Source organism: Penicillium daleae, assembly GCF_028827525.1.
Source record: "Penicillium daleae strain IBT 16125 chromosome Unknown utg000005l_segment0_segment0, whole genome shotgun sequence".
NCBI lineage: Eukaryota > Fungi > Ascomycota > Eurotiomycetes > Eurotiales > Aspergillaceae > Penicillium > Penicillium daleae.
The window spans coordinates 1,394,993-1,632,422 of record NW_026623153.1 but is presented as its reverse complement, the minus strand read 5'-3'; the positions used below and the strand labels follow the sequence as shown (position 1 = coordinate 1,632,422).

At 49.3% G+C, this 237,430-nt stretch overlaps 86 protein-coding genes across 86 annotated transcripts; 37 read left to right on the top strand and 49 right to left on the bottom strand.

Moving 5' to 3' along the window:
- Window positions 1-2,127: 2,127 nt before the first annotated feature.
- On the bottom strand, window positions 2,128-2,774 carry N7458_004855 (uncharacterized protein; the record flags this gene model as incomplete). The annotated part of the gene is made up of 2 exons (XM_056908237.1): window positions 2,128-2,532; window positions 2,748-2,774. 2 exons carry the CDS (start codon window positions 2,772-2,774, stop codon window positions 2,128-2,130), a joined length of 432 nt encoding a protein of 143 aa, XP_056766855.1.
- Window positions 2,775-4,156: 1,382 nt separating this feature from the next.
- N7458_004854 (uncharacterized protein) lies at window positions 4,157-4,956 on the top strand (the record flags this gene model as incomplete). Its single annotated transcript, XM_056908236.1, has 2 exons — window positions 4,157-4,413; window positions 4,617-4,956. The coding sequence occupies 2 exons, from the start codon at window positions 4,157-4,159 to the stop codon at window positions 4,954-4,956; spliced, it is 597 nt and encodes a 198-aa protein (XP_056766854.1).
- A 7,293-nt stretch (window positions 4,957-12,249) lies between these two features.
- Window positions 12,250-13,311, bottom strand: N7458_004853 (ankyrin repeat domain-containing protein; the record flags this gene model as incomplete). The annotated part of the gene is made up of 1 exon (XM_056908235.1): window positions 12,250-13,311. One exon carries the CDS (start codon window positions 13,309-13,311, stop codon window positions 12,250-12,252), a length of 1,062 nt encoding a protein of 353 aa, XP_056766853.1.
- A 4,066-nt stretch (window positions 13,312-17,377) lies between these two features.
- Window positions 17,378-17,731, bottom strand: N7458_004852 (ankyrin repeat domain-containing protein; the record flags this gene model as incomplete). Its single annotated transcript, XM_056908234.1, has 1 exon — window positions 17,378-17,731. One exon carries the CDS (start codon window positions 17,729-17,731, stop codon window positions 17,378-17,380), a length of 354 nt encoding a protein of 117 aa, XP_056766852.1.
- A 3,674-nt stretch (window positions 17,732-21,405) lies between these two features.
- On the top strand, window positions 21,406-23,607 carry N7458_004851 (Zn(II)2Cys6 transcription factor; the record flags this gene model as incomplete). The annotated part of the gene is made up of 4 exons (XM_056908233.1): window positions 21,406-22,214; window positions 22,284-22,314; window positions 22,382-22,953; window positions 23,022-23,607. The coding sequence occupies 4 exons, from the start codon at window positions 21,406-21,408 to the stop codon at window positions 23,605-23,607; spliced, it is 1,998 nt and encodes a 665-aa protein (XP_056766851.1).
- A 424-nt stretch (window positions 23,608-24,031) lies between these two features.
- On the bottom strand, window positions 24,032-25,608 carry N7458_004850 (hydantoinase/dihydropyrimidinase family protein; the record flags this gene model as incomplete). Its single annotated transcript, XM_056908232.1, has 2 exons — window positions 24,032-25,336; window positions 25,429-25,608. The coding sequence occupies 2 exons, from the start codon at window positions 25,606-25,608 to the stop codon at window positions 24,032-24,034; spliced, it is 1,485 nt and encodes a 494-aa protein (XP_056766850.1).
- A 1,222-nt stretch (window positions 25,609-26,830) lies between these two features.
- On the bottom strand, window positions 26,831-27,568 carry N7458_004849 (maleate cis-trans isomerase family protein; the record flags this gene model as incomplete). Its single annotated transcript, XM_056908231.1, has 1 exon — window positions 26,831-27,568. The coding sequence occupies one exon, from the start codon at window positions 27,566-27,568 to the stop codon at window positions 26,831-26,833; it is 738 nt and encodes a 245-aa protein (XP_056766849.1).
- A 704-nt stretch (window positions 27,569-28,272) lies between these two features.
- On the top strand, window positions 28,273-29,877 carry N7458_004848 (choline transporter Hnm1; the record flags this gene model as incomplete). Its single annotated transcript, XM_056908230.1, has 1 exon — window positions 28,273-29,877. The coding sequence occupies one exon, from the start codon at window positions 28,273-28,275 to the stop codon at window positions 29,875-29,877; it is 1,605 nt and encodes a 534-aa protein (XP_056766848.1).
- Window positions 29,878-30,905: 1,028 nt separating this feature from the next.
- N7458_004847 (guanine deaminase) lies at window positions 30,906-32,261 on the top strand (the record flags this gene model as incomplete). Its single annotated transcript, XM_056908229.1, has 1 exon — window positions 30,906-32,261. One exon carries the CDS (start codon window positions 30,906-30,908, stop codon window positions 32,259-32,261), a length of 1,356 nt encoding a protein of 451 aa, XP_056766847.1.
- An 851-nt stretch (window positions 32,262-33,112) lies between these two features.
- On the top strand, window positions 33,113-35,425 carry N7458_004846 (nucleobase cation symporter-1 family protein; the record flags this gene model as incomplete). Its single annotated transcript, XM_056908228.1, has 8 exons — window positions 33,113-33,404; window positions 33,465-33,522; window positions 33,586-33,664; window positions 33,721-34,374; window positions 34,443-34,538; window positions 34,596-34,728; window positions 34,787-34,877; window positions 34,966-35,425. 8 exons carry the CDS (start codon window positions 33,113-33,115, stop codon window positions 35,423-35,425), a joined length of 1,863 nt encoding a protein of 620 aa, XP_056766846.1.
- Window positions 35,426-37,969: 2,544 nt separating this feature from the next.
- Window positions 37,970-39,310, bottom strand: N7458_004845 (ankyrin repeat domain-containing protein; the record flags this gene model as incomplete). The annotated part of the gene is made up of 1 exon (XM_056908227.1): window positions 37,970-39,310. One exon carries the CDS (start codon window positions 39,308-39,310, stop codon window positions 37,970-37,972), a length of 1,341 nt encoding a protein of 446 aa, XP_056766845.1.
- A 1,520-nt stretch (window positions 39,311-40,830) lies between these two features.
- On the top strand, window positions 40,831-41,760 carry N7458_004844 (uncharacterized protein; the record flags this gene model as incomplete). Its single annotated transcript, XM_056908226.1, has 3 exons — window positions 40,831-41,428; window positions 41,517-41,668; window positions 41,734-41,760. The coding sequence occupies 3 exons, from the start codon at window positions 40,831-40,833 to the stop codon at window positions 41,758-41,760; spliced, it is 777 nt and encodes a 258-aa protein (XP_056766844.1).
- Window positions 41,761-42,611: 851 nt separating this feature from the next.
- On the top strand, window positions 42,612-43,398 carry N7458_004843 (sulfotransferase family protein; the record flags this gene model as incomplete). The annotated part of the gene is made up of 2 exons (XM_056908225.1): window positions 42,612-43,019; window positions 43,096-43,398. 2 exons carry the CDS (start codon window positions 42,612-42,614, stop codon window positions 43,396-43,398), a joined length of 711 nt encoding a protein of 236 aa, XP_056766843.1.
- A 344-nt stretch (window positions 43,399-43,742) lies between these two features.
- med6 (mediator complex subunit MED6) lies at window positions 43,743-44,916 on the top strand (the record flags this gene model as incomplete). Its single annotated transcript, XM_056908224.1, has 3 exons — window positions 43,743-43,833; window positions 43,907-44,271; window positions 44,350-44,916. The coding sequence occupies 3 exons, from the start codon at window positions 43,743-43,745 to the stop codon at window positions 44,914-44,916; spliced, it is 1,023 nt and encodes a 340-aa protein (XP_056766842.1).
- Window positions 44,917-45,491: 575 nt separating this feature from the next.
- N7458_004841 (LOG family protein) lies at window positions 45,492-46,332 on the top strand (the record flags this gene model as incomplete). The annotated part of the gene is made up of 2 exons (XM_056908223.1): window positions 45,492-45,526; window positions 45,654-46,332. The coding sequence occupies 2 exons, from the start codon at window positions 45,492-45,494 to the stop codon at window positions 46,330-46,332; spliced, it is 714 nt and encodes a 237-aa protein (XP_056766841.1).
- Window positions 46,333-46,535: 203 nt separating this feature from the next.
- On the bottom strand, window positions 46,536-47,475 carry pre5 (proteasome core particle subunit alpha 6; the record flags this gene model as incomplete). Its single annotated transcript, XM_056908222.1, has 3 exons — window positions 46,536-47,174; window positions 47,263-47,374; window positions 47,438-47,475. 3 exons carry the CDS (start codon window positions 47,473-47,475, stop codon window positions 46,536-46,538), a joined length of 789 nt encoding a protein of 262 aa, XP_056766840.1.
- A 383-nt stretch (window positions 47,476-47,858) lies between these two features.
- N7458_004839 (Vps55 family protein) lies at window positions 47,859-48,489 on the top strand (the record flags this gene model as incomplete). The annotated part of the gene is made up of 3 exons (XM_056908221.1): window positions 47,859-47,897; window positions 47,962-48,175; window positions 48,356-48,489. 3 exons carry the CDS (start codon window positions 47,859-47,861, stop codon window positions 48,487-48,489), a joined length of 387 nt encoding a protein of 128 aa, XP_056766839.1.
- A 674-nt stretch (window positions 48,490-49,163) lies between these two features.
- N7458_004838 (uncharacterized protein) lies at window positions 49,164-50,698 on the top strand (the record flags this gene model as incomplete). The annotated part of the gene is made up of 2 exons (XM_056908220.1): window positions 49,164-49,215; window positions 49,272-50,698. 2 exons carry the CDS (start codon window positions 49,164-49,166, stop codon window positions 50,696-50,698), a joined length of 1,479 nt encoding a protein of 492 aa, XP_056766838.1.
- Window positions 50,699-51,235: 537 nt separating this feature from the next.
- On the bottom strand, window positions 51,236-52,030 carry N7458_004837 (UPF0220 family protein; the record flags this gene model as incomplete). Its single annotated transcript, XM_056908219.1, has 4 exons — window positions 51,236-51,299; window positions 51,385-51,482; window positions 51,583-51,843; window positions 51,932-52,030. 4 exons carry the CDS (start codon window positions 52,028-52,030, stop codon window positions 51,236-51,238), a joined length of 522 nt encoding a protein of 173 aa, XP_056766837.1.
- An 808-nt stretch (window positions 52,031-52,838) lies between these two features.
- Window positions 52,839-53,581, bottom strand: fes1 (Hsp70 nucleotide exchange factor FES1; the record flags this gene model as incomplete). Its single annotated transcript, XM_056908218.1, has 2 exons — window positions 52,839-53,081; window positions 53,180-53,581. 2 exons carry the CDS (start codon window positions 53,579-53,581, stop codon window positions 52,839-52,841), a joined length of 645 nt encoding a protein of 214 aa, XP_056766836.1.
- A 1,431-nt stretch (window positions 53,582-55,012) lies between these two features.
- Window positions 55,013-57,153, top strand: act1 (actin ACT1; the record flags this gene model as incomplete). Its single annotated transcript, XM_056908217.1, has 6 exons — window positions 55,013-55,019; window positions 55,225-55,255; window positions 55,491-55,546; window positions 55,758-55,788; window positions 55,951-56,722; window positions 56,794-57,153. 6 exons carry the CDS (start codon window positions 55,013-55,015, stop codon window positions 57,151-57,153), a joined length of 1,257 nt encoding a protein of 418 aa, XP_056766835.1.
- A 1,154-nt stretch (window positions 57,154-58,307) lies between these two features.
- Window positions 58,308-60,842, bottom strand: ade1 (bifunctional aminoimidazole ribotide synthase/glycinamide ribotide synthase; the record flags this gene model as incomplete). The annotated part of the gene is made up of 3 exons (XM_056908216.1): window positions 58,308-59,911; window positions 59,968-60,495; window positions 60,563-60,842. The coding sequence occupies 3 exons, from the start codon at window positions 60,840-60,842 to the stop codon at window positions 58,308-58,310; spliced, it is 2,412 nt and encodes an 803-aa protein (XP_056766834.1).
- Window positions 60,843-61,664: 822 nt separating this feature from the next.
- N7458_004833 (Pet127 family protein) lies at window positions 61,665-64,050 on the top strand (the record flags this gene model as incomplete). The annotated part of the gene is made up of 4 exons (XM_056908215.1): window positions 61,665-61,883; window positions 61,954-62,323; window positions 62,376-62,439; window positions 62,496-64,050. The coding sequence occupies 4 exons, from the start codon at window positions 61,665-61,667 to the stop codon at window positions 64,048-64,050; spliced, it is 2,208 nt and encodes a 735-aa protein (XP_056766833.1).
- Window positions 64,051-66,908: 2,858 nt separating this feature from the next.
- Window positions 66,909-67,739, top strand: N7458_004832 (A4/G1 family peptidase; the record flags this gene model as incomplete). The annotated part of the gene is made up of 1 exon (XM_056908214.1): window positions 66,909-67,739. One exon carries the CDS (start codon window positions 66,909-66,911, stop codon window positions 67,737-67,739), a length of 831 nt encoding a protein of 276 aa, XP_056766832.1.
- A 670-nt stretch (window positions 67,740-68,409) lies between these two features.
- On the bottom strand, window positions 68,410-69,961 carry N7458_004831 (uncharacterized protein; the record flags this gene model as incomplete). Its single annotated transcript, XM_056908213.1, has 3 exons — window positions 68,410-68,895; window positions 68,950-69,144; window positions 69,209-69,961. The coding sequence occupies 3 exons, from the start codon at window positions 69,959-69,961 to the stop codon at window positions 68,410-68,412; spliced, it is 1,434 nt and encodes a 477-aa protein (XP_056766831.1).
- A 450-nt stretch (window positions 69,962-70,411) lies between these two features.
- Window positions 70,412-70,936, top strand: N7458_004830 (2,4'-dihydroxyacetophenone dioxygenase family protein; the record flags this gene model as incomplete). Its single annotated transcript, XM_056908212.1, has 1 exon — window positions 70,412-70,936. The coding sequence occupies one exon, from the start codon at window positions 70,412-70,414 to the stop codon at window positions 70,934-70,936; it is 525 nt and encodes a 174-aa protein (XP_056766830.1).
- A 64-nt stretch (window positions 70,937-71,000) lies between these two features.
- N7458_004829 (uncharacterized protein) lies at window positions 71,001-72,107 on the bottom strand (the record flags this gene model as incomplete). The annotated part of the gene is made up of 1 exon (XM_056908211.1): window positions 71,001-72,107. The coding sequence occupies one exon, from the start codon at window positions 72,105-72,107 to the stop codon at window positions 71,001-71,003; it is 1,107 nt and encodes a 368-aa protein (XP_056766829.1).
- A 1,018-nt stretch (window positions 72,108-73,125) lies between these two features.
- N7458_004828 (uncharacterized protein) lies at window positions 73,126-74,919 on the top strand (the record flags this gene model as incomplete). Its single annotated transcript, XM_056908210.1, is given in 4 exon segments — window positions 73,126-73,454; window positions 73,505-73,758; window positions 73,777-74,414; window positions 74,467-74,919. 4 exon segments carry the CDS (start codon window positions 73,126-73,128, stop codon window positions 74,917-74,919), a joined length of 1,674 nt encoding a protein of 557 aa, XP_056766828.1.
- A 1,663-nt stretch (window positions 74,920-76,582) lies between these two features.
- Window positions 76,583-80,312, bottom strand: N7458_004827 (cation-transporting P-type ATPase PCA1; the record flags this gene model as incomplete). The annotated part of the gene is made up of 2 exons (XM_056908209.1): window positions 76,583-79,905; window positions 79,958-80,312. 2 exons carry the CDS (start codon window positions 80,310-80,312, stop codon window positions 76,583-76,585), a joined length of 3,678 nt encoding a protein of 1,225 aa, XP_056766827.1.
- Window positions 80,313-81,475: 1,163 nt separating this feature from the next.
- On the bottom strand, window positions 81,476-85,144 carry N7458_004826 (heavy metal translocating P-type ATPase; the record flags this gene model as incomplete). The annotated part of the gene is made up of 2 exons (XM_056908208.1): window positions 81,476-84,594; window positions 84,658-85,144. 2 exons carry the CDS (start codon window positions 85,142-85,144, stop codon window positions 81,476-81,478), a joined length of 3,606 nt encoding a protein of 1,201 aa, XP_056766826.1.
- A 6,416-nt stretch (window positions 85,145-91,560) lies between these two features.
- On the bottom strand, window positions 91,561-91,848 carry N7458_004825 (uncharacterized protein; the record flags this gene model as incomplete). The annotated part of the gene is made up of 1 exon (XM_056908207.1): window positions 91,561-91,848. The coding sequence occupies one exon, from the start codon at window positions 91,846-91,848 to the stop codon at window positions 91,561-91,563; it is 288 nt and encodes a 95-aa protein (XP_056766825.1).
- Window positions 91,849-92,480: 632 nt separating this feature from the next.
- On the bottom strand, window positions 92,481-94,166 carry N7458_004824 (MDR family MFS transporter; the record flags this gene model as incomplete). Its single annotated transcript, XM_056908206.1, has 2 exons — window positions 92,481-93,929; window positions 93,996-94,166. The coding sequence occupies 2 exons, from the start codon at window positions 94,164-94,166 to the stop codon at window positions 92,481-92,483; spliced, it is 1,620 nt and encodes a 539-aa protein (XP_056766824.1).
- A 913-nt stretch (window positions 94,167-95,079) lies between these two features.
- Window positions 95,080-96,354, top strand: N7458_004823 (fungal specific transcription factor domain-containing protein; the record flags this gene model as incomplete). The annotated part of the gene is made up of 3 exons (XM_056908205.1): window positions 95,080-95,153; window positions 95,230-95,704; window positions 95,773-96,354. The coding sequence occupies 3 exons, from the start codon at window positions 95,080-95,082 to the stop codon at window positions 96,352-96,354; spliced, it is 1,131 nt and encodes a 376-aa protein (XP_056766823.1).
- A 2,419-nt stretch (window positions 96,355-98,773) lies between these two features.
- On the top strand, window positions 98,774-99,116 carry N7458_004822 (uncharacterized protein; the record flags this gene model as incomplete). Its single annotated transcript, XM_056908204.1, has 2 exons — window positions 98,774-99,001; window positions 99,060-99,116. The coding sequence occupies 2 exons, from the start codon at window positions 98,774-98,776 to the stop codon at window positions 99,114-99,116; spliced, it is 285 nt and encodes a 94-aa protein (XP_056766822.1).
- Window positions 99,117-101,213: 2,097 nt separating this feature from the next.
- Window positions 101,214-103,003, bottom strand: N7458_004821 (fungal specific transcription factor domain-containing protein; the record flags this gene model as incomplete). Its single annotated transcript, XM_056908203.1, has 2 exons — window positions 101,214-102,288; window positions 102,369-103,003. The coding sequence occupies 2 exons, from the start codon at window positions 103,001-103,003 to the stop codon at window positions 101,214-101,216; spliced, it is 1,710 nt and encodes a 569-aa protein (XP_056766821.1).
- A 32-nt stretch (window positions 103,004-103,035) lies between these two features.
- N7458_004820 (Zn(II)2Cys6 transcription factor domain-containing protein) lies at window positions 103,036-103,738 on the bottom strand (the record flags this gene model as incomplete). The annotated part of the gene is made up of 2 exons (XM_056908202.1): window positions 103,036-103,252; window positions 103,305-103,738. The coding sequence occupies 2 exons, from the start codon at window positions 103,736-103,738 to the stop codon at window positions 103,036-103,038; spliced, it is 651 nt and encodes a 216-aa protein (XP_056766820.1).
- Window positions 103,739-105,236: 1,498 nt separating this feature from the next.
- Window positions 105,237-105,651, bottom strand: N7458_004819 (uncharacterized protein; the record flags this gene model as incomplete). The annotated part of the gene is made up of 2 exons (XM_056908201.1): window positions 105,237-105,516; window positions 105,563-105,651. The coding sequence occupies 2 exons, from the start codon at window positions 105,649-105,651 to the stop codon at window positions 105,237-105,239; spliced, it is 369 nt and encodes a 122-aa protein (XP_056766819.1).
- A 2,800-nt stretch (window positions 105,652-108,451) lies between these two features.
- N7458_004818 (alpha/beta fold hydrolase) lies at window positions 108,452-109,437 on the top strand (the record flags this gene model as incomplete). Its single annotated transcript, XM_056908200.1, has 2 exons — window positions 108,452-108,642; window positions 108,906-109,437. 2 exons carry the CDS (start codon window positions 108,452-108,454, stop codon window positions 109,435-109,437), a joined length of 723 nt encoding a protein of 240 aa, XP_056766818.1.
- Window positions 109,438-110,790: 1,353 nt separating this feature from the next.
- On the top strand, window positions 110,791-111,620 carry N7458_004817 (uncharacterized protein; the record flags this gene model as incomplete). The annotated part of the gene is made up of 2 exons (XM_056908199.1): window positions 110,791-110,851; window positions 110,899-111,620. 2 exons carry the CDS (start codon window positions 110,791-110,793, stop codon window positions 111,618-111,620), a joined length of 783 nt encoding a protein of 260 aa, XP_056766817.1.
- Window positions 111,621-113,686: 2,066 nt separating this feature from the next.
- On the top strand, window positions 113,687-120,414 carry N7458_004816 (type I polyketide synthase; the record flags this gene model as incomplete). Its single annotated transcript, XM_056908198.1, has 6 exons — window positions 113,687-113,973; window positions 114,038-114,320; window positions 114,378-117,767; window positions 117,819-118,025; window positions 118,078-118,632; window positions 118,696-120,414. The coding sequence occupies 6 exons, from the start codon at window positions 113,687-113,689 to the stop codon at window positions 120,412-120,414; spliced, it is 6,441 nt and encodes a 2,146-aa protein (XP_056766816.1).
- Window positions 120,415-121,631: 1,217 nt separating this feature from the next.
- On the bottom strand, window positions 121,632-125,577 carry N7458_004815 (uncharacterized protein; the record flags this gene model as incomplete). The annotated part of the gene is made up of 2 exons (XM_056908197.1): window positions 121,632-124,311; window positions 124,364-125,577. The coding sequence occupies 2 exons, from the start codon at window positions 125,575-125,577 to the stop codon at window positions 121,632-121,634; spliced, it is 3,894 nt and encodes a 1,297-aa protein (XP_056766815.1).
- A 2,605-nt stretch (window positions 125,578-128,182) lies between these two features.
- On the bottom strand, window positions 128,183-128,726 carry N7458_004814 (uncharacterized protein; the record flags this gene model as incomplete). The annotated part of the gene is made up of 2 exons (XM_056908196.1): window positions 128,183-128,557; window positions 128,634-128,726. The coding sequence occupies 2 exons, from the start codon at window positions 128,724-128,726 to the stop codon at window positions 128,183-128,185; spliced, it is 468 nt and encodes a 155-aa protein (XP_056766814.1).
- Window positions 128,727-129,164: 438 nt separating this feature from the next.
- Window positions 129,165-129,966, top strand: his3 (imidazoleglycerol-phosphate dehydratase HIS3; the record flags this gene model as incomplete). Its single annotated transcript, XM_056908195.1, has 2 exons — window positions 129,165-129,478; window positions 129,552-129,966. 2 exons carry the CDS (start codon window positions 129,165-129,167, stop codon window positions 129,964-129,966), a joined length of 729 nt encoding a protein of 242 aa, XP_056766813.1.
- A 1,297-nt stretch (window positions 129,967-131,263) lies between these two features.
- Window positions 131,264-132,038, bottom strand: N7458_004812 (uncharacterized protein; the record flags this gene model as incomplete). The annotated part of the gene is made up of 2 exons (XM_056908194.1): window positions 131,264-131,571; window positions 131,699-132,038. The coding sequence occupies 2 exons, from the start codon at window positions 132,036-132,038 to the stop codon at window positions 131,264-131,266; spliced, it is 648 nt and encodes a 215-aa protein (XP_056766812.1).
- A 2,019-nt stretch (window positions 132,039-134,057) lies between these two features.
- N7458_004811 (glycosyltransferase family 32 protein) lies at window positions 134,058-135,333 on the bottom strand (the record flags this gene model as incomplete). Its single annotated transcript, XM_056908193.1, has 4 exons — window positions 134,058-134,342; window positions 134,400-134,759; window positions 134,820-134,975; window positions 135,055-135,333. 4 exons carry the CDS (start codon window positions 135,331-135,333, stop codon window positions 134,058-134,060), a joined length of 1,080 nt encoding a protein of 359 aa, XP_056766811.1.
- Window positions 135,334-140,063: 4,730 nt separating this feature from the next.
- On the bottom strand, window positions 140,064-140,804 carry derA (putative ER-associated proteolytic system protein Der1; the record flags this gene model as incomplete). The annotated part of the gene is made up of 1 exon (XM_056908192.1): window positions 140,064-140,804. One exon carries the CDS (start codon window positions 140,802-140,804, stop codon window positions 140,064-140,066), a length of 741 nt encoding a protein of 246 aa, XP_056766810.1.
- A 552-nt stretch (window positions 140,805-141,356) lies between these two features.
- N7458_004809 (histone H3 family protein) lies at window positions 141,357-141,923 on the top strand (the record flags this gene model as incomplete). The annotated part of the gene is made up of 2 exons (XM_056908191.1): window positions 141,357-141,501; window positions 141,577-141,923. The coding sequence occupies 2 exons, from the start codon at window positions 141,357-141,359 to the stop codon at window positions 141,921-141,923; spliced, it is 492 nt and encodes a 163-aa protein (XP_056766809.1).
- Window positions 141,924-142,678: 755 nt separating this feature from the next.
- Window positions 142,679-146,549, bottom strand: N7458_004808 (uncharacterized protein; the record flags this gene model as incomplete). Its single annotated transcript, XM_056908190.1, has 6 exons — window positions 142,679-143,520; window positions 143,575-144,227; window positions 144,280-144,395; window positions 144,450-144,467; window positions 144,529-144,639; window positions 144,696-146,549. The coding sequence occupies 6 exons, from the start codon at window positions 146,547-146,549 to the stop codon at window positions 142,679-142,681; spliced, it is 3,594 nt and encodes a 1,197-aa protein (XP_056766808.1).
- Window positions 146,550-147,774: 1,225 nt separating this feature from the next.
- N7458_004807 (uncharacterized protein) lies at window positions 147,775-148,995 on the bottom strand (the record flags this gene model as incomplete). The annotated part of the gene is made up of 1 exon (XM_056908189.1): window positions 147,775-148,995. The coding sequence occupies one exon, from the start codon at window positions 148,993-148,995 to the stop codon at window positions 147,775-147,777; it is 1,221 nt and encodes a 406-aa protein (XP_056766807.1).
- Window positions 148,996-150,066: 1,071 nt separating this feature from the next.
- Window positions 150,067-151,818, top strand: N7458_004806 (putative hydrolase, alpha/beta fold family; the record flags this gene model as incomplete). The annotated part of the gene is made up of 6 exons (XM_056908188.1): window positions 150,067-150,840; window positions 150,902-151,062; window positions 151,121-151,201; window positions 151,265-151,388; window positions 151,438-151,566; window positions 151,633-151,818. 6 exons carry the CDS (start codon window positions 150,067-150,069, stop codon window positions 151,816-151,818), a joined length of 1,455 nt encoding a protein of 484 aa, XP_056766806.1.
- Window positions 151,819-152,495: 677 nt separating this feature from the next.
- Window positions 152,496-153,701, bottom strand: N7458_004805 (HNH endonuclease signature motif containing protein; the record flags this gene model as incomplete). Its single annotated transcript, XM_056908187.1, has 2 exons — window positions 152,496-153,629; window positions 153,681-153,701. The coding sequence occupies 2 exons, from the start codon at window positions 153,699-153,701 to the stop codon at window positions 152,496-152,498; spliced, it is 1,155 nt and encodes a 384-aa protein (XP_056766805.1).
- Window positions 153,702-154,730: 1,029 nt separating this feature from the next.
- N7458_004804 (uncharacterized protein) lies at window positions 154,731-155,193 on the top strand (the record flags this gene model as incomplete). Its single annotated transcript, XM_056908186.1, has 2 exons — window positions 154,731-154,892; window positions 155,038-155,193. 2 exons carry the CDS (start codon window positions 154,731-154,733, stop codon window positions 155,191-155,193), a joined length of 318 nt encoding a protein of 105 aa, XP_056766804.1.
- A 469-nt stretch (window positions 155,194-155,662) lies between these two features.
- N7458_004803 (uncharacterized protein) lies at window positions 155,663-156,544 on the bottom strand (the record flags this gene model as incomplete). The annotated part of the gene is made up of 1 exon (XM_056908185.1): window positions 155,663-156,544. The coding sequence occupies one exon, from the start codon at window positions 156,542-156,544 to the stop codon at window positions 155,663-155,665; it is 882 nt and encodes a 293-aa protein (XP_056766803.1).
- A 3,012-nt stretch (window positions 156,545-159,556) lies between these two features.
- Window positions 159,557-160,250, bottom strand: loc1 (the record flags this gene model as incomplete). The annotated part of the gene is made up of 2 exons (XM_056908184.1): window positions 159,557-159,850; window positions 159,930-160,250. The coding sequence occupies 2 exons, from the start codon at window positions 160,248-160,250 to the stop codon at window positions 159,557-159,559; spliced, it is 615 nt and encodes a 204-aa protein (XP_056766802.1).
- A 372-nt stretch (window positions 160,251-160,622) lies between these two features.
- N7458_004801 (NADH dehydrogenase [ubiquinone] 1 alpha subcomplex subunit 6) lies at window positions 160,623-161,294 on the top strand (the record flags this gene model as incomplete). Its single annotated transcript, XM_056908183.1, has 3 exons — window positions 160,623-160,665; window positions 160,790-160,851; window positions 161,028-161,294. 3 exons carry the CDS (start codon window positions 160,623-160,625, stop codon window positions 161,292-161,294), a joined length of 372 nt encoding a protein of 123 aa, XP_056766801.1.
- Window positions 161,295-161,729: 435 nt separating this feature from the next.
- N7458_004800 (uncharacterized protein) lies at window positions 161,730-162,941 on the bottom strand (the record flags this gene model as incomplete). Its single annotated transcript, XM_056908182.1, has 4 exons — window positions 161,730-162,020; window positions 162,080-162,274; window positions 162,327-162,789; window positions 162,859-162,941. The coding sequence occupies 4 exons, from the start codon at window positions 162,939-162,941 to the stop codon at window positions 161,730-161,732; spliced, it is 1,032 nt and encodes a 343-aa protein (XP_056766800.1).
- A 470-nt stretch (window positions 162,942-163,411) lies between these two features.
- On the bottom strand, window positions 163,412-165,018 carry N7458_004799 (succinate--CoA ligase subunit beta; the record flags this gene model as incomplete). Its single annotated transcript, XM_056908181.1, has 7 exons — window positions 163,412-163,504; window positions 163,555-163,676; window positions 163,727-164,481; window positions 164,539-164,635; window positions 164,716-164,788; window positions 164,842-164,916; window positions 164,980-165,018. The coding sequence occupies 7 exons, from the start codon at window positions 165,016-165,018 to the stop codon at window positions 163,412-163,414; spliced, it is 1,254 nt and encodes a 417-aa protein (XP_056766799.1).
- Window positions 165,019-166,511: 1,493 nt separating this feature from the next.
- Window positions 166,512-166,880, bottom strand: N7458_004798 (uncharacterized protein; the record flags this gene model as incomplete). The annotated part of the gene is made up of 2 exons (XM_056908180.1): window positions 166,512-166,568; window positions 166,635-166,880. 2 exons carry the CDS (start codon window positions 166,878-166,880, stop codon window positions 166,512-166,514), a joined length of 303 nt encoding a protein of 100 aa, XP_056766798.1.
- A 1,168-nt stretch (window positions 166,881-168,048) lies between these two features.
- Window positions 168,049-168,399, bottom strand: N7458_004797 (uncharacterized protein; the record flags this gene model as incomplete). The annotated part of the gene is made up of 2 exons (XM_056908179.1): window positions 168,049-168,105; window positions 168,190-168,399. 2 exons carry the CDS (start codon window positions 168,397-168,399, stop codon window positions 168,049-168,051), a joined length of 267 nt encoding a protein of 88 aa, XP_056766797.1.
- A 2,015-nt stretch (window positions 168,400-170,414) lies between these two features.
- Window positions 170,415-171,076, bottom strand: N7458_004796 (DNA-directed RNA polymerase core subunit RPC19; the record flags this gene model as incomplete). The annotated part of the gene is made up of 4 exons (XM_056908178.1): window positions 170,415-170,548; window positions 170,621-170,697; window positions 170,790-170,881; window positions 170,963-171,076. The coding sequence occupies 4 exons, from the start codon at window positions 171,074-171,076 to the stop codon at window positions 170,415-170,417; spliced, it is 417 nt and encodes a 138-aa protein (XP_056766796.1).
- A 3,849-nt stretch (window positions 171,077-174,925) lies between these two features.
- N7458_004795 (uncharacterized protein) lies at window positions 174,926-176,410 on the top strand (the record flags this gene model as incomplete). The annotated part of the gene is made up of 2 exons (XM_056908177.1): window positions 174,926-175,119; window positions 175,213-176,410. The coding sequence occupies 2 exons, from the start codon at window positions 174,926-174,928 to the stop codon at window positions 176,408-176,410; spliced, it is 1,392 nt and encodes a 463-aa protein (XP_056766795.1).
- An 875-nt stretch (window positions 176,411-177,285) lies between these two features.
- On the bottom strand, window positions 177,286-178,458 carry rrp36 (putative pre-rRNA processing protein; the record flags this gene model as incomplete). The annotated part of the gene is made up of 3 exons (XM_056908176.1): window positions 177,286-177,882; window positions 177,939-178,250; window positions 178,306-178,458. 3 exons carry the CDS (start codon window positions 178,456-178,458, stop codon window positions 177,286-177,288), a joined length of 1,062 nt encoding a protein of 353 aa, XP_056766794.1.
- Window positions 178,459-178,966: 508 nt separating this feature from the next.
- Window positions 178,967-181,132, top strand: N7458_004793 (NIF domain protein; the record flags this gene model as incomplete). Its single annotated transcript, XM_056908175.1, has 1 exon — window positions 178,967-181,132. The coding sequence occupies one exon, from the start codon at window positions 178,967-178,969 to the stop codon at window positions 181,130-181,132; it is 2,166 nt and encodes a 721-aa protein (XP_056766793.1).
- A 503-nt stretch (window positions 181,133-181,635) lies between these two features.
- Window positions 181,636-183,514, bottom strand: N7458_004792 (MDR family MFS transporter; the record flags this gene model as incomplete). The annotated part of the gene is made up of 5 exons (XM_056908174.1): window positions 181,636-182,330; window positions 182,383-182,401; window positions 182,457-182,873; window positions 182,932-183,235; window positions 183,294-183,514. The coding sequence occupies 5 exons, from the start codon at window positions 183,512-183,514 to the stop codon at window positions 181,636-181,638; spliced, it is 1,656 nt and encodes a 551-aa protein (XP_056766792.1).
- Window positions 183,515-184,009: 495 nt separating this feature from the next.
- N7458_004791 (uncharacterized protein) lies at window positions 184,010-184,636 on the bottom strand (the record flags this gene model as incomplete). Its single annotated transcript, XM_056908173.1, has 1 exon — window positions 184,010-184,636. The coding sequence occupies one exon, from the start codon at window positions 184,634-184,636 to the stop codon at window positions 184,010-184,012; it is 627 nt and encodes a 208-aa protein (XP_056766791.1).
- Window positions 184,637-185,087: 451 nt separating this feature from the next.
- N7458_004790 (uncharacterized protein) lies at window positions 185,088-186,599 on the bottom strand (the record flags this gene model as incomplete). The annotated part of the gene is made up of 3 exons (XM_056908172.1): window positions 185,088-186,237; window positions 186,292-186,442; window positions 186,506-186,599. The coding sequence occupies 3 exons, from the start codon at window positions 186,597-186,599 to the stop codon at window positions 185,088-185,090; spliced, it is 1,395 nt and encodes a 464-aa protein (XP_056766790.1).
- Window positions 186,600-187,361: 762 nt separating this feature from the next.
- On the bottom strand, window positions 187,362-189,041 carry N7458_004789 (putative translation elongation factor eEF-1 subunit gamma; the record flags this gene model as incomplete). The annotated part of the gene is made up of 3 exons (XM_056908171.1): window positions 187,362-188,356; window positions 188,753-188,948; window positions 189,012-189,041. The coding sequence occupies 3 exons, from the start codon at window positions 189,039-189,041 to the stop codon at window positions 187,362-187,364; spliced, it is 1,221 nt and encodes a 406-aa protein (XP_056766789.1).
- A 223-nt stretch (window positions 189,042-189,264) lies between these two features.
- On the top strand, window positions 189,265-190,280 carry N7458_004788 (mitochondrial 37S ribosomal protein uS9m; the record flags this gene model as incomplete). The annotated part of the gene is made up of 2 exons (XM_056908170.1): window positions 189,265-190,111; window positions 190,189-190,280. 2 exons carry the CDS (start codon window positions 189,265-189,267, stop codon window positions 190,278-190,280), a joined length of 939 nt encoding a protein of 312 aa, XP_056766788.1.
- Window positions 190,281-192,268: 1,988 nt separating this feature from the next.
- On the bottom strand, window positions 192,269-194,045 carry N7458_004787 (uncharacterized protein; the record flags this gene model as incomplete). The annotated part of the gene is made up of 3 exons (XM_056908169.1): window positions 192,269-192,363; window positions 192,491-192,757; window positions 193,127-194,045. 3 exons carry the CDS (start codon window positions 194,043-194,045, stop codon window positions 192,269-192,271), a joined length of 1,281 nt encoding a protein of 426 aa, XP_056766787.1.
- Window positions 194,046-199,048: 5,003 nt separating this feature from the next.
- On the bottom strand, window positions 199,049-199,896 carry cnaB (calcineurin regulatory subunit B; the record flags this gene model as incomplete). The annotated part of the gene is made up of 4 exons (XM_056908168.1): window positions 199,049-199,424; window positions 199,516-199,589; window positions 199,661-199,713; window positions 199,788-199,896. The coding sequence occupies 4 exons, from the start codon at window positions 199,894-199,896 to the stop codon at window positions 199,049-199,051; spliced, it is 612 nt and encodes a 203-aa protein (XP_056766786.1).
- Window positions 199,897-200,511: 615 nt separating this feature from the next.
- Window positions 200,512-202,453, top strand: N7458_004785 (uncharacterized protein; the record flags this gene model as incomplete). The annotated part of the gene is made up of 4 exons (XM_056908167.1): window positions 200,512-200,670; window positions 200,789-201,271; window positions 201,334-201,630; window positions 201,689-202,453. 4 exons carry the CDS (start codon window positions 200,512-200,514, stop codon window positions 202,451-202,453), a joined length of 1,704 nt encoding a protein of 567 aa, XP_056766785.1.
- Window positions 202,454-203,142: 689 nt separating this feature from the next.
- Window positions 203,143-204,867, bottom strand: N7458_004784 (ribosomal lysine N-methyltransferase; the record flags this gene model as incomplete). Its single annotated transcript, XM_056908166.1, has 4 exons — window positions 203,143-203,634; window positions 203,697-203,924; window positions 203,984-204,585; window positions 204,717-204,867. The coding sequence occupies 4 exons, from the start codon at window positions 204,865-204,867 to the stop codon at window positions 203,143-203,145; spliced, it is 1,473 nt and encodes a 490-aa protein (XP_056766784.1).
- Window positions 204,868-205,236: 369 nt separating this feature from the next.
- Window positions 205,237-206,423, top strand: kae1 (O-sialoglycoprotein endopeptidase; the record flags this gene model as incomplete). Its single annotated transcript, XM_056908165.1, has 2 exons — window positions 205,237-205,588; window positions 205,672-206,423. 2 exons carry the CDS (start codon window positions 205,237-205,239, stop codon window positions 206,421-206,423), a joined length of 1,104 nt encoding a protein of 367 aa, XP_056766783.1.
- Window positions 206,424-206,998: 575 nt separating this feature from the next.
- On the bottom strand, window positions 206,999-208,475 carry N7458_004782 (putative Snf1 kinase complex beta-subunit Gal83; the record flags this gene model as incomplete). Its single annotated transcript, XM_056908164.1, has 3 exons — window positions 206,999-207,046; window positions 207,107-207,671; window positions 207,736-208,475. 3 exons carry the CDS (start codon window positions 208,473-208,475, stop codon window positions 206,999-207,001), a joined length of 1,353 nt encoding a protein of 450 aa, XP_056766782.1.
- Window positions 208,476-208,804: 329 nt separating this feature from the next.
- N7458_004781 (uncharacterized protein) lies at window positions 208,805-209,319 on the top strand (the record flags this gene model as incomplete). Its single annotated transcript, XM_056908163.1, has 2 exons — window positions 208,805-208,999; window positions 209,080-209,319. 2 exons carry the CDS (start codon window positions 208,805-208,807, stop codon window positions 209,317-209,319), a joined length of 435 nt encoding a protein of 144 aa, XP_056766781.1.
- A 235-nt stretch (window positions 209,320-209,554) lies between these two features.
- N7458_004780 (flavin-containing monooxygenase) lies at window positions 209,555-211,012 on the bottom strand (the record flags this gene model as incomplete). The annotated part of the gene is made up of 1 exon (XM_056908162.1): window positions 209,555-211,012. The coding sequence occupies one exon, from the start codon at window positions 211,010-211,012 to the stop codon at window positions 209,555-209,557; it is 1,458 nt and encodes a 485-aa protein (XP_056766780.1).
- A 745-nt stretch (window positions 211,013-211,757) lies between these two features.
- N7458_004779 (short-chain dehydrogenases/reductase) lies at window positions 211,758-212,885 on the top strand (the record flags this gene model as incomplete). Its single annotated transcript, XM_056908161.1, has 3 exons — window positions 211,758-212,082; window positions 212,137-212,530; window positions 212,591-212,885. 3 exons carry the CDS (start codon window positions 211,758-211,760, stop codon window positions 212,883-212,885), a joined length of 1,014 nt encoding a protein of 337 aa, XP_056766779.1.
- Window positions 212,886-213,655: 770 nt separating this feature from the next.
- On the top strand, window positions 213,656-215,140 carry N7458_004778 (Zn(II)2Cys6 transcription factor; the record flags this gene model as incomplete). Its single annotated transcript, XM_056908160.1, has 1 exon — window positions 213,656-215,140. The coding sequence occupies one exon, from the start codon at window positions 213,656-213,658 to the stop codon at window positions 215,138-215,140; it is 1,485 nt and encodes a 494-aa protein (XP_056766778.1).
- A 2,235-nt stretch (window positions 215,141-217,375) lies between these two features.
- On the top strand, window positions 217,376-218,368 carry N7458_004777 (glycoside hydrolase family 18 protein; the record flags this gene model as incomplete). Its single annotated transcript, XM_056908159.1, has 1 exon — window positions 217,376-218,368. The coding sequence occupies one exon, from the start codon at window positions 217,376-217,378 to the stop codon at window positions 218,366-218,368; it is 993 nt and encodes a 330-aa protein (XP_056766777.1).
- A 1,298-nt stretch (window positions 218,369-219,666) lies between these two features.
- On the top strand, window positions 219,667-221,648 carry N7458_004776 (uncharacterized protein; the record flags this gene model as incomplete). The annotated part of the gene is made up of 7 exons (XM_056908158.1): window positions 219,667-219,891; window positions 219,967-220,051; window positions 220,113-220,427; window positions 220,483-220,598; window positions 220,667-220,964; window positions 221,026-221,244; window positions 221,317-221,648. The coding sequence occupies 7 exons, from the start codon at window positions 219,667-219,669 to the stop codon at window positions 221,646-221,648; spliced, it is 1,590 nt and encodes a 529-aa protein (XP_056766776.1).
- Window positions 221,649-222,079: 431 nt separating this feature from the next.
- Window positions 222,080-223,306, bottom strand: N7458_004775 (mRNA guanylyltransferase; the record flags this gene model as incomplete). Its single annotated transcript, XM_056908157.1, has 1 exon — window positions 222,080-223,306. One exon carries the CDS (start codon window positions 223,304-223,306, stop codon window positions 222,080-222,082), a length of 1,227 nt encoding a protein of 408 aa, XP_056766775.1.
- A 71-nt stretch (window positions 223,307-223,377) lies between these two features.
- N7458_004774 (uncharacterized protein) lies at window positions 223,378-223,593 on the bottom strand (the record flags this gene model as incomplete). Its single annotated transcript, XM_056908156.1, has 1 exon — window positions 223,378-223,593. One exon carries the CDS (start codon window positions 223,591-223,593, stop codon window positions 223,378-223,380), a length of 216 nt encoding a protein of 71 aa, XP_056766774.1.
- A 1,783-nt stretch (window positions 223,594-225,376) lies between these two features.
- Window positions 225,377-226,833, bottom strand: N7458_004773 (deubiquitination module subunit SGF73; the record flags this gene model as incomplete). The annotated part of the gene is made up of 4 exons (XM_056908155.1): window positions 225,377-225,783; window positions 225,855-226,499; window positions 226,568-226,681; window positions 226,806-226,833. 4 exons carry the CDS (start codon window positions 226,831-226,833, stop codon window positions 225,377-225,379), a joined length of 1,194 nt encoding a protein of 397 aa, XP_056766773.1.
- A 412-nt stretch (window positions 226,834-227,245) lies between these two features.
- N7458_004772 (putative beta-ketoacyl synthase (Cem1)) lies at window positions 227,246-229,435 on the bottom strand (the record flags this gene model as incomplete). The annotated part of the gene is made up of 8 exons (XM_056908154.1): window positions 227,246-227,410; window positions 227,468-227,836; window positions 227,912-228,178; window positions 228,246-228,332; window positions 228,387-228,458; window positions 228,537-228,644; window positions 228,746-228,912; window positions 229,384-229,435. 8 exons carry the CDS (start codon window positions 229,433-229,435, stop codon window positions 227,246-227,248), a joined length of 1,287 nt encoding a protein of 428 aa, XP_056766772.1.
- Window positions 229,436-230,079: 644 nt separating this feature from the next.
- On the top strand, window positions 230,080-231,425 carry N7458_004771 (agmatinase; the record flags this gene model as incomplete). Its single annotated transcript, XM_056908153.1, has 2 exons — window positions 230,080-230,211; window positions 230,289-231,425. The coding sequence occupies 2 exons, from the start codon at window positions 230,080-230,082 to the stop codon at window positions 231,423-231,425; spliced, it is 1,269 nt and encodes a 422-aa protein (XP_056766771.1).
- A 1,506-nt stretch (window positions 231,426-232,931) lies between these two features.
- Window positions 232,932-233,777, bottom strand: cdc42 (Rho family GTPase CDC42; the record flags this gene model as incomplete). The annotated part of the gene is made up of 3 exons (XM_056908152.1): window positions 232,932-232,994; window positions 233,152-233,530; window positions 233,659-233,777. Coding segments are annotated over 3 exons (561 nt in total), but the record flags the coding sequence as incomplete, so codon positions are not given.
- Between the last annotated feature and the right edge of the window lie 3,653 nt (window positions 233,778-237,430).

The following is a 237,430-nucleotide window of genomic DNA, read 5'->3' as shown; positions in this document are numbered from 1 at the left end:
CTTGATTCCTCATTCATAATCTCACTATCTTATTCATCATAGCCATCGATTCACAGATTTCAGATCACTTCTATAAGCGTTTACACTATCTTTATTGACCACGATAACTCTATTGTGCTCTCCATTCTTACCAGCTTTCTCAAACGCAATGTTCAGGCTTCTGGTTCTTATCTTCCTTCCGCTAGGTCAGTTGTCTCAAGTGAATTTATTATATATAGGACTTCTAACATCTCTGTCCTCTATAGCTGTCTTTGCGTCACCCCAGACTGGCGGCGCTGGGGGTAACAGTGTTTGTGCACAGTGGTGTGCAGCAAACTTCCCAGGTAGCCCTGGTAGTCAATGCACCTCACTAGCTACAAAACAGCGAGGACCTTGCTATCAGTGCGGACCCCTGAAGACTACTGCGAGTGAGGAGCTATGCAGCGGAGCGTGCACTGACACATCAAATGACTCCAAAAATTGTGGGGCCTGTGGCAATATCGTATGTGTCAAGATATCTATTTCATTCCGTGACTTTTACTATAATCGAGCTAATGCTGTTCTAAGTGCCCACCAGATACGGCTTGCAAGGCTGGCGTGTGTCAATGTAACACACCCTCTACATGTAGCGTGGGTAATTTTAATTTATGTCCCGACGTCAATCCAGGCAGCTGCTACTGCGTCACCACACCGGAAGGAACAAATGTATGCGCAGAAGCGGATATATCCTGCAACTCTCCGTGCTCCAAATCCTCCGACTGCCAGCCAGGTTATGTGTGTGATATCAACGACTGCTGCCGAGGTGTTTGCGTTCAAGCCAATACCTGTTCTGATCCAACCGCTGCAGCAGCACTTTTCAAGGAGGCTCCCGCTCCGCAGGGACAAGATACGAACCGGAACATCCTGCATTGAGTCTTGAGCTCCTGCCTCTGCTGTATCAGCTGTGCAGTTTGGGAGGCAGATATGAGTAAAAAGTGATTTTCATATTATTTCCTGTAGGGCAATCAATTTAGGCACATGCCCAATTTAATTTTATGTTGGTAGCGCTACTGTGATACTTCGTTATGAGGCTATTCACAAATTGGTGCCTCAGGCTAGGGGTCCTAGGACCCGCCGAGGCGGAGGGCGTTCGGCGGTGAGTCGGTACCCCTTTGGCGGCGCAGCTAAGCGAGAAACCCGCTGCCCGCATACAGGCTATGCTAACTGCTTACACAACCTTTCAGCTTAGGCGCCCTATCCTCTTGTTAATCTCTATTATATTCCTGTCTTGTGTGAAGAGACTGTATATAAATTGGTGCTATGACCTAGGAGTGAGTTCCGAACTCCTCAAGAGACAGTCTTGTTGCGAATTTGACTTGGTGCTTTTCCTCCTTACCTGTGAAGAGCTAGAATTTCATGATGACTAGTATGCATCTTAGCGAATAGGAGTAATGGAATCAATAGTGGAAAATGAATGTATGATTGATTGAAGAAAAGAAGTAACTACCTCTTTAAGGTGGCCTTACTAGTGGAATCGGGACTTCGGGTTAAGAATTGCCGAGTCCTGCGGATTTGTAGGAACACATACAGAATGCGTACGAAAGGTGAAGTAGGTGGATCGGAAGGATTCTTAGTGGTAAGTAACCACTCCGTTTTCCTTGACATTACCTAATCAACCGGCCTTCTACCCTGCAAAGTAGATCTTTACAAGCGCTTAGTTATGGCTCATATATTTAGTGGAAAATGTGCTTCTCTAACATATAGGAGTATTGATGGCGCATCTAGCGCCACTATGCAGAGGAAGCAACAAGGAGCAGGAATAGGCTGTGGCACCATCCGCGAAAATCCAAACCGCTCCGCATCCGCTCCGCAGATTGCGGATATGGATACGATTGTGATATCCAACTATCCGCGCGGATTGGATGCGGATTTAAACTTCAAAAAGTTGGTTATCCGCGGATATCCAGCGGATTCAAAAACGGTACAAACATGCCAAGTCTCGTGACCTGATTTGGCATGCACATCTTATGCGGATTTGAAGGTAATATTCGGTACTACCAGTGTTTACTATTGTCTAATTAATTACATGTTCGTATAGAAACTATTTCTAATAACATATCGAACCAGTTCACTGTTCAACTGCTTCATTCAGCGCATTATATAGTTATACTATAGCCTGCCAATCTCGAATCCATCTGGTAGCCGTGGCTTCCGAATCCTTCCTGTCCGGGTCTGTGTACCATCGAATGATCTTTCCTCTAGCGGTGCACTATTACCGAGATCTAAACTATCCACAGGCCGCTTCAAGGAGCGAGAGATCGCCAGTTCATCTACATCATTATCGGAATCCTCCCCTTGTAACTGCTCTTGGCATCCTTCCTCTTCATTGTCACTAATCGGCTCCATGAACTCAAGTGATGGTGGAGATAGACGGCTCTGATCAAGCATAGCAGCTTCGCCAGATGAGAGATACTCCTTGATCATCTCGATCTCCGCTTGTTTCAGCTCAAATGTAGATGAAAAGTGATAGAGGATCTGATAGAGCATCAGACCCTTGATTGTGTCTGGCTTCAGCTACCCACAGCGATAACGACAGATATCGCGAGCACAATTGAACAAACGCTCTACCCCTGCTCCACTGGCCGGAATCGAGAGAATATCCCGTGCTATTCTAGCAAGCACTGGGAATTCCTGCTCATGTTCTTTCTAGTAAACACGTGGATTTCCTTTACTGAGCCCTACTCTTTTTATTAGATACAGTAGATAGATGAATTGAATAAGAGACTCACCTTTTGATAGATATCACGTACCTTCATCTTGCTGGCTATCAAATTCAATAGTAGGGAGTGTGGTTTATTGCTAGTCACAAAGCATTGCAAGTCTTTCATCCTCTATATCATCAATTTTCTCTGAGGTATCTGGTTGGTGAGCTTCCCTCTGAGCTTAGTGCTGATAAGATATAAACTTATTTCGAAATCCGTCTTGATACTGCTTCATAATATCAACATCACCACCTCTCCAATCCTTATTATCAAAGTATCCGTAGTGTAGAATACTTTATAGGGAGCCGGGGACGCTAACTATCTACTATCCTAACCACGAATTCTATATTTAAAAGAATCATTTTAGTTAAAAACCTCCTATACAGGCTCGTCGTACGATAAGCTATAGATCGTAAAAAAAAAATCACTGTGTAGTAGTCCGTGAGAGTCTTCCTTTAAGCTAACTCTATAGTGTCGGCTACTTCTTTTATAGCGAACCGGGGACTCCAGATACTTTTGCTCGTATAATAAAGTAGAGAAAAGGATATAATCTCTACTGAAGTGCCTTTAATATCAAAATAAGTCAGCAAACTAGTAGATATAAAGTTCCTATATAGAGGATCTAAGCCGTATAATAGTAGTAGGGAAGTTCTGTTATAATATAGTGAGTATACTTGCTACTATAGATCTAGTGTCAGACTCCGGTGTATCCTAAGATGGAGAGGATAGCGAGGGGAGTCCGCTGAGTAGCTAGGACCACGTGATAGAGAGAGAGACACGTGTAGGCAGTCAGCATAAGATAGATCTAGAAGGGATGAAGATTCCACCGCAGACAGAGTCACAGAGAGGGGTGTAGCACTAGGATAGCTAGTGGCTACGAGAAAGGTCTAAGATGAGGGGTCGTCTCAAATGAGGTGAGATTCAAAGAGATTGATTCAACTGCCTACACGTGTTACATAGAACATGAAGGGTAATAAATAGTCAGGATGGAAGGGCTGGTTAGGCAGCCCTTAGGCATAAATGAGTGGCATGATTCGGACCAGAAGGGTCCGGAATAAGCAAAGAGAAAGGAAGGACGGATGTTGTATCCGATGCTATCTAGGCCTAGAGAGGCCTAGCTGGATCTGTTGAAGATATGCTGAGATACGGGCTATACGAGCCGCATTTCTTCTGCAGAAGAGAGTTGGTGGCCTGACGGCTCAGGCTACCAACTAGGGTCATGTGACCCACAACCTTATAGGCTGACATCTAGCCCTGAGTAGTCTTCGTACGAAGGGCAGGATAGACAAAAATAATCTACTCTGTGTATTAATATAGTATATAAAGAGGAAGTATATAGACTAGTGCGTAGGAAGTTCCGTTATAGAGGATCTAAGCCGTATACCGGAGGTAGTGAAGTTCCTTCTATATTATAGTACGCTCAGAAACAGGTTGAAATGTTCCGAGACATGCTAGACTCGCTTGCCTCAAACGACAAATTTGAAATACATGACTTGGATACAATCATGATGGATGCGATCAGGAACAATGATACGCAATTCACCCTGGAGCTTCTTTCTCAGGGACTATCCCTGCTCCCAGATTACGCCTTGGAAGCAACGAAGTGGAAGGCGAAGAATGTTCTTGAATTGTTTTTCGAGAAAGGCTGGGATATCAACAAAGCAATAAGTGAAGCTCAACCCCCCTTACTCAGGTGAGTCCAACATCTCGTCTCCTATAAGGTATGATCCATAATTGCTAAACCTTTCCTAGTTTCGTTACCCAAGATCAGGACATGATGATCTAGCTACTGAATCGGGGGGCCGATCCGAATCAGAGATGTGGGATCGATTTGACTCTAATTTCGTACGCTGTCAAGGATGCCCCTATCTCAAATATTAAGCTCTTACTGGGCAGTGGAAGCGACACACAACAAGGCCAGCTTCTATTCCACGCGCTCGAACGAAAATCGGAAATCATTGAAGTTTTGCAGCTCCTTCTCAAAGAAGGTGCTTCGCTCAATGCTACAATGTATCAGAATCATTATCCCTCTTGGGCGCTTTACTTCTTCATGGGACTTGGTATTGTCTTACACAAGGCGGCGGAGCTTGGAAACGTTCAAGTTGTCAGCTTTTTGGTTAGTGAAGGAATAGGTCTAAGCATAAAAGACGCGAATGGCCTCACTGCGCTGGATTGTGCCCGGAATCTCGACAAAGTCGAAGTTGTGAAAATTCTCGAGGACTCGCTTAGTCATTGAAACATGGAAGGAGAGTTTTGGGAGACAGGAATACAGATGTTTAAACCTTGTGTTCTCGGTAACTGCGTAAGAATTAACGACCATATATTCTTACTTTAGCAAATCAGCCACGACTCCTCCCCACTTCTGTTATAGTCTCCCTCAAAAGTAAGGCAGCATGTTTAAACCCTAGTGACAGATCCTCCCCGTCACACGTCCAAATGTCGGATTTTTGGCAAACGGAGAGTACGAGCGAAGCGATAGTCTGTTCCAAGGTTAGAAAACACTGTCGAACACAAACTTTACGTGACTGACCCGTCCATATTTCGACTTCATTCATGGCTTGAGCATAAGACCCATAAACAGTCGCCTTTCTTTGATTGATCACGTCGGGCGTTAATTCGCCCCTTTTCACTTGTCGACGGAAGGCCTTAACTGCAATTACCGCCTCACAGAAGATGTACTTGCGGTATTGCAGATCTTGGGGTGATGTGAGCCAGTGACGTGACTTCATGAAGGCTTTATCCCTACGAAATGCTTCTCGGAGTTTCCGGAAAAATGACCAAGTCTCTCTCGTCTCCCAGAAGCTTTCAGCCACTATCCAATCTTTCAATCATTAGCTCCGTATATAAAATCATGGGTTTACTAATTGACGTACCATACTTTTCATAGCTTGGAGGCTCGCCGATGCACCCGTGATCATCCATGGCCATCACTGCTACTTCGGATGCAGGCTGTCAACCTTGTGTAAAGCACTGTAAGAACGGGAGTTTGTGGATTACGTATAGAGTTTCTCGAAATCGCGTTGACCAGAACACTCTTGGACTCTCTTTTTTGGTCCCACCACAAATATCTTAGCGTAGATGATCCACTGAGCAGGCCACACTAAGAACTGAGGGCCGCCATGAATTGCGACTTGTATGGTACAGTAGCCATCAATGTTTAAACCCTAGGAATCAAAACGCAGGCTGCAATCTTACGGCGGGAATATAATACGTTACAAAGATATACTTTTTCATTATCCTTAACTGTGTTGATATGTGCAGGGGCTGTCTGGTCTTTGGTCTTATTTCGATAGTCTGTCTCTAGAACACGATCTGTACCTAGTGTATCAATTTTGGTCCCAATTGTGGTGATTTTAGTTTGATATATCCAAATCGGCAATTTTGATGAATTCGGAGAGCCAATTTAGGTCAACTCAAGGGGCCAACTCGAGGGTTAAATAGATATTTCCAGTCTTTCATGTTTGGCTGATCTATGCCAGCGACCGTTTCTAATGGGCATTTCAACTTCCCCAAAGATCCCGTAATTTTCTCAGTAGAGAGTCCATTATTTTGGCTTGAGTGGCTAGCCCAAGTGTTCTTTTCCATACTCGGATCACATTGACCTGCCCGAACACCTTTTTGGATTGTGGTAGCCCAAATTTTTGACAAAATTGGTGGACTCTTCCTCATTTAGGCCCAAGAATTACTCAATGGCTATTTCATCACAATCGAAAGGCTCTGCCTGTGCCGAGATAGTTTTCGCGATTTGTATTGTAATATCAAGTAGATCTTTTCCAGGGGAAATGCTGGCTTGACGTCGACCGTTTAGTAGGGTGGACAAAAACCGTCATCCACCCAAGAAAGTGGTCATGCAGGCCATTAAGCCCCGACTGACGGAACAGCGAAAGTCCACGCCATAGCTATGATCATCCTGGGAGCAGGAGATAGTGTCATATTTTATATATGGTTTCTCTTGTGCAGTATGGATGGATGGATGGATGGGATGGTTCCATTTACACTGACCCCTCCCTAAAGACGCCTGAGCCTTTCGATTCTTGAGAACGTCTTAGCTGCAGCTGAAAATTGGATTATTCCTCCCGCAATTGTCAGTGGAAATTCATCCCTGACGCCAGTTCTGGAAATCATTATTCCTGATTCTCTACAGTACTACAGATACTCAAATTTGTTCTGGCAGTCTACGGAGAACAAGCTCCTAGGAGATATCCTTTGTTGATCTATTAACCCTGTAACATGCAAGGTCCTCGCCTGATTGGAATGTTATGCAGAACAACCTGGGCCTCCTTTGCCAATCTGATTGTCATATAGATTTGTACGTACATTGTATTTTTCCGGTACTTCGGTGAGGTTTGTGCTAGACTAGCTTATGCAGCTCGCATCACTTCATATCTCACCACACTTCATATATGATTATGGGTCATGATTACCCGACCTTCAGATTGGCTACATTGTCTCCATGTCGTCGGGTCTTGCGTGGTTTGTCTTCGGGCCCGTGCAACGGAGTTGCTGGCTCACAAAGCTCAATGGACCAGATGATGACAGCCGGACGTAGGCGATTAGGCGATACGCAGATATGCGGTTCCCCAAAGATACCAACAACGCTGTTCAATGTGGCTTTTGGATCAGTTGGAGGAGCTGGCGAGTCATTCGTGCGGTGGTACCCTGCACGCTACATTAGTCGCAGAATCGATTGGCGCACACAGGCCTTGTCTGAATGCCATCCTGCCTGAGTATTATGCCGTCTAAGCTTGAAACTTGCCTTAGCACGCCTAGCTTGCAGTTAGCAGAATATGGAATCCAACAGCCGCCCCTGGTATTGACCTCAGTCACGAAGTGCTTCAAGCGCTGTCTGGAGACGCCTGTCACGCTGGCCACGTAGAGATTTCCTGGGAGGTTTTTGATGAGCAAGTCTATGAGTTTGATGCTGGTACGTCAAACAATGTTGAGATTGCCACCGCTCAGCTTTCGCCTTCGTCCGGGACTCCGACATGGATGGCGGCAGGCTCATCCGCTAGCTATACTCCTGGCCCATGCATAACCTGTGTGGAAAACGAATGGAAATGCGGTGGTAATGTGCTTGAGCAGTGCATCGGCAGTACCTGGACCCCGCGTGTTACTTGTGCGGTGAGTACCAGCTGCCAGGGCGGTTCTAACCCTTATTGCGCTTAAGCCTATAAATGCTGGACAAACGCGGATTCTGTTGAGGATAAGCCTGAGACGATCCACGGCACCTGCATGAAGGCTTTTTGCCGTAGGGGGAATCTTCAACAGATTCATACTTGGAATTTTTTTACTTGTATCAGGCAAAATGTGAATGCAAAAAGCGGACGGGAATGCCAGAAAACGAAATATAAATGGAAATCATCCGTCTAGACGGCGGGTTCTTCGCGTAGCCAGCACGGTACAAGGCTCCCTCACGCAAAGCTTGAAATGATTGAAGACATGATATGATATGACAGCAAGCTGATACGATATGGCATTGTATGCAAGGATGGGGCTAATCTACCAAGGGGAACCAATCCAAAAAGATGAGTTGAATTAAGTTGAAGAAAAGAAGAAAAGAGCGGATGCTGCGAGGACATGTTAGGGTGTCCTTGCTTACATGAGTAGGGTAAAGGGGGGTGAAAGTCCCGATTCTCGGAGTGTCGAGGATCCCCTAGTACAAACATAGAAATCACGACGCAAATGAAACTAAACTATTTTGTGTGTATTTTAATACTCCACATTCCTCGACATATGATATTGAGCAAATCACCAACCACCTCGCAAATGGACAAAGCTGCTGAATGTGTTAAATTTAGCTCTCAGCTAGACCAAGTCCGATTGGTCTATGTCAGGAAAATGGTGATCGGCATCGGATTGGCTTAAACGGTACATCTTGAGGTTTCCGAAGATATGGTATTCGGTATTGGGATTAGCGTACTTTTGGCCACCTTTCGCAAACTCGGATATGTATTATCAGGTGTCGGAGCAAGTCAAAGCAGTATGCGGCAGAGCGAATGGGAGCAAAGAGATGTGTATTCTCGGTGGTTGTCCAACATCCGAAAAGGGGGGCACATGATCTAACTAAATGTGGCTAGCAGCTAGCTGGACGATACTAGTGGACCATTTGTTCTGACATCAGGGATGCCCCGTATAGCTATGGAAATACAGTGGATTTACTAGGTGTTGGTATCACCAGCTAGGTACTGTGTATCCGTCCGTGCCTTTCTGCCCACCCAAACCGCTCCCCGCTTTGGGTGCGCCACCCATTCTTCGTAGTCACTGGTTCTTCGTATATTTTGATGCCAAATCGTAGATTTCATCAACAAACTAGCTAATTATCAATAAAAAATAGCTCTCCTGCCTCTCTACCCTCCCTCTCGGCCTGAATTGCCCGTTGAATACTCTCCTCCGATCTCTGTGTGGGCGCGTAGCCATAAAGCTTCTTGAACTGCTTAGCTAGCTTCCGCTCCTCCTTCGCTTTTTCTTCTTCCTTCCTGGTTACAATTGACCGATTCGCATCGCGTGTGCGCAATCTACCAGTCTGGCTAAGCGGTTTAACCTGCCGCTTAGTGTATGTGCGACGTACTGGCGTTTGTGCGGCTCTAATTCGCCGAATTGTATCGCGCGTCATCTCAAGCTCCTCGGTTATCTCCCGCTGGTGCGCCATTATCTTCGTGAGATTTCGCTGCATCTTCTCCGAGAGATCATCAAGATATTTGGTAATCTTCGCATGGTTCTTTTCTAGTGCTTCAATAGATTTTGGAGGGCTATTTTCAATACTAGAAGATGCGAGATTTGGTGGTGGTGATAGTGATGGTGTATGCGATCCCCATGAGCGAAGCTCCGGGGCGTAGAGATCAGGAATTACTAGCTGATTAGCAAGATTTTCAACAATCTTACTACCATCAACCGGCCAAATACCACGATCTTTGAAGGAATAATTCGCTGGGTTAAGGCTTTCTTGCGAGTTGGCCCGATAATCGCGAGGAAATCCGATTTCCCATACGGTTGGCCGCCCCAGAACGATAGATCGTTATTCATTAACCGAAATTGCTGTTTATAATTCAGAAAGGGCTTTCCGTCAAGTGGCTGGCAAAGATGCGTTGAATGCGGTAGAAATGCGAATGGGATAATATGATTCTCCTCGCATTTACTAAGAAATTCGAGGGTAAGGTGCGCACCATGACCATCGAATATAAGATAGCGCTTTTCGCCACGCTTTAGACGGTCGGGAGTAGCTGTAGATTTAATAAAATAGCTTAGCCAGGCTAGAGCTAATTCATCAGGAATCCAGCCGTTCGGAGACATTGCAGTAATCGTATCTATCGGTAGGTTTTCGCTACCGTAGAACCAGGCCTCCATGAAATTTTGACCAGAGCTTTTGAATATAAAGAGCGGATCCATAAGCCACCCATCCGCAGCAATACACTCAACCGCGGTGATAGTTTCACCCCTCTCTGCTTCAGCTAGGTCAGGGCAAGATGATTTAGCCCCAATAACGTTTCGGGCGCGCCCTTGACCAGGTTGAAAGCCACATTCATCGAAGTTGTATACTAGCCGGGCGGGGACGTTATGGAGGAGCCTTTCAAGTAGGTCGTACCAGTGCTGAAGAAGGCCTGAATCCTCGGCTTGGATTCGCTTCAGTTCCTTGGTCTTTTACTTCACTGGGGCTAGATTTAGGTGCTTAGGTAGACGTGCTTCAAAGCGATACGCCCACATCTTGCTAACCTGTCTATCCTGGCCCGCCCGCTCTAGTGCACGATTCGCCCACGCTTGTATAAGCCCTGCAGTAGGTGGTAGATTCTACGCATACATTTGGACTATCCAATTAGTCAAGGCCTTCTCCTGGTATGGCTGTAGAGCATGCTTCTGCGATTTGGTAGAAGTAATTGGCAACTTAGCCTTTTTGACGCGACTAAAGAGTGTAGTGTATGACACGTTGAATTCACGCGCAATCTTCGCGATATTCGTCTTCTTTTTAGCCATGGCGGCTGCGAAGGCTTCGGCCATGCGAGATTCGTCAAAATCAGAAGATTTAGGCATGTTGGGTGGTTGAGATAGCCGATTGTAGAGGAGATTTAGAAATCTACGAAGAACCAGTGACTACGAAGAATGGGTGGCGCACCCAAAGCGGGTAGCGGTTTGGGTGGGCAGAAAGGCACGGATACACAGTTAAGTGGACAGCATGTATGCTCCAAAAGCAGAAAGTAAATTGATTGATGTAGATAGATGTGTCTTCCAAGTCAGGTTGGAAGATACCCCTGAATCCCATACGGCGGGATTCGCAGCTTAGCGCAAGGTTACGTACACCAAGCACAGACATGTTGTCTTTGCTTCTGACGGGAGGATATGTCCCGACACTAGGCGATTAACGCAACGGAATCAAAAAGGGGAAATACTAAATGACGAGGTGAAAAGAGTGTTTATTCTTGTTCTCTAGAACTGCTGGGGGTCGAGGGGGTTAAAATACCCTCGAGAATACCTGTGACTTGGAGAATACATATCCGAGTTTGCGAAAGGTGGCCAAAAGTACGCGTAATCCCAATACCGAATACCATATCTTCGGAAACCTCATGATGTACCGTTTAAGTCTTAACCCCTTCGACCCCCAGCAGTTCTAGAGAACAGAATCAACCCTCTTTTCATCTCATCATTTGGTATTTCCCTTTATTGATTCCGTTGCCCCAATGGCCTAGTAAATCCATTGTATTTCTATACAGGGCGTTCCTGATAAAAAGTCTCCCACCATTGAATGTTCTTACTGTACCCGGTAACAATTTAGCGAATCTTCAACATGCCTTAATATGAGTCAATATAAAGGCAAAGCGGGCATTGCCAGGGTGTTTTCTTTTGGGCACAGAGCTTAACGGAGCCTCCATCAGTCCGAGCTTAGATGATACGGCGAAGCCATAGTTGATATGTATACAGATGACTGTACTGTTTTCAAGCCACGATCTGCAGCTAACCTGAATATTCACTACCGCGTCTTTGGATAGGGTTGGAGAATTATTTTCTGAGTGGACGAAGGGGAATCTGATATCGAATACGGCAGTACGGATTGATTCAAATTATCCTGGGAGTTACCGTATCCAAAACCCGATGGCTAAGACTTACCAGAATCGTTCAAAACGACTAACTCGAGACAGGGGACAAAAGTTGTCAAAGCGGAGAAATCTAGTATGAGATTGTACGCCTAGTGGGGAGGAAAACAGCCAACGGAATCAGATGAATTAGATCGATTGATTAGACCAAAAGGAAAACAAGCAAAAGAGGAAAAATAGGGGCAGGTTGAGCTATCCCCAGGCGGTGTAGCCGAGTACTCTGGTGACTTGACCAGTGTCTGCGAAATACCCGCAAATACTAGCAAAGTACATACAAAAAGGCGGTAGGGATTCGACCAATCCCGAGTCACTGTAATAAAAGAGAGTCCACATTCTTGACAAAAGTATTATCTGTTTTATGTTGCTATATAGTCATTCCCAAATTTCCGAGGCCAGTTGATATTATCGAATTTCGCCGACCTCATCCTCGTCATCAACGCTTCAGATTACCCATTTTCGTTTTGGCAACAGAAGTCTTCAATCCAGTCTCTCCAAGCAGCCCGGTTCCTTTTTGGAACGGCACACAAAAACTTACTTTTCAGGATGAAGCTTTCGCAGTCTGCCATTATAGAACAATGCTGCAGATGCTCGGGAAGGATATCTTTCCACTTAACCAGAACATAGGTCGGCCGCGTAAGAGGCCCCCTACATTGAGATCCGTGACTCGACGATTTAGAATATGGTGCGACCACAGCAACGACTTTCTCGATGTTATTGAAGTTGTATTGGTATTGAGCCACGCTGCTCTTCAATGGTATGTCTAGTATTGTTTCCTTGCTGCCCGAGACTTCAGGAAGATTCTCAAGCTCGGAAAGACCCCATTCTTTTGCCTTGCCAATCTCGTAATGACCCGATTGGCCAATTTGGTAGATCCTTCGCTGGTGATTCTTCATTGGGTTGCTGTTGTACCATGCAACTGGAACACCAACAGGCTCTTTTTCGTCCTGTGATCTCACTCGCCTTTCAATCACATCCGTGGGTTTCTTTGATTCCTTATTCAACAGACCAACGTGTTCGGGATCCGCACCACACTGCACAAGGATGAGGCAGAACTCCTTTGAGCTATTGAAAGCATAGGAAAGTGATTTGTTAAGCTGTGGTCTGTTTGCAAAACTGGCCAGACGCCTTAATATTTCAACTTTTCTTTCACTCTCTCCCATCATGATGCACTCTAGTGCAGAGACGTCGCAGTTATTACGCATCGCAACATCAGCGCCGTAGTCAATCAAGCAGGAAATAACTCTTTCATCTCCTCGATAGCATGCATCCATGAGAGGCGTAAACCCAAGGCGGTCCCTCCGGTTGACTTCGGCTCTAGCACGGACGAGCGTATGGACAATGGACGTGGAAGCTGTTGATATTGCATATGACAGTGCTGTATTACCAAGCTCATCAAGCTGATCTATGTAGATCATTTTCTGCGACTTTTCCTTGTCCTGAAGGACAATATCGATTGTTTCGACAATTTCCATATCCTGCCTCAGTACAGCTACGTGTAGCGTAGTCATTGCCATGTTGTTTGTGTCAAAGATTGCACATGGACTGTGTCTGAGGTATTGATTTGCTGCTTCGTAACTGCGGCAATTAAGCAAACTATGAAATATTGGCCAGTTGTACTCTGCACATCCGCGAACAATCTCTCGAAAGACATCATCCGACAGCTTTGTCCTTGAATTGACTGCTATAAGCGAGTCGATATCTCGAAGTATCGACGGCTCAGAACGGATTGCATGCTGTACGATGCATTGCAACCAGCTCTTGGGCCAAGAATGCCGCGCGAATAGTGTTATGAGACCATCAAGGTTTCTGAGTGTTGGTCCGACTGTACGTTTGAGAAACTCCAAAGAAGACAGGAAAAACTCCCATCGACAAAATACGAAGGAGCCCACGTCTTCCACAGGAAGATAGTCCAGGATATCGTACAACAATTCGATAGGAAGTGAAAAGATATATGTCTTTGAGATCTCCTCATAATCCATAGTAGGTCTTTTTGCTACTATTGAATCAAGTCCAAACGATATCTCCAACTAGTCGCAATCGGTCCGTGTCTGGCACTTCCTATTATCACTTTCGTTTCGGTAAAGCGCAAACCACGCTCACCGTCTTTGCCAATGACAGTAAAGATTGGTCATTACATCTATTAGAAAATGTATGTTCGCAATACGTATACCCGAAGAATTGGATCAGAATTAATATAATGGGTTTCTCTGGGCCAGGACGGAAAGGTAAACTCGAAATCTACGCATCATGTGTTGCGGAAGAAACCAAGTACCGTATACTCAATCATGGTTTCCCATTCTAGAGCCCTTGCAATTATGCATTACTTTTCGACCACAAGCTGCGGTGGAGGAAACATGTCCGGCGGGTTGTCAAGCGAACCACCAAGGTCAATATTGTAACGGGCTTGTCCCAGAATTCTCCAGCAAAGGGTCATACAATGATGCACTTATACTCATCACCGTTTCCGTGATTTATGGGATCGCTGTTGTTCAATTTGTGTGCACATGATAAGCGCCGCTCATTTCGGGATTAATCTCTCTACAGGGATATCACACGGACAATTTTCATCGCTATAATCGCATACCATGCACGAAAAGACGAATATGAAGAGTTTAAATATTTTCTAGTTCCTAATATCGGGCTCATCCCACTAAAAACGACCAAGTCTGTTCAGCAATCATCGAATTCTGCTGAGTTAAACGTAAGTTGAAACACGCCACATATTTTTGAAAGCTGTTAGGCATACTTCAACAGATAAATTTTTTCCTAGGAGCTTGATTGGGTCTCGTTACTGACAGAATGCTTCGGTGCTTGCGTCGCTGAAAAACAGTTGCTAATATGAGCAGTTAGAGTCATATGATTGGCGGCCTTGGATGACCACCAGATGTGTGTATTTATAATCTGCGTGCAAGATACTAGCGGAAACATTTTGCTGTGCTGGTTAGTGATTACCTTATTTAACAATTAAATCCTTCCGGCAAAACATTTGAACCGTGTCAATGGAGGAAAGCATATTAAAAATGGCAGAATGACCAGAAGAGTGACTGGATGATAGACAAAGAATATTTCTTCGCAGTAACAGGTATACTGTTCTATTTAGTAGCATCATGCCACAACTTCGAATATTGAACAGCGCGTATAGTGAAGTTTGCCTGGGTTATTGGTAGGTGGGGCGTAGGCGACGCTCGTTTTGCGTTTCCTTTGTTTATTATGCTTGCGTGGCCGGGTCTGTCTTGCTCCAATATATGCTGCTAAGCGGGTGTGCTGTCGGGCCTGCCCTGCCGACAGCTTCAAGGCCGTTACCAGCCTACTGAACAACTGTTTCATAGGGCTAACTAGGCGAGATTCCTGAGTGGTTGTTTGACAATATTACAGGTGCAAGTGAGCTACATCGTGCAAATGAATTCATCATCATCATCGTCATCGTCGTCACCATTGCAAGAAAGTTGTCTTGAACAAGGAATATCTAAGGAAATATTACCCCATACAAATCATTATGAAAGTATAGTGACTACTTTAATAGTAATATAACTAGCAGAATTTGCCATTACAAGTTAGTGGACTGTTTAATCAGTCAAAAGGATTCCGCAGTGGAGGAATAGGGTATACTGTCAAGAGTTCATTTGCTCTGTCTAAGAAGAAGGGTTATACCTGCTAACGAACCAGTTTAATTTGGTCAATGGGTTGTGAGTGCAAATGACAAGGTTACTGTAAACAGAAGACACAGATTTGAATTATGTAAAATGGAATGGACGGTCTTGAACAGGGTTGAGCAAGTTGAATCTGAAGCTACCTATTGAATATCTCGACTACATGAAACGCGGTGTTTTATTTGGCCCATCAGTTTTTAAACTGACTATCCAGTTATTCCACGACCACTACTAGCTTCTTGCACATGTTTTATGTTATTGACGAGATAGCGTGTGAATTAAACGCAATGATGAATTACACAGGTACATTTCGAACATTGTTGATGATTTTGGATTATTAACAGTTGTTGCCAGATTCCACAAGGGAGGGGCAAAATGTCGTGTAAAACTTGGACGGATCTTGGCTTCCTCAGCCTGAACTGAGTAATAGTCTCCAGCACCACGAAGAGGCGTCTGTCAATAGCTGGAGGGCGGGTGTGGAACCTGTCATCACAAGCCTGACCTGGTGTTTGAACTAGGATTTGCACAAGACAGCAGTCCGAGTGTGGAACTCAACGCGACCTGTGCATTGAACATGATTTTTCACCTAATACATGATCCAGAATTTGAGAGGGTTATTCTTGAGGGATTGAGCAGTCATTGGTCTCGCTGCTCTATTTTCGCATCTTCCGCAGGAACAGTCAGGGGCGTGGAACGGTCACCAGGTTTTGGTGAAATTTTCGGACTCGGACACCATTTGACGCATGAAAGATTGAGCTGAGTCCGGCTTTGGAATTATTTTTGTCTATATGCCCGGACTGATCTAGTTAGCACGCCAGCTATTGCAGTTGACCAGCATTTCACATTTTCTGCCAGTTGATCACCTTCTCTCAATTCACCAGTTTCAATTCAATACTCTTCGATGAACTGCAATAACACGTTTTCGGGTATCTGTCGGATTGGGTTCTTCTAACTCATCAAAGTAGTGGACATACGAAATCGTTATAGTTATTTGCTCCTTGGAGTATTTTCACTGGCTCGGCCTCCCTCTGGGTTTAAACGAATACAAATTTATCTTCACAAATAAAAAGGCTTTCGTCCCTTTCGGTCGCTACACTGTGCCTCTACCCCAGCAGTAACTTTGAGCTGGCGGATACTTACAGTACCAATGGTTCATGACTGAAATATACTTGTTTCTAACTAACCGTCATTATGTAAAATACCCCGAATCTGTGGCTTTGCCGTGAGGCGCTGTGGCTGTGCGGTAAAGCTTAATTGTCTTACATACGTTACCATACGCGAACCGTGTAACTCCTCGACACATCTAGTACTATGAATGCGGTAAATTGCAAAACACATATCGATAACCAGTTCTAGTTCTCACTTGACATTTTGTATACGCATCTATGAGGATGTATGACTCCGACATGGAAGGCTGTACCGTAATAGTGTCCACCGTACCGTAACTATTTTCGAATTCTTCCGTTCTCAAATGAGCCACCATTATCTCCCGAGGCTTTAGTTACCTAAAATGAAGACGACCCTGCCAAGATATTTCCACCAGCTAGGATTTCATTTTTTTACTAAACATAAATCTGATACGGTCTTTAAATACCCCCACGTACTCTGAAACGACCCCACGCTGTTACTGCTGATCCTGTCATTAAGAACCGTTTGGGCTCGATTTTCCGTGAATATTTGCGTTGAAGTCGGCTCTACCGGCCTTTAAATTTATGACTGGCAATATCATGCACCATGAGACGAGCAACTTGATTACGGATGTGTTTGAAGCCTTCATCATGGCCTTGGCGTTAGGGTTTGAGATAGTTTCTCTGTTGAAAACATGGAAGCCAATTTTGAATTCGTGTGTATGCCTCAAATATAACTAACTTGACGTAAGTATTAGTAAAATACAATGTCAGCTTGCTCCATGCCATCTAGAGACTTAGATACGCGGACGAACGTGTCGGAGCAAGCGAGAATAAGTCAAAACCCAAACCCATGCCCGTTTCATTCCCTTCATCGTATCTTCTTTGGCCCCACTCTTTTTAAGGTAAGCTTCCGTAGCCGCAAAGGTATTGCTTTTAGGGTTGCCGGCATGTATCAGCCATGTCAATGGTGTGCTGCCCTCATAATCCATTGCATTGACATTTGCTCCTCGTTCCAGCAGAATCTTCACAACGTCCAATGAACCGTATTCAGCAGCATATGAGAGGGGTGTTCGCCCGTACATATCACGAGATTCAATGTCTGGCGCACTTTGTAGGAGATAATAAAAGAGGTTGGTGCAGTCCCCCATGGCAGCGTAATGAAGGAGAGATCTCTTGAAATAATCTCGTCGATTGGAGGCTTTTTGCGACCGAAGTGACGAATATGACTTTTCGACAAACACAACCAGATCTCTATTGAGAGATATTTCCCTGATTCTTTTCAGGCGGTCGAATTCTCGGTCTATATCTGCACTGCCAGGTGTGTTTCTCATGGTCGCTACAGCTAGTAGGGCTTGAGAGAATCGAATGCAAGAGGATATAGTTCAGTATAAAGAAAATTGTTCAAAGAGTGAACTTTGTCAACGAGGAATAAAACTCCAGAGAACTTCAAAAGCTACGGCTTGCTCGATTATTGAGTGACTAGATGACTATAGCGTAGAGGAAAATTCTAGGGGTTGGAGGTTTTATAGATATCCACGATTGTAGCAAAAGATGAAGAACGTGGTTATCTATTTTAGTTGAAGCCTGTTCAAAAATATGTTTTTCATTTTGCTCCCATTCTTTGGGCTTGACCTTTGGCTCCTGGGAGGTGAGTGTGACGAAGGTGACGATTGGGATAGAGGAGATTGCCATGGAATTCTCCAAGACGGAAGTTATCACGATTGCTGGAGGGGGTTTAAAAAGGAGCCTACATGATAGATAGATGTCTTCTTCTTTCTCTTCCCTCTCTAGTCTTGATACCTTCGTTGAATACTACTATGTGGATTTGACATCTTTATGCTTGAGTGTAACAGTGAGAAGCTCTAATTCGTCTGCAAAAACAAAATATTGAATACAGTAACGAGGGGGTCAAATCTGCACTTATTTGTTAGTACTGGTTATTTCCTGATCTTCACGTTATAGTTGTCATAGATTTACACCATATGAAAATCAAGATGAAGGGTGGGTAATTTGATTCTCAGGGATAATCTTTGGCATTATTCCAGTCCAAAACATGAAGTACAGCCTTTCCGGTGGCTCAAGAAATTGGCCATATGTCATTAAGGGTGTAAGCTGTTCAAAACTGTACAGTAAAGTGCTTGAGCATACTGGTAACAGGCGAACGTGGGAAGACTCACGCAATGGCTATACTGTACTACCTTGCTAGACCTCGGCCTCAAACCTAGCAAGTTACTTCAGCTTATCATTTCAACTCTTCGTCTTTATTACTGTACAGTATGTGTGGTGAAATGAGAAACATAACAAAGGCATTTAAGCCACCGTGCCAGATATCACTCCATCGTAGCTATGATGAAATTTGAAACGGGTCACAAAGTTGATAAATTCCAGGGCATCTGCCTCAGCCTGTTTTAAACCGGAGAACAGTGCCCTGGCTCCTCCTTTGCTGTCCCATAGCCGCAGGATACTAGCACCGTCTAGGTGATGAAAAGTTAGATCCCAAAAGAATTTTTGTAATGACCACTCCCAAGATCCTTAATCTCTCCAGCAAGAATATTGAGGCAGTACAAGAGGAGAGAACAAGATATGTGATTGTACAAGCCGCGCAGACGAATCGACCTTCGAAAATCGTCGAAAGGCTGATGAGTCGGTTGAGAGCTTTGAGGATCCTCGAATTCGAAATGCGAATTCACAGAATTCCATCGAAGATTGTCATCGTACCAGCGAATTTGTTCGCTCATGTTTCGAGATTCGTGTCCCGAATCTGGCTCGGAAATGGTTATCTTTGATAAACTCCACTTTTGTTTGGTGTGTTCCTGGAGGGAACACGCCGCCTTCCGCTCAGCGAGAGTTAGGCGATTATTGATCTCATAATGCTTCAAAACCATCCAGTCAATACGCGGACATGAGTTCTCGAAAGCTTCCCAAGTGGTAAAACCTCTAACCATTCTATTGAAGTATTGCTCTTGGTGCAATCATTCGAGACGCTGGAACCTTTCGTAAGACAGGGGTAGATATTCCGTAAAATTTGAATCATCACCACAAGATTGATGACCTTTCTTTGATCCTGTAAAATCTGCTACTTTAGTTTGATTACTATTGAAACACACCAGTCAGCAGAGTTGACGTACTTGGTTCAATGCTATTTATCTCGATTTCTCCCCTTTCCGGCTGAAGGCAGGCCGTTGCTGGGTCTTGAACAAAGCTGGTACAGGCGAAGTGCTGGCAACTCGGGTAATTCGAAGATGTTGAAACAGGAGTAGATTCCGTGAGTATCAGGTCCTTCGGTATAATTTGGAGATTCTCCGCATTTACTCTCCCCGGAATTCAGAGGAACTCATCCGAATGTTTTCTCCATTCGGACTTCGTTTATCCGATATACCAGGATCGTTAAGTTCATTATAGCAGATAACTGATTCAAGGTTTAATGAACCTGATGGCTCGCGATCAGCCATAACAGCGAGTTCTTGAGTTTCGCAGATCTACTAGTCGTTTAGCGTTGTCAATACCAAGTAATGCAGAGATGAAAGTAGATGAAGGATGCCTGTTGATTGAATCAATTTTGAAGAGGATGATGAAAATGGACCTGAATATCACAAGGCAGAATATTTTATATCTTGAATAAATCCCCTCGTCCTAGAATTTAGCTTACTGATAACCATGGCAATGAGGGAATTCACGCTCCCAGGACACTCTGAGCAATTTGAATAACCTTGACTTCCTGGGATCTGTAACGGAATGTGCAGGTACCTGGTGGGCGTTTCATCACACTGGGCATTTCATGTCAACGGGATAGGGGTTACTCTCAGTAGGTTTAACGCCTCCTACCTCTGGCACGTCATCAGGAGTACTAGCTACGCTTTGAGTTCCTGGGAATCTAAATGATTAATGATTCTGAGGGAATTTGTGAAGACAGCTTATAGGCGTGACAAAATGGTATGGAGCTTGATGTGCTCCCAGGACTACCCAGTGCGTTCGTCGGCTGGAGTAGGGTAATCGATTATCCAGTGGGTTCCCAGGAGCGATCTCTTCGGGGGGGAGGGGGTTCTCGGCCAAAGGTAGATGGCGGTGGATTCACGTAATTGCTCAAAGATTAGCACTTCCTCCATGCCTATCCAGGAGACCGTGTAACCAGTAGGCAAAGATTCCCAGGAGCATACAGATTTATTGATTGACTGATTGGGTAATTAACGACTAAGCTCCATCGAGGCGCAATGGATACCAGTAAATGAAACGCCAGTTTATTGATGCCCATGGTTTTTCGCGTGGGGGCAATCTAGGTACAAGGGTTCCTTTGGATGGGGCTAGCATGTTGCGTTTTATTGGAGTGCCTTACTCAGGCTATGCTCAGTGAGCAAATCAGAGCGCTCGGTGAGAGGGTCAGACTTGATCAGTGAGCAGATCAGTGAGCTTACATCATGCTCACTGACCAGATCAGCGCTGCTCACTGAGCTTACATAATGCTCACTGATCGGATCAGAGCGCTCAGAGGCGTGCTCAGTTCTACTCAGGGAGCAAAAGCGGCGAGGGGCTGAGCACCAACCTGGAAGGGGAAAGCCAAGACGTGGCATAGGAAATCCGGTACGTAGGCGGTGTTCACTTTTTGCGGTGCCACTGTATGGACGGGGCGCTTGACACGCTAGTCCTGAATTAGAATAGTGGGAAAATCACCATGTCTCCGCAGTTGTCCAGTTTGCTTCAACAAGAAGTTCCAATTCTTGTTACACAACGCCTTGGACCCCAGAAAATGAATCGCGCCTTAATACTGTATACGTGTCCGATATACAGAGGCAACTAAATCGATCTTCTTGTTCATGATAACCCGATGGATGCGCTCACTCCAGCGGGGCGTCCATATCGATCGAAAATAAAACGGCCGTGCGATCGGTGTCGTACCAGGAAGACGGCGTGCATCCTTCCAGAGAGCGGGCCTTGCAAGACTTGCTACCGGGCCGGAAACCCGTGCACGTTTGAACTGCATGCGACTGCTCGACACCGGCGTCCTGGCACACGGTACCAAGCTCGTCGAACTCCCGACAGCTGCAGAATGGAGGAGGTTCCAATGCGGGATCAAGCTCCCAACAATAGTGGCCATTCACACTCTGCGCCACCTAATCAAGCAGCTGATCGCTCTCATTCAGTGCCTGATAGATGGAGAACGGAGTTCGAGAATGATCAACCGGGGCCTCATGCTGGCAGTGCAGAATATCAGAGGTCAGACGTGGATGTCAGTATGCCTCCCTTAGGATTACAATCCCACCTGGGGTTGTCGCAGCAACTTCGGTTTGTTGGCAATAACAATGGAGTACCGACTGTTCAACGTATCCGGTCACTGGATCAGATAGATGGGTCAACCGCTCAGCTGTTTGGTATGTCCTCCGAGTCAGACCCATGGCTGCTCAGGCATTGCCGATATGATGAGTATGGCATGCGAAGTCTACATCGAACTCACGTCCGGCATGTGGGCGGAGTGCCGGTTGAAGGCCTGGTACCTGTTCATTTCTTGGTGATGGAAGATGATATTCTGGCATCCGCAAAAGAAGCTACTCGGTTCAGACCCGGAGGACCTGACATGGCAAGGAACGAATTGGATGCAATGGTAGCGCCTGAACATGGGAGGCGATTAGTTTCCTTGTGAGTTATGCCAAATGACCTTCTCCCTATGAATGGGACGACTATTTTAACTGAGTTGAACATGTCTAGATTCCTCACATTTGTCTTCCCAACCATGCCGGTAATCTCCCGATCCCAACTTGGGATATCGTCGTCGGGATCGGATTCTTGTTTAAGCCATATTGCAGTCCACTTACTCGCGGCCATTTACGCATCGGCATTTCCTTTCGCCGTTCACGACCCCAATTTATGCGTTTTTGCAGCATATGAGGAGCATCTTTGTGCGCGTTTGTGGCGCATGGTCTACGAACTTATCGCCGAAGAAATACACACCCCCAAATTATCCGTTCTGCAGGCCTCGTTACTCTATCTCCAACAAATGCCGAGCGGGAGCCAACGTTCTGTCTCTGATAGTCCGTTCATTTGGTCATTCCTGGGCTCCATCGTCGCGCAGGCGGCCTCCCCTAGGTCTACATCTCGAGCCGCGTCCATGGGGCATTCCTGCGTGGGAGAAAAGGCTTCGCAGGAGATTATGGTGGGCTGTGTATCTGGAGGATAAATGGCGAAGCCTGCTGATGGGTCGACCTCCATTTATTCACCACGAGGACTTTGACGTGTTCGAGCTTGACGGTAATGACTTTGTGGTGGATGGAAATCCAGCGGGATATTTTAATACACTCAGGGACTACCACTGCGAACCGATCTTTATTCATGCGACGAAATTAGCCCGCGTGGTGGAGAAGATGCATCGGACGTTCTAGTTAGGCTTCCTTGATCCCCTGTCTACCCTCCTGCTTCTCGCACCCAATTCTGATCTTCAGTCGATAGCACCCTCAAGGCTTGTCAAAGACTCTCCGGTGATTTCCGTGCCTCCATCGACGCAGCACGGCCCATCCGCACCCAACTGCAGAACTGGTACTCCTCGCTCCCGGACAGTCTACACCTCAACTCCAGGCTGGACAACTCCAGGCTGGACACCAACGCCCACACGAACTACGGTCGAGTAGAAGGCACCGCAGGTCTTCACTTTTCGTACTTGGTCCTTGAGATGTTCCTGTACCGCGCCATCCTGCGTTCTCTTGCCAGCTCACCCCAGCCGCCGCCAATCTCGGAAGACCAAGATCCCGCGCAAGATCCTCGCCAGGATCCTCCCCAGGATCCTCCACCGATACGCTCCCCATGGTTTCTGGAAAACCTGACTTTCGACGGGCATGGATTCGACCAGCTCCCGGCCTCAAATTTCTTAGAGCTTGGGGAGGCTGCCGAGGCCACGGTGAATGCCGCGGAAAAGTGCGCTGCCATTATCGTCAATTTTGTTGGGACTTTGCTTCCTCGGGATTTCGGATCGTTTTGGCATCCTTGTAATAACGTTTCTCCTCTTACCCTCACTCCAACATCTTTCAAAGTTACCTGAACGAGGGTGAGAAAGCTAACTAACGTAACCTGGCAGGGACCCGAATTTGCTTCGCTGCGGTTTCGAATTTTGTCACCCTGCTTCTTGTTCAATCGCCCACTACCCAACACGCGTTGAGATCGAAGTATCTGCTCGATATCTGGTCCCGTACGCTTCGGAGCCAACATCGAATTCATGAAGGATTGATGAATCTGGGTCTAGTCCGGGTTAATATGTTGCAGATGGGTGGACTAGAGAAAAACTTCATTCTGCTGCCGCATGTGACGGACGTTTTAAGGGGGGATCAGGTAGAGGCGGAGCTGTCGATATAATGGACATGATGATTGTATCACATTTCGATTCAAAGGGGAAAACCATCCATGTTCGATATCATACAATAATCACCGGGGCTGGGGATGGACCGCTCCAACACCAGACTAACTATTCAAAAGTCCTCCACATTCCATGCTGGGAGCTCGGCACTTGCCCAAACACTACGCTCTCTCTTGATAAATTGGCCATAGCCGGGTTTGCCCACGATGCCCCCATTATCTCGATCCCACACCACTTCCCCACGAATCAGTGTGTACCGTGGCCATTGAGAGACCATTCTGCCCTCGAACGGGGTATAATCGACATTATGATGTAGCAGGTCATTGGTGATGCTGAAGGGCTGCATGGAATCTGGATACCAAATGACCAGATCGGCATCGGACACGCCCGGAATCAACGCGCCCTTCTTCGGATAAAGGCCATACAACTTGGCCGGGTTGGCACTCGTCACCTCGACGAACTTTTGCACAGGCAATCTCTTCTCGCTCATGACCAAGGGTAATCGTGTTTCCACCCCAGGACACCCGTTCGGAATGTACTTGAATCGTCCGACGGGCGCATCCTCTGTGATCGCACCTTTCTTCCCAATCTCGCTATCATCATAGAAGAAAGGACAATGATCGGACGACAGGATCGTAAATGTTCCGTTCTGAAGTCCCTTCCAGATCTGCTCGTGGTCCTGCTTTCCTTCGCGAGGAGGCGGTGAACACACGCACTTGGCGCCCTCGAAACCGGGCTTATCCAGATCATCTCGAGTCAGAAAGAGATACTGCGGACACGTCTCCGCATAGACGGGGATGCCCCTCGTTTGCGCATTTCGAATCAACTCCGCCGCTGACGGAGATGAAACGTGCACAATCAAGATTGGAGTGTTGATTAGTTGTCCCAGTGCGATCGCGCGGTTCGTCGCCTCGGTCTCTACAAGCTGCGGCCGCGAAGTCGCATGATACTTTGGAGCAAGCAGATTCTGCTCTTCGAGCTTCGCAGTCATCCAGGCCAGTACATCTCCGTTTTCGGCGTGGATCATGGTCGTGATCCCCGTCTGGCGGGCGCGGAGAAGGACATCGAGGATTTGGTTATCCCGGAGCTGTAGGGCTTCGTAAGTCATGTAGATTTTCACCGATGAGATGCCGCGATCTCGGAGGAGAGTAAACTCGTCGAGGGCGACTGGCGAGGGGTTTGAGATGAGCAAATGGAAGGAATAGTCGCAGTAAGTGCTGTTGAGCGCTTTAAGAGAAGTTTCTTCCAACGCGGGGAGCAGAGACTCGTCCCTCTTATCCTGAGGCGCGAACGCGATGATGGTCGTCGTGCCGCCGCCGATGGCGGACCGGCTACCGGTCGTGAAGTCGTCCGCGGTGCGTCCCTTGCCAAAGAGCTGGGGTTCTGCCAGGTGGACGTGGGCGTCGATACCCCCGGGCTGGAAAACGGTCAGTTTTCTGGATGGGAACCAAACGGGAGTTGCGGCATGGAAGAGGGAATCGACACAGCCTCCTCCTGCTCATCGCTTACCATTACATATGCACCTTCTGCGTCGATGACGCGCTTGGCCGCATTATGGTCTAAGATACCCGTAGGGGCGAGCAGCGCGACTTTCCCATCCTTGATGGCAATGTCATAGCAAGCTGTATCCGAAGCTGTCACGACAGTGCCGTTGACAATCAGACAATCATAGGCGGAGAGTAACTGCATGGTTTCGAGTGCAGGGATATATCCAATCCACGATGATCTCGCCTATCAATAGATCGAGAGGACAAGAGAGAATCAGAGAATGCGGCCTGTGCGACTCGACACTGAGTGCCTGGCACGTGGACTCTAGATCCACAACATAAAGGAGAGAAGCGGATAGATTGCTAAAGTAAATGGCGAACCAAGAAAAAGGTCAACACAGTCGCTTGACTAACTCCTCGGCGGAGATGCAAATTATTTGGCCGGTGCGGCCATCTTAGAAGATAAGCAACAGCCACTGTATTGAAGCCGATAAGCCCCCCTCCCCACTTCACCGGGCGATCGGCCAACTTTTATCGCTTTGTATCACCACATCTTATTCCTGTATGGTGGTCGGTGGGTTTCGGAACGGGGCATCCAGTCCAGGGGGTCACCCCAAGTTTCGGAGGCACCACAAATTGGCGCCATTTTTGTGGTACCACTGGCCACCAATCATAGCTTCGGTCATCAAATTATTGGCGTGAAAACTGTTTTTCTCCAACTTACACCTCATTCGGGGCTTAACTTATAGCGTGCTACTCTATTAAGAAGCTTGTTATAGACTGCATTTACGTAAAAGAATATAATTAACTCGAACTGGATACAACTGACAAAGATTAGGATAGCACTTTCATGCGATAAAATCGTATATTTGGCAAGTATAAAAATCATCCGACTAATAGCATAAACATTGTTACACTCAGGCACGAAGACACTGGATCAACATGGTAGCATTTTACGAAGGAATCAACTCTGAGGAGAGGAGAAGAAGAAGAAGAAGAAGAAGAAGAAGGAGAAGGAGAAGAAGAAAACTACAGTGGTGTGAGCTGAGCCTTTTGTGGTAACCAGCCTCAGGCGCCATCCTGGCAAACTTCCCAAAACAGAACTGTCCGAAGCATCCAACAAACAATCCGATCGGCCAGTTCTTTCTTCGTACTCTGAGAGGTTCGTCACAAACATTGAATAATTTGAATAATCCATGCATCAATCTGTGGTAGCGCTGGACTCCATCCCGGTTCGGACGTATGCATGGATTGTACTGCGAGAGAGAGATACGGCATGTGTCCAGCACTATGAATTCTAAGCAACGAATCTAACTATAGTCAAGTGACCGGGGCGTTAAGAAATTGGAATCCTAATCAATTCGCTCACGTCAGGTACAGAGAGCCAGAGATGAGTATGATTCTACTAACGATGCACCTCATACTCATGCCTTCAGTACATTCAGCTGGAACAAACGGCCCCATCCCTCCACACAAGACGGGTCCACCTGGCATTGTAACAACATATCCCAGATGACTGTCGCCACGGTATCCAACACGATCACCCCGTGCTTGCGCTCCCAGTAATCCACTCTCTGCGCCGCCCGAAGGTTTGTACAGAAAGTCGAAATAGCCTGGACTTCCTTCCCCGCCACATCCGCCACCATCTCATCGAGGGTCGGCTCATCAACTTCTGCGAACGAGGAATTTTTCGATAGTCCGAGATGCCGTTCCTTGCCGCAATCCACACCGATCGTTGCATAGGTTTTCACAATCGCAGCCTGGACGTTGTCCAGGTATGGGGTCACTAGGCCTAGCTCCGTCACCGAAAGAGCCTTAACGGCTCTATTCAAGGCTAATACAGAGGTAGCAGTGGGGATCCCTGTTGCGGCAGTAATAGCTGCGCAAAGCTCCTCATCGGCTTGGAAACCGAGCCAGCCTGAGGAGGTGCCACTCCAACCGATAATGTCGACATTGGCGTCGGCTAGCAGTCGAGCAGCTTCGACGATCTTTTCTGTCTGGAATTGGGCCAGGGCATCCTCCTCTAGACTGATTTTGAGGACCGTGAAGCGAGAGAAATGGACGGACACATTAGGGAGCTTAGAGACGATTGCTTGGGATAACGGTTCGAGACTAGTGTTGGAGGAAGGTGTCAGGATACCGAGACGGATTCGCTTAGCCATTGTGACCGCGGAGGAGTAGGATGTAGCAAGTAAATCTGAATGCGGTGGGTGTAGATGTTGGTTGACCCTGATGAGAGATGAGAATGTGTGAATAATTTGCTCATGAAGTTCAACTCGGATTGAAAATGACGGGAGAACATTTTATTACCAAAGTGTCTGTGACCCCATGTAGTCAAACTCCACCAAACCCCGGAGTGGATCCATCAATCCCCCGAACTCGGCCGGATTGAGGCTCGATTCTTATCGCCCGATCAACCAGTCCCCCGACGGATGGGCGATAGGCCGTTACAATCAAAAAACAGAGATAAAAATGGATACGGCAACTATCCGAGCGTCAGCTTGCAAAATTGCACACAGGTAGTGCTTACTGCCTGCTTACTGCCTGTTCTGATCACTTTATGGTCGGATAGTGGTCGTGTCCGCCGACCATGATCCCGTCCGCGAGGGTGATGGGTGATAGCAGCGTCAGCCAAAGTTTCAATTATAGTTTCAATGATTACAGAGAGGCCAACTACAGACTCGTCAGCTCCAGATATCACTTGATAAGTTGATCCACGGAACCAGCGTACGGCCTGTGAGATAGCCACATGCCAGATATCGCTCTTTATAATATATGACGCTGGAACGCCAACCAAAGCTGAACCTGCCTGATCCCCGTCGCCCTCGTTCATTATCTATATTATTATCATCATCATCATCACACCATGGATGAACTCAGTCCCGAGCCGAACAATCCTCACGTTATTGCATCAAAGATCGACAACGACAATGATGCCATCGCACTCGCCAATATCACCGGCTATAAGCAGGAGATGGTGAGACGATGGAGTCTGCAGAAGGTCATCGGAATGGGCCTCGGATTGTCCTCCACCTGGGCATTCGCGGGAGCTGGTCTCACCCTCGTGATAGCTGAAGGTGGACCAGCCGCGGCCTTGTATGGATTCCTCTTCGTGTCATTCTTTACCTTTTGCGTGGCGGCCTCGCTTGCTGAGCTGAGTTCGGCCTATCCCACCACGGGAGGACCTTTTTACTGGGTGGCTCAGGTTGCCTCTCCTAAATATGCGCGTTTCCTGTCCTTGTTGACCGGCGTCGCCAACTGCATGTCCTGGATCTGTGCCTGTGGCAGCGTCGCTAGCACGAATGCGCAGCAGATCTTCGGCTTTGTGGTCATCGCCCATCCGAGCGTGACCATTGAACGCTGGATGCTCTACATCTTATATCTCTTCTTCATGCTGGCGGGCATGTTCTTCACCATGTTTGCGTACCCGCTTGTGCCCATCGTGAACAAGTGGCTAATCTACTGGAGCCAGGTGGCCATGGTGATCAGCATTATCATCATGCTGGCCAGCTCCAAAGGCCATTATGCCTCCAGCCAGTTTGTCTGGGCTGAATACATCAACCAGACTGGATGGAACAATGTGCTCTGCTTCCTGACCGGGTTGATCAATGCCGGTTTCCAATACGGTCATTTAGACGTGTGCGTTCACCTTGCTGAGGAGGCCAGCCGGCCAGAGAAGAACATCCCTATCGCCATCGCCGCCCAGATGGCCGTCTCGTTTCCGCAGGGATTCTTTTTCCAGGTCATCATGTTTTACTGCATCAAGGATCTCAACCGCATCATGTCCGCGACTATTCCTAACGCCGAACTCTTCTTGCAGGCGGCCGGTTCTCAGGCAGGTGCCATCGTCATCCAACTCATGGTTGTCAGCATTCTCGTCTGTGTGAACTTGGAGGTGCAGACAACAGCATCGCGTATGGTCTGGTCCTTCGCTCGCGACCGAGCCTTCCCATTCTCCGACTGGCTGTCCGTCATTCACCCAAAGCTAATGGTCCCCGTCAACGCACAACTCGTCGTCAACTGCATCGTCTTTCTCCTTGGGTTCCTCTATCTATTTGCTGGTCAGGCCTATAGCGCCCTGGTCGGATCGTCCTTCATCTTGGCATACATCGCCTACTTTATCCCCATCGCATCCGTGGTCGCTAGCGGTCGCAAATTCAAGCCTGGTCCCTTTTATATGCAGAAATGGGGTTTGATTGTCAACATTCTCTCCCTGCTTTGGCTATTGGTCGGCATCGTGTTCTGGCAATTCCCATTCTTCCTCCCTGTCGTCGGCCATATGGCATCCAATATGAACTGGACCGTCGTGGTTGTCGGAGGTATTTTACTCCTGGCAACTATCTGGTATTTTGCCGCTGGGTCTAAACAATACAAAGTCCCCTTGGCATCTGACCACAACAACGCTGTTGTTCTTGAAGCACAGCAGTCAGCAGAACAAAGTGATGAATCTGTCTCTGGACCTAAGGCCTGATAATTTTAAGACTATGGAAGATAATTTTCTGTGAATTGAAGAGGTTCCAGGATTCATTATAGAGATGGACGTTCTGATATTCATTTGTGATTCTGTTCTTGGACAGTGGGATACAACGCACTGGGGCATAACGGACAACTTTGAGAGAAATATCCAAGAATTCTTTGTATCAGCAAATGACATATCTCTGACCCAAATGTCGCATGTAGTACTACGTATGAGAAGCATACAGTGGTGTTTCATAAGTCTTCGATCACATAACTAGTTAACTAACTAGTGTAGTGCGGGATCTGGCGACATTATGTAGTTTAGTCGTTCCTGTTTTGCGGTCTGTTTGTCTGGTTTGTTTTGGGGGGTTTTCTGTGAAATCGTATGCTTTAGAGTGAAGAAGGGAAGAAATATACAACACACAACAGGGGTGAAGTGGTATTGGATGCCTTCTGAAGGAAGCTTTTCTTCTCGGTTTTCGAATTTACTGAGCCCTTAGTTTGATGCGGCCCGCTCAATAAATGATCTGCGCTAAGGTCTTGGCGGTGGGGCCAAGAAAGAGTTTCTCAGTGTGTATTGGTCAAGGCGATTTCGAGAACGACTATACGGAGTACAGACAGGGCGCTTCACAAGTTAGTTAGCAAACAAGCTGATCCACTCCGTAAATCGAAATACATCGGTTTATAAACCTTCGGAGGTTGTACGGAGTACATTTCACTTACAAAATTATAACTTTTAATAGCAGAGTTATTTTGTCACCTGGTAAACGTTATTATTATTCCAAGATTTCGCCGATAGATAAGAAGGGAGATAGGCCTTTTTTTCGGCCGATAAAATGGGTCCACCCGCGTGCGTACGTTGGTTGCGCTAATATCACTCGATCATTCATATTCCCGAAAAGCTTCGGCCCGTGATAATTTGGTTACGATTTGACCAACACTCAACACCGAGCTGTATATTTAGGAGAGTGTGTATTTCCGTGTTTCGATAGTTCAACGATCCTCAATATTGAAACCCCTCCCCTAACAACACCAAAAAACATGACTGGCAAGATCATTTTCTATGGGAGAATTGTCCACAGCAAGTCTCTCAAATGTCTCCAGATCTATACCAAAGCAGCACTAGGGGTCAACGACGACGGTAAAATCAACTTCCTCGACGAAGATGTTACATCGGGCGAGGAGGCTGCGCAGAAATATGCCGGGTTTAGAGATGCGAAAATCATGACGCTCAAGCCACTACAATTTCTGTTCCCGGGTTTTATCGACACACACATGCATGCACCTCAATGGCCCAACTTCGGAATCGGGATGGAAGGTGATAATTTGTATTGGCGAGAAAACTTTACCGATCCGCTCGAGGTTACCTTTAAAGACACAGAGAAGGCGCGGAGGGTGTACAGTCAGGTGGTCCAGAAGGAGCTGGAAAACGGATCGACAACAGTGGCTTATAACACGACAATCCATTATGAGGCAACAACGATCCTGGCAGACATGTGTCTCCAATACGGACAGCGCGCCATCATTGGCAAAATCTGCATGCTGGTCAATGCTACCCACGGTAATTGGGAGGCCTCGGTTGAGCAATCTATTGAGGACGAGAGGAAGACAATTGCCTACATTGAAAAAGTTGATCCCGACGCCCGCCTCGTCTCTCCCTGCGTGGAACCTAGAGGCGGATCGTTTGTGCCCGGTGCCCTGATGAAAGGGCTCGGCGAGTTATGCTGTCGCAAGGATGGGCGGCTATACCACGTCCAAACCCACATGGCCGAGACCACGCAGGATGTTGCTCGCATGAGGAAGCTACACCCGGAGTTTCAAGAGTACTCGGATATGTACCATCACTACGGCCTGCTGCATCAGAAAACAATTCTTGCACACTGTGTCCACCTCTCCGATCACGACATCAGCATGATTGCTCAGAATAATGCTGGCGTGTCCCATAACCCAAATTCCAACACATGCTTGACGGCGGGAGAATGTAGGGTGAGACAACTGCTGAATGCCGGGGTGAAAGTCGGTCTGGGGACCGACTGCTCGGCCGGATATTCTCCATCTATTCTGAATGCGATGCGCGAAGCTAGCAATGTATCCAGACATCTTGTCATCCGCACCGGCGACCCTTCGTGGCGTCTCTCGATCGAGGAAATCATTTTCCTGGGCACTCTTGGTGGCGCACAGGTTTGTGGCATGGAGGACAAGATTGGTAACTTCGAGCCAGGCAAGTGTTTTGATGCCTTGCTAATCGACGTTGGCTTGAACGATAATATTAATTCCGATGGCTGGGAGCATGATGATCTGGCGTTGGTGAAGAAATGGGTGTTCCTGGGCGATGATCGCTCGATTCGGCTGGTGTGGGTGAGTGGCCAGCTGGTTGCTGGGAAAGATAGAAGTTGAAAAAGGTCGCACTTACGATCAACAACCATGAGAAATAAAACAACTATGAACCGTGAAGCGGCCCTGTTTCTGTAATGCTCGGTTACAGTCGATATTCCTACTTGGGCTGGAAGGGTTGAAAGGCACTGGTCTTAAAGATGTACATATAAGGGTTTGCATCCAAGCGCCTCAATAAAATAGTGAAAATAGAGAAATAGCCTGGATTTGATATATAATAATTTTTTGTTCTCTTAGGAGTCATTAACCCATATAAAACATAAGCAGCTCAGTGGAGGAACAAGTCAACAAAGCGGTTGACTAACTTCGGCGGAGATAACTACTTACGAAGCTTAGGAATTACTGATTTCACTGAACAGATTTCCCATATTATTCTTGCAGATCGTGCCGTTGGACGAACCTGAAGTTGCTTACTATTCCAATAGTCACTGGATTGAAACTAACAATACCCACTCGCCCGTTTTGTAGAGGGGCTACCGGTCATCGGCCAAGTCTTATCACGATGTGGGGTCAGAGTACAGCAACGAGTGGTCAAAACCTTCAGATCGGCCAAATCCGCCAAGTCGTTCTTATCGCCCGCCTTGAACTCTGATAAGTCAGATAAGTTAGCAATTCTTTTATGACTGGTGCCAGGGAGATTAATATCTACCCTGGAGTAAAGGAGGTCTGTTACTTGATATTCTCTGGACAGGACGTTGGTTGGTTTGGATATTGAAGTCTACATACGATCAGGCAGTTCGATTCTTGTTGTGGAACTCGGAACGCCGAGTAGGTGGAGTGAAGCTAGCCACCTCTTTTCAACGTCCTTATACTGGACTCCACACCGAGGAAAGTGTACCACGGAATCAGTCGAGATGATGGCCCTACGACAGCGCGCGAGCCGTGTAGGAAGGCTCTTTTCCACTCCTCGAGCGTTTGTGGAAGCGATCCGGATCGATCAAGACAATGAGAATGACGCGAACGCTGGATTGTTCGGAAGCTGGTCAAACAAGGACTTGGACCCATCTCCCCCGTCGCAGCGAGTCTGGACTTGGTGGTCATTTTTCGTGTTCCAATTCAGCATTGCGTTCTCGCCGACAACATACAATGTTGGGGCAAGTCTTTTTGCTATTGGCTTGAGCTGGTGGACTATTCTTATTTCGTCCAGTAGGTCGAGCTTCACTCTCCCGTGGAGACTTTTGATCCAGGAGACTAATCATGAGCCAGTCATCGTCTCGTTCATGATCGCAGCACTGCTCTGGTTGAATTCTAGAGGAGCTTCCCGGTATGTCACTACTGTATATCTCATCAAGAGCCTAATGCCTGTCCTGACTAACTGTCCTCGCAGGTACCATGTGGGGTTTCCAACTTTTGTTCGCGTTTCATCTGGCATTTATGGCTCCCTCATCTTCGTTTTCTTCCGAGGAGTATGTTACCGCATGCCTCACCAAATCCTGGGATATATTTGACCAATTGTCTTCAGGCAGTCGCCATCGTCTATATGAGCATACAGACGCTGTACGCCAGCTACTTTGTGAACGTGATGCTGCGCTGCGCTTTTGGCAACAAGTGGACCGATCTTCCCAACCGTACGCGAGCTATCCAAGTTAGCCCAGTTCTGCTACAGAAAGCTAATCTTCCAGTTTCAGATCTTCCGCCGGACGCGGGTGTTACCTCTGCCCAATTGGCATCTTTCGTTATCATCTGGCTTCTTCAGTTCCCATTTGCTTTCGTGCACCCGACTAGGATGACGATAGTCTTCACAATCAAGTCCGTTCTTGCACCGATCGGCATGTTTGCGACTATGATTTGGGCCTTGGTGAGATATCAATTCGGCCCCCGCGAATTTCTACCCGCTGCTGACGGTTATGTACAGGTCAGTAGTCATGGCGCTAATTTCCACGGACTCGGTAACGCAAATGCCTCCGGTGCTGCTCTGGGGTGGTCATTCATTATATCCATCAACACGATCGTCTCAAATGTGATTCCTCCGTTGGTCAATATCCCGGATCTGGCAAGATACACAAAGCGTCCTAGAGACACCTTGCCTCTGGCCGTTGGGATTGTTGTGAGTAAACCGGTTGTTGTGTTCCTTGGCATGATCATTACAGCTGCTGGCTATAAGCAGTTTGGGAAGGTACGTTGCTCTTCTCGAGGTTGCTTGCTCTTAAGGATAATCTGATAGTTAATGACTACCATGAGTAGACATATTGGAACATGTGGGACTTCTATTCCAGTGTCCTGGATAACTACTGGGGTCCAGGGACCAGAACGGTAGTGTTTTTGGCTGCAGGCATTCAGGTACACTACATCCATTTATTCGCGAAGATTATCTTTCAGCTCACTTTAATCCAATAGGCATTTGCGACATTCGTCACCAATCTCACCAGTAATTCTATTCCTGTCGGATGCGATCTGGCCGGCTTATTCCCGCGCTACTTTACGATTGTTCGTGGCCAGATAGCCTGCTTCCTGCTCGCCTGGGCATGTGGTAAGCGCTTGTCCATCTCACAACCCTGAATTTCGCGCAGGCTAATTAATCGCCTTAGTCCCATGGAAACTGACTTATTCTGCTTCGTCGTTCCTTACGTTCCTCGGGTCCTATCTGTGCTTTGTCTGCCCAATCGTATCCGTCATGATGTAGGTTTCTCCTATATGTCTTCCCAGCAATTTGCAAGCCTTTCCTTCCCTTACGTCCAACGTACTGACCACCAATGACCTTTGTTAGTGTCGACTACTGGATCTCTCGCCGTGGCAACATCCACGTCCCTTCCCTCTATAACCCACAACCCGGCTCTCCGTATTTCTATACCCACGGTTTCAACCCACGCGCATTTGTAGCCTGGGCTGCGGGCGTAGCGCTAGTCATTCCCGGGGTCTCGGGCGCTCTCAAGCCTGGATCTATCGGAATTGCGGCTGTGCATATCTACGACATGGGATTCTTACTCTCTACGATTTTCTCGGCGCTGGTGTACTATGTATGCTGCAAGATTTGGCCAGTGCAGGTATATCCTCAGGAAGTTGGGCCGCAGGACGACAGTTGGGAGGCAATGAAGTATACAGAGGGCTTCTTTCCGCAAGATGAGGTCGTGCCGGAGTATCTGCGAGAGACACTGGTTGAGGGGCAGATTGTGAAGTCTGGGAAAGAACCGTCTGAATCAGGAGAGCTTTACCTAGAGAAGCAATGATGGAATAGTGACTAAGGCTTTGTTTTATTTCATGATGGATGGAATATTCCGAGGATTGCAGACAAGTTGGATGTTAACGTGATTCACGGCGACACCGGTCACACGGTCAACCAGGCCACCCCACCCATATCAAATTTTTCAAATAGAGATATCCTAACCAAAACCCATGAATTAATCTAATTCTAGCGATTTTGCATACGTTGATCTTGTGGCCAATCTCTCCGCAGCCACTACATCTTGGCGGAGCCCTTTTTGCTGGCTGATCTGGTTGATTAGCCAAATCGGCCTGCACATGCGATATTAGCCCACCATCTCCAACTTGTGAAGGGCTGAAGTAAGACCAGATTCAATCTAACTAGGCCACAAACTGTGTACAAAAAGCTTAAAGAAGAGAAGCTCTTCGTGCGTGTTCCTCATGTCAACATGCCAAGGTCTCGTGGCACACGTGGCCAATATCGGGCACTGGCCCGTGACAATACCTCGGTTCTAGATTGAACCTCGTAAGGGGTATTACAACGTGGTTATCGGTCTCGATTTGCTGGCGAATCACGTCTGAAACATGACTGTATTGTTCTTCGAAAGCGTCTAGGGCGGTACAGTTCTAGACCGAGTCTAATCCTTGTCATGTCTGCTCTGCGTATCCTGTCCATTTCACTAGGGCTTCGTCGCGATAACCTCGTCCAATCTTCCTACCGTCAGACAACTAGGATTCGTTCAACCTAGTATTCCTCTTCCCCGTCGATTAGTAGAGGCGGCGGCTGCGTATCGTCCACGACCTGAGACGGAAACGGGTCCGTAGCGGCCAGACGGACTAGTTCGGTATGGAAGACTGGGTGTAACCTGGTAGGTACGTCAAGTCGGACAGTATATGGTGACGGAACGTCTACTACTCGACACCCAGAATGTAGCCAGTCTGACTTCTTTGACGGCCGCTGAGTGCGTACGTTCTGGCCTCTGGCGGGGGAGAGTTCGGAAAAGGGTTGTAATATGTTGATAGCAGAGATGCTAGGATCAGCGGCCGAGAAACGCTGCCGCTTACGCAACGACTCCAATAACAATTTTCTGTTTTTATATAGTGACTTCCTCCCTTGGCATCAATGGTAAGGTCAGCTGGATGATTATCAATAGACCTAACGCTCACGAGAAACGTATGCACGAGAATCCACAGATAACCCTCCGAGTCTGTGGAATCTTTGAGAGATTTGGTGCCCAGTCTGTTCCATAATAAAAGTGTATGCGTTACTTTCGATGTAGGACCAAGCACTTCCGTTTCAGGTCACTTGTGCAGGCTGCATGAATTGTGTCGAAATATGGAATGTGTGGATAGAGTGCGCCAACCAAAGGAATCGCAGTAGGCCTGAATTTTTATTATCCCCATCTGACAATTTGCAACTAGTTATGGGGTGGACCAATAGTCAGGAAACTTCACAATTTAGTATTTTAGTAGAGGAACTGGTGACAGATTATAGTGGAAGGCTGTCTTGTGGGGCATGCTGCTTGCATGCAGCACTGGGCATGACTGTGGCTACATTCGTTCCGTATCTAACATGGTACACACACGCTCTCTCTGTCTCACACGCACACAACTTTTTGCCAATTTATCCGTTGGATCTAGATATAGTCCTGTGTTTTATAATTGACCAAAATAAGAAACACACATGCGAGTAATAAAAGGTTCCACTCCACATCAAGAGTTGTATTCAATGCGCTATTCGGTGTAAAAAGCCTTCTCCTGTAGGGTCGTTTAGGGCAGCATACGCTAGGGGTATAAGCACTCTCGGAGTTCCAAAGATCTTATCTAATCTTATGAAAGCACTGGGATATCATTAGGCGAGAAGATTCTTCGCTTCTTGCACTTGTTGTATGTCTCCTGAAGGAATTGGACATGGATTCCAAAAGCCGAATATATCATCGGCAGTCAGATAAATATTGTTGTGGCGATGCCATGTGGTCGTGCGTTGAGGCGACGGTCTGGCGGAGAAAGTCAGTTCTGTAAGGTTTCAAGCCATGCTCCTATCCCACCTCCAAGCAGTCTCCGGTGCCGTGCGATTGAGCCATTTTTCCGGATGAACTCAGCAGCGTAATGTCATTCTTGTAGGTTTCTTTAGGAACGGGATTGCCTCGGATCAATTCTGTCGAATCTCGATACACTTCCTCGATTCTGCGGCGTAGGACATCGAACTTTATTTATCCAAGCATTTCAATTTCGAAGGCTTCACGACCTATTGTATCACACGAGAGGAAAAAAGCAGATTCGTAGGGTCAATGCAGGGCCGTCAGGAATCCCAGTAGGTCATTCTACAGCATGCTACCACGGATCAGGATGCTTCAAAGGCCAATTGCCGATCAACGATTATTACTTCATGAGACTAACTAAGAGCTAAATCACAATTTAATAGATCAATTCAGAGCTAGAATCATCATTTTCTGTCTTTATCCACGGTTCCCAGCAATTGCAACCCATGAGAAGTATGCAAACATCTCTCACCATGGCCAACACATTCCAAACACAAGTCGAAGTTACCGTCATTGCAAACTCCGCAATTAATAATATGAGTCGTAGTGAGGAATAAAAACATTACATCGATCACTTAACCAATATTTATTTCCATGTATGTCAATTCTGGGGAGCGCTTGAACTTTCGCCACATCTACAGTGACATTTGAAAGGCTGAGAAGACTCTCCAAGATAAACTCCATAGTTTTATGACCTGGCCAAGTTGTTCTTTGGCTCAAGTCACGAGCAATACGCAAGGGTGTCCTACCACAGCTCGATGCGAAGTCTGCTGCTGATGTCCCAAGACGAACAAGATTTTGCACAATATCTTTGTATCCGTAAAGGGTGGCAAAGAAAAGAGGTGTGCGGCCGAGTCGATCAGGTGTATCGATATAGGCCTTATAATCCACTTTTATCTTGTTGGAAGGCGTCTCCTCGTATAAACCTGATGTACACGAGGAGGAACCTTTACTTAGCATAGATAGAACGGTGTGAATGTGGCCATGTCGAGTGGCTAGAGCGAGAGGTGTATAGCCATCGTTATCAGTTGTAGTCGGGTCCGCTCCATTGGCCAGCAAAGGTTTAGTTATATTCGAGAATCCGAGCATTGCCGCAATCGATAACGGTGTTCGCCCATCCTCATTTTTGACCTCAGTTTGAACCCCTCTTTGCAAAAGTAGCTCTACCACCTTTTCATTTGAAGGCTGTACGGAGGATGCCCAGAATAACGCTGTGCATCCACTGAGGTCCGGGATGTCAGGAATAGCCCCTTCTTGCAGTAGAAACGTAACAACACTCTCACTCCGAGCAAGTGCGGCCCAGTGAAGAGCATTCTTGCCTTCAACGGTTATCGCGTCGACATTAGCACCGACCGCCAGAAGTTGTTTAGTTATTTCAACATTGCTCGAACGTGCGGCACGCGCTAATGCGGTATTCAGTATCTGACTTCCCGTGTCATCGAGTATATTGCTCTTCTCTAGAAGAATCTTCACAAGTTCTTGGTCTCCATTTGCAGCTGCCGAAGCGAGGTGATTCACTCCTCCGTGTTCCAGCTGGTTATCCATCGTAGCGCCATTATCGAGTAAGAGAGTAAGAACACTTGTATGTCCACGGTAGAGCGCGCACGACAAAGGGGTAATATTCCTTTTATCCTTGCAGTTGACATCTGCGCCGGCATTAATGAGAATGCGAGCAGAACCTAGATAGCCATACATCGCTGCATGGTGCAACGGTGTATGACCGCAGGCATCTCTGTGATTTGGGTCGAATCCGTATTCCAGAACCACACGTATCAGGTCTTCTCGTCCAAATCTGGCCGCTGCATCTAGGGGCGACCCTTCCTTCCAGTCACCCGTAGGGTCAAGTCCAGCATCCAGATATTTCTGCATAGTCTAATAGAAATCTTTCTGAAAAGGCTAGGTCGTGCATTCTTAGTAAAAACACGATCAAAATGTCCCCTAACAACCATATGTCTGAATAGGCGATGGTTGAGGTTGTCGTAGCAGTAATGGCATGTTCGTGCAAAAGCACTCATGTCCCTTGCTCCGTCTAGGGACTCCCATATCTTCAAGAGCAGCTCGTGAGGTAAATCGAGGAGCAACATATTTCGTGTGGCCAAGCGCTATGGGACAAATAGAAGTATGTAAAGTGAAAAATACATTTCATCGTGCGGGGACAAGAAGGCGGACGCTTTGCTGTTGGTCTCCTAATTCGCCATGTGCCATTGGCTGTTAATTGTGGCCCCCCGATTGTAGTGTGGAGACATTTCCCGCATTCCCATCGAGTCATGAGGCTGTGTGAACGAGGCTATCAAAGTTAGTATAACTGTCAGCCATTCGAACACACTGTCTGGCATTGCTAGATCACCAGTTAGCAAGATGGAATTGATGGACGAAGGAATGACGTTTCCTGCAGTTTGGTTCGTTGAATTTAGGGTAAAGCCACTTCAAAACAAATTTCCGCTCTCGGGCCGGTTGTGAATGCACCGACACAAGAAGAGATCATCTTGTGCCTGGGGTATGTAGTAGTTAGTTGACGGGGCTAAATTTGCCCAGATTAGCTATGGGATATGTCGGTCGATCAGCTATGGCTTGGACAACACCTCCACGCTGCCAACCAAGTCTGCGGTGAATAGCAAACTATTAACATCAAGGATCACATTCCGTCGCTTCTCCGTGTACAACCTAGTCGAATCGAGTAGAGTATCCCCTAGTTTTCCTTAGATCTAACTCGTGCGGGTGTACACCCCAGAACCCTCTGAGTCCATATAAACTGAAAAGAGCCAAAGGTTGGCAGATAAGCCTCCGCCGGATCGCTGGAAAACAAGCTGATACTCAAGTTGCTCACCATATCTAGTCAATGACTCAGGTGCCGACAAATTCCACGTCGGATTGCTAGGCAGTCTTCCATCAATGAGAAACAATACTTGGGGACAAAATTCAAGCTTTCTCTGTTTTATTCAAGAGAGCCGATTATATTGCACCTAAATTTAGGGGAAGATTTTATTTTCATTGTTGAATGGGTGACCATACCCATGGGCATCAAGTCATGTTTCGATCATCCGAGTCCACAATTATATTATCCTTAATGTTGGATGAAGTCCTTGGCTTACAATTTTTATTTTTGGAAAGAGCTTTGCTTTATCTCTTGATTAGAATTAGCGCAAGCCGTTCTTTTTTTATTCCGCAGGCGAGCATACTGTTGTCAGCAAAGCCTAACCTCGAACCGTGCGAAATGATAAATGTACTAAAGTTCATGTCTAACAAAGCCCTTTGACCACAAATTTTGTCGAGTCCATTTGACTCGTACAAGAAACAAGCCGATGTAACGAAGATTTTCATATCAAGTGTTATAAACCATCCTGATGATATTTTGAAGTTCATGCATCAAGTTTTTCGCTAATTCCAAAATGACAGCACTCCCAGGCAATCTTCTTCCCTACGGTACACATCAAAGCCGCGGGCAGCGTTTCCAGGATTGGATTGAAAACCCAGCAGCTGCGGACTGTATTGTTAACCCATGCGCTCTAACATTCGATGCACTTTCGGCCTGGGGTAACGTATGGGAGGATCTCGAATATCCTGATTCCGATTCTGACAACGAAGACGAACATGAAGAAGTTGCCGACGCTGTGGCCGAGTTCGGGTTTGACGACAATGTAGCTATGCAGATCGTCACTCGTGAAGAACCAGCAATTTCAGCTGGATCAAAGGAGGTTTGGAATGACTGGCGGTCAGTCATTTCAAAGAGCTGCATTTTTATCATGGGAATGTTCAGAATTACGGGCCCCCACGTTTCAGAAATCGCCCATGTTCTATACACGAGGAAATACCCCATCAACACTCTGAAGTATATCATGGCGATCGACATTGGAAACAAAGACACGCGCGACTTGGTCCAAACCCAGATCTTCTCGGCAGGAAATGGACTCGACTGGAAGACATCCGGAAATCAAACCTTTGCGTTTGGCACTGCAGAATACGAAGCCATCCATCCTCGGAACAAGGGTGGGCTCAGTCGCGTCATATTTCATTCTTGGTGCTTTCCCACGAGGAACGCACCGATTTTCCCAAATCAAGGTCTATGCCTCGGTAGATTTCTTTCACTTGCGATTCGACATTGAGAAAATCCCGAAGAAGCGTCGCAGAGCTGCAATCGATGATGGTGAAGGGGATGAACGGCCGCGGAAACGACGTCGGGGCCCCGATAAGGATTACGACGGTCCTGCAAAACGTACCAGACGAGCTGTACGTATGAGGGGATCCGGGTTAAAAGGTAGAATAGGTTGAGCAATGACGTTGCCCTCCAGCAGGTTGAGATCAAAGAGCTATGGTCGTGACGAGCAGGGCTCGTGAGCTCCTCGGTGGCCTCGCTTGTTTTTTTTCACGTGTTTTATGTTTTCCTTTCTTTCATTTTACTTTGATCTACTTATGTATTTTGATTTCCTTTTAAATACTCAATATGATTTCTTTCTTTGGATTTGGTCACAAGACAGCCATCTTTTATTAAAATGACAACGTAACGTGAAAGAATAACACTGTAAATGCTAGGACAAGTAGGGACAAGTACGTCAATCAGTTCCTTCATCGGAGGATATGTTCATAGATAGATTCGCAGATAGATCTCTAGAAACTTGCACGGAGTACTATAGCTCGTCCTGATCAAGGAGCGGGCTAGTGGGGACAGGGCGTTCTATGGTCCCGCGCCGTTTTGAGGAGATGGAACACGGGAAGATTCGATGACAGATAATTTCATGCTTCAGAAAGAGGGTTTTCGATTGGAATATTTTCTTTGGGGTTTTTAAAACAAGGACTATGCTGAGAAAAAAAAGGGAGTTCGAGGATAGGCATGGAAAGAGGTCAGGAAAAGCATATATTCAGCCATTCCTAATGCAAGCTAAGTGTAGAATGGATAGGGATGGAGCCATTTGATAGATATTCTGCCCTTCAAAAAGCCACATGTAGTTTCCTGAGGTATCAACGCGTAACAATTAACGCAGCTGAAGTCTTCTCCCTGCAGCCTCGTCTTACGAAGCCATTCGGGTAGCTCAAACAGGGCAGATGCAGCGACAGCAATCGTTGGGGCCAAAATGCATGTTCCTCATTAAAGCGCGGCCTGCCCTGAATTGTCAACGGCTATCAGAGACTCAGCCAATTCTCATTATTTTGAGAGTCCGTCTTCTACAACATTATGGGCCAAAAGGTGTCCGTTCCCAAGGCTGGCGCTGAAATTCAAGTCATTGGCGCTGGTCTCCCGCGAACCGGGACCGCGTCATTCAGCGCAGCTCTTGAAATACTTCTAGACGGACCTACATACCACGGCGGCACCCAAATCTCACGAGGCGCACCTATCAAAGTCAAATCATGGATCAAAGCTTTACAGTACTGGGTCAAAGGAGACGCATCCAGTCGCATCGAGATGCAGAAAATCGTGCGGCAGCGTTTAGACGGCTACACAGCTGTCACCGATGCACCATGCTCAGAATTTGTCCCTGAGCTTCTTGAGATCTATCCCGATGCAAAGATCATTTGCACGACGCGCGATCCAATTGCCTGGGAGAATAGCATGGTTCAGATGCAAAAGCATAGCAATGGCCTGGTTCCTCCGTGCTGTCCTGCTTCCACTACCCGCCATGAGGCATTTTGTGGGTTATGCCGATCTTCTTGTTATACAGTGGAAGCGGCTGTATGGCGTTGAGGCTGGAAGTCATGGTCGCGATACGTATGCCAGGCACATTGCTTGGTTGAAGGAAACTGTGCCTGAGGATCGTCTGGTCTTTTTTGATGTGAAGGATGGATGGGAGCCTTTGTGTAAGGCACTAGGGAAGAAAGTCCCAGAGGGTATTCCATTCCCTCGTATCAATGGCTCGGAAGAAATCAATCGCACTGCTCAATATCATATTCAACAGGGTTTGATGCGATGCGGAACGATCCTGGCTGCTGTCTCTCTTGCTGTTGGGGTTTACATGACCATCTAGTTTAGGATACATGTTTGCTTAATATCATTCCAAGGCTTCCAATTGTGGGAATTTGCAGCTCGATAATCGAGAGAGTGCCTCCACCGTAGTTGTGACTCTGTGACAAAATTAGAATATTAATTGGGACTGAGCAGAGCATTCAGACGTAGATGTTGTTGCTGAACGGAGACCAGCCTCCTCACGTCAAGGTGCAAACAAGCTAAACATGCATAAGCTCCGCTCGCCGAACCACCCTTGAGACTCTTACTCTCAACGCCTTCCACTACTCATTTCAAGGGATTGATGCCCAAGCTCAAATAGCTTAACACCAAGGGGATCGATCTTTCACTCGCGCTCGCGCCATCATGGCGAGCCAGGCGGCCCCAATGGAGGAGATTATCTGGAGATCCCCCCAGCACGTGCAGATGATGGGGGGTTACCTGCACTCCAACAACAGTACGTTCGCGACATCTGTCACTACATCTGAGTTCTCGCTAGCTCTCGGACCACTATTGACTCTACTGGACAGTCCTCTTTTACTTTGCCGAGTCCACATTCTTCGATCCTCAGTCCAATAATGGTATCCTCGCGACGCAAGCAACATACAACGAGTCCCTCCGGCACGTCGTTGAAACACGCGCGACATTCGAGAGCAAATTGAAGCAGATGCAAGGCCTGGAGTTCATCGTCTCATTCGACCCTCTCGAGGCCGCCGCACAGTCGAACCCGAATCGCTTTGACTTTGAGCCAAATAATATCTGGGTCATTCGCAAGCAGGATCGACGCAAGCGGAGTGGAATGGAGGATGAGGTGACGGTGATTGCGACTTATTTCGTGGTCGGCGATACTATTTACATGGCACCGTCTGTCGCCAGTGTGGTCGGAAACCGAATTGTAAGCTCTATCTTTTGCGGTCTGGGGTTGGTCTTGCGCGACACCCGGACACTATGCTAATACGCATTTCGATTCTAGTTGACCGCCGTCACCTCTCTTTCGCGACTCTCGAAAGCAGCCTCGGCCCTGCCTACATTCACCCCAGCCACAGGCCACACATATCTACCACCCGCAGCCCGCACCACGGAACCCGGTCAGCAGGCATCTCAGCAGAGCAAGGAGAACACTCCGATGCCTGATGCGACTCAGTCTTCTGCCGCCGAATCGCAATCAACAGGCAAGGCTAGTCTCGGTGTCTCGACGACAAGCACCAGCTACCAAGACACGCGAAGCTTGGCCGAGGCGTTCCACCTTTTCACCCAATACGGCGATGAATTCATGGACGAGCATCCGTTAACCGGAGAGCCTGGCTCGTTTATTCTCTCGCGGGTCGGCGAGGGCGATCGCGCAGCTGGCGCCGCAGCGAAGACCGCAGCCAATCGGACTCTGGGTACGGGAATGAACACGCCATCCGGTGTACGAGGGCGATCAACAACCCCACAAGTTCGAATCGACACACCTGGAAAGGCCTCGGAGAAGAGTAGCTCCCCGCCTAGCTCGGGCGAGAATAAAGGGAAAAAGAGGAAGAACCGCGTTGCGAGCTGATTTGCATACTTGATGATACCCGTGCTGTGTCGAGAGGGAGCACAGCATACTCTTATACATTGGCGTCTGGGTGGTTTGGATTAATAGAATTACGAAGTTCAAGACACTACTTGTCCTCTGCAGCTATTGACCTGTTCTGAACTATGTTATTGTTGGTATATCAACCGCGGCGCAATAGATATCCTTCGATCTGGGTCGGATATATTGTAGATCAAGAAACGAGCCGAACCCCTGCTGGCTAACTACCAAAAACGGTGGCAACAGCTGAAGAGACGAAGTACTGTAAGCGAATGACTCACAACCCCTTAAACCAGCAAATAACTAGTTAACTAAAGAAAGCCCCTAGCAGTGTCAGGTAACCAACCACGGCCTCTCGCTTGCCTCCGTGGTCCGTCACTGCGTTTATCTTATCGCTGTGGGGCTGCTGTCCCAAGATTGTCCTCCGCGGCCTCCATCATCTTTTTCTTGCCACATAATAACCATTACCACGCCTCTTCTTCTCTTTGGAAGAAGCACAGCACTCTGTATACATACTTACAGCTTCATTACTACCTTGTTCCCGAATACCATCCACCATGGCAGAGAACAAGCCCGCGGTCGTCTGTGTCTTGTGAGTCATACTTCCCCCACCCGCCTCATTCTTTGTTGGCCGAGTTGTATACTCCCCCCAAGCAGCCTTGAGTCCAAACAATGAACAACCCAGGCTAACTAATCCCTCTTCCCTGGGGGTAATACAGCTGCGGCTCAACAGCAGGCAAAGACCCCATCCACCTCGAAGCAGCCCGAGCCCTAGCCTACCAGTTCCACAAGCACAATGTCCAACTCGTCTACGGCGGCGGCACCACAGGCCTAATGGGCGAGATCGCCAAGACCCTCGTCTCCCTCTCCGGCCCCAAGTCAGTCCACGGCGTGATCCCCCGCGCCCTGGTCAAAGTATCAGGCAAGGGCCTCGAGAGCGGCACGTCCACCCCGGAAGCAAAAGGCGGCAAGGCCGCGGAACGAGTACTCCCCCAGGCCGAGGAGGGCGAAGAAATCCCCCAGTCGGAATACGGCATTACGACGATCGTGCACGATATGCACACCCGTAAGCGGTTGATGGCTACGATGGTGTTGGAGGGTGGACCGGGTTCGGGCTTTGTTTCGTTGGCGGGTGGGTTTGGTACGATTGAGGAGGTTATGGAGATGACGACGTGGAATCAGTTGGGGATTCATCGGGTTGGGGTGGTGTTGTTGAATATTAATGGGTATTGGGATGGGTTGCTTGCTTGGGTGCGGAATGCTGTTGAGCAGGGCTTTATTACTGGGGAGAATGGGTCGATTTTGGCCGAGGCGCATACTGTTGAGGAGGTTGTGCCGAAGTTGTTGGAGTATCAGTGCAGTTGTGACCGGATGCAGTTGAACTGGGGCCAGGAGTGATCGCTTGCATTGGTTGCTGATGTTTCTGCGGGTATTGGTTTAGAGATATCCAGATAAACCGCTAGATTATAGAATCCCTCGACTTGAACAGCGGAGCTAAGGGAAGACCGATTCGGTACGGTCAGAACAAGAGTAAATGAGGGGGAAAGCACGGCATAAGCAAGGATTTCATGTCTATGCGGAATCATTAAAAACCAGAGAAATTATGAATCAACCTCCATGGACTCGCCCTCCACAGTACCAGATGCTTCAGACCGCTCCAGAGCCTCCAGAAGAGGCACAGTCTCCTGACCCTCGTACAACTTGAAGCTCTCAATACGGCCCTTGGATCCCTCAGGAGCCAGCCCAACCACACCAACAGAAGTATTATCCACCGTAAGCTCCTTATCCTGCGAAAGTGTCTCCTTCAAAGCCCGCAGACCATGGTTGATCAGCTGGTCACGACTGCAGTCCGCAAACTTATCAAGGTTGCGCTCAAGGTATGTGCGCGCCATCTGAGAGCGAGCCCCAATAGCACAAGCCACCATCTCGTGGATCAGACCCGAGGGCTGGAACTCGAACAAGTGCGGGCCGGCCTCGTCGACGCCGGCAACGAGCAGGCCCACGCCGTAGGGCCGCTTGCCGTAGTGCTGGGTGTTGGTTTGCGCGCGGTCGCCGATCTGCGTGACGATGCGCTCCAGTGGGATTGGGCGGCCGTAGGTCATCTTGGAACCGAGGGATTGCTGCTTCATGAAGTTGGAAAGGACACGGGCGTCTGAGGCCAGGCCGGCAATGGCAATGGCCATGTGCGAGTCGATCTCGATGATCTTCTTCTGATAGGAGGAGAGTTCTTCGGCATTACGCTGTTATTCAGGGTTTGATTAGCTTTGGCTTCTTGGTCTGGGATATGGCGTGCCCTGATGGCGTTGAATGTGCGGGTGTAGGGCGAACCTTGAGTCCGACCAGGACAGCATGTGTCTTGTTCACCAATCCCACAACCACAGATCCTTGCTTCACAGCCTCCTGTGCGTATTCGACCTGAAATATCCGACCTTGCGGAGAGCTGTGACAGGTCTCGAGTTAGTATGTTGCTGGTTTCTCGCGGACCGGCCGGGGTAGGTCTTACAAGGTGACAGCATCGTTGTCGTAGTTGTTTCTGAACATGGCGGCGGGAAGGGATAAAGAACAAGGAGAGTAAAGGGGAGGATAAGAGCCCTTTCAATTCAGCAGAAAAATAGAAAGGAGAGCAATAGAATGCGCGGATGGAGCTTGGGGCTGAGATGGGGACGCTGTAGCCAGGCAGGTAAGGTGACGCGGTGTGAAGCATGAGCTCTTGCTGCCTGAGGCAACAACACCCAGTGACCTTCAGGCCCCAACGTCACTCATTCCTCGTCCATCTCCGAAGCTCACTCCTCCCCTCAATCCCTGCCAATGGGGCTGTCATTCCCGAACTACCTCTGAGTCTATCATCTGAACAGCGCGCTATTATATCCTAACCAAACCTCTCCTATCTCGTCAACCCGGGCAGCTTCGGCGACTCCGTAATCATGGCGGCTGGACTCAAGACCATCATCGCACTCTCATTTGTACGCAACTCCATGCCTGCCAGCTTGTTCTACTTGGCTGACACGATTTACTGACTTGAAATAGGTGCTCGCGATTGGTTTCCTCCTCGTTATTCTCTCCTCCGCCCTTTGGCACAAGTACTGGCCCCTGTTGGTGGTTGCCATTTATATCGTTGCGCCTCTCCCCAATTGGATCTGTGGACGATGTGCGAACCCAGATGATTTTATGGACAGCTCCAGCAATTCAGCCATGGATTTCGGACGGTTCATGACTGGGTTCCTGGTTCTTACTGGTATCGGTGAGTTGTGCAGCTTATTACCGCCATGTCTAGGAGACAACGTACCACGGACGGTCATTCCTGGGCGTCTTTGCTATTCTACAAAGTCCTGCTCCAAGTCTTCAAGAATCCCTACTCTTTCAACTATGCGGTGGCTAGCTATTCTCTGATCTGATCTGCTGACACCCCACTTTCTCTTAGCCCTCCCCGCAGTTCTGGCACACAGCGGAGCGATCGAGCTTCCGGCTATGATCATGTCCATCCTTGGCGGTCTGTTGATTTACGGCACTATCATCAGTTTCTCGATGTTTTTCCAGGAGCAGGAAGAGTTCTGAATGGCGATGACTGGTTGGGGTGCCGGTTGTTCCTGAATTCTCGTGTTAGGCCGTAGGGGTTCAACGAAGATCCAACTTGCCTCCGTGATGACTTTTTCTTTGCGCGATTTGTTTTATTTGAAACGTATCTACGGTATTCCCGGAGCGGGGGAATGGTTTTCTAGCATCGATTGCCGCTTATTGGCTTAGCATGCCTTTGGCTATGTTACTCTGGGTGTATTCTAACGCAGTGTGTATATAGAGACTTCTCGATGGATTCTTCTGTCTCCCCCGTAGAATTAGCGTGTACAGGTAGAACTTGCTTGTGCTAAACGTTGTAGAAACCCAAGAATCCGAATCTAGTGGTGTAGTGGTCCAGCCATTTGTGTTGTGGCTTCATTTCCTTGGACGGCGGTTTCTCCATGATCGTTGCATACAGTGGTTATCATCTCTTCATTTCATATCTCTTACATACTGAGAATATTATTCCAAGCTTGTATCGTCTCAACCTTATGAACATACCAGTGGTCCATCACATCGGCTTTTAATCTATAGTTTCACGTGACGTCGCGCGTCATAGCGCGTCCCGCCAACAAGCAATTGTCGATGATCAGACGCAACTAATCGACCGCTCTCACGATCAACTGCACCCAAAGTCTGCCATGGGGGAGCAGTTTGATTGATAGGACTTGAAAATGAACATCTGGTCGGGGCCCATTAGCTTGGACCCAGACCGCCAGCTAGAAGGTAAAGCCCTCGACGCGCCTCGTGCCAGTCATGCCCATGGCTAACCTTGATACTAGGGATCCGCTTAGTTGACCCGACCTCCCACTGGCAATGCGACATATCTAAAACTGCCAAACTCGGTCTCCGCAGCTTTGTCAACCCAGCATTGATCCCGCTTCACGCGCGAGCAGGTCCTAACCTCGAAGTACACACTCTGAACGCGGGGACGTCACGATATCTCCAGGGCAAGTTGGCGGGAGCCGTATGGTTAAATCAAGATGAACTGGACCTCCACCAGTCTGTACAATGCCCCGTCGGCCTGCTGGTCAGTGTTGACGGCACTCCAGCGAGGAATACCAGCGTGGTCACGTCGGACCTCTTGATCTACGGCGTGTTGTCGACAGCGACATCCTGTGCACGTCCGCCGACCCCGCCGCACTCGTCACCCTCTGATATACCCGGACAGCCCAATTCTTTGCCGGGCAAACCGTATCAGCTCAGAATATATGCTGCACCACTATCCACGTCCTTGATCACCCAGGCTCAAGCCTTCCCGTCTCCTCCACCAAGCTCAGATGAAGAACGCGCCTCTACTCAGGCTGAATTCCTCCCAGATATCAGCTCGCCCAGTCCAAAGCGCAAACGAGTCGCCACTCTCTTTGAGGTGGCAGCACAACACCACCGTCGCGTCCGACAGCGCGGTGGCGAGGCAGTCTCCCAATTGATGGCCCCATCGCGGCCACCTTCCTCATCCCAGAATCTCCAGACTCTCCGAGTAAAACGCGAGCCCGAAGATGACCAACCGAGTCTACCAACACTCGACCGGCTGGTCGCACACAGGGCACGCTCCGTATCAATCGGAGCTGGCCTACATAGACCAGTGAGCAGACTCGGCGCACGCGGAACAGGAACCCCAGTTCCAGTTCCAGTTCCAGGTGCAACTCCAAACGCAGACCCTCAAAAACGCACTACAACACCAAACCCTTTCCTCGACCCGCCATCCCGCCGCGCATCACACACTCAACCTCCATCCCTCCTCTCAACCTCAACCTCAGAAAACAACCTCGCAACACCCAATTCCCCACCCAAAACTGCAGACGCCATCATCGCCGAAAACAAGAACCTCATCACCCGTACAATCCTCACTTGCATGCGACTATATGGCTTTCACCGCTCCAATCCACGCTCCTCCTCCTCTTCCTTCTCCAGCAGGCTAAACCCGACTGGCCCGGGATCTGCCGCGGAGACAGAAATAGATCCTCGAGGCGCAATCCCAGCACTGGAGACTCTTCGCGCGGAGACACCCGCCCCTGGAGCCGCCGCGGATGATGACGAGTTTAAAGCTATGTATCACGCGACGTATAAGGCGTCTGCCTTTGCGCTGCGCAAGTATCTGAAAGATAGTAGTGCAGGTGGAAACGGAGCTACGCCTGTTTTACTGGAGAAGGGGAAGGCTATGACGTGTATTGATGAGTTGTTGAAGCTGTTTTGCGAGGATCATTGATTTAGATTTGGATCTCTGGGGGTATACCATGTTATGAGAATATGAATTTGCATTTGGGTTCGTGGTGTTTGTGATGTTTCGTGGACTGGATTGATGGGATATGAGGATACTTTTGATATCCAAGTCCTGGGATTTACAGATGATTTGGTTTACTTGTTAGGCGTTGGGTGTTTATACCCCGTTAAAATGTCATTATCATATCGTCATGCCTTCTACATTGTTCGACTTACACGTATCCATAAGATCATCTACCGTGGTCTCCAGTAGAGTACATCTACAAATCCCTACACAACTACACTCACTACTCCCCCAGAGTCAAGGTATTCATATGAATAAAAGCCCATTCCATTCACGCTAATCCCCAGCCCTCGGCCAGGATGCGAATGCTGAACACCCAATCCCAAATCATCATATCTGCGCATAAAATACATAAGCGACATCGGGGTGCAAAATAGGTATATCGAGTCCAGTCAATTCAAGTCAAGTCAAGTAAGGTCCGTGGGGACTGTTCAGATCCAATCCGTCAAAGCGAATACTTCACAGCGCCAGGTTATAGGTGTAATCATCCTCGATATTCTGGGAGACCCAAAGGACGACAGAGCTGTAGCACACATTAGCCAAGGGTATCCCGGACAAGTAAAGTAATCTTCCAAGTCTGGAGATCAGCGTCTGGAGTTAAAACAAACCTCAGCATAACCAGCCCATTAGCCACCACGTTCGCGATACCAAAGTAAAGCGTCTGAAGCGGATAATCTTTAACAAGGTACTTGAGCACCATAACCGTCTGCAAGCACACATTAGCAACCCCAATATTCCCACATCTACCTCCCTGAAACTCGACTGGATAAACGTCAATGTCAATGTTGACGATGAACGGTACGTACCACACTCCCCGCCAAACCCCCCGCCAAAAGCGCAAACCCCAAAAACAGCACAAACCGCGCCTTCCACGCCACCCCGCCCCCGCTGTAACTAAAGCTATCGGCCTGCAGCCTGGACTTCTCAATCGAGTTGATGACCAGCATGCCCAGCGCGGAGCAGATGGCGGGGATCCAGTCGACGAATTTGATGTGCACGTCTGAGCCGTTGCGGGCGCTGCGCGAGAAGGATGCTACGTCGACGAGGAAGAAGAAACCTGCTGCGAACTGGGGAGGAGAGAAAAGAAAATAGCGGTGTTAGTGGGTGCGGGTTTGGACTTGGGGAGATGGTTGGTATGTTGGGTGCGGTACGTACCAGCGCGCCGGAGGTGTAGACGCCTGCGTTGCGGACGGCGGCGTTGTTCAGCCATTCGGGCTTGGTGAACCGGAAGAGCCGGTTGCTGGAGACGTCCATGGTGGGTGGTTTGTTTGTGTATTTGATGGGGTGAGCTGGGGACCTGGGGTGTGTGGTGAGCTTCGGAGGCCGATGACGATGGCGCGCTGGGTGCGGATAAATGTCGGGCCGGGTGGTAGTAAGCTTGAGGATGTCAAGCGAGGCACTTGGATTACAGGTTCGAATGAGTTGGGTATGGATTTGTGAGGTGGGGACTTGGTTTGTTAGCTAAACTATTCTAAAACTACCTACATGGATATTTAGTGGATGGGGAGTGAGGTCGAATTTACTGTCGTCTTAGGCAGTTGTTGAGATGGTCGCAGGCAGCAAAGTATATATTGGATGTGCGCCAAGCTTTGGCTTGATATCTACGAGTGCGTTGCGCGTACCGCAAATTAGGTAACTACATTTCTTAACAATGAATTTTATTCGAACCATTGAATTTATGCAATGTCTTGAATTGAAATCGTCACGTATGGGACTTGTAGTCCCGGGTATATACATCAGATCAAATCACTTCTCTGCTGAGGCGGAGGGTGCTTCAAGGTATCACAACCCTGGGCTATGTGGGATGGGCACCATCCATGTGATTGACGGTGTCATTCTAAACATGAATGACTTGTGGAGGTGGTTGGTTGAGGCCAAGCCTAGCCATCGCGAGCCGGTCTCGCTCTCCGGAAATGTATTGCAGGAGTAGGTGTGCAACATGCTGGAGCCTCGATGGATGGCACATGGTCTAGGCTTGGTGTTCATTATTCCATCGTGAAGATCACGCATCCCTCTCCTATGAGGCGCACTGAGAGAACATCGGATTCCCAACAAGCAACTCTCACGCCGAGTCGACGGGGTGGGCACGGAGCTTCTCCATGATAGCGTCGATGACCTCCATATCACCGGCATCAGTCTTATCAGTCGCATAGCCCTCGGGAAGAACCTTGACAAGCTCATTCATAGCAGGCTGGTAATTGCGCACCGCCGACGAAAGCGCATAAATGGATTTCTTGCGGGCAGCGGGGTTGGGATCGGCGGTGGCCATGGAGACCAGGACAGGAATACCATTCAAAACCACGAGCTGCACATCAACCCAAACCAAAGTATTAGCATCTTTTCCCCAAGTTCTCGAGCATCTGTATCGTGACGTTGTAGGAAATATCACGAGTTCACACATACCTTATCCTGCGCCTTCTCATTATTCTGCACCGCCGTACCGATACACCACGCCGCCATACGACGCATATCCGCCTCCTCGTGCTTGAGCAATTGCACCAGCGGCGTCCACAAACCCAGCGGCTCGAGGTTATTCGCATTATCGATGCCCTCGATCAATTGTTCGAAGTTGTCAAAGGCGATCATCTTGTTCTCCAGGTCAGTGTCGTCCGAGTGTAGGACTTCCATGGCGGCCTTCATGAGGTCTGCGTCGGAGGGACCACCCATCAATGCATTGATCATGTCTGGGGTGAGGGTGCGCGAGGCTTCGTCGGCGCTGGGAGGGGCTGTGACGGTGCCGTCTTCGTTTTTTTGTTGCGAGTTTGCGACGCTCCATTTGAGGAGCTTGTTCATTGTGGGATCCATTGTGGTGGTGTGTGGAGGGGAGGGTGTTTCGGGTAGAGAGGACTTGTGGGTTGATTCTCTTTTTTGGAGGAGAGGTTGTGCAGAATCGAGAGAATTTCGAGAATCTAGCAATCCTGGTAATATGAAGCTCGATGCGAACTGCTTATCTAATCTGACGTCGAATCTGGATGATTCGTGCGGCGCCCAGCAGATTCGATCATGTGACTGGACGATCTTCCATTAGGTCATGTGATGACAGCACGTGACTTGCCACTCACCGTCTCGCACTGCCACGGGGAAATGGCGGTAACCCACTGGAACCACGAACCATGTTTCTTGGACGGCGCTTGCGTAAGGCTCGATGACCGTGGGACAGTGACACTGACAGTAATACTGTACCTGTCTTATCTGTTCATCACTAGGTCATGGGCTAGGACATCAATGGCATAGTTGGAAACAGCCGGACGCCTCGTATCTTCGTAAAGTTTACTTGTGGTATGCTATACGACAAAATGTATGTGGGTATGATGCCCATAATAATGACGGGACCAAGTCCAGTACGGAGGTGGTACCGGTCATGTACCATTGGGCGGTCGGGGCAGTGCTTTCTATACTTAGAAGTGACCTTGTCCAGCCAAACAGTCCATGAAAAAACGGAGTGTACTGTAAACCACACTAACTCCCGCCTCCGTCCTGGCTGGCCCTGTCCACCCCGCCACAGGAAAGACTCCATGAATGTCGGAGCCTGGTCTGGGTTTTCGAGAGTGTCAGCTCTATACAATTGGGCTACGAAGTGTGTAATTACAGAGTATACGGAGTCGAGGAGGGCAACAAATGGTCCCTCGATATGACTATGACCATTGTGGTGAATGTTACGAGGCAGATATTCATGTGAATGTCCATGTACAGTATGTCATTGCTCATGAATCATGAAGAAGGGTCTGGAGGCTCTCCAGCTTGTCTCTTGACGAGGTATACGCAATGTCGGTCCGGGTGGGATGGTAGGCAGATCCATAACAAGAGTCGGAGTCCCAGGGAATGATGGTGTCTGCCTTGGGGAATTGATGGCAGGGCAATTGCATAAATAGGGTAGAGCGTCGAATAATCGGACTCGCAACAAGAGCAGAGTGATAAGCGTTGGAGCAGGCTAATCGAGCAGAGAAGCGTCCAGTCCATCCTCCTGTTCGTGCTGTTCGTACTGGCAGTCCTCTCGCGAGTGGCCCAACCAGCAACAAACCAGCCAAACCCAACTTGGCCCCGCTCCACTTCTTTCCCTTTCCACTCTGTTTCCCTCTTTCCCCCTCCCCCCCCCCCCCCCTACCACCAACTCAACTCGACTCTACACCTCTTAACGCACCTCCCGCTTTATACCCTTCTTACCTCCCCCTCCTCCCTCCCTCTCATTTCCCTTCTCCGTATCCCCCATCTTAATCTACATCCATCTCAGTCACAATGGAAGGTATGCACTGCTCTTCCCTGTCCCTCCCTCTCTCTCCCCCTCTCTGTTGTTTTTGATCCCGTTGTGGCCACCTCAGCGCCTTGGCTGCCCCCCCTCCCCAAAGCTGTCTGGGGAGCGACCAGCGCTGAGGGAAGCTGACGGGTTGACTGTGGAACCCATCCTCGAAATCGAGATTTTATATGCTAATTCATCGATTCATCTACAGAGGAAGTCGCTGCTCTCGTCATTGACAATGGGTACGTGATGAAAATGGGAGAAATGGCCCTGTGAGAGCTGGTCTGGCGGTGTTTGGGTGCCTCGTCAACCGCCCGGTCGCGGTCCCGATTCCATCATCCTCCCACCCCCCCCTAATCCACCGCCACGGCACATGGGAATCTCAATCGCTGTCCAGACCACTTCCAGGATCTAGCTCGAGCCTATTTCTCCCCTATTCTGCGATGGAAGAATCTCTTACTGATGTGTTGTTTGTAGCTCGGGTATGTGCAAGGCCGGTTTCGCCGGTGACGATGCCCCTCGAGCTGTCTTCCGTAAGTCCCCAACCAAAACTCCCCCTCCCCACACAAAGTTTCCATTACAATGGCAACCCTCCCCCTCCTCCTGGCAAGCCATCCCACCAACCCTTGCGTCGGCTCGTCGGCCCAGCTGGGGTTGGTCGGAAAATTTGCTGCCTTTGGACTTGGACCGGGCACATTAACACCTCCCCACAACAAAAAATCAAATACTGACCAAGATGAATAGCCTCCATTGTCGGTCGTCCCCGTCACCATGGGTAAATATCTCCTCCTCCCCCTTCCCTTTATCCCACTCTTTCCCTGGTCTGGAAAGGCCTCTATTTGCGTTTTGCGCTGGTCGCAAGCACTGCGAATCTCCTCTCCACCACCAATGTAATCAATGCAAAGCTCGACATCCCCGACTAACACACTCTTTCCAGTATCATGATTGGTATGGGTCAGAAGGACTCCTACGTCGGTGATGAGGCACAGTCCAAGCGTGGTATCCTTACCCTCCGCTACCCCATTGAGCACGGTGTTGTCACCAACTGGGACGACATGGAGAAGATTTGGCACCACACTTTCTACAACGAGCTCCGTGTGGCCCCCGAGGAGCACCCCATCCTCCTGACTGAGGCTCCCATCAACCCCAAGTCCAACCGTGAGAAGATGACCCAGATTGTCTTCGAGACCTTCAACGCCCCCGCCTTCTACGTCTCCATCCAGGCCGTCCTGTCCCTGTACGCCTCCGGTCGTACCACTGGTATCGTCCTCGACTCCGGTGATGGTGTTACCCACGTTGTCCCCATCTACGAGGGTTTCTCCCTGCCCCACGCCATCTCCCGTATCGACATGGCTGGTCGTGACTTGACCGACTACCTCATGAAGATCCTGGCTGAGCGCGGCTACACCTTCTCCACCACTGCCGAGCGTGAAATCGTCCGTGACATCAAGGAGAAGCTCTGCTACGTCGCTCTCGACTTTGAGCAGGAGATCCAGACCGCTTCTCAGAGCTCCAGCCTCGAGAAGTCCTATGAGCTGCCTGACGGTCAGGTCATCACCATTGGCAACGAGCGCTTCCGTGCTCCCGAGGCTCTGTTCCAGCCCAACGTTCTGGGTCTCGAGTCTGGCGGTATCCACGTTACCACCTTCAACTCCATCATGAAGTGTGATGTTGATGTCCGTAAGGATCTGTACGGCAACATTGTCATGGTATGTCATTTTTCCCCCCCCCCAGAATTTATGTTTTGACTCGACGACTGACTTTGCTTTCCTTTCTCCAGTCTGGTGGTACCACCATGTACCCCGGTATCTCCGACCGTATGCAGAAGGAGATCACTGCTCTTGCTCCTTCTTCCATGAAGGTCAAGATCATTGCTCCCCCGAGCGCAAGTACTCCGTCTGGATCGGTGGTTCCATTCTCGCCTCCCTGTCCACCTTCCAGCAGATGTGGATCTCCAAGCAGGAGTACGACGAGAGTGGTCCCTCCATCGTTCACCGCAAGTGCTTCTAAGCTTCTACTTTTCTTTGTTCGAAGCTTTGATCGTCGTCGCTCGTACTTTCCTGGTGTATCAAAAGGCAGGATGGAGGCACTGGTGGATCGCAAGCGTTGTTGGACTCGCATTATCAAGCGGATAGCCTGAAAATGGAAATTCTTCGATTTTAGTGGAATAGAGTCGGTCCTTTTTTTGAATAATTTTTTTCAGGTCTTTTCAACCTTTTGAGATTTCCTTCTGCTTTTTGCGTCTTGTTGACATGCTTCCCTGCTTCTGTTGTTGTCGTACCCCCGTTCCCGTTCCTCTAGGTCCTTTTCCACCCGTTTAGGTATCTATCCATCCTTTCCTACTCTTAGCTTCTAGCTCTAGTCTGCCGTGCAAAGTCTAAGTCGAGTATCTAAAATCTTCTCTATCCTTGTTCCTTTTTCCTAGCCTAGACTCGATTGCTGTGTTATCCTATACTAGCATTGCGGATTTGTGGAGGTTGTGTAGATGTAGTCTTTAGGTTGTAACCCCGGGAGGGTTGGCTTGGATTGGATTGAGCATGGGGGAGGGGAGGGGAGGATAGAGCTGCAGGGGATGTCTGGAACTGGTGCGCATGTTCGACTTCGGTACCTACCTGTGTGGCGATGCCGCTGGGTACCTAGGTGGGCAGGCAGGTAGGTAGGTATATATCTATCCTATTTACGTGACGGGGGGCTTGTTGGATTGGATGGTTGATATGGGATGGGTGCTTTGGATGAGTAGGTTCCTTAGCTTGGTATAGGACAATGTGAGTATAAGGAGAAGAAAGGAAGAGAGACGAGGTGCGATATGGAATATACGGAATTGATACCTATCCTATTCCTGGCGGGTGTCTAATATAGACGTCTATTGAGGTCGAGATACCTAATTTTCTGTGATAGACATGGACACCCACGAGTGCACTGATAGGTAGGAGTGCTTGCTTGGACCTGAGTCTTAGACAAAGAGGAATTTAGAAAGGGGGGACGAGCCAGTGAATATCTAGTAAAACTTTCAATTCTTGACTTGACAGTATAGAAGTATATGTATCGTTTCATTCCATAATACAGGAACATTTCAGCATCATCGATATCATTCCCATTCCCACTCCAATTCAAGGGACCTGCTAGGTAAAGCGAACAGCCCTACTGTAATTTTGTATTTACCAAACCGACCAACAAAGACGTAACAAGAGAAAAAAACATGCCATAACGAATCAACGACTGACCATCGCAGAATTTTTGGAATGTGGAACCCGAGGAAAGGAGAAGTCATTCGTCTTTCCAGGAGAGGAGAGATTATACGCTCCACGACTCCAGGCCGCTGAGCACGCAGCCCTCCTCACCCTCTGCACGGGCACGCAGCTCACCAATACGGTAGACAGTCTCACCAGCAGCCTCGAAGCTCTGGCGAACGGCTGCCTCGGCGGTGGGCTCCACGGCAATGACCATGCCAACGCCGCAGTTGAATGCGCGGGCCATCTCCGCCGGGGAGACGTTACCGGCACGCTGCAGCCACTGGAAGACGGAAGGCTGGGCCCAAGAGCTGACGTCGACGGCGGCGGTGAGAGTTGCGGGGAGCATGCGGGGGATGTTCTCGGTGAGACCGCCACCAGTGATGTGGGCTAGACCCTTGATGGCAGAGGAGTGGGCATTCAGCGCGGCTAGGATGGGCTTGACGTAGATGCGGGTAGGGGTGAGCAGGGCGCGGCCCACGGAGAGCTGCTCGGTCTGACCAGGCATGGTGAAGGGGGCTGGGTCGGCAAAGTCCAGGCCGGCACGCTCGACGATCTTGCGCACCAGCGAGTACCCGTTTGAATGTGGGCCGGACGAGCCAAGGGCCAGGAGCACGTCGCCGGAGCGCATGGCATCGGTGTGAGGCAGGATCTGGCGGGCGTGGGGACCGCTGGTGTTGATGGCACCTACAGCTGCACCGACGGCGTCGTAGGTCTCGTCCACGAATAGACCGGGCATCTCGGCGGTCTCACCACCGATCAGGGCACAGCCGGCTTGCACGCAGCCGTCGGCAACACCGGTGACGAATGCCGTCGCGGTGGGGACGTCCAAGTGGCCGCAGGAGTAGCAGTCCAGGAAGAAGAGGGGCTCGGCACCCTGGACGACGAGGTCGTTGACGTTCATAGCGACCAGATCGATACCGACGGTGTCGTGGATGCCGACAGTGTGGGCAATCTTGAGCTTGGTGCCGACGCCATCAATGGCACCGATCAGCGTCGGGGAGTCAGCGTGGTACTCTGGGTTGGCGGCGGCCAGAGAGAAGAGACCGCCGAAGCCGCCGATGACGGCGTCAGTACCGGGCCGCTTGGTGCGGCCGACGGAGGCCTTGATGCGGTTGACCAGCTCGTTGCCAGCGTCGATAGACACACCAGCGGCGGCGTAGGTCAGCGAGGTATCGGCCGTCTGGCGGAACGCGCGGTGTGCGATGTCCTTGCGGAAGAACATGTCCTCGAAGTGAACAGTGGCAATGCCCTCGTAACTCTTGGAAACAGCCTCCTCGAGGGTTGCAGCAGTGGCAGTAGCCGCGATCACACGGCCACCAGCAGTCTGCAGCTCATTGCCGGCCAGCGTAGTACCGGCATGGAAGATCAAGGAGCCGGCAGGAGTGGGATCCAAAGTAATCGGCTTGCCCTTGGCGTAGGATCCGGGGTAACCGCCAGCGACAGCGACGACCGTGGTGGAGTACTTGGGCTCAACCTTGATCGAGACACCGTCCAGGTAGTGCTCGGTACAGGCGACCATGATCTGGGCCAGATCGGTGTCTTCGCTGAGGAGAGGCAGAAGGGTCTGAGTCTCGGGGTCACCACCGCGGACATTGTATTCAAGGACCTTTGGGCCGGTCTTGGTCATCATGAGACCGGTGAAGAGAATACCGACGAATGGGAAGCCTATATTGGATTAGAAACCATGCGCTAAGCTTCCAATTGAAGAGCGAGTTACGTACCGTCCCTCCGCATGCCGTCAATGGAAGGCTGAATGATAGTGCGATCGATCTCGTCGCACACCTCCTTGGGCGCAATGCGTGTAGGGGCGTAACAACCCATGCCGCCAGTGTTGGGGCCCTTGTCACCATCGAAGATGCGCTTGTGGTCCTGCGCGGGGGGCAGGGAGTAGATAGTATAGCCGTCGCTAAAGGTGAGAATACTCAGTTCGTCACCCTCCAGGTACTCCTCAATGACGACCTCGTCACCAGCGTTGCCGAACTGGTGATCGACCATCATCTCCTTGAGGGCCTTGTGCGCCTCCTCCTTGGTCGTAGGAATAACAACACCCTTGCCAGCGGCCAGACCAGAGGCCTTAATCACAACGTTGTGGGAGACAGAGTCGAGGTAGCGGGAGGCGGACTCGTAGTCGGAGAAGTTGCCAAAGGCAGCAGTGGGGATGTTGTGGCGCTGCATGAAGTCCTTGGAGAAGGTCTTGGAGCCCTCCATGCGGGCGGCAGCCTTGGAAGGACCAAAGCATTGGATACCGACTATGCAGAGTGGGAAAATGCCTCAGCAATCAATGATACATGGACAGTTGAAACTTCTTCGACTTACCGGCCTGGAAGTATCCGTGGATACCATCGACGAGGGGCGCCTCAGGACCGGGCACAACAAGGTTCACACCGTTCTTCTGTGCGAATGCGACGAGACCGGGGTAATCATCACCCTTGACATTGGCGTTGGTGATCTTGGTGGAAGCACCCATACCAGTACCGCCATTTCCGGGAGCGACATAGACGATGTCGACGAGGGGCGACTGGCTCAGCCTCCAAGCATAAGCATGCTCACGGCCACCATTGCCGACAACGAGGACGCGCAATTGTTCTTGAGCCATTGTATAAGCAGTGTCTCGAGCGACTGTGATAAAGTTAGCGACTGTGGGAGCCCACCGCGGGGTATATGCCCCTCCTCTAGTGATTCCGGTGGGGAGGTTCTGAATTGACAGGACCAAAGCAGGATAGGAGAGGCAATTGAGAATTTGGAGGGTTTGAATATACTCACCTCGCCGAGAGAGACCTGAGAAACAACTGCGGGAGAAGTGGATGGAGATCGTAAGGTTCTCGCCGTGCTGGATAACTTTTTTTCTGCCGGCGGCGGTGTTTCTCCGGAGTCGGACCCGTTGGGTATGACTCTTCTTGTATACGAAATAGTTAACTAATGGAGACCCATCTGACTGGAAATGCTCAAATACCTCTTGGATTGGAAAAATCCCTCATCATACAGTATATGTTACCTGGGTTTTTGTGAGTTCTACTGCATTAGCTTCGTCTGTAAAGCGCACAAGGTACTCTGTACTTAGACTCTTCATCCAGGAGTTCCTATATAATAGTATTTCTCTTTCTGTCCGACTATGAGTGTTTTGAGATTTAGGCTTCTTCAATCTTGTACGAGATAAAGTTTTGATAGGACTAGTATTTCAACCAAACTCTCTTCTTTTGATTATCTCGATCTTATGGTTGAGTTTGCAGTCAAAGTATACTTTTCAAGATTTGGTGCCTAAGGTGGCAACAACAAAAAGCGGCGTCGCGCGGCAGAAAAAAACAGCTGCACGGCGCGCAATCCATCGATACTGACTGTTGTCCAAGTCCCGTCGTGTGTCGCATCTCCGGGCATTGCTCATTTTTCTTCCCCTATTTCTTTCAAGCCCGTGGTCCGTATGTTTCGGGCCTCACTCCGGTCTGTATCAGACCCCCTCCGCGACCATGTCTGCTTTTCCTGCTTAGCGCGCCGATTCGCCGCGCCGACGAATCTGCGCCGATTTCACCGCGTACCTGCGCTCCGAGCCCAGTTTAGCAGTGAGAATGGAGGAAGTAGTGCAACCGACACGTCGGCTGTGCCGTCAATGGCCCACTGGGAGCAAGATTCGTCCAGCAAGGTATGCTATTTCCGATCACGCGGCTCGTGCATTATCTGGTAACGAGCGAAATTGACAAACTTGGATTTAGAAGACCCCGGAGCAAGTCGAGCAAGCAAATCACGAATTTGGCGATGAACTTCTACCCGATACTTTGCCATCAGATGCCGCGCAGCCTCAACACCAACAGGCTGAGGCGAGGCGAGCGAGGCGTACATTAAGACAACGCGAGAAAAGGCGATCAAAGGAAAATGAAAAACCGGATGAAGGAGAGACCAAAGGCGGAGGAGAACCCACGAGTAAACGCAAGGCCGCGATTCAAAAAGTGAATCAAATCCTCGATGAGAAGACCTCGCCAAAGAAGGGACCGCGTGGACCAAAGGGTAAACTCTCCCACGTCGCAAACTTCATCAATGAGAAGCACACGGGAGTGGTTGACTCTGAGAGCGATAAACTCAAAGGTATGCTATTTTCTCAGCAATGGAGATTGGAGCTTTGTCTGACAACTTCAAGCTTTGGATATCCCCATGGCCCCTGTGCCTGGTTTGTCATTTGGCCTGGATCGGGTCTTGTTCAAGTAAGTTATTCATATAACCCAATTCTAACCCCACTAGTCTAATGATGAGCTTCCAGTCCTGGTGTATACCAACTAAGAGACCCTCGATCGCGTGTCTACAATTTCGATCCTTACCTGGGCCAAATTATGCCTGTCACGGAATTCGACTTCAACGCGTTAAAGGAATACATCACTTCATCGAAAGATGATACGCTCCGCAGTCACGCTATCAAACAAAAGAAGAAGTACAGCGGATCATCTTCGAGCATGACGTCCGTTCTGTCCCAATTCCATTACCTTCTTTCAAGTTGGCGGGGTATCGACACCCGCACATTGTCCCAGGGCTTCCCAGACAAGCTTCGGTCCTTCACCCGACTCCTTCGATCGCCAGCTGCCATGTTCTTGCACTACCAAGACGGAGTCTACGCTATTGATGCGGACAAGGAATTCGATTCAGCCAACATTCTTATGAACCTGGGAAAGTCAATGGAGAAGCTCCTTACCATGCCCAAGGAGGACTTTGAGCGCTACAGACGGTCAAGCGAGAACAAGATCTCGCCCGAAGAAGAGCAAGCCATTCCAGAATCCTACCATTACTCCACTTATGGAGATTTCATCATGCGATCTCAATTGGATGCTTATGATCCTCGTCTGCCTGGAACCGGCATGTTTGACCTGAAGACTCGCGCTGTTGTTTCAATCCGCATGGATGCCAAGAACTTCGAGCACGGCCTTGGATACGAGATCAAGACCCGTTTCGGCGATTTTGAGTCCTACGAACGCGAGTTCTACGACATGATCCGCGCGGCTTTCCTCAAGTATTCTCTTCAGGTCCGCATTGGCCGCATGGACGGGATCTTCGTTGCGTTCCACAATGTTGAGCGCATCTTTGGATTCCAGTATGTCAGTCTGCCTGAGATGGATCAGACGCTGCACGGAACATCAAACACTGCGCTGGGTGACAAGGAATTTGAGCTCAGCCTGGGGCTGTGGAATCAAATTTTGGACAAAGCAACGGAGAAGTACCCCGAACGGTCGCTGCGGTTCCACTTTGAGACCCGTGATGCCGTGACCCCATTCATGTACATCTTTGTCGAGCCCGTCACGAAGGAGGAAATCCACGCCATTCAAAACTCCAAGAAAGCCGAGATCGACGCCTACCAGCAGCGCCTCCTGAATCTCAAGCCAAGCGAAGATGACAGCGATCTCGATGCCCCTCAAGTCGAAGTGACAACAGAGCCATCTGATGCTGAGGCCGAGGAAGAGGACTCTGCAGCAAAGGGCGAACTTCTTGCTATGGCGTTGACAATCCGGAACAAGGTCAATGGCGAGTATGTCGACCGACCTACAGAAGGATTCAATACCGACGACAAGTGGGAGGTTGAGTACGAACTGAGCGAGTTGTCGCCTGCACAGGGCCATGTTCTCTACAAGATGTGCAAAACTCGTCGGATGAGGGGTCTTGAGGGCCGAGGTGAGGACGAACTCGAGGTTGCGAGCAACGTCTATATCCGCCGCCTGCGACAAATCAGCAAAGCGGGGCGCACGCACCGAGAGCGTGAGAATCAGCTCGATAAGGAGCTTGGCATTGTTGTCTTGGAAGACGGTGTCAAGAATAGTGGTGCGGAGTGATGCGTCTTTCGTGCTTGAGTAGCACCTTGTTTTTTCAAGATGTCTTTCGAGATGAGTTCGTCTCTGCTTCGAACCTTGGACAATTTTTACTGTATATTACTAGATGTGATTCCCCGTTCTGTATTTTGGTTGTGGAACCTCGTTACCTTTGCACTGGATGGCGAAGGACGGCTATCCGACAATACATACAAGGCGTGCTTTGGCGTTTGAATGAAAATCTTCATTTCCAATCTAGTGTATTCTGCGTCTGTGTACAGAAGTGGCAAGAAAAGCATATCCCCGCCTCGTTGGATTGCACTAAATCAGCTCGCTTACCGAGCTGGCTTCGTTGCAAGGTGCCTACACGTGCCTTCCCTACTGGAGTAATCCTCGAGACCGCTCGTGCGTAGAGCGAACTGATAAATCAGGAATGAAACAACGTCAAAGCAACATACAATGAGCGGATCTTTAGCCCGTTTGTGGAGAGATTGACAAGATCAGGTCAGTATCTTGGCGGGTACGTCAAGGTTGCTAAATACAACCAAGATATTTGCGATTTACTCGCTTTTCATAAGAGGATCATATCTTCATATCTTTCTTAATGTCTTTCTGAACAGCTTTCGTGCCGCCTCAAGAGCAATTCTACTATGGGTTGTAGGTTCAATTACAGTAGTTACCAAACAACCTTATATGCTATTGATAGTCTTTCTTTGGAAGGCTTCAACTATTATACCACTTTGACATCATAACCGTACGAGTTCCAGTAATCCATATTTGATTTGAAGACTTTTTCTTGTGTCGATCATTGTATCAGAGCTAGACTGCCCTCTTCTGGCAACACTATCTGGCACCGTCGCCGTAACTACGCTTCTCGGCCATTTCCAGGCAATCGTGGCGCAGGTCAACACCCAGCTTACTGCTTTCACACAGACCACCACTCAGCCTAATGCGTCCACCCCGGAAATTGAATGAACGGCATGAACTTGCCCATTGCCTTTTCTCAATGACTTGCCATTGGACTGATTTCTCTGGCCCTGTATTCGCCACTTGTACTTTGCATGACTGAATATGAAGTTTGTCACGCCGTTTGATAATAATGCCTATCTTATTAGTGTACGTGCCTTGCGCGAGGCGTAACACATTTCGCGACACGATTGCTTATTGTGACACAATACCCCTCTTGACAGGGCTGGAAATCTGGGCTCGTGACAACTCCGGAATAATAAGATAGTATATTTTTCATCATTTGGCCTCTTCGATCTGCAGCAATTGGTGGAATTATAGTTTATTCTTCCTCGCTGAAGTCCCTCTCGCAAGACCCCGATGACTGATTGCGTGAGATCCGGGTATGAACTACAAAGACAGTTAGTGCCCCCGGGGCAAGCCGAATAGTTGTCTTCACTCCTGGCTTGGCGCCAATGGCTACAGTAGTAAGCTTTGCCAAAGCTGCCCCGTCTTGGCGCGTGCTTCTAATTATTTTCATTGAGTGGGAGCCCGTCTTTGGGTTAGTTTCGATTCGAAAACTCGGAATTCGAGGGCAACTACGTTTCCAAAGCCAATTTGACGCATTTTTCTTGCTTCTTCACATTGACTTACTGTTCAGTCCCGCCATCGACAATGTGTCTTTTTGTCTTGTTGTGCGTGCTGTATTTCGACCTGATTTGACCCCGCTCGGCACATTTGCACGTCAAAAGCTTGGTTCATCCTGCAATCTGTAGCTTATGATCACCTTTTTAGCCTGTGCGCCACAGTAACATCGCATAAACATTGTTTTTCGACAATCGCTTCCAGTTACTGTCGTAAACAGCCGACTGCTGCCCCATCCGTGCTAGCTCATTTCCAGATAACCATCTTGAGTATGCATATCGCCATTCGGAGCGCTCCCGGCGTCCTAAAACTGGGTTTCCTCTATGACTCGCGTGCGGAGAAGTCGGAGATCCGGATGGCGTCTTTCTGCAGGGCTATTCGATCTCTGCTCACATTGGACAATGCAGCTATATGGCGCTGGTGGCGGATGCAGGGCCAAGTCAACGAATACGAGGGATCGATATCCGCCCTGTCGTCGTGAGTATACCCTTCGACTAACGCAATGACTTGCTTACTCGGAACTTTCTGTGAGATGAGATAGCAAGACAAAGACTTCTCCCAAAAGGTGTGAGATACCGATGGGACCATGAGTACCTGGGAAGCTGGCCATAGCCTTACCCCTCTCCAGGAATCCTACTCGCCATGCCTGTAGACTGAGGTAGCCAGAATAATGTTGCCTGACTTCATGATTTATTTCTCGACAATGTTCTTCAAATATACAAGCACCGTTTCTATAGGTAATCTTCCTTAATGTCGATGCTTATTTTGCACAATGGAGTTCCCGCCGAAAGGGTCTCGGCTCATTTCAGGCTCTTTCAAGACAACCTCAGTCTAACCACTGTTGGAATTTGATGGATGAGGCATGATAGCGCTGCGATCTTGGCATGCCCACTACCCGTTAGTTGAACCAGGGTGCCCTTCGAATAGAATCTGCAGAAATTGCACTAGTGCATTGCGCGATCTAGACTGATGACTTTCCATTTCGGTCTCCGACGGTGTCACGAATTCGCCATTCTAGCGTGCTTCGTCTTCTATCATGAACGCCGCCTGGATCTCTTACGCGATATTGATGTTGCATCGACACTCGTTCGCAAGAATCCGAGCGATTGATGAATCAACCTTGCTTGAGTCTTCAAGGTCATATATGTCCCAACCAAAGGACCTAGGAGCGGGTATATAAGGTGTTCTGTATTTCCTTGCGATGGAATTTACTTCGGTATCCAGAAATCCATCTTCCCTCCCTGCAATCTTCCTCGAAGACTTTGTCTTAAGAATCATATCCTGTCTTCATCATGAAGTTCTGTGCTGCAATTCTTAGCAGCACGCTTCTCGCGACTGCTGCTTTTGCTGCGCCCTTGACTGCTAAACGTCAAGCCCGCTATGAAGCTCGCCGTTTGGCTCGCGCCGAAGCGGGTGTGACAGAGCGCCATAGCAATCCTCCGTTCAAACCTGAGAGTCACGAGGTTCTTAACCTCAACGAGACCGCCCACGAGGAGTACAGTTCCAACTGGGCTGGCGCCGTTCTCATAGGCTCCGGCTATTCTGCGGTTACCGGTCAATTCACGGTCCCAACTCCCAAGGTCCCTAGCGGCAGTAGCAGCAGCGGAACATACTCTGCTTCTGCCTGGGTTGGTATCGACGGTGACACCTGGGGAAACGCAATCCTCCAGACCGGCGTTGACTTTACAATCACGAATGGCAAGGTCAGCTACGATGCCTGGTACGAGTGGTACCCTGACTACGCCTACGACTTTACTAGTATCCCCATCTCCGCTGGGGATGTCATCAAAGTCACCGTGACTGCTGCTTCCAAGTCCTCCGGTACTGCGGTTATCGAGAATGTTACCACTGGCAAGACTGTTTCTCACACATTCTCCTCTGGTAGCACCCAAGGCAGCCTAGGCGAGGTTAATGCTGAGTGGATCGTTGAGGACTTCGAGTCTGGTGGTTCTCTTGTGGAATTCGCCAACTTTGGGACTGTCACTTTTACTGGGGCTCAGGCGACTGACAATGGTTCGAAGGTCGGGCCTTCTGGTGCCACTCTCATTGACATTCAGCAGAACGGCAAGGTTCTTACTTCCAGCTCTGTCACCTCCAACAGTGTCAAGGTCAGCTACGTCTAAGATTTGGCTGGCATCATGCAAACATCACTTTCCCAGGAAATGAGGATACAGAGAACGGTATATGGAGGAATACGAAAGGAGTAGCGAGGAAATGCAGTCTTCATATATTGGCGGATTGATCCAACAATTACGTGTCAACAATTATGTGTCCAGCAGCCCTAAGCTTTTTGATCCATATTGTCATCTAACAATTTACGCGATAATGAACTGCCATCTATTTGAAGTACTTTCATGAGATTCAAAGTCTTGATTGAAAACTTGACCCATGGATAGTCGTCTATTAAAGACATCTGATAAACTCTTCTGGTGATAGAATAGTGCGGTTCCACAAGTTTGATGCCCCTCAGAAAGTTCCAAAATAATATCACTAAACATATTTGAAAGATAAACTGAGAGACGTTGCCCGATCTATCCAAAAAAACGTTGCAAAAGTCATTCCAGAAGATGTTTTCCAAAAGAGAACATTGAAGCCTATTTGTTTGAACCGTTCCTTCGGTCTCTAGATTCATATCTAAAGAATACGCCCGAGGAAGTGATTGGGACTGTGGTAATTGGGACCAAAGATGAATAAGTATTTGACTCTCATTTTCTTGAGAGCATAATATTGCATTTAATTTTTTGAAGAATGAATTGTTCTACGTGTATCTCATTTATTTTCTTTTGCTCCTCCTCACGACACATAAACAACTCCAATCTCAGCACTGGTCTTGCCGTTAGAGAGTTCGATAAGTCTTTCATCATAAGTGAATGGCTGGCTCGTCTTCAATATGGCAGCTTTGAGGAGTGAGATGATGTCCTGAAGTTCGGCATCCGTCGTGATGTAGGGCGGGCAGACCAAGACGTGATCAACCTGGTATTCACCAGTATGGCCTAGATTTCCCAGAAGATTCAACCCCAAACTAAGAGCGTTCTTCACAACCTTGCCACAAAAATTGTATTCGGGCGAGAATGCTGTTTTAGACTTTGTGTCAAGTACAAACTCGATAGCCCAGAACAGACTACGTCCACGAATATCTCCGACGAGTGGACGAGGGCCGATCTCCTTGTAGAGAAGTGACTCGAGCTTTTGGCCCATCTGTGAAACTCTCTCAATCAGATTATCGCGTTTAATGATCTTCTGTGAAGCAAGGGCGGCAGCACACGCAAGTGGATGTGCCTATAATAACAGATTTAGTCCTTGCCATCAACTCTGGATGCGTCGGTAACGAACCTGGAATGTGTGACCGTGTGCGAGACCACCAGAGCCCACAGACAACGCGTCAAATATCTTCTGGTGGAGCAAAACACCAGATAATGGGACGAAGCCTGCGCCGAGGGCCTTGCCAATTGTCTGAATATCGGGGCCTCGTATACCCTCTTGCTCCCAAGCATGCATAGTGCCTGTCTTGCCCATACCGCAGATAATCTACAAAAATAATCAGTCACAACTTTTCTCCGCACATAAATAGAATCATCCACTTTCTTCATACCTCATCGAGAATAAGTAAAATGTCATATTTGTCACAGATATCACGAATAGCTTTGAAGTAGCCAGGCACGGCAGGCAGGCAGCCCAGAGTGGTGCCACTGACGGTCTCCGCAATAAAGCCCGCAACACGATCGGGGCCAACGCGTAGGACCTCATTCTCGAATTGGAGAGACAGACGTTGAACGAACTTTTCGTCCGACTCATCCTCCTGTTTCATGCGGTAGGCGTAGCAAGGATCCACAAAGGACACATTCGATGACAAAAAGTCCTGATAGAGTTCTCTACGCGACGCATGACCCGAGACACATAGTGCGCCGATAGTATTGCCATGATAGCTCTGCTTCCGAGAGATAAAGTGTGTGCGTTGAGGTTGGCCACGCTCGTGCCAATACTGCACAGCCAGCTTCAGGGCCGCGTCGGTCGCCTCGCTACCCGAGTTGACAAAAATGGCCTTAGATAAGCCGCCGGGTTTATCAGCGAGAAGCATATTGGCAAGCTCCTCGGTGGCAGTGTTGGTGTAAGGAGAGCCAGAGTAGACATAAGCGATGTCATTCTTGAGGTGACTTGCAATGGCGTCGAAGATCTCAGGCTGCGAGTGGCCGAGACAGGACACCGAGGGGCCACAGCAGGCATCGATCACTTTCTTGCCGTTCTCTAGGATGAGGCTGATACCGTCGCCACCAACTATTTTGGACGGTCGCTCAGAGAAAGTCCGATGCAGGATGTGGGAACGGTCGACGAACTCGTCGGTCATTTTGGAAACACCGAGTGCTAAGTAATAAATAAAAAGATAAGAGGTAAATCAGAATGACCCGCGCAATACCAAGACATCTTATACGATTTCTAGGGCAGCTGTCGACCACGAAAGCCGACGCCAGAGAATGCCGCCGTTGACGCCAGCGGTCGAGCACTCAAAGCCAAGGCCCTCAAGTGTGGGAAGGTTCCACATAAACAAGTTGGAGAAAGGAAAAAGCTAATGTGCTGTTGTGGAGACCGTCAAGTCTCCAAATCGATCGGTTTCGCCGCCCTTGACGCCGGGAGATTGGTAACTGTCTAAACTTTGCATATAAAGCTCGAGTGAGTCTGAGATAGTTCGAATAACTACATCTCTACAGTATCCCACATTGTGAATAAACCATTCATACAAGGCAAGGACTCCGCTGGAAATAAGTTCACACACAACACTAACTATTCAATAGTTACGATGGAGAAGGGCGATCTCTCTACTGCACCCTATCGGGGTCCTAAGCTACCAAATGTCCCCGAAAACCTGGTGGTTACCGATGTTCTCAACTTGGAATGCGACGAACGTCTATGGGTGCCTCAGGCTAACGACGTGTGGTTCCGCCCTCTATGCTTCAATGTGTCGCATGGCTATTTCGTGAATATCTTGCGCGTTAGAAAAAGTGGCATTTTATCGCGCCACCGACACACAGGACCTGTTCATGCCACAGTGCTACGGGGCCGATGGCACTACCTTGAGCACCCTTGGTGGGCTGAGGAGGGCGGATACGCCTTCGAGCCTCCCGGTGACATTCACACCTTGGAGGTTCCCGAAGGAATTCAGGAGATGGTCACATTGTTCCATGTGACCGGCGCATACATCTATGTTGACGTGGACGGCAAAGCATTGGGAATTGAGGATGTTTTCAGCAAGCTGGAGGCAGCTAGGAAGCACTATGAGGAGGTTGGCCTGGGTGCGGGCTTTGCAGACCAGTTCGTGCGGTAGATATCGTATCCTTAGATTCACAGCTGATATACACTTCAAAAATACAAGAAAGCTCTCGTGAATCTCACGACAAAGAAAGATCAATTCCATCCTGCCGTACAATATCAAGCCAGTCAATTCGCGTAGATGTCTCTGCTGGTTGCCTTACGATTTTCAGTCGCCAGAGCTTTTCCAACACAGACAGCGCTACTTCCACATTGCGAAACCCCCGAGACTTAATCATGTCAAGCATTCGGTTTCGAATAGAATTGATATGGGATTCTTGGGTGGCTTTCCCTCCTGCTAAAAACAGCGGGAAGAGCAGTGTGCACTCCGGCAGACAGCGCATTGGCATTTGTTCAACACTGCTCACAATTACTTCAACTTGATCAGTAATTTTCGCTAAGAGTTCGGCTTGTCGATCTCGACACGCCCGGCGCATAGCACGATACAAATGAATCAAAGCTGAGCTGCGATAGGATTCAGCCAATAGCCGTAATGACATATCTGAAGACGAAGGACATGTCCAGCCGATAAGGCGAGACTCAAGTGAGGCAAGATTGGTCGTCAGCTCGGATATTTGAGTAGATCGCTGGATATCATTGAATTCACTCAGTCCAGATTCACTTTCTGTTGTCGATGTAGAGAGCAAAGTTTGTATCTTCTCCTGGAGGGTACTGGTGAGAGACAGAATCTCCAAAATTTCGGACGCAAGACCAAAGTGGGAATCAGGAAGCCGGGGCTCGTCTAGTCGCAGAAAGTAATAGGAGTTGAGCAAGGGCGCTCGATCTCGAGCTACGGACATCACAATATCGCGATATGCAAAGTTGCGGAGCAACCAGCGGCCCGTATACGCATCATCGAACTGCAGCAGCACACGCTGCGAACAATGTTCTGAGTCTTCCAATGATTCCAAAGTATTGAATTTAGAGGCGATGATCCTAGCGGCGCCCTCGAGATGGAGATACCAAGCGTGGCCATTATCAGCCATTATGCTCTCCAATGAGCACAAGACCAATGACATGGCAAGCGTGATCTCCGTATTGGTCGGCTCGCAATCAAGAGCATTTCGGAGGTCCCGGAGGGCGGTGCAACGGTTCCGTATAGCAACTTGTTGGAATGAGGGGTCACGTAATGACAAATGGGAAGAGGACCAAGCAATCAGCGAGGTCAAGAGGGACGGGCTATGCATAGCCAGTGGGAGGAATACTGTCAAGAGATTGTCAGCGGCAATTAGTAACATATGGAGTAATTTCCCATGACAGACCTGATAAGAAACAATTATTTTCCATGTTACTCTAAGAATCATAGCAAACGTCTGAGTGTAATAGCGGAGAAAATGGCGGCGACTAGACGGGCTGGCACCATCAGAATGGTCATCGACCCAAAATAGCATTGGATCAGGGTTTCGTAGGAGCCGAAAAGAGACAATCTCTGTCTGAGCGACTGGTTGTAGCGATTCAGATGTATTGTTGTCGCCGACCGTTCTAAGGTCTTCCCACCGACAATTGTAGTTCAATCGTACACACCCTTTGCATACGGGCTGGCCGAGATCACATCTCTTCTTTCTGAAAGGAATGAGTATCTATGTAGCATTCAGAGCGAAGAGCCTGTATAATGCTCGCCCACTCACCTTTGCCGGCAGGTCAGGCATCCCGTGCGCTCTCGAGTAGTCCCTCGTCTTTTCACGATCCGAGGGACGATTCGCCCGGATGCGGGGACAATAGCGAGCTCTGTCGGGGGCATAGTGGTTGGAAACAAGGCATATGTGTAAAACAAGCTGCACCGGGGTGTAGTAATTCAAATAATGTGGGCGATAACGGCGCAGAATTGCTGATACGGGGGAAGTTGCTCAATGGATAGGAAATGTTTCTGCGTCAGACGTGCGGGGGAAGGCGACATGTGGAGAAAACCATTGACTTTTAGACACGATACAGACCAATCACAAAGCAAGCGGTAACGGCGTAAAAGCACTGGCCAATCGCTGACACAGGATTATCACCCGATAGGAATAAACTATCCGTGCGCGGAGATAGAGTTCTAATGGTCAACCCTAGATTTCAGCAAAGTAGTTTGTAGAGATAGCGGTCGCTGGAAAAAACCTCAATTGGTTTTATATTGCACGAGAAATGGGGTTTATAACCCTCGAATCGCCCTGTTCTACTCAGCCATCAAACATCAGGTCTTGAATAGAATATATACCACCAACCATGAAGTCACTTGAACTCCAGGATGACTTGGATCTTGAAGCCCGTGGATATCGCCGTCAAATGCCCCGGCAGTTCTCGACCTTCAGTCTTGTTGCCCTCTCTTTCAGTCTAACTTGCACCTGGTCCGGGACCGGCTCATCAATTGGTATCTCTCTACAGGAGGCCTCGGCGGCCGGCACCATATGGTCACTTCCAGTGGCGGCTCTGATGACTGCAATCCTGTCCGCTGGAGTTGCCGAATTAGCATCCGCCTATCCTGTCGCTGGAGCCCAGTACTACTGGGCATTCTGCCTTGCATCCAAAGAATGGCGAGCGTTTGCTTCTTACATGTTTGTGCTCAGAACGCTTATGGTGTAGTCGATGCTCACTCATTATACAGGAACGGCTGGCTCAGTATTTTAGGATGGTGGCTAGCCAGTGGTGCAGCCTGCAACTTCATTGCATCTTTAATGTTATCGATCGTGGTGCTATGGTACCCGAACTATGAGATCCAGAACTGGCAACAATGGCTTGTCTACATTGGAGTGGTGTGGCTCGCAGTTGCGTTCAATACATGGGGATCCCAGCTGCTTCCTCTATACAATCGCTTCAACTGTGAGCAGTACACGTCGTACTCCCTGGAAAATTATAAGTGTTAATATGTTTTGATAGTCCTTGTCTCATGCATTACTCTCACCACAACAACGATCACAGTATTCGTCTGCAGTCGAAACAACCACGCCCCTCCCGAGTGGACATTCGGTGATGCGACAAATGGGACAGGCTGGCAAAGCGAGGGGCTCGCCTTTCTGCTGGCGATCTGTAATGCCGTTTACGCGTTTCTCGGGACAGACTGCGGGGCGCACATCTGCGAAGAGATTCATGATCCAACCCGGAACACACCTAAGGTCATCTTGTACCCAATCCTCATAGGCCTATTAACCGCGTTTCCTTTTGCTGCCGCTTGTATGAACGCCATCACCGATATAGATGCAGTGCTTAACTCGCCCACTGGTGTACCTCTGATTCAGATTTACTATCAAAGCACCGGTTCTAAAGCAGCTTCTTCCATTCTATTGGCTCTATTCGCATTTTGCTTCTTCGGGTGCACTGTCGGGAATGGCAAGTTCATAGCCTCCACGGATGATTCTGGGTCACTAATTTCTTGTTTTTCAGGTACCACATGCTCGAGAACGATTTGGGCTGTTTCACGCGACGACATGCTGCCATTCAGTAGGGTATGGGCAGTTGTCAATACTCTTTTTAAGATCCCACTCAACGCACTTTGTCTAACTCGCACAGTTGTCTCGGTAAGTCTGTGCCATTTCATGAGACTGGGATATTCCTGACCCGTACTACAAGCTATATGGCCTTATCTTCCTTGGCTCATCAACCGCCTTCTCTGCAATGGTCGGCGCTGCCATTATCTTTCTTCAAACCTCCTGTGCTCTACCACAGGCCATTCTTCTGTGGCGTGGGCGACACATTTTACCTGAAAGACCCTTCTCGCTCGGCCGATTCGGCTTTGCTATCAACCTTATTTCGGTGCTATGGGTACTTCTCCTTGACACTCTCTGTTTCTTCCCGATTGAGATGCCAGTGACAAAAGAGAACATGAATTATGTCTCTGTTGTGTCTATTGGCCTCACAATCTCCGTGCTTGCATTGTATTTGTTCTCGAAAAAGGGCAAGTATCTCGGGCCGCGTTTGCCGAATGAAGATCCGGGCCAGCGAGAATGTCAGATCAATGAGGGACAGGAACTTGAGAATGATGCAGATGCAGACTCTAGATGGGACATGCCAAAGAAAGAATAAATGTAGCCTGCAATGGTGTCTTGGGATTAATAACGCTGTTGTAAGTGGCTTGCACCTATATCAATGGTTCCTTATATTCCTCTCCAAGCTTCACCCAAAGGATTACGAGAACCAAGTCTAGGTTCCATCTAGTAACGCACATTTTTCAGCGGAAGCTGTAAACCTAATTAGAATAGGTAGTCGTAGGTCCTTAATTCATAGCATAAAAGGTAAAGCTCGGCCATTCGCTGCGCATGAATTCGAGGTTCTGTACAAAAACAATATAATAATTTCTTCTTCTAGAACTATTGGTGAACAATTTCTCCGCTTTTAGGCTTTTATTTTCCTAAAGGAAGCATTACGAGTATAGAAAGATAAGTAGTTTATAGAAAAGTAGAATAGTAGATACAAACCTTAATAAGTTAATAGTGCTATACACCACTACTTTAATATAAATAGCTTTACTATACTATAGTCTATAACTAGCTTAATAAAGGATACAGAAAGAATGTACTAGATATAACTTATTATATAATAAAGTAAAATTTACTCAATTTAATCGTTAAAAAAATATAAGAGATACTAGAAGAGATACTAAAGATTTCCTCCGCAGACTCGCCCTTATTTAACAAGAGTTTGGCGGTGAGGGTGACCAAACATTCAAATTAGTCCACCCTGGTACGGAGGTTGTTAGGGTTCACGAGTGCAATAACCCAAATTCCAATATGATTGGCCAATAAGTCTACTGCCTCCCTTTCCGCCTGTATTTTAGATCTTATTCGCTCTGCCCTAATTAGGTTAGCCAGGACGGCGTAGAACAGGCCTACCAAGTTCCAGGTCGAAATAACGTGATCCACGGGCGTGTGAAATACCCCAAAGCTTCAAACTAAATTTGATAAATAACAACTTCATATCTCAAAAAAAATACAGTGCCTTATCGCGTTCCACGTTGGAGACATATAAGAGGCTCTTTCGAACCCTAATCACATGACTAGATATTCCCGTTCTGGTGACCCCCATAATTGCAGGTCTGTTTCGGGGCCGAATGATATGGAAAACACCACGTAAAATTCCTCGTGAGCCGTGCTCATATGTACTGCTACTTCTCAAAAAACCCCACTCCCATGATCTACGTCCAGACTAAAGCGTCTCAACTCAAACGCCATAAAATACACTGGCCCTTCATAACATAGCTTAAAATTCAAATTTTGGCAACCTTCAGTCATCGTCATTATCATGCGCATACACTGTGCCGTAAGAAGAGATTAATCACATCCAAAGTGGCCGCAGTAACAACAGCGTCGTGAGTGTTCTGGCAAGATTCCAAAATAGTTATACCTCTCTCTCCAACGGTGAGAATGAAGCTAAGATGATCTGCGAACCCATTTACGTGGTCCCTCTGCGACAGATTCCACAAAAAAGCCATAATGTTAACGACTACCCCCCATCGAATAGGACCTGTAGAGAAGGGAACGGATTGAGTTGAGGCTTCCTTGGAGTCTTCTCTGACATGAAGCAGATTATCGATAACGACAGAAATTGCAGCATTCCGCGATTGCGATTCAGAACCGAGTATGACAGGAGCAGTCGCATTCCGTCTTCAAAACGACGATTCCAGTCAGAAATCAAAGACACTTTGTGGAACTTCGGTTGTTGTGACTCGTGCAATTATGGTGCTCTGTGCCTAGATCGTCGACCAGCGCAGAAGCAGCGCAGAAGCTATAACTGGCAACACACTCACCAACTCTCCCAGCCCCGCAAACTCTGGAGGAATTCTCGCATTGACAAAAGCACCCGCAGCGAGAAGGACTGCAAAGGTGTTGTACACGAAGCTCCATATAAAGTTGAACTTGATGCGATTGACAGATTTCCGACTGGCATCCATCATGGTGAGGATACCAGCTAAACAAGGCCGCATAAGAACCACATCCGCGGCGGATTGTGCGACATCCGTGCCTTCGTTCATGTGGACGCCGATCGTAGCCTGTGCGAGAGCAACGGCATCGTTCGTGCCGTCACCGCAGAAAATAACAACCGGTTTCTTACGATCTACGCCGGTAGCGAGAAGCGTCTGGATATAGTCCTTCTTGTCGGCGGGCGAGCTTCGAGAACGCACCTTGCCGCCAGGAATGCTAAGCTTGGACGCTAAAGACTGAACAGCTCCGTCATCGTCGCCAGAAACAACATGGACCGAGACACCACGCTTCTGCAAGGCCTCGATCGTCCCTCTAGCGTCAGGTCGAAGCTCATCTTCAAGACCATAGACCGCCTGTAACGTATTGTCGATAGTAAAGCAGAAGACAGTGTACCCTTGCGCAAGCATTGGTTGAACAAGTTCATTTTCCGATAAATTCAGCCAGCGAGAATTGCCTGCTCGAAGTTTCCGGCCACCGAAGGTGGTTTCAACACCTTTGCCAGTAAGGGTCTTAGGCTCAGGAACAGTCGAAGCCATAATTCCAGCATCCTTGAGGTGAGCAGCCACAGAAATCGAGACTGGATGTCGACTGTTTTCGATGAGGCCGAGAAGAAGCGGGAGCTGGTCCACATTGTCGCAGTCCTTCGTAACCACAGAAAGCTTTCCCCGAGTCAAGGTCCCAGTCTTATCAAATACGACGTGAGAGGTCCTATGAGCTACTTCAATAGCACCTGCTGACTTGAAGATGATACCTCGTTCCGCCGCGACTCCGCTAGAAATCACAATGACCATAGGAACAGCCAGTCCAATAGCGCAGGGGCAAGAGACGATGAGGACAGTAATAGCGTAGGTGATAGCCTGAATTGTAGCTTCGGATCCATCATATCCACGAATAGTCATTCCCACTGCAACCCAGATGACGAACGTGATGATTGTCAATGCCAGCACAACCGGGACGAAGTAGGATGCTACCCGGTCTGCGAGATCCTGCAGCTTGGGTTTCGACAGTTTGGCCTCATCGACCATCGCAGCAATGGCATTGATAGTGTTATCGCTAGGCAAACGGTTCAGTCGAACAGTCATAACTCCAGGTCCATTAATAGACCCAGCGATCACCACAGACTTGGGATATTTCTCCACCGGTCTAGATTCACCAGTGAGCATAGACTCGTCAACCTCAGACGACCCATTGATAACGGTGCCGTCAGTCGGGATTTTGGTGTCAGGGAGAACTTTGAAGGTGTCGCCATATTGAAGGAGTCGTGCGTCAATCTCACGTTCCGTTCCGCTATTTTGGTCGACAAGTATAGCTGTCGATGACTGAAGTGACCGGATAGAAATAGACTCAACAGCTCTCTGACGAGCGAGAGCGGCAACCCATCGACCAACCATGATCAAGGTGACTAAGAGAGTACTCGTTTCAAAAAATTGACCAGTCGAAAGGGGCCGCCCCGCAATAAGGTACCCAAAGGAGGCCACCGAGAAGATATAGGCAGCACTGGTGCTCAAGACAATCAAGAGGTCCATCTCGATAACCCTCGAGAAAATGAGGGCCTTCAGGGCCTTAGGATAGAAAGGTCCTGCTATAGCAACTTGAACAATCGTGGCCAAGGTGAGTGAAGCCGAGGAATATGCCACTTCCCTCTCAGGAAGCGAAGCCCATGCCATGACCAGGACCGGAATCGTGAGGATAGCGGAGAGAAGCGCCATGTATCCGCCATGACGAACGTGCTTGCTGCCAGCCTCAAGCGAAGGGTCACCGCGTAGAGGAGCAAGTTCAGTTGGCGGACCCCAAACCTTCTCAGTAAGGTCTCGAGCTCCCACAATCTTCGGATCAAACGCAACTCGCACAGTCTGCTTATCCACAGGTGCCATGTCAAGAACTCCGTCTGGCCATGTCTGACTAATGAATTTCGAGGACTCGTCAGGGACGATAAGATCTAGGCTAGATCCCTGGTTCTGGACTCTTTCGCACTTAAATTCAGTGGTTCGCTCTAGATGTTTCATGACTTCCTCCACTGAGCCAAGGTGTAGATCAATGTTGAACTCGGCTCGTGAGAGAACCAGACTGGTTTTCAGGTCTTTGACGGCAGGGAGAGTAACGAGGGTTCGGTTGAGCTTTGTCTCGCAACCAGTACAAGTCATGCCAGAAATGGTGAGAATAACATGTTCCTTGCCGGTACCTTGATTCTCTACGTCGGTGATGGGCTGAATTGAGGCTTTCTCAATATCTAAACCAGGCTCGGACATGGCAGAGGAGCAGCAAACATCGGTGCAAGCGCCCTGAGGGCTGGCCGGCCGCTGTTCTGTACAGCGAGAACCCGTGCAACTAGTCATTAAGGTCTTCACGATATCGTGCTTTGGTGGCTTGCAGCAGGAGCTAGAGGGGGCGGCATTGGGAAGCTCTTTAGTGATCATGTTCTTAGCTGTTCCACAAGAAGACCCTGCACACCCACTAGTTGGTGTTTCAACAACGGGTTTGACCTTCGAACTGCACGGATCCGCATAAATGCTCTTAGTGTCATTGTCTTTGACACGCTGATCTCTGGGACAACAAGATCCCGGGCAACCGACCTTGGGAGGGGATTCTTCGAAACGGGGAGTCTCCGAGCAGCAAGAACCAAGGCGTCCAGTTCGAGCAGCAGGCTGCTTTGGGGGCTTTTCAAGGGAATAGCAAGACTTGGCGCAGTTGTCCTTGACTAATGGAGCCGTGGCGGGCGTGTCCTCAGAGCAGCAAGGCTTCGAGCAAAATGAGGCACAGCAGGACTTCGCGGACGCCTTCTTGACAGACCTGGTGCTTTCACGAGAACCCCTTCGCAAGCGAATACGGTTTTGCGCGGCCTGGCCCTTGATGACGAAGCCGTTGCTGGAGCAGGAATCCAGTGAAGTGCGAAGGGAGCGAGCAGATGACTTCCTAGAGCACTGCTTCCCGTCTAGTGACTGTCGCTCGCGAATTTCACAGCAGGTTTCCTGGCCAAGAGCGATAAGAGCGCGGCAGATACATCCCAGGGCTTGTAGAGTAGCGCCGTAGCGGTCGAGGGCAGAGAGACGATGCTGGCTGCATGCCTTGCGGTCGGTAGCTCCGTCGCAAGCTAAAAGGAGTTAGAAATCTCTAAAAGCCGTTCTCAACATGCAGATACTCACTGTTTGCCTTACTGTTTAGGCCGGGGGCAGTCGTAGCACTCATCTCGCATTCCCGCATTGCCAAGCGGTCAAGGCAAGACGTGTCGCAGCATGGGCTGAATTTGCCACGGCAGCAGTCAGGCGCGTCGGTATGATTCTCAGTTTTGCTGTCCGCACATTTGCCAGGAGAGCAGTAATCATCCGTTTTCTCCGGGGTGAGCTCTTTCTGACCCGAAGCCGTGGTGTCGAGAGGCTCAGAGTCGTCGATATCACAGCAAGAATCCTGGCAACTGCTAGTCTTCTCACTTGGAGGCGCGAGTCGCGTAACATCAGGCTCAGGGGCTAGAGCCGATGGGCCGTAATAGTCGCATCCCATTGTTGAAGTGAGCCTTTGCTTTCAGGCCAATTTGTGTGGATTTGATGGGTTGTTGAAGTTGAGTTTTTGAAAATCATGTCAGCCTGTTTGTTTCCCATAGTGACGGAACAACAAGGAGCCCGTATGACTAAGAATGTAGCCCATGGAGCATTTTTAGTCTAGCGGTATTATGCCCTATATTTGTGCGACAGTTATGAGCCCGACTGTCGTTTCGCGCTATGCTTGCAGAGGAGGTCACAGGTTCGAACCCAGCCACAGTCCGGGTATGAAAGAGAACTAAGAAACGTTGCGATGAATCCGTGATGAATGAGAACCGTACACGATTGATCTTATTGAATCCACCCTTGAAGGCGGGAAAGAGTGACCCAACAGAAGCCGCAAAAATAGGAGTTTCCAGGATCCACCTCATATACACAGCACCCGACCACATATATTCGCTGAACCCTGAGGGGGTGTGACGGAACAACAAGGAGCCCGTATGACTAAGAATGTAGCCCATGGAGCATTTTTAGTCTAGCGGTATTATGCCCTATATTTGTGCGACACATAGTGACACGCCAGCACGTGATGGTGCGACTGCCTCTGGCCAATCACATTTCCAACGGCTATCTAGTATTAGAGCCTCAATCCCCCAACTGTTTGTCTCTGGGTCAGGAGCCTAATCGGGCCACCTGTAAACCTTTCATGCGCATTGACAAATGGAGTTTTTGGGACGCTACTAGAAATCCCATCGATAGTGATGCTGGCGTGCGCTCATGTTTTTGCTTATGCTCCTATGTCCACTGCTCAGATTACCTCCCCTACGTACAGACACCTTAAACCCGCAATAATAAGCATTTTGAAAGTATTTTGAATAGGGCAATCAACAAGCTTATAGGTGCGGAGAATCTTACCCTTGTAAATAATGGCTAAATCGCTATAGTCCGAATTAAGATGCAAGCTATACTATAGTAGGGATTTAGCTCTATTTATAGTAATATCGAGATAGATGAACTAGCTACTTCTTATCTCGGAATAAGCCCGAGGATAGTCTCTTAGTCCTGTGGTCTATGCTTCCGGTAGCCATTGCAGGGGGCTGGAGGAATGTCTTTCCTAATGTAAGTGGAAGATTGATGAAAGCTTGAAGCGTTTAAAGAGATTTCAATTGCAGCTCTCTAATCGTATTAGCGATCTTCTGACCGCCTAAATCCAATCCCTGGTACACTGCTCCTCAGAAGTAGACTGCTGCAGACAACGCTCACGCTGCTTAATGCCATGGCTAAACTAGCCCAGACTGGGTCGAGTCTGATATGACCTCCACTGGCTTTCACCGGATATAAAACTCCAGCAGCCACAGGTAAGGCAATGAGATTATAAACCAACGCCCATGCGAAGTTGAACTTGATCCTCTTAAAGACAATGCGACTGAGATCAATCAGTGTCAGCAATGAATCTAGCCGAGACGAGACAAGAATGAAATCAGCGGAGGAGATGGCAATATCGGAACCAGAACCAATCGCAACCCCTACATCTGCCATTGTTAAGGCTGGTGAGTCATTTATCCCATCACCTACCATGGCGATCGTCGCCCTTCGGTCTGTGTGTTCAAGTACCCTTCCAAAAGTGTTCCGAGAGCTGACTTTCTTCAACGTCCTTTGGAGGTACTGAATTTTCTCGGCTTTCTGCCCGGGAAGCACACTCGCAATTATGTTTTCCTCGGGGATCCCAACCATTGTACCAACGGCAGTTGCGGTTGTCAGGTTATCTCCGGATATCATCCAGACGTCTATTCCTCTCCTTTTCAGAGCCTTGATAGTAGGAAATGCATCTTGGCGGAGTGGATCAGAAACTGCAAGGGTCATCACCAAGTCCAACGACGTAGAGACCGTAAGTGGTAGCCCAGTTTCATCACCTGGGGCAACTTTCATGGCAACCAACGAGATCGATTTCCCTTGACCTTTCCAGGTGTCAAGTCTTTCGGCAGTGGCATTTGGGATGTAGACATTATAATCAGCCATGAGAGCCTCATTTCCGATAATAATCATCACAGTCTGCTCCGTAGTTGAGAATGTGCCTTTCATACCCTTGCCGGCGATCTCATCCATGTTTCCCACTTGGAGTGATGTTGTTTCATTTGACTCGCAAAACGAGACAACAGCCTTCGCGATTGGATGGCTGCTGTTCTCCTCAAGACTTTTGATCATGGTTCGAACCAAACGTTCGTCAGCACCAGGCATGACCTCATGGTCTGTGATCACGGGCTCACCACCCTGTGTCAAGGTACCAGTTTTGTCGAAGACGACGCAATCCAGTCCACTGGCTTCCTGAAATGCTTCTCCTCCGCCTTTGACAAGGATCCCGTGTTGAGCGGCCAAGCCACCACCAACAAAGAGGGCAGTAGGAGCGGCGAGAGCGATGCCGCAAGGGCAGGCTATAACGAAGACAGCGATAGCAAATTGCAAGGACCAAAGTGGCCATCCTCCGCGGTTGATATCCAGGTAATCACGTGGTAGTGCGCCAGAAAGGCCAAGACCCAGCCACACGATCCATGTAGAGAGAGCGATGAGCGTGACGAATGGCACAAAATAGCTAGTCAGAAGGTCCGCAATACGTTCAACTGGAGCGCGTCGAGTTTGGCCTTCCCTAACCACATCCACAATTTGATCCAGCATGGACGCCCCAGAAATACCGCTGGCCCGGATAGTAATAGGACCACCATTGTTTATGGTCCCCGAAAAGACCTCGTCACCAACCGACTTCTTCACTGGTCTCGATTCGCCCGTAAGACTGGATTCATCGAAACATGCCTCGCCCTCGATAACCTGTCCGTCGCAAGGGGGAGAGCCGCCATGCGGAACTCTGACGACGTCACCAATTTCCAGAAGGTCTGCGTTGATTTGATTCGTTCGCTGTCCGGAGCCTTCCTCAACAAGTGACGCCTCTGTTGGTCGAAGCTTTGTTAACATCGTCACCGCGTCTCCTGTCTTTGCTCTGCTGTACGCTTCGATGAGCTTCCCAATGAGGAGGAACATAGTTAGAAAGACGACCGAGTCAAAATAGCTTGTGTGGTTGGATTCTGTGGCCAAAACTGACGAATGCGTAGCTGTAATGGCTAATTCCGAGACCGATGAGAAGAACGCAATAGAGGTTCCCAAGGACATAAGCATATTCATGCTTCCGAAACGGTAGAATCTTTTCAATATAGGCGTCGTGCTCCCAGGCTTCCATAGCGCGAATATCTCCTTCAATGCACGACGATGGAAGATGTCAGCAGCAAAGAAGTACACAGGACAAGCCATAAGAAAGGAAGCCCAATCTCCACGCCGAACTTCACCAGACCACATCGGCCGCATGAAAAATTGCCGAAGACGATTCTCCGACGGTAGAAGGCTCATAAAAACTATCGTAATTAGAAAGGTTGGAACAGCGACAGCGATAGACAGAGCGGTCCGAAGTAGAAGACGTTGTTGTTCGCGAGCATTGATCTTTTGCGAACGCTCCTCCAACGTTGGAGGGTGATAAATGGAGGCCTTCAAATTAGGGTCCGCGATTGAGATTGAAGCCAGTATGTGCCGAATAGTGAAAATAGGGGCGTTTGGCGTGTATCTGACCTTTAAGATTGGATCGGTCACACTCAGCATTTTATCAAGGACTACTTCCCCAGCGCACTGGTTTAGATACCCAATGATTCGAGGAGGGCAGTGATCACAGTACATTCCGCTGACGTTGATTGAGATCTCTCTCTGCTGATTCCGATACAGCGTGCTGTCCAGTTCGTTCACGTCATTCAGAACAGCCTCGTAACCAATATCCTCGATAATACCTGCAATCTCAGGCAGGTGATCTTTGCCTTCGAATATGACCGTGGCGCTGTTTGAGAGGAGATTTATGTCAACCTTTTTAATCCAGCCGAAGTTCTTGAGTGCCCCATTAATAGCACCAATGCAGCTACTGCAGGTCATCCCACCCACAGAATATGACGCTCGCAGAGTGGCAGTTTGAGGCTTGCGGTCGGTATCCTGTGGAGTATGATGTTCATAAATTTGTTCCACTGTCGCCTCATATCCCACGTCTTCTATGCTCTGAAGGATATCCCTCACATGGCTTTTGTCCAGAATCGTAACCACAGCACTATTTGTAAGAAGAGTAACGTTCACGGACCGTACCCATGACTGCGTTTCGAGTGCCTCGGAGATCTTGCCGACGCAGGTGCCACAAGTCATTCCAATAATAGATATTGTCACTGTCACAACCTTCGGAGAATCTGCGGAATCGACAACAACAAAAAGTTCGTTCATTGCACCTATGCATTTTAGTTTCTATCGCAGTCTGTCACCACGATTGTATTTTATTGCAGAACTCTTACCTTGCCCTAAGGTTGAAGCAGGGAGCATGAATTCATCCGATTTCGCCCCTTTCTCTGCGCGACAGATATCGCATCGTTCAATGTGTCTGGCTAGTCTTTTCTTTTCGGACTTCTTGGCCGACTTGTAGCGCCTTGACCATATCTCAACGGCCCGATCGATCCATCCGTCTTGCCCTGCCAAAGCGCTGTCGTTGGGGGTGCCATCATCGGTATTAAATCCATTCTCCGCGTCTCTGACCACATTGTAGATCTCAAACCCAACATCACTAAGCGCTCGTGATAGAGTTGACTCGGGTAGAGATGGATGGTGGCGAACCGTGACCGTCTGAGAGACAATAGACGGATCCACCGAACTAGGCCTTGGGACAAGCCGGAAAAGAGCCTCTTCAATATTCGACACGCATGAGGCACAATGAATGTTTGACAACAGGAACGTTGTCGTACGATCCTGGGAATTGGCACCTGGCGCAGGTGCAGACCCAACCATACTGGGACCGGGACCACCAGTCTTTGATGGAACGACTTGTAAGGGTAATAGCCCTTCGCCAAATTTGCAGGGTGAACAAAGAAGTGAGTAAATTTCTGCTCTTCAGTTGTTTTCAGTTTGAAGAAGCATGGCGCTTTCGACTTTCATGGATGGGACGGGGTCTTGCCAGCCCGGCGCACGGTCCCAGTTAGATCTGTCCCGTGCTATGCATACAGCCAATCGCATGCGATTGAGGAGAAGCTTTTTTCATTCATACTGTAGCTTTCGCTGCGAGTGAGAGCCAATCAAAATCGGTCCTGTGGTCCTGCATCCGTGAGCAGATTTGAGTCACTTTTTAGCTAACCTTCTTGCCGTGTCATAGGGTACCCACTATCGTGGAGAAGTGGAGAGGTCTATTACAGTGACATGGGATTGGTCCATAACCAACCCATTTTTCCTCTGTGTTTGTATGTAAATGCGGGTAACACCTCGACATCGGTATTGTCACTTGAATACTCGGTTACACCGCATGGGACAGCTCAACCTGCCCCTGTTCCTATTCGTTTGTTTTGGTTCTTTCTTTCAATCAATCTTTCATCTGATGATTCTGGTAGTTCTCATTCGTCCCTACGCATACTAGTCTATACCGATTCAGCTCGCTTTGACAGGATCACATTGTCATAACTCCAAATTCTACCTGGGGAGATACGTTCCGAGACCGACGGATGCAAATCTACATCATACCTGATAATTTTTATGGCTTCCAGTTTCCAAAAGCCATATTAAGTCGTGAGTGTAAAACAAGACCTTCTAATAGAATGTCCGAAAAAGGTGAAGTTTGAGGCCAAAGGCAGCTTGAAAACCTTGAAACGCATCATCTTCTGAAACTTGCGTTTTCTAATCCCGAGCTCGCATCCTTAAATGACTTTCTCCAAGGCGAAAAAGTGATTTGTGGACACAAGTCAGCCTTTCAGAGGAAGGATCACTCCCAGGGATGCTTTCTGATCTTGAAGTGATAGTGGTACTCTCGCAATGATGCGCGAGTGGCATTGCCCAAAATTCCGAGAGATGAAATTCCGTGGGATCTTGGTAGAAAAAAATTGGGAAGTTGAGTCGCGATATATTTTGTCGCCTTTGGCCGTGTCTGTGCTTTTCTCTACTGTGGCCCTGTGTTTAACGAAATACCAATATCAATTCCTTCAAGTTAGAGAGCAGTTTGAGAACAACGCTCATCAAAGTTGAAGCCCTTCCTGTTTTCATGATCTCATACTGCTCGGCACATGCCAGTCGTAGCGTCTTATAGACACGCGTATACGACTCTGTGGTCGCCCGAGAGATATTCCATTTCGACCCAGTCCTCACGACCGGTCACGTAATCATAACCCTCGCATGTATCGACATATTCGTCAGTAGTAAGGATTTTTGTGTTGGAAAACTCATAATTTCGTATCTCTATTTTAAGGTCAGGCTTGTCCATTAAATGGATGATTCGCTCAGGGACCCTTACCAGGTTCAAGTAACATTAGGCGACGTACTCGAAGAAGACGATATACCGAAGCAAATTTGATTTCAGAAAGCTTTCCAACAAGTCAAGGGAATTCAATGCTGATTTTGCGAGATAGGGAGGGTAAGCAGACGTCCCTCATTCTCCTACTAGAGTGGGAAAGCTATTTAACACCCCGATTATCAGACCACTTCACGATGCCGAAGAGGATCTCGGTAGGAAGCAATTCCATATTATTCAAGCAATCAATTTAGGTATTAGGATATTTCTAGAGGGTCCGGAGGTAATGCTTAGAGGTACAAATCAGGCAGGCCCTATGGCTTTTCTATAGGTGAGGCTCTCTACATTAGGTCGATGATTGGCTAGCATAGCGTAAACACGGATGAGAGGCTAAAATAAGTAGGCTGTTCTAAAGACCGTTGATTTTGCTGTAGAGACAGAGAAACAGATTTTGACGCATTGCTGCCTAACCTTGCCTGCTATTAGTTCAATATATGTAGTGGAACACGAATGATATACAGGAGGCAATCCAATTATAAGAAGACTTTATAGAAGTGCGTAGGAAAAGCATACAAGCACAGAATAGCGAAGAAAGGAAAGAGCCAGTGAGCAAAGTCGAAACCGTTAGCACTAGGCCTAAGATTGTAAAGTTGCAGAACAGCAATCAGAAGAGGATGTGGACAAAAGAAGCGGCCAATAAGATGAAGATTGTAGATAGGACCAGCGAATGATAAGGCAACATTTGGCTAACAGTAACATTATACAGTGGCGCCGCAAAAGTCTGTGACCCCCCTTTACCTGACCGCTCTTTTCTGCTAGAGACTCTGTCGCACAAAAACATTCAAAAATAATATTCAATAGCTAAAATGAAGGACTAGATACCGACAAAGCTCTTGTGCGAGGTTTAGGATAGTTGATGATCAAGATATCAAACCCAATGCGATACAAAACTATGCGGTTGGGTAGGCTCTTATAGGAAGGCGGTACTGCTGGCGGTCAGCAGGGGGTCACAGACTTTTGTGGCGCCACTGTAGATAAAAGTTTTTGATAGCAGGGGTATTCCCTACCCACGAAGGTAAGCCCTTCCTCTCACTTCGTTCGTTTCAGGGCATGGTATTCGGGTTAGACTCGGAGTATGGTGTAACACACCACAACTGGACAATGCAGGCTCTCAGGAGTGTTCAATCATTCTCATCTTTAATCAATCAATCTGTTGGACATCTGCAGTACTACCCAGTACATCATTTCCTCATCCTGATGCTTAAGCCTAATTTAATTGGGCACAATTGACGTTACTTCGTATTACGCTAGGTCTAATAAGGCTAGACTTGTACCTGCGTAACTATTCTCCGGGAATTCTGCCCGACAAAAGCCACATTTGTCATTCTTGCACTCGTGATCCCTATTAACCTCCGTAGCTCACAATCTGCTTTGCAGAACAACTTCCTCAGTGTTGTATAGTAAATCTGGTTAATGAACATAATTATCGGCGACGGATTACATCCTTTATATACCTAAGCTGCAGGTAATAATGAGCAGCAGATCCAAAGATGTCTAATCTAGAAAGCGGGGCATGGTATAGCCCCGGTTCTTGGCAACAGTAGGACTTGGAATACGGTTTTAGGATGTCCTAGTGCTTGCTATATTAGGTGTGCTAAGTTTTTTTTAATCAGGTGGAGAAGTATTTTAAGGTATGAACATATACATATATATAGCTGTATCACTTGATTAGAGTGTATGTCCGGTAAATCAAGTAAGTAATTATTTAATCTCCTTAGTTAAACGATGCTATTTCTTTCTCTAAGAAATACTATACTTGTTAACATATCTACTTGCAGGGTAGAAAGCCTGTTGGTTAGGGTAAGGAAGAAGTCACTAACGCAGGTGGTTCCAAAACTGGATCTTGCGAGAGCTTCCTGGGTCCTAGCTAATGAATCTTCTTATCGACAGGAGAGGAATATGAGGGAGCTAAACCTTCAGCTGCAGGGAAACCATGTGGTGCAACGCTGCCGCTTCTCTAGCGACATGCAGGCGTTTAGGTGCCGCCTGCTAGGTCACGTCATGACTCACACGGACGCAGCATTGTTGAAATTATTGGGAAACAACGTACGAAGGAACGGATCATCGATCTCAAACTGAAGGACGCTCGAGACATCAAGGACAGTATCCAAGCTATCTCCTCTTCTGAAAATAAGATTAAAGCAGAGCTGTGAAAGATAGAAGAGGACTGGAGCTAAATGATGCTACTATGGGAAATGGGAAGAACATTGGAGGAGAGGAGAACGAAGAGAGAACACGCGGATATTCAGCAGATAATTGAATAGTAGCCAACCCAGTAAAGGGTTCGCCGTTTGGCGCGGCGCAGCGGCAGATCGTCAACCTTCAGAATACAGTTTGGCAGTACCCAGGCAGCGGGAGGCCGGAAAAGGTCGACGCCTCGAACAGTGGCTATGCTGTGCTAGCGGTAAGGTTGCGAAACGACGAGGAGTACTTGCCGCTCGAGAACAACATCCCTGAGTCCGGCCAGGGAGATTATTTTGGCATTAAAGTGGTAATTTGTTACCCAATCGCCTAAATGCCCTTGCCGGTTCCGATGTCTAGGATGTGCCATGCGCATGATCCATAAGGCCTTATACAGTATATTGCATAATGAATAGACTTCCGAGAGGTGCTGTACCCGTTGACGAGTCACCTATTAGGGACAGAAACAGCGGATTCGTCTGATCCGAGTCCATGGCAAGAGTGGGAGATGGCAGGTCGGAAGTCGTATAATGGGACTCCTAGGGGTTTGGGCTTATCCCCGACACACAATATCGATAGTTTGGTCGGCCACGTTCAAAGGCACGCTCGCAGCCCACAGCGTGGAAGCGTCAAGGTGGCTTAGATGGTGGGAACATAACGAGATATATAGACAGGCCCAGACTTCCTTGGCAGGTTTGAGGCGCTAAAGTCGCGGCATGATTTCCCGACGCCGCGTTAGATTCTTGTGGCGGGGCAACAGAGTTATCAATCTGCCACCCTAGAGTGATGGTTCTAGGCGCTATCGCCAAGACATAACCTAATACGGAGTAGATTAACCTTGCCGTACCAATACCACGCCATGTCTCACAACGCCGCCAGAGTGATGGAGTTGGATGCGGAGAAAAGGATAGCAGGGCCTTTCGTAGAGGTTCATATTCTTGCACCTTATATCTTAGGCTGTTATCTATTTCTAGATAGGGAACCTTTGACCGTGGGTCTTGGAACGGGCAAAGTTCATTTACGAAATTGGTTATGCGCGATTCAATCTCAGGCGTGTAAGCAGTTTTATAGTCATTCTCGCCGGCTCCTGTTAGAGAGAAGACTACCCTTTTAAGTAGCCTTACGTTATATAAAAAGATATGAAGAGCTGAGGTTTTGAATGAGGTTATTCTGAACCATGAACTTCAAAGTATTCTTAAACTTCGGGAGCAGGCCATTAGCCATAAGATAGTGGGGAACTTAAGGGGTTCTCCGGAAGGCTGATTGGACACGCTTATTTGGCGGTTTAAACTCACGACCCCCACAAGCCTTTCGAGTTACTTCGGATTTCTGACGTCAACGCTTGTTGCTAACTGGCTAATTAGAAGGCAGGTGTATTACAGATAAGTCCAAAACCAGCTTCACCGTTTTACACTTATCTCTTGATATAAGACCCCACTGCTAAGAGTTTAGCCTTAGAATTAGATGCTGTAAATTGGGGTGCGACATGTACTTTCTTGTGCCAGCTTGGAACCTTCCAGATCTAGTCGCTTATTGAACCTATAATTGAGGCAAGCCCAACACAGTATGGTATATGGAATCTGGAACCTCGTGGAAGTTGGTGGCATATTCCACTAGCACTAGACGGCATTAAATTGTGTTTCTCTCCTAAGTCCTTCTGTATTAATTGCTAGGAAGACCGCTTCACAAGCATACGAGGAATATTGAATATCCTGTTGATATCACGTACCTAGATATGCTTACTGCTCTTCGGCGTCGGGTGTTTTCATTAAGTCTCTAAAACAAGATATTTATTGTTTTCTTGGAATCAAGGAAAAGAAACCTTGTGATGAATGCATAGGTGATACGCGTTTCAAAATATCCCATCTTTAGCTCTTCATGATTGGATGAAGAGGCACTAGAGGCAGTTCCACCTACCTTGAAAGGCCTGGTATTGATCTAGCACCCGGAACTAAAATTCTCCTTGGAGCCCGGTCGGTGCCTCTAGGAGCTTTAGTGAGGGTCTCATGTATACGTAGATGCGGATAGCGTCTTCTAGATGAACAAGAAGACGAGGGACGGTGTAGTGCGGAACAAGATCAGCGTAGAATTTAGAAATTTCTGTTTTGAGATAGAGGCGGCTGGCTTAATGAATACTTCCCGTGCCTAGTGAGCTGCGGAATCTGCGACTGTTTCCTTTTCACACTGGCGTTATACCTCCATAGTATACGCCGGCCGATAGACACCATTGAATATTTCCCCTTTTGGGTCGCTGCCCTTAGGTCCGCTGGAAGAGGTGTTGGAAGAGGTGTTGGAAGAGGTGTTGGAAGAGGTGTTGGAAGAGGTGTTGGAAGAGGTGTTGGAAGAGGTGTTGGAAGATTTACACGAGAGTCAAAAATAATCTGACCACGTTCAACTTTAGGATGACAAACTTATACTCCAACTCGAGAAAAGACTACTATGAAGGGGCTGAATTGGGCAGAATTCGGGTCAATTTATAATGTAGAAGAAAGAAAAGGTGAAGAAAATAGCACTTTGGATTTCAATTGGGTAGCGGAGTGATAAGCTACCACTATTCCATAGACACTCGCATCCGAAAGGAAACATGATAAGATACGACATCATACACACCACAGGCATCTTGGCCGGTTCCAGGGCAGCCGAAAGTACAGGAGGACGGCTGTACGAGGAACGGAAAATGAAGAGATAGACATCAAGCCATCCGGCCATCACCCGGGGCAGGGGCCAGGTAGAGAGGAAGATTGGCGTTCCGCTGACCAGCTGCCGCGCTGGACCGAGCACGCAGTGCCCGCCATTCCAGGAACTCCCAAAATTCCTCCTCAGTCGCGTCTCCAAGTGCCAAAGACGCAGGGACAGGCGCAGCCACCGAGCGCGGAGCGTGACCCCGGCCACGAGAAAGAGGGGGAGGAAGAGGAGAGCCGTTCGAGGTGAAAAATAAGTTCACCTGGGCGCTACCACCGGAGACCACAAGCGAGGGCATGGAGAAAGCTTGCCGGTTGCCGTGGGGTTGGCCTCCCCTTCGGCTTCCGGGCCTCTTTCCTCCGCAACCTCGGCCAATCGCCCAACATTAGCCAAGATGGCGCTTGTTGCAGGTCGGGCAGGCGGCGCGGCACTCGCCAACGTGGTTGTTGGCGTATTGGGGGCATCGGGGCGGCTTATCGCGGCGTGGGGGCTCCCCCTCGCCGGAGCGTTTATCACCAGCGGAGCTAAACCATTATATCGGTATTAACGAAGCATCGGTGAATGAGCGTGGATGAGCGTGGATGAGCGTGGATGAGCGTGGATGAGGGTAAGGGTAGTACCAGGAGGTTCAAGGCAGAGATCTGAGATGGTTTCGAGGTAACAATCAATGATCTTGGGGTATGATACTCACCTTGTGTTCATCTTGGGTGCGTTGAAGAAGAGAAAAGGAGAGGAGAGGGGGAAATGGCTTTCACTGGGGGTTCGTGCTTCTTAGAGTCTACCATCTCGTGGGGGAGTCCAGTAAAAGGAAATCAGTATTTCACTTCCGCAAGGCTATAAAACTGCCAGTGGTAACATTTATTGGAGAATGTTGTATAACATCGCAGCGAAACCCGAGCATTCTCCTCCTCAAAACAATACATCATCTCTTCAAGCAGCAGGAACAGAAACATTATCTTTCTTAATCGTCTTCCACTCCATCGTCAAAGCCGGCAAAACCATCAAGCAAGACACGGCCACAGTAACAATAAATGACCGATGAATACCATCATTAAACACAATCAGAACATCGATAAGCTCATTAGCTGGCACAGCTTCAGAAAGACCCGTAGCCCCAGCAGCCAACACCTTGACCGGATCAATGCCCTCAATATGAGGCAGTTCCGCGCCTAGGTAATTCTGGAAAAGAGACTGTGCGACCGCAATGAAGACAGCACCACCGAGAGACTGGGAGAAAAACATAAGAGAAACGCCAATGGCAACTTCCTCCATAGGGAGAATAGTTTGCGCTGCTAGCGAGGGCTGCTGCATTCCGGTGCCGATGCCAAGACCGAAGAGAACCTGGTATCCGATCCAGGCGGCGTGGTTGGTGTCCAGCTTGAAGGTTGTCATGAGGCCTGCGCCTGTGGACATTAGGATTGTTGCGACGAACATCCATGGAACGTAGTATCCTGTTGCGGTGATGATTCCGCCGGAGAGGATGGCGCCGACGACAAGTGCGAGGACCATGGGGATGGTGTCGATTCCGGATTTTACAGCCGATGTACCGTGTACACCCTGGAACCAAAGTGGGAGGGTGTAGAGCATGGAAATGAGGCCGCCGCCAACGCAGAGGGCGAAGACGACTCCGCTGATGATACTGCGTTGGTTGAAAATGTGCGGAGGCACGGTGGCATCTTTCTTCAGCCAGGCCTGTACACTGATGAAGGCGATCATTAGGATACCCGAGAGCACAAACAGCACGATAATGCGCCCGCTGTTCCAGGCATATGCCGTTCCACCCCATTGTAAGGCAAGAAGGAAACAGATAACGGATGGCAAGAAGAGGACGCTTCCCAGGGGGTCAAGGCGGAGGATCTGTCTCTTCCAGCCGCAGGGTTGAGGCGTGTGAGGCACGCGCAGGAAGAAGAATAGCATTGCCAAAGTGAATCCACCGATGGGAAGGTTAATATAGAAACACCAGCGCCATGTCACATTGTCCGTGAAAGCGCCGCCCATCAATGGGCCGACGATAGACGAGAATCCGAATGTAGATCCCATCAACCCGACATAGATGGGCCGCTTAGCTAGCGGGACAATCTGAGCGATAATGACTGTCGCGCCGGAGAAGATTCCAGCCGATCCAATGCCTGCGATGGCTCGGCCGACGATGAAGGCTTTGGAGTTGGGGGCGCCGCCGCATAGAGCTGAGCCGACTTCGAAGATGAGGATTGCAAGAAGGAAAATGGTCTTGGTTGAGTAGAAGGTGTAGACTTTGCCCCAGGCCAGTTGGGTTGCGCAGCTTGTTAGGAGGTATGCACTGGCATACCAACTGATGTCTTCGAGGGCATTGAATTGGTTTGCGATGCGGGGGACTGCTGTGGCGATGATTGTGCGGTCCTAGCCAACGGACTAATCAGTTTTTATCGATTAAAAGGACGGGATCTTGATGGGAAGAATACGTACCAGCGCAACCAGGAACATAGCAAACAGAATCGAAATCACAATCACCACCAGCTTGGCTCCTGTTGGAAATCGGCTCGGGTCTTCTTGGATCTCCGAGGGCTTCTCGGTGGTATCCAAGGATTGGCGAGGCTGCTCGTGAAGGTGATGCTCTTCTTGTATGGACTGCGACATGTTGCATATGTCTTTTGGGAAACAAGATAAGAAGTTTCGATTCAATTTTTTTTTATTTAGGCGCATTCATTGAGGAAGGGACAGACTTATATACAAGTATCTTGGGACCGATGAAGGAACGTCTAACAAGACTCTCGGCGCCGAACGGGCTTGGAATTTAGTTTCGACTCAGTACGACCGACGCGACCGCTCGGGGCCGAGATAACATGTATTTACATGACATTGACCTGACCCGCTTGGGGGTTAGCAATTCCAACTTATCATGTATACTCTCGCATGATTCCTTTTGAAACGTCTTTCGAAAGATTTTGTTAATCAGGATTCAAACTAACATTCAATAAAAAACCGAATATTACTCTCAGGATATCTTCCAAAGCATTGCTAGAAATAAATTGTTGAAAGTTTGTCGAGTCTCCAAAATTACGATCTCGACTTCCCAGGGGTAATCCTTTGTATACATTACGCCTTCCTCGTCTGTCAACGGAACTCAGTCAACTCGGGCAAGCACAACCCCATGAACAGCGATATGACATTCTATCGCCATTACCACCCTCAATGCCCAATCCCGCTATGCTTTGATCGACATACTAAATACACAATGCTCCCCTCGCCATCCCTAGTAACGCGAGGCCACTCCTGCGTTTTCAGACAATAACGCAAAGTCCGCTGTGATGGCCACAGACCCTGCTCAACATGTCTGCGCAATGGACAAGAATGCATTCGACATATGGGTTCCAAATCGCATACACCGTGAGACCGACCGAAGAGCAGAGATGTGGGCGTGACTAGTGTCACGGAGCAACTGGCGAGACGACTTGAGCTTTGTGAGAGGGCTGTAAAGGCTCATGGGATTTCGGTGGATCTTGGGACAGAGACTGGGACTGAGGGTGAGAGAAAGGCTACAGTTCGGATCATGCCGAGTGCGTCGTGGCCGATGCTGGAGGGACAGTTGATTAAGGAGACGGCTCATGCTCGATATGTAGAGAAGTATGGTGATATCCTGATTTCCTTGTTGCCATTCCCATCTTCTTCCGAGAAAGACGTCTGCTGATTCATTCGTCAGTCCCCTCTGGCAAGGCCTAACCAACGAACTAGATAGCTGCAGCAGCGTCGCAGGCGAACTTGAGACCGAGGCGACCCCGATCGCTGACGCAGGCATACTACTCTTCCAACCATCCTGTCCCAAGAACCTTCGCTCCTTGCACCCAAATACACAACCGATTTTCCAGCTATGGCAGATATTCTTGAATAACGTCAATCCCATCGTGAAACTGCTTCATAGTCCGTCAACGCAGCAGTTGATTCTGGAGGCTGCGTCGGATTTGGATCACATCTCCCAGCCGACGGAGGCGTTGCTGTTTAGCACTTACCTTTGCGCAGTGGCTTCTATGGACGATGAGAGCAGTCGTCAGATATTGCGTGCGTCTAGGGCGGACCTGATGGCTTGGTTTTCAAGGGCTGCAAAGCAGGCGCTCATTAATACTGAGGTTTTGCGGTCTACGAATGTTTTGGTTTTGAAAGCGCTTACTCTTTACCTGGTATGTGACACTTATTCAGAATACCAGTCAAGGCAACTTTGAGATTGACACTAATTGTTTGCTTGTAGCTAGCAACACGACAACTCCACGACGTCCAAACCCGCTGGCTCCTAACCGGAATCGCCAGTCGCATCGCCCGAACAATGGGCCTTCACTGGGAACGCAGCCTCAGTTCGCTCCCCGCCTTCGAGTGCGAAATGTGTCATCGTCTCTGGTGGCAAATTGTCTTCATGGACAGTCGCGCCGCGCAATTATGCGGCATCGTCGTTGATGCCCACTCCTACCATTTCTGGGACACTGAGCGGCCCCGAAATCTAAGTGACAGCGACTTATCCCCGCTAATGCAGGAACTCCCGCGTGATCGTCCAGGTGCGACGGAGATGTTATTTTGTGAGATCCGGTTCGAGATTGGAGATTGTATGCGCAAATTGACTGCTATGGAACATGGGCTTGTGGGTGGTAGTGTTTCGGAACGGCTTGTTGAGCAGGAACGGGCTATTAATGCGCTGGAGAGCCGGTTGGAAGAGAGCTATCTGTGTGATTGCGATGCGTCGATTCCGTTCCACCAGTTGGGACGAGGAACCGTAGCTGAGTTCGATATCGTAGTAGAAACATTAATATCACCCGTGAAGTCAGTCTATCGACCTTGAAACATCCAACGGGTGCCTTAAGTATAGGAATATAAGAACCTGAGGGACCTGAATCGAGCAATAACCAGTATAACAATACCGCAAGTGCTCCGGGAAAGCAGAGGTCATAAGAGAGTAATAACACCAAATACCTAATTCCCTGTCAATGAGCCTATTTTTCTATTATATGAAAGAATCGACCTTTCTTACAGTTAGATTTAGTAAAATAGGAATCCATCGAGACATCCTCGCTTCCTAGTCATGTCGCTTGCGTTGACAGACATGATAGCAAAGACGTTCGCTCTCCATGATGAGTCTCGGTCGCGCGAAAATGGAAGTGGCTTGCAGGTGTTCACGGCATGACCTTCGGATGGTGAAAGTGGATCCATAGCGTTCGGAAATATGGCGCGAATAGGGTAACCGGAGGAAATGAGGGAGCGAATTTAGTGGCCGGACTATCCAGTAGTGTATACCGTGGGACAATCTCCTACTATATCCAACGGGGATCTCCCCGGTGTTGGCGCACGCGCTGGGCTACCAATGGACTGTTACATACACCATAACAAAGGGCGGTGCATGCCGTCGCTTATCGGTTTCCCTCAGGCGGGGATCAGCTAAGTGGATCTCACAAGTAGTTTGCGCATTTTAGGAATATCAAGCCAAGATCAGAATATGTGGGAATAGTGGTACTTTGTTCGCATACTTGTGCTCAGGTAAGGCAACTAGGGGGCGGCTGCCACTATACTTCGTTTCAGCACTATCTGTCGTTAAGTCTTTCTTTATCCGCTTCAGTTAACCCCTACTTTAGTGATAGGTTGCTAGATAGATCTATGCCCGAAATAAGCCAAGCGAATCGGGCGCTGAAAGATGCAAGGAAAGGAACACTGAATGTTTCACTGCAAGCAATCGCGGCTCGTTATTTTCCATCAAACAATTGTCCCGTAAGGTAGATTGGTGTAGTGCCCACTCCGGTTTACTTACCTCAGTGCTAGGATTCACACGCTCACGGGTGTGTGTAGGCGCTTCATGTTATACAACGTTGGCTTTCATTGAACAGGCACCCCCGGAATTGACGGCAATTAGTGGGGCGAGCATTTATGCTGAAAGCTTACGCATCTCATAGTAACTCTACTTCGGTGCGGTTGATGCATCTCCTCCTTTCGTGTTTGACGTCGAATCTACTGCCTTTTTCAAACACGTGCATAAAGGGGACATATGACAAAATTCATGTTCTTACGTTACGTTTAGTAGTGGGCTTCGGCCACAGGCACTGACCCTGCGATCAGTTCACCACTTCCTTGCAGATCTGTTCCCGACTTAGCCGACGCGCGTGAACCCATGAAGTGTTGTCCGTGCGTAGGTTCCCTTCTCTAACCAGAGTCAACTACCATGCCAGCAACCACGAACTAAATGCCTATTTGAACGATATGGCTTAGTCCGTGGTTGGATGTTGTGGTTCGTGGGCTGTATTATTGTTCCGTACTCGCTGGCCGCAAAGGCGAGGGGACATGACTTGGGGCTGTAAGCCCCCTTTCCCTTTGGAATTTGTCCCAAAACATTTTATTTTCCGGGTGACTGATAGGCATTTTGTCTGAAAATCGTGCGGAATTTTTCATGTGACCAGTCCAAACATGAGGTATTATCAAAGCAATCTAAAACAGTATGGACTACTCTGCGCCAGAGCGAATAGGATCAAAGATGTATGTAAATACATGAGGTATTTACGAGGGATTTCACCCCGGTCCTGAAGTAATCTTTCCAGGCGTATTATTGTTTTCCGAAGACTTGGAATCTAATGACGACTTCCGCCTCTGACGATCTCTTGACCGACTCAAAAGTACAAAGTTAATCCTATGGTTATCTAGCTACTTGCCTCAAGTAACACCAAAGGGATACAAGAAGGGATTTTGTCATTGGACAGGCCTTGGGACTGTCCACCTCCTCCAGAAAAACATATGTTGGAAGAACTCACCTCGCTTGAAATACCGCGTGAAAAAACCGTCTATCCTACTCGTCCTCAATTATAAACGTTTCAATCATGCGGTTGTTGAACTTCAACAATTTCAAACTTCTGTTGCTGATTTATACACCACGGTACAAATGCCAAGTTCACATTCTTTGAAGCCTCATCACGGAATTAGGGTTGCAACGATAATTCTGGGAAGTCTCCGCTCTATAAAGCCAAGAATGCTTGGCAGAGGTGGAATTTGAGGTGTTGCATTTAGCGCCCTTGGATAAATTCTTCCTCACTTCATAAACTAATATATAAGGAGATGACCTTCGTTGATTTTTCTGATTCTAACAACTACCGTCGCAATCATAGTCCTTTCGGTACGTTTGCTCTCTTTTATTCTCCACCCCTTTGATTTTCGTTGCTGAAATCGATAAAAGAAGTTATTAATACTACATTTTCATTCGTCAAATCTTGCTCTGATTCGTCATGAAGTATACCATCACTCTTTTGACATTCGCCGTGGCCGCCTTGGCTGGAAGCATGGGTGACAAAGGTGACAGCGAAGGCAAAATCTGCCTCAGCAAACAGACTGTTGTTTGTGAAGGCAACGGAGATGGTAAACTTGTATCATTGGGGAATATTGCAACGGGTGCACTTGGCGATAACTGCTCCGGCGGTGATGTTTACTGCTGCTCTGAAGAAGATGTGAATGAGGTATGAAACATCTTGAAACTCTCCATAAAAGACGGATATAACTAACCATCATTTTTAGATTGGTGTCATCAACCTGGATTTGAACGTTCAGTGCAGTCTCAATCATCTTCTATAGATGAAATCCTTAGGGATTGGGATTTTTCCTCAAAGTGTTTTGTCCAAGGGAAACCCTCAAGAACGATCACCAGATAGCCCTTCGTGTCCGCCTTCGGTCCGTGATTAGTTCCCGCTCGGTACACAATACACTGAGTTCATATCCATTCCCAGTGGAGATACGTGAATTGTTTCCCAACCGTAGTAGAACGGCTTGTAATCTATATAGCCTTTTAACAGAATAACGACATGTCGGAAGAGTAAGTAAATCCAAAATCCGAAAGACGTAGTACTTCTGCTAATTAGATTATGGTCAACAACTATAATCATGTGAATCCTGTAGTGAGGCTACTAGGGTGGCTGGCATGAACGAGCACGATGTCTACTAGGTATTAAAGCATATTTTGTAGACTGAAGTACTGAATATAGAACTAGGAATCCTCTATGCCCGAGGCCCGCTAACGGACCCCCTTGGTGATAATAGAAACAACTACGAATTGAACATTATAAAGTCAAGGGTGGACGATGAAGCCCCTAATAACGACCACTAGACCTAATACATGGCATGCTGCTTATTCAGGAACTGTCTATCACCTTATACTAAACAAAGGTGAGCTATAGCGCGTAGAGACTATACCGACTGACAGTAGACAGCGAGTCGGCCCGATTTCGAGGTCTGATTTGTGTTAATCAGAGACTCTCAATATCCTTCCCCAGGCAAATACCGTGCAACCACCTAGATCTAAAAGAAATCAAGATCTGGGCTCCTGATACCTAAAATCTAGTCTTTTAAGTATATATCTAACCTATCCTGATACACACGACCGAGGAGGCACTAGCAGGAAAGGTAATTATAAGCTATTCGCGACACAACTCAGAATACCCTCTTAGACAACTGCAAGGCGACTAGCATTCTACCAGTAGGAGACTTAAACCGCTACTAACTAGCATAGGGATGCAAGCAAATCCAGCCCTGGTTTTTTCAAGATGTCGGCAAATTGATCCACATTTTAACACCTATAGCCTTAAGGACTGTGTCATGATCTGCAAATATCAGGAACTAGATCCGAGAAACCATGCAATTCAAAAAGCCTCGGGAAAATTTGCATCACTTAAGATGTATCCCGACATTCATACCGGTCCCCCGGTGCCCTTACCATCGAAAACAATGTAGTAGACCATTAGTGTGATATCAGCCCTGATTTACGTAGTCCACCTGATTCGCATTCCCGCTAGGTATAATCGTTCTTGAGAACTACTTTCTTAGCCACGTTTCCGTGCCTATAGAGCACGGGTTTGATTGGTATCACTTAACAAAGGCGAGCACAGGGAACCTAATGAAAATTTGGCTCAGTAATTGTTAAATGATCATCCCAGTCGACACTCTTTCTTGACTTAGTCCCTCTCCTTACTGATTGGGGTGGTAGTTCACCCGCCTCGCAATTCTGCCAGGCTTCCCAGTCTATTGGGATTGTAGTTGTGTCGGAAGCTAGGGTAAAAGCAACGTTGTGTTGGCCCCCGGTGACTATTGTAAGACTAAGGAATGGCTAATACTCTTTGATAACGCCGCTAACTCCAGGGTCTTGGGTGTGGGGCAACTTACTCCTTGCTGGGTCCAATGCAAGTGCTGAGTACGAGGAACAGTCAACTATGAGTTGGTGGAGTGTCTGCACTCGGAGGAACTCCGAAGAGACAATAAGAGAATTTTAAGACGCATTCGATAGCGTGTCAAGCCTGTTGGGAGGCTAACAAAAAGGTGAGAATGGAAGCCTATCTCGCGGTCCAGGGCAGTTGAGAGCGTGTTGGAATTCACCGAGGGGTTATTGGTTTTGCGGCAGCGCCCTATGAGGGTAGCTGAATAATGAAATACCAACTAGGACAACATAGGCCTTGAACTTCTAAGTTCGTTTTAAGGGAAGCGGAAAACTCTAACGTACACGGATGTATATTGTTGTTGTACCCTGCGTATTTCTGACGAGATTGAATTTTGAGGCACAGCCTGCTAGACTGGGCACAGTTCGTTTTTCTAGTTGGGTAAATAAACTCGCGAAAACTTGGGAGAGGTTGGAGTAAATGAATTTACACACAAACACTCCCGTACCTAAAGCTTGACGTCGATTTATATGGCGAATTTCGAGCCGTGCCGTGATAGGATATCTGTACAGATAAGAAAGGCTCGTCGTGAGGAAGGATCTTTAGTGGACATTTCGCGCAGCCACCGTATGGCCTTCTGGATCTCCTTGACGAGACTGGCGGCCTTAGGTGTTCTTGGTTGAGTGCGGGTGAATAGCTCAACTAGGAGAATGGTGGTGGGCTGCATGATATAGTGCGGGATACACCACCAAGGGGAGATCGTGTAAAGCCAGGCAGTGTCTGCCTCGTCGGGGAGGAGCTCAAGCATTTGCCTCGCAATCTTCACGCACATTGCTGCCATGGTATCACAGAGGGCCCCAAGAGAGCCTGTTCCGGGGCGCTGGTAGGCGAGATGGCGGAGGCAGGGCTGCGAGATGAGGATCTTGGTGGCGTAGAAGGAGAAGGCGAGGCTGGTGCGCTGGGGGGCAAATGGTCGGATTGGGACCGGATTTTTGAATTGGAATTCTGCTGGAAGACAGGAAAGCCAACTGTCAGCAGTATTGCTAAGGCCGGAGATTGTCGTCTCCATCTCTAGCCAAGGCCTTCTCGACACGCCAGGAGCGTACAGAGTCTGTATAGCCTCTCGCGTAAGAAACGCTAAGTCCACCGTGTACAGAAAGTACAAGGAGATATTTGGTATTAAGGGTTCGGTGATGGATTGAGCGGCTGGTTTAGTTTCCTTCTTGCCCGTTCTTAACCCGAAGCTTGCCACAGTGTGATCTTTTAAACCTTCGCTTCGACAAGCTATAGCCTTTTTTGATGATAACAAGGATTCCATCAGGGCGGTTCTGATGCCTCGGTTGGTAATTAGTTGCGCGATCCTTTCGGTCCCAAAGTCCTCCTCTCGATAGGGAATCGGTAGAGGCGTGGTACAAAACTTGTCGCTTATGCTGGGCGGGCGACCTTTCATCACACACAACATCGTGTCTAGCGTGAACAATGCCCACCATACGCGGTATCGAGTTTCTTTTGAGACCTGACCAATTTCATCTGCTTCGCTACGAAGGTTTAGACCCATAGCTACCGCGGATCGAATTGCAAGCCCGATCAGTCGCCATGACCTTACAGAGTATAAACCTCGATTAGATGCAAGTCTCACCACCTATATTTGGGGATAATAGCACAGGAGGGGAAAACTCACTTGTTGACTTGACCGGCGGAAAGAAGGTAAAAAGCAGCCAGACCTTCTACTTGCACCTGCTCCAGGTTGGGGTGTTCCATCAACGCTACATTATCAATGCTGAGCCACCACGCTCGAGCAAAGAACAACGAAGGAGCATCAACGTCTCCTTCAGGTTGGCTATCGGCAAGCAGGGAGTGTTTTGCAGCAATGGCAAACACCAGATTTAGAATAGCCAGCCATCGTTTCCCTGGGCACACATATGGGTTCATATAGAGAGACCGATATTGACCCAGAAACATCCCCCTTCCAATAACCGGGAACACAGGATGCACGGCTTGGAAGAAGTCATCCACGAGTTTATCAGCGACGTGTTGCTGGGGTCGACCTAGTAGGTCGACATAGTCAAAGCCTAAGATATTGACGTCATCTTGAAAGTAGCTTATGGATGAGATTGACAACTGATCTGGCGTCTCGCCGCCAGGCGCAGTGCTGTCATGGTCAAGGCCGCGCTGTAGTGTGTGCAACCATACCAAATCCGAATGACCGCCGACGCACCCTACCGCCTGAGTCCTCTCATCGCGGTTGAAATCTTCTTCAGTGTGTTCCAAAGTCGCCAAAAGGGAGCCCGTAGCCTCAGCCTTGGGACGAGACATCAAAGAGTTCTGTAGCCAACCATGGTCCGGTGTTAGACATTTTTTTCTTTGGGGACGACGATAAGTCCATTAGGAAGGAGATGAGTAGCACTAGAGAGGAAATTAAAAAGGCCGTGGAGGCTCACCCTGACTAATTGATCACCAAGTGTCTGATTGACATGTTGGGACGACGATGCGTCAAGTCTGGGGTACAAATATTGCAGCAAATTTTCGTAGATATGAACCTGCGTGCTGAGTTCTTCCAGCTGCCTAGAATTCTTTCTTAGAGGCCAAATTAGAACTGGATTCTTGAAACACACACGTTAAAATCTTTTCCCGTTTCCGGTCCCCGTAGGAACACTGCACCCTAGCATCATGACAACGATGGCATGAGGGCCGATTACCACTGCATTTGGTCTTTTTCTCGCGGCAATTATCGCATGCTCGACTAACTCGGCCACTAATGGTACAATTACTGTGGCGTGCAATTCGTGAAATGGGAATTTTAGCATTTATGAGCTGGTTACCATTGCCTGGATGGCCTGGAGGTTCATCGCGGCCAGTGAGTATGTCGCTGTTGACCGGGAGGCAAATCGGCAAAGACTGCGGGTATCCAGGCAGTGGCCATTCGTACTGGAAAAGAGCCGACTCAGCCCCCGAGGCATCCGACGCATATTGGGCATACGACTGGCGACGGGGAAATTTTTCACCTCCAGTGAGAATCTGGTGGCTTGTTTGCCGCAACTCCTGGGACATGGTATCCCGGCGAATTAGTTATGCAAAGGACTGCTAATATACACCGGGGGAATTCACCCTGGGGTGCGGACGCTTATGCTGATATAGTAGCCCAACCTTGCCGCTGAACTGAACTCTGTTCTCGCATACCACATAACCTGGGACTTGGCAGGGCAAAACAAAATCGCCCTGCCACATGCCGCCTTTGAGTCTCCCGTTGCCGGTGGCTGAGATGGAGGGACGTCAATCAGCGCATCTCCCAAAAGGCAACAACGGTTTCTTGATGGTGGTTCGTGCCCACACGAGCTAGCGTACTAGGGGCTAAAGCAAGGTATAGTCTGAGCACATTAAGAGCTGTCTGTGTCTGCACCAGGCTATGGGCAACATCCCTGTCTCAATCGTCGCATTGACCCCTGGCGATCTTGGTTCGTCCACATCAAAAGTACATAGTATAGGTAGATTTCAATAAAGCACAGTACTTGAGCCAATTTCTCTCTGATAAGCCTTTGCTGTTAGGGCATAGACCCCTTGAATTGATCGTCAAGTCGCCATGGGTTAAGGCCAGCTTAGCATACTCTCTAGGGTGCTCTGCAAAAGTCTGGACGGCCCCTAGTTGGACCTTTACGTGACAACACAGATGACATTCCACTGTCTTCTGATTGGTATTTGGATCCTCGTCTTATCCATAAGGTTATGATGTGTCCGTCCATCTTGCGGTCCACTTTGTTCATGGTGGCACTACCTGACTCGTGTAGCGGAGTCACTAGGTCCACACTATCCTCTAATGGCCCACTAACCCGCTCTCTTGGACACTTAACTTTAGCAAATTAATAGTTTGAAACAATCCCAGCCCATTTGAAAAGGTCCTGACATCGATTTCCGCCCGTCACATTGCCCTGGCACCCATATTCTTATTTCACTCCTGGCACAACGACACAAATTTGTCCACTTATCCCATAAATGCAATGGTAAACCCCCAAACTTAGGAGCTTGGACTTCACGGATTTGAGATCTACCACTGGCACGATAATCCAATCTTCAGCGAGACCGACCCCACCCGTGCCTTAATACAATTAGTGAACAGCGCTTTATTGTGCTAACCAAAAGCAGGATCGATAGTGGTTGTGGATTGTAAAAGAGACAGTCACCTGTGTCAGACGAAAATCAATACTGACTTACTCCGAAAAATACAGAAATCAGCAACAGTAATGGAATGCACCGGTCCTTCTTTCTCCCTTGCCGGCGGCGTGAATCCCGATGGTGTCGCCCGTTCGGGCACATAACGTGGTTGCCATATCAAGGAGGTTGGATATGGACATCATCCAAATTCCGGAAGCTGGGGCACGACGAGTTTGCCAATGCCGACAACTATCAGCATCAGAGGAAGCCCGTACCAATGGTCAGGACGATGGTGAGGAACAGGCAGCCATACGTAGAAGGCAAACTCAGATAGTGGATGGGCATCTCCCAGCCCGTCATAAACTCCTACCCGCGGCCATGCTAACGTCGACGGCAAGGATTAGGCCGTTGACGAGCGGCTGCACGACGTCGAGAAGGTCCAGTATAGGAGCACGGTATGGAACAGCCAGCCGACCCACAGGCACATGAAGTCGACGAGGGCGAGGTTCGTGTTGAGCGACGGCAGCCGGCGGTGGACAGCTTCGTCGTTGTTGTATTCGTAGGGGCGGATTGTATCCTCGTCATCCACTACTTTGGCCGCTTCGAGATCGCGGTCATCTGAAGCCGACGGCACAGGGACCAGCGTCGACTGTATCGTGTTGACCGGCGCCAGGGTTGAGCTATCAGAGTGAATTATACCATGGAGGCAATGTTGATCGAACTCACATGAGAATACCCATCCTTGGTCGATCGAAGAACCAACGCTTGGGGAAGGTAGACCTCGCCCTCGGTTTGTTTTCGGTTTGTTCCTCCATCGTCAGTGTCTTTGTGTCCCAGCAGATCATCCGTCTCCTTTTGTTCAGCTTATTCTCGTCCGTGAATCGCCTCCACGCGTGCTTGCTGCCGTCCCCGTTTACGACAGTCCGTCGTTTTCATTGATGACGTCGCCACCCTCAGCCGATGTAGGCTCATATCGGTCGGGGGCAAGGGCAGTATACGCTGTCCATCTTTGTGAACTTTGAACAAAAGGTTCAAGAGATCCACCCGATCCTTAGGCACGATGGTGTATTGGCTCTGAAGTTTTTGCCACAAGGAAATATACCAATATGTATCCTGCGGAACACAAAAAAGATTGAAATGAACTCGACGTATTCTTCGTCTGGGCGACAAAACCCCAGGGGTTTCGACCTGATTTCTTATATTAATCAAAATTCAGTTAAATCTATGAGAGCTAAGATGTACCCGATGCTTTGGCGGGTTGAGTATAGGTGTGGGTCGTGAACGAAGAGGTATACTTCGATTTGCAGAAAAGCTGGATTTGTTATAGCTAGGAACAGGGTGCTTTTATGATAGTAGAAGCCTTTCATGATCTGTTACGGCCGTTTTGGGACAGATAATGACATTTTCGGGCCCAGTAAACTTTTTCCACGATCAAAAAGCCAAGTCGTATCGGTGTCCTTATCCCTGCATCATAGAATAAGTTAAACCTTCTTCCGTGGTACAACGATTGAAGCATAACTAATCACCATCCAATAAATCGGGGAGTAGAGCATTCCAGATTTCTCTCTAGCTTGGTCCATGCTCTCCAAAGAGCATTCGAAAGTCGCCGGTAAACTTTCAAATGAGGTTTTCGTTGGTTAATATTGTATTGGCTAATATTGTATCTGGTGGCACATATATCTTCCGGCTTCCATTCAAAAGACAGGTAGTCGACATTTTGCAATGCATCAGGTTTCATCGCGAGGTCGTCAGAGTTTCAATCATTATGGGCTTCCACAATCGAGAATAGATAAATTGTGATGCGGCACAATGTTAGCTATTTATAAATTCGAGATGGCTTTCTCATCCCAAATTGAAGGATATTTTATGTAGATCGTCTTGTGACTTTTCGACCCTTTGTTGTGAGACGTACATACATGACTTTCTTACCTTGCAAGTAGAAAAACTTCGGCATTTACATGAGGGTCCAAAAAACCCTCCGAAGCTAAAAAAAGGCCAAATTAACTCAGGAATGGGAAACTCTGAGTGCTTTGGTTTGCGCTTCTTGAAATGTTCATAAGGAATGGGAAAGTTAGCCGCCAGTCATCAAGCTGTTTACTAGAACCGACACATTCCGTGACGGGCCCGTGAATTTGGCACATTCCTCGGTGGGCCCTTGAATTTGGTGACACGTTATCGGTGACACGTTATTGGTGACACGTTATCCAAAACTAGAGGCTCACTTCAAATTCATTTATCACCAAATACAATATTTCGCGAAATTGTTACCTCACGAATCCCAGAACAATGGAAGTATCTTTCTGCACGGCCTTTCCGAGCAACATTACCTCTTTCACTCGATTTGTATTTAGAGATTACGTTGCAAGGTTAGTATGCCATATGAGGATTTGATGACGAAATAGGCTCTAAAAATATTATGAGTCACGAACAAATTTGATTTGTGAGATAAGATGCAGGAAGTGATGTTCGCGATAAGCTTGACGAGACCCGTATAACCCTCGTCTTCACCAGATTGGAATGAGAAATTTTTGTTTTGAAGCTTCCTTTGCCGCACGCAAACTGAATTGATTAAAGCGAATGTGGATCTTGACCGCCGAGATTTTGTTTTTTTACGTCATCAGCTGAAGGAGGGCTTTGCATTTGAACATTTCACAGCCATTTCCAAGTGGCGTTGGCATGTCACATACCTTCTCCCTTTGAAGGACTAAGCGGAAAGGATTATGTTGTATAAAATGGTAAATGCCGAAAGAAGGCAAAAGTGAAGGAAAAGGGGGGAACTCCCCTTCCTTGGTAGATCGGTTATAAGTTATTACTTTCCCTTCACTCTGATCCTAAGGGGCACCATCTTGTTCAAGTCCATTGATAATCCCGCCAGTCTAAAAATACTCATAAGGAAGCAACTTTCAAAATCGCTTGCTCAATCATGGCATGGGGCCAGCAAAATCCAGTAGCCCTTATGTTGGACTCAGAGATGCCACAAGCGGCAACTTCGGCGGTGGTATACCTGACCCGCTGTTTTTTGCGCTTAATTGCCGTGCAGCTCTTTGTCACCGTCCAGGCTATTCACGAAAACATAAGTGTATTTTTCTTATCTTTCACTATATGTCGGCTGTGTGCAATTATTGCACTTCTTCCTGTCTATATTTTACAAGTTTCTTTTGGACTTCTTCCAACTGTCCTCGGAAATATTCGATGCCTTATCTTACCTTGGAACAAGCTCATCGAAGATAGTGAAGCTTACAGAAGACAGTGGGCGATTCAGGTCCAGCTTCAGTTGGAGGGAAAATATATCTTTCGAGAGGAAGAGATTGTTAGAGTCGACAGTTACAACAAGCATTGGATGAACGATATTCGATGGCCTGACGAGCTTGAAGAGTTTCTTGCCTGTGGTGCAAGAGTGAGATACGTTCATTTAAGGCCAACTGTCAACGAAACCGGCCAGAATGGATGTTTACCCAAGAGGCCCATCCTTTTCCTACATGGAAGTCGGAGCTGGAGTTATATGTGGAGAAAGGTGTGTTGGGACTTGTTACTTCAAGGTTTCTCATATGATACTCCGTCTAGGCAAAGACCATTGATTACATTCAACCGTGAGCTGTGCTAATACTTACCCATATGCAGATTATGACTCAACTTCTCGAAGAAGGCCATGAGATTTTTGCCTTGGATTGGCTTGGATATGGACTAAGCGACAAACCTAAGCATCGCGAATCTGTTACATTTGAGCTGCACATGCGGACATTAATTGCCTTTTTCAACCATGTGCAACTCCGAGACGCCATCCTTGTAGCACACAGCTGGGGCGGGTAAGCTTACATTTTCATTTATTTGCTATTTGCACAAAAGGGCTGTACTCGTGGTACTCCTGACCATTTTCGTCCCTTACTGCCGGTTTTCTTATGTACAAATAATAACAACATTTTAGGAGTGTAGCTCTATGCTCTATTCCCCTTCTCCCTTCATCATCATGCAGTGGCCTCTTTCTCATTAATTCATTCTTGCCGCATCGACCTCACGAGATAAGTCGGAACTGTCGTCTTTTATATGCAGTCTGGTTTCTCTTGACTAGAGTCTTACATGGTTATGTGTCTGAATCCACTATCACGCGATTTATCTCTCCAGATATTTTGGAGGGAGACGTTGAAGGATATGAAGCACCTTACCGGCACCTAGCCGCTAACGCTAGACCTAGTGTCGAAGATTTTGCATATATGGGCACTGGAATGCCGCAATTTCTTCTGAAAGATCTTCGTGAGACATCGCCTTGGAAGATACTTGAAGCTATTTGTGGTCCAAAGAACTTCATCGAGCTGAACGCGTTAGCGCTTCTATCAGAGAGGGGTGACAATGCGAGAAGTTACTGGCAACGACAACAGCCAAGCAATTCACATGAGGCCTCACAGAGCAGACTCAAAATTGTTGTTCTATTTGGAGAACGTGATCCGTTGGTCGAAAATTACAAGGAGACCCTTGTGCATGTCATTGGCAAGAATAACATGGCGGACTGGGCGCCAGATGGTATCTGGCTCCAAGATGCAGGCCACTACCCCATGGAAGATAAGCCCGAGGATGTTACGCGATTGATAGCTAGATTGGCCTAATCAACTACCTGTAGGATTTGTTTGCTGCTCTCGCGGCCCAAGAAATGCTATAGTTGCTGTCCACTTCTTGTGTCGATATTTTATGGGACTAAGCCATTTATAGCGCCTCCTACTCCCTATTATTGTTAAAACGACTCAGGGGCTGATTCCATTTCTTTGTGCCATGATTGGTTCGTGGTGCGTCCTCCGGGCCTGATGGTGCGTGTTGACTAGCTGCGCATCAAAAACCTTGAATTCCAACTCCAGCTGCCACCATTTGTAGACCTCTATGGTCGATAATAACCACTATAAAAACAGGCTGAACGATAAAAGTGGCAAAAATTTTTATATCGAGCCTGAAATAATACACGAATGCCGATGGTATAAACAAAACTTACTTTGAAAAAAATTGAAAATCTGGAGATCACTAACCGATATGTATGTAGAGCTCGTAAGATATATATCTGCGTCTTCATTTTTATCACGAGGATAGTCTCAGCTTTCTATTGAGTACCTTGAACCGGAGCACAATAACCTCACCTAGGTATATTTTTCTAAAGCTTTATGCTCTTATAGTAGATAGACTGTAGACCTTAGAATAACTAGTACATCGTGAAGCCCGCAGTCGACCATGCATGATCGTCGGTTTGTACATTTCTATAGTCCCGTCAAGCATGATGCAGAAGCTGATCTATAAATGCGCATTATCTCCCGTATTACTAAACTAAGGGGTTACAGGGGAGCATTGGAAGCTCACTTGAGTCAGATCGAGATGTTAGGCCACGACAATAGCATTCAGCGTACGTAGTCGGGATTCTAACTATCTTGGCTAGCTGTCAGGAAGGGCAGAGAGACACGCGGCACTTTACTATGAGTACCAGGAGAGATCGTCGAGGAAAAGTGGGTCAACACTTACCAGTAACTCCTTTCGGTGCTGACACCCTCCCACGCTTATGGTGTGCTTTATGTATGTAATCTTGGGGACATGCAACTACTCCTTCAAGTCACTACTCGAAAGGTACCCTTCCATCCACAAGCAAATGCGGTGGGTGGGCAGAAAGGCAGGGATACGGGCAAAGTTCATTTTTCGGTTTGCATTCTCTCTTTCTCTCGGCATTAACCGATCCGGGGATCTACTCCTCTTTCCGACTCAAATTTCCTGTTTCTTGTTCTCTATTTTCTCATATAACCTGCAGGCTCCCTATCTACTCCGGTCAGCGTAAATTAGGCCTACATCGGGCTCCGAGATACCTCTGGCTCAGTGCTGATCCCCCCCCCCCGGCCCCCGGCAGGGAACATCCGTCCAAGTGCAGTCTGTGAATAATTTAGTTTTGTTCAGAGTCGCCAAACGCTGTTCATGCTGAATTATTCACCATGCGCTTCCTTTGTCTGCATGGGCGCGGGACCAGCGCCCACATTTTCAAGTCTCAAACTGGTATGATTATCAATTACTGTTCAATCATCAGTACTGATGGAATCCAGCATCATTTCGTCTCAAGCTCGAATCTCTTGCGCCAGATACGACTTTTGAGTTTATAGATGCTCCATTCGAGTCCAACCCTGCTCTGGATGTAGAACCCTTCTACTCGGCTCCATACTACACTTTCTGGCAAGGGAGTTCGGTTCCTGCTATCAAAGACGCTCTCGACCGATTGCAGGCCAAATTAGACAGTGATGGACCCTATGATGGCGTTCTATGCTTTTCGCAAGGATGTAGTCTTGTCGCCAGTTACCTGCTTTACCATGAGCACTCACATCCCAACACACGGCCACCTTTTCAGCTGGCGGTTTTCATATGCGGTGGGGTGCCTTTTTCCGTGCTTGAAGACTTGGGTCTTCCAATTTCTTCAGAAGCTCATCGATTCGATGAGGGAACAAGGCGTCTCTTTCTCTCCACAACCACCGATGAATGGACTCCACGCGCGGGTACTTGGCAAGTAATCCGCAGTCTAGGGCCCGAAACGAGCCTTTTTGGGCTAGATCTGTCACTTAAACCGGCTGATATGAGGATCCGAATTCCCACTATACATATTTGCGGTTCGAAAGATTTCCATTATCCTGCTGCGGTACAGTTACGTGCTTTGTGTGAGGGGGAGGCGCCGTTGTGGGATCATGGTGGTGGTCATGATATTCCACGTGGAAAGGAGACGTCTCAGCATATCGCAGAGTTATTGGTCAAAGGGATGAGTCAAGGTGAGAAATAGGTGCATCCTTCTGTGGGTGGGCTAGCATAGGCTTCATATTCAAGCACGATCATGCAATTTAGATCGGTTCAGAACTCGTTCCCGGAGCCGACTCGACCACAGAGTCAACTACTCATGGGTAAAGTGGCATGCCTGAAAATACGCTCCAGATTTGAAGAAGAAGCACCTTGACATTTTTGTTTCAATTGGAAGGAGAGAAGGAGAAGGAGAGTAAGAGAGTAGAACGAAAGCTATATTGTCACATGACCCTGTATACAAGCAAAAGACAGCGACGTTATGCGCCGTCTCAGTCCTCGACTGGCTAATCGGCCATCGCTCTGTAGCAGCCACAAGTCTCGGGGCAGCCGATAAAAGGGCCTCGCACATAAATTACACTAACCACTCTTGATTAGACTTTCATTTGACAGCCCTATTGACCGTCCTAACGCCGCTTGAGGCCTAGACGCATCATACTTGCTAATTAGGCAATTCAATGTGATTTTCAACGACCGTAGATATCAACGAATATCACCCCTAGCCCTCTCTTACTACAGGTCATCTTCTCAGTCAAATTCTCAGTCGTCTTCTCAGCTATCATTCTCACCCTTAATCTTCTCTTGCTGTCTATTTCTCGTTGGTGAATTTTCGGTTCGGTTATTGAGAGTGGGCCACTAAGTAGGGAGGGTCACTTCCAGTCTAGATTCAGTTATCAAATATCTATTTTCCTCTAAAGTTAACCTTAATAAGTAGCTTTAAGGAGCGGAATTAGATGCCCCAGTAGTAATTTCTCTTGTCGAAATTAGAAATTATTGCGATTCTGCCGAAGTCGTCAATTTCAGTATTATGTCGGTTTTCTGCCTCAAGAAATGGGTTTCTGGTCGGTGGTCACAATTGGCCGCTATACTATACCAGTTGAGACTCACATTGGTCACGAGCTGTGCTGTTTTCGTGGTGTGACGATGCTTCCTGGCCGGGTCTCGTAGAAGACCCGGCTTGTCATGATCATCCGTGCTACTGTCTTCAGTGTTCTCACCGGAACGCTTTCATCGGACATAGGGGGTTGATTCAATGAAAGAAACCTGTGAAAAAACTCCCGAAATGAATTGACCAATGGAGACACGATAGATATTGAGACACAACAGATATTGAGACACGATAGATATTGGTTCTATTTGGATATGTTTAGTGGAGAAGGTGAGAAGGAGAGACAGGGGGAGACAATACGGGTCCCGCTCCCAAGACATTGGGAAAAGTGACAATCTACATGCACTGCCAGGCTAGGTAGGTATTCTTATACAAGGTGAAACATTTTCATGGCTACCTCGAGCAACGCTTCGGGTGCCATCTGTACATCGGTGGGAGTGGTAGCTGGAACTACTTTGAAGCAGCGCCACGGTTTAATGACGGCGCAACATGACAGTCAGAATGCAGAAAAGTCCTGAGAAGCTGGGTATCAGTCAAAGTAGAACTAGCAACTTACTCAGAATATCATCGTCTACAAAGAAGAGTGACCCCGGGTCTGTTGAGCCCAAGACTGGCGAAGGCAGGCTGTTGTAATCAGGGGAGACATGACACGAGTAACCGAAGAATACAGATAGTTAAGCATACCATGAAATGTATTGTTCAACATTTTGAGAGCGCTAATTTTTGAAAACAGAAAAAAGAAAAGCCAGAGGACAGAAGCCAAAAGGACAGACACGAATGTAGCTCGGAGGCCGGGTTTGGCACCCTCGGGTTCCGAGTATGAGGGTCAGAGGCCGGATCTCGATCATCAGTATTATCAGCATTTTTTAGCGAGTCACACTCTGATATCGTAATTCTGATTCTGCACGTTTATATGACCCAATCATTGGTTATCGCTGATAGATCTGTAAGTGTCTTGGTGGCTGTATCTCAGATGATTTTCTCTGTTGACCCGATGGAACTGGATGGATATGCTTTCAGCTGTCTCGGGTCATGGATCCATACCGATACGACGGAAAATATTTAAAGAAAAATTTTTCTTCTAAAACCACAGCTGAATACCCCTGGAGTAGATCGGGATGCAGTAACTACCTTCCATGAGTACTACCGAATCTTCTTCCAGAATGGCACGCGTTCAGCACATCATCTTGTTTGGAGACCAGACTGACGACTTTACATCGCTCCGTCGTCTACTATCCCCCAATACTGAACCGTTGCTAAGCTCCTTCTTGAACAAGGCTGTTCGAGGAGTGCGTACGGAGATCAGCTCGCTGGCGCCCCAAGTCCGTCAACAATATCCTCATTTCCCTTCCGTGGCCAGCTTGCTGGACTGGAGGGATTCTCAGAAGAAGGCGTATCCAGCCATTGACAGTGTTCTAACCTGTATCAATCAACTGGCTCATTTTATTCAGTAAGTCTGTTACCTTCGTCTCGGTCATGGGAGTTGAATCTGATATTCTAACAATCTCTTCTAGAGCCCAAAGCACAGCCTCCACTTATGCCAGCCCATCGGACATAATTATTGGTGGTCTTTGCCTTGGCTCTTTGTCTGCTGCAGCCGTTAGCAGTTGCCAGTCCATTTCCGAACTCCCAGACGTTGGCGCACGAACAATCCAGATCGCATTTAGAACAGGGCTGCATGTATCCCGGGTCGGACGTGCGATCGATCAATCTGAGACAGAGTCATGGTCTATGGTTGTTGCTACACGGTCACCAGATGAGATCTCACTCCGCATCGATCGATTCATAGAAGCTCAGGTTGGTAGTTCGTTCTTTCTGTCGATATAAATGACGCAGAAGTCTGACCTCATTTAGCATCTACCATCGCACACTCGACCTTATATTAGCGCATATCTGTCACATGCTGTGACAATCAGTGGACCGCCGACGAGTCTTCTTCGTCTGAGACAATCCTCCGAGTTTGCTTCCCTCAATCCGCGATCTATTCCGATCTTTGCTCCTTATCATTCTTCTACCCTTTTTGATGTTACAGATTCCGAGTCTATTCTGGGTGACCTTCTCGCTGATGAGAAGAAGACTAAATGCAACATCCCTTTCATCTCTAGTACAAGTGGAAACCCTTTCGAGGGAACAGTTGTTCGCTCCCGATTTGAATATGCTCTAGCTCAAATTCTCTTGGAGACTCTTCGCTGGCAGAGCTTGGTCAATGGAATGATCTCAGCTCTTCCTAAGCAAGACAAGCCGGAAGCACCCAAGTTCCACGTCCAGTCCTTTGGTAGTTTGGTAGGACCTCGACTTGCCGAATCCATTGAAGCTGCTACCAGTTTTACTCGGTATCAGCCTGCTCCTGCTACAGCTCCGACACTGAAACCTACTGAGAATATCGACTCGTCCAAAATTGCCATCATCGGATACTCTGGCCGATATCCTCATGCCGAATGCAACGAAGAGTTCTGGGATCTACTCATCAAGGGGCTTGATGTTCACGAGGTCGTGCCAGCTACGCACTGGGACGCACGAACCCATGTCGCCGAGCCAAGCAAGGGAAAGAAGAACACGAGTGCCACGCCCTACGGCTGCTGGTTGCAGAACCCAGCAGCGTTTGATGCTCGCTTCTTCAACCTGTCACCTCGCGAGGCGCCCCAGGTAGATCCTGCGCAGCGCGTTGCCTTAATGACAGCTTACGAGGCGATGGAGCGAGCTGGTCTGGTACCTAATGCAACGCCATCTACAGCCAAGGATCGTGTTGGTGTTTGGTATGGTGTTACATCCAATGATTGGATGGAGACCAACACCGCGCAAAACATCGATACATACTTCATCCCCGGCGGCAATCGTGCGTTCATCCCTGGCCGGTTGAACTACTGCTTCAAGTTCACTGGTCCAAGCTATGCTGTTGACACTGCATGCTCGTCAATTCTAGCAGCTATTCACCTCGCTTGCAATGCTCTGTGGCGTGGTGAAGTCGACACAGCCATTGCAGGAGGCACCAATGTTCTCACAAACCCTGACTTCACGGCGGGTCTGGACCGCGGCCACTTCCTATCTCGAACTGGCAATTGCAAGACGTTCGATGACGAAGCAGATGGATATTGCCGTGGAGAGGGCGTTGGTACCGTCATTTTGAAGCGGCTAGACGATGCACTGGCCGATCGTGATCCCATTTGCGGCGTCATCCTGAGCGCCGGTACGAACCACTCTGCTGATGCAGAATCAATCACAAGGCCCCATTCCGGCGCGCAGCAATTTCTTATTCAAAATCTGCTACGGATGGCCGGGGTTGCTCCTTATAGCATTAGCTATGCCGAGATGCATGGAACAGGTACTCAGGCTGGTGATGCTGGAGAGATGAACTCGGTGCTGTCTGCGCTGGCACCTTCATCTCTCTCCTATCGTACTCCGGATCAGCCATTGTACTTGGGGTCTGCAAAGGCTAACATTGGCCATGGAGAAGCTGCTTCTGGTGTGTCGAGTCTTATTAAGGTCTTGTTGATGATGGAGCACAATACCATCGTCCCCCATTGTGGTATCAAGACTCGCATCAATCGCAAATTTCCCACCGACCTGGGTGATCGCAATGTGCATATTTCATTGACTCCTACAGCATGGGGACGACAAAGTGAGCCCCGTCGTGTGCTCGTCAATAACTTCAGCGCCGCTGGAGGCAACACTGCACTCTTGTTGGAAGATGCACCCTCATTGCCACAGATCGATGAGGGAAGTGATCCGCGTACTAGTCATCTTGTTGCTGTGTCGGCTAAGTGTGCTTCCTCCCTCGAAGCAAATGTCAAGTCACTTCTTGGTTTCATTGCGTCTGCTGGAGAAGATCTCTCTTTGCCACAACTCTCTTACACGACGACTGCTCGTCGCATGCACCATCTTCATCGTGTGATTGTGCAAGGCTCCAGCATTTCCGATATTAACAAGCTGCTCCAAGCTGCTCTATCCCGCGGTGACGGTGCCAATCGTCCTCTTGGGGTCCCTAAGCTGGTATTTACCTTCACTGGACAGGGGGGCCAATTTGTTGGAATGAGTCGACAGCTATACGAGTGTATGCCATCATTCCGCAGCAATATGCAACTATTAGACCGCATTGCTCTGTCTCTGGGCTTTGAAAGCTTCCTGCCGTTCATCGAGAATGATTCAGACTCCAGCTTGAAACACTTCTCGCCTTTGACTGCACAGCTGGCGAGTGTTTGCCTTCAGATCGCACTGGCACGCCTCTGGGCATCATTTGGAATCGTCCCTACCGCTGTAGTCGGTCATAGTCTGGGAGAGTACGCCGCATTAAACGTTGCCGGTGTTCTCTCCGACGCTGATACCGTCTTCCTTGTTGGTAAGCGGGCACAGCTCTTGGGGGAGCACTGCACTTTGCATACCCACAGCATGTTGGCGGCGCGTGCATCAGTAACTGATGTCGAGTTGGCCTTGGCTGGGATGGAACATGAAATCGCGTGTATCAATGCCCCGGAGGAAACAGTTCTGGCTGGCCCCAACTACCAAATCGAAGCTCTTCAGCAAACCCTTTCGCAAGCAGGTGTGCGATCCAAGACAATCCCAGTTCCGTATGCCTATCACTCCTCCCAGGTGCAGCCTATTCTGGATGATCTGGTCCAGGCAGCTCAGCCGATTGTTTTCAACAAGCCGTCGATCCCTGTTCTGTCGCCCTTGCTGGGTGAGATCGTGGAGACTAGGGGAATTTTTGGGCCAGATTATCTACAGCGACACTGCCGCGAGACTGTCAACTTCCATCAGGCAATTCAGGTTGCTCGATCTACGGGGGTAATCACTGATCGCACCCAATTCGTGGAGATCGGTCCGCATGGAGTAGTGACGGGCCTGATCAAGGCATCCTCCAAAATAGCTCACGCAGTGCCGACTCTGCAACGAGGGCATGACGACTGGCAGAGTCTGGGTGAGGCTATCTCAATGCTGTATCGTGCCGGGCTGGATATTGCCTGGAATGAATGCCATCGCCCCTTTGCGGCAGCGCAGCATGTCATTCGACTTCCAGCGTATAACTGGAACCTGAAAGATTACTGGGTTCAGTATGTCAATGACTGGTCTCTACGCAAAGGAGATCCACCACTGATCCAGAGCGCTCGTCTGGAGGAGTCGACTACTATCCATCGCATTTTGGAGGAAACCAAGGACGGTATTATGGTTGAAGCTGATCTGTGTCGCAAGGATCTGAGTCCGATTGTGCAAGGTCATAACGTGGATGGAATTCCTCTCTGCACTCCAGTTCGTTTCCCCTAGCCCCAGTGTTTGTAAACTTTCTGACTCTTTCTCTAGTCGGTGTATGCGGATATTGCAATGACGGTGGGTGAATATCTGCGTGGCCGGCACCAGTGCCAAGATGCCGACTCTGTGGTTGCCATCACCGATATGACCATCAAAAAGGCGCTTATTGCAAAATCCAGTGGCACGCATCTTCTGCGCGCAGCGACAACCGTTGATTGGGACGCAGGCAGTGCTCTGTGTCGATTCCTTTCTCTCGATGTAAGTCCAATCCAGATCGGCCATAAAAACGGTCATGCTTACTCTGGGATAGTCTAAGGGCCAGCCAACTAACGAACACGCGCACTGCACAATTCTGCTGTCAAGCCCAACTCGCCGCGCAGCCGCTGAAAAAGAACGTACTAAGATTCAGCAACGCATGCGCGAGATGCGTGAGGGCCTGGAGCCCGGCAAGACCCAGCGATTCAACCGCGCTATGGTGTACAAGATGATTCGTCCCTTGGCCGAATTCCATCAAGACTACCGCACGATTGAGGAGGTTATCATAGATAGCAAGACCCTAGAGGCGGCAGGTCGTGTATGCTTCTCTGAAGTACAATCTCCTGGAAAATTCCATACTCATCCCTCTTATCTCGACGGTCTGGCCCAGTCCAGCGGATTTGTGATGAATTGCAATGATGATGCGGACCTTGACCGGGAAGTCTTTGTTAACCATGGTTGGAAGAGCTTGCAGTTGTATGAGCCGTTACGACCGGATGCACATTACGCTACGTTTGTGCAGATGGTTGAGGGAGAAAGTCGCATGTTCGAGGGCGATATGATTGTGATGGATGGTGATACTGTTGTGGTGACTTTCCAAGGCGTGGTTGTGAGTTACTGCTGTCCTTCCCACAAGCATATCTGGCTGGAGATGCTGACTTTTATTGTGCAGTCTCAAGGTGTCCCAAGACATGTCCTGCGCTATGTGCTCTCGATGGAGAGTGGTGACCCAGCCCTTGTGGCATCTGCTAAAAAGGCTTTTGTCGCCTCTGCGAAGCAGGCACCCAAGGCAGCTGCCTCTGCACCAAAGAAGGTCGAGCATCGAGCTACTAATCCTCAGCCCAGTGCAACGCCTCCAGCCGTGAAGTCGTCACTACCGGCGGACTCATCTTCGCTCGTGGCATCCGCGTTGCAAACCATCTCGGATGAGAGTGGCGTAGCGCTATCCGAACTGGAAGACAGTTGTGTCTTTGCCGACATGGGACTTGATTCTCTGCTTTCTCTTGTCATCACTAGTCGATTCCGGGAGGAGCTGTCTCTAGATGTGCCTGTGGAAGGATTTTTCCTCACTTATCCCACGGTGGCTGATCTGAAAGCTTACCTCGACCAGCATCAAACCAACGAACTAGCACAGACATCAGTCCCCGCTGCGTCTGCTCCTGTTGGAGAAATCCCCATTCAAGTTTCCCAAGTCAAGGTCGTGTCAACCCCTTCCAATTGGACGACTGCACTGTCAATCATTTCCGAGGAGAGTGGAATCAGCATTGCCGAATTAACGGACGACTGCGTGTTTTCTGACATGGGCATCGACTCACTGCTATCACTTGTGATCGTCAGCCGGTTCGCCGAAGAGCTGGAATTGGATATTCCACTGGAATCTATCTTCACTGATTATCCGACCATTGGCGAGATCAAAGTCCTGTTTGCGGGGGATCGATCTAGTAGCGATAGTTCGAGTTCGGGCGACGATAACCACAATTTCACCCCAGCACCAGAACCTATCACCCCAGCGTCAGAAACATCAGACTACTTCCCGTCGCCTGGCGAGGACAAGGATGTAAAGCCAGCAGCTACGCCCGTGCCACGTACCACCTCAGTTCTCTTGCAAGGCTCACCATCCAAGACGGACAAGACGCTGTTCCTCTTCCCCGATGGCGCTGGCTCCGCGACCTCATACACAGGGATCCCTCGTGTCGACTCCAGCGTCTCCGTTGTGGGCCTGAATTCGCCTTATCATCGTCAGCCCCATCTTTTCAACTGCACCGTGGATGACCTGATCAAGAGCTATATCGAAGAAGTCCGTCGCCGTCAGCCTCGTGGCCCCTACCACTTTGGCGGTTGGTCCGCAGGTGGTATTTTGGCCTACCGCGCCACCCAGATGATGATCGAGGATTATCACGAACGAGTCGAAAGTCTTACTCTCATAGACAGCCCCGTGCCGCACGGGCTGGATCGTCTCCCGCAGCATTTTTATGACTACTGCAACAAGGTACACCTCTTTGGTAAGACCCAGGGCGACAATGCACCCACTCAGGTACCGGAATGGCTGGTCCCCCATTTTAATGCCACGATCGACACGCTGCACGAGTACTATGCTTCTCCGTTGACGCTAACTGACGCTAACAAGCCCCGCGTGTCGATGATCTGGGCTTGCGAGAGTGTCATGGACAATGCGGACATTCCACGGCCGCCCTCTTGTCCCGAGGACACGGAGGGAATGAAGTTCTTGACTGAGGCTCGTACTGATTTCTCAGATAATGGTTGGGGAAGGCTCTTCCCTGGGTGTAAGATTCTTATTGAGAAGGCTCATGGCACCAATCACTTTACAATGATGAGGGGAGACTTTGCCCCTAAGCTTGCATCGTTCATCTTTCAGTCGCTCGGATCTTGATTTTGTTGTTTTGATGTTTATTATCGCAGATTAAATTGGTATAGACTTCTTATATACACGATTCTCGCAGATCTGTGGATTTTGACTTGAAAAGGTGTAGAGTTGTAGGCATCATATACCGCTTCGTGGTTTACTGTCGACGATCATGATGCCAGCAAGACTGATTCAGGACATCGCGAGACAGCGAAGATCATACAAAATTGAATCTTATTGGGTTAATATCAACAGAGGGAAATAGAACAGTTAAACTGTCACGTCTTCTTGCTGGAATACTAGAAATTCATACTGGTCGGGAACAGTATAGAGACTGTGCTTACGGACAGTTGATTAACCCAGCACCATAACCAAGTTGAAATAGAAGTATGGATCATCAACATTCAACATCTAGAAAGCACTGTATTAACATTTCCTATCCCAGAATAGGCGGGCACCCCTCCAATCAACCAAAATCCACCGGACAAAACACCTACCCCAAACCCCAAGAAACAAGAAACAAGAGACTAACCAGCGCAAGAAACCCAAACCCAAAATTCAACCGTTATATAAAATCACAGGGTCACATATCGACATCGACATCACCAACAAACACCGCACCCCAGCCTAGCCCAGCCTAGCTCAGCGAGGGATATAGGTAAGTGGTAAGTAGTGATATGAAAGCAAAAAAAAGCAAAAGTCCAATCAAAGAGTGAAAAAAAAAAAAAAAAAACGACAACTTCCAACGCCAACGCTGCGAATGCCAGATGCCAAATCGAGGTTATTGTACCTGTTTCGGACTTGGACGGAGGAACATGAGATTAACGTGAATGTGAATGTGAATGTGAGATAGGGGGTGTAACCCAACCCCCTGGAAATAAATGCAAATGCAAATTGGAATGGAAACAGAATCAGGTATGAAGTGTGAAAATGTAGAAGGGGAGTATGTAAAACGCCTGCGATGATGATGAGTAGTTGCAATAGGTAGTTGTAAGATAAGCGTGGAACAAGGGATATCGTATCGGGATTTATTCTGCAATTCTGCACGTAGAAACGTAGATGAGAAGAGGGTGAGACAGAGTTTCTTAGGACGTAATTCGGATCTGAATGCATGAATCCAAAACCGAGTCGCATTCACAAACGTAAACTCGGATGCTATACCCGGTCCACGATCCGATCCATATACAAACGCACCACGAGACAACGAGATATCACCGACAATCCATAGGCCACCATGCGTAGGATTATTGCAACTCCTGTAAATCCAACTTCGGCGGCGCCCAATCCAACTGCGGCGGTTTATCGTCCGTGGCCACACAAACAGGACGCATACCCTCCACCCGCCTCTTCTCCTTCAAAGCGCTCCCCGTCAAAAAGCCCCTCAGCGTTGACGAGGCCATTCCATACGTGCTGCGTCCACTGCCAGCACCCGTCGACACGGTACTAGAGCTACGCGCGCTGCGCACGCTGTTCGCCTTCGTTACTGCTGCGGGGACGGCGGGGACGGGGAGGGCGAGGCGTGCTGAGGATGGGCTGGAGGGGTATTCTGGTGGGAGGGTGTGGGATGGATGGGATGGTTGGGAGCGGAGAGTTGGGGTGCTTTTCTTGCGGGATGTTGATGATTTTGGTTCGATGGTTATTTGGATGGGTTGGGTTTCGAGGCTGTTTGTGTTTGTGTTTGTTCGGGTGAGGTTGATAGGGATGGAGGTTGGGTCTGGTGGGGAGGCGTGGATTTCGTCTGCGGATATGGCGACTTCGAATTTGAGGTTATCGAGCATCGTGCCCAGGCTGGCGGCTGTACCAGGTCGACCGTCGCTGGCGGCATCGTCGAGCGTTTCGTCTATGATGCCGTTCGCGATGTTGTAGTTTCGAAGGAGATACCGTTGCAGACGAGAGACTTCCATGTCCCACTTGCGCTGCAAGGATTGTACTACCAGGTCCACGTTTTGACTGGCGAATGGGATAGAGTCAGGAGAGGGGACAGCGTTCGCGGGCATGTGTTTGGTGAGGCGATTACCGGCAGCACCAGGCCGCCCACTCATCGCAGCGTGTAAAGAGCGACGAATCGAAGTTGCCGTCGATGTCTGCAGGGTACTATTATCCCAGCGGACATTATCAACTTCCCGACGGACCTTGTCAAGGGAGAGAACTCTGTCGCGATCCATTCGAGAAAGGCTAAGAAGAGTCCGGTTGCACTGCAACCCGTTAACCAACACGGTAAAGGACTGAAGGTTGATATCGTTGTTCTCGCAATGCACTTCACGAAGGGATTCATTCTCCTCCAGCACCGAGGCCAGCGTATTGGCACCCTGAAGACCCAGCTTCTGATGCTCGATGCGCAATACCTTGAGAGACTTGTTCTTCTTCAAGCCTGTCAGCGCGAGATTAAGGCCGATTCCAAACCGAGCAACATCCAGATGCGCGCTCTCCCCGCTAATATCAAAAGCTTCTAGAGTCTCGTTCTCTTCGAACATCAACTGCAGCATACGGCAGGTTTCCGGACCCGCATCGTACGGCAGGGAAGCCTTGGAGATATCCAGGTACCGCAGGGTCCGGTTCTTGCGAAGCGAATCAACAAGTTCTCGGAAATGCTCCTCTTTCTTGAAATCGATCATCTGCATGGATAAGTGCGAGGGCGTCATATTCTTGCCGATGGCGTCGAACAGAAACGAGCAGCCATTATCAATACGGTTCTCGTTGACATGCAAGTGCAAGCTCCGCGGCGAGTCTGGTTCCAGAGACATCGAATGCAGGAACATGGCAACGTCTTCCCCGCTCAACCCACACTGATCGAGTCGAAGCATGCGCAAGTTACGCGAGCGGTCGCTGGCCAGATACGTGGCGATGGAATCCACGGTCTCGCGATTGACAGCCGTCCGGCTGAGAACTAGTTCCTCGAGCTGCCAATTGAACAGCATTTCTGCCGTGATCAGCGGCTCGGGGCCGGACGTGCGCGAAATGCGGGAGAGATTGATCTTTCGAAGCTGGCCAAAGTATCCAATATACTGATGCAGCATGTCCGGACTTAGTCGACCCTGCACTCCGGAAATATTGATAACTTCGAGGGTCTTTTCCTGTGCGACAAGAGTTGACAGCAAAAGGTCCAGATCGTGCACTGATAATCCACAGTCGCCGACTTCCAGTGCTCGCAGGTGACTCCTCTTCTGCGACGCCGCATCCACCAGGTAATCCAGATCCGACTCGCCAAGTTTGATACCATTCAGCACAACCCAATTCACGCTGGTCAATTCCCGACGACACACGGGGAAAATGGCTTCTGGGATTCCGCAACCGGGATCACGACTGCCCTTGTCCAAAGTGGGCGTGCGGGTCAGACAGTATGCAAAGTCGAGTCGACGCAGCCATTTACTTTTCAATGCCAACGCGCGTACCTCTTGTGACAGGACGGTCAAGTTGGCTTGACCTGGAATTTGTACAAGACATCCTGATCGGTCGAGGTGGACGTCGACATCCACGCCATGAACATCTCGCAAGCCCTGCAGCGCATCTAGATTGATACCGCGGAATGAAATCGACCGGAAGGACTCGTTGTATCGCAGCGCACGCATAACCGCAATCAATTCCAACGCGCTGTACCGCGAATTCGTCGGAGACGCGGGTCGCAAAAGATGGAAGCATGGAGCATCCTCGCAGTCCAGGTCAATCGTGTATCGGATGTTGGAGGTATCCACGTCGTAACTAGCAGAATAAGCAACCAAGGTCCGATCAAAGCAGCCATAGTCTTCATCCAAAGTGACGGGTGGAAAATTTTCACCATTATGCAATTCCCGGGGAACTACAAAGTCGTACGGTTGTCTTGTCCACAACGGGCGCAGAAACTGGGTATGTTGTCGGATCCAACGGGCCACCTCTACTGAATGGACCGAGGCCAGGAATACGTTGAAGGATTTCCGCAGAGGGACCCTAGAGGTATGTGTAAGCGGGATGTCGTTTGCAAGATTTGACGATGACTTACCGAAACGTTAGATGCAGACTATCATCGCCGTACTCCATGGAAAGACCCGTCAGATTCATAAGACCAAAGGAGGCACCCGTCTCCAGATCAGACAGAGACACGACCGACGACCGATTGGCAGCCTTCTGCATGGGTATCAGGTGGACCTTGTGTAGACCAATGGCTAGGTAGCACCCCGTGGGCGATAACTTTGTCAGATCATCCGAAGACGAACGAGTGGGAGACTTGCTAGACGCAATCTGTATGACACGGAACATCCGGAAAGCGACCGGATCATAATCTCGTTCGTGTTCCAACATCCGGGCCACGTACTCGACGGAGCCCCGATTGAACGGGAGGGGATCGTTGGACCGCGCCATCGACGCGGCCTGGCGAATTCCAACCATCCAGAGATTCAATTCCTGCAGATCGGCGGTCTGCATTTGTATCAATGCCGCCTTGTGGGTACGTTCATCGAGATAAGCCACTTCCACGGTAGGCGAGAGTCGTCCATCTTCTAGCATGTACACTGCAATGATACTGTTGAGCGGAATACCGGCAGACGCGTCGGTCGAAACCATCACCTGCATGTCCTGCAGCGAACTGATCGAAGCTACGGATTGACGGTTCGACGCCGGGGCCCGGGCATTGTACGAATGCGGAATCGAGGGAAAGGCATCGGCAGCCTTGGCTTGATTCTTAAATCGAACCAGATGCGTGTCCGTGAGAACAAGGTACTGGCTCTTCCGCTTCCACATACCACCCATTGTCTGAATCTCGCCATGATGGAGAATTGCAGACGACCAGATCCCATTTCGGGGACTGCTTGCGCTCTGCGGATCATCTCCCAGGGAAGCAATGGAGGCACTGAGGGGATCATCATCTTCACCAGCGGGCATCGACTTCAATGAGCCAAAGACGGAGGCTCGTTTCTTCTGCAATGATTTCCGCCCAGGCCGGGTGGTCTCGAGGGGCGGTGGTTGCGCCGACCAGGCGGCGGTGTCCGAGCCTGCGGTGCCCGGCCGACGGAGGACATTCCCTCCACTGGCCCATCGGTTGGGACTTTGGGACCGGCCAAAGAAGCCCGAATTGCGACGCGCTTTCTTCTCTCGAGCGAGGATATCATCGGATGGAGTGCGAGCATGAAGAGCGGGCCGGGCCGATGTGACAGACGATGGGCTAAAGACGCTGAGAGATTTTCTTCGTTCTCTTTTGCCGATGATAAGTTCGGCCATGGTCGAGGATGGACAATTGACCGGTTGAGGAAGCGAGGGAGAGAGGTGGGGGAGAGAGGACCACAAGGTAGATTGTTATTGAAGCGAGCGTGAGCGTCGGAGACCGAGATCTGCGGCGCGAAGAGTAGGCGGGAAAAGCAAGCTGTATCTCATTGACGACCCCCAACGTCGTTCTCACTGGATAGGTCCGGTTAGAATTGCAATGCACTGGCCATATCATCTACACCATCCAGAGCTAGGCCTGGCTTGCAGGAGAGTCGGGGAAGGTGGGATTGAAAAGCGGGGGTAGAGGACCGGGGGAATGTTCAGATGGAGATGGGGGGAGGGGAGGGAGTTGTAGCGTACAGTCAACCTTTACGGCGCCATGAGAAGAAGCAATTGGGATTTTTGGGAGGCGAGATGGTTGGAATCCACCAGGGTAGTTTCCGATGCGGCTGTCAAAGGAGGTATATGGGGGGGGAGAAGTGTGTGTCGAAGCCGGAAATCTCCAGACGCGTCAGTGGCACCAGTCAACACTGTGGCGAGGTTGGAGGGGAAGGGAAACAAGGTGGGTTGATGATGGTTGCACCAGGCGAAGAGAAGATAAAGAGAGCGACAGGAACAGACAGGAACAGAGACAGCTTAACAGCTTAGAGGGTCCGGAATTGGGGTGGGGGGGGAATCTGGAGCTGTTCTGGTACGGTTTAACTAGCAAGAAGGAAGAAAGAAACGAGGAAAAGAGAAAAGAAAACCAAAAAAAAAAAATTAAAACTAAAAAATATGAGCTCCAAAAGGGCGGTGATCCAGTCGACTAGTCCGATATGCAGCCGTTCTTCTTTTTCCCTGTTACGACTTGCGGTTGGGAGCAGATGCTTCCAAAGCTAATCCGACCGAAAGATGAGGTCAGAGATGCCGATCAACGAGAAATGGGCTTGGACAGACCGAAAGGAACCGGGGATGATTATTGGCGAGGATCGGAGAAACTCGAGAGAATCGGGTTATGTAAGTTGGGCAAGACAGGCAAGACAGGGATTAGTCCGAGCGCTTGGACGCGAACAGAGAGAGAGAGAGAGAACCCGAGACGGAGAATGGACGAGCGCGGCGATAAGAGGAGGAATACAGACAAGGGCGTGGAGTTGAGATTCTCGAATAAAGAAGAAACAAGAAAAAGGAGGTGAGGAATGGACGGATGCAGGTTCAACCAGTTTAAACGAACGAGAAACGCAACACCAAGTGGGTGTTTCAGGCTCGGCTCGCTCGTCGTTTTCGGTCGCTTTTGGTCTGTTCTATCTTGCAGGAGTCAGTCCAGATTTCTATTTTCTATTCCGATGTCTCGTACTTTGTCTTCCAAGGTATACGGAGTACGGAGTACATACAAAGTATATACTACTATTCCCTAATCAACTGCAACACGATACCCCAACCCCAAGAATAGTACCATTCCCCCACCCTACTACCGGACTATCCCCATAGGAGTAACACTCCCAATAAACTATTCTCAAACATAGCCTCTCGTCAGCTCCAGCCCCAACGCCCACCGCCCGTCTGCTAAGACATGCGTTCACGACTCGCAACTTGTCGAATTGCATCCCGCATGCGAGCGGGCGGGTTCCCCCCCGGGCCACGTAAGAGGCGGGCTACTTACTCCACACCCCGATCGGTTGAGATGGATTAAGTACGGAGGCAATAAATTAATTCCTGTAGCGCCCTATCAGCATCGAGGACGGGGTGAACTCCTGTACAGTAGTAGCTTGACCTTGGCCACCGTTCTACCGGCAGGGATCGTGACTGGTTGGGTCTTGGTTGTCCCGCAGGAACTACTGTACTACTGTACTGGGATCCGGCGCTAGGCCCTGGCGGGATATAACTAACTACTGATACTGTACGTAGTAAGATAGTACATACAATAATAATGGATTAGCCTACTGGAGTTAACTAGTACATATAGGTGCTGACAGCCTTGGAATAGTGCTGATTAACTAGTAGTGTCTTGATACCCACAGATAGAACTATGGAAATTCTACAAGCTACTACGGTACCTCCCCTCGAGCTATCGTCATACCGGTCAATCAGTACATACAGTACTTTCTAAGTACCTTCCCCACAGACGAACACTCAATACAAATAGTCAAGTCCTACAACCCAATTCCTGAGAACATCCCAATCTCCCCAGTCGATCTCCGCGGATCCACCATGATCGCCCACTTACGCACCACGATGGATGCCCCAGCCTCCAGCCTCCAGCCTCCCGGGGTCAGTCTGACGCGATGTCCCCAGGCCTAGGGCTCACGAAAAATGGAGATCCCAATACTGTAGATCAACACACGGACGGAGTTTGATTTCCCCAAGAAATAATGGTTGCGTGTTGTCATGACAATTGACGTCATATCTTCGACGTCCGAACAAGCAACTCATCGCCGGTGCTGCGAGGACGGAGTACAATTGTGGTTTCTTGCCCTTTTTCCTCCTGTTACAGTATGTCCCGGCTACCAGCAATATCGTACTGTACAACCTGTTTTAATACCGATATCCAAGCGCCCGATATGACCGACTCCGTAACGGCCATCAATTCCTCCCAACCAACTTCCGAAACACCCTTCCCTAATCCCCCTCCACATAGTTCATTTCACGGCCGAGACCCATGCTCCCGCTGCGCCTGAAGCCGCTCCGCACGCTTAATCCGCCTCATAATCTCAATATACTCGTTAACCCGTCTCTCGGCCCAAATACATCCCCCCAGGGTCATCGCCGCAATCTGCAGAAACACCTTGAACTGCGGCGTCAGGCCACGGTACACCCGCGACGCGGGCGAGAGCCACTCTGAGAATCCTTCTAGTGGTTTGTAGAAGAGGCGCGAGCGGAGGTATTCGCGGGAGAAGGGTGATGGGCGGGGACGGGGGTGGGATTCGGGCGTGGTGGTGGTTTGTGATGTTGGTGTCGTGAAGGTGAAGGGGTGTGGGAGGATCATTATCATGTGTGCTAGGATGGAGACGGAGCCGAACTAGTGGTTGGGATGGTTAGTAGGTGATGGCAGAGGAGGAGTATATGTCGTTTGTGGTGGTAAGGCGAGAACTTACGCGGAATACGCCCGTCATGAATCCTTTGGCGGCTTCGGTGGTGATCTCCTCTGGGGGCTCGATATCGGCCCTGTGGTTGGATGGTGGTGGCATATTGAGAGTGAGGATGTAATAGTATAACCGTGGGCTAGAAGACTGTCTTGCCCTGGAAAGCTTGAGCTCTCGGTGCGGTGCGGGACAAGAAGGGAAGCACGGTAGTCTCAAATGTATGGAATTGTCAATCCAGCGAATCAGGCACGAATCCAATAGTAATCCAGAGCTGAAGCAAATCCAAACAGGTAAGAAAAAAAAAATATAGTGCAATCCCGGACCAGCCAGACAGATTCAGTCGAATATTGGAATTCAGTAGCTTAGTTCCCTATCTTGATGTCAGAGCAAACCCCGAAATCGCCAATCACCGACCCGGATCAACGATAATCCCGATAGCCACTCCGATAAAAGACAAATCCGATTATCACCGACCCTCACCCCGAAATCCAATACACTCATTTCCTCTCCCTCTCAATCTGCAACTTCACACCCAATCCCACCATGCCTCTCCCCGCCCGCACCGCGACCGTCTCCCGGTCCACCAACGAGACCAAGATCCAGGTCTCGCTCTCCCTGGACGGAGGCGTCCTCCCACCCTTCGAGCCGATGTCGCACTTCCCCCCATCGACGGACCCCGCCGAGGCCGAGGCCGAAAAGAAGGGCATTGTGCCGATTAAGGGTGCCCACCATGCGACGCAGTTCACGCCGACCCAGCAGATTACTATTAGCACAGGCATTGGGTTCTTGGACCACATGTTGCATGCGCTGGCGAAGCATGGTGGGTGGAGTTTGGCTGTGCGGGCTAAGGGCGATTTGTACAGTGAGTCAATCAATCACCTTCTCCTTATACATCATGAATTCATTACTTCTTACTAATTCCCCGTCCAGTCGACGACCACCACACAACAGAAGATACCTTCCTCGCCCTCGGCACGGCATTCACAAAAGCCCTCGGCGCCCGCCAATCCCTCGCCCGCTTCGGCCGCGGCGACGCCCCCTCGACGAAGCGCTTTCCTGGGCCGTCATCGATCTCTCCAGCCGTCCCTGGGCAGTGATCAACCTTGGCTTCAAGCGCGAGAAGATTGGTGATCTGAGCACTGAGATGATCACCCACGGTTTGCAGAGCTTTGCGCAGGCGGCGGATGTCACGTTGCATGTTGGCTGCACTTATGGTGATAATGACCACCATCGCGCGGAGAGTGCGTTTAAGGCGCTTGCTGTTGCGATCCGGGCGGCGACTGCGCGGAGGGTTGAGGGGGAGGTTGGGGCGGGGGATATTGTTAGTACAAAGGGAGTTTTGTAAAGTAAAGATGGTGGGTGGTAATTTCTTGATGATGATGATGGATGAGTTGATATACCACGTTTTCTTGTTTGTTGTTTTTGGCGGATAGACTTAAAAGTTGTGAATACAGTATATACTATGGAGAATTCAATGACTCCTGAATTGATCTACCGTTGCAGATATCTTCTAATGGTTCAAGTGGGCTGCTGGAACTGGATGTGCCTAGTCTCTTACTTGGTGGCCATCCATTCAAGCTCATCAATGCCAAGCTTCGGACCTCAAGGTTGATACTCCGGGTCCACTCCTCTAGTGTAGACCTATCTGGACGAAGTCCACATGTGGATCATCTCACGTTGTATATTCTCCGTACTTCTTTCTACCTTCTAGCTCGCCTCTTGCGTTTTGTTTCTCACTCTAATATTTAATATCAATAACGTGGTTCGGAACAGGGTTGAGAAGACTCGAGTACAGAGCGCTACCAGAAGAGACAGTCTATGCTCTAGGCATATAATCAGCGAGCCAGCATTTTCCCAGAGTAAATACAAAGTCTAGCACATCTCTCCCTCTTGAAAATCAAGTATTCCTTTCTATAAACCAACTCTTAGCTTCCGTATAGATAATATCAGGTATCAGATGACGCTCTTTCCCCTCCTCTCCTCTCCTCCCATGTATCTCATCCTCACCGCTGGATTCGAACCTCACTCCAGAAACCCTCTCCAAACAAACAAACCCCACCCTCATCACCAATTCCAAAGAACAAAGAACAAAATGCCTTCAACCGACGCTCTCGTATGATACCCTCCCAATCAACCCAAAAATCATGCGAATGATTGCCCGAAGAACCCCCTCTCACATATCTGAACGGGCAATTGTCAAGTCCTTCGGCGGCTGGTCAATGTTTCTGTACTCGTCCCAATTGAAGCCATGGAATGAGGAGGATGCAGAGGAGGGACTACGAATTCTTAAGGCGCTTGTTGAGATGGAGGACGAGGAGGAGTCACAAGTCGATGACGATTCTATGAGAAATACGTCTGATGGAGCAAGTGACGAACATGGGAAGAGATATTGTTTACTCTGTTGAGTAGTGGCTGATTTGTGAATCACTCGAGATGAATGGAATCAACACTGTTTAAAAGAGACTATCAAAACGCCATGTAAACCATACACGCCAGTAAGCGAACGCACAACTCCCAGAAAAATAAACCGGTAAAATCACCGCCCATCAAAGAATCGAAGAACCAGCTCCGATGCCATACCAAAAACTCCAAATACCAATCCCAATCCCAATCCTATCCCAACTAACCCCCCACCTAAACAACTAAACACCAAGAGCCTGAACAGCCCTCTCCCAATAACTCTTCCTCTCATCCGTAACACTCGTCCCCACACAATCACTAATATACCGCTCCCACCCGGCCTGATCGCCCTTCTGCAGCGCAGCCCGCACATCAGCCGTACACTGCGTGGTGAGGAACCACGCGCCGGACCCGAAATCAAAGGCCTCGTTTGCGCGGAGCAGGTCTAGTAGGTCTGCGGGGGAGTCGGACACGGAGGCGAGTTTGTCTGCTAGGGAGGGGAGGGAGGAGGCGTATTTTTTGTTGTAGGTTGGTGATTGCATGTTTCGGGCTGGTTGAAGAAGGGTTAGCGCTAAGTTGATTGCTTGCTTGCGTATGGTATCTTTGGAAGATGGGAGGTGTATAGATTGAGATTGAAACTTGTGTCTTTTAGGAATGGGGTGCATGTATAAACGTACTTCCCTGCCCGGCAACACCGGGGAAATGATTCTTGTTATACTTGAAATCCAAACTTTCAAATGCCATCAGACTGATCACGGCGGCTTGCTCGGCCTTGCTGGTGACGCTGTACGTATCGAATGATTGGGCTGTGTACTTGGCGGCTGTATCTGCGGTTGCGCATTCGCCCACGGCGGGCGGGTTGTCGCATGTGTTGGATGTTGGGGCGATAGTTAGGATTTGGGCTTCGGTTATGGCGGTGTCGGATTTGGTTTTGGTTTTGTGGAGGGGTTTGTGGAGGGGGTGGGCTGTTGAGAGAGACAGGGTGAGGAGGAGGGTGAGGGGGGTGAGGAGGTGCATTTTGTAAAGTGTGGGATGAGGTGGTTGTTGATAGTTGTAGTGGTTGTAGGGTTTGGTGGTTTGATAGTTTGTTTATAGATCGATGGAGACAATGGATGGAAGAGACTAGCAAGAAAGAATGGACAAGTTGTGGTGACAGAGTCGATCAAATCAAGTTGAAAGTAGATTGTAAATGGCAACTCTTTTGGATACTTGTCGCAGTCAAACACCAAGTCAGTCAGTCCTGAATACTGTCCCTTCCTATTAACCCAAGGCAAGGGTTATACCTATACCTTATATACCCTCACGCCAAACCCCATCCACCCACTAAAATGTGACCCGAAACAAGGGCAAAATGGCATGATACATCACACATTACAACCTACACCAGTAGATACAATCAAATGCCCCGAAACCACTAACATTGCAAATTAAGGAGTTGTGGTGGGAAAAGTCTAAGCTAGGAGAAGGGGGGTTGGACATGTCTCCTCTCCGTCATGGGGAATGCGAGATTCAACCGCGTTGTCGAATGCCAATGCCAATGCCAGTGCCATTGCCTGCGGGACGCGGATGGTATGAATGAATGCTCTACGCCACACTTCAACTACTCAGCAACTACTGTAGTATTACTGTAACTATCCACCTACACCACAGGATAGAATGTACCAGCCATAGAACGCATAATACAACAGCGCAAAGTACGGGGTCGAGGTCATACACAACTCCCAATCTATACAGCAGATTCAATATTAACGATAGGATTCGTCGAACCAGTCCGCCCATGAAACCCCCTCGCAAAAAGTCGCGATCCAGTTAAACCCCAACCCCCAGAAACCCTAAAACCCCATGGTCAGGAGGATCATGGTACGGTAGTAGATTTGGGGGGGGTTATGTCAGGGACTATGGTGGGTTATGTATGGTTGGGGGTTCTTATTGGTTGAGTAGGTTTAAGACTCAAGAGTGTGCTACTGTAAGTAGTTGCACCACTGGCAGTGCCCACGAGGCAGGGTAGCAGGGTCTAGCTAGGGGTTATGTTTCAGGAAGCTGAAACGCTGAAAGGCGGAAGTAAACTTTGGGTATGGCGGTTGGTTGGTTGAGAGGAGCCGACCCGTTGGACTGTAGCCGCTAGTTTACAGGACTACATCATTCGCCTGAATTCGAGCTATAGAAACCTTTACTTGACGAAGACAAGAGAAATTGATAAGCCCATTTGAAATAATTGAATTTGATATTATTCAACAGAGATACATCCATTCACAAATATCCATATGCCATGTCCATCTCCATACCAAGGTGCAAGTGCAAGAACCAGGCAGAATCCAGGCCCCATCCAATCCCCAAATCCCAGAATCAATCCCACATCTTGTTCCAGAATCATCACCCTTCTTCATCCCAAGAATGGAAATCTAGGAATGTTGTTTAAAATTGGTAGCCAATAAATAGACGGGAAGGAAGAAGAGATGATAGCATCCAGGAGGTAACGGGGACGTGAGACCAGGTAGTGGGATGGGTAGTTCGAGGTCGGACACTGTAACACATCACATGGGTAGATCATGCGATGCGATGCGATGCGATGCCGTAGCAAAATCGAGTTCCAAGGCGGCTCAAGTGCCCCAGTTCAAGCTTGCAATCCGGATTCTGCCAAACCAGACAGGACAGGACACCATGCAAGCGCTGCAAAACAGCGCATCCCAAATAAAATGGGAAACAAACGGGTCGACGAGTTCAAGGAGGTTCATACCCCTTTCATCGCAATCATCGGCGCAGGTCGGAAAAAAAAGACATAAACGAGAGAGGTTATACAACGCATTGTATGTAATGCTGATATGATGCAGATCGTAATCCAGGCCGTATCGATACAATAAACGGGTGTCGAGGGTGGTAAATAGGTTTAGTCGGGTTGATAGTGACGCACATTGTAACCGTCGAGTTCAAGGGCGGTTCAGTCGATGAGGTAGTGTGGGAGAAAGAAAACAGAGATAGCTAAATAAAAATCACACGCCAGCTGGAAATCAAGAGTTGAAGGAAGCCAGGGATGAATCAGTCGTCGCGGCGACCGAGTTCGTAGGAGGTCTCGGTCGCCCCGCCGATTTCTTCATCTTCCTTGAAGCTCACGCTGCGCAGCAGCGTGGGCATCATCCGGCGAGCGCGACGGGTGGGAGAGGATGACAGGCGCGGGCTGATGATGGAGGGAAGTTTGGTGTAGCGATAGCGGTATTTGGCGCCGAGTAGCATGATTCGGCCGTATGTCCACCACAGGCAGATACCGACGATACCGGCGACGATGAATCCGCAAAAAGTGAGTAACACCCAATGTTGACCCATCTAAACAAGTAAGATTAGTGATTGCGACGGGATAAAGGGGAGGGGAACGTATCTTACCCAGAAGATGAAGTGCGCGTCCTTGCCATGCCAGCTGTTTCCCGTGTGATGCGTGAAGAAGCTCCACGAGAACTTGTTATACTCATCCTGCATCAGGATGCGCACGCGCCCGGATTCGCTAGGCTTATCCTGCATGTACTCCTTCCAGATAACTGACAAGAACAACGGACCCGTCGAGTACATCACCGTAATATAGGGTAGCACCCATTTGCGGTCGTACTTTTGCAGCAATTCAATCACGCGCAGGAAGAATGGATGCTGTGGCACGGAGCCCATGGCGTCGTTGGATATACCAGTTGGCACGGTGCGACGAACCCAGGCGGGGTAGGCGAGGAGCGGGTCCAAACGACGATTGCAGCCCTGTAAATATAATGAGAACTGGCTCAATTGAAAAGTCAATGCGTAGATTAAGGAACGTACATCATCTAGATCGATATAAGTGCCACCGTAATGCGCCAGCACAAAGTAGCGAATCGAGTCTGCGCGCTGGATGGGGTAATTGTATCCGTCAAAGGTATCCAGGAACCAGGGGTACTCGGCGGCGATGAAGTCGCGAGACTTTTCGTTAGTCCACAGCTGCGCGAGAGTTAGCCAACTTGTGCCCAACTAATATACAGCTTCAATCCTGTGCTGGAAATGTTCCGTGTCCACGTACAATATACTCATAATCCGGGTGCAAGTCAATGCAGCTCTGCTGGGCCTCGCGCCACACCTCGGGGATCGTCTCATTCTTGTAGGTCTGGTGAATGATCTTGGGAATGATTTGAGGCCTTGTCTCGATCAGACTGGAGTTGGGAGATGGCAGCTCCGCACGGTGGATGGCATCTGCGGAAGCATCTTCCACCAACAAGGAGAGCAGGGTTGACACGCTGCGGACCAAGAGTGTGAGGATGAGCAGGTTGACCAGGATGAAGATCAGGAGACCGCGCCGCATGGTGGGTGATGTGTTGCGACGATGTGTCGCGTAGAGGGTTTAGAGGTGAGGGAAGGTTGTTTGTTCTCCGCCGGTCAACAGTCAATCCGTCCAGGGGTTTCTGGTGTCGACGATTGAAGGGCGATATGCAGTTTGTGCAATTGAATTTGTACACAGGCAAAGTCGTCAAGTCGTGTCGTGTGAGGGACTCACAGGCCTCCGAGGGCCGTTCGGGGGGAGTAAGATCGATCTGGCGAGCGATCTCCGCGGTGTTCGTTGGACGTTCGTTAAGGGGGGTGGTTGTATTAAGCCGCGGGTTGGTTCTCGCCTTTAGCAGGTCAAGATCATGGAGAGAGTAATATGGGGGCGGGCGCGCGTATATTCAGAGGGAGGAGGAAGAGAGACGGCGAGGGAGAGTGTCGAGTAGTTGGAGTTGTTGGTTGAGCGGAGGAGAGATTGGTGCCGTCGGGTAGAAGTTAGGAGAGTGAGAGAGCGGGTTGGAGAGGAAGCCCCAACATAGAAAAGGGTTAGAGTCGAAAGGAAATCAATCTCCAACCAAAAAGAGGAAATCCAAAAAAAAAAAATACGAGAACTAAAAGGGGAGGATCATCGACGATAATAAGGAGCGACAGGTGGGGAAAAGGCTAAGGCCGAAGAAGAAAGGAGCGAATGTTGAAGGTTGAGGAGGAACAGGAAAGGACCGAACGTTAACGCTGAACTTTGGAGATGAGCCACCTGGTAATTAGGTAATTCTGGTACCGCCTGGTATTGGAAGTCTGGTAAGCCTGGTCATTTGTGGTCAAGTATGGTAAATTACCAGTACCAGGTCTGCCAGGGGCGGATCCAGTCCCCAAAGGCAAGAGGCAAAAGGCAAAAGGGTCATTAGGGCTCCGTCATTGGTCCCAGCTCCACTTTTGGTTGCGTGGAAATGCGTGGTGAGTGGGGGAGAAGCTTACTCTTTTTTTCTCTTTCGCATGATTTAGTTTTAGTTTCTGACCAAGAAAAAAAGGTGAGAAGAAGTGGTTGAACCATGCAAAGTATGAAGTACTGGGTATTGGAACCATCATCGCCATCTTCCAATGTCCAAGGCCTTGGCTCTGTCCAGTGCTGATGTACAGACCGAGGCTGAGCGTCGTGGCTGTGGCAGATTACCTCAAACTGACCCGCTGTGATTGGTGGGCTGGGGGATCCAGTGGGGCAAACTCCTGACGGGCGTATTATTGGTGTAAGACTCGGTCATCCTGGTGTCAACGGTGGTAATTATCGTCGTATGAATCAGGTCTGCCGGTTCAGTCGGATCAAGTGGTGGCCAACATTCAACGAGTACGCAGGCCCGATCCATACATTCATCCATTGAGAACAGGCTACAGTACCGCCATCTCTACTGCTGTACACTCTTCACTTCCTGTGGTTACTTGGCTGCCTTGCCTTGCGCCTCTCGAACCAGGCTGTGCACGTGGCGCTCAACGGGAGCTAACCAGGGAATGGTTTATCTTTTGCGAAGACAGGTTCAGTAGAGAACTTGAGAATGGGGCTGACATCCTGGACTTGGTAGGGAGTATGAATGGGCATCCTACCACGCAGGTTCACTGTCTTTTTATCATCTGTTTATCCTACAGAAAGCCCATCGCTTAGCGCCCAGTATAAGCACTAGGTAAGCATAGACATTCCCGAGAACTATCAGTCCTGCTATAAACGAAGTATAACCTACAACGCCTACCCATTCGAGCCCACGCCCTTAACAAACCGATACCTATGGTTCCAGGTTGTAGAGCTCAACTACACCTGAGGTTACTGGCTCACAGCTTCCTGTAGTGCCCCGAATTTCATCAACTCTTAGGTCTAGAACCATATTGAGCCACATTTTGATGTGAGAATTTCCCTCGCACTGCATAACTATGTAGTACCGTAGTTATGTCTGCCCGGAGTACTCCGTACATAAGCATCAGCGGGAGTCGGGGATCGGAGGTTTCGAATACCTACCCGGCGCTGTCAAGGCCGTTCCCGTGTGGCGGTCCCCGGTTAACTGCTCCGAAGTACCCTGCGAGTCTGCGACCGTTAAGACGTTGGACGTGACGGGTTTGCGTCAAGCCGTGGCCAATAAGCCTATGGTGTTGGGCCGGTGACATTGACTGCAGAAGTATGGAAAGTCTAATAGTAAGGTACGACTGCAGCCTACAGGAGATGGAACTCCGTATGGGTTCTTGATGAGTGAGTTTTTCGACGCAATGATTGCCTAAATAGGTAGGCTGTTCGGCCGAATAGTTCAACCTCGGTGATTATTTGTGGTTATTACTGTAGGATAGTAAGATAGAATGTACAATATTTGCTCCGACCCAAATTCTAATTATCCAGATGGTTCAGGGCGTGTATTATAATCGTTGGTGTGCTCTAGTTTGTCGAGTTATTTACGCTATAGGCGATTATTGGAAGTACATGTGGTGCACGGTGCAAGGAGTTTCAGTTTCATCAGAGCAAGAAGAGAATACGAAACATCGTCTCCCATTATTCTCTTCGAATTGGCTCACAAGTCCGCTTAACTAATCCATGGGTGGTTCTAACCTCCCAGCTGGAAGGAAACTAGCGATATCCTACTGTACTACCGTACTGTAAATCCATAACCATAACCTCCGTACCCACCCTTCTACGGCCGTACTCGTATCCTCGTATCACCGTAAAAAATCTCCTCCACGAGTCCTCGTCCCCGTCCCTTCTTTTTTCCCCTCAACGCGTCGTCACGGGCCAACGAGTCTAACCAAACCAGGTATAGCACACACCAGTGTTCCCCTGTTTCTTCCCCACGGCCCCCAAATACTGTAATTATCCAAATCGCTAACTAGCAGTACTAAACCTCCTACTACTAGTAGGCCGAGGAGGACCATGTTAACTAACCCATTAACCCCCAAGGAAGGGAAATAAAAGTTGAGGACTATTGGTGGCGGATCTCGCATGACACTCCACTTCCGGCGTGCGAAAGCGAGATACATACCCTATTCGTGGTTTGGTCGGGATTGTGCTAGCCGTGGTTCGGTTGGCGGCTGGGCCTGGTTTACTCCCGGGGCCGGGGGGGTGTTTTGCCATCCCGACCGTGGTGGATGTGAGTTGGATATGGGTGGGAACTTGGAACTGCCTTTATGGTGGAGTACGGTGGTTTGGAGGGATGTTGTAGTAGCGTAAGGAGCTTTTGTTCTCTTGAGATCATTCCAGATAAGGATGTGCTTGTGACGAGGTTGAGCAGATTACTTGAACTGTATCACGATACTAATCGCTTCCTGTTATTGGCGGTGCTCTAGTATCTACACTACTGTAGATACCTTTGACTCTAGTTATACCAAATACTCAGCAACCACTCCATCCACCACAAATAAATCCCTCCCATTCTCCCTACCAAGTCCAAGTCCAAGTCTACCTACTTTCCTCCCCAGACACGGTGCTCTCCAGCCTCCAACCCCAACTTCCAACCTCCAGATTCCTGCCCGTTCAATACAAGATCGGCGCTCGGATCGCGATCAATGACGTGAGTGGACTAGCCACCCCGCCGGGGTAAGGACTATCTGCCCATGCTTCATCGCCATAGCCACGATGCAAGCATGCTTCCATTGTGCCGAAAACTTGTTGGTTTTACGGTAGAGTTGAGGTATTATCTTGTTTTAGTTCATTAACTATACTCCGTACTACAGTATGTACAGTACATCATTACTACGGTATCACGGCTGGTCATCATGTATCCACTATGTTGGAAAGATAACCCCACGTTGTACGTTAGTAGTCAAGTAAATACTATGACTGCATGGCCGTATCCCGTACACATAGACAAGAATAGAATACGGTCCTGCTTGGCATCAACGAAAAGGCTTGGGTATTCAAGGGTCCAAGCCGACCAATAGGGCCTCGTACAGGCATCGAGTGATCGGATCGGTAGATGCGAGTGGTTGATGCTTATTAGGGACTGGGCTTGGCTGGGGTCCGGATTGGGAGGGATGCTGCTGTCAGGTCTGGCTTGGGGGCCTCGGCGTGATGTGTGATGTGCGATGTGATGTGAGGGGAGAGAGGCTGTGAAGTGGACGGGTCTGGTATAGAATACGAAGTAGCGAGATTAGTGTCGGTGCCGTAGGTTGGAAACAAAGTACTGTAGCTCGTTTCACTGGACGGCAGGATTGAGCTGTCATCCTTGCATACTTTTGTCGCGTATATTACGACGAGGCACAATCTGCAATTGCAACCGGACTTGGATACACGAATGCTTTTTGTTTTAAGATGTCCTGACTAAAAGTCTGTTCGCCCACAGGCTAGTTTTGAAAACATGTTCAACCAGGGCAAGTCTCGAGGTAGCATATACGTTCTTCACTCTCCTCTCTAGTTACACGCTGACTTGGCAATTCTTACATTGAGTACTCCCATGTAAGGAGACGAGTGAATGAATTAACTAAAGCTAATAGGGTATCTTCGCTATGACTAACTTGAAACAAGCATGCAAATTTTTCCAAGCATAACATCTGCCGCCATCTTTCACCTTGCCATACCATCTCACCAACACGGGCAAGAGCATGTATAGGGACTGGCCCTTGTACAATGTCAACCGCACGATCTGACCAACACAGCTAAGATGGCCAGGCCAGGTCATGTCACACGGTTGGATGTGTCAACATCCTGACCCAAACTCTCCTTCGGTCGAATTCAATATCAACACGAATGTTGACAACCACAGATCATAGATCGACCATGTTCGGCCTTCCTCCACAGCGAATGCTTCATCGAACCTCCGGCGCTGCAGCAGCAAGGTCCGCATTCACATCAATTGCCTCCGTTGGACGCTCACGTTCCCTGGCAGTCTCAAAAAGCCGACGCCACCACATCGGCGGATCCAACGGACGATGACCACCATGCAAAGTCGGATAGACATCATTGAAGAAATACCACACATGACCAACCGCCACACCCAGCATCTCATCCTTTGGCACCGTCTTGTACACAATCAGAGTAAACGCCATAAGCACCCACGGCAAATACGGCGCCGGAAACACCAACAGCCCCAGAAAACTCAACCTCGTCTCCGGATTCCGCCGCGCCCAGATATACACCAGACTCGAGCTCAACGCGGTCCCCAAAAACGGCAGCGAGAGAAACGGCGAAATGATCAGCAGCGAACTCGTCGCGTAGAAAATCAACCAGGCGAAATGCGCCGGCGATCGGCCGGAGGATTCCTCCAGGAGTCGCGAGTATCGCTGGAGAAAGAACACGTGGAAGATGAGGTCGAGGTTTAGTTTGCCAAAGTAGAGGAATGTGGTTAGGAGGCGCCAGTATTGGGATTTGGCGTACACGGCGCGGAAGCTGTAGAAGAGTTGGAATTCGGTCACGATGTTGCAGTGGACGAGGACGGAGGTCGCCACGGTGGCTACTGTCCACCATCGGGTTACGGGGGGCATTTCGTAGAACCATTGTTCGAGGGGGAATTGACCTATTTGGCCATTGTTTCCCCAGAGATCAGCCATGATTGTGGGGAGGGGGGTTTAGTAAGTGAGAGTGAGTTGTTGAGTGTGTTGTGGGAGGGAAGTGAACAGGTGGGATGAGAGTTCCCCAGAGGAAAGACCAGATAGACCGATAGTCCAGCCCCGATAAGCCGTCCACCCGCAATCTTATCGATCGGGTCACGTGCGCGACGCGTCCGAAAATCACGGGGCTGGGCGGTACCAGACACTAAGGACGAAAGTGTTCATATTGGCCCTTTCCCCAGCCCCCTCCATTACCTGGTCTTTGTCCTCTTTTTTCGATTCCCCTCAAATTGCTGGACCCCCGCGCATGCTCAAGACAATACTGTCGAGATAATTTCCCACCTACCTCAATCCATCGCCTTCCAGCTCCCTCTCCAGCAGCTCTCCTGCAAGGGCGACACCCCTCGACGCGTGCGCGGATACCCTGCAGCAAGACACACGCCAGGACTCCAACATTTTCAGCTCAATTGATCGTCCGGGAAACGACCACTACTCGCGACAAACTACGCGCATATCAGAAAAGGTCTCGCGACAGCATCCCACTCAATCACAATGCCACCCACGCCCAAAGCAAGAAAGACCGGAGTCGCAAAAGCACCCGCAGCGAAGATCACCACAGCCGGCCCAGCCAGCGGCGTGCGCAAATCCACAACAGCAGGAAAACGACCCGCCGGAAAGAGAGCCTCAAATGTACAACGTACGTCCTGACCACACACACACCCCCTCCCTAACCCAAGAATCCAAGTCCCACCTTCTCACACGTTACCCGCAGCGGGCGACCCAACACCAACCGGCAAAAAACGCCGCTACAAACCCGGCACAGTCGCCCTCAAAGAAATCCGCCGCTACCAACGCTCCTATGACCTCCTAATCGCCAAGCTCCCCTTCGCCCGCCTCGTCCGCGAAGTCGCCCTCGATTTGCTCCCCGCCGACGTCGGCGCTGAACTCCGCTGGCAGTCGCATGCGATCCAGGCGCTACAGGAAGCCGCCGAGGCGTTTATGGTGCATTTATTCGAGGATACGAATTTGTGCGCTATCCATGCGAAGCGGGTGACGATTATGCAGAAGGATATTCAGCTTGCGAGGAGGATTCGTGGGGTTTGGGCGGGTCTTGGTTGAGGGGGTTTCTCGTTTTGCCGTGGGAGTTCAAGCTTGGCATTGGCATCTTCCTCGCTGTGTTTTGTTTTGCGGGGCTTTGTTTGCCGGTTTAATCTTAATCTGTTTCTGTTTTCCCTGTTTGGGCGCTTGCCTGGGCCTCCTTTGACTCTGAGGGGGTTCGTTGTTGGCAATGCTGTTGGCGTCTTGGGGGTATGGAGTATCCACGGTGGTGTTTTGCTGTTTCTTGTGTTTTGGTGGTGTTCTTTTTCTTTTTTCTTTCCGACTCTGACTACTTGGGTCTCTCTGCTTATACCACGGTTGTACATTAGCATGGATATGGATGTTGGGTGTTTTTATTTTACCTTATAGGTAGTGTTGCCAATGAGGAGTGTTGGATGAGCGTCGTGGCGACGCTGAGTTCCAGGGAGCTTGTTTACCAATTGACTTCTTATTACTATATAACGATATTATTGGATGAAAGCAAGTTGTCTGTATTATATCAGGCCGGTAGGTATCTTGATACGTCATTCTGGGTGGACCAAGATGGGCAATTGTTCGCTATGTTCCAGCTACTTAGGTAGCCAAGCGAAGAAGACATTGGAGGGAATAATATGAGAAACAAAGATAACGCCTTTTCAATGTAGCTATGAATGGTATCGTAAACGAAGCGCCAGCCCAAAAAGATGATAAAAAGCCCCTAAGATAAACATGGAAAAAATGACACCGAGTCACACATGCAAAATAAACAAGACAGTATAGACCTTCCCAGCGCTGTCTCAAGCGGGACGCTTCAAGCTAGGCGGGAGACCTGTAATCAACCGTTGACCCTCCTCTCTCACACTTCGAGCTTCGTCACCTTTGCCATGTCGCTCAAGAGTCTCGGCCAGCATCTCGTCAGTGACGCTGGCCCAGAGGCGGTCATTCGCTCTTTTCGCCATGGCGCGACCAGCTCGGACACTCTTCTCGGCTTGTTCGCCGACAACGCCGCGGAAGTATTTCCAGCTCATGAAAGTCAGGGTCATGCAGGTGATTTGCGAGTTGCTGATGGTCGTAGCAGACTGCAGGGCATGTTGGAGGAAGGTCTTGGTTTGAATGGTCGATTCTGTTTGCACGGTGGCGCAGACGAGATAGTATGCTGCTTGGATGTATTTGTTTGGCCCGTTTTGGCAGAAGGGTTCGAGGGTTGCTTGGATGGTAGGAAGATAGGAATGGGATGGATGAGAGGGGTCGCGAATGATAAGGATGGTGTTGAGTGCTGCGAGAATGCATGTATCTCGACATGGATCATTGCGTGCTGTTTTGCTAGCGGATGGTGAGAGCAATAGCAAGGGGGATTGGAAAATGCTTAATGCCCGGGCTAGATCGCCTGTGGCCTGGGCGATGGTGCCACCGGCGTATTCCATCAAGCACTCAATAGGCTTGGGCAGGTTGGGACCGCACTCTTGCGTAAACTGCCGCAGCTCTTTCAAAGACTGGGTCGCCAGGTCCCAATCGGTACGAGCACAGGCTAGGAAGACCCGTTGCAGAAGGAAGTTGCAACAAAGAGAGCGGCGCCATTCGATACGTCTCGAGGCATTGGCCATGGACTCGGAAATCTCCTGTGGAGTTTTGAAGCCTCCTGCAATAATATATTAGATATTTCCCAGCCTTCGAAATTCAGATTATGACTTACCTTGAATCATTCGAAGTCCTTCATCGAGGAATTGCTCCGCCTTTCGACCATCATAAGAGTTCTTAGCACTGAGTGTGATCGAGCTTAGGAAGTATGAGAGCGCATAGAGGTCATGCTGGGGAAGCCAATTGAAACTAAGAAGGACTGTGCCGTTTTGCACTTGAAGAATGTCCCCAGTGTCGATGGAGGACGGGCCCGCAGACTTTCCATTCAGAGGAATTGAGAATGACCCATCCGCCTGCCAGTTCGGATCATTGAGGGTTTCATCAGCCAAAGTCTGCAGAACCTTGAGTTTTTGAGAAGCCTGTGGCACATCGTACTCCAATAGGCTGCAACAGATATCAACCATCTGGGTAAGAGTGACGAGCTGCGGGATATGTCGAAGCTCATCATTCAGTTGATGGCTTCGCGCAACGGCTACAGCACGCTGTGCTTGCTCGATGGCATCGGATCCTGTACCTTGCTGCAAGTGCACCAGGGCTTCGATGACGGCAGCCATTGCAGCGACAGCTTTGTCTCCATTGCGACTAGCCATGGCCGAGATTTTGTTCAAATGCTGGAGAGCTTGCACAGAATCTTGGTGTGACGAAGAAGAGAGTGACAGGGTCACGCGAAGGAAACGAAAGGTGTACTCCCAAGCCGTATGGCGATATCTGGAAAGATATTAGCAATTGAGGAACTCATTGACGGAGGCTTAACACGTACGCTTCTACGTCCTGAATCATACCGTCGACCGCCTTCAGTGAAGCCTTGGGGTTGGTCTTGTGGAGCATGCGCGCTAAAAGATGCTGCATGCTGTATTTCAAGTCCAGCATACGATTCTAAGAGAAGTCAGTCTGTGAACAGATTTACCATCGAAAAGGACCATAACTAACTCGTTCACAAAGATCAATCTATTGGAGAAAGGATTAGCTGGTTGGTCTAATGAAGAGGAGGAAACAGACGAAAACATACGCCTTTACTCAAAGCCGTTTCGGCCTCGAGGTCATTGTCGGTTTCCTCAAACAATGTTCGAGCATAACGGAGCCGCACTAGAGCTTCCTTGCGAGGTTGCAGCCGCCAATTCTGGAAAAGATGAGATTGTCAGTAGAGGCCTACGGCTAACAGAATACAAGACTAACCTTCAAAACCGCTTCCAAGCACCCAAGCCCCGTTGAGACTAGCTTATAGTACTCCTCAACATCTGCCTGGCTGGTGACTAGGGCTGTCTTTGTTCCATGACGATGCGCAGCGTTCAAGTATTCATCCGCCAACGAAAGCAGCAAGACCTGGTAGTCCACTGGAGGCTTGGTGGGCTTTGCGATTTTGTCGGTAGTCTGCTGACTTGGCTGTTTCTTTGGCTGTGGTCTCTTCGGAAGTGGCTTCGGACTGCTGGTGCGAAACTCTTGAGAAGGCGGAGGTATCATCACTTTCGGAACGGCATGTTTTGTGGGCGAGGGGGTTGGCTGGGGTTGTATTGGCGTTGCAGCTTTTGGTAACGTGGGTTTGGTTGTGGCCGGAAGTTGCTTAGGCTCCTTCTTGAGCTCTTTTTTGGGTGTGGCTGCGGGTTGTTTCACTTCCTTCTTCGGCGCAGGTTTGGGCTTTGCAGGCTCCACCTTTACGACTGGCTTCGGTGCAGGTGGAGGTTGTATCTGTATATCCGACTGTTTTATATCTGACTGCTTAGGAGTAGCCTCCGTCTTTTGCTGAGGACTGGTGGGCGTGGCTTTCTGGTCCGGTGCTTGGGAGGCCTGGGGTTCAGCTGGAGGAGGTGTTGATGAACCAAGCGACGACATCGGGGGCAACTCAAGCGAAGTCGACAAGTCGCTTGGGTCGACATATTGAGACAAGGAGCCATATCGTGAGCGGGGGGCCGTTGGAAGTGGCGGCTGCACAAAGAGCTCGGCCGGGTTGATGAACTGATGCTGTGGCTCTTCTGGGGGTAATGATGGAGGAGGCGCTGGGGGCATAGGCGGTGGCCGAGGTTGAGGCGGAACGGTCTGAGGTTTGGAGACCGGGGATGGTTGTGGCTGGTATTGTGGTTGTTGGGGCAGCTGGGGCTGCTGGGCCTGCGGTTGCTGGTGGTGTGCTTGTTGGTGTTGTGGCTGGGGCTGCTGATATCGTGGCTGCTGTTGCTGCACCTGCTGCACCTGTTGTTGATGTTGCGCCTGATGGTGCTGGTGCTGCGGGTTCTGATGCTGTGGCTGCAGCTGCTGATGCTGTTGCATCTGAGGTTGTGGAGCAGGCTGCGGCTTTAGTTGAGGCCGAGGGGACGGCTGCAGCATCTGAGGCCTCGGCGATTGCTGTTGCGATGGAACGATAGTGGACTGCTGTTGCATCTGAACCAGAGGAGACTGTTGTTGGAATTGAGGACGAGGAGACGGTTGTTGGAATTGAGGACGGGGAGACGGTTGTTGCTGGAACTGTGGTCGCGGAGACTGCTGTTGAAATTGCGGTCGAGGGGATTGCTGTTGCTGTTGCTGCAGCTGGGGTCTTGGAGATTGTTGCGGCTGAATCTGGACTCGCGGAGACTGTTGCTGCATTTGGAGGCGGGGGGATGGCTGTTGCGGCTGGTGAAGGGGTGATTGATGCGGCTGGACTATGGGGGATTGTCTGGGTTGAGAGATTGGAGGTTGTTGCAGTTGCGACATGGGAATCTGCTGCGCTTGAGAGAAGGCCGGATGTTGAGGTTGCGCGAGGTGTTGGGGGTGGATGAGGGCCGCAGGTTGTAGGGTTGGCTGTTGCTGCTGCTGGGGCTGCGCTTGCGCAGACATCTGCTGTGCATAGTGATGGCCATATTGGTTCCAGACTTGCTGTTGCGGCTGCTGCATCATCCCCATTGGATAGCCAGCTGGTTTACCGCAGCCGTAGGGCGACGGCGAAGGGGGCGCGACATGATTGTACGGGAACTGAGGCGGCGCGACGTGGCCAGGCTGGTATTGCGGTGGAGGTATATATTGCGGATATTGACCGGGATTGGGCGGTGGGAAGCTCATCGCCCCGACATGTATTTGGACTGAGAGACTCTCGCTGTGATCACCGATCGACACGAAGGTGAAGCACCATCACTGCCTTCCGCGTCGGGGCGGAGAAACTCGAGGCGGTCAGCTGATGAGACGATAAGCATCGCGATAAGTGGAGATCAGCATGACGGAGGAACTATAATTATCAACAACATTTCCACATCAACATTCAGCTCCACTCTAAGAGTCGAAGTTTTGTTCTATCTAGTCAAAAAAGCCACTATCAAAGATATCCAGCGAGGATTGAATTCTAGAACTTGTCTTGGCCGCGGAAGAGCTCGACTATGAGACTGATTGGGGCCCGGAAGATAGTTGGGGGTATCAGATCGGCGTGGACTACAAACTTGGGAAATGTATCTCCGTCATGTGCGACACGGTTGGTAGTGAAGTGATATTCACGGCTGGTGGGAAGTTTTATGGATGGAATCAGCTTTCTCGATGTCTTCGCCAGATTGTTTACCCAACATCATTAGAGGAAATTATCTCTGTGCTGAAGGAGAAGGCACGTTTTGGCCTGAAATGGAAAAACTGCGACCAAAGCAGCTTTGCTCCAACTTAATTTGGGAAGAAATGTAGCCAGAAGCTGAATCTACTAGACTTCATCTAGTTGTACACATTTAGGCTCCATCAAATTGCTCACCGCGTCTGCTATAAAATCTTGGTTGGTATCATCAAGATATGTAGAACCATCGCTATTACTATCTGAAAGACTGGACACAACCTACGTCTACGTATTCCGGGAACCTCTTCCTTCGGACATTAAGTAACCTTAAGAATGGCGCGCTTGTACTAAGTATCTTAACACTAGATAAACCTTATAAAGAGTAGCAAGGATATGATTTCCGAAATACAAAACGGCCCATTTAACTGGTGTAATCACGCAACTATCTCTAAGCAACACGAAGCCCACCGTCTGTACATCATACGTAATCAAATTCAGGAAAATTGATCGCACAGTCTGATGAAATTGTTCCCCATTAACCCGACCAACTTTCTATACATTCTAGAAACACGATAAAAGATCCGCCTGAGAACAATGCGCACCTTTACCGGTAGTGGTCCACCCAATGACGCCGTATTGTACCCAATGCAATAAAACAAAATAATCTCTCTTCAACTCCAACCCGCTTATAATGTAGAATCCCTTCCAACGCCACGCTGCCAATACATCAAAAACACAATAACCACGACAAAACCATTACAACATGCGAATCGATGAATAGAGCGAACTCAAAGGCTGCGGGTTGATCGCCGGCTCAATCACATCTTCCCCAATGCTGGGCGAAAACGTCAAAGGAGGATGTTCCCGCACCGTCCAGGGACACAACTCGTTGCAGTTCTCCACGCCGATCGAGTGCTCCGCGGGATGAATACGCTGCGCACCCCACGCAGCATCGGGAATGGGATTTAAACCACCGAGATTGCGCAGTGTCCAGAAGTAGAATGTATCTTTGCCGGACTCTTCAGAATGGAACGGTTGTTTTCGCGAACATTTCAAGGTGGTGTTGCAGGCGCCGCAGACTGAGATGCGGCGGCACGAGGTACAAAATGAGTCGAAGAGACGGCAGATAGTAGTCTGGTAGACGCTTGAAAGCCAGAGATCGACTGATCGGTGTGCGCATCCAAAGCGCGGTGTCATATACTCCTCCTTACCCACTTGGCCCGATACGGTTGTGAGTTCGTACTCGGTCCGGATAAGTAGTTGATCTTCCTCGTCAAGTTCTGGGAAGAGAGATACTTTGAGCTCAGTCGGTCCATACTGCTCTGTACATGAATGCCAGCAATATCGGTCCCCGACTTTGTCGCCAAACTGTGTCCGGAGAGCGTTCACAGAGATCTTCCGGGCTCGCAGGTGGTCCATCAGATCCAGTTTGTCGCGAAAGGTGATCTTCTTGCAGGGACATAAGTCGACGATCCCTGCTAGTTCACCCACATTGCACGATCGATGATCTGACTTGCGTCTCAGTTCGCGCGTGGAAAATGTCGCCCGCGGATGTAATTTCAAGCACTTGGAGCACACGCGCCACCGAGAATTCTCCAAAAGATTGATAAACTGCCATCGCGGCGTGACAAAGTTGTGACCATTGCGATAGTGGTGGAAAAGCGGCGCAAAGTCTCGACTGAACTGGAGCGATTTTGATTTGAGGATTTCGCCGGAAATCGCTAGCATGCGCTTACAGGTCAGCGCAAAGGCCGCATCCGGGACGAGCGTCAAGTGCGAGACGATCTCCAGTAATAACTCGGTGGGGAGTTCCATGAGATAGCAGCGGCCAGACTCGTCCTTTTGCTGCTTGCGCGAACGGGTAGGCGACCATGATTTCATTCTCATGACTGTTCTTAGTTTTTCGGTTGCTCGGTGGAGGCGCTCGGGCATGTTGGCTGGTTGGGCATCTTTTAAAGCCATGGAGAAGAGGGGCATTTTCTGTTCTTTGTCTCTGAAACAGAGGGCTTTCAGTGCTCTTTTATGACTAGCCCGCATGAGTGGTGATGGGTGGGCTTTTTAATCGGATTAGGGTTGTCAGATTGGTAGATGATGCGTTGGTGGCTTGTGCTGTAAGATCATATTGTCATGTCGTTGATAGAGGCGCTATGCATCGTGTGACGGCAAAGAAAGCCGCATCATAGGTTAAAAAGAAAAAAAAGGAGGTAAATGCAGGCCGTGGATCTGTTGACCTTGAAGTAGGCCTTGGGCCAAAGATAAAGTTGCACGAAAACGGTCCATGGGATGGGGTCACGGCAGGACTGGCAATGTTATCAGCATTACATGGCCTGGAGCTATACTTCTGACTCCGTACATCTACCAGGTACGGATGTATACAAATAAAGCTAGCCCGCTGATTATTGGCCCCTTGTTCGGTCCAAATGCACTGCTTTAAAGCTGCTAGAATATTTCTGCCTTTATCGGATATAAAAGCGTTGGACAATCTACATTGTCTACGAGCGTGGGCGCCGGATGCTATCCAGGGCTGTTCCGCATGCGGCAATCAGTTTGCCGCATCAAGCATCATCGCATCATCACTCGAAAGCCCTCTCCCAAAACTGAGTCCCCTTTCAGTCTAGCCCGTTCAGCCTAGTCAGCCCCTGGGAGTGCTTGCAGCATCTTCTCATCGTTTCTATACGATGACCTTGTCAACTGACTTTTTCTCGTTTCTGGAGGGACTTTCAGTCCCATGACCCACCTTCACGGGTTTGGGGGCCTCAGGCCGCCACAAAGCAGTGCGGACTAAGAGGGACACATGGGGCTTAGTCAGCGGATTATTCACCGCCCGGGCCGTTGCACGTGCATCACGTGGAGATAACACGAGATACGAACCGGAGATCGGGGCTTAGTCACACCGATCCGATCGGGAAGTACCGAGGTTGCCTGTTATCAAGGCTTTTTTTTCTGTGACTTGGCTGGATGAGATGTTGCCTCCAGGACGTCTTTCTTTTTCTTAATTTTCCATTTGTCTCGTGTGTTTTCTTTCCTTGCATTATAGACGGATCCTCTATGGAGTTTGCATCAGCGCTGCGCGACTCATTTCCCCTATCGCTGCTCTTATCGGGTCTCATCGCAATGGGCCTCCTGTCTTGGGCGCGCCCGAGCGGGCGAATTTCCTTCTTTCACGCCAAGGACAATAAGCTCGTGTTGACCAAGAAGTCAAGTCAGTCGGGCACAAAGGAGCAAACAACCTTGGTTGATCTCTGTCGCGATGCGACTCCCGACACATGCCATCTCAACCCTCTATTGTTCAATGGCCATCTGCAGACGATGTACACGGTCTTGAAACATGATAATGTTCCCGTGTACTACAAGCGGAAGGTGTTTGAGGCTGATAGCGCCATGTTCTCTGGGACATATGCTATTGATTTCGTTGTCAAGCCTTATGAGATGCCGCCCGAGGGCGAGTTGACGGATCAGGCGAGAAAGTATACTCAGCCTTCAGGCCTGCCGACTCGTACGTCGTTTTATTCGGAGGAGGAGTTTGCAGGCATTGCTTCGAATGATACGAAGCCCATGCTGGTTGTTTTGCATGGTTTGAGTGGAGGTTCGCATGAGGTGTATTTGCGCCATGTCCTTTCGCCTCTCGTGGCTGATGGGGCATGGGAGGCATGCGTGGTCAACTCGCGGGGTTGCGCGCAGACGAAGATTAGCACGGGAATACTGTATAATGCGCGTGCAACGTGGGATGTACGCCAGTCAGTGAAGTGGCTTAAGAAGACCTTCCCTAATCGTCCTCTTTTCGGCATTGGATTCTCGCTTGGTGCTAACATTCTCGCAAATGTATGTGTGATCAACACCTCACAACTCGCTTGGAAGTATTATGTACTAATCTGTGTCACAGTATTTGGGTGAAGAAGGCGATCACTGTCAATTGAAGGCTGCAGTGCTCTGTGCTAGTCCCTGGAACTTGGATGTCAGCTCTGTCAACTTGGTAAGCTCTTGGCTTGGCAAGGAGGTATACAGTAAGACGATGGGCTCTAGCATGAAGAGGCTTTTCGAAGCGTAAGTCTTCACCTCTCACCGTGGTGTTCGGAAAAAGAATTCACTAATGCGATCATAGCCACGTTGACGAAGTGTCCAAGAACCCTCGCATTGATGTTGAGACTGTCAGAAGCATCACTTATCTACATGAGTTCGATCGGTAAGTTTGATATCCTCCTGCAATCACTTCGCTCATTGTGTATCCTAACCCATACCTCAACAGAGCCCTTCAATGTCCCGCCTGGGGTTATCCGACCGAGGGTGCTTACTACCGTGACGCCGCATCTACGGACGCAATGCTTTCGATTCGCATTCCGTTCTTCACCGTGCAGGCTGAGGATGATCCCGTATGTCGATTAATCTCCATTCATGACTAGGCCGCTAACAGGAATTTAGATTGCATCCCGCAACGCACTGCCATTCCACGAAATGACTCAGACCCCCTACGGTGTCATGATGACCACGTCGTGGGGTGGCCACCTCGGCTGGTTCGAACTTGGTGGTGCTCGTTGGTTTGTCAAGCCGGTAAGTGCCTTCTTTCCAAAACACGCGAGTCGTAATTTTGAGCATTGATACTGATTTCTTATTAAGGTTACCAACTTCTTGAACAAAATGGCCCAAGAAATCGACACGTCGATTCCTGGCGTCGTCGAGCACCCGGAGAAGCTGCCAGGGCATATTGCCAGCCACCCTGGCCTTGAAAAGGACGCTGACTTGGCACCGAAGCCCGAGTTCCGGCCTGTGAATCGCAAGCTTGATATGAAGCTGCCCAAGTAATTTTGGCGCATTTCCTAATTCTTTGATCAAACCCTTCCAGCGCCATCTGTTTGCCTCGGCTTTTCGGCTCTCACACGGATATACATGGTTACTCCGTACACATACAATATATACATAGGCTAATGTTCATGAGAATCATTTAAATAGAATTGGTGTTCTTCAGCGACCAAAGTGGGTACAATAGCTGACAAGTAGAAATAGATTACACTCCTCGTGCTGTTGAATCTCAACCCTAAACCATAAAGCCACACCTAATACCACCCTAACTGAGTCTGATCCCGTCAAGGCTTTAGTGTCAAATCATGATCATGAGCACCCTGCAAATAATCATAATCCTCCCCAACCCAAGTCACAAAGGGAACCGTCCTCCCAAAGCCAATCTTCCCCTCCAGCGACCTCGGCAGTATCAACCTCTGATCACTCCGATACCAACTCGGAAACTGAATCGATACCAACATCACTCTCGGCTCATCCGTCCGATTCGGCATCCCCGCATGCCAAAGCCGAAGATCACGGATAATCAACGACCCCTTTGGTAAACTGGGTTGTACACGGGGACTAATCTTTCTTCGTTGCTAGGAGTTCAGCTTTGATGTGTAGATTATCCGGGTCGTATTTGTCCTTGCCTAGAATCTGGAGAATTACACAATTCCTGCGCCCACGACTATCCCTAAGATTTAGTATCCCCATGGATTATTCTCAGTGTCAGGAAATTTCGCTTGTAGGCGTCCTTGCTCCTCCTTCGGACGTGGCTTATCTGTGGACTTCCGTGACCTTTCGTCGACATTCGAGGGTAGTGGTGAGAGACCCTTTCCCGCAAGACGTTGCTCCTCTGTGGGCTTTTGGGAATCGGACGTTTCGTCGACATTCGAGGCTAGTAATGAGAGCTTGCTCACTGCAAGAAGGTCTTCGATGTTGGTGCTTCCACACGGGGCAAGCCCACCACAATCTTCAAAATCCCTCAAAACCTTGTCAATTATCTCCGCCTGACCGCTCATGTGTAGGAAGTTTCCAATGGAAGCGTGGAGTTCGAGAAGTTTAGGATGTGGAAGTTCCCAACTTCCTTTATGAACTCGAAACTTGACAAGCCGATTTCTGGGTAAACCCTCTATTGACCTTGTCGGAATTCCTGGAAAGGTCTTGATTCGATATTGGTGAGCCATTCCGGTTGACTCAAAAATGAGGTTGAACTGTCCGAATTCAGCGTGAATGAGGGCGTCTAGCATCATGACGTTCTTTTCTGAATTAATCTGTTCTGAGGTAAAGGACATTCGGCGAAGAGCTGGAAAGTAGCGCCTGAGGTTGACCCAAATCTTTGCGTGTCTGTCCACAGCCTCGCCGCTCTTTGCATCGAAGGATCCAAGCGCAAATGGAATAATGTGCGCTGCTTCAAGACGGGCCGTTTTTGCGTTTTGTGGATAGGGGTGAAGGTAACTGTAATACCCCGATGCAAGACATTTGTTGCCATCTCTTTCTAAACAGTGGGACCGGAGTTGCGACTGAACGCTTCTGCTGGTGGAGTCGATGTCTTGGCTCTTGAGATCCTCGATTGAATCTTCAACACCAGGACGGGGGGAGGGAGTGATTTCAGTGGGTGTTTTTCCACCCTGTGCTTTCATAGGAATCAACAGCCCGATTCTGATGCTTTGGACCAGTTGCCGAAGCTTCTCATCGTCTGCACACCCTGAAACGTCCTCCACCAGATTTCCTTTTCCTTCAGGAGGAAGGGTCTTGAAGAAGTCGTGGAGGAACTCCTTGGTTTTGTCCGTGGGTTTAAGTGGTGTGTAACTTCGCAGCTTTTGATCCAGCTTCTAGCCTGATTAAGAGTATTGAAAAAGACTAGAAGACACAGAGGGACTGACCGTCTTCGAGGATGATGACATTTTGGGCCAGTCTGGAGGGTATGATGGTTCCGGTAAAAGCAAGGCGGCTGAATCGGCTGGGATATTCGTAAAGGGGATCGATGACAGATGCGGACGATAGTTGAAGCCTTGCGCGTGGATAGACGATGGGCGAGTGCGATTGGTTGGAGCCTGTGGAAGGGAACTTAGGTGGGGGCGTAAAGCCAGGCTTGAAGCCGCGGCTCACCGCTTTCCCTATTAGGAGAAGGTATTGCACATTATCAGTGCCTTACTGCCCACCCAAACCGCTTCCCGGATACAGAGGCAAATATGACAGAGTGTGTTTCCTAGATAGACTACGAATTTTCCAGCCTTTTTACTAGTCACTCTAGGGATCCCTTTGTGGAAATTTATATACCTTTCCACGGCCATCTCTTTGCTAAAGATCTAGGGTTTCGACGTATGCCACTTTCGCTATTTTAAGTAGATACTAACGGGAACGTTGGCTCTGCTATTCGTATATGCCCAAACAATTAATCCTGGGAGCGTCAGCGTGTTCCCAGGAATCCCTCAGGGCGTCATATTATGTGCGGGGTTGTTGAGCGAATAAAATAATTCGTTCAGATGAAACATCCTTTTAGGTTCCTGGGAGCTTAGGTGACAGGTCTGACTAGGGCATGATGCCATTGCCGCCTATCGGTTATTGCCCTCTGCAAAATCGATAGGGAGGCTTCATAAGTTTATTTTGGGACGGAAACAGGATCTAGTCGCAAATCAGTTCCTGGGAAGCACAATAGCAGTTTATCTTTGCCGATTCACACCACTTGGAAGCACCGTAGAAAGTTGATGTCATTTACGGCACTTTCGGACCCATAAGTGGATACTAGAGCGTGATATAAATATGGCCTCCCTTCAGCTCTATGCATCAATTATTCTCCGGAGTCCATTCTTCATAGACCTCGCCCAGGGTGGCTGTGGATGCTCGGGTATCATGGACACTATTAACGCTACTGATGCGCATGGCCCGACTACCAAGCTCCCCTCGGAGTTCTACGACAAGGCCGCGCAATCATGGATAGCATTGCGGTTAAAGAATGGTTTGCTGGTTATAATGAGAGCAGCGAGTACCGCAAGCTCGGTATCGGAGCTTTGATGGGCGACGTTGTCGACCGTATGGTCAGCACCGCTGTGGATGGTGGCTGGCGCAGTGAGAGCTCTGCGTCTGGATCTGGCGTTCCGAGGCTGGCAAGTCCATCAAGTTTGCCATGAGAGGGTGCCATAATACCACCCTTTCAGCTATCCTTTCCAGCATTGGCGGTTTCCAAGATGAATCCTGGTCGCCTTCACCTCCTCGGTTGCTATTGAGCTCTTCTCCCAGGCTCCTAGAAATAACGTCGATGCCGGCATTATGCTTGAGGAGTTCTCCAACCTGCCCGTTTCCGCTAAGAAGCGTGGTGTTTTCTCGTCTCTGCTTGGTGGCAGCAAGTCGCATCTAAGCCACCAGCTCTATCCGAGACCGCTCGTACCCGAGTGACATCTTTCCCCGAGGAGGCTCGCGATACACTGCGTAAGCACTACGTCCGTATTCGCTACAACAATCGACCTGTGCGCATTCCTGGCTGCGTAGCGAAGGCTGAGAACCACCTCCCCAGTGATGACACCGGTCTGCACGCTGGATGCATTCAGGGAGATTGTCGACAAGTTCACGCCCACGAATTGGCAGAGCGAGTGTGTTGCGAACTTGGGTGCTGGTCTGTATGGTCCTAATGATGAGGCTCGCGCTACTGCCGGCTTCTAAAGTCTTGTTACTGTACACTTGTGCTTTCTGATGTCTCTTTTTCTCGTCCGTAAAGATAATCGGATTGTGTAAAACTTAGAAAGGCTGCTGCTAGAATACATACAATTTTCTCTTTGCCATTCCCCTTGAACGCGGCGACTGTATCGGGACAATCAATTCGGAATCATAAGAGTTACATAGTATTGCTCTTTTTTGCCTTGATCGCTTAAGCGTTGTCGATCGCAACCCACACACGCTCTGCCAAATCCTGCAATAGAAGCTCGGTTGTCAACACAAAATCGTGCTCGCCTTCTCCCGGTTGTTCCAACATCAGAGCATGAAATGGTATAATTAGGTCTCCCCCCTCAATCGTAGGATTAGAGCCATCTCTCCCTCTCGTGATGAAGATTCTCTGGGTCATTCGAGGAGGTGGGGGATCACTGACGCGTCTATCAACAACAGGGCGACCGTGTGCGGTGATATAGACATGGCTCGGTAATGGCATGAATGCTGGCGTCCAGGACTTGATCTCAATAGAGCTAGATCTTCTTTTGATATCGATAGTAAGCCCCATTTTCACGTCGCCTTGTGATGTATTGATCCACCAAGCGATATCCCTTTCCAGTTTCGCTGTTGCCTCGGAGAATCCAACTTCTAATACCACCGTTGGAAATTTTCTCCGCGGACGAGCTGGCCGCCACGACCGGTCTGCCTGCTTGCTTCGGTCGGGGGTCTTGACAAGGGTGGATCCGCAATCTGTAATCCGTCGATAGACTTTCATCTCTTTGGCGAGGGCCGCAATCATTATGTCGAAACTGGACGCCGCTTCTTCGTGTGGTAGGCTAGGCATCGTGATGATCAGAATCTGAAGCGATGGCGAGTAGTCACAGCGTCCGGGCAATTGTTCGTCGCGTTTAGCTAGTGTCTCTGATGGGAAGTTTTTCAAGACGACGAAGCGATCCTCGACGGAATACTGAGGGAGGAGGCTCTCCATTGTGCACTTTTTGACGTAACGATAGACGGGAGTATCAGAGGGAAGGTACGCGAGAAACGTACATGTCCCTTCCTCCTCTGACACGACACCCTCGCTTTGATACGCATACGACATCTTTTTCAGTGACAGTTGGGGTGGGCAGCTCGAGATCAACCAGAGAGGAGAATGATGGATGAGAGAACAATTATGGGTGTAGGAATGTTTTAGGAATATTTTTGTTTTGTTTTGTTCCTGAATAACCGTAATTGAAGGATATTAATGATGTCACCTTGATGCCTTAATAATACGGCAGTAAAAGGAAGGCCACTACATAGTACAGTCGCCTAGGTAGCTATGGCAGCCGCGACGCCCTCCACGTCTTGCTAGAGATCTACCCGAGTGATCTGGACTACCAAATGCCGGAATATCCCCCGCTGGAGGAGTACCTGGCGCGTTGGAACTTCTCGCCTATCTATATGGCGTGTGCGGCTGCAGATCGGGGTTTGACCCTCTGGTTGTTATCGAAGAAACAGAATGGAGGTGAGCGGCTGGTAGCGGCGCTGCGGGATCCGGGGAAGGGTTACGGTGGGCGGACGCCGTTGATATGTGCCGTTAGTGGGTTGCCGCGCTATAGAGGGGGATATCGAGCGGAGGAAGGCGTTTATATCTGCTTTCTGCTGGATAGGCTATAGCTAGGTTGTAAGGTGAGGGACTCAGATGTCTATTGCTCTTCTGTTCAAGGACAGGGATAACAGAGTCGGGAAAGAGTAGGAAGGACTGATAATGATGCTAATACTGAGGAGGAAGGAAATGAAGAGGAAAAGGAGTTCAAAGAGACGGTTCTCGGCGCCGCGATTCCGCATACCGTATATGAGCTACCGCATGCGGCATAACGGCGCGTCTGATCGCCGCCGGAGCCGACGTGTATGCCCGGCAGAGCTAGTCCGATAGCTACAAGTGGACCCCTAACAAGCGCATTATTCGAGAAGGCAGCAAAGGGGTGTCCGCTTCGTATATTGCTTGCTTGTACGGGAACCTCGAGAGATTGCGCGCGCTGGTGGACTATCGTGGCCGCGTGAGTCTGGCGGAGATGATGGCCCGCACGGACGATTAGGGTCGACTCCCCCTGCACTGGGCCCTACCAAGCGCTGCAGATGAGGGGCCTCACACGTTCGACGCGGAGGACGGGAATGACCCAGACGAGATCCCGGCGGAGGACGGGACGACGCCTAGATACCGTTAAATAGCTTCGAGACGCGAATCCGGATATGATTAATGCCCGCGACTAGTAGGGGGCTACGGTGTTCAATTACGCGGTTTAAGTCCTACGCGGCGAGAATCGTAGGGCTCTTGGCAGCTATAAAGGTGCTTCTCGATGCGAGACCGCGGCTTTTGACTTTGAATCATATCCCCGACGAGAAAACCAACCGGGTAGGCACCATCACCGCCGTCACCGGGACGTTAACACTCTGACAGGATATAGTGAATTACTACACTCGGCAACACGGAAAAGTCCGCGATGAGCGGTTCACGGAGCTGATCGAGACCTTCCTCGCCTAAGGGGCTGATGCTCGGTTATGCTTATATCGGCTGTGTGCCGGGATTTGGGATGAGCCTATTAGTCTAAACATGCTGGACCGCCTTCTGGAGTGCCGACGGACATTAATTATACGGACGCCGATGGCTGTACGGCGATGTACTATCTCACCGGCATCTGGATCAGATCGAGGCCGCTCGCCATTTGATCAGCCGCGGAGCGGATGTGTGCGTGGTCAACCACAAGGGGAATACGCCTCTTCATGACTTGATGAAAGGATGTTTGATTTGACGTCGAGATGAACATAGAATGCCTGATCCTGCGCAACCAATGGATGCACCAACACGAGCACGGGAGGAGTGGATCAAAGTCTTGGTGGAGGCTGGAGGCTCCATGCATCAACCGAATGCAGCCGGGCAGACCCCAGACCAGCTGCTTGATGAGCGCAGACGGCAAGCAGAGGCAGCACGCGGAAGAGGGCGGATTCGAGGTCGAGATCATGGACGAGAGGCGGAAAGAGGAGGGCGCGTATGAGTTGCCCAGACTCTACATAGCCATTTCTCTGCCGTAAGAGACGGCGCCTTTCTTTGGCCTTCTCATCAGCCTTAAGAAAAAAGCTTTTCGACCCATAGCCCGGTATTGACTGTTAGCTCATGAAAGGTGAAGAGGCAGTCTTTGAGAAGGAGTTAACTTAGAAGCAAGCAATGAACGGATGCTGTTTTTAATATGACAGTGGAGGGGATAGTCTCCTTTCGCATTGTAGATCACAGAACACGATACATGATAGTGCGAAGGCCACTTTAAACTGCATAATCTTGAACAGTACGGTCCACCTCACTTTTGATTCGGTTGGGGGTTAATGGCGCAGTTTTTTTGACCAAAGACCTCCAGAATGGGAGGATCTCACGCGTACCATTACGCGCTAGTCTTCACAGAATAGATGACCCTGCGGGGCATGTCCTTTTGGGTATGGTCTGATATGGGCTGAAGAAAAGTAGTTACGGCTCGCTGACTGGACAATGAGCGTTGGTGAGTAAGCAGCTGAGCGATCACTGAGCAACTATGATTAGTCACGGGGCAATCACATGACTGCGCTGACTAGATCACTGAGCATGATCCCGTGCTGATATTTACTCAGTGCGCCTGAGCCTGATCGCCCTTATTAAAGCGGCGGCAGCCCAGACAGGAAAGCCCCACCCGGCGGACAAAATCCTGTGTATATAGTGGCATATATACAGATTGAGGACCTCTTATCTAATTCACCTGTGTTGGACCTTCCTTCGTAAAGCTACCTGATAATGCGGTCTACCTGCCTATCATCCTAAGTGGGGCATCCATACTGGCATAAAAGTTACTTATCAGTAATTCAAAATATTATGCAAGCTGTAGCAATTCCAAAGGATCTTCAAGCTGCGATGGATAGGAAAGAGAACTCTTTTCTGATCAGGTTGGATGTGATTCATCAAGCTTTGGGAGACAGCCCCCAGATAGGATCAACGCTATTCACAATGGTTCGAATCCGAAGTAAACATGAAACCCACACAAACGCCAAACCCCCGTTTAAGTACATGGTGATGGTATAGACAATAGCCATTTTTTTTGTTGGTCGTTCAAGCAAATGAGACGCTCTTGCGCTTGCCCTTGGCAGACTTCGACCCGTTGGCCGATTTGGAGGAAGGCGAAGAGCTCTCTGCAGCCCATTCCTTCCCACCCTTGTTCTTCTTCTTGTTGCGAATCGAATCCTTCACAGCGTCCAACTTGGATTTCTTCTCTTTCATGCGCGCCTCGGCCTCGGCCTTTTTGGCCTCGCGGATCTCCTCGAGCTGGCGCGCCTTCATCATCTTGGACTCAATCTGTCCCTCCTTTTCGGCGTTGACCATGGCGAGAATCGTCATCATACCCTCCTATAGCGACAAAAACAAACGTTGTTAGCAGATCAATCCCCCAGTTTAGACAAGATCATAAGAGCGCAATGGAACACACCTGGTCATCAACGAAAACCTTGCCCTTCTTCTTTCCCTTTGGCTTAACAACTCCAACGGGTGTGATCTGATTCAGCTTGGGAAGATCAAGCTCTGCCTCGGTGTAGACTCTCTTCTTCTTCCTTGCCAAATTCTCTGGGGCGGTGCGCGCCTTGGACTTGACTTCTTGTGGCGGGGGGCGCTTGACATTCTTCTTGCCGCTGGGCTTGCCGCCGGGCTTGCTCACGCGGGAGGATGAGGACATGTTTGAAGGCTTAGAGCCCTTGGAGCCCTTGGAGGTACCTCCGGAGGAGGCGCCCTTGGACGGCCTGGTGGGCGCCATTTGTTGGTGTGCGAAAGTCGTGAAAATGAGCGAGAATTAGGTTGATTCGAACTGAGAAGGTGCGACTTTCACTAGAATTGAGAAATGATTGTGTCGAAACCCGTAATTCAAGACTTTCAATCTCAATTCAAGGATTGCAGAGGCAATTGGAGTAATTTGAGCCAAGCAAGAGCATGCGACTCGGCGGCGCTTTCAAAATTGCGAAAGAAATTTTGGATCAGGAAGGCGGTGAAGAGCCCCGATTCCATCCACCTAACCTCAGCGAAACCTCCACCATCCAGAAGCTCGCCAGCGTCCAATTCTCTCCCCGCACCCTCCCTCCAAGAGATTGAATTGCACTGGACTGAGTGGACGCAATCTCACTCACCCGCCATGACCATCAACCCTACCTACCTCGCGCAACGGACGCGTTCCTGTACGTTCCTGGCCCTCTCGTCAATCACACCCCGAGGTGTTCCGATCACCCGCTAGGCGAGCCCTGCAATTGAGACTGTTGTGAGCTGTATGAGGTAGCTAACGGAGTTGTGCTTGATTTCTAGCCGTCAACCTTACCGATGCCAAAACCCGTGTTCTCAAGTCCTACCGAGAGTGGCTCCGATCGGTCAGTTTACCCTGTGGTCACCCAGATACGCCTATGCCCTTGCTCCAGCGCCAGCACCACTCTTCAACGTTCCGGAGATAATGGGATGTGGAGAGCGACAGCGGTCAAGAGAACGACTAGCGGCTCCTGACTCGAATTGAACGTCAAGCTAACGTGTGACCTTGTCTGAGATACAGTCCCCAGAGATTCAAACCATGTACTCTCTGAACATGCCCGTGTCCGCCATCCGCACAAAGATCCGCCAGGAGTTCGAGAAGCACCGTTACGTCAGCCAACTGAGTGTCATCGACGTCCTGCTGTTCCAGAGCCACTCGGAGTTCCAGGAGACCCTCAACTACTGGAAACAGCTGTCCCACGTCATGAAGTACTTCCGGCCTGAGGAGGACCCCGGTGCGCGCCTGCCCCGCAACTTCGTCTCTGGTTTCCTGGAGGGCCGCAACTGAAAAGCCCCGTTTTCGATACCTCATCCACCACACCCTTCCTCTTTTCTTTTCCTTTATCGCAAGTCCGTGAAATGACAGTCGGAGCGGCTGCGTCATCGACCGCGGCATGATGTGTAAATATTGTCTGACTAGCTCGCCAAACCATCTTGATTCCATTTCATCTCGTTCAGAACCAGTAGCTCTCTTTTGTCTGCCCAATGCACATTGTGTTCATATGCACACAACCGACCCACCTTTGCTTGTTAGCCTCACGGGTAGCGTGAGCCAATCAAGCCACAGAGAAACATAAGCATCCATATGGTTTCTACGCTACATATTCCGTTCATACTAGAAGAGTGGACATTCCTGTACCGGGCAAATATTATCTTATTACTCCAGTCATTAGTAAAAAAAAAAGTTCTCGGTGCTTTACATCAACACGTCTTGGCAAGCATCCTACTCAAGCGAGAGTCGTTGATCTGGCGAGTATGACCGATCAGTACGACCAGAAAGAGCCTCAAAGTGCGTATATCGCTTATAGCTCTTCTCGTCAAGAACTTCTTTCAATCCGCGATCGAAGTTAAACACACAGACGACAGCGCAGATCAAGGTGCAAGTCATGAGAACCAAGGCGACAAAGGCGAATAGCAGCATCATATCCTTGTCCGCTGTATTCGCTTGGAGCCCATTGCCGTAAAGCACCATGATTCGGCTAATTAGATAGGAAATGATTGCAGCGTGGCAGAGCTATTCGCCAGCAACATTAGCATGGACGATGGTCTCCAAGGTGGATGACTTTGACTTACAACTACGAGTACCATTGCAATCTTCCACTCCCTGCGGACGAACCAGACAGCCAATATCATCATAAGCAAAGATGCAGGTAGAAGAGCCAAAGTGAGGCCAAACTCTGGCTCCTTGAAATGAACATCGATCAAGTCATACTGGATCACGAAACACGTAATGAAGTAGAAATCAAGCTTGATCAGAACAAGGTAGATCTTCACAGTTGTTAGTAAGCGTATAAGCAAGAATATGGCGAAGCAAGCCTACCTCGTAGGTCAAAAAGCGAGTCTTGATTCTCATATCACCATGAATGCTCCGGTAAATGGCCCATGCATATTCTTTATGAAGCTGGTAGGCACAAGGCCAGATGATAAGAGTGCATATCCCAAAGATAATCGGACAGGCGATTTGCGCTGGATCAACTCTCTTCCAGAAATCGAAATCGAGATCAACCAAGGGCTGCGATTCAGCGTCACGGGCAGCCGGTAGTCTTCGGGCGATATCTTTTATGGAATTTGACTGCATTGCAGAGAATGCGAGAATACAGGCATTGCTGACGCATACTGCGAATAGCAAGAGATTATTCTTGTGATGCACTGCATCGATGGCGAGGATGAGCTCGTAAACACAAGTGAAGACGAAAATGGCCAAATTGATTGGTACAACGTATGAGACCATCACTTGAATTATATTGGGATGAACCCACATCTGCCATTCGGAGATGATGAATCTAGAGATGTTAGTACAAAAAAATGAGACCATTCTAGATCACTCCGTTTCCTCTAGATGCTTTACTTACAGCTCTAGTGCGATGATGATAATGGCTTGCGCGACCAATGTCCCACAGAAAAGCCACTCATTTCTCGTGGTTGGCCTGTACATGGTATCGCTTGTTCTGGGGAAGTGATGCAGTCCTCAGAGTAGTGAGACAACTGCCGCAAGGTCTAGAGAATAAAACATGGGAATTCTGGTAGATTTCTGAAACTATTACTCCTGACTCGGTGCTGGATGATAAATTGCAAAAAGCACAAGGGACGAAAACTCTTTTCGATATCTCTCCACAGTGAATTGCCTGCTGGAGCTGAGATGTGAGACACCTGTGGGGCGTACTACTCTATAGTTGGCTCAGGGCTGGTCTTTGCCTAAAGCGTGGTTTCTAAAAAAGACTGACGATGATGCAGCAGTTGCCGAAGCTATGCCGAGCAAATGGGGTTTCATACCCGAAAGGGGAAATAGGCCGATCTGGTTGACCCAGATCAGAACCTTAGGAACCTCATTGAACCAGATTTACCATTTTTGAAGATGGAGACGGTTTACAGTTGAATTGTTACAATTCGAGTGCATTGAGATCATTATGCTGATTTTGTTGTCACCGTCACAATCTTTTCAGCCGCGAGTTCGAAGTCTGGCTCGACGATCAAATTACGCAACCCCGATTTTTCAATCTACAGAGATGATTAGCGCTCTATCCCAATGGAACGATGCATATCCTTACCATTCCTAGACCTTTGTCGCAGTTGGTACCCTGGAGGCGAACCACGACAGGAACTTTGAATCCCCCGGTCGAAGCCGCGGCAGCGATGATAGACTCGGCGATCATGTCACATCGAACAATACCTACACTTTGGGTTAGTAGTTGGACCGTTTCACCCTGAATCAGCACATACCGCCATAAATGTTGACCAGGATCCCCTTGATTCGTGCATCCCGGTTCAAGATATCAAATGCCTTTGATACAGTCTTCCTGGTGGCTCCTCCGCCGACATCGAGGAAATTCGCGCATTTGCCACCAAACAAACTGACGAGATCGTTCGTCGCCATTGCTAAGCCAGCTCCATTTACAATGTTTCCAATGTTGCCATCAAGACGGACGTAGGAAAGGCCTGCCTGAGACGCCTCGTACTCGTCTTCCTCATCTGGCGACCGTTCCTCAAGGCTGAAGATCTCCGGTTGTCGGAATCGCGCCGAGTTGTCAAACGTAAATTTGGCATCGAGACAGACGAATTTTCCCTCTGGTGTGCGTACCAGAGGGTTCAGCTCGAGCAGTGTGGCATCCTTCTCCCGGAATAGTTTCACCATTTGATGAAGGATATGGCTGATCACGCCAATTTGTGAATCCGGGAAGCCAAGCTGGGCTTGAACATACGCAGTGATCTCGGATGTGATGCCGTGCGTCATGTCAAACCAGTAATGCTCTAGTTTATCTGCATTGGATTCGATGTCGACCCCTCCAACGTTGGAGATGAGCAGAACAGGCATTGACCGGTCGCGGTCGAAGGTCAGTGCAACATAGTATTCCTGCGCAACATCGACGGCTTTGTAGATGTATAACTTCTTGACGAGAAGACCTCCAGGTGGAGTCTGCTTTGTTGTGAGGTAGTATCCGATCATTCTGGAGGCATTTTCGAAGGCCTCAATAGGTCTCGAGACGAGTTATTGTTGGCCTTTTTATTTCTTGATTGATTGTTTCAGAACTTACGAATTCATGATTCGAACGCCTCCTTTTCCATCGCTTTCGTATTTCCCTTTGCCGCGCCCGCCAGCAAGGATTTGTGCCTTTACAACCGATGGAGCATCTACAGAAAGGTTAGTGAGTATTCAACGGGCAAACTTCTAATAGTGAGAAGTGTCAGTATCAAACCCAGAGGTGACCTACTGATTTTCGAGACCACTTCCCTGGCTTCTTCCGGACTCCCGACGACATATCCGTCGGGTACCGGAATGTCGAACTGGCAATAGTAAGTCCATGAGCACACCGTATACGAGATAGGTTGGATCTTACATCCTTCAGTAATTTATGCGAATGATACTCCAGAAGACTTAGACGTCGCACTTGAATTTTGAACAAGCCATGATGCTACATTCGCATCAGTATCCGAAACTCTCTGTGTGATCGACCAGCATTAACGGTATGACCAACCTGCTGAACTAATCGTGAAAAGGCGCGTCGGCAAAGCATCAGGAATATTCGAGATTGATCAAGTTTGATGGTCTTTCACAGGTGCGATGTCGGTATCTACGTCCTCAAATATGCGGGGTAGTTTATTGTAATACGGGGGAAGGCCTTTCCTAATTTGCGATGACATCAACACTACGCCCTTCTGGTCGTTGCCGAATCCGTGCTAGGTTTGTGTCAGTTGAAGCTTATTATTACTTCAAATTGTGGGGAAATAAAGTTCGGTTGATGATCAGGTGCAACCAATTGATTTGCTGAAAAGCTGCCTAAAGCTTTTGGATACACCAATAGGAGTAGCATTGTTGCTCCGAAGCAACATTGGGCTTAGTGTACTGTAGAGAGAGCTTTAGACTACTTTTTGGTTGCAAGTCAATAGTCGACGAAAAAGCAATTTATAAGATCCATTTCGAGAAGGTGTAGAAGGTGAGCTGAGCGACTCTGTTTCCTTTCTTGAGCCTTCAAAAATTGCACAGTTAGCATAAGGATTAAGGACAGATGATCGGTATTAGCTTTGCTGACAGCAGGCAATCATTTCCGGTCAGGGCTATGGTTTCCTGTTCCTGCATGCCGTCATCCGTCATCTGGTCACGGACTATTATCAGACTATTAGTCTATTACCCCCTTGCAGACGATCGCCGCTAAGAAAGCAAAGGTGACAGGACTTGTACGATCTGCAGAATACGAGGAGACATCCCGATTCTTATACTGTAATAATAAAGGTGATTGCCCTCAACTTCAGATTTGTAGCAACAAGATCGAGGTTCAGCTAAAACTGTGTTCTTGAGACTATGGCAGTCAGACAAATCAACTGTTGTAACCATAAGCTCATCCTCTTTAGTCTTCGCTTCCTTGATGATATAACCGAGCGGATGAAAAATGATAGTTCCACCAACCAAAAGATTTCCATCTTCTGCCTCCATTTTGGCAACATTGATGCTGAAGCAGGCGTTCATACAACTGTTTCCTTGACATGAAATTGACTATTCAACTTCACCTCCTGCGAATGCGAATTCGGCTCAGCAAAGGGAATAAAGCAGTGTAGAGAACATTTCGCTATCATGTATCTGGGTATGTACACTCTTTCTTAGATGGCAAATGAATAACAGCGAGCATGGTTTCCTGGAATTTCGTTGCCAAACAAAGACTTTAAGATTCAAATGATGGCAACCAAGGTTGGATCTAATCCGTTTGCGGTCGTTAATAGGGTGGAGATTAATATTTTGATAATAATCACCCATAAGGCATGAAAAAGACACAGGAGAGTATTCTTAGATCCTTTCTAACATTCTCTGTACCTGAGTCATGTTGCCTCGAAGATTAAAGACCTCTGAAGTATAGCCCATCAGTCCTCTACACAACAAGTTTGCTCTTCGTAAAATGAAATCATAGGATCTAGACTTGGTTTTTTGCAACTACTTGATCTGGGACATATTCAAAGATTGATTACGTATTAATATTGATAGCTATTCCGTAACACGCAGCCGAACTTTGTGTTCTTAAAGAAGGTGGTTCAAGCTGCACTGCAAGTTGAGATCAATGTTGATCAGACCAGACTGTTGAATGAAGTATTAGCTATCAGAGAACATGGATCTTGAAGACGGAGTCGACATATGACATACCTGCTCCACGTCCTTCTGTGAGCAGCAGTAGACATCGCCGCCGGAGCAGCTCTTGCCGAGGGCGCCAGAAAGGATGTTACCCAGGGAGAGCAGACCACCGTTGCCGTTGCCGCTACACACGACAGTTTGGTGGCTTTCGCAGACAGTCTCCGGGGCGGAGGGCTCCTCACCTCCCTTGCGGCCATCATTGGTGGGCATGGCAAGGGCTGAAACAGCCAGGACGGGGAGAGCGAAGAAGTATCTCATGTTGATGGTTGGAAGTGGATGACCTAGAGAACGAATCAATTAACCAAGCGCGGAAATTTAGCGGGCAAGTATACGAACGGTCTTGGTAAAGATTGGATTGATGGGATATTGATGGGATGTGAAAGTTCTATCCTGGATGGCATCTTGCTGCTATTTATGCACTCAGGAGAAGGATAGAGGTTACGGATTCATAGAGAAATAGCGCACATGTTACGTCAATAACGAGTGCGGATGAGCGTGCGGTTTACCACCGTTACATGAGTGATATTGAATTGTGGGATTGGCAGGTAAAAGACGGCGTGCAGAGGTTGTCCGTTTTCCGGAAACAGCATCGACCCTGACCGTATCCGCTGAACGTACCTTAGGATTTGATATAGGGTGCCTGGCGCCCCACTTTATTTTCTACTGTAGAATGTCTTAGTGTTAAACATTGCAACTGTTGCAAGCTAGATGGTGGTTGAGTGTATCCCAAATATTGAACGCTCTGGGACGTAGCAGTTGTCTGGTTGCCAAGGCTATTTTTGCGGCTCTCCGTCTGGGCTTACCCAACGCGGCAATGAGTTCATGCTTCGCATTCGGATGTATTCGTCGGACTAAAACGTAAGCTTGTGTGGGAAATACGTCCAAAAATAACTGGAATAGAGTACTCCGACTCCCCATTAGATACAATTCTGGTGGAATATGATTTAAATGATGAGAGTAAATCAATATCGAAATCTTGATTCCCCGTTTTGATATTATATATGTATTTTGACTTGAAGGCTAGAGTACAGTGTTGAGAGAACTTCAAATTCTTGTTACCAACTTTTTGAAAAGTTGAACATCCATGAAATCCGAGAACCTACCGCATAATGACCTGTACAGGGAGCATGCAGCTTACAGCCGGACTGAAGATATTCACATCTACATTATACAGATTTGTCATGGTTCTCAGGTATCCAGAAATTCAGTGAATTAGACTAGAATTAAAACTCTTCACCAAAATAAATTGGCCTCTGTACATATATCACCACAATGAACTGGAGGTGTTATGGATGTGATCTTTTCTAGCGCTTCAATCACAGAGCAAAGCTCTCTCTACCCCATGTGAACTGAAACGTTTTTCCGAGTTCAATCGAAGCGACTGCGCACCTCCAGGTACATGTGTTGAACGGGTACATAAGCCTCTTTAAAGAACGTGGTTCAGAGAGCACTGGGCGTTGACGTCGAGGTTGACGAGGCCGAGCTAGAAACATTTGGTCAGTTTCAAGGTATATCAATATGAGAATGCGGCGCTTTGTGCAGGAATTGTCCAGAGCGCATCACTTACATTTTTAACGTCCTCATTCTCACAGCAGTAGACGTCACCGCCAGAGCAGTCAACACCGAGAGCACCGGGGAGAATGTTGCCGAGGGTCAGGAGACCGCTGCCGTTGTCCTTGCAGACAACCTGCTGGTCGCTGGCGCAGACCTTGTCACCACCGCCGGCCATAGCGAGGGCAACAAGGCCCAGAGTAGCGAGGATGGACTTGACGAACATGTTTGCAGTATCTGGAGGGTGTTAGACTTTGAGCAACGCAATTATAGCTTCTGCATATGCGTTAGGACTTACTGGGTATGGGAGTGGTTTTGGGAGTTGGTTTGGGAGTTGGTTTGGGAGTTGTAGGAATAGGTTGAAGATGTCTAAGCTCTATGCCGGGGTGGCAGTCAGCCTTTAAATATCTTTTGGCATTACCAGCCTCATAGTCTAGATTTTTTAACTCCAAGCTTCCAACGTCATGCAAATTCCAAGCATGTACCTGAAAGCAATGGGCAAGGGCGTGGTTAGAGCCTGGCGTCCATGGAAGGATGCTTGAGGTGTGCATTCTTTGTATTCTTGGAGCCCTGATATGCTCCATCAAGTAAAGATCATCTTCATAACAGGGTCTAACCGTCATGACCCAGGGGTTTCGAGGGTGATCCACGAGTTATTATTGGCAAGATCCGCGACCCCTTGCATGGGAAACGTGAAGTTTCCGTGAGCATGAACGTTGATCATATCACAGTTACATTGGATGATGGTTGGATTCCTATGCCAAGTATCAAATAGGTTCTCCCGTTGGTTAGTTAGCGTGTATGTGTGAATGAGAGAGATGGAGATGGAGGGAGTCGGGGAGAGGTAGAATGTGTACGAGTAAGTGTGTGTCTTGGGAACTATTATGAAAAACCAGGTTCAGGTGCCCGGAATGTGAGACGCTTGGATTCGAAGAAAAGAAATCTCCGTGTTTAAACTGCCCCTTTCTGATTGCTGGCTACTAGACGAACACTTTGAAACGCTCTCTGCCTGTTTCGCTCAAAGTAGACTCCTTTGATATTTGACCACACGAGCATTGTTTAAAGCGTCAATGTATTGCGATAACCCTAAAGAAGCTACAGTATGTACCTAGCATCAAGCTTAATCAAGGGCGAATGCCACGTAATACGCTTCCGGAAATCAACTCCTGGTGGTCCATGCCCAATGGAATGTTCGGGAGTGCAACGGGATCCCGAGTGGCTGTTTGCGAACGTCCACTGCAGATCATTCTCTAACCCAAAATAAGCCACTGAAGCTAATTCAGGGTGGCACTTGACCTTGAGAGATCGACAGAGGGTAATAAGCACGTGAAGGATTAGCTTGTCATTGGACTAGATGGCAAGACCAGCTGGTTCGCTACTGGGGCATATGAAAGTCTACTGCACCAGGTTGGGCATTGCTGCTCAATCGATGTCATCTTTCGAAGCTTATAGCCTTAATATGACCAGCAAATTCAGACATCCTTGAGAGTGAAATTTCAACCTTCGTTTTTTCTAGGTCCATGTTCATGTGGGATAACCTTGAATCGGATGTGGAATTTGATCAGGCAGAAGACACTGGAGAGATATTCGGTCTATAAAATCAGGTCACATTGTGCGTGAGAACTGCTTATTGAGATCAATCTTACACATTAGAAGGCAAATCAGGCGACCAGTTTAATGGAATCTATGTAAAACCCTGCACCTGACTAGCTTGTGAGCCCGGCGTTTGAAGAGGCCTATTTAGGCCTGCTTCTTTCCTTTCTTCTTCTTCCTTCCTAGATAGTTCTCACGGATTTCCAACTCGATCGATTGTCTCCCTTTTCTCTGCTCCCTTTGCGTAGTTGCGCCAGTAATGCCATCAACATTAATTCCTCAAGCGTAAGTGCCCAGTGGAATCTGCAGATCAGGGCTGAAGGTGTTGCAATACGACACTCGAGAATAGCAGGCATTGTCCCGTGATGCAGCTGCACGAGTGCCAACGTCTTGATCAAGAACCAAGAGAGATGTGCAGTACTTATCATCCAACTTCGAATCTACTCAGCCATCCATTGCAAAAGGAGTCTTGATGACGCTATGAAACAACTCCCTACAGCTCTATTTTTCTCAAATATGTCATGAAAATGTCCATGTATCATGTAGCATCACTAAAATTTGACGCTTTAAACTCCACCCAAACGCCAATAAAATCCGTTGAATAACATAATGCAATGCAAAAGAGGAATTCCCCAGCTCAGGCCATGCTCAACCCTCCATCCGGTTGACCTGATCCTCCTTGTACTGGTCAAGAGCAGCGGTGAATTTGTCGGTGACGACGTCGCACAGGTCCATCAGGTCGTTGAAGCCCTTCTCCAGAGCTTCGAGGGCGGTCGTGGTATCTGTGCAGAGAAGAGATGATCAATATGGGATCTTCGATAGAAGGGATCGGTTTCAGGTATTTGCTGGCTTACCGTTAGTCTGAATGCGAACGTGCATCTTGGCGTCGGAAGGATGGGGGATGGTGTAGCCGCAGAACTCGACAGCAGGGCTGGGAAGGTGTTAGCAAAAATTCACGAGCGTCTAGCTTCGGACCTTCTGTTGTCTGATCTTCGACTCGACAGCCCTGAGCGGCACACTTACTTCTTCATGATAGCGTAACGGAGGGCGTTGCCCAGAGTGTGACCCTCGCCCTCAAACTGGAACGAGGCAGCGGTGTCGGAGGAACCGGGCAGCTAGATTGACCCAAATGTCAGAGAACTTCTCGCATGAATAGCTCATGTCGCGGCGTGGGCCTTCCACGGTGCGTGACTCACCACAACGATGCGCTTCTCATCCAGCAGGATGGGGTTGACGGGCTGCTCGGCCTCGACGTCCATCATGGACTGATCGTGCTCCTCGGAGTCTTGCGAGTGAACGGAGGCAGGCATTGTGTCTGGAGTATCTGGATTCGAGGTGATCGAGTTCAATGGGTCCTTGTGGTTGAAGGTCGTGGGATGGAACGGGCAGAGATCAGGTGTGGACGAAAACTCTCTCAATTTGACTGTTGGGCGACTCTTTGGTCGGGCTTGTGAGAGAAGAGGTGATATGACGAGGTGAATGGTCGCAAAGGCTTCCTCGATGATCGTCGAGACGCCGAAGAAAAAAAAGTGCGTTATCGATAGCGTCTCACCGCCTACCGCTTTCGTGAAAGTCCATACTCTGGCCAGGGACAAGCTTCTTTTCTTACTTGATTTAAGTTGGAACATTGAATGGGTTTCAAATGAGTTCAGACGTGAAATATTATTGTTTCTTGACATTCAATATGATTATCAAAGGTTGTGCAACTCCTGTGTAGGAAAATCGACATTCAGACATGTAATGTACGGAGTACTGTATACAGATCGGGATCCCGCCGGTAGGGCTGCATGAAGAGAAGCTTCGGGGCATATGCCACACGAGCGAGGGCGACACGGGTCAATTTGTGTCTCGTGTTTGTTAGATAAACAGGCAAATAAGGGGCTTTTGTGTCAATATGGAACGATGAGCTTTTTTGATGGGGCCAAGGAAGAAAAACATGACGAGGGGCTGGTTTCGCTGCAGATTGTTAATCTTGCACATGTTCCAAAACTTGGAGGCGGATAGTTTCAAATATGTTCATTTGATCTACCGGTTTTGCAGTGGTTCGAAATCCGAGATTTGTTACAGCCAAGGTACAGAATAGCAGGATCTGCATCAGTAATAATTGTATACAAAATTATGCTTCACGCAAATTTGCGTATATTGGTAAAATTCAATTCGAATGCCAAGACTGGAGCACTTGGCGCCATCGATCAGACTTATTCCCGACCTATCTTACAGGAAAGAATCCGAGGTCGGGTAATTATACATCAAGTTTTTCGGAGACCTAACCATTTTACTTCCAGTTTCTCGTATACGAGGAATCCTGCCAGTCATCTCAATCTCCACTCTATACTAACAAATGTACTACGAAGAACGCTGCACGGTCGAATCAATAATCAATCCACGAGCCACACAGACCACCCTCGAAATAGAGCAACTTCATGATCAAAGATAAAAACAATCACAGCTTTATCATCCAATCTTGCCCGACTCAAACAGCACTGGATGCTGTACACTGTGCCTGCATGGATATACTTCAGATTATGCATCTCCATACCCTACCACATACATCCTCCATCCTCATTATTATTCGATGGTAATCTCACCATGGAAGAACCACCATACTATCACCCAGCCAATAATATACCTTCATCCCGGCCCCCAAGTCCCAGGCCTAAACCCTTCTCTAAACAGTTTAGCGCAAATAAAGAACGGACCCCCAATTACTGGCTTGTTGCCAGTGATCCGTGCGAGTTGAAATTTAATCGGTCAACCTTCAACCTTCGACCATCGAAGTGACGTGCGGGCGCCAGCCAATGGCTTCGTTGCGGCTTCATACCAGCGTAAAAGTTTGAAGGGAGATGGAAGATCGCGGTCCGTGGAGCTCTAGTTGGTAGACGGTGGGGGACATGAGTGGATATTGTATGTACTCTGATCCAAATATGTACTGTAGGTTTAGGATCAGGTCCATTTGTCGAGATTTGACTTTGAGCTCGACCTCGTTGGGCAGGTACGTAACCAAGATACTCAAACTATGGAGTACGACTTACCTACAGTCCTACAGTCCTTAGAATTCTACTCTGCCCTGGGGACTACTGACTCAGGTATACTCTGTATGTATTGTGTTTCTGACAGGGATTTTCTGCGGGAGCCACACGCTATTTGTGAATCCACCCCCCTGGTCGCCTATAAGCGCCCGGCGGCGCCCAATTTTGACGGAGAAACGTGATGTAAGTCGCTGGATGGGGGTGTGATTAGGGTGCCAACGTCATCCGATCGGATAAGGAGATGAGATGTATGGATTTTTGTAGATTGTAGTAGGATGAGAGATGAAAGGCTTGGTCTACAATAAATGGAAAAAAATAAATAATATCTTCGGACAAGGACAGGTACATATTAAGGATATGGCACGGCGAACCAGATGATTTCAACGGAGTAGGGCATAAGATTACAGTCAACCAGCTGGCAGCTCCAAAGTTTGACGATCAAAAAATCAGAAACACATTTTCCCGTCGTTCGTCAGGGAAGAAATCGTAATTTATGGGCCTGTCTGAGGAGGAGCGGGTGGAAACTGGAAACTGCGGAGCCATCAAGCCACCAAGCTAGCGCCCCAGCACTGATTCAACCCTTCCCAGGATTGCCAAAGCAATAGTGTCGAGGCGGAGTGGATTCTCCGTCTACTGTAATCTCTCACGCCCACTTGGGGGGACTGATTCATTTCGGGAGGATCTAGCATCTGACAGGGTGTTTTGATGGAATACAGTAGTTGAAATTTGTTTTTGCGGTGAGTGGCTCTATCTCAATAGTAGTATAACTATTAAGTATAGTAGATGTCTGTCAGTACATCAGAAAAAAGCTATAAAGACCAACATTTACTGATCGCCGGGGCCAGCCTCGAAAAAGCACGGATCGCATCTGTTCTGAACTTTTGACATGATGCTAAAATACTCCAGTGGACCTGCTGATGCTGCATACATACACGTAGTTTGGGGGGAGGCGGGTCCACTGCCTATCGCAGTTCGTGGGGACGGTGTCGTTTGTCTGTTCTGAGGAGAAGGTCTTCTCATTAATAAGGAACTAATTAATATAACTGGATAGCTAGGAGTTAAATATGAGACAGGCGAGGCTGATAGCCTGAAATGGGAGGCTCTACTACCCTGAATACGGAGTAGGATACGGCGACTGTGGAAGAATCGACCAGTCAACTACGGGAGGCACTCCGGACTGTGACTACTGTCTCTGGGTCAGCCACCAGGGGGGTGTCTCTGTAGATGAAACTATCGAAGCCTGGAACGCTGGCGGTCGCAGATCCGCACGAGCAGCTTATTGGCAGGACTGTTCAGCTGGTTGGGAAGAACAGAAACACGTCGTGTCTCAGCCAGACTATCCTGATACGCCGGGCCCAGGAGCGGGTCTAACATTGGGAGCGAAATAGGTACCTATACCTCCCCTTATATGAGTCATAGTATGTATGTCTAAGTACCTCTACTTCCTCTCCGCCCCCTGGTTCGCTCGTCCCCTCCTTCGTGGACAATCTTCCACTTCCCCCTTCTGGGCCCAGACCCTCCTCCATCCAAACTGACTCTCTGCCTCTCTCTTCTCTCTCCTCTTCTCTTTCTCCTCCTCCTCCTACCCCTCGCCAGCTCGTCTCCGCCCATCAAGTCCAATCCTTCGCGCGGTCCATTTCTTTCGCTTGACCCTCTGGACTTTTTCCCTTTTCTCCTAGTCGCTCTGCTTGCCGCCGAACTGCCGCCCTCCCCCCTCTATCACCTCTCTCCTCCAATACTCTCAACTCGACAGTCACGACTGGCAGTTCATGCCCCTCCTGTCCACATCTTGGACCTAACCGCCGACTTTTTCTTTGTTCGCGGAAGTCTCCGACTTGGATATCAACCGAACTGTCAGCCTCAAAACTAAGCCTCAACTAAGCCGACCACTTCGGGATCGGGGGCTGTTTTCGACGTCAGCCTCGCATCGTCGGCTTCCATTGATGCTTCACGTCTTTTTCGAGGGGTCTTTTGGTTGCTGATCCCGCGCTGTGGTATTGAGATATCAATATATCTAGCTGCGGCTATTTAGTCTTTGGCTTGTTAGTTGCGATCCTCCGGCTTCTCTCGAGGTACCACTGCAAAGTACCACCGCAAGCCCGGGCTCTTTTTTTCCTAGTCGGCAACACCATGTCAACGGCTGTTGCATCCGCGACGGCTGCTCCGTTATCCTCTCCGCATACCACCCGCGATCCGAGCCCGAAGAACTGCCCGACATTGGCTCCTCCAACCGGTGGCCCGGCGAATTCCTCTCCCTCGCGCATGTCGACCACTTCCCAAGATGGCCCGACCAGTGGCACGCCCGAGCGCAACCCGTCGTCTCCGTAAGTTTGATTCTGACCACGAGACCGAAACAAAGTAGAGGAGGGTGAGAAATACCAGAGAGAATGCGCAATGCTAATGCTATCTCGTTGTAGGTCCCAAGGTAGCACCGGCCCAAGGATTACCGTGAAGAAGGAACCGCCCTCGTCGCCGCGCATGCAGAGTCGCCCACGGCCCCGAAAGTTGGATCTGTCGACCAGCCTTCCGTCTTCCAGTGGCCTCCAGGTGCGTCCACCGGGAGGGCCCATGACCGCCAGGGAAGGCGGCTTCACCATGCAAAATGTAGGGCTAGCCTGCCTGTCACCGGGATTCCAGACGCACGATCCGATTATGCGAGAGCAGCTGCAGCGCAGTATGTCAGTACGGGACCAGCAGCGGTCAATAATCGAGGCGCGGTTACAGAAATCAGCCAAGGATGAAGGTCCCGAGGGAGTCAAACCGTCCGAGTCGAAATTCATGGCCGTACCAAAGTCCGGTTCTAAGCGACGACCTCCTCCTGGCCTTTCAATTGTCCCGCCATCCGCGTCCCAGTTTGCCAATGAACGAGTGATTCAATCCGCGCCGTTGAATCAGACCTTCACTGGTCGGTATCAACCTCAGCCATTGACCCGCCATATCGTCAACCAGAGCCCGACACTGGGGTCAACATCGCATATGCACCACGTTCCCGCCACTCAGACCAACAACCGCCTCCCTCCGCTCTCCGATGTCTTTGGATCAGACACATTGGGCGGTCGTGACCGTGACCGCCCTAGTCTATATCCCCATGCATCCAGCTCCAATTCCTCCCAGTCCAACCTGGCTCCCCTGCCCTCCCCCGGTCTGCCTGGCAACATGTCCCAAACGCCTACCCGGCCGCGGGAGTACCGTTCCGCTGAAGAGGCAGTTCAGGAGATGTCCGGTGGACGGGAAGAGCTCCTCCCGCGTATCGTGCACTATGGCGGTCACCAACCTCCTACTCCCCCATCGCCCCATGCTGGCCATATGGCTCCCAAGACCGCACCGTTGATCAGTGAACCCGCCCACAGCATACCGCCAGCTCCGCCAATGTACTCTACCGATATCACTGCTCGCCGCCGCCCACGAAGCGAATATGAGCAGGATAATGGGAGCCCACCTTTGGGCCATGGCCCCGATCCTCACAGCCGGCCCAACCCTGCGGCGGCCATGGGGCCAAATTCGACCTTCCCTGGTCCGTTTGGCGCAGGCAGGGACTCGCCAGAGACTCAGCGAAGAAAGAAGGAAGAGTTTTTGGGTCTGTGTGCGCGAGCTTGGGATTTGTTCCATTCTTGAAGAAGGGCGGTTCCTCCTGTCTACACGAATGGATAGCCACCGCAAAGGGACAGCTGGGCAATCACTTCTTGGGAAATATGTGAGACTCATCTCATCTGGGCCTTGAGGTTTCCGCTGGCCCATCCTTCGGCAAGCCCGAATCCAAAAATAAGTCTTGTTAGGGCGCATTTCCGTCGCTCTAGCCTGACCTTCTTCTTAAGCTTGGATCTTTTTACCAGAACTGGATGACTTGCCATGTTCGAGATTTCTTTTCCTCTTTTCTACCTGCCCACACCTCATCTTGATGATTTGAGTACCAGGGGGCTCAGGTTTTTTATCTTGTTTTTTTCTTGTTTACATGACATTGATGTTTATATCCCATCTCATCTATACCTACGGTACGACAGGGAGTGGGCCTCTACGAAGGCTTACTTGGAAAAAGGGGGGGGTTCGTTTTTATTTTACTTGCTTTGTTTTGGGACTCGGTCGTGGTTGCTACCGAAACCCTTCTTGCATTTGCTTCGCATTAGGCGTTTTTTTGGGAATCTTTTTGCGCATGTTCATGTTCCACCATATACCTATTTTTCGACGTTGTTCATTTCTTCTTCACTTGGGCAATTCAGCATTCTTGAACGGGTTTCTTTGAGATCTTTTTCAGTCTATCTCCCATCGTCTTATTCTCTTCATTTGACTATATTTCTTTGTGTCAGGGTTGAGGTTGACCCTTGGATCCACCTTAGCATTGGGTTTGTTATTACCTGGGGCCTAATATAGTACACCACGACTGGAATTAAGGACTAGCATTTGGGAATATTCCATCAACCCTGTTCAAGCCATCCACGGATTGGACTATTTCTATACTTGATTCTCTAATCAAATCCACCAGTTGGGTATCTCTACTCAAGTCGTCTTCTCTTCCCACCTCCACCACGAGCAGGAGGCTCATCACCAACCATACTCTCAAACCCGCGTCTCTCCATAGGCATTTCCTTCCTCTCCTTCGAAGCCAACTTCTTCCTCCTCCGCTCCAAAGCCTTAGCCCGATCCCTCGACCCCATCTCCTCATACTTCTTCTGCATAACCTGCTTCTTCAAATCAGACTTCTTCAAATAATACGGCGTACTCTTCTTCCCCTCTCGAATAGCCTCCTTCTCCTTCTTCTTATGCTCCGCAATAACTACCTCCTCCCGCTTCCGATTCTCCCGCGCTCTCTGCTGATCCGTCGCTGACCGAATCTGTCGCTTCAGCGCTTCTTTGGCCTCGGGGTTCTTCGTCGCTGCCATTTGTCGCTTTAGATCGCGTAGCTCTGACACTCGGTATTCTTCCAGGAATGCGTAGTTCTTTTCAGATGCTTGCGCATTGAGTCCCTTGCCGCTGTGGCCCATGACTGCGGCGTCGAAGCGTGGGTCCCGCGCTTTGGCGGTTGCTGGGGGTTCGACGATGACCCGTTTGCGGCCGACGGCGTATTTGGAGGATTGCACCATTGGTGCGTGCTTGGAGGCGCGGGCTGCTTTTTCTCTTTCGTGGAGGAGCCGTCTTTGGTGCTTGCCGCTTTGGCGGCGGCTTCGCGCTTTTGGTCGCGGGCTGCGCGGATTTGCGCGCGGATGTCGTCGAGCGGGGAGGCGGTTTGTGTTGACTCAGTGGTGGGTTTGTTGGCTTTTGACTTGAGCTTTTTCGGGCCCATGCTGGCTTGCGCTTTGGCGAGGGCGCCGAATGATATGTTGCTTAGGGAGGCTTGGATGTCGTTGTCGGAGGCGGAGTCTTCATCTTCGAAGGAGGAGGCATTCTCGTTGCTATCTTCGTCTTTGTCCTCGTCGCCGTCTGAGTTCGAGTCACCATGCTCGGAATCCTCGTCTTGTGACTGTCAAGGGATTTTGTTAGTAATTGGGCTTTTGCTGGTGCAAAAATCTACGTACATCATCGGATTGCAGATCTGCAGCATCAGAATCGTCGTCCTCGGCTTCGTCCTGGGATCCCTCTTCACCCGTTTTGGACTGCTCCGAGTATAGATCATCTTCATCATCAGGCCTTGCCCGCACACGGCGGTTCAGCATATCTGTAATAGCCATTTCTGAGTCTTTCAACGGCGAGTGGTTAAATCGGAGATGAAACGATCATGCCGAAAAGAAAAATATTGCCGCGGCGGGCGGTGAGAGCGATAAGATTAGACCTTTTTTTCCGCCGATGGCCATAACATCCACTTCGTCGCGCAGTCGATGTCACGCTCGATCTGCCCCGCGCGATCGTGGAACCTCTTGGCTCAATTTAGGAGACGGAGCGGTGTGTTTTGTCAGACTATTCCGGTTAGTCCAATTATTTTGTATCTTCTTGCAAGCGAATACACATTGTTTGCTTGCGAAACTAACCCCGGCATTTGCATAGCGCATCACCCACTCCATACGGACTCGTCACGATATCACCTCCCTTTCCCACGGAGCTAGGTCCATTGTGCGCAATCCTGAACGATCTGTCAAGCTGGCTTGCACAAAGCAGAAACGGCAGAAGCTTGCGCATGGCGCTGCGGATCTAGCTGCGCCGGTTCAACCCCCGCAATATGCATATGCGCCGGGCGTCATAATGGGTGATATGGAGAATGGACAGGGGACGAGACCATCGTGGCCGGTTCGAGTACCAGCCTTTAGCGGTTCAATGGGTGATCAGAGCCTGTCGCATAATACAAGCCAGACTGCTGCATACCAAGGCGTCGGGGATAATGCCGTTCAAGGAAATTCAGGTCTGCCTCATGGGTCAGGATCAACGACGAGCAATCCTGAATCTTACACACCAAGGCCCATGTTCAACAATCCCAGAAATGGAAACGTCAATGACGGTGTACAGCTACCCAGCCGGGACATGCAGGCTTCGCCTTCAAATGCTTTCGGCGCATTCAATGTCCCATCATGGAGTCCTGTGAATATGAAAAGTCAACCAATGCCCACACAACAGCTCCAAACGCCATTCCCGTTCTTTAACCCGATGTTCTTCAACCAAAACCTACCTGGTGGCATGCCACCTTTCCCAATGATGCCTCCCTTCAACCCAATGCTTCCCATGCAGACGCAGAACATGAGTACAATGGCAGGGTCAGCAGGGCATCTTCCTAATTTGGGCCCATCAAAAAGAACACAATCACCAACACCACCAATGAAGAAGCCATCGCCAACGAAGGAGTACATGTTGCAGGCGTCTCAACCCCCGCAAAGGAGTCCATCGAAACGACCGCTACTGATAATTCTCGATCTAAACGGTACTCTGATATTCCGCAAACACCGCAAATTGCCTCCAGTTTTTTCCCGTCGGCATGGGCTGGATGAGTTCCTAGATATCCTGACTAGTAGATATGCAGTGATGATCTGGACAAGTTCAAAGCCACCTACCCTGAATGCAGTCTGTGGCAAGTTGTTTCCAGACGAGAAGCGCAAACGCATGGTAGCCCTGTGGGGCCGTGATAAATTCGGCCTCACCCATGCACAATACAATGCCAAGTTGCAGGTGTACAAGGAATTGCGGAAAGTATGGGCCTGCCCTGAGATCCAAGCCGCATATCCAGGCAACAAGGCCGTCAAACAGCCCGCACCGCCAAAACGGACAGGAGGAAAACACAGTAAGAAGAACCAGATTCGCCAACAGGCCGGATCTTTCTTACCTGGTCAGCGCTGGGACCAAACAAATACCATCCTCATTGACGACAGCAAGCTCAAAGCTCTCAGTGAACCATTCAACATCTTTGAGATCCCCGAGTTCACCAATGACCCCGACATCGACGAGTCAAACCTCTTCACCCAAGTCCTCGCCAAACTCGACGCCATGTCACGATATGATGACGTGAGTAAAGTGCTCCGCCAGTGGAACGAGCGTGTTGCACAGGGCAAAGGCAGCATCTTGGACCTTGACATCGGACCTGAAGAAGATATCGACGATGAAGAAGAAGGCGGGATAAGCCTCCTGTCTACTACGGCCCCTGGCTCCTCCGCCAACCCCATCGACATCGACATTGAGAAAAAACCTCATCTTGGCGCCCAGCTAGACCCCAAAGAAGCCACGCGTCTTAGAAGAAAGGCCCGCAAGAAGGAGAAGAAGGCTGCGAAAGCTGCCATGGTAACTGCCACTAAACTTGCCCAACAGACTCAGGGTAACACTCAGCCCTCGACTCAAGCCGCTAGTAGCACAAATGCTACCCCTTCCAAGGTTACCAAGACTGCCAAGCTGAAGAATCGCAAGAAGGGCAAGAAAAAGGGTCCCCAGGCGCAAGAGCTTGATGCCGAGCGTGAGCTTGAACCCAATGCGCAGGAGAATATTATCGACAATACCGATGGGAAACGGTACAATTTCCGCCGTCAGGTTCAATCTGAGCCTGAAGTGATCATCGAGCCCATGGTGGAAGAGGGTGATCACAGCTATGAACCTGAATACACGCCCGTTGAGAACAACGAAGGGTTGTCAGTACCAGGACATGAAACATCGCAGATCACCGTGGAGCCAAGTGAAGCGTCTCAGGCTTTGGATCGTTCCTGGGCTGAATACAAACGCAGCCAATCACTCGAATCCGGTCAAAGCTCCATCCCACGTCCACATTCTCAAGAACAGGACGAGACTCGCTTCCAAGTGGACCCAAGTCACCGTTCTATCTCGCCCGTTACCGATGATGGCCGACGCTCTGTCTCACCGGCTACATCCTCTGCGTCCGGGAACACGCTGCTTGATAAGTTGGAGGAAGGGCTTGGGATCAAGCTCAAGAGATAGCGGCGGCCATCATCAAACAAGGTTCTATCAGTCTGATATTCATGTGTGATTCTTTTCAATCTTGCAATGACCCAGGTCTAATGGAGGGGGACGTTATGTGGGAAGTTCAGGCTAGCATTGGGTATGAGATTTCGAAGTGTTTTGAGTCAATACATAGAAAGCTGAATGGATAGCTTTCTTGTTTATTCTTTTCCTCTGTACATACATCCTACATCTATACTACAGTGTACGCGCTGGGATTAGTGGTGCACTACCTACCTGATGAACATCATTCTGTGATACAAGAAGTGCGGCTGCGCGAGCATAGTCTACAGGATAGATAGTCCCATCAGAGCAATTCCCGATGAGGGTAAACGTTGTGGGTTGTATAGGCTACATTGTTTATTTGCGCTTTCTGTGCCTTTGTCGGGTGAGTGTTCAGGTATGACCCAGACTAATGTACCTCTCTCAGATAGTATTATACATTACCACTTCTATCTATAGAGTGTTTAAAATTGTCCTAATTACATTTTATCCTCTGCTTCAACTTCCACTCCATGATTCAGCTCATTGTCACTGCTGCGTTCCCCATTCCCATCGTCGCGCTTAGTCTTCAGGCTCTTCCAATCGTATAAAACGGCGCCTAGACTCGAGACTGTTGCGAGTATGAGCCCGACACGGAGAGCATCTTTGATCGCCACGCCATAGACTGCTCGCAACTCTGGTGACGTCTGGGCATTCGAAGAGCCCGTCGATACGCCGTCCAGGATAGACTTAGGGTCCACAGTTGGTGCCAGTGTTTTCAATGCCTTGCTGATATTTTGCAGGAAAACCGCCTGCGCAATCGACACGAAGAGTGCTCCACCAAACGTCTGCGCGAACAAGATGAGACCAATTCCAGTTGCTACATCATCTTCGGGTAGTGTCGCCTGCACCATATATAACCCTTGTTCTTCTCCCAGGCCGATTCCAGCTCCGCATAGGATCTGAAATCCGACCCATTTGGCTCGCGAGGTTTGTTGAGGTTTGACGGTCATGAGAAGACCAGTACCGATTGACATGAAGATTGAGCCTGCGTAGACGAAAGGTGTGTAGTATCCTGTCGCGGCGGTTCCAAAGCCTGCGAACATGAATCCGCCGACGACGCTGAGCATGAATGGGATGAAGAGGATTGCGGATTCGACGGCGGAGACACCGTCAACGATTTGGAACCATAGTGCTGGAATCTTGGTCAGTATTTAGGTAATTGTCTATATAATTCCGGTACTTACGTATGTAGAAAACGTTGACCTGTGATGGTGAATTGTGAGTTAGAGGTAATGTAAAGTCGGGGTTGGACACGTACAAAGAACACGCCACCAAGACAAAGGCCAAACCAGATCGCTGCATTTATGCTTCGCCTGCGCAGTAAACGTAAAGGCACAATGGCATTATCTTTCGTCCAGTACTCGACGCCCACAAAGGAACAGAACAAGACACCGGAGATCGTTAGCAGGGCTATGATACGGGCATTGTCCCATGCATACGTGGTTCCACCCCATGAGAGTGCTAAGAGAAGACAAATCGTCGCGGACACAAAGATTACAGTGCCAGACAAGTCAAATCGCGCAATATGGTTGCGAAATCCGATCGACTCGAGTCCTCTTTTGCCGCTGCGCGTCCCGTCGTAGAATAAGGCGATGAAGATCATGACGGCACCCCCGATTGGGAGATTGATGTAAAAACACCAACGCCATGTAGTTGAATCTGAAAATGCTCCTCCCTGCTCCAGTTGTTAGTTGCCACAATGGGCCACATAGCAATCAGGTGTAGGTAAATACCAATAACGGTCCAGCTACACTCCCAACTGCAAACATGCTACCAATGATACTGTTCCAAGTCGGTCGCCGGTGTAGCGGCACACACTCGGCGAGAATAAGTGTCGTGCCTGCTTGTATCCCCGCAGAACCCAGACCTGCTAATGCCCGTCCAAGGATGAAAACGTTGGAGCTTGGCGCAGTGGCACATACAACGCTTCCAATCTCGAAGATCAGCAGCGCTGCCAGGAAAACGGGTTTGCTGGAGAAAAGCGTATAGATCTTGCCGTAGGAAGGTTGGAATGCACAAGATGTCAATGGGTAGATTCTTTTCCAAGATTTGTCAAATTTTTTGAAATGTCCAACGTCGGAACTGAGAGACTTACGCTGCATACCAACCCACATCGTCGATGCTGTGGAAGTCAGAGGTAATCCGAGGGACGGCGGTCGAAATTATCGTATTGTCCACTGCTACGCATAGTGTCGCCAAGCATAGTACTATTGAGATCAAGATCACACTCGAGAACTTAAGATACTTGTTTGCATCCTCCGTTTCTTGAGAGTCTTCGTGCATGGTCGGCTCAGTAACATCGGCCACCGGAGACATTCTGGAAAGCTACCATGTGCGTGATTGAAAGTTTACAGCAGAAGACTCGAGACACGTTGGAAGTAACTCTCAAGACGAGAAACAAATCTCCTTGGCATGAACAAAGCTAAAGGAAACATCCCCTCCTTGCTGGAGCCTTGCGAGGTGGACACACGTCTTCCCATTTCAAGTTTAGCGTAGTACATGTTATACCGAATGGGAATGAACCATGTAAACAGATAGCGGTGAGTCTGATCAACACACGAGATTAACAGCGTGATGACAGGACAAATCAATTGGCAGGCTCACATTTGTTAAGCTGCATTTGAATTTAATACTTCTTGGATAAAGTCAACAACTGATGTTTTATAGCTCTCATTATCCTCTCATATCGTTCTTTTTTCCAGTATCAGACTTCGTGAAGAATAATGGACAGGTCTTTGAAATCATCTCGTTGAACGATCTGCACTATACAGAAACGAAAAAGACGCATGATTCACCGCCACCATACATGATTCATTCCTTGATTGCCTCCAACGATTCATGCGCTGTGCTAACTAGTTTCAACCATTCCACAGATTTCACAGTGTCAGGGTGATCAGGACCTAGTAGTCTCGCCCGTATCTCCACACATGTTCTCAACAAGCTTTGAGCATCTGTAAAACGACCTAGCATACCCTGGGAAATGGCAAGGTCATGCGTGATGGTCAAGGTCAAAGGATCTTCAGCTCCATGTTTGCTCTTACAGGTATCGAGAAGTTGCCTGTACAGAGACTCTGACTTTTGCCACCGACCTAGATGTGTGTATACGAACGCTAAAAGTCTCATCGGACCCACGGTATTTGTATGCTCCTCGCCGAGTGTCCTCTTGCAGATTTCGGTAACGTCCACGAGTACTGTTTCGGCCTCTGATGATTTCTCTTGATGCAAGTACAAGATTGCTAGTTGACTCATGCTTATAATGCTTTGAGGGTGGTCGGTGCCAAACACCTTGGTACCAGTATCGATGACTTGTGTAAGAAGCGATTCGGCTTTGTGATAAAGGCCTTGATCCTGGTACACTGTCGCCAAGATGCGCAAGCTCCGAAGAGTATCGAGATTATTAGTACCCAGGTCACTCTTTTGGGTATCAACAATTTGCATGAGGAGCTTCTCTGCATCTTGCCAACGGCCTTGTCCTTGATACACCCCCTGCCAGATCCATTGCACTAGTCAGGGTGTTGCGGTGGTGGGCACCCAGTAATTTAAGGTGGCCAAGGTAAGCTTGCATGGATAGCGCTTCTGCCTCGTGCCACCGATGTTGGGTGTGGTAGACTGTTGCCAGATTACTCATGCTAGACAGGGTATCAAGGTGTTCAGCGCCTAACACCCTCCGTTGAATCTTCATCACCTGGACTATCGATGCCTCTGCATCCTGCGGGCGGCCTCCGCGCGCGTAGCAGATTCCTAGGAATTCAAGTCTCAATAGAGTTCTTCGGTCCTCGGGGCCATATAGCTTTCGATGCAGATCAAGTGCTCCCTTTGACAGATTCTCTGCTTCAGTCATATGCTGCTTTTGCACTGCAAACCAAGATGCCTTAATTTGTAGTTCAGCCTAGCTCTCCAAACAATCGTTCAAGTCCGGGTAATGGGTCATTATCAGTCGGACGTGCGGAAACAACGACTCGGATTTGCTCAAGTTCTCATACCCCAAAGTTTGTGACGGGAACTCCCGCGAGAGGTTTGAGATAAATATTTGTTTCCACTTATTGAATTGACCGTGTGTTTCGAGCCAGTTCCGGGTCGCAAGTTGCACAAGCCGATGTATCTCGAAGGTGGTTCCGTCTGATGTGGTGGAAATGAAGGAGAAGCTTTGTAATTTGTGAATGTCTTCTTCGAACTCCTCGTCAATGGTACTTGAAGCCAAGGAGTCATTGTCAGCGACCTCTTGATTCGAATCATTGACGTGTTCCTCTACTGTCTTGGCTCTCTTTCGAAGGCAACACTCGGGGATACCTTGTCGATCAAAAAAGCTCATCAGAGAAAGCAGATCAGCGGCAGATTTTCTAGTCTGTTGAAGATAATCAAATGATATGTGCCACGTAACCAAAATCGAGTTTTTGGCATCCCAGTCTCGGCGAAGTCGTCCTCCTTCGTGATCAAGGAGTTTTGTTCTTCTACGGTCGTCCTTGCGGAACTGTTCGAGGTACTGCTGTACAGTACACCGTGGTGCTCTTTGCTTGATATACGCTGCGGCCTGCACAATCGCAAGTGGCATCAAATCCAAAGCTGTGGTAAGCTCAATGACAACTTCCTCTTCGGTCTGCGGTCCCAGCTTCTTCTCGAAGAGGGTCACCGCATCTTGCTCGGTCATCGGCTCGATATTGATGATATTTCGATCTTCAACCAGCCTTAATGCCACCTCTTTGCTTCTGGTCGTGATAATGATAGTACCATTTGAGCTCATCGGAAGCTGGGCAGAAAGTGGCTCCCCACTCCGTGTAATTTCATGGAGGAAAGTATCGTCATCAACATTGTCAAGAACGAGTACCCATCTTTCCCTCCTTTTGTCGCATAGCCAGTCACTCAGCAGCTTCAGTGAACTGGTATTGGGATCATCACGGCCGGGGATCTTGACCCGGTCGGCGATTGACTGGCAGCCCTGTTGGAAACGACCAGCATTACTTGCATGGATCCAGAATGCCCATCTGTCTGGTGATTCGTCGAGAAAGCGGTAGCAGTACTCGATTGCAAGTTGAGACTTTCTGTAGGCTGTTAATAGGGGATTGTAGTGATATCAACCCACTTTTGTAACTTACCCCACGCCTCCAATACCAACCACCGCCAGGCGTGAGGCAGGAGAGGAGCTTATACTGTGTACTTCGTCGAGCAGCGTCCCACGATCAACAAAATCTGGATCTCTAGCAAACGGAATTGTAGACAGGGGAGTTGGCGTTGCTTCCTGCGGCTCTATAGATGGAGATCGACTGTCAGTGGTGCCCAACTAGGACATATGTCATAGAGCATACATACTCGGCGGGAGATGGATCTGGGCCGTAATCGACCCGGAGTTATTGCCCACTTGAAGACCCGAGTTCGCATCACCGAACGACACCGAAGATGCCATTGTGATATGGCATGATTGTTGCTTGAGGTAGTCGTTGGCTTTGGATGAATGGATATTGTGCCTCAGCCTCACCATCAGGTGACTGGTCGCATCCTCAGTAGCGCCAAACCCCGCAGGCACTTTTTCACTAAGATTTAATATCAATAGGGACTTGCTGGTTGATAAAAAAAAATTTCCAAAAAGTGCCTTGAGCTTCGAATTTCATCTGGCAGCTGAGGAATGTATACTTGCTGTATGATTTCAGTTTCTCGGCGGGTCAGGTACAAGACCTTAAAAGGTATGGCACGGCATGCCTACTTAGAGTACACACTGAATGCCAAGCAGTAAACACGATTCCTACACAGAACATCTACGAGACTTACTAGGGCGATTACAGTTTACAGTTGAAAGAAGACATTCCCAAACAAATTCATCAGGACCAAGTCCCGATTCCTTTATTGATAGCTAGACGTAGTAACCTAGCAGCGACCACGCATCCGAGCGCATGATAGCAACCCAGAACTACGCAGGTCGTTCATCTCATCTCGCATCACAACATATCATAACCGTGAACATGAACCACATCGGCACGTAAAAAAAAGAAGACGGGGTGGTAGGATAGGAAGGGGAACATTTTAACTTCCGGCCCCGATATCGAGGCACAGGTAGCATGAAAGAAGAGGGAGAAAGGATGAGCGGGACACAAGTGTCAAGAAAAGATCAGACATCGCTCTCCAGGGGGTATTCATTGAGAAAGGAGAAAGGAGTGCTGGGCGCACGCGCTTATTTGAAGACGTGGCCGTCAGCGAACTCGAGGGTCTTGCCGTCGACGGTGACGGGGACGTCCCAGGCCCACATATCCTCGATGTACTTGCGGTCAGCCTCGGAGGTGTGGTCAAGCTTCTCGAAGTTGTAGGACTCCCAGTCGGGAGCGACGTCGAAGGCGGGAATAGCCTCCTGGCCGCGGACAAGGAAGACACCCTTGATGACGCAGGCGTAGTTGGCGCCGTAGACAGCCTGGGCACCGAAGAGGTACTTGCGGGAAGCCTCAAGACGGGCGTGGAAGCCACCGATCAGGTTGTTGGCCATGAAGGTGAGCTTGAGCTCCTCGTTGTACTTGTAGTCAACCTTCCAGAGGGAGTACTCCTCGGGCTTGTAGTTCTGCCAGAACCAGGGGGAGGGCAACGGGACGGGTGTCCTCGTTGGAGTACTGGCGCTTCCACTCATCGAGGATGAGGGTGGGCTTGCCAAGGGCCTCGAGAGGGTGCTTGGGCTTGGGGGCGGGAGCGGGCTCCTCAGCGGCGGCGGCGGGGGCAGCAGCGGGCTTGGGCTTCTCCTCCTTCTTGGGGGAGTGTACTTGATGACCTCCTCAGCGAAAACGGGGGAGGGGACAACGGCCTTGAAGGCAGCCTGGGCGATGATGGTGTTGTACCAGCGGGTGACGGCGGGGTTCGCAGAGCGGAACTTCTTGTCCAGAACGGTGGCGAAGGCACGGGTCAGGAGGGAGGCAGTGAAGAGATCAGCCAGAGTGATGCGCTCGCCGACCAGGTAGGTGTTGGCGGTGAGGTGCTGCTCGAGGACGGCAATGGTCTTCAGGGCAGCCTTGGCGGCCTCATCGACGGTCTTCTTGTTGTAGGCGTCGAAGCCGAGGAGGGGGCGGTACCACGAGCCGACCTTGGGAAGGAGCTCGCCGTTCGCGAAGGACAACCAGCGGACGATGGAAGCATAGTCCTGCTTGGTCTTGCCAAGAAGGGTGGTCTTCTCGTTCTGGGAGGTCACTATAACCAAAACAAGTTAGTTGAGGCTTTTTTCTTTTGTGTTTTGTTATTTCAAAACAGCAGTGGGTCCATAATTGAATCATGCAATCAGGAGTGGTGATGGGGCAATGTGCTCAAGGGGAAAAAAGGGGGGGTTGAAGTGGGGAGCTTAGTCCGAAGCCCAAGTTCCGCCTAACAATCCCCCCGTCCGAAAAAAATTTTCCCCCTCGGATAGCGGGGTACTCAAGTTTTCGAGTGACGGTTTTGATCAGAGTGTGTTCATCTCAACAGTGTAGTTCTGCCAGGGATAACTATATATCTCATCATGAAAAACAGGGAGCGGGGTGGTGGTGGTGGCGTGAAGGCGGAAAAGTGGAAATATCCGAGCGCGAAAAAAAACAGCTGGCATCAACATACCGTAGATGGCGATGGCGATGACCTCGGACAGAGTGAAGCCATTGGCACCCTCGAAGGCGGGGACCTTGCCAAGGGGATGGATCTTGAGGTACTCAGCGCTGGTGTTGACGGCAGAGTTGGCCTGGGTGTTGACCAGCTCGATGTCGAGGTCGTTGTGCTTGGCAGCGACCAGGACGGCGATGGTACGACCGTTGTCCTGTAGGGAATCGCAAGTCAGAAGGAGAAACAATAGAAAAGTACCTCAAGATTGAAAACGTACAGGGAGACCGTAGAGCTTTCCGAAAGACATTTTGAAAGCAAGGGATGTGTGATGAGGAGAGAAAAGAAAGGAAAGGAAGGAGGAAGAGGAGGAGAGGGGCAGATGAAATTTTGTGCGGATCCCGCCCATTCGGCTCTCGGAGGAACAGTTCTTGCAGACAAGTCACGTGGCGGGAAAAACAGCGACCACGAAGTTGAGGACTCGTCCGCGGACTACGACGAGAGTTCCGTTCTCCCAGAATATTCCCGTCACAATGGCTAGGCCCACGCCCAATGGCCTCGCCCAGGCCTTCCAGGCTCTGCGGCTACACTCTTCAACAACATCCCGCCCGGTAACCCGGTGTCTGGCCCGGCAGACCCGGACGTATGCGACCGAAGTAGAAGGCCAGCAACCCTCGGCACTCGCGACAGAAGAGCAAGCACCAGCAGCTCCCGAAATCGACTTTTCAAACTTCTCCCGTCGTCCAGCCCGCATTGTCCCCGCCTCTCCCTCCTACTTCTCCGGCAGTCCGCGCTTCATCGACCACGTCCTGAAGCTGGAGTCCCTGCAAGCCAAGTACGCCTCGCTCCCAACCGTCGCTGCCGGCGACGCTCCGCGCATGGCATGGTTCAAGTTCGCCCAATTCCGTGACTACGTGGGCGAGCCAGTGCCAATGAAGAAATACAAGAGTCTGGTGAAGATCCTGCAACGGTTGAACCGTATTCAGCCGGAGATGGTGCCGCGCGAGGTCAAGCGCACGCTCAAGTCCTTCCTGCGTCCTGGAAACCCATATGCGGTGCAGTATGTGCAACGGACGGTAGATGAGAATGGGCGCGCCCGCGCCAAGGGCAAGCGTAAGGAGTCTATTGCCGTCGTGCAGCTGGTCGAGGGTGAGGGCGAGGTCCTCGTCAATGGCAAGTCGCTGGTCGAGGCCTTCCAGCGGGTGCATGATCGGGAGAGTGCATTGTGGGCGCTGCGCTCCACACAGAGACTGGATAAGTATAATGCGTGGATTACGGTTCGAGGCGGCGGTGTGACTGGCCAGGCCGAGGCCATTACGCTGGCTATTGGGCGGGCTTTGCTGATGCATGAGCCAGCTTTGAAGCCTGTTCTGCGCAAGGGTAAGTTGAATCTTTCTTTTACACGTTGTGTTGTGTTATGTACCGTATACTGACAATTTACTTTTTCTACTTTCTAGCTGGCGTCATTAGTGTCGATGCTCGTCGCGTGGAGAGGAAGAAGCCTGGCCACGTCAAGGCCCGCAAGATGCCTACCTGGGTTAAGCGTTAAAGGGGAGAGAGACGATGTTTTGTCGAGCGATGTCTTTCTACTATTTCTTTTTTATCTATCATGTATTATTCTACCTGCATGGCTGATCGAGTCCGCCAGTCCTGTTTTATATCCTGTACAATGCATATGGGGCTTTTTCCATTGAATCAATATCGGTGGCGTTTCACACTTGATCAAAGTACGGTGAAGGCTGAGTGCCATTGTGCTGTGCAAGTGTACCTGGCAGATGATCTGTCGATCTGCGTTATGCGCATCGCAGGGCAGGTCTATGGTCGCTATAAAGTTTAACAATTGTCAACACTGAGTCTGAGAGTCTGTGTAGAGTCTGGAACATGAACTGATCCACAGGCACAGTCTTTCCTGATTCGGGGATCAATTTTGGCACGATGGTCACTGGTCTGCGAGGTCTGCAATTGAATGTGCTGGTAGACTATGTGAATGATTTCGTGATGAAACCGATCCTAGATCCCCATCTACTGTAGTGAAACTATACATAGTATTCCAACGATCTAACTATGAGGTCCATTGAACCGAGATCCTCTCCAGATCAAATCCCACCCAGGAAATCAACAACTCCATAAACTATACATCAATGACGCAGGGCATCCCAATTTTCCCATTCCAGACCACCCTCGGATCCGAAAGAACAAAAGTACTCTGCACATCAGCAGGACATACCGACATTTTGTACATAACAAGGCGATCCGGTCCCGATCTACAAAAACTAATCACCATGATCTTCAATGCAGGAACCCTAATCGACCGGTCTAAGCGTCAATGCACCAATTTGCGCGGGAACTTGCTTCCTATTGCCGTTCTCAGGCACTTTGTTTTGCTCTTGGATTCTTTTCTGTAATTATGTATTGGGAATGAGCGGGTTTATAATGCATCTATCCTAAAGAGGATGTTACTCGGGATGAGGAAGAGGGATTCGAAGACAGGAGCAAGGTATGATATGTGGCGATATGGGGATGTTACTCGTTCTGACAGCTACAGCAGAGACCAGATTACATGGACGAAGTGGGTTTAATTATAATGGATAGAAAGTATCTTTTATTCATTGTTTTATTCTCGTAACATGAGGATCATAATGTGACATTTGTTCGGTAACATCGTTGCAAGGGAATGAGCTACTAGACCAGGCTAAGTGTAGCATAGACTTGCAACTAGTTAGTTATTAACTAATTAGCCTAAGTTAGTGGTCATCCAACCGTGGTATAGGGGGATTTCTCATATCCAAGACTCCAAGGCAGAGCTAGCAACAAGCTAAAGTCCAAACGAGTGCGGCTGGACACGGGAGAGACGGGATTCAATTATCCAACGTGTCGAATTGGGTTAATTGGCCCCAGGGGTATAGAACTTCACGGTTCCATTGGAAGTGGGATAGATCGAGACTCTTTGTGATCGTTTCCAATCATAAATAATCATGATTGGAGAATCAGAAAGGAGGAAATGCTATCCGAAGCACCAGCGGAACGATCCTAAGTACAGCCAAGTTGTTGTGGCTTCGGCCTGGACGTGACCAGTGTCTCTCTGTGGCGATCTCGAATATCACATCAGGAAATCCCGATTGGCGCGACGCTAGTAGACAATAGCCTCTCCCGTGGCTGACAACCCATCCCATCATGTTTGCCCCGCACCCACTTCGCCGGGTGATCTTCCCCTGTAAGTCCCCCTTCAAGGGCTGAGTCCTGGGTCCTGAGTCCTCGATTCGTGCGGAATGATTCCCAATTGTTCCCAGTGTTGCATGAGGCCCGATCCCTCGGGAGGAGCCTAAGCAGGAACCCCAACTGGGACGGAGACTGGCGCCAGGGCTATGGTCACAGGTCGCGTCTGACAGACTACATTTAGTCTGCAATTTGTGGGAGGGTGGGGACTTGGATCGGGCATCGGAGTCGGAACTTGCGAGTTGAGAGTTTCCTATTTCTCCTTGGGTATCTTTCTTGGCCTTTTGGGGGCCTTTTTTGATTCAAGTCTGGCGGGTTTGTTCATGGTCGTTGGGTTGCTGTCGCAGGCTCGGGGACGGTCTGAATACGGAGGAGTTCGGGTTGACTCTCCATTAGATCTAGACATTGACCCAGGACTAACAAGACATTAGTATTGGAATGTATCTGGGTAGTGATGTATAGCAAAAAAAAAGCCAAAGGGGGTTAAGTATGGCAAGCGCGTTTCATGAAACAAAACCAAGAGAACAAGCAGAATCCACCTACCAGAAAGAATCTCCTCCTCCCAAATCCCCATCTGATAATCAACCAATCCGTGCTGTTCCAGCTGGTCGCAAAGCTGAATCAACTCCTTGCCCATAGCCTCCATTCGATCCCGGCTCAATAAACTGGTCTGCGATGGTTGGTGGCCCGTCGCCACGACATCCTGGGTCAAATCTTTTTGTTTCTGGCAGAGCGCTAGCCAACAGAGGTTGAAGTCATTCCAAAGCTGCAAGTGACGTGGGTACATCTCACGGTCGTCTCGCAGAATTCCTACGTATCACAAAACGCGATTAGTGTCTTTTTTATTACCCCGTTTCCCCCATTTCCCCGCTGGTCCATCGAATGAAATGAAATGTCAGATGATGCGTGGCTGCAAGCCGTGAAAAAAGAAAAGAAAGGTTCAAAAGACATGTAACCGGAAAAAGTAGAAATGTAGGGGAAAACAGGAATTAGTCGGTCCAGTGTATGTCGTGGTGTCTGGTCTGCCCAAGGCCACATCCCCGAGTTTACTTCTCAGGCATCGAGTAGACGGAACGAGAAATCACCACAGTAAAACTTAATTTCACCAGCGCAACACCGGATGCAAAATCAGGAATAAGACAAAGAAAAAAACACTCTTCAAAAACGAGCCGAACCTACCAAGATCCCGTGCGTTAGTCACAAGCCACTCGGAAATTTCCAGCAAAGATCCGCTCGCCTCTACCAATCGTCCAGCGCGGGTTTGATCGAAAGTACTGCGCAAAGCTCGCTGGTACTGAGACGCCTGATCAAGACCAGAAGGGTCGGTGGCAGGCTGCTGAGATGGATCAACCTGTTGTTGCTCCTGCTGTTGAACAGACTGGTCTAATCTCGCAGATGATCCGGTCCCAATTGGCGTGAAATCAGCCATCGTAGTCGGAAAAGGATGCGCGTTGCTAGGACGTGCCATGGGGCTGGGTTGATTATATGCCAGTGAGTTCAGATATGGGGACAGTCCAGGGACCCCGGGCCCCGTGGGTTCCTCTGGGAAATATTGTGGAATGCCCATCTGGTTCGACAGGGCTTCAATCGCTGCAGACTGCCGTGTCGAGTATTGTGGGACAACGTCGAAGGGTCCATGAGCTGAACCCTGCTGACTGAAGCCGTACAGCATCCCCGACTCGTACGGAACCAATGGCGTGGTTTCTGCTGTTGCGCGTCGTCGAGATTGCTGCTGCGTTGGCTCTTGATTTGATTGTTGTTGTTGCTGATGCTGCTGCTGCGCAAGATGCGCTTGCACTGAGCCTTGCGAAGAATGTCCGAGTGAAGGATGCGGCGTCTGTCGCGGCCGCGTATAGTCGACCCCGAAGGCTTGTACGTCGTTTAGCTGCAATGAACCGCCGGGGAAAGAGTTGCCTGTGTATCCGTAATCGTAGGACATGGCAGCGCGCTCTGGCGCCTGTGAAATCCCCGTTGGGTCTCCACGTGTATGCATGGCCTGTTCGAAGCGATCGGTTGCACGGCCTCGGCCTCTGCTCGCGGCATTGATGGACCGTGCCATCAACCGCTCATGCTGCTTGATGCGTTGATCGCCATCCATCAGGCTGTCCCACACGGGCCTGCGTGGATCGAGATCGGCCCAGTGTTTGGGGGACAGCGGTGGGCTTGCGTAGGAGGCCAGCTTGGGAGGAGAGATGCAGATTGTCGTGTGATAATTTGAGATGCACCTTTTTCTGATCCTCTTCTTCTGAATGCTTTTCTCTCTCTCTCTCTTTAAACAGAGAGATTCGGAGGGAATGAACACGAACTGGCTAGCCTCAGTCTGAGATCAGCAATTGACCTCCCTCACGGCTTGTTATATACTGGCGACTGGCAGTATGAAATTGAACAATTGTTAGGCAATGTGTGATCCGACTGCAATGGTGCCAACTGAACAGTCCAGACACTTAAATATCGAAAGGGTGTTAACTTGCACGCGGAGGAGACGGACAAAGCAAGTGCATATACAAAAACGGAAGTTTTAAGATGTCCGCTCAAGTCAATCCCTGAATACTTAACAGTTCATGAGACAATGAGAATATATAGACGGCCGAAGCAACCGAATATGAAGTTTGATAAAATATGACGAATCTAATCGGAGAACACGGCGAGTCAGCAAGACGGCTGGGCGGCAGGGCGAGACAAGATGACGCTAGTAGAAGGACGGACCAAGAAGACCCTAAGGCTAGATGGGAGAAATAGAGAAGACGGGTCAAGCCAGAAAGAGAGGGGCGTCAACTAGCTGAAAAAAGGAAAGAAAGTAGGGGAGGATAAGGATAATACAGTAGGAACAAAATAATAAAATGGGGAAATTCTCTCGAAAAATCGAAAATTAAAAAAAGAAAGAAAAAGAAAAAGGGAAAAACACACATACCAGGAACAAGAGGCCACAGTCCAAGGGAGCGGATCAAAAGCACGACCTCTTCATCGGGCTCGTGGTGGACCAGGTGCTTGGGTAGAAAGGGAAGAAGGGAGATGGGGCTAGGCGGGTGGACTTGGGTGGATAGATGGAGTACAGTAGTATTTGAGCACTATTGCTTCCGTAGGACACTTTCGTCTGATTCGAAGTACGAAAGTACAACTCTGTAATTCCCAGGGCTTAGGAAGGAAGGGCGCTAGAGCGAAGATCCCATCGATCCACGCCTAAACTCGTTTCGGGCCTGTACGTCTGTGATCGCCCGGGAACCCGGCGCGCTGGTTCCTGGTGGGTTTCCCGAAAAGAAAAAAAAAAAGCTAGGGATGGTTTACAGAAGGGGGAATGGAAGTCATGACAGATTGACAGATGCGATGCTAACTATCGGGAGAGACAATGACAATGGGTAGAATCTCGAACGGAAAAAAGTAACATGGAAAAGAACTAGAAACAGATCAAGATCAGGGAGGTGTGTTCTCTGTGTATATTTTTGTTAACACTCCTTTGACTATCGGCAGTCTCAGCTCGGTCAGGTGTTGCGAGTGGTGTTTTGTCATTATTATAATTATGATTATGATCATGCCCTCTTCTCCGTGATGATTTGAATTTCCATGCTTATTTTATTTAGCAATGTGTAACTCTTATGCCTTGGGGCTGACGATCCATGGAGTCATGGGCGTGGTGGCGGTGCCCGTCGAAAGGTAGGGCGAAAAAGTACCAATGATCGTCATATTCTGATGGACGGATTGGATTTGATTTGAGTTAGACTACATACAGACAGCAATAGTTACAGTAGATCTGGGTTTGATATTATTTTCTATTTCATTTTTTTTATCTTGCCGTCATCTTAATCATCATTTCTGGATCCCGATCTCCTCGGTCTAGTCAGCCCCCCCCCCCCCCCCGGGGCTGGGGGAGATCCCCTTGCGCTACCGGAAAGGATCAGCACTACTAACAAAGGTACAAAGGTACTAAGAAGCAATTGTTATCGCCCTCCTGTACGGAGAACGAATGTCAACTCCAGACCCAACCAGCTGGGAGTTGGCCTACGCAGTTTAAATCTAGAGCCGAATTGTACTGTAGGATGAATCCTTTCGGCCGGCAAGATCAGAAGAAATGTATTTGTATAAGAAATCAAAAGCAAAATAGAAGCAAGAGAATACAAACCTCCCAGAGAATTCAGAGATGCGAGACCAGAATTAATAAAAGGGGTTCGTTCTCGCGAGCTAGGGTTTTGTTGCTTTGCTTGGTGGCTACATTCCGCGGGCACAATTGCCCGGACAGCTGCTGGGCGCGTCTCTCGCGGGAAACCCCCCTTTCGCGGATATCTACAGTACTGTACTCAATGAACCATCGCGAACCCATGATGGAAGAGGACATGGCTCGAGTCTTCGAGGGAGATTTCAGGTGAATACTGTATCTGGGCCGTCGCACGTCCTGATATTATTGTCTTGTACGAAGTATGAGGACACCACACTAAACAATGCCAGGCCACGATTGTCGCATACTCAATTGACATGTACATACGTTAGAAATATAGAATATAAATTGATAAAAAGAATATCAAAAATGAGGCGTAAAAAAAAAGGGACTAAAAATCAGAGACATCCATTGTCAGGTCTCATCTGCCCGATTGCATGACCGATCTGCACCAGCCCTGACGCCCTGAGGGCTGTGAGTGGACACTAGCCAGGAGGTAGAACTCGATGGGCAACTGTCAGAAAAGAATAGTGGCCCCCATGTCAGTTTGTCATTCTGTCATTCTACCCCCAACTGGATTGACTGGATCAATCGGATCCGGTGCTTTGGTTGGAATGGGGACTTGCCGAGGTTTGGGTGCGTTAGAACTTAGTCGGGAGTTAGGCTGGCGGTTAGGTGCCCAGTTACCAGAATTCGGTAACGATTAGGTCTGTAAGCTCTATATTGGATGAGATGTGTTCGGTGTTAAGGTGAGATGCTGGGGGTTAGGTACTTGATTACGCCGCTGGGAGTGCGTAGATTCAGGTGGCTGGTCTAGTCCTTTGGGGTGGGTACTTTTAGGAATTAAGGCGCGTGGGGCTTTAGTTTCACGTCGTTTTTCATAGTACACATTACATTGTGATGCCGTACCTGATGTCTACCACCATGAGCCACATGATCTGACTTGATGCGATGAAGAAATGACACGAGGTATTTCAGGGGGCCACATCAGATTGAGATTAACGTGGCGTGTCAGGTATTATCCTGGGTCATGGAGGTTGTCTGTCAGTTGTACCCGAGACAGGCCAGCCATGGTTAAAACTCCAGGTGTAGAGAGGTTCATTGTTAGGCAGTACCGTAGCTATATCATCATCGCGTTAATTCGTGCTTGTGTAACCATCTCTATCTTCCAGTATCTTAGCACCAAAGTACACAATGAATGTCCAAATATAATTTGTCCAGATCGACCTCATAGCAGGCCAAGCAGCTCAGTTCAAGCGCATGCAAGTTCCAACTACTTTGTTCCAACTCCCCTTTGTCCGTCTCCATGATCCTCGACCTACCAAATGATGTAATCTGCACAACTCGGGACTTGGCCTGCTATCAGTCGCGCTCCATGCCTTGTGTACCTCGGTATACAGCCAGCAACCAGGAGCCCGGTGGCCGGAACAGTAGTTGCACCGTGAGGCTGATGGTGTTGGCTGATAGGTACCAGTTACCAACCCACTATAGACCAGTGTTCACTTCTCTATTATCCCATCTCTGACCCGATAGTTCATAGCGCTCTCAAGTAGGTTTCGTATACATAGCTCGACCATCTCACCGACAACATCGGAAATAACCCCATAATGAATCCACGATTATGAACTAGAACTACACGAAATACCGTAATCAGCCACGGATTTAGGAACCTCGGGCTTTGTTTTACCTTCGCACGAACTGACCAGCGCCCGACGTGCATAAACTCCTGTCAGCTGACGATGACCGAAGGGACGCCGCGGCGCGATACCAAATATAGTCATCCCCCAAAGCAATAACAAAAAAAAAAAATAATAACAATATTTGGAAACAGCGAGATTTGTTCACTCCGACCTATCGGGATCGGACATGCCTTCGAATGGATACTGTTCGGTTTCGGTGCCACCCTCCTTCCCGGGTGTTCTTCCTCCAGTTGGAGGGTGTGGAGGGTGTGGACTGGCGAGATTGGGATTATGACGGGCTCCCCTCCCTTTCCCTGGTTGATATTGTTACTAGACCACGAGACGTGCAGCCTGGACGGGAAGAGGTTGGCCCGACCTGAGTGTTTCATGATTGTCAAGGGGTTTGAGGGTTGATGACGGGGAGGCTGAGCTTGTAATTAGGATTTGGGGTTTGGGTTTGGTTTGGGAAGTATACCTTACCACCGGACAAGATTGGGCATTTCACTGGCTTGTGAGATATTTTTCGCTAGATACCTAATGGGTCTATCCTTTCTTCAAAGTGGTGAATGTGTTGTAGACAATAACAGGCAGGTTGGGCAGAGATATATATGTACGACGGGACAGTCCGAAGGTACCAGGGGAGAATCTCCGCGCTTGAACACCTATATACCAATATCCCATTCAGAGATAGGTGGAAATCAATCCACTACCAAGCAAAAGTCCAAGACTCCATAATTAAAAAGGCCAGGTAGACTAAAGCCTCGAGTTAGTCTAGCAGTCTCTATCCATAAGAAACCTACGAGTCCTGGGGTCTCACCAATGAACTAATCAAAACAAATGAAACACACCCTTACTAGCATCTGCACGAAGAGAATGGACAAAGACTGCGCTATTCTCACTCGAGATGGAGGTCACACAAGGACTTGCCGTAAGATGGAGTCATCAGATGAGGCTGGACAATGCGTGCACATCTATTTCCTTTGTTTTGACTTTTTTTATATATAATTTCCTCTATCAGATTCCAGTCACGCTAGACCAGTAAGAAGGTAAGTAGACTACATAAGCACACGTCGCGGGTCATAGAAGGGTCATGTCATGTCGCACCAAGGCTGGCAGAAATATCAAAGGTACAGCATCAAGTGGAGAATGTAGTGAGAAAAGAGGCACAAAGGACAAGGGCTGGAGAGAGAGAGTACACGAGGTTGCGAGTTGCGCGGCGTGGGGTAGCGCATCTGTACCCGAGTCCGGTTATATTTGATCTGGTATAGCATGTCAGCACCCAATCGGCTCGATAGAAGCGCCGAGGAACGTACTCAGGGTCATGCTCAGGTTGACATCTGTGCTCTCAACCATGTGGGTGAATTCTTGGAAGCTGATCTTGCCATCGCCGTCCTTGTCGGCCTCCATGATGGTCTTGTCCACGATTTGTTGCAGCTGGATATCCTTCAGGTTGTTGCCCACCATCATCTTGAGCACGATGAACAGCTCGCCGTTGGAAATGTAGCCGTCGCGATCAATGTCATAGACCCGGAAGGCAAAGCGCAGCTTCTCTTCCTTGTTACCTTTGGAGCTAAAGGCCGACAGACCAGTCACGAATTCTTGGAAGTCGACATCGCCACCGCCGTCCTCATCAAAGATGGCGATCATTCTGTAGAAGGGTGCCCGGTATTAAAACGAGATCCTTTCAAGATCCAGGCCTTTTCTTTGGCTGCGTCTTTTTTCGGAGCAGTGGAACGAACCTGGTGGCCAATGGGTTGGAGGAGATCTGGGGGAGGGAAAGGAACTCTTCACGGTCGATCGTGCCCGAAGCATCCTGTTAAAGACGAGTGTGAGCGAATTGTCAAGTTTACACGAGTCGCTGGTGCCTAGGAGTCCATGCGATACCTTATCGAGCTTCATGAAACGTTTGCGCAGGCGGTCCACTTCATCACGATCGACTATTGCGGGGTGTCAGTTCCGGGGTGGGGGGTTCCATCGAGCCTTATCCAAGTCTCGCGACTAATGCACATACAGTTGGACGTAGAGACGATGTTATCGAACAGCTGAGTAGTACCAACAGAACCTCGGCGGCGTTGCACATGGTGCATGGCTGCCGTGTTGGGCTCAGCGGGTTGGTCCATTTCGGGGGGAGAGGGGAATGTGAGATGGCAAGATAGGGAGAGCAATCCAGGAGAGGAGAAGAGGAGGAGCAGGAGGAAAGGGAGAAACGTTTACGTGAAAGCGTGGAGAAAGGAGGCAGGAAAAAAAGAAATAAGAAGAAACCCCCGTATAAGCGGAGAAGAGAGGGAGAGAGACGAGAGACCAAAGAAGAGAGAAGGAACTGGGAAGGTCCCAAAACAAGCACCAGAGCGGATTGTCCAGCCTGAGGCACCGATTGGCACCTGATACGACCACCTGATCGGTGCCTGATCTCTAAGGCACACATATCTTCCCGAGTAAGGCATCAACATGATTCTGATAATGCCCAGCCCCGCACTAACCGCATCTGGACAGGCAAGCGAGCCCCTGAGGCCGTGCGCGCGGCCAAAACAGGCCATCACCGGGTGACATTACAACGTCAACCCATCCGCCTGCAGAGAACCCCCCCAACTTCCGCCGTCGATATCTCCCTCCCACCCATCGAATTTCATCACAAAACTACGACTACGAGAAAGCGCATGACCAGACCTTTCCAGTGATCCCCATTTCACCCACCCCCCGCCCATGGTCGTTGCCCTTTTGCGCGTCCCGTCGCTATGACTCGGTACGGGGGCCTGGGCCGGACGCGCCCGAAAAAGCTCACCTCCAAGGCGTCCATCCCCATCGTCCGCGAACACGAGATCGATCTCGTAGAAGATGAGATTCAGTCTACACTCCAACAGATCGAGACCGGTGTCGAAAAGGCTGAGGAGTCGGTGAGTCTGCCCCATGAGCCACTTATTTTTAGCCTCATCCCTGCATGTGATCACGTGATTGCATCGCCAAAGCGACACGAAAATTTTCACGGTGCTAACCTCGAGGCGCGCAACATAGGAATTCCACTTGCAAGCCGCGATCAATGCTGCCGCACAGGGTAAGGACAAGGATGCCCATATTCCAACTCGTGAAGTCATCGTCAGCGACATCCAATATGCCAAGCTGTACCCTCCCATCTTCTCGCAGCCCGCGACCTACATCCGCTTCTCCTCTACAGTGGAGGATTGTTGCGGATGTCCGTACAACATGAACGAGGAGGATGATGCGTGGCTGAAGAATTACAACTCCAAGCGCGACGCTTCCAGTCAATGCTCCGAGGATGATTTCGAGGCCACCATGAACTTCTTTGAGGAGACTGCCCAAGCAAAACAGCCTTTTGCTGCCGTTGATAGTCCCCCGGTCCTCTCCTTTGCCGACATGGCCGAGTCCATGGATGCTGCCGTAGAAGAAAGTGTAAAGCGCTTTGCCAAGGACATCTATGAGCATTGGAAGGTGCGCCGTTTGGCCACGGAGAACCTCTCGCTGGAGCCCATGTTGAAGGTGAGTTTAACCCGGACGAACATGAGACAAATAATTGTATATACTGACTTGTTCTTTCGCAGTTTGAAACCGGTCAAGACACAGATGATAGCGATCCCTTCGTCTGTTTCCGCCGTCGTGAAGTGCGCCAAATTCGCAAGACTCGTGGTCGCGATGCGCAAAGCGCGGAGAAGCTTCAACGTCTTCGTAAAGAGCTGGAAGAGGCTCGACAGTTGGTCGCATTGGTGCGCCAGCGCGAGGTCGCTCGTAAAGAGATGCTCGCCATGGAGCGCACGCTCTTCATGCAGCGCAACGAGGTCAAGGAGATGAAGCGTAAACTCAACATCAAGGACGATGACGAGGACCTTATCAACCAGAAGGTAAGCAGCCTGACTGCCTCATTTGACGTGCGTCCACATATACTGACCATTGTCGCAGCCCAAGAAGAAGGCGATGGAGATGCCTCCTCGGCAACCCAATGCGCCCCAGCTTCGCATGCCCCTCAAGCCTGGTCTCCAGGGCGCAGAGGATTTGCAACTGCTGGAGGACGTGCAATCCGAGAAGGAGAACGAGATCCTTCGCGATATCAAGGCAAATATTGCCAAGCATATCAAGTGGAACGAGGGTTTTGTGGATCATACCCGCGCGCCACTTTCCCCATCCCCCGAAAGGACGTTCGACGCTGCTGCGTTCCGTCCTGCATTCACGGCACAATTGCCAACCCCTCCATCATCAGAGTCTTCGGGCGACGTGATGGATTCCTCATTAGATGTGACCAGCCCACTCTTTTCCAAGGATAAGCTGGCCTCGCGAGCCATGGTGTTGCATGATGAGCCACACCGTATGCCGTCCTTCCGACGTCGAGTCGGACGAGGTGGTCGATTGTTCATTGACCGTCGAAACCTCGTGGCCCGCTGTAAAGTCGAACTGGATCCGCTGAAGGCCGATCGCTTCAAGTATGATCAGGAGGATTCCGACGAGGAACCGACTTATGACACGGACGCATATAGCATCCAGATCATGCAGCACCGCGCCATCACCATGGCAAAGGCGCGCGAACAAGCCGCAGTGGCTGCCCAAGCTCATGCGCAGGCGCAAGCACAGGCAGCCCAGCAACGCCGATTGCAGGCCGACCAAGCCGGGAATCCTCAGGGTGCGAATCCCGTCCCCAACGGCGTGACTGTGTCGTCCGAGGCATCATGAGAGCAGCATCTTGTGTGTGCTCTGTGCCTTTTTCTTTTTTGTCGTTGATTATTCCCTCCCCGTTTTTTTCAGCATTTGGCGGGCGTTTTCGCGTGGGTTGCGTGTTTTGTTTTCATTCCCTTCGTCGCACAATCTTTCCCATCTTCCTACCACCCTTGTAGTTTTAGTACCACCACCCCCTTATGTTCTGACGACACTCCGCGAGCGACGAAGGGATTCAATGGAGCCCGGCTTTTTGATTTTTGTTTCGCGTCGCACCCACCTCTACCCCTTTCTCGCTCCTCCCCGCACACCTCTTTTTTCAATCTCCCAAACCCCGTGGGCAGATGCCAAACTCGGAGAGGACGGCGCGCGCATTGGCTGGCTGTGCATCTTGCTGGCCTCTCGCAATGCTGCCTGTTTCCAAGGTCTTCTGCATTGTTAGTGTACATATTATCTTTTTTCTCTTCACCTTTCTTATTCTGGGGAGGAGCGCCGAGCCATGGAATGGCTTTTTTTGTATGATGGATAACCGAAGTTATGATGCCAGCGATGACGGGGAGAAGCGGAGAAAGGCAGAAAACAAAGACTTCAAAATCTAACAGAAATATAATCATTCGCGAAAACTTTTGGTCGTTCTGGTTCTTGGTAGAGTAATCCGGTTCGGTCGATGGTGGGAAAGCGCTTGGTATCGTAGATTGTCTGTTTGCTCACACGCGCGCAGACTTCGAGTGTCTGGTGCCCGCATCACCGTTGGCGGAGCGCTTGAGGGATCCGCCTGAGATTAGCGGTTCCAGCATGGCGAGAACGCCTTGCAGAACCTCCTTCTCACCGATGCGTACCTGCAGGGCCATCTTTTGGCGACGGGCAGATCCATCCAGCGAGGCGGGGGCATTTGGAGGGAGAAGGTTGGTGAGGAGTTGTATGTCATCGTTAAGAGAGCTGCCATACCGTGCTTGCTTGGATTGCAAGATCTTGTAGAGGAAGCTAGCTTGGTTGCTCTCCATGGAAGGCTTGGGCGGCTTGTTTTTGGAACGGCGCTGCTCAAACTCTTCTGGTGTCAGGGATAAGGTGGTGAGCAGGACGACCAGCTCGGCGGGAAGAATGTCCTGGAGAGAAGCGTTGGGTGCTGGCCTGGGAATCACGTAGCCATCATCCAAGATGTCGTTCTCTTCGAGGAGTTCGAGCTGAGGCAGTGTTAGCTTGGACCCAGGGGTGTGGTAAGCAAGCAATAGGCGACTAATGATGCGGGGTGTTTACATACCCTTGGCTGAGACTCGACATCACTGTTGGACAGACCAGCCGCCAGGCAGATATCTCGGAGGGGCAGTTCGATGACATCGTACTGGGAGTAGTTGTCGGTGACATAGCCGTACCGCCGTAGCAGATCCGCACGGGGAATTTCTCCATAATCATTGAAGATTTCTTCACCCTCCTGGATGGGTTTGATAGCTTTCATGACCAAACACTCCTCTTCTTGGAAGAGACGGGCCTGAGGTGGATCTATCAGTATGAAACAAGTGTGCAAGATGGGACTGCGGGATCACTCACATTATTCCGATCCGCATCAGCATTGAGCAAATCTGCCAGTGGCACCATGCCCTTGGGCAGCTGCTCATCCTCATCATCAGTCATGTAGCTTTCATCATTTTCATCGACATCATCCTCCTCCTCGGTCTCGGACTTTTCAATATCGAACGCATAGGCCATGATCAGCGAGCCCATAATATGAGCCAGTTCAAGCAAAGCCGCGGCCCCAGCATCACCCTCATAAGAGGCGACCCCATTGACAGGTGGGAACAGACCCGGGTTGCCCCGGACAATAGGTACGATCGACTGCAAGATTGACTCGTCGGCACCGTGTTTACCAATCTTGTCCACGATAGCACTAGCCTGCAACTCATGCAACTCTGCCGGCGACCAGAACATAAGTGTATCGAAACGCGTCGGCAAGACTCTGAAATAGGCGGCCCATCTTGAATTGTCGCCTTGCAAGTATTCGTAAAGCATGACTAGCATTAGGGACAGCCATGGACCGAGAGCGTCCACATCTTGCCCGAGCAGGTTCTTCAACTCCGAGTTTTGGACGGCGAGGATGAGATTCCGCGGAATCGAGAAAAGTTCTTCGCCTTCTGGGATATTGGTACGTGCCACTGGAGGAGAATCGTCATGAGAAGGATGCTTCTTTTTTAATGGAGGTTTGGTGGCCACACACACACTTTCTCCCGCTTGGTAGATTTTGTGTGGTGGGTGGGGGGGGGAATGAAATGCAGATTGTACTTACCGACTCCACGACCAGCGCCTGTGGATCTTAAGTCTGCCAGGCAAATCTTAGGATTGACCTTCACGCCTGGATTTGCTTCCAGCCAAGCAACAAACTGGTCTGACTGGTGTTGGAAGCTCGAGGGGTCGGGGAAGTGGGCGGAGGAGGACATTGTACCAAAGCCGGTATCTTAGGGAGGTGAGAAGGGCAGGGGAATAGTGAAAGACGAGATATACAAGAAGACACGCAGACAAATCGCAATCAGCCTGTACAAAGAAGCCCTGAAAAGAAGGGAAAGGGCAGAAAAGCAGACTCAGGAGTAGAAGTGGAGGAAGAAAAGAAAAGAAGAGTATGGGAAGTAGAGTCCGAAGTAAAGAAAGTACTTTTGGTTCGGAGAAACGGGAGCGCCGCTTTTAGTGGGCCGATAGGCTGATAACGCAGAAAACCGCCCTCCTTCGAGCTGGTCAAAATTTCATACAGTACTTCTGCCCTCGCTGATACTCTTCATCGTGTCCTCTCTCCTCTCGTCATTCTAGCCGCCATGATTGCCATTGGTATGGAGGGCTCCGCCAACAAGCTTGGTGTGGGCATCATGCTGCATCCCGAGGATGGCAGCCCGCCGCAAGTCCTCGCCAACATTCGGCACACCTACGTTTCCCCACCAGGCGAGGGTTTCTTGCCCAAGGATACTGCGCGCCATCATCGCGCATGGGTGGTCAAGCTGGTGAAGAAGTCTCTCAAAGAGGCTCGTGTCTCGGTGGCGGATGTGAACTGTATTTGCTTCACCAAGGGCCCGGGAATGGGAGCCCCGCTACAGAGCGTGGTGGTTGCCGCGCGGATGCTCAGCTTGCTTTGGGACAAGCCATTAGTTGGGGTGAACCATTGCGTTGGGCGTGAGTTTTGATAACCCAGGCAAAAAGCAAGACATATGGTTTTCAATATACCGAAACTGACTCGTCATCTTCGCCTTTTCTAGACATTGAAATGGGCCGCCTTATTACCGGCGCTACCAACCCGGTCGTTCTATACGTGTCTGGCGGCAACACACAAGTCATCGCCTACAGTTCACAAAGATACCGAATCTTCGGTGAAACGCTTGACATCGCAGTCGGCAACTGTTTGGATCGTTTCGCGCGCACACTACATATCTCCAATGACCCGGCACCGGGATATAATATCGAACAACTAGCCAAGCAAGGCAAGCAGCTCGTGGATCTACCATACGTGGTGAAAGGCATGGACGTTTCATTTTCAGGACTCTTGGCTGCAATTGATGGCTTGGCTGCACAATGGGGATTAGGCGGCGAAGAGGCCGCGAAATCGGACGCGAATAAGCAAGACTCCCTTGCTGGCGAGGCGCAGATAATCCCAGAGACTGACGGAAAGCCTACTCGGGCTGATCTCTGCTTCTCTCTTCAAGAAACGGTCTACTCTATGCTGGTTGAGATTACCGAGCGCGCAATGGCACATGTTGGGTCTAAGCAAGTGCTGATTGTGGGTGGTGTGGGCTCGAACGAACGCCTGCAGGAGATGATGGGTATTATGGCTCGGGATCGCGGCGGCAGTGTTTATGCGACGGATGAGCGATTCTGCATTGATAATGGCATTATGATTGCGCAGGCTGGCATGCTGGCGTATCAGACGGGCTTCCGGACTCCGTTGAAGGAGTCTACCTGCACTCAGCGGTTCCGGACGGATGAGGTATTTGTCAAGTGGCGAGAGGATTGAGAGGGCACACAAAAAGTATACAGTAGCTACAATTATCACGCGTAACGAAACAAGCATATCCAGGTTGAGGAGCATCCTTCAGGGAGTTCCGAATGTTAGGGCTCATGAATACGTCCATCACTTGCCAAGGAAAGAGTGGAATAAGAAATCAGGTACAGGATGAGAGTAATATTGATAACTAAATAAGTCTTTGTACTCGCCACAGAATCCAAGCGCCTGCGAGGCCATGGGTATGAACCTCGCTTGCATGATCGAAAAACTCCAGCTCCCATGTAAGCCCTCCCAAGAATCAAATACAACAACGCCGTGAACTTCATGCAATATGTGACCTGTGCCACCTTTCTGTCCATCGCAGCTTGCCCTCTTCTCTCCTCCTCGTAGCTTATATGAGCGGTAAACGATGCCTGTATGGTTTTGTGGATTCCAGGCTTCTGCTGACAGATACAGATTGCGACGTTACGCCCACTGAATGTGCTAGGCCCTAATCCAGGGTACTGAGTTATGCGTCTTGGGCATCTGGAAGGGGTCGTTTATCCCTCGAAGCAGACTTTGGTCTGCGCATTACAAGGTAGTGCTCACTCGGTAATGTCGCCGGTCGGTTTGTACAAAATGGATGTCACATACTGCAAAATGATGAGCAAAGAACTAATTCCGGTAGATATGCGGGGACAAATCAATCGTACCTTGCGCTTGTATCTGGTCGTCACACTAGTAGCCAGAACCCCGTTCTTAATGCTGCTCGTCGCAAGATGATTCAGAACGGTGTGATTGGGGTAGTTCAGCACACTGCTATCATCCTTGGTAGGCGTATTGCTATTGAGAATCGATTTACCCAGGAACAGCGGAAGACTGGGAGGCGTGGGAGTGTCGTTGATGACATTCGCCGCCTGTAGATACGCAGCGCTATCCTCGTCCTTGTCCAGATCCGCGAGGAATTGAGGAATGGCCCGGCCAAAATCACCGGGAGGTACTTCTTCCTCGGCTTCTTTATTAGGGGCGTCGTCCGTTGCGTCGTCGGCTTGGCCGTCCTTGGAGCTGTCTGCCAAGGTGTGTCCGGGATGGATACCTGGCGGGATGCTGTCTTGTTCATCGGCGCTGATTTCGATGTAGTTGACCAGGTGGTTGGTGAAATCGACTGCAGTGGGGAGTGTATCCGAAGCTCGCATTTCTCCATCAACGATGAATTTGAGGTGGTGTGTACCGGGTCGCAGATTCAGCGTTGTCGACATGGTGGTGCCTTCGCCTTCACTGTTCTGATATTAGCTCATCTGCTTCTGCAAGTGCATTTCGTATTACACCAAGACTCCCATACCTTCTGTGCAGCTTGAACTTCTTCTCCCAATTGACAAAGGTACCCGTCACATAGACCTTGTGGCCTGGTCCAGACCACTCGATATAAGTAGGCACTGCCTTCCCAATCCCACTAGTAGCATACGGCTGCAGCTCATCCACAATTTCATCACCGTCCAAGGTCGCACTACTCAAATTAGATGCTCCGGGGTCCAAATGTTCATCCAAAATCTGATCCGCCGGGAGTGACTGGATATGCGAATCCTCGGGTCCGCTGATAGGTGAGCCAGGCGTGGTCGTAGCATCGCCAATGGGCAATGGCATGCGCGGCGGTCGTTGCAGATGTGTCGATGCGCTATAGTACGAGCTCAGCGGCGGGCCCGAAGGTGCCACAGAATCGCGCCCCGCGGCCTGGCGCGCGGTGGGCACCTGCATCGGGTTCGAGTGGTCTTGCGGTGGCATATTCCTGCCTTGCGCATAGTCGGGCCTCTTCAGATCGGACTTTTGAGGTCGACTGGTGCTTTTAGTCGGGGACTCAGCCGGGTTTCGCGATTGCAGCCGTTGCTGCACCGAGCCCTGGTAGGCGGCGGATTGTCCGGCGGCTGTCTCCCGGGTGGCAGAGGGATCGGCAGCGGTCGCCTTTGGATTCGAGATGGCGTTCAGCGAGGTGCGACGCACTATCTTGCGCTCGCCGGCTGCATGATGAGGGATATGGCCGGCCTGTCCATCGCCGGATGGACCTTTGGAAGGGCTGTTGCCCATCGAAGGCGGGGTAGCAAGTGGGAGGGTGGAGGGTGGGAGGGGTAGGGCGCTCGAGAAGGGAGAATCGGCCGAAGAGGGGATTGGCGTGGTTATGAATCAAGCTGACTTCATCCAGTTGTCGTAGAGAGCAGCGAAGTGGAGTGAGCTTCCTTTCCACGAGAAGTTGACGGTCGAGATGATGACGCTGGACAGTCCAATCGGGCTAGGGCTTAGGGTACGGGCGGTGATAACTCGGCTTCCCCGGATTCTGCCCCCTTTCCAAGTCAAGCTTCAGAGTTGAGTTGGGAGAAGTAAATAATACAGATCTCGCCGCAAGATCTCCCTTCCTGATGGATGAGAGTCCGGCCGTGACGGGTCTGCTGTCTATTTTGAGTGCACTCCTTGGCGTGCTGACCGTGTTCTTGTCATACACGTGGTCTTTCCTCTACTTTCTCCTCTATTTACTGGTATCGCCCCTGGTTTACCTTGGCCATGGTCTGCTCTCCATCGCTCTATTTCCAGTACAAATTCTGCTGAAATTTGAAGTCAGTATCGAACCTCGTCCTTGAACTGATGTGATATGCTTTTTTTATTTTTTTGTACAATCATACTCACCGAACCCCAGGCATTCCTCACATTCGTGACCTGCGCAGTCGTCACTGGAGCCACCGTAGGCCTATGCTTATACCTCGCTGAAGACTCATTGTCACAAGTTCTCCGACTGCAATCATCAATTGAGATGTCTCCTTTGACCGAATTGGCAGAGTCTAAAGACTCATCGTTCGACTGGGAGTCGAAAATGTTCTTATCATCGACCATATTAGAGGAAGAAGAGAACAGCCACGACAGCCAGGACTCCAGGTGATGACTACCGAATAGAGAATATCAATGTGACCCATGAATACTAGAATATAATTGACCCTATTGCCAATTTCTAGAGTATACTCTATTCACGACGTAGAATTAAACAGTGATTCAATACAGATCACATAGTAAATGTGCCATGTCGTATTGAAACACAAAAGGTATCTGAACTCGAAGTACGATCACGATCCCTGCTGCAAAGTAAACCCGAAGATCCCACCCCATCCTCAACCAATCTAAGCACTCAGTTCCAACCCCTTCGTGATATTTCCAAAAATCGCAAACCACATATCAGAAAAGTAGCCCGTCCGGCCGATCCACGGTCGCAAAGACGCAGCTCTCGGCATACCCTCAGCACGCTTGATGTAATTCGATGAGAGGTCCAGCAATGGCCGTGGCTCCAGCTTTGACGAGTCTTGGAGACTGGGACGAGCTACAGAATAGCCCTTGCTGTTCATGAGTTTGATAAGTCGGCAGATGGAAGACATGCTCGCATCAGCACCTAGCGTCCAAGACAAACTGGCGTATCCGACGAGAACAGCGGCATTAGGGAGGTCCTGCATCATAAAGCCGTTCCACATGTATTTTTCTGAGATATCAATCTTCTCTCCATTCACAGTAATGGGGATTCCGCCCATGAATCGCCATTTCAGCCCAGTCGCTGTGACAATGGTATCGGCAGTCAGCCTCTGGCCCGATTTCAATTGAATACCATCCGAGTCAACGGTCTCAATGTAATCAGTTACAACGTGGGTTTTTCCAGATCGTATCGCCGCAAAGAAGTCTCCATTCGGACAGACACAGAGCCTTTGCTCCCACGGGTTGTAGCGTGGCTTGAAATGCGGATTCAAGGGGAATCCAGGCGGCAGCTGCTTCAACATGCCTTTCTCTAGTATACCCCTCGCCGCGTTGGGATATGCCCTGCAGAAAGCGTACATCAAGTGACCAATAATAAGCCGTTTCATCCGGTTGATGTAATAGTTGATCGTGGTTGGGAGTATTCGGCTCAACCAGCTCCCGGAGTGTCGATTGGGGAGTGATGCGAGATACGTGGGACTTCGCTGGAGCATCGTCACACGATCAGCCTTCTCTGAGAGTTTGGGAGCAAGTGTCACGGCAGTGGCGCCGCTGCCAATGATCACAATATTCTTGTTCATGTAATCAAAGTCCTCGGGCCAGAATTGAGGGTGAATCACATCTCCCTTGAAGTTTTCAATCCCGGGGATCGTTGTGGCTAGCGGCTCGCTATGATCGTAGTAGCCGGTTCCAAAAATGAGGAATTTCGCAGTATATTGGAATTGAGAACCATCGTGTTGAATGTTGACCGTCCAGGTTTGTTGATCCCATTCGACTGAAAGCACACGGTGATGGAACTGAACATGAGGGCTGATATTATGCGTCGTCATAGCATCTTGGAGATATGCCAAGATGTCCTGGCCCTCACCAATGGGATTTGATCGGTTCCAGGGATACCATGAGAAGCCAAAGGTGTATAGGTCCGAGTCGGATCGGATCCCTGGATAGCGGAATAGATCCCAAGTGCCGCCGATGCGGTCGCGTGCCTCTAGTATCGCATATCGATAGTTGGGGAATGCTTCTTGTAGGCGATATGCGGCGTTGATTCCGGATATGCCGGCGCCAATGATCAAGACATCGAATGATGTTTGTTCATTGGTGATGGGAGCGCCAGTCATTGTACGTGGTTCACAGGTGCATAGGTTGGATTGATCTTGATTGGTGTTCTCAATTTAAGCCTCTTATCTCAGCTTTGGGCAGGAGCTGTGATCTTGATGGAGTATGATAATGATGGTGTCCAGATTCGGGAGCGAGTGCGAGAGGTGGCGCGATACTTATAGGTGGCTAGGCAATAAGCTGTCTCGGGTAGACGATGGTCTTGGTACGATTATGCGAATGTCGTATATTCAGTATCCATTGCTATATATAAGATTCGGAACTGCCTTGGGGGTCTGTAATCGTCTGAACCCCGCAGAGGTCATCCGATTTTTCGGTACCTCGGCTGGCGATTGATGAACTTTATCTAGGGTCGAAACCCGGCGTCCAGGAGACGCTTGTTGGCCCGAAGGAGCAGGAATTCCCCGCACATACCAACAGGCGCGTCGAGGGAGGAGCAAGCCCCTCGACCTCTGCTTCTCACGTAATACAATCGAAATTAAATAAAACGCACGTAACCCCGAGGGTTTGAGACGATGAGCTGGTTGGTGGCGTTTGCCAACCAACCATCACCCCGTCAGCGTTCGTATTAAGTCAAGGCGCTGGCCCTCGTGTTTTATTTATGCCAGCGAATCCGGCTTCTTCCCCTTTGTTCACTACTTGATAGTTATTTTTCTTCACAGGCTGTTCTGTTCTGGCCTTAGTGCTTGGGACATTTCTCAGTAACCTCCGGGATATTCTTCACTACCAGACGTAGGTCACTACACGATGTCCTTCAGCAAGGTTGTCTCGGAAGCAACCCAAGCGCTTTTCGACAAGTTGCCTCATCAGATACAGCAGGTTATACAACTCCCCGCTGTCAGGAAGGGACTTGCATTCTTGGCAGCATGGAAAACTCTCAGTGTGATCAATAGCTACCTCTCCCATCAAGCGCAGAACAATTGGGTACGACTTGGTCCTTGGGATCCCAGCCAAGAACTTGTGGTTCTCACTGGTGGATGCAGCGGAATTGGAAAGCAAATTCTGGAAGATTTGACAAAGTTGAACGTGAAAGTCATCATCTTGGACGTGCAAGATCCAAAATTTGAACTGCGTATGTCTCTAGTTCCGTCCCAGGCGTGAGGCACCACCTGACCCTTGATCGCAGCTTCAAATGCATACTTTTACCGTGCCGATATCACCTCTTCGTCGGTTGTGAAGGAAGTTGGAAATCAGATTCGAAAAGAGCATGGTAATCCTACTATCCTGATCAACAATGCAGGCGTTGGCTTTAGAGACCCTATTCTCGATGCGTCCGAAGAACGTATCCGCCTTACCATGGAAGTTAATACTCTTTCTCACTATTGGACGGTGAAAGAATTCCTACCTGCCATGGTTCAGAAAAACCACGGCCACGTTATAACAGTGGCGAGCCTCGCAAGTTTCGTTGGCTTTGGAGAAATAGCCCCCTACGCCAGTTCAAAGGCAGCCGCACTTGCCTTCCACGAGAGCCTCACTCAGGAACTGCGGCATTGGTACAAAGCAGAGAAGGTTCGAACAAGGTCGGTTGTCAACTCTTCCAGAATTTTCCGGGAATAATCATACTAACCACGGTGAAATAGCGTTATTCACCCCTTCTGGGTGCATACTCCCTTGATTGGCGACATGGTCAAGGTAGGCAAGCACTTGGGCGCTCCCATCCTGAGCCCGAAGGACGTGTCATCTGCTGTGGTCAAGCAGATAGTGTCGCAGACTGGCGGCCAAATCATCATCCCGAGCAAACTGAGCCCTGCGTCGTTCATGCGTAGTCTGCCCAACTGGCTGCAAGAGCGAGAGAGGGATAAGGGCTCTTTGCAGTTCGTAAAGCTTCGCGAGTTGCGGACGGCACTTGCCACGCAGAAAGCCGCAGCGGAGTAGGTGATGTGCGTATGCGCCTTGTTTACAAGTCGCAGCTATGTACAGCATTTGCGAATGACAGACAACTATTCGTCCCAATGAACACTATTTTTATGATGAAATGCATTGTATTCTGAACTCGAACGTTGCAAGAACTGCTTTTCTTGAAGCTGGAAGGTAGTGATAATATACAATATGACAGGAATCATACATGCTACCCGTACTATAAAACGGTGCTCAGAGCGGCAGTAGAGGCAGATTCATTCATAGTTCTCCCGTAGCATAGGTAATTAGTCGCCAGTCATGCCTATACGCACAGTGGAGAGCTTGAAGCTCGGACCTAAACTGCAGTCCCGCGGTTCCGCAGTTCAACCGTTCGAGATCATCCTGCCGAGCTGCCGATACTAAGGCCATAACCATACTTTGTATCTCCGCAAACTCAAGCGACATTTTGGGATGCGGGGAAACTTAGTTCAAAGAGCCCCAGTTCGTTTACCCAAATAGGAAATAAGCCTCCGCTTATGCTTAGCTAATCCAATCATCGCGGGCTGCTTGGGCATGCTGCTTTCCCCCTTCTTTTGTTTTCAGTGTGCATTCGACTTCGTGATGGCTCTATGACATAGAGAGCAAAGGATGTTCAAGCAGATTAAGCACATTGAAGGACGAGAGTTTTGTCGAGAATATCAGCATCACCTTCTCAACCGGCCCGAGTTGTATGTGACACAAAGCGTCCCGATTCGACGCTGCCAAACGCATCCAATAGAAGCTTGAAAAAAGCTCCGACATGAAATATGCCGACCTCTCGATCGTGTGACCAATGTTATGTGCAGAAGAAGAAGTGTCAACGGGAGGGAGGCCTCGCCAAATGTATCCGATGTGCCCACCTTGCTCTGGATTGCTCGACGGCTCGCTCTTCCCGTCCACCGGGCCGTCCTGCACGATCTAAACTTCTTGGGCCTGCTGCAGAAATTCAAGTGTGGGCCTCACAAGAGCGATCGCCTGCTTCACAGACACCTGTTTCGCAAAACACGGAGGTCCAGAGGACCTCTCCGCTTTCGCAGAGTACTTCTACCGATACAGCTTCAGAGCAAGGCTCTTCAGTATTTGATCATATCAGCAGCCCAGTCAGCCATGGCGTTCAATCAAGACTACCGGATATTCTTCAAGAGCTTGGTCAGAACCAACAACAACTCACGCCGGCGCCAGAACCCACGGACGAGGAGTTCTATGAGTTGAATGATATCTTCATGATCGGCCCAAGCTTTACCAAAACATTTCGCCAAGCTTTGAATTATTCCTACTTGAAAGCTCCTCATATTCTGCGGGACATGTTCTCTATCATGATCAGATACATGACGAACACTATGAAGCCGAATACCACTGCTCCTGCCCATGTAGAGATCGCTGGAGTTGCAGATCTGCTGCGAAAATTACAAGTCACGGAAATATCCAATGAGAATGACGCGTTGGCTGTACTGGTTCTCGGCCAGAGCTTGGCCGCTTTGGACACTTTTATTGTTTCTACCGGGTCAATGCTTATCCTGCGCCATTCGCTCTATCTGGTCAAGCCGTGGTATCCCCACCTGGCTCAGGTGGACTTTCTGGATCCTGTCACAGTGACCCCGATATTTTGGGAGATACTTGAATGTTTGATCAAGCGGGAGACTCCGATAATTCGACCTCGGATCCATCGGCCTCACGTTGTCGACCGGTTGTTCGGGTTTTGTGTTTCCTTGATGCCGATACTTTACGATTTGTGCGAAGTGAGCCACGAAATGAAGGTTCAATCCCAACCGGATAGCCATAACCTGGATGTCATCGAGCAAAAAGTCCTGTCTTGGACCCCTGATGAATCATCTCTACATAGTTCGAGGTTTACCGACTCCGAGATCATGCTACTGAGGGCTCAGGCCGCTATATACCGATCTGCCACTCTACTGCTCATTCATCGCATCAAGTACCCACTATCTTGCCAAGATGGGATTGCAGTATCTTATGCAAACGATATTATGGAGGAGAAAGATAAGATTCTTCTATACGGTGGGCCCGATACAAAGCTCCAGTTTGGCTGTTTCCCTTTATTCTTGGCGCTGCTTGAGATTCCATTGCGGCCAGAAACCCTCTGGAAGAGTTTGACGAGGCTTTCTTACTGTCCAGCGTGCGCTGAGCAGTTCTTTGCCTTTCACAAGTATTTCTGGCAACGAAGGTGGGATGGGTTCAAGGGCTCTTTATTTGACCTCATTGACAACGGGCCCACGTTCATGGCTGTGCCGTAAGGGCATCTCACGGATCTTATGATGTCTGATGACTTGTCTATAGACTTTATCTCTACGAATATTATTTGAAGCAATGTGCTGGCTGTCGAGGGCTGACTGCCTTGATTTACGAACATCGTGCTTGGCAAATCGCCGGACTTTGAGCAATTGCAGTGAGAAGCATATGAGTGACAGTGTCCGGGTTTAAATGAAAATGCCGATCGCTCTCTTGCATTGGTCGAAGACCCTTAATCTGGAGCCCGCAATCATCTTCAACTATCTACAGTCGCATCCTCAAACCTAGCCCCTAACTCACCCTTTGGGGGTGTGACATCAAGGTCAAATTTCGGTCTGATACCAGCAGGACCTTTCCTGGGCTCAACTAGCGCCTTGTGATAACTCGAAGGTAACCTTCCGGTGGAGTCGGAGGCGTATCTTCAGGCACAAGCCACGCATGCCCAGGGGAATCTTCTCGGCTCCTTCGCAGATATCGGGGTAATCGGTAGTTCGTTTCATCGAGACAAGCACGCGTGATCACATTTTCCGCCCGCACTTTGCTATCATAAAGTGCGCTCTTAAATGCCACAGTACCAGCACTTATGCAAGCCAGGTAGCCTCGAATGTCACCCCGCGATAATCAGGACCATGGCTTTAGGGTGTATGGGAGATTAGCGTTTTCACGACCAACTGCAAGTTCCTAAAAGGGCAAGCCCTTCGGACAATGATGTACGTGATGAGCAAGCCTTGTCCGGTGTGGGGTCCCTTTGAGTCCAATCGATGCACGAACTAATGGACCATTAAATTATTAGAAGGCTCATAGGTTGTTTCGGAGACTCTCTGGGGATTAAGCACTCTTGCTGGTTCCAGCGAATAGAACAGATCTCCTTTCGTTTCAAGGTACCCGCTAAACCAGAATCAGTACAAGTTGAGCGGGGTGGCCGTACTAAAGAGGCATAGCGGGGGAGTTCTTGTTGGGCGTCTCCGACATTCCGCTGTGGGTTCTCTGACAATGCTTGAGCTCAATCTTAGTATTTCGAAAGTGCTTTATATTCTAGGCTTCGTAGCAGCGGAATATTGAGATGGTAGGGGACTGGGCCCAGGAAATTTCTGAGCCGTTATAGTTGGGGGGCTTGGAGTTTGTTCGAGCATTCATCAATTGTGGAGGATTAATTTCTGTCCTTACGATATCAAATGTACCGAGATGTCCCGGGTATACATAGTAGACTATTCCTACCTCGTCGAGGAGTGGTACTGCAAGTCTATACGAAAACGCCGCCATCGGTTTCTGCAACCTTAAATCCTTGCAGAGTTTCAGATTAATCGAATATCATTATACCCGGCTAGGAAGTACGTGCCTGATAGTGGGCTCGGGATTTTCATTACCATCATAAGCCTCGCTATAAGCTGGATATCTTATTCGGTGACTCAAGTTAACATCTTATAACTGTATGACCAAATTCCAGTGAAGATGGACCAAATTAAGGTCCTACAGGCTTGTCTCCTTCATTGTCGCTTCTTTACAATCACGCCGTTTTGTAATTCCGGTATCACAAGCGTTGAGTCAATTTGTATTCAGATCATGTCGAGGGTTGCAGCTTCAGGGGAGATCATACCTTCTAGATACACTAACCACGTTCTGGGCGCGTGGCTCCGTGCGATGTTCCAACCAACCTGCGGTTCCTACACCCGATAGCTATCCGGAGCAAATAACTCCTGACAGGGGTCATACTTCAAAGTGGTTTCCGGTCAACCATGAATTTCGGAACTGAAGCCATTCACACCCTGCAAGGCAAGCTTGATCCATGGTGGTTCCATGCCGGTGATTCTTCTCAGTCAAATAGCATTGTGACCCTCGTCGGACGTTGTATTCATCTTTGTCAGAAGAAGCCTCTACCGTCAAGTTCATAGGACCTAGCGACGTTGCATGAGTTGGGAAAAGCCACCCGATATTGTGACCCACACTTTCAAGCGCCTTCCATCGCCATCTACCACATTATGGAGGGTCTTGATCCTCTCCAAGAATGAAACGTAACTTACCAGAGTTGGATATTCGTGATGATGAGTATAAGTACATCAACATTTCTCTGTTCCAAGATCTTTTTTCTTTCATCCACGGGCATCAACTCAGCTTCAATCCTTTGAATCCTTGAAGGATCTTTCCATTCATTCCTCACATTCACACACACTCCTTCTAGTTCCAATTACATTCTTTCTTTCAAAGCCACACAATTCCAAGCTCTATCAAAAGCCAACAATATGCACTTCTCTACCATTATCGCCAGTGTCGGTATCTTGGCTACTGCTGTGTCAGCTGTGCCTCATAAACTTCACACTCGGGCCTCCGGTGGCCAGAATGTAGTGTACTGGGGCCAGGACAATAACGTCCAGCCTCTGTCCAACTACTGTACATCTTCTTCTGGAATTGACATCATTGTTCTTGCTTTCCTGTATGAATATGGCAATGGTCAAACTATTGCATCGGGCACCATTGGAGACCAATGTTATATCTCCTCCGCCGGTGTTCCGCAGAACTGCGACAGTCTGGCAACCGACATCGAGACCTGCAAGTCCAACGGCATCAAAGTGATCCTATCTCTAGGAGGTGCGGCAGGTGCCTATTCTCTGTCATCCCAAGCTGAGGCGGAAACCATTGGTCAAAATCTATGGGATGCATACGGCAACACTGCCGGCAGCTCCAGTGTCCCTCGACCATTTGGCAAAACCTTTGTCAATGGCTGGGATATGGATATTGAGGCCTACAGTGGAAACCAGTACTATCAGTATCTCCTGGCAAAACTGCGATCTAACTTTGCATCTGACGGCTCCAACACCTACTACATCACGGGAGCTCCACAATGCCCTATCCCAGAACCCAACATGCAAGTGATCGTCACCAACGCCAAATTCGATTACCTTTGGGTCCAGTTCTATAACAACCCCGGCTGCTCCGTCAATGGTAACATCAACTTCAATGATTGGGTCTCGAACGTAGCCAACACTCCCTCGTCCGGTGCGAAGATATTCATCGGTGTTCCTGCATCACCGCTTGCTGCTACAGGCACCTCGAGCGGTTCGCAATACTATCTCGACCCTAACTCGCTGGCAACACTCGTTAATCAGTATAAGAGCAACTCTGCTTTTGGTGGTGTGATGATGTGGTCCGCTGGTTATTCGGACTCAAATGTTAACAACGGCTGCACTTATGCCCAGGAGGCTAAGAGTATCCTGACTAAAGGATCCGCCTGCTAAGCCATGACCTCGTAAGTCTGTGACTTACGAGAGTATATTCCTTCGTGATTCTCTACTCTTTTCGTCCACATCAAGTATTTCACAAAAATTTCCATTCGTTTGGCTCAATTTTGTCAGTCGTTACGAATACCGCAAGAAGTTGAAGCCTGTCTTTCGTTATTTCGCCATTTCTTGTTTACCAGAAGGGAAATTCATAGCTGGATCTATTGTTGTTCTTCCTACCTGTCAGACAATATTACCACTCGTTTATTGCATTCAATCAATATTTTTTTCCAATACATCTACCCTGTCGGTCGTTACGAATTTGAGGTGAAGTCCGGGTCTGTCTTTACTTCTTCTTGCGTTTCTTGCTTTTTGGCTGGTTCTCCCACTTTTTTCCGATCTATCAGGCAATTGTATTTTTCTTTTATAGCGCAAGTGGAAGCCTTCTATGCAGACTTGACTTGACTACCTCTAGAATAAATCACGCTACGGTAAAGCATAGTTTTCCTATCACTCCGTAGTTCTATTATCCAAACCTTCCCGAGGCATTGGTACCACGGTCATTATTCGGATGATATAGCCTTATGGTGGCCACCTGACTGTCTCTTTCGGCCAAATGGGTCTTTCATGTTCATTTCTGATTTGGAGTTTCTACCTCGTACTACCTCCAACACTTAACTTTATCTTGGGCCACTTTTAGCACGGTTGCCGATTCGGGCGGATTGACACGTCCAGCGAGTCAATATCCCACAACCTTCAGAATACAATTTGTAATTGAAAGACCCTAGTCTCATGTACTTCCTTGAATATTTAGCTATTATATCATAGAAGACAAACCCTAGCGCATAACTTTTCCTCATCTTCTAGGTGATATCGCAATATTTGTGGGTCTCACATGTTTACCATGTGTTGGATTCTATCATTTGTCATGACTATTGTATCTCAATGGCCTGGATTGAAGAATCTGATTGGTTGGTTACGCACTAGTAAGTGCACACTCACCTGTTTCTTCATGTTCCTTACCTCGGACTCTTTCAGCTTGAATCAATCAGACAAATAAGAAACTTGCTGAATACCGGGATACCTTGAAAATTAATGTCCCGAGCGTCAGGCTGACTCTAACTTGGCCTATGTTAGGCGTATGTATGATTCCGGTCCTCCGGTAGTGTACAAGAGAGGTGGTACGAATTCACCGCTCGTCAATATCTACAGTAGGTTGTCAATTTCCAATAAAGACCTCATTTACCATAGATCATCTCCATGTAGTTCTTAAAGTGTCCGACCTTTGTCTTCATCGTATCCTCCCAATCTTGACGATGCTGAAGCTTTTCGCCATCGGAATATGGGGCGCCGTGGCAGTCACTGTCCTTGCGGCAGACAAGTCCTTCCCACCATACTTCGGCGATCTGAAATGGGAAGAGCCGAGATATCTGTCAAATTGGTCCAGTTTGACGGTGGAAACGCGCACTGGGACGTTTATCGGCATGCTCAATAATACGTATCCCAATGTGCGCCAGTTTTTGCGCGTTCCCTTCGCACAGGTAAAGGCTCATCCCAAGTTCCCAGGTTGATAGTTTGCCGTCATTTATCTTACATTTTTTCTTACTTCGCTCAAGCCACCTGTTGGTGATCTCCGTTGGATGCCCCCGCAGAAACTTCCATCTTCGAGCAGAAAATATGATGCCACTATCTATGGCCCTGGTACGTTGTATGTGACGACTTCGCATAGAGCCTCTGCTTATGACTGTCTTCTTTGATTCAGCTTGTCCTCAGTATGTTTCAGCTGAAGACTCATTCTGGAAAGACTATGAACCGGCAAGTTTTGTGATCAACCTCGGGGAGAACTTAACCCAGGGATCGGTCACTTGGTCTTCAGCTGAAGACTGTTTATCTATTGCAATATGGACTCCTGCTTCAGCCGACAAAAGCTCCAAGCTCCCAGTAACACTGTTCGCAACTGGAGGTGCTGGAGTTGAAGGCGGAATTATGATTCCGGCTCATCTGCCAACGCAGTGGGTGTCGCGGTCTCAGGAGCATATTGCAATTGCCTTGAACTACAGAGTGAATATCTTTGGAAGTACGTGAATTAAAAAACCGAGGTCAATCATTCTTCGACTTCTAACGTTCTCTAGATCCCAAATCTAGAGCTCTCAAAGAGACCTCGCTCAGCTTGATGGATATGCGCGCCGCGGTCGAGTGGATTCACGAGAATATTGAAGCCTTTGGTGGAGATCCTGATAATATTTTTGTAAGTTTGAATACCAACTCATCCAACTGAGATGGCTCGCTCTAACAAATTCTGATCAATCTGCATAGCTTTGGGGCCAGTCGCAAGGAGCAGCCTTAACCCACCTATACACTCTCGCCTATCCAGATGACCCGCTGGTGGCAAGCTACGGTATCATCTCACAAGAGCCTGGCACCACTCTTGATCTCCCTACCACGGATGATCCCTACCTAGACTTTGACATCGTTGCCAAGGCACTTGGCTGCAACTACGGCGACGATGCTGAGGCAGAACTCAATTGCATGCGCATGATTTCTTGGGTTCAGATTGAAGAATACATCAATCGCTACCAAGGCACGCCGCCGATATCTTTTATGGAGTATATCCGTACGTTTATTAAACTCGGACAACTTGGATGAAGCCCATGAAGCTAACCGGTGCAAAACAGCGGATGAAACATACATCTTCTCCAACGAGACATTGCGCTACTTAGAGGGCAAGGTAGCCAAAGGTCCAGCTATTCGATCATTCGCGACTCGAGAAATTGCGGTTGACAACAATATTACATCCTCGCAAGAAGACGCACGCCAGTGGGATTGTCTCGCAGCTTCTGACACGGCTCTCCGGTTTTCGCATGGTCTCGATACGTATCGATATTTCTGGGCAGGTAAGTTGTTGTATCATCCTTCGGTCTATTCACTTGATTCCGTGCCAGAGGAACGCTCTGATTATTCTATAGGCAATTTCACCAACATCAGCCCGGCTCCTTGGCTAGGAGCCTTTCACTACTCTGATCTGCTCATGATCTTCGGCACTTATGACAAGAACGTCGGAGAAATCTCCCAACTCGAAGTCGACACTTCCAATGCCATGCAAGACTATCTGCTTGCTTTCATTAAGAACCCTTCCACTATCTCACAGATGGTTGGCTGGCCGCTATTTGATCCTACTGAGCCAGATGGTGGTCTCATCATCGAGTTTGGCAAGGATGTTCCTGCGAAGAATATTAGTGGGCGCTACGTGGACGGAGGTTGCTACCATCCTTCGATTCCATTCCGGGTTGATAAATGAAAGGGAGAATAAAGCAGTGTGTTGAAAAGATCTCGAGGATTTTCTTGAGTCGCGGCGTGGTGGATATCTCCGGTATAGGAGGTGATCAAAATCGCATTTACAGTTGACTTACTGAACGGCGGATGTTGGTATTACGTGAAATATGGAGTCATTATATAAGAATTCATGGATACTTCAAGAGCATAACGTACATATAGGATCTCTTATGATGAACTAACGATCAACCTGCCAAGTTAATATCATCATAAGGGAACCAAACCAAGGGCATCATATTCATATCGAAAAAATGCAACCGCCGATCCAATTCATAATGCGAAAACATGAAAAATAGTAAATCGGAGAATTAGAGTGGAGCAGCACAACGCCCAGACGCCTTGCAAATGGAGACAAGAGGAAAGAAATTACAAAACGTGCCAGGGTCTTTTGTTCTATCATTCCTCAAATTTCCGCTTGACACCATTCCCATTAGCAGTAGGCGGCACAGGGCGGGCCTTGCCCTCAGAAACCATTGCTTGACGCTTTTTCCACGCGGCTTTGACAGCAGGTGCGAGACGGATGAGATCTTCCTCAGTGACGCGGTCCTCGATACTCTCGAGGACCTTTTCCACCGTCGAGATGTGATTCGCGTCCGCTTTATCGTCGCGAAGGCGGTAGAATCGCCAACGCTGTTGTGGATCCTTGTAACATTCGACAATGGAATCGTCCAGCGGGACGCGCATGGCTTTCATGTCGTCCCATTCTTTCTGAGTCACATACATCTCGCCGAAATGGCGGTACTCGTTACTGTTGAGCATTGTAAACAAGTGGCATATCGGGATGGCATCATAGTCTGTGTATGGTTCGGTGACGCCGTCAGCTTCGTCCTCGCTGTCTGGTTCCAAAACTGGGAACTCCAGGCGCATGCGGAAATCAATGGTGTTGTCAGCGGGTGGCTTCCATTTGAGGATGTGTTCGTCTGTACCGATGCGGTAGGGTGTGCTGCGACAGGTAAAGATGAGACCGTCGTTGCCGTGGATGCGCTTGACCTTTGGAATGATATCACGGAACATCATCTCAATGCCATAGCTGAATTGTGTGGACTTGTCTTCGACGGCGAAGGCGCGGTGTTGTTTTTCTTCCGGGAACTTGCGATACATAGCGTTGTAAGGCCTCAATACTTTCTCTTTGAAGTATGCGAGCCGCTTGTCAAGAGTGCGGTGCATTAGGCTCTGTCCATCAAGCACCAAGCAGTCGAAGACGTAGTACTTGAGCTGCTGAGTACCGTCCTCGTACGTGTCGTTGACCAGTTCACCGTCCACCAGCGTGTCAACATGAAAAGACTGGAAGGTTTCATCGTCTGGTAGTGGGAAGTGTAGGCCAGGGACAAAGCGGTAGTCGTTCTTGCGGTCGATCAGATAATGAATCTCAGGCGACTCGGAGTCGGGATCACCGCGCGCAAAGTACATCAAGCAGCGAATGCCGTCCGTCTTTTCGCAGACAAAGTAATCTTCTTTTTGGAGCTCCGTCAAGTGTTTCGCCGAGAAGCTGACGGGTTGCGCGCCGGGGAAATTGAGATTGTTTCGGCCGAGGAGGTTTGCGACTTCGCGACGGAACGAGTCTGCGAGCTCGGGTTCGGCCTTGACGCCGATCGAATCGAGGTCAGGGACTGAGTGGCTCATGGTGATGATCGCGAAGGACGAGGAGAAGGGTGGGATGTCAGGCGGGTTTGCGAGGGTATTTGCGGTTCAATTCAGGTGCTTCGGGAGTTGAGACGAGCTGTGCTGAGCAGCGGTCGATGCGAATCGATAACAATGGCCAAACCACTCAGCCACGCAGGTTGTGGGATATGATCAATCTGTGACGAATCTTCAAAGGCGCTTTCAGCCCTACCGAGCTTCAGAACAAGGCTGTCGTCATGGTTGATGGTCTCAAAGACGATCAGCGGAGCTCGAAGCAGTGAGTACATTCTGCCTAAGGCACCCACTTTGCCCTCATGGAGTCGGAAGATCTCGTGTCACGTGAAGAGGCCCTCATTTTTCCGTTCCTGGCATTTTCTCCGGATTTTTGAGCTTTTGGACGTCCGTTAGGAGCTGTAAAGCGAATAGGACATACTGCGGAGCCAATTGTTGTCTCTGAATAGCAAATATATGCTGAACGTCCCCTTTTCAGGCTAAACATGGATGCAAGCTTTGCCCCCTACACATAAGTCCAAATTTGGGGATCCGTACATCAACCAGCTCGCTTAACTCAGTTGGTAGAGTGCGTGACTAGTAATCACGAAGTCGCTAGTTCAAATCTGGCAGTGAGCATTTTTTGGCTTTTTTTGCTACCTACGCGGTCAATTGATGAACACCCTACAATAACTGGCTTAACTTGAATCTTTCTGCGGGAGAGCTTATGTATCTGCTCCCTTCCAGGCGCGGTAAGAATATCTCAGCAAGGAGCCGGAGAGATTGCTTCGCATGAATGGACTCGATCGAAAACATATACCTGGTCATTAATCGAGTGCATGTATTCCAGTACTTCTCTGACTAAGTTATCCCAGATGGACATTGCTTCCAGCTCGGCTTTACGTGTATATTTGAATTCGGGAAGAACACGTAGGTATGGACCGTACTGATATTGGAACACGGGCCTTTTAAGAGCCTGGCCATTGAGCATTATTGGTCCAGTTCATTCTGATAGATCAGGTGGTCGTCGAAGAATTGTCTAGATTCCATGAATGACGTGGATTTATCGTGGATGATTCGATATCCAAGGCATTTTCGTGATAATACCCTGGGTACTGGAGATATCCATCCCATGTCCAGGCATAGTGTTAATTAATAGAAGCGTACGGAGTAGATGTCAACGGTTGTGCTCGCGCACGGGCATACCTAGGTGCAGGCATAGTCGGATCCACGAGATATATATTCCCACACCTCATACTTACTTCCCTCCACTGACCCGACTAGAGCCCTGACCCCTCGCTAGCTCTCGAATCACCGTCGAGTCAAATCAAAAACGATACATCCCCATCCCAAAAACCCAAATCATAAGAAAAAGCAACAATAATAACATTTTCACGAAAACCCCCAAGCCAAAACCAAAAGCAAAAAGAAATGCTCACTGCCAGATTTGAACTAGCGACTTCGTGATTACTAGTCACGCACTCTACCAACTGAGTTAAGCGAGCTGGTTGATGTATGGGATGTGAAATTATTGCATTACCAAAGTGAAATATCAGATTTGTTGATTACAGCAGGAAATTCGGATAGGAATCCAACCCAAGGACAAGGTTGAGGAGGATGGAGTGCTTATTGACGCAGGGTTGCTACACGTCCAGCGTAAGTTGACATCACAAAGTTACTCCATCCGTACTCCATACTAGACAAATCCGAGTAAACCCGCCATTTTAATAATTGCATCCATTCTGCACTCTGCACCACGCAAAGTGTATCATCAACTACCGGGGGTATCATATCATCACCTAACTAAACGAAACCAGCCAATTCCCACGCCCGAAAAGGCCCATCGCATGCGGATCCATCCAACAAAGACGAATAAGAATAAGAATAAATAAGGATGGAAGGGATCCCTTAACGCCAGCATCGCAATGCAATGCTAATCCAGTGCACCGGGCAACAAGCTGAACCGAAGAATAAACGAAAAGAAGAACGCCGGAGATAGTCGTAACGTCGTTGACCCGGAACCTCACGCAGGATCGTAGGCTCGGACGAGCGTGAAAGGAATTGCTTTTCTTTATTCCCTCACGAGGCCGCCGCAACGGGCGTCTTCCGAGTCCCCTGCACAGGCGTTTTCGTAGCTCCATCGCCGGCTGAGCCACCCCCAGCTTCACCGGTAGGAATCACCGGTGAAGAAGATGTGTTCATGTCGTTATCAAAGGCTTGGAAAAGGTTACCGCCGAATATGGGCTGGCTCTCGTCTGTGGAGAATAGTCCGGCGCCGCCTCGGCCGCCCATGGCGTGTAGCATTTGTTCTTTGATGCGGACGATGCGGTATTTGGATTTTGTGCTGACGAGGGTGTGTTCGGTGATGGGTCTGGGGTGGGACCGGGCGACTGCTGCCATGACGGTGTCGCGTTCTTCGTCTGAGTCGATGGGTCCGTTGGTGTCGATGTCTTCGGGGAGAGGGGCGTTGGCGTCGATTGCGGCTCCTGTATTGGGGAAAGCAGATTTGTTAGATTGTTTGATACAGGGCCGATGGTGAGTAAAGTGGGAAACTCACTCTGCTGCTTGGCCTGGTTTTTCTTCTGATACTGCTGCAGCAACATATCATATGGCAGCGACCGACCAGGCACAGCACGCTTGGCACCCATGGAATGACTCTTGCAAGTCAACGAGCGTGCACACTGCGCACCATTGGGAAGAGTCACACCACACTGCTTCTCGACATCAACAGGACCCTTGGGCTTCGCAGCCTTGGCCTTCGGCTCATCCTTCTTCTTCTTTTTCTTCGGCTCCTTGTTATCATCCTCGTCGGCCTTGCGCTTCTTGCCCTTCTTCGTACTATCGTCCGTAGTCCCCTTCACAGCGCTCTTCTTGGCACTCTTCTGCCCCTTCATGGCGTCCTCGCCGTCAAATTTATCGCGCAGGTCATCGTCGTCCTTACCGTCGGTGACCTTGGCGCGGTTGGCCGCGTCGCGTGCTTCTTTCTTCTTGCGCGCTTTCTCTTGTTTAGCCTTGAGGCAGCCGCGGATGTGTTCCGGGGCCGTGGATTTGAGGACGGGGCGTTTGCAGTGCTTGCAAATCACTGTTTCGAGGAGGTCTTCCTCGCGGGGTTTGCCGGTCGGGAATGAGGCTGCGACTTTGTCGTCTAGTTTGGGGAGAGGGGAGGAGGTGGGTGAGGCGTCGGTAGGGCCATCCTTGGAATCTAAATATCCTCCAATGAGTCTGGTTCTGACGAGAAGCATGGATGCTATATTGGGACGCAATATGTACCGTCTGCTTTCTTCTTCGTCGAGGCTTTGGCGGTCTTTTTGACCTTCATCTTGCCCGGCTTGGTATCCTTCTCGGTGAATTTGTAGCCCGATGCATCGACCAAGCTGCCAGATGCTGTATGAGATGAAAAAAGTTAGCATTTACTCTTTTCTCAAGCTCAAAGCCCTCAACGCAGATGACCACGCGCGCTGGTCCCCGGTCGCGGATCCCTAGCGACTGGATTCAGTGGCAAGCATACCTCGACCAGCATCGCCGTTTGTCGTCATGGTGGGCGAAGGTATGGAAAGTTTCTGACACAGTTGTACACTCTCTGGCACAATATTCGAAGATCGGATCGCGCCAGAGGAGATGTGTTGATCCGTAGTGCCTTTCGTCTCTCGTCCCCGGAGTCAAAAGGTCGGGGGCTCCGCATCGGGATCAAGTCACGTGCTGGATTGGATGGTGAAGAAAGGCGAATGGCTTCAACTTGCCATTGTCTGGAGCGTATATTTGGATTACAGCGGATCGGATACAAGTCCTGAAGCAAGGGCAGATCATTAAGTAGGTATCAATCAGAGTCAATCACTGCTGACAGCAATGCAGCACATTCATTCACTCTATAAAGTCGTCACGAACGGGAAACACACTGCAATAACGCTAATAAAACACTAATCATACACGACTCGCTCTTGACAACGCTTATTGTTCAAGTCTAGCAAAGCAAAGGCTACTATTCGTCCCTCCAAAGCCAAAGCTGTTCGTCAAGGCAACATCAATCTTCCTCGACTGCGGTTCATTCGGTGCATAGTTGCAGTCAAATTCATCAGCCAACCGGTCCAAGTTGATAGTAGGTGGCATAACATTCTGATACACGTTAGCACATGATCTTGATATCGACTCAAGCATCATCATATCACTCACATCTTGAATAGCCATCACACTGAACACGGCTTCCACCGCTCCAGCACCGCCGAGCAAGTGTCCCACAGCGCCCTTGGTGCTGCTGACATTTACATCTGCGGCTTTTTGCTTGCCCTCGGGTCCGAGGAGGAGGGCCTTGATAGCGGCATTCTCGGCAGCATCGCCGATGATAGTTGAGGTTGCGTGTGCATTGACATAGTCTACCGCGCTGGGCTTCAATTGGGCTTGCTTGAGCGCCTTTTTCATGGCCATGTACGCTCCAACGCCGTTTTCTTTCGGGGCCGTCATGTGGTGCGCATCCGCAGAGCAGCCGTAGCCTTTCAGTTCGGCGTATATATGGGCGCCTCGAGCGCGAGCATGTTCCAGTTCCTAAACAGACATCCATGAGAATGAGAATTTGCTTCAAGGGAACACGCCTTCTATCAACCCCACTGTGATACATACCTCTAGAACCATCATGGCAGCACCTTCGCCAACGACGAAACCCTTACGGTCTGCATCAAACGGCCTCGACGCTTTCTCGGGATTATCGTTGAAATCCGTAGCAAGACTGCGAGCCCGAGCAAACCCGCCAATAGCCAGGGGATGGATGCAGGACTCGCCGCCGCCAGCAACCATGACATCGGCGTCGCCGCAGGCAATGAACCGTCCTGCATCGCCGATGGAATGGGCACCCGTCGTACAAGCCGTTGTTGCGGCGTGATTGGGGCCCTATAGGAGTAAGAGTAAGCGTGGATTCCATGAACTGCCTGGGGCTTTTCCGCTGGTCTATACGTACCATGAAGCCATATCTCATGGAGATATGCCCGGCGCCAAGGTTGATCAATAGTCTTGGGACGAACAGAGGGTTGATTTTCCTGTAGCCCTAAACATCCCCGTCAGCTAGATCATCCTTCTTACAACTGCAGATGAAACTCACCCCTTGTTCATAGTTAACCACCGTATCGAACATCTCTTCGAAATTGCCAATACCCGAGCCAAGGCAGACTCCCTATCACATATGAGAAAGTCAACCAATGCTCCACCATGCTCAATCCGAATCAATCGTTTCTTCTTGATACTTCCATACCGTAGCTTCTCTCTGCTCAAAAGCCGTCGGCTTCCAACCGGCATCTTCAAGAGCCTCTTCCGAGGCGGCCATGGCATATTGCGCAAACTTGGCCATTACACGTTCTTCCTATCAGCAGAAGCAGCATTAGCATAATATCACAATTTCCAAACATGTAAATTCCACTCTGTAAAAGCTCAGCTTGGACGAGAAAGAAAATAATGACATACCCTACGATTCAACCACTCAAAAGCATCCCACCCTCCCTCGTCCTTCTTCCCCTGCGGCACAACAGCTGCAATCTGCGAGGGGACCTCTCGAAAGCGCTCATCGCGCGAGACTACATTGACGATCCCACAGTGACCGTCTAGTAGACGTTTCCATGTCCGCCGTAGACCTATCGCCGGGGAATAGATGGGTTAGCGTATCACACAGACCACTCTTAGTACATCACACCCATCTATAGAAATCTCGCCACGCCAGACTCCTACACTCTAATTTCCAATCTCCAATTCCCAGACTGTAGATAACAGACAAGCATACGGTACTCCTACTCCGCATGGCCCTAATCTGAAATCGCCCGCCCCGCGAAGCCCCATCTCCCAAAAATGCCCCGTCATTGGCTGTCAAGACCTTCCCCTTCCGGCGGTGGCAGGGTGGAGACCCGCGCCGATTTTCTGCGCGAAGAACTGGGCAGGTTCTCCCGGGGGAGGGGGCACTTTTGGATGGATCGGAGAGTGGCGGAGTTTTCTCCGGTGATATTGTTCTGCTTGTGTAGCTGGGCAGATTGGAGATGGAGCTTACTGGAGTCTGGCGAGGGTGTGTTGATGGTAGATGGACTGGGGTGTGTTATTGGTTATTGACTTACCGACGCCGAGGGGAGTGACTGCGCCCAGACCCGTCACGACGACGCGACGCATGGCATTGAGGGTTGACTTGTTGGATCGTTGGATCGGGTGATATACTTGAGATGGAGGAGGTAGTAGTAGTAGTAGTAGTAGTAGTAGTAGTAGTAGTAGTAGTAGTAGGAGTAAGTAGTGTACCTACATAAGTGGTACAGTAGTGTCTGCTGGAACAAAAAGGAAGGCAAAAGCGGAGAGTCGCCAAGAAGGGAAAGTCTGCACGATTTCCATGAGTAACCAATTATTCACTAACTACAGTAGTTACTGAGTGCTCCGTACCTATCTGCTCGTCTTTCCCTTTAGATCCATCATGCAGAGTATACTTAGTACTTCGCATACAAAAAAAAAGAGAGATACTGGTCCATCTGCCAATAAGATGATACACTCCTGACCCAATCATCTCATTATTCTAATCTTTCTCCCCTCCAAACCATCGCTGATTAGGAAGTTCGGCGGAGAAGGCCAAGCTTCGTTGCGAGATTCTTCTCCATATACTTACCGGACCCGACATACTCGACTCTAGGGACTGGTACTGGGTACTACTGGGTAGTAGGAGTGGGACACTACTTCAGACCTATATAACTACTGGACCCCTTCTACTTTTAATTCCTTTTCTTTCTTTTTTTCTTCTCTACTCCCGTCAATCTCTCCTCTTTCCAGCCATGCCCGCCTGGAAGTCTCTGGTTAGCGTACTGGCTCTGGCCAGTACAGCCGTTTCATGCGCGCACCACAACGACGCCGAAGTCGTCCCTGAACAGGAGCGCGAGGAACTGCTGAAGAAGTGGGATCAAGAGGTATGCACCACCATCACCACCTTCCGAACTACACTATAAACTATAGCAACTAGCTACTAACCCATCCCCCGCTCTAGTGGTCCTTCTCCGGCATAGCAAGCTTCGCCCACCTCCGCCCCGTAAAATGTCTCGTCGAGCCCTCCGAACACTACGACATCGCCGTCATCGGCGCCCCCTTCGACACGGCCGTCTCCTACCGACCAGGCGCCCGCTTCGGGCCCCGCGCTATCCGCGCCGCCAGCGCCCGCCAAATGGCCGGGACCAGCTACAACACGCGCGCGGGCATCAACCCGTACAAATCCTGGGCCAAAATCACCGATTGTGGCGATATCCCCATCACACCCTTTGACAACGCTCTGGCCGAGCGGCAGATGTACGAGGCGTTTTTGGAGCTGGGTTCTCGGAAGATTGTGAATGCCCCGCCGAAGGGCGCTGCCGCCGGTGCTGCTGCTAGTATTGGCGCGTCGCATCCGAAGCTTGTCACGCTAGGTGGGGATCATAGTGTGGCGCTGCCGGCGCTGCGCGCACTCTACCAGATTTATCAGAAGCCCATTACGGTGCTGCATTTCGATGCCCATCTTGATACGTGGAATCCTGTGCGCTATTCGGCGTATTGGCAGAGTGAGCAGACTCAGTTCAATCATGGCAGTTTCTTCCATAAGGCTAGTCGCGAGGGACTGATTTGCAATTCGACCTCTGCGCATGCGGGTCTGCGCACTCGTTTGACTGGTGTGGATGATGGCGATTATACCACGCCCGGTCCGGAGCAGGGCTTTATTCGGATCCATGCGGATGATATTGATGAGCTGGGCCCGATGGGTGTCGTGGATGCCATTGTGAATCGCATTGGACTGGACCCCGAGCAGCCCGTTTATTTGTCCGTTGATATTGATGTCCTGGATCCGTCGACTGCGCCGGGTACGGGCACTCCGGAGCCTGGTGGTTGGACTACGCGTGAGTTTATTCGCATTCTGCGTGGTTTGGAGAAGTTGAATCTCGTTGGCGCGGATATCGTGGAGGTTTCGCCGGCGTATGATAACAAGGGCGAGACGACTGCGTTGGCGGCGGCCCAGGTTGCCTTTGAGATTATTACCAGTATGGTCAAGTCGGGGGTGGATGAGGAGCTGGGTGGGTGGTATGGACGTCACGAGGATGGTTCGGGTGGTGTGGGTGTTGTGGAGGAGGTGGAGAGTGCTGCTAAGGATGAGCTGTAAAGGGATGGATAGGATGGACATAGGCATTTGTATATACGAAACTCATGATTGTAGATTGAAGAATGACTGATATGAATTGACATGATTGCCAAGATCCGGGGCTCTACTCGAGAATGTATAATCCTCATCTATTCGGTGGGATGTCTGCTCTAACTAGAGAGGACGACACGATAAACAGCCACGACTAGTCGAGAGCAGCCGCTCATCAAGCCAAATGCACGATACCATGTTCACAGCATCCGTGACCCTACAACACTACATGAACCACCATAGAGCTTATTAGATCGACAGTCCACAGTCTGCACCGTTCTAAGATCTCACGGTTGCCTCCACAATTTCGACGCAGATAATCAAGTTGCAGCAAGGACAAAGAACGAACATGAGACTTGTATCGAAAGGGAGAGAAACCAGCAAAGCAGAGAAGATCTGATTCAAGTCCGCGGGGGGAGTATGAACGCCACTGATAGAACTGACTGGACAGGGCAGGCAAAACACAAACACAGCGGCAAAGTGGCACGCCCTTGACAATTTTGGATGACTCCGTCCACCGACGGAGCACAATCGAACGAACAGCGCAAGCACAAGTACAGTCAAAGAAGCAGATTGGAGAAAAAAGCGTAGTAGATTGATGGTAAAAATAGCAAGGTAATAAAGGACGGAAAATCATCGGCCAGCCAAAAACACGACGCCCTGACGTCCAACGCCGAGAGAGACGATGAAAGAGGTGAACAACATGTGGTGCGGGGAAGATGCGGGGGAACAACGGGGGGGAATCGATGTGCGAAAGAAGTCGTACGTGATCGGGGAGGAAAAGGGGGAACGGTGGGAATTCGCGGTTGCGGTTGCCGTCGATTGAAGGAGTGGATGGAATGTGGAGGTAATTGGGGAAACGAGATCGGGGAGGGTAGATGTCGCCGGAGAAAGTACATGGGTTCGAGGCTGAGATCCGCAAATCGAAGGATGGCCAACAGATGGACACAGTCGAAGCCAACGAGAAGGAGGGAAGAAAGGGGATTGGGAGGAGGGAGGCAAGGCCGGAGGCAGGAGAACCGGAGGAGATCTGGTTTTTGGTGACAGGATTCTCGAGGTGATGGTCCAAGAAAGGCGACAGATGGAACTATCGAGGATGAGCAGAGCAGGAGCAAAGCTGAGAGATACCATAGAAAAGCATGGCATGGAACTCGAATCGAGATCACATCGAGACACTTCAGATAGCAAGCGCTAGCTCATAACAAAGAAATCCTCCCCCCCCTCCCCTTTTTTTAAGCTTCTTCCTCTCGGATATCCCAGTAAACATAGTCCAGCCAAGTAGTTTGCCTCCCAAAACCAGTGAGAAAAGAAAAGAAACAAACAAAAATTCATTCCGTCGTATCTGAATAGCGATGGAGCGGGAAAAAAGTTAACCGCTGTTCCAGCTCGAGCTCATGATTTCGGTCGGCCGACCATCAGCCACCGGACGGGAAGGGCGAAAAGACGAACCTGTGAAAAATGTACCGGGGGGGTGGATCACAGCAGACGACAGCCCCTTGACCTCTTCTTGGGCGCCGGCTCCAGGGCAGCCACGATGGCCTAAAGTGGAGAGAAGAGGAGTTAGCGGTGAACAGGTGGAGGGCGGCGGGACCACGGGATGAGGCAGGGCGAAGAGCAGACAGCTTCATCCCGTTCAACCGGGGATCTCATCTTCGGCAAATATCCAAGGGCAAAACAGAAGACATGACTGGCATACCTCGTCAAAGACATCCTTCAGCTTGTACTGCGTCAGAGCAGAGCACTCCACGTATTTCACCGCACCGAGGTCCTTGGCCATCCGGTCACCGTCCTCCTTGCGAATCGGCTGCATCTTCTGGCGAGCGAGCTTCTCCCGGACACCGGGGTCATCGCGCAAATCGGTCTGGGTGCCAACGATCAGGCAGGGCACGCCAGGGCAGTGGTGGTGCACCTCGGGGAACCACTTTTCGCGGACGTTCTCGAAGGAGGCCGGGGAGGTGACGGAGAAGCAGACCAAGAACACATCGGTCTGGGGGTAGGACAGCGGGCGCAGGCGATCGTAATCCTCCTGACCGGCGGTATCGAAGAGACCGAGAGTGTAGGGCTCATCGCCGATCCTATATTTCCCCCCAACAAAGCGGACACGGTCAGAACACGGATTTCCTTTTCTCTCAGAGTTTCGGGCGGTGTCGCTCTTTTGTTCTTCTCTCTGTCTCGCTTCCGGAGCCGGTGGAACACGACTTACATCACAGTCACGGCGTAGTTGTCAAATACGGTGGGGACATATTCGGAGGGGAACTTGTTGGTTGTGTAGGAGATGAGCAAGCAAGTCTTACCGACGGCACCGTCGCCGACGACGACACACCTAGAAGAGGGCGGTTAGCTTAGCTGGGGAGAAGGGGTGTTGAGTGTGATGGTGGTCCCATCGGTGGAGGGCAGCAGTGGTGGCGGTGTTGATGATGATAGAAATGTTGCGCGACCTCGGTCAGGAGAGGGGATAAAGCCACCAGGCAGCGGGAGTCAAAGAGGAGAGGGGAGAGAGGGGGAAGAAGGGACGATACTTGATGGTAGCGACAACCATTGTGCTTTTTTGGTGTAGGAACTCGAGATGAACCAGAGGGAGAGGGGAGGAAGAAAGAGAGCGGTGGAAAAAAACAAGAAGAGAAGGGGAGAGAGAGAGGGTTCGAGAGGAGAAGGTGGTGGTGGTGGTAGTGGAGGTGTGGATGGAGAGAGAGAAGGTTGGAGGTGCAGCGGGCAGCGGCAGCGGTGGAGGAAGGAAAAGGTGGGCCCCAAAGACCGAAAAGGGAGGGAGCAGAGACACGCAATGGGAGCCTGAGAGCCTGAGGAACCCCAAAGGGGAGCCTGAGGAAGAGACGCGAATATTAAAATCGCGGACTGAATAATAATAACGGACTGGGTTCTGAGTGGTTAAGCCAGGACTGTGGGCGGGAAAGGAAAAAAAAAGAACTCGGTCTAGACAGTGTCAGTGGAGAATACACGGGCCATACCAGTGGAACGAACAGTATACATAAGAAGTATGGAGTGCTCAATATACCCAGTAGATATTCTGCTAATCTCCTGCTCTATCCTTATATACAAAGTGTTGACATAGAATACATACGGTAGAATAGTACAATTCCTCCATCATCAGGACAATCCCCAAGTACCCCCTCCATTTGCATGTCCGGAGAATGTTTCCCCCCAATACTCAAGCCCGAACAAAGCATCCACCAGGCCGATTAAGCTCTCCGGATCCTGCCAAGATCCGGTATTATGATGTATTAGTACAGAGGACGGAGTCCATCCTCAAGGATCCAAGTATCAAGCCAAGTATCAAGTAGCCTCCTATGTCAGTGTCAATCTATATTCTTGATCCAGATCCAACCATCTCCATTCATCATGGCAGGATCAAAACCGGACCGCCTAGCCACATCCCCCAAATACTGTACTGTAGCCCAATCCCCTCGATGTGACGGCCGCCTGCCGTCGGCTACGCGCTGGCTGGGTGTGATCCACAAACAACGGGACTAATCATGGCCCTGCCACTGCTAGAATACTGTATTGGGGAGATGAACACTGTGATCATGTCTCCGCAGGGAATACATAGCTAGGTACAAGGTACAGTACATTATACGGAGTATATAGAAACTGAGGCCATATACCCCCTTATCTACTCTCGAATTACATTAGAGGTCCGAGGATAAAAAGCAAAATATCGAGTCACGTCGTAGAGAATTGCGTCTTTTTTTTCAACCAAAATAAAAAAAAACAAAGCCGTGGAGTAATCCCCGAAACGCCCATAATTACCCAATTACCCAGCTATTCCGTTCGCGCTCGGAGTATTTAATGATCAATACTGTACTTTAGTGAGTCTACTAACAAAGCTTCTGTGCTGTCAAAACACCCGTTGAGAGGCTTAGCTTTACCAGCCATACTCTAACACAGAATATCTCTATCATACTATAAAGATCTATTACACATATTCTCTCCATAACTATTACACAGACTATTCACGTACATGTACAGACCAAAATATCCAATTCCAGACTCTGGACTCCTCTCCGCATAAATTAAATTGAGGCCTCGTCTTCATGGTTAATCGTTGGTTCACCCCCCGTCTCCGCCCAAGCCCCTGAACGGCCGGGGCCCCTTTTCATCCTTCCAGAATCCCGCCTCAAGCATCTTCTTGGCCTCTGAACAAGCCACACTCGCCCCTCCTGAAAAAGGAGATTACTATACTGTAACGGTATGATCTTGTCACGGGCTAGGGACAGCGCGGATATTAATTTCCGTTTGTTGCTTGGGTTGATCTGAAACCCCCCCTGTTCGGAGATACGAGGATGTTGTAGCGCTGGAGTCGAGTCTTTGCTTGGTTTACTCAGGTAAAACGATACAGAATGGGATAGTGCGGCTTGTGTTTTTATGAACCAGTCTTCTTCTGGGATGGGGATTGTGAAATGTACTGCCGAATATGGTCGTGATTTCATCGCTAGTGTACTCCTTATACGGAGTACATAGCTTTGTATGTAGCTTGGAGCTTGGATCTTATCTTGTACCTTAGCTTCCAGTGCCTGATACCTCGGCGCTTAAACCGTGCACCTTGTACCTCTCTATTATTTTGCTTGAGCTATTGTATGTAGCTACCTAGGCTACAGCTACTCCAAACACCCCTTCTCTACGTCTAGCTATCCAAGTACAACAGCACCTCCGTTGAATACTATAAATTACATACACTTCTATATCGAATAATGGTATACATTTCCGCTTATAGGTACAACTAAGAACAAAATCAGGCACACTCCCTCCTGTACCTTAAAGCGGAAACCCCAACCCAAACCGCCCACACACCGCAACCTTCATCCCAATATACGCCAACAGCCTCACCGATAAGGCCTTGCCCGCCCTGCATGCAGAGGTAATACAGGTACTAATTATGTACCCGGAAGGCTGACTGGTTCCCGTAAGGCTGGATTGGGCTTGGGCTTGGCTTGACAAAAAACTGGATCGTTTGTCGATTATACTGGTGCATTTCACTCGCTTAGGCGGGTAGGAATGTGTCATGAGAAATGTGGTTGAATTCACTTGCTAGATAGTTATCCTGATAGCTAGGGTAGGAATTGAACTGGGTAGACGGGAATCGGCCTTATAGAGGGGGTTGATTGTACAGGACCTAACGCGGGGGATATGAGGGGAGTGATAAAGGTATTGGTTTGGTTTCAGGTATCATGTCCCTATTAAGATTGGAATCTCCAGTAGAAAGTGATAACTCAAGATCAATTCGACCAGCTATTATAGATGCAGGATGCAATGTTCTCGATCATGCCCATTATCTGACTCCAAGTCAATGGCATTCAGGATTTCAAACAAATAAGTCCAACATAGGCATTACTGTCATCTACAAAGTACAGCCAGCGACACGTCTATTTCCCGGTACCAAACGCCTCGATTGCAATCCGGACTAGTCCCGCATAGTCAGAATTACAATTCTTCTTTTCGGACGGGCGTCTAGAATACCCATGCTGCCTGGTTTGGCCTGATCTGGTTCGGCTGCATTGCATTGCACTGTACATGCGGGTGCGGGCCATAACCTTGACTTACAGACACTGTAGATTTCAGGCATGGGTACGTGCAGGGAAAGAAGCCTTGGAAGATTGTAGGCTTCTACAGGACTGTACTGTGGTACTGTTGATATCCGGTTGTTAGGCTGGATGGAAACGAAGGAAATTTAGGAAGAACTTGTGGTATTTCGTCTCGTATCGTTCTGCTAGCTTAGCTAGGCAGATAAGTCTATAAAATCAAATCCAAGGCAGTGCAAGAGATGGAGCCCCCGTAAAACACAAGTCTAGTATCTGCTTCACATTCTCGGGTCAACGGCGTCCATGATGTTGAAACGCCGGATGCAGGGAATGGATGAAGGGGCAAAGGTACAGTAGATACAGAATCGAGGGTTCGCTGATATGGACATGTAGATCGAGCAGATCAGCCATTTCGTTTCAGATCAGATCAGATCAGAAGAA